Source organism: Pithys albifrons, chromosome 25 (genome assembly GCF_047495875.1).
Source record: "Pithys albifrons albifrons isolate INPA30051 chromosome 25, PitAlb_v1, whole genome shotgun sequence".
Lineage (NCBI taxonomy): Eukaryota > Metazoa > Chordata > Aves > Passeriformes > Thamnophilidae > Pithys > Pithys albifrons.
In genome coordinates, this window is record NC_092482.1 from 5,620,374 (window position 1) to 5,889,369 (window position 268,996).

The following is a 268,996-nucleotide window of genomic DNA, read 5'->3' on the forward strand; positions in this document are numbered from 1 at the left end:
GCAGGCCCTGGCACAGGTGCCCAGAGCAGCTGTGGCTGCCCCAGCCCTGGGAGTGTCCCAGGCCAGGCTGGAGCACCCTGGGCTAGTGGGAGGTGTCCCTGCCCATGGCAGGGGTGGCACCGGGTGGGCTTTGAGGTCCTCCCAACCTATCCCATTCCAGGATTCCATGATTCTGTAAGTACATCAGAGTCCTTTCTTGAAAGCTCTGAAATTACCTCTGATATTATTTATTTCCCATGGCTCCCACCTCCCTGGGGCAAGGACCGAGTTACCCACCCCCACCCCTTCCTCTGGTGTCACAGTAAGGAAAAACCTGGGCAAACTACAACCTGAATAACAAACTGGCCCTTTTGGGGGAGCACCAGAGGCTACATGAGGGCAGCAAAAACCTATCAAAGTTATCACGAATTTACACCACTGAAAAGTATCTTCTCCACAGCAGGACTGACACCGCTCACTCTCCACCGACGGACACGCTCCCTGCAGCCCTTCCCTTGGCATTTCACCGGGAAACGGCGACGGATCTTAGAACAGGGAAACAAATCAAATGAATGGGACGTCGCAGGTTCTGAAGGCAAAGGCGGTGTGAGGGTCTGAGGCGGCTGCTGGCAGGCAGAAGGCGCTGCTGCGGCACCGAGGGGGTACCGGGGTGGCCCCGAGGCGGTACCGGGGTGGCACTGAGCCGGTACCGGGGTGGCCCCGAGGAGGTACCGGGGTGGCCCCGAGGCTGTACCGGGGTGGCCCCGAGGCGGTACCGGGGTGGCCCCGAAGCGGTACCGGGGTGGCCCCCAGGCGGTACCGGGGTGGCCCCGAAGCGGTACCGGGGTGGCCTCGAGGCTGTACCGGGGTGGCACTGAGCCGGTACCGGGGTGGTCCCGAGGCTGTACCGGGGTGGGCTCCGGCGAGGCCGGACTGGGCCGGGCCGGGGCCGCCGCCAAAATGGCGGGTGATCGTGAGGGGCGCGGCGGCCGCTCCCGGCCCCGCCCCCTCGGGCCAGCGCGCATGCGCAGCGCGGGGGCGCCGTGGGGGCGGGCTCTGCCTGGCAGGAAGCCCCGCCCACTTCTGGGAAACCCGACCGGCTGGGGCCGCGCGGGAGGGCGGGGCCGTGTGCGGAGCCACGCGGTGATTGGTCACAGCTGGAGTCGGGGCGGGGCCGCGCGGTGAGACGGGGCGCTGATTGGCTGCGCGGCGGGGGCGGGGCGGGGCCGGCGCCGGGCACCGCCTGTCAGTGAGCGGGAGCCGCCGAGGAGGCCTGAGGGGCCGCGGCCGGGCCGGGCTGTGCCGAGCCGGGCTGTGCCGAGCCGAGCCGGGCTGTGCCGAGCCGAGCCGAGCCGAGCCGTGCCGAGCCGAGCCGTGCCGGAGCGGTAGGTGCGGGCCCGGCCGCCGCCGCGGGGGCGGGGTGCGGGGCCGGGGAGCGGCGTTCGGTCCGGGGGCCCCGGGGCGCATCAGCGGCCGCCGGCGGGAGCAGCGTGTGAGGGAGCGAGCCCCGGCCGGGCGGCTCCAGCGGCACCGAGCGGCTCACGGGCTCCTCGTGACCCGGCTCGGCGTGGAGTGTGTGTGTCTGTGTTTGGAGCCTGCGTGTCACTGCCCTGCCCGGCATCTCCGCGGGCCCCTGCCCTGGGGTCCCCATGCTTTGGGTTCCCCATTCCCTGAGCTCCCCCATTCCCTGAGCTCCCGACTTCCCGATCTCCCGGTGCCCTGAGCTCCTCGTCCCCGCGGTGTCCCGGCTTCCCTGGATCCTCCAGTTCGCTGGATCCCCCCCTTCCCTGGATCCCCCCCTTCCCTGGATCCCTCCCTTCCCTGGATCCTTCCCTTCCCTGAATCCCACTCTTCCCTGGATCCTTCCCTTCCCTGGATCCTTCCCTTCCCTGGATCCCCTGCCTTCCCTGGATCCCCCGCTTCCCTGGATCCCCTGCCTTCCCTGGATTCCCTCCCTTCCCTGGATCCCCCCCCTTCCCTGGATCCCTCCCTTCCCTGGATCCTTCCCTTCCCTAAATCCCACTCTTCCCTGGATCCTTCCCTTCCCTGGATCCTTCCCTTCCCTGGATCCCCTGCCTTCTCTGGATCCCCCGCTTCCCTGGATCCCTCCCTTCCCTGGATCCCTCCCTTCCCTGGATCCCCCGCTTCCCTGGATCCCTCCCTTCCCTGGATCCCTCCCTTCCCTGGATCCCTCCCTTCCCTGGATCCTTCCCTTCCCTGAATCCCACTCTTCCCTGGATCCTTCCCTTCCCTGGATCCTTCCCTTCCCTGGATCCCCTGCCTTCCCTGGATCCCCTGCTTCCCTGGATCCCTCCCTTCCCTGGATCCCTCCCTTCCCTGGATCCCTCCCTTCCCTGGATCCTTCCCTTCCCTGAATCCCACTCTTCCCTGGATCCTTCCCTTCCATGGATCCTTCCCTTCCCTGGATCCCTCCCTGGATCCCTCCCTTCCCTGGATCCCTTCCCTGGATCCCCTGCTTCCCTGGATCCCTCCCTGGATCCCTCCCTTCCCTGCGCTCCCGCTGCACAGACCCCGCCGCTCCCTGGCTCTGGATCCCTGGCAGGACGAGGCCGGGCCGAGCCCATCCCATCCCTCCCGAACCAGCCCCGAGTTCAGCCGAACCACCTCTGGGGCTGGGCCTCGCCCTTCTCTTTGACACAACTAAACCTTTCATTCTTTTTTTGTCTGGCGAAAGGTTAAACTGTTTCTTTGCTGATTAATAAGTCGCTGCTGTGGTTGCTCTCAGATGCTTCCTGTCGGCTCTGAGCGGTGCCCTCAGAGACGTGTCGGGGCTGTGCACATGGACGGCCGGGCAGGGGGAAACCAGCCCCCATAAACAAAGCCCGAACTGCTTTTTCTGACTGACTTTCTGAACCCAGCTCTGAGTAGGAGCTCACACTCCTGTGCTGTGACAGTGCTGATAAGAATAGTCGTGTCTGTGTGAGCTGCTTTATTGCATTTTACCTCTGCTGAAATCTCGTGTTGGCACAGCCTCTGGATTCCTCGGGAATGAGTCATTTGCTATTAACTATTAAATTTTAACTGTATTAAGAGGCTGAGTCTTGAAGCTGTGAAGGAGCATAACAAACAAACATAACACAACCAAGAACCTGAGGGATTTGTGGTCCAATGTCACTGGAGTTAATGAACTTGGAGCTAATGAAGAGTTTGCCCTGAGCTTTCTTTTCCTGTTAAATGTGGGAGGGCAGAACTGAGCTGTTGTATCAGTGATGTGGTGCTGAACTGTGGCTGTGCCTGCCAAGAGGATGGAGGCAAAGGGACCATAACCCTTTAACTGTCCTTCTGGGACTCTTCAAGTTTGCTGACAAGTGTCAGATCTGTTGGTGGAAACAGAGGGACAGAGGTCTGGAAGACAGAAAGATTCCCAAGCTCCAAGAGGAGCAGCTGGCTGGGAGTAAAAGAGCTGAGTTAGGAAAGGGTCTGGAGATGCTGGGAGAGCAGGAGGATGCCTGGAGGGACCAGGGGGAGGATCCTGAGGGCCAAACATGTGGGAATTGAGTCTGTAGGACACTGGGCTTTGCTGATCAGTTTGGTGACATCAGGGCCCTGGAGAACATGGACCTTTCCTTGCCTGAAGGCAGTTCTGTCCCGTGGGCTTCTGCTCAGGCTGGACACACAAATCATTCCAGGCAGTTCACATTTCTACTTTGCAGTGTGAAATCAGCACAACTGAATTGGCAGGACCAGTCACACAGAAGTGCTTCCATCTGTGCTGGATGTATCCAAGCCTGGGGGTTGCCTGGCTTTCCAGCCTTGTTGCTTCCCTGTAGATTTCCCTGGATTTTATAAATGTAGGGTTGATAAATGCAGTGTGGGGCTGCTGAGCAAAGTAAAGCAACAACTGATGGGAGTTCAGCCCTGCCTGCTGGGGCAGAATTGCTGTTGATGTTTGTGCTCCTTGGTGGAAGTTGTCCCTTTAGATGCTTTATTGTATCATTTTGTTACAGTTTAGGAAATAACTTCACAAGTGGGTTGTCAAACCCAGGATGTCATTAGGCAGTGGCCTGAGAGCTGAGTGAGAACAGCTGGGGAGCAAATCCTTACCAGCCTCAAGTTTGTTCTGATTCTTTCTGTTCTCCTCATTTACAAAGTAGTTGGGAAAAATTAGCCACTTCTTTGAATGAAAGGGCTTGTGGTGGTGTTTGTAAGCCCTGGGCAAATGGTGTTATTCATATCTTTGTTGAGCAACGTGAAAAGAATTGTTCAGGGCTGAGCTGTACTCGAGGAAATGAGCAGAGGTGTTTGGGTGCTTTTAGAGATTCTGCTGATGGTTAAACCCAGTCAAATATTTTCCTGCAGATTTTGTAACCAAAGTAGTGCAGTATCTTAATGACTGGCAACCAAAAAGACAGTTGAGGCTCATTATCCTGATGTTTACAGTAAGCAACAGCAGTGGCTGAAACAAGATTGGGAAATATTTACTATCAAACCACTTTAAAGAAAATGTTTACATACTTCCTATGGTCTGTAACTTACTCGCCCTTAGGGCTGATGGTGCAGGGCTGCAGGCAGGCTGTGTGTGGTGGGCTGGGTGCAGGGCTGGGCTGGCCCTGGTACCTCCGTGTGCAGGAGGGTTTGGACACACAGGAGGGACCACAGGAGGTGGTGCAGGAGCCCCTTGTACAGCCCAGTGGGTGACTGGTTATCCAAGGAGAGGTGAAGGCTCAGAGCACCCTGGAATAGCAACTGCTGCTCTGACTCACCAGGCTTTTAATCAGCCAGGCATTCTATTTATTTTCACTCTGGAGCTCTTGGATACACTCAGAAAGTCTCTTTTTTCCTCTTCAACACGTTCTCTTAAAGCAGCATTTGGTGTGTTTGGAGGTCGGGGGGTGTTGAGTGCTACAACGTTTTCTATTAAAGCCCTTCTGACACAAACTGAAACTTCTCCTGCTGACAGCCCTGAGCAGTTTAAATCACCAGCCCAGGCCTGGTGCAGTGACAGCCTTAAACTGCCCCTGCTGAAAACGGAACCGGCCGAATTTCAGTTCCATCTGAAACATGGGCAGGCCATGGAGTGCCTGGATAACACCCAGGGAGGGAGAGGAGGGGGAGCAGGGATGAGGGGCAGCAGTGCCAGGGGGTTGAAGGGCTTGTACAGGGAACCATGGAATGGTTTTGGTGGGTAAGGACCTTAAAGCCCCCCCAGTGCCCCCCCTGCCATGGGCAGGGACACCTCCCACAGCCCAGGGTGCTCCAAGCCCTGTCCAGCCTGGCCTGGGACACTCCCACATATATATACACATATATTTATGTATGTATTCATAGGCTCTTTGGGCCTCAAACCAGATTTTTAAAGCAATCCATCCATCTAACAAGTGCCACCTTTTTTTCTTTTTCCTTTGGAAAAAAACCTGCTCCTTGCCAAGATTTGATTGTGTGATGATTTTGCAGTTAATTCTCTGGGTAGGTTCTTTTGGCTGCAGATTTAACACTTTCCCCTGTACTCACTGGCAGCTGTTAGCACTGGAAGCTCCTCAAAAGGTGTGTGTTTTTCTCAGCTGACATTCCCTGCTCCAGTGATGCAGAAATTCCTGGCTCTTCCCAGCTGTTGCTTTGTTGTTGTGGTCAGCAAAGCAACATGGCTAAAAATGCTCCTTGTGTTGTTGGAACAAACCAGCAGCTGCAAAGGCAACCTGAGTTAGTGCTCTGTGCTGAAAACTCCTCTCAGTAAGGAAGTGGGAAACCTCACTGAGACAACATGATTTTTTTTTCTCTTTTTTTTTCCCCTTCAAACTAAATGTCAGTTTGAAACTGCCTTTGAGCAGTTGCACCCAGATGAGGAGAAAGCTGCATTTTGTGAAGCTGACTTGAGAAGTCTTATATATATATTTGAAAGCTCCATCCCATCCCAAGTCTTTTTTAATCAAATCTATGGGCTATTCCACACAAAATTCACTGAAATTCACCCCAAAGCCACTGTGCAGGGAGACAGGAGCCAGGCAGGCCAAGCAGGATCCTGTGGGGTCAGTGCTGGAGAAGGGTTGGCAGGACCTCATAGAATCATAGAATGGATTGGGTTGGAAAAGACCTCTGAGATCATCAAGTCCAACCCTTGGTCCAACTCCAGTCCCTTTACCAGATCATGGCACTCAGTGCCACGGCCAAGCTCAGTTGAAAACCCTCCAGGGATGGGGAATCCACCCCCTCTCTGGGCAGCCCATTCCAATCCCTGAGCACTCTCTCTGCAAAGAATTTCTTTCTCATCTCCAACTTCAATTTCCCCTGGCAGAGCTTGAGCCCATCGTGCCCCCTTGTCCTATTGCTGAGTGCCTGGGAGAAGAGACCAACCCCCACCTGGCCAGAACTTCCCTTCAGGCAGTTCCAGACAGTGCTGAGGTCACCTCTGAGCCTCCTCTTCTCCAGGCTGAACACCCCCAGCTCCCTCAGCCTCTCCCCACAGCACTTGTGCTCCAGTCCCTTCTCCAGCCTCGTTGCTCTTCTCAGTTGAGTTGGAAAAGACCTCTGAGATCATCCAGTCCAACCCTTGGTCCAACCCCACTGTGATCACCAGCCCAGGGCACAGAGTGCCCTGGGCTGGTGATCACAGTGGGGTTGGATCAAGATGTGGTGGATTCTCACTCAGTGCCACATCCATAGAATCACAGAATCATAGAATGGATTGGGTTGGAAAAGCCCTCCAAGATCATCAAGTCCAAGCCTTGGTCCAACTCCAGTCCCTTTACCAGATCATGGCACTCAGTGCCACATCCAGTCTCACTTTAAAAACCTCCAGGGTTGGTGACTTCTGTCCAGCTCTGAGTCTCCCTGTCCACACACAGGGACTGCAGGAAACACAGAAATTCTCCTTTAAGGGCCCTGCCACAACCAGCCTCCAGCTGAGATGGAAGAGCTGAAGGAGACTTGTTTAGAGAAGGGGGAGGAAGTTTTAAAGGAACAGCAAGCACGTGGTTATCTCTTGTACTAATAATGTTTATGTGTGTCCTTAATTCTGACTCCCCACGAGTCTCAGGTGACCTTATCCAGTATTTTAGTTTCTCCCAGAGATTATTTGGAGGAGGAGTTGCCATCGAGTGGTGCCTCCACAGCACAACTGAGACTGTTTGGCTTTCATTGTGTAAAAACACACTTTCTGTTTTACAGCAGTGGGAACTGACATTAATAACCAGGGGTGAGTAAACTCTTAGTGAAGATAAGGAGCAAACAGGCTCTAAGCTGGGATCAAAAGCCCATTGTGGTTACAAGTGTGTTATCTCCTGCATCACTACCTGACTTCCCCTCTGGGCAACAATGAGCCCCTCACACAGCTACAGAAGGAAGAAAGTCAGGGCTGTGGAAATCAAGAGTTACAGCTGTCCCTGAGGGACCTGGCTAAGGAAGGGGAGGTTTGGAAGCCCAGAGGAGCATTTTGGGGTGTGGGACTGTTGCCATAAAAGTCTGTAAAAAAGACTCCAAGCCCAGTTTTGTAGGAGATCAGACAGAGGGCAGGCACTTTGATGAGCAGCCCCGCTCAGCCAGGAATACATCGACGTGTGCCTGCAAGCTCTGAGTTCTACAGCTTTTATAATATAACCTGTCCAATCACTACTGTCCACATGTCCAGTTCCACCTCTGTCCCCTCCCAGTTCCCACCCCTGTTGAATTGGGGCTGGGGTCGTTGGGACCCTCTGTCTTCATCCACCTCCTCTTCTTCAGCACACAAAGGTTCTCTGGACGCTCTCCAGGGCTTCGGGTCACGCTGCTCCATGTTTATGTTCTCTCTGATATGCTTTAATCAGGTACCTGGAGGAAGAGACTAAATAGCTGGCAGATCTCAGCTGCCTGTTCTGGAGCAGGGGTAGAGATAGAAGGATTTTATGCTACAAGCTGCTAAACATTAATTCACTAAAATCTACAGCATTACATCTACTGTGTCTCTAAAATCTACAAAATATGAAAATTGAAAAATTAAAAAAACCCTTTTGGCATCAGACAGCCAAGCTCCAGCCCAGGAACGTGAAGCTCCTGGTGCTGCATGAGTGGAACTCATGTCTGCAGAGGAAGCTCTGCTCCTCCTGGAGCTGGGCGAGTGCACAGGCAGGGAAATGCAGCTCCAGGGGTCTCATGGGGGTAAATCCTGCTCTGAGTGGGCTTGCTGTGCATCCTTAGGATTCCCTGCTCCCAAGGTTCCCTTTTATCTGGAGCTGGGGAGGGGTCTGGGCAGAGACCAAGGGCCTACATCCAAATTAAAGGATTTCTTTTCACCTCTCTTTGCCTCCTCCAAGTGCATGGAGATGAGTGAGGCACGTTCAGGTCTGAATCACACAATCATTGAGGTTGGGAAAGACCTCCAAGATCATCAAGACCAACCTTGCACCAACCCGTGCCATGCCCCCTAAGCCTTGTCATGAAGTGCCACATCTACCCATTCTTTGAACACGTCCAGGGGTGGTGGCTCCACCTCTGCCATGGGCAGCCCATTCCAATGCCTGACCACCCTTTCCATGAAGGCATTATCCCTGTTCTCCAAACTAAGCATCTCTTGGCACACCTTGAGGCAGTGTCCCTTTGTCCTGTCCCTGTTCCCTGGAGCAGAGCCCGACCCCCCCTGGCTCCTCCCTCCTGTCTGGGAGTTGTGGAGAGCAAGAAGGTCCCTCCTTAACCTCCTTTTCCCCACACAGAACTTATGCCTCAAAAATTATATAAAAGTTCTGATTCTTTATTTTTAATCATGACTTCCCACCACGCTTTGCTGCATTTACCATAGGAATAGTTGGGGCTTGACTCTTCCAAAGGCCTGAGAGTTGAGCAGCAGCAGAGAAACCAGGCTGGGCTTGCAGGCTCTGGTCCTGCTCAGCCTCCAGACCTGAGTCACACGTTGAGCTCCCTGAGCTGCCCTGTTGGAGGCCTTTGCTCCCAGTGCAGCCTCGGTCTCTTTGAGTCTGCCAGGGAGGTACGTGCTTTGTTGACTTTAATCTCAGTAATGTTTCCTTGTTATTCTTTTCCATTTCAGAGGGCAACAAGAACTTGCAGTTTTGCTTCTCCCCTCCCTCTGTTGTCCTTTGACTAAGCCAGGGAGGCACTTGTAGAATTAGGTATTTTTTGTCGATGGGAATTGTCTTGTGCTGAAGGACCTTGAAAGGGAGGGGAGGGCAAGGAGAGACAGAGTTAATGCAAGTCAGGAGAGAGTGAGTATAAAAATAGCTCTGAACTTGTCAGTTTGGTCACTGGTGGCTGGGTTAGTCATCTGGCAGGCTCTGCTGCTGCTGCTCCAAGGGATTATTTTACAGCACTGAGAACTGACATAATTTCTGTAGAGGAGAGGGAGCGGGATGGGTGTAATGAGTGGGGTACTGTCATCAGCACTTCTTTTGCACAGCAGCTGTTCCCTGTTTAGCTGCTGAATGTGGTCATTGTTGACTTGCCTTGTACACCTGCCAGGTTGTTAAGTGACTCATCACACCCAGGTTCATGCACTTGGCTCCCCACCCCTCCATTCCCCTTTCCTTGGTGGTCCTTCAGTCATGGAGCACCCACTCGTTTTGTCGTTTCCCTGAGTCATCTCTGTCACCAGGAGCCTCTTGGAGTAATGTCCTGTTACCCCAGGCAGCTGCTCAAGGTGGGGAAGAAAAGAAAGACAAAAAGGAAATTAAAAAAAAAAAAAAGAAGAAAAAAATTGGTGTGGATTTAAGCTGATGAGCCTCAAAGTTGTGCTCCTCTAATGCTCCTGAGGTCTTGGTTTTCCTGGCCTGCCTTCAGGTGTCCCTCCTTCTCCTACACTGGGCTTGTGGTCCTCAACACCTGCACTGCTGGCCCTGACTTTCCATTGGTGGTTTAATGGTGGAAATGTCCATTTGGAGGTTTATAATTGATCTGTGAGAGGACCAGCACAAGAATGGGATCTCTGCAGTTAAAGGGCAACAGGGCAAATGCTGGTTTAAAAGAAAACCACTGGTTTAACTTGCCCAGAATCCAAGGTGGGGGGCTCAGGGGCTAAACCAAAGCTGTTTCCTGGGGGCTCCTATTGTAGGGAGCTCCTTGCTCTCTGTGTTGCTGATTTCCATCCCACAGGATACCCCTGTCCTACCCTGTCCCTCAGTGCTTTGCTCCTGGGCTTCCCTCTGCTTCTCCCTCTCCACCCCTGGCTCCCTTCCCTGTGCTGCCAGAAGGTTTGGCACGTGCTGGGACTTGTTTGGAGCTCCATTTGTGCTCCTGGTCAGCTCCCCAGGGCAGGGGAGAGTCCATCAGCACCATCACTGTCCTCTCTCCAGCACCACCTTCCACTGATCCTGCACACCAGAAGAGCTCACTCCTGTCAGGCTTGTCCAGGGATTTCAGGAGTTATTGGTGCTGAAGAGGAAGTGAGGGAGGAGCTCTGGGCAGGCAGGCAGACTGTCCAGCCTGGAAGGGGGAATGAGAAATGGCTTTGGGGGTCACTGAGCACAGGGAAGAAAGGAATTACCTGGGTTTGGACATTATGTGTGTGAGAACAGAGTCATTCCTCCCAGGTGCACTCAAGGAGAACTTTCATGTCTTCCTTTTTTTCCTTTGTTTTAGGGTGAATATTCTTTCTGTTTAGTGATGCAGGAGTTCCCTCTTAGTTTCACTGTTTATATTTCAGCTGAGGGAATACACCAAGAACTAAATTTCCCTTTGAAACCTGTGTGGTCTCCTATTTTTAGTACTGAGAATAACACTGGATCTTCAGATCTTCAGTGGTCCCAGTCAGGGATGGAGGGCTGGCACTCCGGGGTTCTTAGAGGCTCAGAGGTGACCTCAGCACTGTCTGGAACTGCCTGAAGGGAAGTTGTGGCCAGGTGGGGGTTGGTCTCTTCTCCCAGGCACTCAGCAATAGGACAAGGGGGCACGATGGGCTCAAGCTCTGCCAGGGGAAATTGAAGTTGGAGATCAGAAAAAATTCTTTGCAGAGAGAGTGCTCAGGGATTGGAATGGGCTGCCCAGAGAGGGGGTGGATTCCCCATCCCTGGAGGTTTTTCAGGTGAGCTTGGCCGTGGCACTGAGTGCCATGATCTGGTAAAAGGACTGGAGTTGGACCAAGGGTTGGACTTGATGATCTTGGAGGTCTTTTCCAACCCAATCCATTCTGTGATTCTCCAGCTCAGAGCCTGGGCAGGACCTTGATTTGGTTTAAATCATTTAATAACCTGATACCTTCAGCAGCCTCCTCTTTCTCATGAGCTCGAAGCTGCTTCTGTCTGTGCAGTATCTTGATGAGTGCTTTGTTCTGCTGTTCTCCCCCAGTGTCTCTCTGAACCTGGGAGATGGCAGTGATGGGCATTGCCTGCCAAGGGGCTCCCGATCCAGCCGTCAAGCACAAGAAGGAGCTCACAGACACCGAGGGGCTGAAGGAGGCAGGGAGTGAAAAGCAGAGCAGTGTTTGCAAAGTAGAAGAATCCAAGAAGGCCATCTTCCACAGCCAGTGGAAAATCCTGAATGATGTAATCACCAAAGGAACAGCAAAAGAAGAGACAGAAGGAGGCTGTGCATCCATTTCTATTATTGCCCAGGCAGAATGTGAGTAGCTGGGCTGGCTGGGCTTCATTGAGCAGCAGGAATGTGCTCTGAGGGGTGAGATTTCACTCCCCCAGCACTCCTGGAGAGCTGAGGCCACATCTATTTGTAATCCCAAGTGGGGTGGAGTCGGTGACACATCCCAGACTCTATTTAGGAAGCTCATGAAATCTCCTAATAATGTGGCAGCATCCCCTGGATAAAACTTAAATAAAAGGCCAATGCTCCTCGGTTAAATCTGTGGGGCATCTGTTCTTGGCTGCCTTGTGAAAGGTGTTGGAAAGAGGTGGGAAAGAGGAGGAGAACATCAGGAAAGAGCTGGGGGATCAGGAGGTGGCTGGGAAGCTTCCTAGTGCTGGGGGAGGAGGAATGTGGTGTGGGTGGTGTGACATGACTGTGCAGTGATTTGTCTGGGGCACTGATTTAGCAGTCGGTGGAGTTGTTGCCATGGGACACTTTGCCTGATGTTTAACACAAGTGGTGACCCTGTTTTCTTTCTCACAGGTGAAAACAGTCAGGAGTTCAGCCCCACCTTATCAGAGAGATCCTTTATTGCCCACAGTAAACGTTACAGGTGAGAGACCTCCCAGCGTGAGGACATGGAGTGACTTCCCTGCTGTGTCTGCTGCCTTGGCCTTGTTCCAAATCACCCTGCCTCTGTGTGCTTACAGGATTGTTCCCAAAAACACTCCTGTTTGAATTAGTTTTTTAGTTTAAGGCTTGCTAAGAATGTGTCTTTCCCTGAACATCTTCCTTAAAACCTTTCTGTGTTAGAAAAAAAATAGAAGTTTCAGCACAAACCACTCGAAACACCTTGAATTGTCTTGTTGTCAGTGGCTGCAGATTTATTGCCCTTGAGCCTTCTGCCCCCATTTCTGAATGGTCAGATTTGTTTTGGAATGGCTGGGTGATTTTTTTGAGGCTCAGGGGCTTGAAGTAGAAGGATCCAAGTGTAAAACTTCAGTCTGGTTTTAACTGAGCTGTGCTGGTGCTTTTGAAACCACGTTACACCATCCTGTGAAAAGCTGTGTGAAACTTGGGCTGCTGCTAGAAGGAGTCCTGAGAAAAGGGAACAGCTTTGTTTCTGGGAAGGAGAAACAAAAGGGAGTGAGAGAACCTTTGCTTGGTGACAGCATCAGCTACAGAAGTAGTGAAAGGAGTCGTGAGGAGAAGCTGGAAGTGCTACAGGGGCAGTGACAGTTGTGATGGACAAGTGGAGTCCTGGGAGTTGTTTATTGGAGTCATCTGGGAGTGAGCTGCTTTTTCTTCATGAAGAATATGTGCCCTGGAGCTTTCTTAGGCACTGGGGTGTTGTCAGGAGCCCCAGCACTCCTGAAGTGGTGCCTGGGATACACCCTTTGGAGCTGCCTGTTCTCCTGGTGGCTTTCAGACCCTGACCTTCATGAGGTGTGTGGTTTGACAGGGCCCACTGGCTTTGTGGTGCTGCCCCATGGAGCAGCTGCAGAAATGCTGAAAGGTCCACAAACAGAGTTTCTGGTGATGGCATCAGCACAGTGCCCTCCTGGACACACAGCCCACATAGACCTCCTCAGAAATGGAGCAAGAGAAGATGGAGAGAGCAATGCTGGCTGTGAACTGTGGTCAGTAAAGGCAGATGAATGTTTCATAACTGTTCTGAATTAATGGGATGGTTTCTTCATTTGAAGATCAAATATCCTGTTTTCTCTCACAATTTGATTTTTAAAAATCTGACTACTGTGATTAGTATTGAATCACAGAGTGGTTTGGGTTGGAAGGGGCCTTAAAGACATCCAGTTGTGACCCTGACTAACTGCACACCAGTGTTCCTCCTGAGTTCCCCCTGCTCCTGCAGCCCCCAGGGCTGTTGTGGATATCCATGTGCTCCCAGAAATTGTGTTGTAGGATTGAGCTCTATATGCCAGCATGTTTTGGCTTTTTAAAGCTATTTTATTTGAGTGTACTTAGTCACCCCTTTACTTTGTGCAAAGTCTATTTTCCTTTCAAATAGAGCAGGTGTTGATACTCTGAACTCTTCTATCAATGTTAATAATTCTTTTAAATAGACTGCATGTATACATCACCCCTGTGTTCACTATAAATCAATGTCAAACTGTCTCAGAGCAGCCTGGAGGCATTCAGTGGTTTTCCCTCTACTTTGTCATGTCCAAAAAAGGGCTCCCAGAGAGCTGGAGAGGGGCTTTTGACAAGGAATGGAGGGACAGGACACAGGGAATGGCTTCCCACTGCCAGAGGGCAGGGTTAGATGGGATATTGGGAAGGAATTCCTGGCTGGGAGGGTGGGCAGGCCCTGGCACAGGTGCCCAGAGAATCTGTGGCTGCCCCATCATTGGAAGTGTCCCAGGCCAGGTTGGGTAGAGCACCCTGGGCTGGTGGGAGGTGTCCCTGCCCATGGCAGGTTTTTAAGATCCCTTCCAGCCCAAACCATCCTGTGGTTCTGTGCTCTACTCCTGTTCTTCCTTGCAGAGCTTGTAAACACTGGGAGACTCTGCTGCCCCTGCCCACATTTCTTTCACACAACACCAGCCTGGATCTTGGACTTGGGCAGAAGGCAAGAAGTGATGTTTTAGTTCTCTGTTCCTTGAACCTCAGGAGGCAGAGTGGCTGATTCCTGTTGGGTGGGTCAGAGGTGTGCCCTGGCTGTGCTCCCACCCCACCTCTCAGAGCCCTCCTCCCTCCCTTGTGGTTTGCAGCAGCCGCTCGGACAGCCTCGAGCACATCCCCAACAATGTGGCACACGCGACCGAGGGGCACATGGCCCTGGGCTGCTGGCGGGGCCGGCACCACGGCAGGGCCCGCCGCAGGCGGCACAAGAGGAAGGCCAAGCTGAAAGCACCTCCCCTGGCTGCTGGCAGGAGAAGTCCCAGGACTCCAGAGCAGGAGAGCTGCACCCCCATTCCTGTCCAGGTGAGAATTCTTAGCCTTCCCCCGGGGCTGTAGGGTCTCCTAACAGCCTTTGGGTGAGTTTTGGGTGGTTCTGCTGAGGTTCCTGCTCAGCACCCCCATTCCCATCCTGGTGGGAATCCTTAGCCTTTCCCCGGGGCTGTAGGGACTCCTAACAGCCTTTGGGTGAGTTTTGGGTGGTTCTGCTGAGGTTCCTGCTCAGCTGTTTTGTTTTGTGTTCTAGGAGGATGAATCACACCAAAGCACTCTCTACAGGAACAGTTTCTGGGTTTCAGAGTTTCACAAGGACTATGATCCGCTGCCTTTTGAGAAAGCTGACGGAGTTGTGCCCTCGGGCAAGCTCCATTCCCCCAGGAGCCAGTACAAAACTGAACTGCACAAGCTGATCAGCCCTATCCAGTGCCTTAATCATGTTTGGAAACAGAGGGACACTGTCCCTCAGCCTGAAACTCTCCATCCTTTTCCCTACAACATCCTGCCCCCCCATTTCCCCGGTGTGGACAGTGCTCTCCATGCCCTGAAGCGAAGTGCTCTCGGGTCGTACCTCCACGGGGATCGCAGCTATCAGGACAGTCGCCTCTCTGGCCTAAACTTAGAGTGTGGTTTCCCCAAATGCATCAGCCAGTCTGTGAAAACCAGCTCAGACAAGCTTTCTGTGGAGGAGTATTTGGTAGATGCCCTGAAGGGCAGTGTGAGTTTTGGAGAACCCCAGAATTTGGCCAGCCTGGCCAAGACCTGGAGAGGAGGAGGAGGAGGGCTGGACCCGAAGGAGCAGTTCCACCACACAAGTGAAAATGAAGGCGTGCTGCTGAACGAGGTGATGTGGGCTGGGGAGCCAGGGCTTCCCTGGACTTCAGGGCAGGCACAGTCTGCATCCTTCTCTGGCAATACTGTGCTTTCTGAATGGCTCTTGATCTGCTGGAAGCTGCCAGATAGAGATGCAGTGTTGGTTTCTTATCCCAGAACATTCTGAGTTGGAAGTGACCCCCAAGAGTCATTGAGCACAGCTCTTTGGGTGCCCCACACAGGGGATTGGACCCCTGAGCTTGGTGTTACTAGCACCAAGTTTGAACCAGCTGAGCTGATCTCAGGGTTACTTCTGCAGGATGTAAGCCCTGTCTGGCTCAGGCTGTGGCTCTGCTCTGAGCTCACTCCCCAGACATGCAGGCCTGTCTCTGAGCAGGGGTTCTGTGCTTAGTCAGCCTTCAGCCATGTCCTCTCTGCTTGCTGTGGAAGAGCCCAGGCCATCCAGCTGAAGAGGCTGCAATATTTATTGCCTCTGGGTGTCCTGGACAGTGACACAGACAGAAGCCAGGGCTAGGTAGCTGTGGAGCTCCAGGAGGGAAGTCTGTGTCTCTGCTGGGAGCCAGGAGCTCATCCATCATCCTTTGCCAAACACAGGCTTGGCCACAGCAAATCCATGTAAATCCTAAGGCATGATTCACTTCTGAACCCAGTTCTCTCCTGGCACCTTAAACTCCTCTTAGAGGAGTTCCCTGGAGTCAGAGTGACCCTGTCAGTGTTGTCTGTGGAGTTCAAGTTGTCCCTTACCTGGCTGGAGATACTTAAAGTGACTCCTAAGTCACAGTCTCCATCTACTGACTACAAAAGATGTTTTGCTCTTTCACTCACACAGTGTCTGCATTTAGTCACGTGAGTCTTGGTTGGTTTGGAGGGTTTAGCTTTGTAGTTACGTCCTGCTTTAGCAGGGAATAGTTTGGAGCTCCAAAGCCATCCAAATGCTGGTGGTTTTCTTTGCAGCAGTGGGGTGCACTCATTTAAATCAAACAGAGCCCACAGAAATCAGGTAGGTTGGTCCTGTGTCGTTTCACCTCAAGCCTGTGACAGAAGTAATTCTGTCCAGGGATTTTTAGAGAGCTGCTGTGTTACCACTGTGCTGATTCTGAGGATGTTGATCTCTGTGCAGCTCAACATTGAAGTGATTTTTCATTTGCTTCATCTTGTTCTCTGATTTGAACTTCCAGAAACTGAAGGCAGTGGATTATGAGTACCGGGAAGAGGTTCACTGGACCAAGTGTCACGGTTCCCTGGGCATTGGCTCTTTTGGAGAAGTGTACAAGATAGAGGACAAACAGACAGGATTTCAGTGTGCTGCCAAGAAGGTAATTCCAGATGAGAGCAGGGTTTCCTGGCACACGAAGGCACAGGGAGGTAAATCTCCTCCTCCCTCCTACCCTGGGCTGCAGGACCTTGTGCAGTCACAGTGAGGTGCTGCTCTGGTCGTGTCTAAGGAAGAATTCAAGGTGGTGGAGGACCTGGATGTGGACAGGGGTCAGGCTCAGCAGCCAGAAATATGTTCCTTTGGCCTTAAAATGTGCTGCAAGTGATCTTGGGTGCTGAGGCCAAGAGCAGAGATTCCTGAGAGACTGTAAGTGCCTGCAGGGCAGAAACAGCCATGTGAGTTGTCTGCTTATCTGATTATTCTCATCTTAAACCATGGCTGGTGTAAGTGCTTACATGGCAGGTGTTTCCCTGTTGGAAAATTAATAAAGCAGGAAAACCCAGTAGGCACTGAGAGCAGAGAGAGCTTTGATCAGCTCTCTGGGTGTCAGACACAGTGCTGGCACATCCTGATGAGGTGATGCTGTTACAGATGAAGCAAAGGATTTGTGTTTTCCCAGAAGTTGGCACAATAATCCTTTCTGCACCAGTATGTACCATTGTCATACAGTGCAGGGAGCATGTGGACTACAACCTGGATCTGGGTGTTGATTTGTAGGCTGCCCTGGGGGCCCCAGAGTGATAGTTCAAGATGAGGAGAATATAAACCATTTTATTTAAACTTACACTTGAATAGTTTCATCACCTCTGCAAACTGATGTTTCTCACATTACTCCCCTAGAAAACTTCAACAAGCATGTGGGAAGTGTTTGTCTTGAGCACAACAATAGTAGATACAAAAAGAACTGCAACTTGCATTTTTCAGCTTAAAATGTTCACTTTTCCCTCCTTACACTGGGCTCAACTTGATGTGTTGCCTGTGGCAAGACAACTCAGCATGTTCTTTAACCTTTTCAGGGATCAGCTGTAGAAAAGAACATCTTTAAAGCCTGTAGAAAACTAATTCCTACTCTGCATCCTCAGAGTTTACATGTGGAGCTCGGTGGGGACACAGCAGCCTGTTCCTGTCAGGGTGTAGCTGTTGGAATGTGTTATCCATTTTGCAGTACCCAGACTTGGGAGAAATGACTGTTCCTGGAGGGCTGTGTTTTCAGGAGAGAGGATGGTTGTGCTGGAAAGGGAAACATGAGAGGAGGAGAGGCTGAAGCCTAATTTAAAGTTGTCAGTTTTTGTCCTAAATATGGGAGGATTTCAAGTGATGCTTCTTTATGTCAGAAATGCATCTTCTCAGACCAGACTCTGAAACCAGAGAGTTCTAATGTGCAAATTGGACACTTCCCTATGATCTCTTTCATTTTCCATGAGTAACTGTCCCCAATTCCTGCTGCCTGCCTGTCTTAGAGTGGGACTGCCTGACCTTGTTGGAAGCACCTGCTCTTCACATTCTTGGGTGAAAGAAAACTATCTATAGCTGAATTGCTGACAGTGAAGAAATATGCTGCATCCTTTTCCCACCAGAATCTTAATGACTCATGTTTTCCTTCTGGTCTTTAGCAAATTCTTGTTTTATTTTGCTTGGCTGAATCCAGGGAATGAGGTTTTTCTCTAACCATTTTCAGGATGAGCACCACCTAGGACAGTGATTGTGGCTGTATTTCATATTCCCTCCTGCTTTGGGGCAGTTGAATTTTTGCCAAGTGTTGCACCATCCTTAATTTTTTCCCCTCTGCCATGAAAGCAGAATGTTCAGTTGTCAGAATTATCCTTTTACTGAGACAGAAATCACCTCCTCCTTGAAGGTTCCCAGTCTCAGCCCTCAGCTGGAGGCATTTCAGCCTGGCTTTATTTTTGATAAACCTTCATGTTGCAGGTCTGGCCTGGCTGTTGCCAACCCTGAACTGCCCCCCCCTTTCCCTTCCCAGAACCTTCCCAGCAAAGGAAAGGGAAAAAAAACAACCAGAAAAGACACGCACTCTAAAGAAACTGAACTGAATAAAAAGAATAAATTATATTTATTAACATTTACAAACCACACTGTATACACAACACACAGGATCCCACCCCCAGGGGAGAGGGGAAGGGAGAAAAAAGGGGATTGATTAGCTGGAAAATAGGGAAGACACCAACCCAACCCAAAGAAACCGAATGAATCAAAACAAACACAATTAAAAACCTCAAGGAAGGGGAACAAGAATGAAACAATCTCACTCAGGACAGGAGAACCACCAGGGACTGGAGGGACCAGACTCCAACCACCTCCCCCAGCTCCTCAGCCAAGGAAGGGAAGACAGGAACTAAAACCACTCCCCCACTGCTACGTGGAAGACCCATGTAGAATACTTGTAACTTCCTCAGATACAATGGTTACTGAAGAAGCCATGGGTCAAACCATTACATTTCACTTTTCTCAGACACTGAGGATTTAGGGCCTCTCCCTGTCCTTGTTCAGATCATCCTGAGTGTTCCCACTTATTGCTGTACCCACTGATGTTCTGTTGGGGAAGGTCAGGGAGTCATTAAGGTTGGAAAAGACCTCAAAGATCAAGTCGAAGCTTTAGATCCTCAAGTCCAGTTAAACCATCCTCGTGCCTCTGCTGTTGCCCAGGCCCAGCCATCAGAGAGGGGCAGTTCTGCCAGGACTGAGCCCAGTTTTGCTGCTTTGTCTCTGCAGGTGCAGGTGGAACATTTCCGAGCAGAGGAGCTGACGACGTGCGCGGCCGTGACGAGCCCCAGGGTCGTCCCCTTGTATGGTGCTGTGAAGGAAGGCCCCTGGGTGACCATCTTCATGAAGCTGATGGAGGGTGAGGAAGGAACAGCAAAATGCAGTGGACACTGATCTCCTCCTCCTCCTGCCCCAGTTCTGATCCGTTAGTTCTTTGATGTATCCAGAGCGTTCATTCCTGAGGGGGTCGGGGTAGGTGTGTGTGATCCCTGCTGGACCAGCAAGGGGCTTTCTGGGGGCGAATAATTCCCAGTCCTGCCTCACTCCAGTTCAAATTGTCTGTGTCTTGGTCAGCAGCTGCCAGTTCTTACTCAAACATGCAGCTGGTGCTGGGTTTGGCTTCATGTTGGTTTGCAGGGCACCATGTGAAGCACATGGATACTGTCCAAGCAAACCGAGATGCTTCCATTGCCTGGTGCTCTTTTTCCAGCCAGGACCATGGAAAACAGGCTGGGAAAAGTCAGCTGGTGATCAGTAGCACCCAAAAATGTCTGATCACAGAGCAGTTGGGTTGGCTCCAAAGCAACACTAAGCAAAAAGCTTCATGAACGAGGCCAGTTTCTTTGGGCAGCAAAAACTCTGGGAATAAACCAAAGGAACAGACCCATATGTGGAAGATAAGGGTTGTCAGACCTAGAAATTCTCATTTTTTCACTGGAAATAACCAGGAATTCTGGTGATGTTGGGAAGAATTTAAAGGTAAGCTAACATAGACTCTCTGGATTCCTTTCTAGGTGGCTCATTAGGGCAGCTAATTAAACAGAGTGGCTGCCTGCCAGAGGACAGAGCCCTCAGCTACCTGGGCCAGGTGCTAGAGGGTCTGGAGTATCTTCATGCTCAAAACATTCTCCATGGAGATGTCAAAGGTAGGATGGGCCTTGAGGTATCTCGTTCTTTCCTTTTTCTTGGAAGAGGCTTGGAGATTAAGTTATGGGAATACTTACTAAATTTTCAGATCTGTTTGAAATTAGAGTTTCCTTTGGTTCTAAACCTCTGGGAACATCATATTTGTCACCTCTGTGTGTCATCCCTTGGGCCTGATGGGCTGTTTGCCCAGGCTGCCCCACCACTGGGGTCCAGGGGTCTCCAGGGCAGGAGGCTGGCAGTTTACAGGCAGAGATAATTACAGCTCTGTGCTTGCTTAGCCCAGTGACACTCCACAGGAGCAATAAACCCTCTGGGGCTCCAAAACCCTGTAGTTCTGTGAGGTTTTGACTCTCTTTGCCCTCTCAGTGCCCATAACCAGGGCACACTAACAGCCTGTTCTCGTTGCAGCGGAGAACGTGCTGCTGTCGGCCGATGGGAGCAGAGCCCTGCTGTGTGACTTTGGGCACTCTGCCCACCTGCGCCCCGACGGGCTGGGCACCAGCCTGCTCACAGGTGAGGCTGTGCTGGGCAGAGCCTGCTCACAGGTGAGGCTGTGCTGGGCAGAGCCTGCTCACAGGTGAGGCTGTGCTGGGCACCAGCCTGCTCACAGGTGAGGCTGTGCTGGGCACCAGCCTGCTCATGAGGCTGTGCTGGGCAGAGCCTCCTCACAGGTGAGACTGTGCTGGGCAGAGCCTGCTCACAGGTGAGGCTGTGCTGGGCACCAGCCTGCTCACAGGTGAGGCTGTGCTGGACAGAGCCTGCTCACAGGTGAGGCTTTCTGGGCAGAGCCTGCTCACAGGTGAGGCTGTGCTGGGCACGGGCCTGCTCACAGGTGAGGCTGTGCTGGGCACCAGCCTGCTCACAGGTGAGGCTGTGCTGGGCAGAGCCTGCTCACAGGTGAGGCTGTGCTGGGCAGAGCCTGCTCACAGGTGAGGCTGTGCTGGGCAGAGCCTGCTCACAGGTGAGGCTGTGCTGGGCATGGGCCTGCTCACAGGTGAGGCTTTCTGGGCAGAGCCTGCTCACAGGTGAGGCTGTGCTGGGCGCCAGCCTGCTCACAGGTGAGGCTTTCTGGGCATGGGCCTGCTCACAGGTGAGGCTGTGCTGGGCACCAGCCTGTTCATGAGGCTGTGCTGGGCAGAGCCTCCTCACAGGTGAGACTGTGCTGGGCAGAGCCTGCTCACAGGTGAGGCTGTGCTGGGCACCAGCCTGCTCACAGGTGGGGCTGTGCTGGGCACCAGCCTGCTCACGAGGCTGTGCTGGACAGAGCCTGCTCACAGGTGAGACTGTGCTGGGCTGTGCTGGCTGTGCTGGGCATGAGCCTGCTCACAGGTGAGGCTGTGCTGGGCACCAGCCTGCTCACAGGTGAGGCTGTGCTGGGCAGAGCCTGCTCACAGGTGAGGCTGTGCTGGGCACCAGCCTGCTCACAGGTGAGGCTTTCTGGGCACGGGCCTGCTCACAGGTGAGGCTGTGCTGGGCAGAGCCTGCTCACAGGTGAGGCTGTGCTGGGCAGAGCCTGCTCACAGGTGAGACTTTCTGGGCAGAGCTTGCTCACAGGTGAGGCTGTGCTGGGCACCAGCGTGCTCACAGGTGAGGCTTTCTGGGCACGGGCCTGCTCACAGGTGAGGCTGTGCTGGGCACCAGCCTGCTCACAGGTGAGGCTGTGCTGGTCTGTGCTGGCTGTGCTGGGCAGAGCCTGCTCACAGGTGAGGCTGTGCTGGGCAGAGCCTGCTCACAGGTGAGGCTGTGCTGGGCACCAGCCTGCTCACAGGTGAGGCTGTGCTGGTCTGTGCTGGCTGTGCTGGGCAGAGCCTGCTCACAGGTGAGGCTTTCTGGGCACGGGCCTGCTCACAGGTGAGGCTGTGCTGGGCTGTGCTGGCTGTGCTGGGCAGAGCCTGCTCACAGGTGAGCCTTTACTGGACAGCTGCCCCCCTGACTCATTCCTTCTAGTGAACATTTACATGCTGGCTCCTTTGCAAGCAACTGTATTTTGCAGCCTGGGCTCAGAGTGTCTCATTTATTGGTGTTGCTTGAGCCACCTCAGTGGCACCAGAGTGGCCCAGACCTGGGAGGTGATGGTCCTTATCTCCCAGCTTGGAGGGCTGCTGTGCTTTTTGTAAGGTTATGTCAGCACACTGCAGTCAGTGCTTTGGCCCTGCAAGAAACCACATTGAAACTTTAAAATCCTGCTCTGACTTGGCATGTGAGCTCTCTAAAGAGCTGGGAAGGAGCAGAATGCCTTTGTTTCTCTCAGTTGAACTTTACAGTGCTTCTTGCAGCTGTTGAAAGGATATGTTTTCTGATGTCCAGCTCATGTATTCATCCCAAATTTGCTTGGAAGGGGAGTTTAATCCCTATTCTATGTGAGTCTGATAGGGAACTGTAGCCTTTGAAGAGCACCCAGTGCTGCTCTTTGGGTTGAGGTGGAGCCTCTCTGCCCTGGAGAGCTGGGGGTGTTCAGCCTGGAGAAGAGAAAGCTCCAGCAAGACCTGAGAGCCCCTTCCAGTGCCTAAAGGGGCTCCAGGAGAGCTGGAGAGGGACTGGGGACAAGGGCTGTGATTGACAGGACAAGGGGGAGCTATTTTAAACTAAAAGAGGAGAGATTTAAGTTGAATGTTGGGAAGAAATTATTCCCTGTGAGGGTGGGCAGGCCCTGACACAGGTTGGGCACAGAAGCTGTGGCTGCCCCATCCCTGGGAGTGTCCAAGGCCAGGTTGGACAGGGTTTTGAGCACCCTGGGCTGGTGGGAGGTGTCCCTGCCCATGGCAGGGGGTGGGATGAGATGGACTTTGAGGTCCCTTCCAACCCAACCCATTCCATGGATTCTCTGAAGGTGACTTGTCTCTCACTTCAGCTGTAAAGACAAGGATCCTGCCTTAAGCTTCCCCCCTGGAACTGGAACTGTTGTGTGGCCCACATGCAGTGAGCTTTGCTCTGCCTGGCTCTAGGGACCTACGTGCCTGGCACGGAGACCCACATGGCGCCGGAGGTGGTGATGGGCAAGCGCTGCGACTGCAAGGTGGACGTGTGGAGCAGCTGCTGCATGATGCTGCACATGCTCAACGGGTGCCACCCCTGGACCCAGTACTACAACCACCCCCTCTGCCTGAAGGTGAGTGACACTCCTCCCTCCAGAGCCAGGCAGGTGAGGTGCCAGAGCTTTATTCCTGGCCAGGGAGCTGTTGCCTGGGGGTGGCTGGGTGGGAGCCAGCTGGGCATCTGATACAGTGCCAGCCTTGCTTTGGGAGCTCAGCCTTCCCTGTGCCTCTGACTGCTGTGCTGGGGCTGTTCCTTTTGCACCCTGCTCATCGACTTGGGTGTGACTTTTTAACCATTCAGGCATAACAGAATTGCTGCTCAGGTCTCATTTAATGCTTTCATTTCAGCTGGAAGCACTCTTGGGATGGGAAGAACCTTCCTGACATCAAATGAAACCTCTCTGGTGTAACCTCTTTCACTTCCTGTTTGTTACACAGATCGCCAAAGAGCCACCTCCTTTGAGGGAAATTCCACCTTCCTGCAACCCTCTCACTGCTGAGATTATTAAGCTGGGGCTGGAGAAGGAGCCCCTCCAGAGGGCATCTGCAGCAGAGCTCAAAACCAAGGCCAGCGTGGCACTTGAGGAAGGTAGAAATGTCCTGATGCAGCTAAACCTTCACACCCTCCCTGGGAGAGCTGCTGGATGTGGCAGAGCAATCCTAGGGGAGCACCAGCCTGTTTTACTGCCCAGGGTATCTTTTCCAGAGGTTGCAGCACTGATGTGTGTTTTGGGTTGATGGCTTTGCCCACAGCCCAGTGTTTCTCACCCAAATACATGAAGTTTCCTGTGTGCTGTCACGTGCTGTTCCTTCTCTGCTGCAGGAGATGTTGAGCTCTCTGTGGGTTTGCTCAGGTGTTGCTGTGCCTGGGCTCCTGTCAGCTGAGCATCAGCTGCAGCTGGAGAGCCTGACATGCAGCAGAACTGCAGGCAGAGGTTTGCTGCATCCTCAGCTGTAACTCACACTTGTGGTCCAGCCTTGCCCCTAAGACTGTCATAATTTATTTCAACTTAATCCTGCTGGTGGTTCTGTAATACAGCAAGAATTTGTGGGGGTGAGCTGAGTTTGTCTTCTGGAGAAGCTGGGCATTTTACAGCAAATCTTCAGAAACTTCTACAGTGAGGGGAAACTTTTACCTCTTCTGTGTCTTCATTTGAAAATGTTTGTATGTTTTTTGCTTTTGTAGTGGGAGGTGTGAGAAGCCCCTGGAAAGGCGAATACAGAGAGCCCAGACATTTTTCCTTGAACAAAGAAAACAACCCCCAGACATCCCTGTCCCCCACAGTGAGCCCAGTTGCTGAGACTGGTTCTGACCCAAAGTTACCAGTCAAAGTTTCCTGTGCCAGCCCAGTCCCACCACCCCCACTCCTGGAGGAAACAGAGGAGGTCGAGGGAGCCCATTGGAACAAGGACAAGGAACTACCTGAGGCCTGGGATCCCCCCCCTCTCTCCTCCACTCCTGTGCCCCTGAAGAGCTGCAGCCACGTGGAGAGAGCCACAACCATTTCAGAACAAGAGCTCCAGCAGCTGGAAATTGGTGAGCACTGGGCTGGGGAAGGAGTTCAGCTTTTTCTTGAGAGCAGGATAAAATTACAGCTGCTTTCTCTTGGCCCCCTGACAGTTATTTTTGGGTTTTCAGCTTGGATGTCATTTTGTTCACAGTTCCTTTCTCGTTACACAAATTGCTCAACCTTCCTCTAAATTACCAAAACTAGTAGTTCTTAACCAATTAAATACACCACAAAGGTAATGAACAGGATTTCCTTCCACTGAACAGGGGAGGGACCTTCTGAGAGGTGCAGGAACCTCTTAGAAAACAGCCCATTTCAGACTTGTGCTCAAGTGCACTGTGTAAACAGTGTCAGAATTCCAACTTCACCTGGAATTTTAGGTTTCAGACACCATTCTTTCAATAAAGGGGTAAGCCAGGATAATAGCAAAGGGGTGGCAGATGCCAGGCAAAGCAGTACAGTTAAAATCAGTCTGCAACTGTTTTGTTTGGACACTGGAAAACCTACAGCCACCAGCCAAGGAATGTGGTTGCCAGCAGCAATCCAGAATTTGAGGGCCAGCAGTGAATTAGTGTGGAAGTCACACAGTCCAGCTCCATTGCCCCAGAATAACTCCACATTTCATTTGTTTCCCTCTAGTCTTTGTAAGTGAACTGAGAACTTCAAGCTAGGAAGAAAGTGGCTTGAAATGTAACTGTGCCAGGGAACTGAGGACTGGCATTTTAGGGCCTGCTGAGAGCTTTCTTCCCAAATGGCTTTGGATCCCAGCAGCTTTGTAGGGCTGGATGTTGTCAGTGCAACTTGCTGCAAGAGCTGAGTGCCTCAGTCTGTCCTTTCCCTGGGTATGACAGTGCAGAAAGATCTACAGTGACATCCTCCTAGGTGCCAGAATGGGCAAAAACTGGGAAATCCTGGGAGCTGCTGCTTTGCATGTGATTGCCCAATCCGTGTCCCTTCTGGCTGAGTTTCCCTGTGCTGGTGCTGGCAGTGCCCTCTGTGCCCCAGGGCTGTGTCATGAGCTACTGACACCAAAGCCAGTGCTCATTAGCTAATGCCCATGGGGAATTAACTACAGAACTGTGATTAGAGCAGAGGGGCGTTGGAGGAAACACTGCAAATGTCTTCCCTTCCCTTCTTTTTGCTGCAGAGCTGTTCTTGAACAGCCTTTCCCAGCCTTACTCCCTGGAAGAGCAGGAGCAGATGCTCTCCTGCCTCAGCATCGACAGCCCGTTCGTGTCGGACGCCAGCGAGAGGGTGAGTGGCCCTGGAGGCTGCAGGGGGGTTTCTCTGCAAAACTGGGTGCTGTGGCCAGTGGAGAGCTGGAGTTTCTCACATGTGGTGTTGCTCTTTGCCTCCCAGTTTGCTGGAGAGAACCTTGGGAGGAAAGCTTTGTCCTTGCACAGCGGGGTGTTGAGGATTGGGGTTGTGCTTTAGGTCACTGTCCAGCCTGGATCCTTCCCTCCAGAGCCTCTCCTGTGCTGTCACTCACTCAGCAAGATTCAAGTGTGTGGATATGGGAAATCTCAGCCTCCTCAACCCTGTCTGTGCAGGGAAATGGGGGCTGGGGAAGGAGTGGTGGGTGTAGGAGCTGCTTCAGGCTGGGCCAAGCAGCTGTGCAGGGTTTTCTTCCTGGACATGGACACCAGTGGGAAGTTTAGGAAAGACCAGAATAGGGTAGAAGAAAAGAGACTCAGATCTTGGATATTCATTCCCAGCCTCTGGATCTGTTCTCCATGAACTTCCTTTAACCCATTGATACCAATGAATTCATAGCCCAGGTTACTGAAATACTAATTTTAATTATATTTGTATGCTCTGTCTCTGGTGTTCCCAAGGCAGGGAATACCAGTGAGAAACACTGAGCAAACCTTGCTGGGCCAGAGAAGGACAAAAGCCCTTCAATCATAGTTTTCAAAGACATTGAGTCCCAAATTGTGCAGCCTGGCATCTGCAGGAGTCTGCTCTGGCTGGGAGCAGCCTTGTGTCCTATTTCTGTCCCTCTTCTGAGCCTCCCAGGCTTTGGAAGACAGACTGGGAGAGTTCTGTGCAGCAGCTCAGCTGTTGGCACACGGGATGTGCAGTGTGGGGTCTCACTCTGCTCCGTTTCCCCCCCAGAACCAACCCCATACATTTGATTTGCCTTTGGGCTGGTACTGACCACTGTGCTGGTGTTGTCAGGTTGTCTTTCTGTCACTCAGGGATAACACAGACCCCTCCCAGCATCACAGCAGTGTAGGCTCTGTAGTTGTTTCTGCAGTTAATTGTTTTTTCTGTGTGTTTCTAATGCCAATAAGTGCCAAATATTTCATCTGGTGCTTCATTCTTCTGTCACTCAGTACCACAGACCCCTCTTTTCTCATCCCACTTTTCAGCTCAATGCTGATTTAACTGTTGAGAATGTCTCACAGTGTCTGGAACTGTAGCATTGCTATCCATTCCCTTTTCCAGGTGCCACATAAATGTTGACTGACTCAAGGCCCAGCCTTAGATCCCCTTTTTATTCCCAACCGTATTTTAATGTTTCTCTCCTGCAAGCTCCTTTTCTTTAGGAGCCTTTTGACAAACTTGTGCTTCCTTCTGCAGAACTCCATGAAGGCTTCTCAGAGCTTGAGGGACACTATGAGCTCTGGGATTCACTCCTGGAACAGCCAGGCAGAGGGGCAGAGCTTCAGCTGGAACAACCTGCTGAGCCGCGGCCGGCACACGGACACTCCCAGCTACTTCAACGGTGGGTCTGGGTGGCTGCAGGGGGGATAAAGGGCCAGGAAGCATTTCCTCTGGATCTAGAGGGCTTGGTATCTGGAGGCTTTGAGCTCCTCTTACCCTTCAGTTGCTGTGTCAGCACAGACCCTCCTGCAGATGGGCTGTGGGAGGCCCAGTCTGCCCCAGTCACAGGCACTGGGGTCTCACAGGGAAACCCTGGGAAGCTCCTGAACACACAGAGCCTGTTCAGCTGTGTGTGCCCTGCCCTGTGCCAGGGCGTGTGTTTTATAACCATAAATGTCTACAAAGTAATTCTGAGGGCCTGTTGTGCAAATCAATACATCACTTCAGCTGCTTTCTTGCTAAATCCAGCCCTGCTCTGAGTCATTGTTGTCTTCAGGAAGCTCCATGCTCAGCAGGAGACCTGCATCAATGAAATGCCTAGTGACAGAAATGAGATTTTCCCCGTGTGAGCCTCGTCAGGCAGCTTTCCCGTGGACTGTGAGGTTGTTGTGCCTCAGCAGAAGTAACAACTCCTCTTGTGCATTCCAGGAGTGAAAATCCAGATCCAGTTGCTAAGTGGAGAAAAGTTACACATCAGGGATTTCCACAGGACAAAGGTGGGAGACATTGCCACGGGGATAAGCAGCCAGGTGAGGCACCAACTGGGAGTTAAGGGATTCATTTTGTCTGAGGAGTAATTTCTTCCCTAACGCAGCCCCAGAACACCTGGAATCCTGGAGCCAGGGCTTGTCCAAGGATCCTAATGGCACCTCTAGTAACAAACACAGTTTCAGTGCTGCTCTGGGGACTGTGATACCAGAGATGTTTTCTGAATCCCTGAGGTTGGAAAAGACCTCCAAGGTCATCAAGTGCAACCCTTGACCGAATCCCACCATGCCCACTAAACCACAGCTTGAAGTGCCACCTCTCCTAGTTTTTTTAAACACTTCCAGGGATGGTGCTTCCACCACTGCCCTGAGCAGCCTAAAGATAAATTCTTTCCCCTCTCCTTAAAGGAGAATCCCTATTTGCCTTTTCTGTCACGAGCAGTAGCATCAGCTCAGGCAAAGGGACTGTGTTTGGCTGTGGTGCTTCCAGCTGGTTCCTTTAGAGGAGGTGTTGGCACATCCAGTGAACCTCCCTGTGGGCATCCTTGGCAGTCCCTGAAAGAAACTCCAGAGTGTCTGTGGGACTGGGACTCATCTGAGTGTAAAATGTGGTGTAAAAGAGGTTGCACCAGTCAAGAAAATGTGCCAGTGTTGTTGGGTCTCTTTGGTGACATACAGATCAAAACATCACTGACCTGCAGGGGGGTTCCCATGCCCAAGCACAACCAGCTCAGGGACCCCAGCAATGGCCCAGAGCTCGTGGGAGGCAGGTTGGCAGCAGGGTGGGCACTGCCTAGACCAGTTCTGAGGCTTTTCCTCCCAGGAGGAGGTTGGGCTGTTCCTGCTGAGGATCAGCCCCATCTGGGCACTGTCCTCTCATGGGAAGCTGTTGGCTGGGTGGGATAGAGGCATGGGATGTTCTGAAGGAGCCTTGAGGTGCCACTGTGTCTGCTCTGCTCCCCAGATCCCAGTGCCTGCCTTCAGCCTGGTCACCAAGGAGGGGCAGCCGGTGCACTACGACATGGAGGTGCCCGACTGTGGCATCGACCTGCAGTGCACGCTGGCCCCCGACTGCGGCCTCAGCTGGGCCTGGCGCGTCAAGCACGGCCAGCTGGAGAACAGGCCCTGAGGCCCTGCCTGCTGGGAGGTGTCTACCTCGTGCCAAGGAGGAATTGCAGAAGCTTCTGAGCTGCCCTGCCCTGGGGGAGCAGCAGGGGCAGGGGCTGGTGTTTGTGCTGCAGGGCACGGTGGCTCCACCGCTCGGGCCTCGCCTCTGCCGGCGTTCTGACCCACTTCCAAGGCATGTCCTGAGCTTAGATGCTCCCCAGAACAGTGGGAGTTACTTGTTTTGGGTGTGAGTGTTAGAGCTTGAGGATGGTGGGTGGAAATTCCTGCCTTTCAGAGGAATGTGGTGGTGCTTTTCAGGAGAGCAGGGGGTTGGGTGAGAACTGTGGCTCAGCCTCAGAGGAGAGGCTGGAGCTGCTGGGCTCGCCCAGAGGAGGAGGTTGGGTGCCCTCAGTGAAGCTGGGGTTGGTTGTGCCGAGGGGAGCTGGCTGACTTCCTTCCAGATGGAGAAGACATTTCTGTAGGCTTTGGGGAGCATCATCTCCACCTCCAGCCTACTGCACGGGGAGAACCGACAGCAGGAACTGGCTGGTTCTTGGTTTCACCTCCCACCCTTCCCCGCAGACATTTCCTTCTTGAATCAGAAAAGAGCTTTGTTCCCAGAATGGGCTTTGCTTGCAGCTCCCACCTGCAGGTCTGGGAGGAGCTGGTGCTCTCTCTGGTGTCACTGGCAGACTTGGGCAGGAGGAGGGTATGGAATTCCTCTGTGGGAAGATGGAAGGGCTGTTCCTGCATCCTGTTCCCACCACTGAGGTGGGACTCCAGTGAACTGTCCCATCCAGGCAGCTCCCCTGACAGGGGAAGGGGTGCTGGCTCTGTCAGCTCTGACAGGGGAAGGGGTTCTGGCTCTGTCAGCTCTGACAGGGCTGGATTTGCTGCAGAGTTTATGAAAATCTCTGTCCCAGCTGCCAGGGCTGAGCCCAGTGCCCCAGTTCTGCTGGCCCAGCCTGGCCTCATGAGGCTTCCCATCCTCTCCTCGTTTTCAGCTGGGTTCAGGGAGCAGCATTGGCAGCTGGGCCTGCAGTGCCTTAAGCTTTGAACTATTTTTTTACTGATTGGTGAATGTTTGGAATATACTGAAACCCACATTCGGGTGCGTGGGTGTTGTTCACCCTTCTCCAGCCCAGAACAAATCCAGAGGGAGGAGTGAGCCCTGAGTGTCCTTGTTCAAGAGTATTCCAAGGCCTTGCACACCTGGAAATCACAGCTCCTGGTGGTGGCTGTGGCTCTTCCAGAGCTCTGTACCAGCAGTGGCCTCCCAGCAGGGGCTCTGCATCCAGGCTGGGCAGAGAAACAGCTCCTGAAAAACAAGATGGGCCCTGTCAGATCCATGGAGGTCTGGGGAGCACAGTGGGGCAGGAATGCTGGCAGTTTTCCCAAGTGAAGTTCACTTGGAAAGTAGCTGAGAAGAGTTAAACTCTGGGCCTCCTTTTTGAGGACCAGCACTCCTTAAACAAGGGATGCTCTTCCCTTCGATCTCCCAGAACATGGGCTGGTTTTGCCACACCAGGCAGTGACATCCTTAATCAGAAAACTCCAGTTGTTGATGTTATAAAAAAGTGGAACTCTTGAAGAAAGATGAAACCTGTCACCACTTTGGGTATAATTTTTATAGCACTTTTTGTTCTAAAGCACTTAATATGTTGTCCAAAATAGGCACCTAATTATATCTGCAAAGCCACATTCAGAGTCTTTTTAGGAAATAATTAACACATTACACACATGTCTTCCAGGAGGAGTAGGTTGGCTCCATTTCTTTTGAGATGCCATAAACTACTAAGAATGTAAGCTCTGGAGCAGGAGGGATCAAAGTGCCTCTTCCAGGGTTCCCAGGAGCTCCCAGGCATGTGCCTGGCTCCCTTCCTTGACTTCCTCTGCAGGGGGAGGAGGAAAACCTGTTGGTTGTTTCTGATGGATCTCTGGTGATGTGTCCCCCCAAAGGCACTGTGGGTTCCATCCCAAGGGCTGCACCTCGTGCTCCTGGTGCCTGCCAGGTGCTCCTGTGGCCAGGCTGTGCCCTGGGGTTGGGCTGGGGCCCTGGAGCAGCAGGGTGAGAGCAGCAGGACCCTCTGCAGGACTCCTGGGCTCTGCACTTCATGCACAGCATTAACCTGAACTCTGCCCACCTGCAGGAGGGGTGAGGGCAGGGACCCCTCCTGGCTGTCCCCACGGGGCCATGGGGGGCTGTGTTCTGCACCCTCACACCAGCATTACCCACCCTCCAGCCTCTTTGTCTGCTTCAGAGCCTTCAGTCCTGTTCTGCTGCCACCAGCAGTGACCAGGTGAGGCTGCAGGTTCCCAGGTCACAGGTGGGATGTGGTGTTGGCTGTCCCTGCCCAGGGACACCCCTCTGGGTGGCACCTGTGCCCTCCCACTGCCCTGAGCTGGGGCTCTCCCCCAGGGAGGGTCTCCAGGTTGTGCTGCCAACCTGCCTGAGATCCCCTCAGCTCTCTCCTGCTGCCAGGACAGTTTCCTGTTCCCTTGGCTTGTCATTTTGCCATGACAGGCAGAAACAATCTGCCTTCCAGACGAGTTCTGTGCAGCACTGGCAGAAGAGAGTCAGGAAAAGCTTTTCCTCAAAACTTGGCTGGAGCTGTCGGGTTTCATAACGAGTGTTTGAACCCCAGCTCGGGGTGGGGAGGACGAGCAGCAGTGGGAGTGATAAACACAGATGGCTCTTGTTGTGCAGCTCCTTCCCAAAGTCTGGAAAAATCGCTGCTGGTTTGCAGGATGGAGCTGAGGAGCAGTTTGGGCTGGGCCGTTCTGGCAGGGGGGAAGGTGCTGGAATGAGGAGCTTGTATGGAACGAATGACACTTTATAAAACTGTGATTTCTTGACCTGCATTTTCACAGGGAAAAAAATAAAGCTGAAAAAAATGAGATTCTTTTTATTCTTTGTGGTGGTGGTTTGATACAGGGACCAGAGAACAGGAGGGTGGTGCTGAATAAGACATATTTCAGGAAGAGGAGCCTGGTCTGATTAAACTCTACTGTATATTAATTAGCCTTGGCTTTGGGGGATGCAGGGAGAGGCTGGGGGGATGCTGGGACACTGACCAGGCTCCCCAGGGCAGTGGGCACAGCCCCGAGGCTGCCAGAGCTCCAGGAGGGTTTGGACAATGCTCTGAGGGACAGGGTGGGATTGTTGGGGTGTCTGTGCAGGGCCAGGGGTTGGATGGATGGTCCTTGCGGATCCCTCCCAACCCAGGATATTCTGTGACTCGGTGATTTCTGGGGATGAAGAGGCAGCAAAACTTTGATAGTTCGAAGCCCAGGCTTTGCTGCATATCCTGACATCTCTCTCCTTCCAAGCTCACAGTCCTGTTTCCCTCTGTCCTGTTCCAGGGAATTTGCTGCACCAGGAACTGCTCAGTCTCCTGGGAGGTGCAGCAGGTCCAGGCTCCAAGAGCAGGGCTGAGGGGGAGCTCTGCAGACCCCCCATACCCCTCACTGCTGATGCAGGAGCTGTTTGTCTGCACTGAGCTGATGCCTTTCTGCAAACCAGCCAGTGGGCTGGGGGTGCTCATGGCCAGGCAGTGAGGTCAGGTATCCTGAAACACGATTTTTTGCTGTCATGGACCCACATGTCTGTGCTGTGAACACAAAGATCAGTTGTTCACAAAAATATGGTCGGGGTTTGTAGCTGGAATCACTGAACAGTTTGGGTTGGGAGGGACCTTAAAGCCCATCCAGTGCCTGGAGGCTGCCAGTCCTGCAAGGACCTGCAGGGCTGAGCAGAGCCTTGACCTGACCCTGTCCCAGCTGCAGCGTCAGCCAAACCAGGAATGCATCTTCCACTTCCAGGTGCTCCCAGGAGCAGGGGCACCACTGCCAGCAGCAGGGAGAGAACGTGTTGGTGGTGGGGCGAGAAGCAGCAGTTTGTGCATCCCTAAATCCTTCTCTCCCTCCCTCTCTCCTTCCTTCCATCTTTCCCTCCCTTCCTCCCTCCCTCTCACCCTTTATCCCTCCCTCCATGCAAACCTTCATCGTTCTCCCAGACAAGTCCTTTATTCTCTGAGACATTTTATTACCAGTTCTGCTTTAGAATTAAACAGGCCTTCAGTATATAAAAATAATGTATACAAATGAGCAGTTAATGGTTTACATTTCTGGCTTAAAGGCATTTATAAGTTACACATTCATTTCCCACCCCTCCCCGGGTGACGCGGAGCCGGCGCTGAAGCAGCTTAAATACAGCGGGAAGCAGCGGCTGCGCTGGACTGAGCTGGGCTAAAGCCGGGACGAGCGAGGGGGGACACGGGGAGGGACTGGAGAGGGACAGGAGGATGGAGGTGCAGCCTCATCCTCGCAGCGGGGGCCGTTAGCGAAGGGAATGCACTGAGAGGTCAATCGCGACAGTGCGGGCGGGGGTCACTCAGCAGCAGCGGGCGGGGGAGGGAAGGATGGAGGGGTCTGGTCCAGTGCGGTGTCCGGAGGCTCTCGGACCTCTCTGGGGGCAGCAGTGACCCCGCAGCCCTTGGGATCGGGTTCGCTCCGGGGCCGGTGCTGCCCAGAACCCGCTGCGGGTCCCGTCCCGCGGCACAAGGAGCGGCCCCTGCCCGCGCGGTGCCGGTCCCGGTGGATCCCGGAGCCTCCCCTGCCCGCGGGGTGCCGGTCCCGGCGGGGTCCGGGGGCTCCTGCCCGGCCGCGGGGCGGGTGCGGGGATGCCGCCGGGCAGAGGTACCGCCACCCCGCAGACTGTCCCTGCTGCTCATTGTCGCAGCTGCGGGGCCGCCCCTGGGCGAGGAACAGCCCGGGGCTCCTGGGGACACCCCGCATGTGGGTGTTCCATTCCCTGCTTCCGCAGCACGGAGAAACTGGAAGGAAGACTTAGAATATCCCTGTAAAATAGCACCGCTGCCGACCCCCGGGGTACGGGGTGCCCGGGGTGGGGGCTTCGCAGCAGGATCCTCGCCGGCTCTGCAGAGGAGGACACGGGGGGCTCGGGGGGCTCTGCGGGGCCGGGGCAGATGTGCGGGGGAAATGTGCGGGGGCTGCTCGGGCTGACACCCCCTCCCCTCCCGCAGCGACAATCGAAGGCACCAGCAAGCTGGGGAGGGGGCACACCGGGGCGGGCTGGCCCGCGGCGGGCGGGCGATGGAGCAGCGCCAGGGTGGGCACGGGGCAGCCCCTCTTTTCCTTCCAGGACAAGCTGGAGCCCTCGCAGTGCTCCCCCCTCCCTGCCCGTACCCAGGAGGGGCCCCCAGCCCTGCCGCCCTGGGGAACAGGAGCTCAGGGGCATCGCCAAGCAAGCTCGGGGGGTCCGTGCGCCAGTGCCCGGGGCGGGCAGGGGGAGCTGGCACGGGAAGCGGCCGGAGCAGCACGGAGCGGGCACGGTGCCCCCGCCACGCGGAGCCCCGGGCCGGCCGGTGGGCATCCTGCGGTCCCGCCTGCGCCGGGAAGATGGTCCTGCCCCGGTGCTGGAGCTGCAGGGCCGGCGCCGGTCAGAGCGCGATGTCCGGTGTCGCCTGCAGGCTCTGCCCCGCCGGCCGCTTCTTGGCGCTGCCGCGGGCCTTGTCCCCCCGCCGGTACGGGTTGTTCCGCAGGTCTACACCGGGGGGAGCGCAAGTGTCCAACCTGGCCTTGGACACTCCCAGGGATGGAGCAGCCACAGGTTCTCTGGGCACCTGTGCCAGGGCCTGCCCACCCTCACAGGGAACAATTTCTTCCCAACGTTCAACCTAAATCTCTCCTCTTTTAGTTTAAACCCCTTCCCCCTCGTCCTGTCTCTGCCTGGGAGTCGCCCATGTGGGTGAGGACACTCAGGAGGAGCCAAGGGCCACAGACAGCGACAGGAGGAGCAGCAGCTGCAAACACCGAGCCCATGGGACTCCCACCCTCGGCTCTCAGTGCCCAGCACCATCTCGGGGGGTAAGGCCGGGGTGCCCTCGGGGGTGGGTTTCAGCATGGGGACAAAGCCTGGCGGGTGGGGGAGCCCGGCAGCCCCGCCTGCCTGTGCCAAGCCCCTGCCCCGCGTTACCTACAGAGGGCTCTCCTCGTTGAAGCTCACGTCGCAGAAGAGCCGGGACGAGCGTTTGCCCGTCCGGGCCGTGAAAGGGACAGTTTTCAGAGCTGAGCAGAGCGATCCAGGGACAGCAGGAGGAGGAGGAGGAGGAGCAGGAGAGAGGAGGAAGAAGCAGAATAGAAGGAAGAGCTATGAGACAGGGCAGGAAGGGCTGGGCAGATAGGAAGGTGCTGCAGGTGGGTTTGGTCTCTGTGATGGAGTTTGGTGACCCTCCAGCTCCTGTGACAGCCCCTGCAGTCCCCAGACCAAGGGTCTCCCACTGGCACCATGTGCTGGGTCTGAGGTGGGGGGCACACCAGGCTCCTCACCTGAAACCATCTCTCACCTGAAATGATGTCCTCGATGGCCCCATCTTTGCCTTCATAGATGAGAGGCTCCTTCACCATCTGCTTCTTCTTCAACTCAGCAATCATGTCCATCTGCTGCCGCTTGGCCTTCTGGATGGGCAGCTGGGGAGGGGGCAGTGCGGGTGAGCAAAGGACATGGGGTGCCCTCAGCTGCACCTCCCACCCAGCTCTCCCTCCCCAGGACCCGTTTAGTCCTTCCCCGCCATGCAGCCCAGTCAGGGCTGGGGGTGGGACCCCACCAGGACAGACATGGGGGCACCTTCACCTCAGGCTGTCGCTCGCTGTTGGGGGAGCTGGACTCTGCCTCTTTGGCTGCAGCCTCCTGTTTCTTCCACAGCTCAATGTCCTGCTCTGCTTTCTTGGGAGAGGGGCAGGAAGGGTGTGCTGAGCTGGGGGGGGGGTCCTGCTACAGGACCACAGCCCCCCTCAAAGCCCTCAGCTCACCCCAACCCAGCTCCAATATCCTGACCATCCCAAAGAGCATTCCTGAGCCCCAGGAATGGGTCTCCCAGCCCCATGAACCCCAGTGAGGGCAGACCCCCCAAATCCCCTCCCAGCCCCCAGAAACGGGATACCCACTGCCCCCTCCTACCTTGTAGGCTCTGATGAAGCGCATGAACATTGGGAAGAAGGTGGTGGGGGGGCTGGTCTTGGGGTTCTCCCCGAAATATTCCACAGCTGACTCATACGCCTCCTGTGAGCAGAGACACCCCAATGTGGGGACTGGGGCTGGGCAGCAGCACCCAACGCCCACCTCCCCCTTCCAGCCTCTCCCACCTCGCCATCCCACTCCATCCCTCATGGCTGTCCTGCTGGAGCCACATCCCAACCATGGGGCAGAGGTGTGAGCAGAGGGCACCCGGGGGTGTCCCCATGTAGGAACGGGGGCCCAGCCCTGCCCCACAGCCCCCATGCCATCCCAGCACCCACCTTGGCTGTTTTGCTGTCAGCCTGCAGCTTCTCCATCACCTCTGAGTTGACCTTGAGGAAGTCCTTGAGCACGGGGCTGTCGTCCTGGCGCAGGAACTCCCTGCGGGTCAGCTCCATGCCCTGCTGCAGGGCCCTCACGTCCTGCAGGACCCCGTCCAGGGACACTGTGGGAGGGCGAGCGCGGGGTCAGGGCAGGCTCAGAGCACCAGGGGCTGCCACCACCCCCAGCCCGGGGTCCATGGGCACTACCTGTGCCCGCCTTGTCGAGGAAGTGCAGCTCGGTGTGGAAGCCCGTGAGCTCCGGGTACTTCTCCATGATCACCCGCACCAGGTAGTGCAGCAACGTCTGCTTGCGGTCTGTGGACTTCATCTCCAGGAGCTGGGGAGGGCAGTGTCAGTCCCCACCACCCCTCACCCTGCTCAGGGCAGGCTCTGGTGGCCCTTGAACCCTGTGGCTGGGTCTGTATCTCTCCATCCATCCATTCATCCATCCATCCATCCATCCATCCATCCATCCATCCATCCATCCATCCACATGTATGGGTCTGCATTCTTCCATCCCTCCATCCCTGCAGCCAGGTTTCTATCCCTTCATCCCCACAGCTCATTCTATATCCCTCCATCCACAAGGCTCTATCTGCAACCCTCCATCCCTCCATCCCTCTAACCCCATGGCTCATTCTGCATCCCTCTATCCCCATGGCTAAGTCTTCCTCCCTACATCCCCTCCATCTCCACATGTGTCCTTCCTCACTCCATCCCCAAGGCTGGTTCCCATCTTCCTTCATCCTCACAGCTGGTCCTTGAATCCTGTCACCTTTCCAGATCTGTTCTCTGTCCTTCCAACCTCACAGCCTGTTCCTGTCTGTCTCCATCCCTTTAACTCCCCACCTGGCCTCTCCAACCCTACAGATGGTCCCTGCATCCCTCCAGTCCCAGAGCTGAATCCCCAGCCCTACAGCAGGTCCCTGCATCCCCACAGCTGCTCCCCATGCATCTCCAACCCTACAGATGGTCCCTGCATCCCTCCAGTCCCAGAGCTGAATCCCCAGCCCTATAGCAGGTCCCTGCATCCCCACAGCTGCTCCCCATGCATCTCCAACCCTACAGATGATCCCTTCATCTCCCCAGCCCCACAGCAGGTTCCCATGACCCTCCATCCCTACAGCTGGTCCTTCTGTCCCCAGGGCTGGTCCCTCTGTCCCCAGGGCTGGTCCCTGGCAGTGGCAGTGCCCCCAGGCCCCCCACACCAGGCACCCCACACCAACCCTACCGCGTCGAGGCTCTGCAGCCGGAACCCGTAGGCGGCTCCACGTTTGCTGCTGTTCATGTAATTCCCGAAGGCCAGGACGATCTGCAGGGACACAACGGCTCAGGGACACAGGTGGACAGGGCACCCCAGGGCACACAGAGTCCACAGGCACCCTGCCGGCCCCCTGTCCAGTGTCCCCCAACAGGGCCACCACACCCCAAACCCCTCACCTCGAGGATGTGGCGCAGTTTGCTGGAGACCTTGAGGGACATGGAGGCGGCGATGATGGCATTGAGTTGCTGTGGGAGGGAGGGAAGGAGGGAGGGGAGTGCGTGAGTGTGGCTGGAGGAGCCCCCCACCCTGCACAGCCCCCTCCCCGCCTGTGCCCAGCACCCACGGGCATGAGCAGCTGCGCTGTGTCGCTGAAGTTGCCCAGGAAGATCATGACGTTCATGCGCTCGGCCAGGCGCGGGATCTTGCTGAAGCGGATCATGAACCGGTCCTCGTCCGACAGCTCCTCCAGCGGCTGCTGCTCCCGCTCGAACTTCCCGATGAGTGTCCGCTCGTACTCCGTGGGCAGGAAGCGCAGCAGCAGCTCCAGGAAGTCCAAGCTCAGGGCTTGCTGGTCATACCTGTGAGGGTGGGACACCTCAGAGCCCGTCACAGAACCCCCAGCCCCCTGTCACCCATGGTTGGTTCCATCTTCCCTCCACCCCCACAGCTGGTCCCCACATCCCTCCATCTCTCCATATGTGATCCTGCATCCCTCCAGCTCTCTGTATCTGGTCCCTGCATCCCTCTGTCTCTCCATATGTGGTCCCTGCCTCCCTCTGTCTCTCTGTATCTGGTCCCCACATCCCTTCATCTCCTATTTTGTTCCATTTCTCCATCCCCACAGCTGGTCCCTGCATCCCTCTGTCTCTCTCTCTCCGTATCTGATTCCTATCCATCTATCTCTCTGTATCTGGTTCCCACATCCCTTCATCTCATAACTGGTCCCTACATTCCTCTGTCTCTCTGTATCTTGTCCCTGCAACCCTCCGTCTCTCCATATGTGATCCTGCATCTCTTCATCTCTCTGTTTCTGATCCTGCATCCCTCCATCCCCATAACTGGTCCATTACCACAACTGGTCCGTCCATCTCTCCATCCCCATAACTGGTCCTTCCATCCCTCCATTACCACAACTGGTCCGTCCATCTCTCTATCCCCACAACTGGTCCCTGCATCCCTCCATCCCCCGATCCCCACAACTAGTTCCTCCATTCCCCACAACTGGTCCCTGCATCCCTCCACATCTGGTCCCTGCATCCCAGCACATCCCCACCATCCCAACCCCTCACTACAGCCAGGCTGTGTCTGACCTTGTCCCAGCAGGGAGGGGACACTCACGTCTCGATGGCAGTGCAGATGTCCTGGATGCTGCGGCCACCCTTGCGCAGGGTGATGGCCAAGTTCTTGGCCCGGTTGGACTCCATGAGGGTCACCTTGCTGGGGGCCTTCTGCGTGGCCTTGGCCTTGAGGGCACTGATGTCCAAGGCGGGGCCCTGTGCCTTGGTCTTGAACTGCTCCTCAAAGTCACTCATGTCCAGCTCCTGCGGGGAGACAGGGCTGAGGACAGGGTGGGGAGCTGGCTTGGGATATCTGGGGTGTGGACAGGGCCAGAGGACCAGGATAAGGGGGAGATGAGTGGGAGGATGAAGATGAAACAAGGGGATGAGGATGGAACAAGGAGACAAGCACAGAGACAGGCAAGGGGACAGACAGGGGATAAGAAGGGGACAGAGGATGGAGATGATGAAGAAGAGAAGGACAGGCAGGATGTAAGGATGAGAATGGAGCAAAGGGACGTGGAGAGGGTGACAGGAGAAGGACGCCAGATCCCATGTCCCTCTCCACGGTGCCAAGGAGCTGCTCCCACCCCCACCTCCTCCAGCGGCCCCGTGACATCGCGGGTAGGTGAAGGGTGGGTACAGGGACAATGCCAACATGGAGTGGGGCACTGATCCATGCAGACCCCTGTTCCCATCCTGGTCCCCCCAGTCCTCCCTGAGCCCCCCATGTCCTCACCTGCAGCACCTTCTCGTCGTTGAGCTCGGTGAACACGGTGCCATCGATCTGGCTCGGCTTCAGTGCCACCCAGTTGAAGACTGGCATGCGGAACTTGGTCTGGATGGGCTTCTTCACCTTCACTGCGGGTCACGGGGAGGGAGGGAGGTGTCATTGGTGAGGGGGTCCCAAACACACACCAGGGTGCACCCAGACCTCACCTGGGGCACATCCCCACCATCCCTGGGCCACACTCACCTGAACCATTGGCAGTTTGGGGGGCACCTGGAACAGCTGGGAGTTCTCCAGTGAGGGGGGGGGGGCGGTGGAGGGGGGGGCGCAGGGCCATCCAGCCCCCCCGGGAGTGGTGGCGGGGGTGGCACTTGGGCACCCGGGAGTGGAGGGGCTGGTGGGGGGGTAGTGGCTGCGGGCAGAGGGGGGGCAGGGGGCGGGGGGGGGATGGGCTCAGCCCCTGGCAGTGGTGGGGGGGGTGGAGGGGGTGGGGGTGGGGGGGCCGCAGATGCCGGTGGGGGAGGTGGGGCTGGAGCCAGAGCCGGAGCATCTGCAAGGGAAAGAAGAGGTGGGTGAGACAGTGACACAGCAGGGCACGGTGCCACCGCCAGGCTCCCTGTGCCACCGAGTGACTCTGTGACCCCGGGCACATCCCCGTGCCCCTGCCCCAGTTTCTCTGCCCAGAACCACTCCTCCTCTGTGCCAGGTGTCCCCACCGGCAAGGGGTACCTGTGCAAGGGGCGGGGGTGACGGCGGCGGCTTCTCCAGTCACCACGGGGGCTGCCGGGGTTTCTATGACAACGGGGACAATTTCGATGGCGACGTCTCCGTCGGGCCCACGCAGGATCTGCACCAGCCCCTTCTCCTCCAGCTCCGCCAGCCGCCGCTCTAGCGCCAGCCGGTAGCAGTCCTGGGGCTGCGGGGACGGCGGGCTGGGCGGCCGCGGGGGGCTCAGCTGCTCCTGCAGAGGTGACAACACCCAGCACGTCACCGCTGTCCCGCCGCACCCCTGGACCCCCGGCCCTCCCGTGGGTGCTCACCCGCAGCGCCTCCAGCTCCCGCCGCGCCTGGCTCAGCTGCTTCTCCAGCTCCGCTATCTTGGCCATGGAGTCGTTCTCCGCATCCTGCAGCTTCTCCTCCAACTGTGGGGGCCGAGGCGCCGCCGCTCAGCGCCGTCCCCATCCATCCCTCCCCTGGGCTTTGCGTCAGCGGCGCTGCCCACGCGCCCACGGCCCACCTGGCTGACGTGCTCCTGCAGCTCCTCCATGTGCTCCAGCACCGCCGTCTTGGTCTCCGAGTCCTCCAGCATGGCCCCCACGTCGAACACGTTGTCCAGGTAGGCTTGGATCTGCACCTGCAGCTTGTCACTCTCGGTGAGGCGGAGGCTCTGCCGGGGGACAGCCGGTGGCACCGTCAGCGCTGGGGGTCCCCCGGCGCCGGCACCCCCACCCTCGGGCATCACCCACCTCCAGGTACTGGTCCAGCCCCAGGTGGGTGAACTCGTACTGCAGGAACACGCGGAAGTTCATGTTCTCCACCGAGTGCACCACGATGTTGATGAACTGCATGCAGGCCACCTGCGGGGACACGGCGCGGTGACACGGCAGCCCTTGGGGACACGGTGCCCCGGGGACTGCACAGGGGATTGGTGTCCCTTGGAGACAAGGTACCCCCGGGGAGGGCCTGGTAGTTTCACAACCCTGGGCACATGGGGAAGGACCAGCAGCGCAGCAGCCCTTGGGGATGTGTTGGCTTTGGGACAGCACAGTGGCCTTGGGGACATGAAGGCCTGCGGATAGTGTGGGAGCTTAGAAAACCTTGGGGACGTGATGGTCTGGGGACATCATGGGGGCCTTGGGACCATTGTGGAGTGGGGACAGCATGGTGGCCCCAGAGACATAAAGGTCTGGGGACAGTGTGGTGGCTTAGAACCCTTGGGAACATGATAGCCTGGGGACAGGAGGGTGGCTCAGCAATTCCTTGGGGACATGAAGGCCTGGGGACAGTTGGATGGATCAGCAATTCCTTGGGGACATGAAGGCCTGGGGGCAGCACAGTGGCTCAGCAATTCCTTGGGGCCATGAAGGCCTGGGGGCAGCACAGTGGCTCAGCAGCCCATGGGGACACGATGCCCTGGGGACAGCAGAGCACCAGCCCCACCAGCTGCTCACCATGAAGTCGATGTTGGTGTCCTCATTTCGGAAATACTCCATCAGCTTCTCGAAGCGGTTCTTCTCCCCGCAGACCTGGGGTGGGAGCAGGGGGCTGAGTGCTGGGGGGCACACGGCTGGGGGGCACCCAGGGGGGCGGCAGGACACGAGGCACCCACCAGCGACACCATCCCAACCCTGCCAGGCGCTGTCTGGCACCCAGCCTGGCTGGGATGTGGCCCTGGGCACAGGTGCTGGGTGGGGACATCAAGCCCAAAGGCTGGAGCGTTCCCAAGCAAGCCAGGGATGGGATGTTCAGGATGGTGCAGGGCTCTGCCACACACCAGGAAACCGAGGCAGGAGCCCAGCCAGGGCAGGGCTGTCCATGTGGGGACCGTGTGTCCCTGCTGGGGACTCACCTCCTTGAAGTTGTCGAAGGCAGCCAGGATGATGTCGTGGCCACCTCGCACCAGGCAGACGGCGGCCAGGAGCTCCAGCACCAGCGCCTTGGTCCTGTGGAGACACGAAGGGTGAGGGGGTCGGGGTGGGGGGTGAGGGGACAGAGGCACAGGGACAGGGCACAGAGACAGGGCACTGGGGCAGGTCCTACCTGGCACTCTTGTTGTTGAGGCTCAGGGTGATCTCGTTGACGCAGGCTGGGTGGTTCATCACCAGGCTGAAGCCAGACTTGGGTGGAAAAGGAGCATTAATGGGGTCATGTGTCCTGTCCCCATCCTGGGGGCGCTCCAGGACTTTGGCACATCCCCATGCCATGTCCCCACAAAGAGGAGGCTGAGCAAGGACATCTCTGAGCAGGGGGATGGAGAACGGTGCCACCCCCACGCTGGCACCCAGGGGCTGGGGATTTTTCGGGATGCCCGAGGACGCCGCCCACTCGCACCTGGTAGTTCATGATGGCGCGGAGGCACATGATGCAGACGTGGACATCGTCCTTCTGGCTGACGAGGCGGGAGTTGCGCAGCGTCTTCCTGCTGTGCGAGGGGTTCAGCCTGGGCGGGCGAGAGTGCGGCTGAGCGCGGGCCGGGGGCAGCGGGGGCGCAGCGCAAAGCGGGGAGGGGGCAGCGCTTAGGGGGTGGCAGCGGGGGCGGGGGGACACCGGGGCACCCGGGCGGCTGCATCCCCGCGGGAGGAACCCCCACGTCCGTGCCCGCCTAGAAGCCCTTGGGGTGGCGGGGTAGTGGCGGTGGGATGGATTTTGGGGCCCCCTCGTGCACACGGGTGGTCTCGGAGGCTCACCGGGGCGGGCAGGAGCTGCCGGGTGACCTGGGGGCACTGTCCCCATCGCTGCCCGGGGCACCGCAGGGGGCGCTGGGGTGGACGTGGCGGAGGAGGGTGTGGATGTGCTGGTTCGAGAGGCAGCAGCTGGAGGCGCGTTAGAGCCTGCAGGACAGGAGGGAGAAACGGGGCTCCCGCGTCGCCCCGGGGACACCCGGGCTCGGGGACACGCAGTGGGAGGGACAAGGGATGGGACCACCTGCGGTTGCCACGTCCCTGCTGACCTGTCCCTGGGGCTGGCAGGGACACCCCGGCTCCTCCAGAGCTGCTGGCAGGCGGTGAGGGACCCCCGCGCTCCCCGGGGTGCCGCGTTACAGACCCCGGGGTGACGGCGATGGGGTGTCCCTGGGACCCCCCCACCCTCCAGGGATGCCCCGCAGGCCCTTTCCCCGACTCCGGTGGCCAGCAGTGGGTCCCGTGGGGTGTCCCCGTACCGCCGGTGCCCCGTCACCTACCGTCAGCGCGTCCCCGGCAGCGTGCAAGAGAAGAGCGGGGTTAGACGGGGCTGCGGGCGAGCGGCGCCAAGCGAGAGCCACCAGCCACCGGGACCGGCTTTGGGGACACAGGCCCGTTCCTCCGCCCCGGGTCTAAACCAGGGGCGTGCGATTTGCTCCCCTCAAAACCTCCACCACCTCCAATTTTTGCTTATTCCTGAGTTTTACCCATAAGGGTCTCAGTGGGGACACGGATCCAGCCCAGCTCTAGTCAGGGCTCAGCCCTTGGGGGCACACTTGGGGACGTGGCTTTGTCACCCCAAACCAGCGATGAGGACCCACTTTTAGGGCCAGGCCTGTGATGGGGACTCACTTTTAGGGCCAGGCCTGTGACTGGGACCGATTTTTAGGGCCGAGCCTGTGTCTCCCTGCCGAGCCCCTCTCCAAGCACGGCGCGGCCGGGGGTGCAGCGAGGCGGGGCAGCGGGGGCGACATGGCACAGGGACAGGGGACAGTTGGGGACGGGACCACACGTTACCTTACAGTGAGGGGCCGTGGTTTGGAGGAGCCCTGGGTGGGGGACGAGGAGGTGCTTTTGTTCAGGTCCTCCAGAGACTGCTCTTTGCCCTTATCAGAGCCGGGGCTGCTGTTCTCTGCGCTCTCCATGTCATACCTGGTGGCCCGTGGGGACACAGGGACTGGTGAGATGTGGCACCCCAATCTGGGCAGACACCCCTCTGGGGTTCCCTGGGATGTTGGGGGTGTTCTGCTCAACCCCAGCCATGGAGCATCCGTAGCTCCATTGCTCCAGTGACAGGGGAGCATCCCCAGGGACCCCCAGCCCCTCTGAGCCCCAGGGGAGGCCGATCCCAGCCCTGGGGACAGGACAGCCGGTGGGGACGTACGCGACGGAGCACTGGGCGAAGGCGAGGTACTGCAGCAGCACGTCCAGCCCCTTGTTCTCCTCATTGAGGAACTCCTGGACCCAGCTGGAGGATGCAGAGGGTTAGTGTGTTCCATCAGCCCCCCTCATCCTCCCTTCCACTGTCCCAGACCCTCAGCAGAGCCACCCCCAGGTCAGAGGTCCCCAGACAGGGTGGGACATGCTGGGGACATGAGGTGGCATCATGAGCTGGCAGCTCTCTGGGACAGGTGAGTGCCAGGGTGAAACTCACTCCTGATGTGTGAGGGACACAGCCTGAGGGCTCTGCTGCCACCACTGTCACCAGTGCCATGACAGGACAGCCTGTCTCTGGGGACCATGGGCATCCACCATCCCACAAGGGGTGAGGGCACCCTGGGTAGGGACAGGGTCCCTTCTGGCACCCAGGGGGTACCACAGCCAAAATGGGGTTCAGGTCCTACAGCACCCCAGGGGGGCAGGATGAGGCCACGAGCCTCCACATTCCACTGCCACCCCCCAGCCAGAGCCAGCAGCATGTCACTCCCCTCCCAGCGATGCCAGGGACAGTGGCAGCACTGGGTGACAATGACACTCCCATCCTTACCCGATGTAGTTGGTCCTCAAGGAAATCTCCAGCTCTCTGAGCACCTGTGTCGACTCCTGCACTCGCCTCTTGAACTGTGGGGTGGGGACAGCCATTGGCACTGTCCCTGTGCCCAGCCTGGCACAGGGCCCAGGAGGTTGGGGTGCAAGGGGGACCCCTCACCTTCCTGCTGACGCCACCCGTGTCCAAGTAGCTCTTCAGCTTCTGGATGTAGGCGGACGGTGGGTTCTTCACCTGGAAACGCTCCTACGAGCCCCAGAGAGAGGCTGAAACTGGGCCACCCACCATGGCACAGGGACCTGCCACTGTCCTCACAGCAGCCACCGTGTCCCTGTCCCCACCCCCACATCCATCAGTGCTTAACGAGCTCAATAAGGTGCTGTGACCCTAACAAGGTGGGTGTCAGTGCTTGGCACAGCTGGGTTGATGCCCACGCCATGAGTGGCACTTGGGGACAGGGACAGCACCTGAGCCCAGACCTCACCTGGTCACAGATCAGCTCCCACTTCTTCTCATTGTCATACTGGTTGAGCAGTTTCATCTTGTCCGGGGGCAGGTTCATGGAATTCTGTGGGGTGAAGGATGTCAGCACTGGGGGGCACCCCAAAAACACCCCCGGGGCTGCAGCACCCACTGCTCACCCCCCACTGGGTGTCCCTGCTGAGCAGTGGGAGGGTGGGGACACCGGTGGGACATGGGGACACCAGTACGACATGGGGATACCAGTGGGAGGATGGGGACACCAGTGGGACATGGGAACATCAGTGAGAGGATGGGGACACCAGTGGGACATGGGGACATCAGTGGCAGGATGGGGACATCAGTGGGACATGGGGATACCAGTGGGTGGATGGGGACATCAGCGGGAGGATGGGGACACCAATGGGACATGGGGACATCAGTGGGAGGATGGGGACACCAGTGGGAGGATGGGGACACCAATGGGACATGGGGACATCAGTGGGAGGATGGGGACACCAGTGGGACATGGGGACATCAGTGGGAGGATGGGGACATCAGTGGGACATGGGGATACCAGTGGGTGGATGGGGACACTGATGGGACATGGGGCACCAGTGGGGCATGAGGACACCAATGGAACATGGGGATTCCAGTGGGAAGATGGGGACACTGGTGGGACAGTGAGAACACCATTCCCAGAATGGGGACACCAGTAGGACGATGGGGATACTGGAAGGATGGGAACACCACCATTTCCATGATGTGAATATCCCATGGACACATCCCCACCCACAGTTCCCCAAGGAGAGGGCAGAGAGTGTTGGTGGGGAGCAAGAGGCACATTTGGGCCTGTCCATCCATACCATGAGCACACCAAGTGCCTGGTCTCAGCCAGCCCAGCCCCAGCAGGGCCACACGGGGTGAGGGATGGGGACACAGGCTGGTGACACAGCTGAGGGACACGGAGCCTGGGCCCTGCTCGAGGGTGACAGTCACCACTGCGTCCCCCAGCCACGGGTGCGTGACAAGCCTTCCTGGGGAAATCAGTGTCTCTGTACAGACATGATGTCAGGGCAGGGCTGGCGCGTCCCCACGTCCCTCCGTGCCACCGTTGCACAACCACAGCCCTGGCAGCTGCCCCGGCAGGACGTGACGTGGTTCCGCTCTCGGAACGGCACCAGCGCTGCCGAAACCACCCGCGCCATGGCCGGGGCTCTGGGAGGCCCCGAGGCAGCCCCCGCCCTCAGGGTGGCACAGCAGGACACCATGGGTGACCAGCAGAGCCTTCAATGGGCACCCACCATGGCCTGGGCCAGACTAGAGCTCGGGTCACAGGTGATTTATTTTGCCAAAACACCCAATTTTTGGTGAGCCAGCTCGCCTGTGGTGCCCGGGCATGTGGAGGTAACGCACAGCCCCAGGTCACCTCCAACCCCAGTCTTGGGGTTCCCTGATGATGAGGGTGGGACATGGGGTGCATGCAGCCCTGAACAACCACATCCTTGGGGAAAGGCATCTCCCAGCAGGTTGGTTGCCTACAGAGGAGCAGGTCGAAGGCAGGAGGTGTCACGGTGGCAGGCAGGAAGGGAAACCTCGTCACCGCCTCCACCAAGGACCTGTCGAGCTGCTTTCACAAGAAGCCAAAACCAGGAGGCGTGGGTGGGAGGAGAAGATTTGGCCAGGGGATGGCTCACGAAGAGCTGGGCAGGAGGTACAATTAGGCTGCAGGGTCAGAAATAGCCTTGTTGTGAAGCCACTGGAGCCAGGTGGGTCCTGGTGATGCAAGGTGACCTGGATGTCCCCATTGCAGGACAGCCCCATCCTCACAGTCCCCAAGCTGCCACCCTTGGGATGGGTGAGACCTTCTGGGAGGGTCAGACCACGGGGCAGAGCTGTGCCAATAGGGATCAAACACCCCACCCAGGGCTCCATCAGCACCTGTGGTGCCCTTGGCAGAGCGGGGATGGTGGCACCTGCCTCACGGGCCAGCTCTTCCAGTCACCACATGTGGGACCTGGACAATCCAGGACTGTGTATCATCACTGGGACAGAACCTCTCATGTGCTCCCCACCACAAGGGTGCGGGGAGGGCAGGGGGTGCTGGGATGCCCCTGCAGAGGTGGGTCTGCCCATCAGGGCCCCCAGTCCCTTCCTCTGGGGCTGGGCTGGGAGGGGTGGCAGGATGTGGCACAGTTCGGGTACAAACTGGGTGGGCATGTGGTGCTGGGGGGGAGGAAGTGGCTCCTGTGGAGCGTCAGCCAACAGCTCAAAGAGACAAAGAAACCGGTTCTTGTTTCCTGCCAGGGAGGGGGGACTGGTGGTGTCAGAGGTGTGGGGAGGGCGGGTGATGTGGGGCTGGGTGGGTGATGAGGGGCTGGGTGGCGAGATGGGGCTGGGTGGGTGATTTGGGGCTGGGTGGTGATTTGGGGCTGGGTGGTGAGATGGGGCTGGGTGGGTGATGAGGCACTGGGTGGTGATGTGGGTTGGGTGGGTGATGTGGGGCTGGGTGGTGAGATGGGGCTGGGTGGGTGATGAGGGGCTGGGTGGTGAGATGGGGCTGGGTGGTGATTTGGGGCTGGGTGGGTGATGAGGGGCTGGGTAGTGAGATGAGGCTGGGTGGGTGATTTGGGGCTGGGTGGTGATTTGGGGCTGGGTAGGTGATGAGGCGCTGGGTGGTGATGTGGGTTGGGTGGGTGATGTGGGGCTGGGTGGTGATGGGGGGTAGGGTAGGTGGTGTGAGTTGGGTGGAAGCCATGGGCAAGGCAGCAGCCAATCACCCCGGAGGTGTCAGAGGAAGGACTTACTCTTCCTCCTCCTTCTCTTTCTCCTTGGGGGATAAAGATGGAGAGGCCACAGGGACTTGCCCCCAGCAGCCACATCCCCACCATCCCTCCTGCAGCACCCTCCATGTGGCACCCAACATCCTCATCCCACCCCTGTGTGGGGCTTCCCAGCCTCTTCCAGCAGCCTGACAGCCCACCAGGTCACTGGGTGAGCGCCCCAAGTGTCCCCTGCTGTGACACAAAGTGCCACAGAGCCAACTGTGCCACCCCAGCCATGCCCAGTGCCGGGATGCGGCCAGATGGGACCCCACACCAGGTGTGGGTTTAAGTTGGGCTTTGCCCAACACTAAAACCAAGACTGAGGGGAGGTGAAGCAGCACCGACATTGTTTTCTTGTACAAAACGACCTTTTCCTCTCATGGCCGGTGGGGGACGGAGCTATTTTGGGTGTCAGACACTTCTTTTTGTTCCACACGTGAGCAGAGCTGGGCTGAGCCGAGCTCTGCACCAAACCCTGGCACAGAATGTTCCGGCATCTTCCACAGCAGGGCTTGTGCTGCAAACCCCTGACAGGCTGACTGAGAACCAGCCTGAACCCTGGCAGCACCATTTCTGGGGCCCGGGGTGATGCGCAGCCATGGAAAGGGCATGGAAAGCCTTGACAGCACGTGGCATGGGGGAGCATCCCAGTCCTGGCAACAGGCACCAACCCAGCCCACCACAGGGTAGGGGACGGGGCAGGGAAGTGCCCCAGGTGGCAGCTGAAGGGCTGTCTCTGGCTGCAGGAAGGACAAACATCACCAGGTGTCTGGGCAGCCAAAGGACATCAGCACTCCAGGGATGCTCCATCCCTCGTGGCCACAGAGCATGATGCTCCCACCCAGGGGGGTCTGGGCCATGCCCAGCCCTGCAGTGCCTGCTGTCTGTCCCATGGTCTCCTCCAGTGACCCTAACTGGCTCCTCCCGAGGTTCTGCACTGGGATCAGGCCTGCAGCCCACACAGGGCTCCCCTGACCCCCAGCACGTGGCAAGCCAGGCTGGGTGACACTCCCAGGACCAGCCCATCCCATTGGGGATGCAGCCAAGCCCAACCCCTTGCTGTGGCAGGTGGGGACAGGCGGTTGGAGAAGCAGGTGTGTCCCCAGGATGGCCAGGTCCTGCTGGGGGTGGCTGGGGTGGGCGGCCACTGCTGCCTGTGGCTCCGGCTCTATTTTAGGAACAAGCAGAAGCTGCTGTAGCACAGGCTGGGGAAAGGAGCCTGATCCTGCCACTGTGGCCTTATCCCTGCTGGATGCCTTCCTGCCTACCCTGCACCGGGATGCCCTCCTGGTTCACACGAGGCCAGATCCAGCAGCACGGGGCAGCCCTGCAGCAGCAACCCCTGCCCAGGCCCTGATCCAGCAGCTCTCACCTCACAGGCCACTTCTGTCCCCACCCAGGGCACATGTGCCCCGGGGGGACACCCCACTACAGCCTCACATCACCCAGCTGGCCTTGGACACGGTGCTGGGACAAGGTTGGGGCCGGATCCAGCAGGAAGCCGAGCACCAGCTTCGCTTCCTGGTTGGGCTGAGGCCGACACTCGGCCAGGGCTCCCACCACTGGGGCCAACAGCACATCTGCAAACATCTGCAAACATCTGCAGTAGTGACATGTGCCACGTGCTCCCCCAGGACCTGGGAGAAGAGGCAGCAAAGCCCAGACCAGGAGAAGCTCCTGGATGGAGCAGATCCTGTCCCCACCAGCCCCCATTCCCAAGGTCCTACCCTAACATTCCCAGATAATTTTGACTTTCCCTTGACCACACCCCAACTCACAATTCCACTTATATATTCCCAATTAGTAATGCCTCTTGATGTGCAAAGAGGGAAAGATCCTGATTGCTCCAAGCAGCATCTCCATCCCAGCAGCAAAGCTGCTCTTCCTCCATTCCATCCCAAAAAGCCACCTTGGCACATCCCAAACCACTTGGCATAGAACAACCCTCCCATCACTCTGCCAAAGCAGCATCTGCCACAGTGCCCCAGCTGGGAAGGAGCCAACTTTTGGAGAACAAACTTTTGGGAAACTAAATTCCCCATTTCCTGGCACATGGTGGGTTTACCCATCCTCTTCCCGGTAGCAGTTAGGATCTCCTGGGCTTTCCCACTGGCTTTTCTGCCAAGGCTTTGCCCCACCAGCTCTCCCTGTACAGGATGTCCAGCCCAAAAGTGGTTTGCACTGAGCTCCCCCAGCATCACCATAACCACGGCAACGTGGCCGATCTGGATCATGTCCCACCTGGAGATTCCCAACTCATCACCTCCTCTCCACCACTGATATCCCCAGTTCGGGAGGTGGAAAAGTTGAATCCAAAGTCAAGGAACGTTTTTGCAGTGGGTGAGGGCAGAAGGACCCCTTGTCCCATCCCCCCTCGGCCGCGAGAAGGGGGAAGGGACCCTACGAAAGGAGGAAGCGGGATTGGGACAGCCGGTTTCACAAGACAGCCGGTTCCCGTCTGCAGCCCCCTGGGTGCCCCCGGCTCCTGGGAAAGGGCTTTCCCTCGGGATGAGGGCAGACAGGGCGGCACCGAGGGCCTGGAGCAGCGTTTGCCCCTTTTCTGACCATTTTTTGGCTCAGGATTTCCAACCTGCTGGACCCAGCCTGGCGGAAAGCGGCGCTTCCTGGGGCCTCGCAGAGGTGGCGGAAACACCCCGAGGTCCCTGCCTGCCTGTCCCCTCCTGCCACCACTGCTGTGACACCCGGAGCCATCACAGGCGCCACCAGCCTGCTCAGGCACCCGCCAACATGGGCGCCCCACGGCAAACCCGCTGCTTGGGGTTTCGGGGGTCCCGCGGGGGTCCCGCCTGGCAGAGCCCTCACCATCACCCCCCGGAGCCAATGCTGGTGGCAGAGAAGCGCCAATGGCTCTGGCTGAGATGCTCATCCCCAAATAATCCCATAAACGCCACGAGATTAAAAAGCTTCCGAATAATTCGTGCTCAGGACTGGGATGGGGATCCCACCGAGCAGATCCCGGCGTTCCGTGGGAGCTCCTGCCCGCGGCTTCTCCCGGCACGGGATCGGCGAACAGGCTCCGGTTCCCGCCGGGAGGGATCGGGGGATTAAAGCAGCGATTTTTTTTCCCGTGGAGCATTTTTGGGGAAGGCAGGGACGCGGGTGGAGCGTGCCCGGCCCCCGCGGCCATCCCGGCGCGAAGGTCACGGCCGGCCGGCCCCGCTCAAGGACGGAGCGAGAGGGCGGGAGCCGATCTCCCGCAGCCCCGAGTGTTCCAGGGAGCTGCTGTCCGTCCGTCCATCCATCCATCCATTCATCCATCCATCCATCCATCCATCCATCCATCCATCCGTCCCATGGGAACGCGGCTCCCACCCCGCCAGAGACCGGGAGCGATGCCGAGGGGTTCTCCGGCGCCGGGGAGGAGAAGGAGGAGGAGGAGGAGGAGGAGGAGGAGGAGGAGGAGGAGGAGGAAGAGGTGAGCGAAGCATCGCCATCCGCAGCACCGGCTGCCTGCGGCGCTCCGGCCCTGCCGCCGATCCCGCCATGGCGGAGCCTTCCCGGGGCCCGGGACTGGGGGTCACCCCAAGAGTCTGGGGGCTGGGACCCCCCAGACGGGAGCGGAGGGGGGTCGTCCCAGGGCAGGGCTGAGTGTCCCCGGGGGGAAAGGGGTGGCGAGGGGAAATCATCCTCATGAATAAGAATATTAATTAAATAATAAATTGAATAATTAATAATGAAATAATAGTAAAAATATGATAATTAGAACGGTGATGACGGTGATAGCGACGCTGATGGTGCTAAAGCCGCGAGCGATGCTGAGAGACCCCCCGGCAGGTCCGGACCCTCCAGCGCGTCCCCCCGGCCAGTCCGGACCCCTCTTCCCAAAAGCTCCGCCCCCCCGTGTCCCCCCCTGTCCCCCCGTGTCCCCCCGTGTCCCCCAGTCCCCGCTCACCAGGACGCGGCCGAACCGCTCCTCCAGCTCGGCGGCCGCGGGCATGGGCTGCCGGGGGGGCGGCGGCGCGGCGGCGGCGGGGGCCGGCCCGGGCTGCGGGCGGTGGTCGCGGGGGTCCCGCTCCCGCCCCGCCGCGCCCCCCTCCAGGCCCCCTCCGGCCGCGTTGCCCATGGCGGGCGCTGCGGGGCGGCTGCGGTTCCGTGCGGAGCTTCGTCCTCGCCCGTCCCCGCCGCCGCTCGCCGCCGTTTGCAACTTGTGCGGGGCGTTATCGCGCTAAGAACGCCCCGGCCCGGCCCCCCCGGCCCCGCCCGCGGCCACGGCCACGGCACCTGCCCCGCGGGAGCGAGCGCTCGGCACGGCTCCGTCCCCTCTGCTTTACTCTATTTTATTTTATTTTATTTTATTTTATTTTATTTTATTTTATTTTATTTTATTTATATAATTTTATTTAATTTTATTTTATTTTTTCATTTTATATAATTTTATTTTCTTTTTATTTTATTTTATTTCACTTTATATTATTTTATTATTTTACTCTTTTATTTTATTACTTTTATTTATTTATTTATTTATTTATTTTTAATTTTCATTTTCTTTTTTATTATTCTTTAAAAATTATTTTCTCTTACTTTCATCTCTTCATCGTTATATTTTAATTTTTAAAATTTTACTCCTTTTATTTTACCTTATTTCATCTTTACGCCTGTTTTATCCCACTTCATTTTAATTTATCTGACCTTATTTATTTTGTCTTTTTACAATTGATTTTACTTTATTTCCTTTTAATTTTTTATTTAATTTCATTCCATTTAGTCGACTAATTTTTGCTTTAAAATTTATTTTATCTTTTTATTTGTGCGTTTATTATTTTCTTAAATTCAATCATTTCACTTCACTTTTATTTCATTCCATTATTTATTTCTTTGAAAGTGTCTATTTTCAATTTTTATTAATTTATTTAATTCATTTTTATTTTATTTTTTACCTTATAATAATTTATTATTATTCCATTATATAATTTATTTTTTATTATTTTATTTTGTATTATTTATTTATTGTTTTATTTACTCTTATATTTCTTATTGCTAATTATCTTACTTTATTTTCCTTTATTCTTTACTCTTAATTATTTCATTTAATTACACACTTTATTTACTTTTCCATGTTATTCTGTTCTATTATTCAACTTTCCAAGGGGCAGTCGGGGCGTTTGGGGCTCCCTCCCATCCTTTCCTCTCCCAGCACAGGAGGGGGAGCTGAGCCTGAGCAAACTCATCACACCCCTGGGCAGGGTCTGGGGGCTCCCTGGGTGTGACACAACCCGGTGCCAGGGTTGGGGTGATGTGGGCAGGGGGGCCCAATCCCGACAGCCCGGGATGCTCCTGCCGTGCCACAGGCCGGGATGCAGCTGGATCAGCACAGCCCCATTGCCCGAGGGTGCCACGGGGTGGGGACTCGTGGGGACAGAGGCAGGGCTGGCACCCATGGGGGGCCGCAGCGCCCACTGCCCTCGGCACACGGGGGGGATGTGGCACCGGGATCACCGCACAGACACGTGACCTCTGCCCACACAGGGCATGGCATCTCCTGGGGGTCCCGCAGCTCTGGCACCGGCAACCATCACTCCAGACCATGGTCAGAACATAGAATCATAGAATCACAGAATCATAGAATCACAGAATCACAGAATCATAGAATGGATTGGGTTGGAAAAGACCTTCTGAGATCATCAAGTCCAACCCTTGGTCCAACTCCAGTCCCTTTACCAGATCATGGCACTCAGTGCCACGGCCAAGCTCAGCTGAAAAACCTCCAGGGATGGGGAATCCACCCCCTCTCTGGGCAGCCCATTCCAATCCCTGAGCACTCTCTCTGCAAAGAATTTCTTTCTCATCTCCAACTTCAATTTCCCCTGGCAGAGCTTGAGCCCATCGTGCCCCCTTGTCCTATTGCTGAGTGCCTGGGAGAAGACACCAGCCCCCAGCTGGCCAGAACTTCCCTTCAGGGAGTCATAGACAGTGATGAGGCTGATGGAGGGCTTTATTCAGAGATTTGGGGGAAAGCACCGAGATTTGGTGAACCTCAGTGAGATCTGGTGAGATTCGCCAAGATTTGGTGAGATTTGCCAAGATTTGGTGAGAAGGACTGTGATTACTGAGATTCAACAAGATTTGGTAAGATTTGGTGAGGTTCACCAAGATTTGATGAACTTCAGTGAGGAGCACCAAGATTTGATGAGATTCACTGAGATTCAACAAGATTTGGTGAGATTTGATGAAATTCGGTGATATTTGGAGAGGTTTACTGAGATTTCATGAGGTTCACCAATATTTGGGGAGATTGACTGAGATTTGGTGGGATTGGGGGACATTCAGTGAGATCCACTGATGCTTAGTGACATTCAGTGAAATTCACCAACATTTGGTGAGATTTAGTGACATTCAGGGAGATTTACTGACATTTGGTGAGATCTGGTGACATTCAGTGACATTCATCGATATTTGGGGCAATTTGGTGATTTTTCAGGGAGACTTGTTGAGATTTGCTGGGATTTGGTGGAATTTCTCAAAATCTAAGAGGTGAGATCTGCTGAGGGAGGGGTGGAGGTGGCTCCAGAGGGGACCTCCAGGATCTGCTGTGCTCCAGACCCTTCCCCACAGCCCCCAGGCCAGACACCACCGTGTCCATCTGGCTCTCACGGCACCTCCATCCCCCAAGCCCTGCCAAAGGTGCCAGCCCCGGCCCTCGGCACCGCAGGCACTGGGGGAACACGCCAGACCTGTTTTGCCAACCTGTCCTGCCCTCTGCAAACCCCAAATTGCAGGTGGGGGACATGCCAGGCCACCGATTGGTGAGGTTCCCCTGGCGTCTGTGGGGAGCTGGGAGTTGGGGGAGGAGCCGTGGGGCAGCTCAGCAGTGCCAGAATTGGGGTCACCCACATTTGGGTTTGTTCTCAATTTCCAGAATTCTGCTTGGAGGTTTGAATCTCTTTGGTTTGTTGAATATTCCAGCATCTCTTTAAATATTTTACATTTCATTCCCTGCTCCGGGTTTCCAAGGGAAGGCTCTGGGACCCTCGGTGGGGACAGGGACAGCCATCCCCACGCAGTCCCAGAGGAGTGTTCGGGGGGGAAGGGTCACCAGGACCATGTGTAGGACCAGGATTTGCACCCAGAGCTGTCCCACACTGGGGCTGTGGGGACCTCAAGGTCTGGGACCTCCATGAGCTGCATCACGGAATCATAAAATCATGGAATTCTAAAGCCCATCCAGTGCCACCCCTGCCATGGGCAGGGACACCTCCCACCAGCCCAGGGTGCTCCAAGCCCTGTCCAGCCTGGCCTTGGACACTCCCAGGGCTGGGGCAGCCACAGCTTCCCTGGGTATCCTGTTTGGGGTGAAACTCGATCGGAAATCCCAAGCACGTTGGGAACACTTCTGGGCTGGAGAAGGACCTTGCCAAGGGGCAGCCGAGGCTCTGGAGCCCCAGGAGCAGCAGGACCAGCCCAACAGTACCATCTCCTGGCCGCGGGGAGCTCTGCCATGGTGCAGCGGAGGCTGAGCCGGGTCTGACACAGCCCCTGTGCTGCAAGGACAGGGCTCGTGGCCCGCTTGGCACAGGGGGGTGTCCCATGGGCAGAGTTGGATTCTGCTGATTCCCACGGGCACAGAACTGAGCTGGAAAAGGGGAGCCCAGGCTGGATTTGGGGCTGCTGGAGGTGTTTGGTGGGGGTTGGACATGGCAGTCCTTGCACCAGTGATACCAGGACAAGGTGGGAGAGCATCCTGCCCACTCCTCATCCCAACCCCAGACACAGGGATGTCTCCAGAGACTGGAGACCACCCGAAGTTCCCCTGGTTGGGGGGACATCACTGCTTTTATCTGCTCTTCCCTCTGGTGTTGCACCTGGGGGTGATGGTTGTTGAGCTCCTGTGACCACAAAGGGTCTCTGACCCCTCAGAACCCAGCTGGGGACATGGCTGGGACCTTTGGGAAGTGAGGACACAGCATTGGGTGTCCCCTGAGGACCTGAGGAGCTTTGCTGGGAGGTGAAAGCACCACCACTCAGGTGTTCCTGATGTTCCTCCAGCACGTGCAGCTTCTCTCTCCTTTGAGCCCCCCCTGCATCCATCACTGCCATGTCCTTGTGCCTGCCAGGTCCTCATACTCTCGTGTCTTCCCTTCTTCCACCACTTTTCAGGTGCTTGATACATGAAACTGTTTATCTCATAACTCAAATTACCTCAGTCCTTAAAAAAACCATCTGGAAATAAGTTCAAATAATCATCTTCGATATATGCCCAGGGCTAAATTCTTTACATTAAAGCTGTGATCAGTTTGTTTTCTTAATTAATTCCTATTCCCTGGAAATCTCTCAAGCAGGACATTGTAACTTCTGGGGGTTTTCTACTGAATTTGCAGGTCCACAAAAAAATTCTCAACTATTTCTTGATGTTGGAGCTACCCAGGCAACATTCCCTCATCCAAACAAGCATTCCCAGGCCTAGATTGTGCAGCCCAGAGTTATCAGATCCCTTGAAACTAAAGGATTAAGCTCCAGAAGCTTGAGGGTGTTTGCATAGCTGAGCCCACCTCACATTCCCTCCAAGGAGCTGGACCTGGAGGCACCTGAGATACCTGAGACAAGGTGGGAACCACCTCTGCAGGTCCTCCAGGGGACATCACTCTTCCTTTCTGCCTCCATGGAGGATTCCAGGCGATTTGAGGACCTATTCCAAGGTGGTGTGGCTGAAGTGAAGGTCAGCCCAACAGCCTGTCTTGATGGAAGAACCAAGATCTTAATTCCTCCTCCTCTGAGATGCTGAGATTAGAATTCTATTTTCAGTGCTTCTGAATTTCTCAGTGGCTGTAATGAGTTCCAGGTATAATTCCACTGTTCACTCCTTCCTGAATTGCACATTTTGATGTGTTAAACCACAGGAAGCAGCAGAAGGAGAAGAAACATGTGCCTTTTGTCAGGAAATCAGCCTCTTCTGTAGGTAAATCAGTTTTACAGCATAAAATACAGGATTAGAAAGGGAAGCTCCTTGCCTGGGTCCTGGGACTTGGATTTTCAGGGCTGGGAGGGGTTTGGAAAACAGAGGAAGAGAAACATCATTCCCAACCAGAAATATTTTGGTAATGTCACATGGTAAATAGCTCATCAAGGGACTGGTTATACCCAACTTGGTGTTTGCTTATCAGCTACAGCCTGAGCACAGTCAGAGGGTTCCCAAGGGACGGGTTTGGAATCTGTGGAACAAGGAAAACATGGAATAGATAACGGGAAAAAATGGGATGTGGTGTGTGTGGAAGGGGCTCCTCAGCCTCCCTCTGGTACTCTGGGCTGGGAAAACAAATGCTCTGGGTAGAACATGGAACATTTTTGTTTGTTTATTTGTTTCTAAGGAGTTTCTCCTCCAGCTCGGGGCAGGGAATCCACATCTCCTGCTGAACACATGGGAGGGAGAGGAAGCAGGTGAGTCCTGTCAGGAGGTGTCTCTCCCAGCTGTTGTGGGGCCAGGGAAGGACCCTGTGAGGAATCATGGGATCATTCAGGTTGGAAAAGCTCTCCAGGATCATCAAGTCCAGCTGTTCCCCCAGCACTGCCAAGGCCACCACTGCCCCATGTCCCCAAGTGCCCCATCCAATAGCTTAAACTTCTTCAGGGATGGGGACTCCAATTCCCTGGGCAGCTGTGCCAGGGCTGGGCAACCCTTTCCATGAAGAAATTTTTCCCAATATCCAATCTAAACCTCCTCTGGCACAACTTGAGGTCATTCCCTCTCCTCCTGTCCCTGTTCCCTGGGCCAGAGCCCAAAACCCTCCCCTCCCCCCCCCTCCTCTCAAGGGGTTGCTGACAACAAGAAGGTCCCCCCCGAGCCTCCTTTTCTCCAGGGGTCCCAAAAGGGCTCTCCATTTTCCAGCAGGACATCCATACACCAGTTTCCACATTAAGTTCCTCCTTAAATTCCATCTCCTGTTCCCAACAGGATGAGACCCTGGAGCCCTGGGCAGAGCCTGTGCCAATCTCCCACACCATGACTGTCGCTGCTTCCCGTGGTCAGACCACCCATCAGCCATGGACATTATTCACAGGAACAGCCTTTGGCCACAAAAACTCAAGTCAGGTCTGGGACTGATAAAGTCCTGGCAGCTGGAGAGCCAAAGTCACAGTGAGGGGACAGGGAGGTGGCACATCCCAAGGGAAGAGCAGAGAAGAGCCATGGAGTCCCCCAGCACTCCACGGGCACTCTGAGGCTGCTCTGCCACCTGCAGAGGCTGCAGGGTGCCAAATCCTGCTGTGGATCCTCCTGCCATGGTGGCCACCAGCTTCCCAGAGGGCTCAGCAAACTCTCCAAAAACGGGTTTGTCATCCTGTCTCCAGCAGCAGCTCCCATGGTTGGTGTTCCTTCCTCTGGTGTCCCATGAGCGACTCTCAGACATCCCCCCAGTGGTTGTGAGAGGGATGGATTCAGTTCTGTTTAATAAAAACAGCACTTTCCTCCTTCTCCTCCCTGGTGGCCCTGCCCAGGAAGAGGAGGAGGAAGAGGAGGAAAGGTCGAAGCTGTTCCTCAGCTGTGCATTATTTGGCACAGCTGCTCCCTGGCAGTGGGCACAGGGCTGCTCCAACCTCTGCAAGTCCTCTGGAGGAGACCAACCCCCAGCCCACCTTCCCCAGGGGATGGATTTTCACAGACTCACACAATGGTTGATGCTGGAAGGAACCTCTGGAGGGCACCTGGTCCATGCCCCTGCCCCAGCAGGTTGCCCAGGACCACATCTAGACAGGATTTTCATATCTCCAAGGATGGAGAGCACACAACCTCCCTGGGCAACCTCTGCCAGTGGCTCCATTACCAATAAAAAGGTGTTTCCTGAGGTTCAGATGGAGCCTCCTGTGTTTCAGGGGGTGCCCGTGGGCTTTGGGCACTGCTGAGAAGAGCCTGCCTCCATGCCGCCCTCACCCTCCCCTCAGGTACTGATGAGACACCTCTGAGCCTTCTCTAACCATTCCCAGCTATTCCCTCAGGGGTGAGGGGGTCCAGTCCCTCCCTCGAGCCATCCCCTGTGTGTCCATGTCTCTGGTGTACTGGGGACCCCAGAACGTGGCACAGACCTCCAGGGGTGGCCTCACCAGTGCTGAGTTTGGGAAGGGCCCCCCTCCCTGAGGCTGCAGCCCAGGGCCCCACTCACCACCTTGGTACCAAGGGCACACTGATGGCTCACAGTCAGCCCAGTACCCACCAGGACCCCCCAACCCAGCTGGGTGCCCCCCAGCACATACTGGTGGCCTGGGGTGTCCCCCTCCAGGGCTCCCAAACACCCAGTTCTGCCCCAGCTGCCTCCTTAGGCTGAGGATGGAGGTCCAGAGTTGGGCCAGAAATGGAGAGACCAACATGCCCAGGACTCATCCTGGGTCCTGTGGGCTCAGGACATGATTCCCAACCCACTCTGCTGATGAGGGAAGACTCTTCCCAGCATGGGACACCCAGGGCTGCTGCTAAAGCCATCCCAGTCCCTGTGCCCAGGGTTAACAAAGGTTGGGAAGAGACTGATATCAGGTCTCCAAAGGTTGGCACAGTTTGGACAGCTGTTTCCCACCCCTCCCAGTGATTTCGGGGCATAAAGGAGCAGCACAGGGGGCACAGAGATCTTTGGTGCTTTATTGGTGCCAGCTCGAGCCTGGGCAGCCACAGAGAGACATGAGCAGAGGCTCCTTGCAGGGACAGCAGGCAGGGCTGCCCCCACACCAGCCCAGGGACACTTCAGGAACCCAGAGCTCACCCAGGGGAGAGGGGTCTGTGGTCTGGGTCCACCCCAGGCTGGTGGGGTCACAGTGTGAGCTCCTGGAGGGGTGCCATCCCCAGGCCCTGCTCCTCCCTCTCCAGCCACTCTAGGTGGTCCACAAGGGGGGTGACACAGTCCTGCTGTCACTGCTCTCTGCCTCCTCTGTGGCTGCAGTGGTCCCATCATCCTCTTGGTCCATCAGCAGCTCCAAGGGGTCAGGTCAGTGTTGAGGCAGAGCCCCAGAAGGCTGTTCCTCCCCTGGGCTGCAGCCCAGGCCTGTGGGAGGTGGCAGAGGGAACAGTGAGGGGCCATCTGAGCTCCCCTCCCTCCCTCCTGTGCTGGCAGCACCCGTGGGGATCAGCTCTGGATCCCAGAGACTGGATCACACCCAGAGTAGGATGAGCCCATTCCAAGGCTGCATTAGAGGGATTAGGAGGAGAGAACCCCAGGTCCTGGAGCAGAAATGCCACTGTGGGGACACACACCTGGGTGTTTGGAGGCACCAGGGCAGGCTGGACCAAAAAGAGGGGAAAGATGCCCAGGAGCACAAGGTGAGAATGGCAGAGCAGAGAGAAGGGGTTGGTGATGCTTTGGGGATGGTGCCTCAGGGGCCATCACCTTCCTCATCCTGAGCCTTCCTCTCCAGGTTCTGGGACAGCAGGGTCAGCCTGTTGAGGGCCAGCAGGGCTTTCCCTGTTTTCTGGAGGGAACAGAAGGAGCAGTGAGCCCTGGCAGAGCCACCCCCACCCCAGCCCCTCACCACCCCCCAGTACCTGCCACTTCCGCCGCGTCAGGAACTGCCTGATCCTGTCCTTGGGCAGGGCCTTGGAGCTGCTGGGCTGGGGGTGCTGCAGCCAGGGGTGCAGCAGAGCCCGGGCACTGGGGGGCCGCAGCCTGGCACAGAGCAAAGGGGTGGTCACAGGAGGCCACCCCACCATCACCCCTTGGTTGGTGGAGCACCCTCTCCACCCACCACAGCACCCAAACCCCAGCTCCACACCCCACAGCCACTCCCAGGTCCTACCGGGGGTCCTTCTGCAGCAGTTGGCTGATGAAGTCCTTGGCTTGCTGGGAGATCTCTGAGAAGGTCTCCTCCTCAAAGTCCCACCGGGCAGCCGTGATGTTGCTCAGCGTCTCCATGTCCGTGTCCCCCTGGAAGGGGGACTCCCCACTCAGCCTGGAGAGGTGACCCCAGGGCATCAGAGGCAGCTCAGCCGCCTCCAGCCCCACCTGCCTTTCCCAGGAGGCCACTCACAGGATGTAGCAGATGACACCAACGCTCCACATGTCCGTGGAGAAGCTCACAGGCTCAAAGGCAACCACTTCTGGGGCCATGAACTCAGGGGTGCCGTGCAGGACCTTCACGGGGGTGTCTGGGGCTGCAGAGAAGATGGAGGGGCAGGTGTCTCTCTGGAACCTCCCCAGGACAGGTGTCCCACTGGGACACACACACCCCTCCCCAGGGCAGGTGTCTGCCCAAGACCTTCCCAGGGCACGCCAGTGACACACCAACCCCCACCAGGTGGATGAGCTCCCACGTCCAGGTGGACCTGCTGCCCTCCAGGACCCATCACAAGCCATGGTGCTCTCTTAGACCATCTCTGGGCACTGGGCACCCACAGGCACAGGGGTCTGGGGGTCTCCACCTCAGCAGCAGAGCTGGGCACAGGTGGGTTTCCCCAGAGCCTCTGGCTGGCATCAGGAAGGGCCGGGTTTGGTGGCACAGGCTCCCAGGCAGGAGGACATCACACTCCTCACTGAGGTGCTGGGCCAGCCCCTGTGACAGTGACAGTCCCCGCCCTGGACCCCCAGGACCCCCTCCTTGCTCACCCAACTTCCGTGCCAGGCCAAAGTCGATGATCTTGACCCAGTGGCTGCTGGGGCTGACACAGACGATGTTCTCTGGTTTGAGGTCGAGGTGGACGATGGCCTGGCCATGCATGAACTGCAGCCCCTCCAGGATCTGCTGCATGTACTGGGCACTGCTGGGCTCCGTGTGCTCAAAGTCATCGTCCACAATGCGCTCAAAGAGCTCCCCACCTGCCACGCTGGGGACAAACAGGGGCTGGGCACCCTGCTGGGCTCTGCCAGCCCCAAGGAGGGGCTGCCCCCCTGGGGAACGAGACCTGATGCTCTGGGAGGATCTCACCACTCTTATCTCCAGGGTCTGCAGGTCCCTCATCCATCCCATATCCCAGGGACCCCTCCTCACCTGCCACACAGGGGACAACAAGGTGCAGAGGACTCCACTGGGGTCTGGCAGCCCCGAGGAGTGGAAGTCCCACCAGGGAACCCAGACCTGATGCTCTGGGAGCATCTCACCACCCAAACCTCCAGGGTCTCCCCATCCATCCTACACCCCATGGCACAGAGACCCCCTTCCCACACTGAGTGCTCCCCTGGCAGAGCTCAGAGCACCCCAAAACGTGACTCAGTGCCCCCCACTCACTACTCCATCACCATGACCAGCTGGGTGGGGCGCTGGAAGGCAGCGAGGCACTGCACGAGGCGGGGGTGGTGCAGCAGGTTCATCAGCTCCACCTCGGCCCGGGCCGCCTCCCTCTCCTTGGCCGTCCGTGTCCGGAAGAATTTCCCAGCCCGGATTTTGCCGGAGGCTTTTTCCTGCAGCCGGTACACGGTGCCAAACTTCCCCCTGGGACAGAGCGAGGATGAGGGATGGAGCAGCCACCACCACCACCTCCTCCCTGCACCCCACAGGGGCTGTGCCTGGACAGCCGTGGACCAGCCCCAGGGGTGGGGATGTGGGACCCCCACTTACTCTCCCAGCTTCTCCAGCTGCGTGTACACATCAGAAACCTCCTCCTGGCTGTTGATGACCACATCACAGTGTTCAAAGGCCTCCTCAGCTCCTGGGGGGATGGAGCAGGGTGGGCCATGCAGGGATCCTCAGGGACCAGCTGCCTTTAATTCCCTTTCCCTGCTTATTTCTGTTCCATCCAGGACACACCACCTTCCCCACATGGTGCAGATGGGACACAGGAGGGACATGGGGACAGAGGCTGCTGCCACAGGAGCCCCTGGAGCAGCTCCAGCACGCTGCAAGTCAGGTTTGGGGTGAAAGGTGCTTTTAGGATTAAAAGCCCAAGAGAAATAGGATCATTAAAGAGAATGGGATGGAGGTTGGTGCTGATTTGGGGAGTGAAGGGGGTCACACCAACACTGGGGTCCCCTGTGCCTCTCCAGGGACAGACCAAGGGCTCTGCTGTACCTCCTGGCTGGGACATGGTGGTGCCACTGGCTCCTCACGGGGTGCTGGCACAGTCAGGATGGTGCTGGCACAGTCAGGATGGTGCTGGCACAGTCAGGATGGTGCTGAATGTGTCCCCAAGGGTCTGGCTGCCCCAGGCTGAGAGAGGTGACAGACAAGTGTCCACTCCAGCTGCTCCCTCAATCCCTGCACCTTCTCCCTGCGAGTGAGACCACTGTCACCTCTCCATCTGCACCCACACTGCCCATCCTAACCAGGAGGTCCATCTTGAGAGACCCAAAGGGACCAAACCAAATTTTAAAGCCAGGTCCCTTCTTGGACAGGGACAACCCCTTTCCAAGCTGATGTTTTTCCCATGCCCTGTCCTGCATCAGCCAGGAAATCCCCAGGAAAACTGCACTTGTAGGTCAAAGGACGCCTTTCCTTACACGTCCCCTCCACTCTCCGTCTACCAGAATGTTGGGAGGACAGGGAGGTGACACCCAGAGGTGCCGGGCAGCAGCACCCAAACCCCACCCCGAGAGCCACAGCACTGACCTGTCACTGTCCACTCCCTCCTGTCCCAGGGCACCAGCAGGTCCTTGGCCCTTCCTGGTCACTGTGGAGCCAGCAGGGACCTGCAGAGGGGGCAAAGGGGTAATGCAGGGGGTCAAGGACAGCTGGGACCACAATGTGGGGATGGCTCAGGGTGGAACCAAGAGCATCCCTCCCACTGCTGGGAACAGCCCCGGCTTCCCACTCCCTTTCCTTCCCAGCACAGCGTTTCCGGACTTGGGGGATAAACAACCACCAGCACCATTGAGCCCTCCCCAAATCCCGTCTTGAACCACAGCCCCAAACCCCTCCACGCCTGGGTGGCACCGTGCAGGGGCACAGGGCTGCAACACGGGGGTCTCAGCCACAGAAACCCCGGGGCAGGTGATCTGCAGAGCCCCGACACACCTCACCACAGGGCAGAGACTGAGCCCCGCTCTGCCCTCCAAGAACAAATCCAGAGCTCAGCTTCTCCCGGGCGTTAAATCCAGTCCCAGCTCACCCCGCCCCCTTCCCACCCATGGGTGGGTTCCCGCAGAGGGGCTGAGCACCCACACCTGCCCCCTAATCCCAGCTCCAGCTGCAGCCAACATCCCAGAGGAGCCATGGCCCTCCCACCCTGGGCTCCAGTTGCCCCCGGGGAGCTCAGCCCGGGGTTCAGGAAAGACGGAATGAAGGGCAATGGGGAGTTACAAAACTCCCCCAGGTCTCCCAGCCCGGCGTATTTGGAGGAAAATGGAGTTTTCCAGCCTTTATCCCCCCCAAAGCAGGACTGTTTAGCCACGCTGGCCATGCCTCAGTTTCCCCTGCTATGAAATGGGAATAACACCGTGATTTCCCCCCGGAGCTGAGCCCAGACCTGGGGATGGGGTGGGGAATGCCGTGCCCCCGAGGCGGTGTCAGCCCGGCGTTACCTGCAGTCCGGAGCCGAGATTTGGGGCCGCGCCAGCTCCGCCGAGCCCGTCCCGGCGCCGCCGCTCCCACGCTCGGCACAAAGTCCGCGGCCTCGGGCAGGGACTCGGGGACAAACGGGCGATGGCAGGGCCACCACGACCTCGCCGCGCCCTTGTCACCGTGCCCTTGTCACCGAGCCCTTGTCACCGAGCCCTTGTCAGCGTACAGAGCCCGGCCGGGCCGGGGGTGCCGAGGCTCGGGGGTCCTGCGCGGATCTCCCGGCTCGGCGCTGCCGCCGGCGCTCGGCTCGACCCGCTGGGATATCGACTGATCCTGGGGACAGGGAGGAGGACACGGCGGGGGCCTGGCTGGGGACAGGCGGATGGAGCACGGCTGGATGCATCCCGCCTGCCCGGCCGGGCATGGATGGGTGGATGGGGGAATGGATGGATGGATGGATGGATGGATGGATGGATGGATGGATGGATGGATGGATGGATGGATGGATGGATGGATGGAGACTCGCCGGGGTGAGGGCGGACACCGCTCCTGACCCGCTCACGGGCAGGATGAGGGTGGTGCTGGGCTGCTCCCAGCACAGGGGAGGGCAGGATGCGGCCCAGCAATGCGAGGGATCCCGGCAGCCGCTTGATGTCAGTGTTGGCCTGACGCTGCTCCCGGCGACGAGCAGAAAAACGAACAGAAAAAGGCCTGGAAGGAACAAAGATTTGGGATCTGGTGGGTGTGTGGAGCGGGGGCAGCTCCGGGATGCAGCGCTTGGCTGGAGGGTGAATCCCTTGGGAGCCGCATCCCCTCTGGATGGAACATCACATCCATGGGACACGAACAGCAGGGAATGCTGGGTGCTGGCCCAGGGATTAGGGAGCACATCCAGCCATCCTTTGGGATTTTCCAGCCTCATTACCAACAGCTCTTAATTTAGTGGCCACCAGCCCTGTCCCTGTCCCACTCCTTCGCTTTTGGATTCAGGAATGTGGCCCATCCAAAATGCCCAGTGGTTCATTACCCACCATGGACACCCCTCCTTGTGCCTTATAAAAGTAATTAATTAATACAATTAATTAATTAATCCATAACACTTGCACCCAGGCATCCACGTTTTCCTCCTCGAGGGGATCAAGTTGTCCCCACGTGCCCAGAGGAGCCTCTGGCACAGCTGGGATGGCATTTTCAGGTGCCCTCCCCATCCCAAACCTGCCCTTGGGGTGCCCACCAGACCCCCCCGGTCCCTCCAACCCCCCCCCCCCGTGCAGACCCTGGGCCGAGTCAGGGCCCTTTGTGCAGATTCAGCTGCCTCTGCTTTTTTGTGGGTCCTACAATAAACAGTGTCACCGCAGGGCTCAGCTGTGGGTGACAATGTCTGGAGGGACAGGGTCACCTCTCTGGGTCCTGGGTCTGTCTGTCTGTCCGTTGTGCCCGAAGGAGGGGCTCTGACCCCAGGGGGACACGGTCCCTGTCCCATCCCCCGGGGGGGACACTGTCCCTGCTGTCCCCTCACCTTGGGGGGACACTGTCCCTGCTGTCCCCTCACCTGGGGGACACACTGTCCCTGCTGTCCCCTCACCTTGGGGGGACACAGCCCCTCTAACCCCTCACCTGGAGGACACACTGTCCCTGCTGTCCCCTCACCTTGGGGGGACACAGCCCCTCTGACCTCTCATCTGAGAGGGGACACTGACCCTGCTGTCCCCTCACCTGGAGGACACACTGTCCCTGCTGTCCCCTCACCTGGAGGACACACCGTCCCTGCTGTCCCCTCACCTTGGGGGGACACACTGTCCCTGCTGTCCCCTCACCTGGGGGACACACTGTCCCTGCTGTCCCCTCACCTGGAGAGGACACTGTCCCTGCTGTCCCCTCACCTGGAGGACACACCGTCCCTGCTGTCCCCTCACCTTGGGGGGACACAGCCCCTCTGACCTCTCATCTGAGAGGGGACACTGACCCTGCTGTCCCCTCACCTTGGAGGGACACTGTCCCTGCTGTTCCCTCACCTGGGGGACACACTGTCCCTGCTGTCCCCTCACCTGGAGGACACACTGTCCCTGCTGTCCCCTCACCTTGGGGGGACACAGCCCCTCTAACCCCTCACCTGGAGGACACACTGTCCCTGCTGTCCCCTCACCTGGGGGGGACACACTGTCCCTGCTGTCCGCTCACCTGGGGGACACACTGTCCCTGCTGTCCCCTCACCTGGAGGACACACTGTCCCTGCTGTCCCCTCACCTGGGGGGGACACACTGTCCCTGCTGTCCCCACTTCCCTGGGAACGGAGGGCATTGTCCCTGCTCCCCATTTCCCCAGGAAGGAACACTGAGCACACGGACCAGGTGTGTGGGGACATGGGTGACATGGGGACACGGAGGGCACAGAGGCCTTGGGGGGCACAGGGGACATGGGGACTAGAGGGGAACATGGGGACGGGGGGGGGGGGGACTCAGAGGCCTCGGGGAGGGGACCAGAGGAATGTGGAGGGGACACAGAGGTGGCAGGTGACACTGGGGACAGGGGGGCATGGGAGCCACACAGTCACGGGGGGTAAAGTGGGGGGAAGGGGGACATTTGAGGCACACGGGGGACACAGAGGACATGGGGCCGCACACGGAGGGACACAAGGGACATGGTGACACCGGAGATGGGGGCACATGTCAGCCACAGGGGACCTGGGAGGGTCTGGGGACAGCCAGAAGAGCCGGTGGCACAAGAGAGAAATATGGAGGGGGGGCGGGACAGAGGGGAAAGGGGGGGACAGAAGGGACAAGGAGGGACACAGGAGAAGTGGGGGGACACAGGGACGGGGGGGACGGGGGGGGATGGGGGGGATGGGGGAGGACAGGGGGGATGGGGGGCTGGGGAGACACGGGGGGGGATGGGGTAGGGGCGTGGCCAGGAGCGGGGTGGGCGGGGCCGATGCGCAGGCGCTGGGGGCGGGGCCACGCCAGGGGGCGGGGCAGGTCGGAGTGGGACTTCCGCGTTGGGCGGGGCGGGGTCGGTGAACCCGCTGTGGGCGTGGCCATGGCCTTATATGGTGTGGAGGGAGGACCATGTGATGAGATGGGCGGGGCCAGAGCCACGTGTAGAACGGTGGGCGGGGCCATCCCGAGCAGTGGGCGGGGCCAGGCGGGGAACACGTGTCAGCCCAGGGGGTGGGGGTGGACTGGGAGCACTGGGAGCTGGGATCACTGGGAACTAGTTAGAAACACTGGGAGTGCTGGGGGATGGGAACTGGGAGCACTGGGAGATGGGTGCTGGGAGTGCTGGGAGATGGGAACTGGAAGTGCTGGGAGATGGGTGCTGGGAGCACTGGGAGTGCTGGGAGATGGGAACTGGAAGTGCTGGGAGATGGGTGTTGGGAGTGCTGGGAGATGGGAACTGGGAGCACTGGGAGATGGGTGCTGGGAGATGGGTGTTGGGAGCGCTGGGAGATGGGAACTGGGAGCACTGGAGATGGGTGCTGGGAGCACTGGGAGTGCTGGGAGATGGGAACTGGAAGTGCTGGGAGATGGATGCTGGGAGCACTGGGAGATGGGAACTGGGAGCACTGGAGATGGGTGCTGGGAGCACTGGGAGTACCAGGAGATGGGAAGGAGAAGCACTGGGAGATGGGTGCTGGGAGCACTGGGAGCCAGGGTGTTGGAAGCTGGGAACACTGAGACATGGGGGTCATCCCAGCTGGATGCTGCGATCTGAGGATCTGGGTGCTGGGAGATGGGTGCTGAGGAGCTGGTGTGGGGCACTGGGAGCTGGTGTGGGGCACTGGGGGCTGGTGTGGGGCACTGGGAGCTGGTGTGGGGCACTGGGAACTGGTGTGGGGCACTGGGAACTGGCGTGGGGGCACTGGGGGCTGGTGTAGGGCACTGGGGGCTGGTGTGGGGCACTGGGAGTTGTGGGACACTGGGGGCTGGTGTGGGGCACTGGGAGCTGGTGTGGGGCACTGGGGGGTGGTGTGGGGCACTGGGGGCTGGCATGGGGGCACTGGGGGCTGGTGTGGGGCACTGGGGGCTGGTGAGGGGCACTGGGGGCTGGTGAGGGGCACTGGGAGCTGGAATGGTGGTACTGGGGGCCGGTGTGGGGCACTGGGAACTGGTGTGGGGCACTGGGGGCCGGTGTGGGCACTGGGAACTGGTGTAGGGCAGTGGGGGCTGGTGCGGGGCACTGGGAGCTGGTGTGGGGCACTGGGAGCTGGTGTGGGGCACTGGGGGCTGGTGTAGGGCACTGGGAGCTGGTGTGGGGCACTGGGGGCTGGTGTGGGGCACTGGGAACTGGTGAGGGGCACTGGGGGCTGGTGTGGGGCACTGGGAGCTGGGATGGTGGTACTGGGGGCTGGTGTGGGGCACTGGGAACTGGTGTGGGGCACTGGGGGCTGGTGTGGGGCACTGGGGGCTGGTGTGGGGCACTGGGAGTTGTGGGACACTGGGGGCTGGTGTGGGGCACTGGGAACTGGGATGGTGGTACTGGGGGCTGGTGTGGGGCACTGGGAGCTGGGATGGTGGTACTGGGGGCCAGTGTGGGGCACTGGGAACTGGTGCGGGGCACTGGGGGCTGTTGTGGGGCACTGGGAGCTGGGATGGTGGTACTGGGGGCCAGTATGGGGCACTGGGGGCTGGTGTGGGGCACTGGGAGCTGGGATGGTGGTACTGGGGGCCAGTGTGGGGCACTGGGAAGTGGTGCGGGGCACTGGGGGCTGGTGTGGGGCACTGGGAGCTGGGTTGGTGGTACTGGGGGCCGGTGTGGGGCACTGGGAACTGGTGTGGGGCACTGGGGGCCGGTGTGGGGCACTGGGGGCCAGTGTGGGGCACTGGGGGCTGGTGTGGGGCACTGGGAACTGGTGTGGGGCACTGGGGGCCGGTGTGGGGCACTGGGAACTGGTGTGGGGCACTGGGGGCCGGTGTGGGGCACTGGGAACTGGTGTGGGGCACTGGGGGCCGGTGTGGGGCACTGGGGGCCGGTGTGGGGCGCTGGGAACTGGTGTGGGACACTGGGGGCTGGTGTGGGGCACTGGGAACTGGTGTGGGGCACTGGGTGCCCAGGCTGTGGGGAGTGTGTGGCATCAGCTTTGGCCTAAAGAGAGAAACAGAGCAAAGGGACCCACACAGAGCTTTGGGGTGTCCTGGGAATGTGAGGACAGTCCAGGGCTCCCAGGGGATGCTCCAGCAGGATTGGCGTGTCCTGGGAATGTGAGGACACTCCAGGGCTCCCAGAGAAGGCTCCAGCAGGAGCAGGATTGGGGTGCCAGGGCAGTCTGCAGACCTGGCTGGGCTCCCTTTGCCCCACCCTGGCCCCCCTTTGCTCAAGCTCAGGCTGGTCCCAGCAAGCAGCTCCCTGTCCCATCCGGCCCAGCCGCATCCAGGGCAGAGCCATTCCAGGGCTTGGGCATGATAAGGCCCCTCCAAATGCAAATCCAGCCCCCAAACGCTCTGGAATGAGACACCCCCCGTGCCAAAGGGGAGATTTTCCCCCTGCAAAGCCCTCCCAGGGGCTGGGGGCCAGCCCAGCTCTGCAGGATCAGGGCTGTGCAAACATCCCATGCCCCACAACGGGTCGTGGCACTGCTGGGGGAGGCCCCACGGGTGGCACTCGGGGCTGGTTCTGCTCACCAGACACACCAGGGTGTGCAGGAGCTTGGAGAACACCCAAACACACAGAACAGAAACTAATCCAGGTTATAAACCACAAAATCGCCGGCACCAGGTTGGGAATGGGCCTGTCCCTGTGTGGGGATCCTGACCCAGCTCCCCCAGGAACCTCAGTCTTGTTCCTCCAGCCCAGGAAGGGGCTCCAGGATGGGACTGAAGGTGTTCCCCTGGCACAGAAATGCCCAGGGAATGGGATTGCCCCTGGATCCCGATGGCAGCCTCAGGGGCTGACAAATAACAGCACAATTCAGCAGGTATTAAAATCCCTGAAGTCACTTCAGTGCTGGAGACAATCCTGATTTCGAAGGGCTGCACTTCAGTTACTTTGAACTGAAAGAGGGTCAAGCTCCAAAACTCTTCTTACTCTCAGAAATGGACTTAAACACAGAGGTGAAATGTTAAATAATACCACAAGCATTTTAAATTATAAAAGTTATGGAAGAGAGGGAAGGAAGAGTGAAGTGATGATGAAGTTCTGATTGGCTGGATGTGCTGTAAAATAAATTTAATTTTATTCTCCATCTGGGCCTGCATTCAGTGTGTCTGTAAATACAGGGAGGAGTCATTAATAATATAAATATAAGACAGAAACAGCATCTTGGGAAACAACTGGGAATTCTGCAGGTGAGGAGCTGCAGACTGGGGGTCTCTCTGCTTTCCAGTTACAAGGAATAAACAAAAAAGGGCACGTGGGAGCCACTCTGTGGCCAAAGCACCACGGGGAGGGACAGAGGGACAGAGGGACAGAGGGACAGACACCCTGCCAAGCTCAGCTGGGCCCAGATAAGCCCAACACCAGGAGCTGGGCGGGTTATCAGCACCCCAGGGTGCTCCTCCAACCCCCACCCTGCTCCCCCTGAGCTCTGCCTGGGGCAGGGAGGGGCAGGGGCAGAAAGGGAAGGGGCAGAAAGGGAAGGGGCAGAAAGGGAAGGGGCAGGCAGGGAAGGGAAGGGGCAGGAAGAGAAGGGAAGGGGCAGGAAGGGAAGGGAAGGGGCAGGAAGGGAAGGGAAGGGGCAGGAAGGGAAGGGGCAGAAAGGGAAGGGAAGGGGCAGGAAGGGAAGGGAAGGGGCAGGAAGGGAAGGGAAGGGGCAGAAAGGGAAGGGAAGGGGCAGGAAGGGAAGGGGCAGAAAGGGAAGGGAAGGGGCAGAAAGGGAAGGGGCAGGAAGAGAAGGGAAGGGGCAGGAAGGGAAGGGGCAGAAAGGGAAGGGAAGGGGCAGAAAGGGAAGGGAAGGGGCAGAAAGGGAATGGAAGGGGCAGAAAGGGAAGGGGCAGGAGGAAAGGGAAGGGGCAGAAAGGGAAGGGGCAGAAAGGGAAGGGGCAGAAAGGGAAGGGGCAGAAAGGGAAGGGAAGGGGCAGGAAGAGAAGGGAAGGGGCTGGAGGAAAGGGAAGGGGCAGAAAGGGAAGGGAAGGAGCAGAAAGGGAAGGGAAGGGGCGGGAAGGGAAGGGGCAGAAAGGGAAGGGAAGGGGCAGGAAGAGAAGGGAAGGGAAGGGGCAGAAAGGAAAGGGAAGGGAAGGGGCAGAAAGGAAAGGGAAGGGGCAGAAAGGGAAGGGAAGGGGCAGGCAGGGAAGGGGCAGAAAGGGAAGGGAAGGGAAGGGGCAGAAAGGGAAGGGAAGGGAAGGGGCAGAAAGGGAAGGGAAGGGGCAGGCAGGGAAGGGAAGGGGCAGGCAGGGAAGGGCAGGAGAAGGAAGGAAAGGGCAGGAACAGGCAAGGAAGGGCAGCAGAAGGCTGGGAAGGGCAGGAACAAGCAGGAAGAGGCGGGGAAGGGAAGGAGCAGGCAGGGGATCCCATGGTTGGTGGGGCTGCCATCAGACTCGGGCCCTGTGAACTGAGACTGGGCCCATTTTAGGACCATTTGGCCCATCCCCTTTTCCACTCAGGAACAGCCAGGCCTGTTCCAACACCAACCCTCCAGCTGGAAAACGCCTGGCACAATTAACCCCCACTCCTTAAAATCATATAATGGGGGCAGAGTTTGTGATTTGAGGATTTACCAGCCCAGAAAAAACCCTCTTTGTCTTTCTGTAATGTCAGAACTTGGTTCCAAAAGCTCCACGCAGCTGTTCAGGCTCATTCCCTGCATTGCTCTTCCCAAAAATCACACAGGGACAGGGCCTGCCCAGCTTTCTATGGAGAGACCTTTTAGGTTTGTGGGGTTTTTTGCTTTTAGTTGCAAAATTTATTGCTTATTTTTGCCTTTTATGTGCCCTGACCCCCAAAATAGACATTCCTCCCTTAAATTCCTGCAGCCTGAACCCCCCCCCCATCACCCCCCACGGCTCAGCCAGCCAGGAGAGAAACCAGAGGGAAAAAATCCCGGTGGAACCTTCAGGAAACCCCATGGACTTTGCCCTCTGGGTCCCTCCTCTCCCCCAGGGCCGAGATGGGGCCCAGACAAGCTGGAGGAGCCCGAATTGGGCAGAGGGGGAATTTAGGGGGGCAAATGTTCCCCCCTCCCCGGGCGTGCTGGGGGGGACGGGGACAAGGGACGTGCCTGCTAATTGTGTCTGGTAATTGGGATCCATCTGCTAATTGGGATCCATATAACCGTGACCCGTGTCTGCCGCCATCCAGGAACGGTTCTGGAGGAGGGCAGAGGCTCTGAAGAGTTAAACTGCAGAGGGTTGAGGCTGAAGGCCGGGCCTGGAGCCGGGCACCCCTTTGGCACTGGGGTGCCTCCTGTGAGCGGAATAACCCACCCATTTGGTGCTGGGGTCCCCCCTTTGCGCCAGGCCCCGCTGGAGCCGCCTCCACACCCCGCACCGGCCGCCTGAGCAAGGCCTCGGCCCGCTGGGCCCGCCCGGGCCGCGTTTCAGTGTCTCCATTCCGGCCAAAACCCTCCCCCGGAGCCCCTCGGGCCGGGAGGCTGCAGGGGGCGCGGGCAGGGCCTGCGGGAGGTCTCGGTGCGGGTTCACCCCCTCGGGCCGGGCCGGGCGGGGCGGCGGCAGCGGCGTCGGGGCGGGACCAGGCCCAGCCCCTCACCGGGCCCCGCACCCGCCACGCGTGGCCGCGGGGCACTCTGGGACAGCGAGTCCGCGCCCGGCCCGGCCCCGCCGCTGCCGCGCGCCGGGGGACTACAACCCCCACAATGCCCCGCGCGCCGCCTGTTCCGCCGCGCTCCGCGTCCCCATTGGCCCCGCCGAGCCGTCTCGCGGCGGTACGGCGGGATCTGATTGGCTCGACGCGCGGCGGGGCCGGGACGGCGGCGATGGCGGCCGGGAGGGGCCGCGCGGGGGCGGTGCCGCCGCCATTTTGTGTGTGAGGGGCCGGGCCCGGCCGGGGCTCCGCTGTGGCCCCTCCGCGGCCCCGGCGCAGCAGTGCGGGGCGGCCCGGCCGGGGCTCCCCTCCCCCGGCTGTCTACACGCCGGCCCGGAGGTGGGGGCGGCGCCGCTGCCCCGTCAGCGGGAGGGCAGCGCTGCCCCGGGCGCCTCCCGGAGCCGCGGGGGGCTCGGCGGGTCGCGGGTCCCCGCGGGGCGGGGCGGTGGGGCGGGGCAGGCCCTGCCCGGGGGGCTGGGGCTGGGTTTGTGTCCAAATTCGCGTTAAACGGCACTTTGTCGTTTCTCGGCTGCCCGGGGTGGGTTCGCACTCGGGGCCGGGAGGAGCCGCCGGGGGGTCCCGCACTCGGGGCCGGGAGGAGCCGCCGGGGGGTCCCGCACTCGGGGCCCGGAGGAGCCGCCGGGGGTCCCGCACTCGGGGCCCGGAGGAGCCGCCGGGGGTCCCGCACTCGGGGCCGGGAGGAGCCGCCGGGGGTCCCGCACTCCGCCTCAGGGACCAAACCCAGCCCTGGTGTTTAACCCTTTGTCCCGCACGCTGCCGGTCCCCGCCGGGTCCCGGGCCGGGCCCGCTGTGCCCCAGCCCCGCTAGCGCGGCCTCCCCGGCGGCTCCACAACAAAGCGTGTCTTGATGTGTTTGGCTGTTGCCAAAGAGCCTCGGGAGCTCCTCGGGGCTGGCCCAGACCGGGCTCGGGGGCAGCGCGACCCTCCCGGCGCTTCTCTGCCCTGTGCGAAGCCACAAAAAGCTGTTTAAGAAGAAAAACCCCGGTATTCTGTCTGAGGGCTCGGCAGTGTCGGCGCTCCCAGTGGCCTCCCCGCGGCCCCTCCGTGCAACTTCAGCTGCCGGGCCTGTTTTCCCTCGGTAAAGGCGATTCCCGTCTTTGTGGGTTCAGTTCAGGTGCAGACCGGGGAGGTTTGGGCGGCTTTTCTCTGCAGAGTGTGAATTGGCTGCCAGATGTGGCTCTGCCAGTTCCTGCCTGGGTTATTTTGTGTCTTTGGTGGGGTGGATTTTTTAATTAGCTTTGTTGTTGTGACTCTGCTGACAGTTTTTGCCCCCACGTTGCTTGAACAGGTCCAGAAACTCCAAAGCTTCACCCAGAGCAGCTGTGGCTGCTCCTTCCCTGGAGTGTCCCAGGCCGGGCTGGCCGGGGCTTGGAGCACCCCGGGCCATGGGAGGTGTCCCTGCCCAGGGCAGGGGTGACACTGCTCTTTAAAGTCCTTCCAACTCAACCCATTCCATGGTATTTTTACATCCCAGCTGCATTTCCAGCTGGAAGGTTTTATTGTCTCTGTGACAGCTGAAAATCCCATTTCAAGCTGGTTTTGCCAAACTCCTGAGTTTTGTGTGGCCTGAGCTGTGAGCTCTGCACCTGCCCAGGTGTTTGGGGTGGGAGGGGAGGGATCCCCAGGGAGTGGAGCTCCCAGACAGGCCTTGCTGTGTCCCAGATGCACCAGGAGCTGCAGGGGTTGGTGTGGCCACACCAGCTGCGGATTATCCTCATTTCTTACCCAATTCCTGCTCCTCTCGTGCCTCAGAGTCCCCAGGATGTTCCCAGCAGCTCCATGGGAAGTCCTGGGAAGGCACAGCCAGCAGAGGGAGGTGCAGGTGAGGCCGTGGCAGGACATGGAGGGGCTGCCGGCGCCGTGTCCCGGGTCTAACCCGGGCTGGGACCGGGAGCAGCCCCGTTGAACGGGCTGGGGGGCTGGGGCAGCTGGGAGGGGCTGCCGAGTGTCCCAGGCAGGTCTGGGGCTCTCCCACACTGCAGCAGCCACACACTGATCCCTCCTTTATTCCCAGTGTTCAGGAGCTGCCCTGCTGCTGTCCCAGGGGAGTGGCTGTTCCCACTCTGGAGTTGTGTTTTGTGCCTCTCCCCAGGGCAGAAATTCAACCTTTCCTCGGGAAGCAAAGCCCTGGGGGGGAGGAGCTGGGAGGGCCCTTTGCCAGAGGGGCTCCCAATGCCCCATTTTCCCAAGGCTGACCCAAACCCAGTGTTGGTGTTGCCCTCCCACAGCCTTGGAGCAGTGGGGAGGTGATTCCTGCCCATGGGATCCTGCACTGGTTTGGGTGGGAAGGGAAAATAAAGCCCATCCAGTTCCATGGGCAGGGACACCTCCCACCAGCCCAGGGTGCTCCAAGCCCTGTCCAACCTGGCCTGGGACACTCCCAGGGCTGGGGCAGCCACAGCTTCTCTGGGCACCTGTGCCAGGGCCTGCCCACCCTCCCAGGGGAGAATCTCTTCCCAATATCCCATCTGTCCCTGCCCTCTGGCACTGGGAAGCCATTCCCTTGTCCTGTCCCTCCATCCCTTGTCCCCAGTCCCTCTCCAGCTCTCCTGGAGCCCCTTTGGGCACTGGAAGGGGCTCTCAGGTCTCTGGCTCTAAACCCAGCCTAGAACATCCTCCAACAACTCCATGGAATCACAGGATTCCAGAATGGTTTGAGATGGAAGGAAACATAAGGATCCCACCCCTGCCCTGGGCAGGGACACCTCCCACCAGCCCAGGGTGCTCCAAGCTCTGTCCAACCTGGCCTGGGACACTCCCAGGGCTGGGGCAGCCACAGCTTCTCTGCCCAACCTGTGCCAGGGCCTGCCCACCCTCACAGCAACCAAACCCATCCCAAACCATTCCATGATTCCAACCTTTTGGGCCCGGGCTGGCCCTGCTGCCTCACAGTTGAGCCCAGCCTGGCTTGAGCCCAGCTCAGGGCTCTGGGAAGGCTTGGGATGGGGGGGAACTGGATCAGCTCCTTGGCCATTACTGATCCAGGGGGAGGTTCCAAAGGTCCCTGAACGCCGTCAGTCCATGGCTGCAGACACAGGAGCTGGATGAGCCCTGGGGATGAGGAGAACCTGGCACAGTAATCATGGGGACTGTGAAAACAGCACGGAATAAAGCAGGGAAACTTCGTGGAGTCAGAGCAGGTTGGAGAGTTTATGCTCCTTTTAGTTATTGGGGTTTTTAAAGCATTTGCAGAGATAAGATTTATCCCAGAGAGCTGAAGGGTTTGGGGTGAGCAGGTGAGGGCAAACCCTGGCTGGAATATCCCCTTGGATCGAGGTGTTCCCATGGACCGGGAGCATCTCCCAGAGCCCGGACCTCGTGGGAGCCGCCTCGGTGCCATCGGACCCGGGTCCTGCCCCGGGAGAAAACGGGAATCCCGGAGAGGGAATCGCTCATCGGGGACACAAATGTCTGGGATGGCGGAGGAGGGGACGGGGCTCGGCCCCTCTGCCATCCCGCTGGATCATCCCCCGCCCGTGCCGCGGTGATGTCACGGCACCGGGAAGGGGCCGGTGGCTCCCAGGCTCTTGAGCAAGTGGCCCTGGGCCCGTTTCCTGCCCCCGCCGGTGCCCCCGGGCGGGGAGGGGAGGGTTGAACAGACCCCCCTCCCTCTGTGCCCCAGCGGCTCCCTCGGCCGCTTTGACCCCCGGTCTGTGCCAACCCCTGCGCTGTGCCAGGGACTGCGCCGTGCCCTCCTCGCCAGCCCCCCGTTCCTCGGGAAAAGCAAAGGCTGGTTTTTCCCCCCGCTGTGGCCAGGAGGGGGTTGGGGTTTGGCCAGGCTGGGCTCTGAGCCGGTGGGACCTCCCCGTGCCCGGCGCTGCCGCTTTAACCCCCGGCTGTCCAAGCCCACCTGTGCTGGGCCCCCGTCCCCTCCCCTGCCCCGAACTCCCTTATTTTTGTGTAACAGCCCCGTTTGCTCCCCTTGCAGGGAGCTTTGGCCAGGCTGGGGTTAAAAATCGGCCTGAGCCTTCCGGCGCTGCCGCTGCCCCTCCACTTCCACACCGACCCCTGTGCTGGGCACACTCCGTGCCCTCCCCCCTCCCTCCCTGAGCCCCCTTTCCTTGTGGAAAAGCCCTTTCCCCCCATTCCTGCAGGCAGGATCCCTGCCCAGGCCCATCCCAGCTCCTGCCTCACCAGGTACAGCTGTCCATAACTCGCTCCCATTCCAAGCCCTGTGGCCTTCACCTCCACCTCAGCCCCTTTATTTACCTGTTTTCCCCCCCAAGCCCCTCCAGTTTGCAGCTTTTCCTGCTTTTCCCTCCTCCTCCCCCTCAGGTGCAGAGGGAGGTTGAGCCATCGCCTTCCCTGCTCCCCGTCAGCCATTTCACAGCCCAAGTGCTCACCACCCAAACTTTTCCTCGGGCTGCTCCAAAACTTTAAGGTTTTTCCCTCACTTGTAGATTTAAGTAAATATAGATATAATTTTTAAGGCATTTTTTACCCAGTTAATGACCTGAATTCCTACAAACCTGGGAGGACGCAGAGTAAGGTGAGCCTTTAGGCAAACACAGACCTCAGGTTACTCCTTCCTGCCTCAGTGAGGTGCCAGCAGTGCCCATCACACACAGTCTCACTCCCTTCCCAGGTATTTTCAGGTGTTTCAGCAGAATTAGTATTAGAAATAAACGGGGGGGGAAATAATAACAAAGTGTTAAGTGGGGAATTACAACTAATTTTAATCAAACAACAATTATAACATCATGAAAATAATCCAGGATGCATTCCCTGCTGGAATGCCATTCTGATTATTTTCTAGGAATCACACAGAAACCATTACAGTTACAAGTAATTAAATTTATTAGACCTCTATATTTTTATAGTCAGTTTTGGCCAATTTACAGCTTTCCTGGGGACTTTTTTTCTTTTTTTTTTCTTTTGGTTTAGACACAAAAAAAATAAACCCATAAACCAGATTATCACCAACACATCAACCCCCCCTCGCCCCGTCACAGCCACCTAAAAAAGGTGAGCCCTCGCCCCCCTTGCGCTCTCAGCCCGCAGACGGGGCGGCGGCGACTCTGTACAAGGACCGTGCGTTGCACCCGCGCTGTAAAAACCCCCCCGCGCCCCGTGCCCAGTGTCACTCCCCCGGCTGGCAGGGGCCCTTCTCCTGCCGGGGCAGCAGCTCCTGCTCCCGCAGCAGCCGCAGGTTCTCGGCTCGCAGCCTGTCCACCTCCCTCTCCAGCGCCTGCACCCGCGCCGGGTCCGCCGCCTCCCCGCCGGCGGCTTTTTTGCTCTCCATCCTCAGCCGGTTGTTCTCCTCCTCCATGCGCGACAGGCACTTCTCCAGCTCCAGGTACTCCTTCACCAGCTCCTGCTTGCTCATGTTCTGCAGGCTCTCCACATGGTACCGCTCGTACGTCTCCGAGAAGTCCCTCTGCAGAAACTCGCTGCCGTCGCCCCCCATCCCGTCGCTGCCCCCGTCCTCGTCCGCCGCCTCGTCCAGGAAATCCTCCTCGCTCGTGTCGTCCGACTTGGCGGCCGCTCGCCGCGGGTACAGCCCGGTCTTCAGGTCGGGCTCCTCCTGGTCGTGGTCCTCCATGAGGAACTGCGTGGTGTTGTAGGGGGCCACGGGCTGCCCCTTGGCGAACATCTCTGCCCGCAGCCGGGAGGCGCGGAGGCTCTGCCGCTCGTCGAACTGCTGCTTCTCCTCCCAGCTCAGCTTACAGTACGGCTTCCAGCGCCGCTTCTTCTTCGACGGCCGCCGACGGTGCTTCTTCTTGCCGGGCCACTCCTCCGTGCGCCCCATGGCCCGGTACCGCGGGCCCGTGCCGGGACGCGCCGCTCCGCCCGCCGCCGGCCGGCCCTCGGCGCCGCCCGCCGCCTCCTCCTCCGCCCCGGGGGGCGGCAGCCGCGCGGCATCGCCGTCCTCCGCCGGCGCCTCGGCGCGCTCGGGCTGCGGCTCGGGCTGCGCCTGCGGCTCCGGCTGCGCCTCGGGCTCGGAGCGCGGCTCCGCTGCGCGCTGGGGCTCCTGCTCCGGCCCCGCTCCCTCGGCGGGCGCCGCGTCGGCCATAGCGGCTGCTGCTCGGCTGCGCTCGCTCCGGGCTGAACGGGCGCTACCGGCGCCTCATGGGGCCGCCCCGCTCAGGCCGCCCCGGCCACGGCCCGGCGGGGGGAAGGGGTTAACGCCGCCGGGCCCGCCCCCCGCACGCGCCGCCGCTCCCGCCGCGCCCCCGCCGCTGCCGCCGCCCCCTCCCCGCGGCCCGACCCGCGCCCGCCGCCGCCGCTCCCGAACTGCCGCTCCCCGGCCGCCGCCGCGCCTTAAATACCCGCGCGCGCCGCGCCCCGCCCCGCGCAGGCGCCGCTCCCGCGGCCCCGCCCCCGCCGCGCGCCCCCGGCCCCGCCCCCGCCGCGCGCCCCCGGCAGGGCCGCCGCGAGCCCCGGCGCGCGCGGGGGCGGGGCCGCCCCGCGGCCAATCGGGGCGCGCCGGGGGGCGGGGCCGCGCTCCGGGACACGCCCCCCGCTTCGGGGCGGCGCGAGAAAGGAACGCGATTGGCCGCGCGGGGCCGTCGCTCGCGCGGGGCGCAGCCAATCGGGAGCGCCGGGGGGCGGGTCCGGGCCGTACCACGCGCGCAGGGAGGGGGCGCCCCCTTTGCGCGGCCCCGCGACCTTCAGGCGCGCGCCGAGGGCAGTGCGCGTGCACCCCCCCCCCCCCCCGGCGGTACCGTGGGCCGCCCCAAAGGAGTCCCCGCAACGGGCGGACGGACCCGCGGGCGGTGCTGCGGCCCCGGGAGCGCCCGGCCCGGCACAGCCCCCCGGGCGTGGGGGGACCGGGAGGGGTTGAGGGGACTCGGGGGGTGCGGGGCTGGGGGGGGAAGGTGCGGGCGGAAGGATCCGGGGCCGCGCTGGGTGCGGTGGCCCTGCAGCTGGCGGAGGGAGATGTAAACAAACCTCAGCGGAAAGAAGTCCTTTCTTAAAGGCGCCGCGTCCCTTTTTTTTTTATGCAGAGGCGGCGCAGAGCTCCGCTCCCGAGGCCTGGGGGGAGGGGGAAAGGCGGAGGAGGGGACGGGGGGGGATAGGCCGGACCGGGGCCTCGTCCCTGTCCCAGTCTCAGTCCTGGTGCTCCCCCACCCCCGGGGGCGATGTGCCCCTGGGCTCCACGCTCGGGGGCGGGGCAGGGCTGGGCTGGGGGGGCACGGCCTTGGGGGGCTGTGGGAGAACAGGGGGAGGGGGGCCCGCTGTGGGTCACCCTGTCGGGGGGACAGCGCTGTGTCACCAGCGGGGGGGTGGCCCTGCCCTGCCCCCCCGGCCCGGGGGAAGCGGCCACCGGGGCCCCGGGAGGGAGGTTGGGGCCTGGGCCGGGCGGCTGCCGCCGGGGCCCGGGGACACAGGGGTGGCCTGGCCAGAACAGGTGGCCCGGCTGAGTCGGGTGGCCGGGTGGGGACAGTGGGTGGGCAGCCCAGGCCGCGGTGCCCCGTCCCCCCCGCACAGGGCACAGGCAGCGGGGCTGCACCGACAAGGCAACTTTAATCGAGGCAGACTCGGATGACGTGCCGGCCCTCGGGGGTCCGGCGGCTGCTCCGGCTGTGCGTGCAGGGGACCCCCCGGCTCCCGGTGGGACCCCGAGCGGCCCCGGCCCTGAGTGACGGTAGCGTGGCTGGTTCCCGGCGGCTCCCCCGGCCCGGGGTGGGGTCCCCGCCCGCGGAGCCCCCGTGGCTGGTGAGGCGATGGGTCCGTGGCGCTTCGCCGGCTCGTGCCAAGCGGAATGCAGGGGGCAGGAGGGGTGATGACAGCGGGGCTCACGGTGGTCGCCTGTCGGTCACCTGTTCCTGCCCTGCCAGCGGCGCAGCAACCACTGGGTGAGGAAGGGCCAAGTGGCCAGGAAGAGCAGCGTGCGGGGGGACACGGCCACGGGCCACGGGGACGTCTCCTGGCAAGGGAACACAGAGAGGCGGCGTGGGGAGGGGCACAGAGGTGGCAGCAAGGACCCCCCCAGCCCCGCACTGAAAGGGGTCACTCCTCGGTGGTCCTTGTCACATCCCTCCTTCTCTGGAGGTCAACAGTCTCGTGTACAGAGGCTGGGGACACATTGCCAGGGATGTGTGTGTGGTGGGACAGCAGGGCCACCCTCCAGCGCTGCCTCCACCCCCAACTCACCTGTGGAGCAAGTGCCGGCTCAGGGTCTGTCCCAGCTGTGTCCCCCTGCAAGACAGGGCAGGGTTTGGGGTGCAGGGCGGGCAGGTCCCCCCCTTCCCGTTCCTGCATCCTCGGGACAGGCAGGGAACGGGCTGAGGTGAGCCCGTGTGGGGCTCCTGGGGGGGATCTGGATGGTGCAGGTGGGCTGGGTCGCCAGGGGTGAAAGGGAGTGAGGGGGCAGTGGGAGTGAGGGGGGCGATGAAAACGGGAGGGCAGCGGGAATGGCAGGGACAGTGGGAACGAGGGGGCAGCTGCTCCCTGCCTGTACCGTGGAGCAGATCAGGGCAGCACCAGCCTTGGCCCCACTGGGATGTGTCACCACACCCCAGGGTGTCCCCACAGCTGGGCCACCCCTGTCCCAGCACCCAGAACTGAGCCCTGTCGGCCTGGCCGAGGCCGGGGTGGTGTCCCGACCCCGCCGGGGGTACCCGGGTGTGGTATCCCGGCGGGTACCTGTGCCCAGATGAGCGTCTCCAGCCGGCTCAGCCGTTCCCGCACCCGCCGCAGCTCCTCCTGCAGGGCCTGCACCGCGCTGGCCACGTGGGCCTCCAGCTCCGGGCCGAGCTCGGGGGTGCTCCCGGGGTCCTGCTCCCCTCGGGAGAGCCGGAGATCTGGGAGGGCACAGAGATGGGCACACGTATGGTAGGGCAGGCTGGGCACTGCCTTGAGCCCCCCACAGCCCACACTGCACTGGCAAGCAATGGCTCCCATGGAGTGCCACTCGCTGCCCGGGGCTGCCCACGCCACGGCTGCTCCAGCCCAGCCCAGCCCAGCAGCCCCCCATTCTGGCAGCAATCAGGCTGTCCCCAGTGACACGGGCCACCATGTCCCCTCAGTGGTGGCTGTGGGGGACCTCCAGCCAACCAGTGTGGCAGGTGCAGTGGTGCACGTGGGTCACCTCGTGTCACCTGGCAAAGGCAGGACACCCAGCACCAGGGAGGACATCCAGTGCCAGGCAGGACATCTTGCTGGTGCAGCTGCCCCCCTGCCCTCCCTCGGGTTCAAACCAGCCTGACAAACCCCCGGATAATCCATGCCATGAGCGGGGCACAGGCTGGGACTCACTGCCAGCCCCTGAGTGCAGCACCCAGGGACAGCCCAACGCTGAGGGATTGGCCTTGTCACAAGTTCACTCCCAAGGTCATGCAGCTCTAAAGGGTTTGTGGGAACAGTAATAGGGGATGGGTGAGACAGGGGCCTGTGCCCAGGTAAGGTGATGACACCAGCCCTGCTGTCCCACAGGTGAGCAGCAAGCCCCAAGTGTATCTGGGGACAGCAGAGTGTGGCAGAAGCCTCCTATTCCACTCCCCACAGCACAAGTGGTGGTCCCCAGACACTGGCAGCAGGGGTGGGTGGCATTAGGTGAGTGGCACCATGGTAACATGATGTCCCCAGGACCTCCAGGGACGCAGGGCCCGCCTTCACCCCCTGCCCTCCTGGGGAGAGCTCACCCCTGGCACCACCACATTCAAAGGCACCAGTGGAGCCACAAGACCACAGACAGGAGCTGGACAGGGGCAGCTGGGAATCCTCTGTCCCTGCCCCACTGCTGAAGGGCCAACAGAGGACCCTCCAAATTCAGGCAATTATCTCTGTGAGAAAAAGGCAATGGAGGGGGTGTGTCCTGGAGGGGTAGAGCCACTGACTAAGGGATGCAGAGGTGGCTCAGGACTTTCTGATGACCCACCCCCAGGTGCTGGAGCCAAACTCATCCCCTGTGCTTGGTGGCTGCTCCCACCACGCCCCTCAAGCCCCCAGGCCAGCCCTGCCTGTGGGAGGTGGGCAGGAGCAGCAGGAAGGGGCCAAGGGCTGCACCCACCTGTCTGGGAGCCCAGGGCTGCGAGGTCAGTGCTGCTGCTCCCCTCGGGTCTTCTGCCTTCACCCCACTGCCCCTGCCCAGCACCACAGGGCTCCAGGGGCTCAGCCCCAGCCTGGATGCCATTTGGGGTGAGGCCCTGCAGCTGCCCAGCCTGTGTGAGGAGGGAGAAGAAGGGCCTTGAGACCCCCACTCCCCTCCCTGGGCTGGGGGGCACGGTGGGTGATGCCAGGGCAGCAGTGGAGTCCCTCTCTGCCTTGTGCTGGAGGGTGTGTGTGGCTGAGCAATGCCAAATCCCACTGTAACATCAGTCAGCACCCAGTTTGGGAGGTGACAGAGCTCTAGAAGTCCTGAGGAAAGTGAGGTGTGGAGGCTCCAGATGGCAAAAGAGAGGGGGCTTCCTACCTCCTGTCCACTGGATCCGCCAAGCCTTGCTATGGCACTTCAAGTGCCACACCAGGTGGCAGCAGGGAAAGTGGCAGGAGTGCAGTCAAGTGGGGCTGCTCGTCTTGCTCAGCCTCAGTGCCCCACCAGAGCCACAGCACAGGAACAAGGGGGACTCTGGGGGCTTCTCTGCCTCCCCTCTGTGATGGGAACAAGGATCCAGGAGTGACATGAAGCACAGAGAGTTGCAGTGGGTGGCACCACAGGTTTTGTGAGGCTTGCTGGGCTCCCAGGATGGCAATGCTGAGCAGAGCCAGGAGAGCTGTGCAGTGTGGAGGTGTCTGTGCCTGTGCAGGTGTGTCTGTAGAGTGTACAGGTGTGTCTGTGCAGTGTGCAGGTGTGTCTGTGGAGCTTTGTCTGTGCAGTGTGAAGATGTCTTTGCCTGTGCAGATGTGCCTGTGCAGTGTGAATGTGTGTCTGTGCAGTGTGCAGGGTGGATGTGCCTGTGCAGATGTGCCTGTGCAGATGTGCCTGTGCAGTGTGAATGTGTGTCTGTGCAGTGTGCAGGGTGGATGTGCCTGTGCAGATGTGCCTGTGCAGTGTGAATGTGTGTCTGTGCAGTGTGCAGGGTGGATGTGCCTGTGCAGCACTGGCAGGGCAGGGCTGGCAGCTGGCAAAGCCTCCAGCACTCCCCAGCCCTCCGTTACCTTCTCAGGCTCCCCCTGCTCCAGGGTGTCGCAGTACATGTCCCCCTTGGAGTCACTGGTCACCTGGCTGCCCTCCAGCCCCTCCGTGGCAGGAGCCAGCCCACCTCCTGCAAGGGAAGCACCCGACTCAGCCACGGGCAGGGCAGGGGGTTCTGGCCATGTCTGGGGGCAGCAGGTCCCCAGGGGGGCAAGAAGGAATCGAGTGCACAGGGTGAGGCAGGAGGAAACTGAGGCACAGCAGGAAGGAACGGGCTCCGTTAACACCACCCGGATGATGGCTGTGAATCCAAGGACTGAATTCCCCCTTCTCCTGCCTGCACTGTCCCGTTCACACACCCCCACAGCCCCCAGGCAGCAGCGTGCCCTGGCACACAGGCAGGGCCCCTGCCCAGCTCCCTGGGCACTGCCAGCCCTGGCACTCCAGGATGGGCACGGCTGGGACGAAGGCACTCGCTCCATGACCATATTTGCTCCCCGGGGGACAGGCTGGAGCAGCAGGAGGGACGTCCCCAGAGCACCCTGCCCACGCCGGGGCACAGCCAGGGGCCCTCGAGGGGGGCACAGGGAGGGGCTGCGTGAGGAAAGCCAGGACTGAGCCAGGGAGGGCCAGGGCTTGGCACGGTGAGTCCCAGTGCCAAGGAAGGGGCAAACTTGGCTGGAGCAGAGGAACAACATCCTCACACAGATCATGGACCTTGCAGGGAGATGTTTTGCCAGTCCACAGGGAAATACCCTTCTCTTTTCCCTGCAGTTTAGCAGAGTCAGGTCCCTTTGCACAGGCACAAGCAAGGCAGAGCCAAACCCCCATGCCCAGGGTTACCTCAGCATTGAGAGCTGGACCCAAGAACAGCCCCAGCCCCCTGTGAAGTGGCAATGCCTGGAAACACGGGCAGGGCTGGAGCAGAGGTGCCTGAAGCCAAGAGCTCCATGGGTGGATGGAGACCCAGCCCCTGTGCCTCCTCCACTCTGCTGGGTGCTGGCCACACCAGGGAGACCAACCTGGCACGTGCTGCCCGTCCTGCTGCTCCCCAGGCAGGGCGTCCTCAGGGCACTCCGGAGCCGGGCTGCTCCCTGGCACATCCCGGATGGGGCCGTCCGGCCGCCCCCGACTGGCTGCACGGAGGGAACAGGCAGAGGATTAACGTGTTGTGGTGTCCTGGCAGCGCTGGTTGGGCTCAGCACAGCCGGGGGACACAGTGCTGTGGGGCCACCCTCCTGCCAGGGACCAGCAGCCTCGGGAGGTGCCAGCAGCGGGCAGGGATGGAGAGGGGCGGCTCTGTCTGCCGGGAGCCCAGGAGCCCACAGGAACAAAACCAGTCAGCAGGGTCTGCGCTGCACTAACCCCCCAGGCGTGGCAGGGATGTCCCTGTGCCCGAGCCCCCGAGGCAGCAGGCAGAGGGATCAGTGCTGGCTGACAGCTGGGTAAACACTGACAGGTGACTGTCCTGTCCCCGGCAGGGCCCACGGCACACCCACCCCAACAAACAGCCTCACGCAAGAGCCTTGGCTGGGCAGCAACACCCCAAGAAGGGCCTGGGGCAGAGGCCTGAGGAGGCACCAGCCCTTCCCAGCACCCCATAAAGCCCCTGGAGTTAATCCCAGCCTAGTTTCTAGCAGCCCCCAGGACTTTGAACCCTGTTCCTGGGCAGGCAGGTGTGTGGCAACGCTGCCCTTCTGCTCCTTGCCTGCACTTCTCTGCTGTTCCCAACCTGCCTTTGCCATCAGAGCAGACCACAGGACCCTCAGAGCCCACTGAGGGGGACAAGGGCAGCCCCCACCCCACACAGGGGTTGGCACCGGGGCTGCCCTGCTCTGGGACCCCCACCATTCCCTAATCTCCCCTCAGGGTGGGCTGTGACCCACAGGGTAGGGGCAGGCAGGCTCCTGTCACCTCCCACAGCACTGAAGGACAGCCCTGGCTCCATCCAGCCACTTCACAAGATTCTAGTGCAAGCACCACTCCCTGGAGATCTGCTGGGACCTGGAACCGTTCATGGTTTGGGGTCCAAGTGCTACTTTAAAATATATTGACTTTGTAACTAAACAAAACCAAAGGTGCCCAGATTCCCACCTCTTTCCCACCAGAGCCCTGCACGTGGGCAGAGGTACCTGCCAAGCTCTGCTCTCTGAAATCCCCTCTCAGCTCTGGGTCTGGGCAACCAAAGTTGCAATCTCACAGTCTGAAGGCGGATTTGGGGACCTTTAACACCAATGACTCAACACCTTGAGGAGCTCAGTGTTTTACCCCACCGTTCCAGCCACCTTGGGCTCCACAGGCACTGCCAGGTTTAGATTCAAGTGACAGTGTCATCTGTCAGTGACACTCCCAAGTGCATAATGACCAGGAGTTTGGACACAGCTTCTACATTCCAGTGGAAAACTGAGTCTGTTTGCCTTTTAAAGGGATTCAGCATCAAAATGAAGAACAAAGCACGAGGGTACCACGGGAAGGAGCAGCTGTTCTGAGGCCAAGCCTTACAGGTAACGTGTTTTCAGCATCCCTGTTGGAAGCAGGGAGCTGTCAGACACAGGACAAGTGCCTGAGGACAAGGCCCTGACAGCTCACACACCTGCTGTGCATGTGCCCTGAAAAGCTCCTGTGCTGCTGAGCTGATCCACTGGTGACCCAGCACAGCCCCCACATCAGCCCCTCACTCCCCCAGGGGCTGCTCCCAAGTCAGATCCAGGACAGTGCCAGGGGGTGGGACACTCTCCAGCCCCCTCCCAGCACGAGGCAGCAGCCAGAGGCATGGAAAGGGCTGGGAAGGATTCTCCTCCAGCACAAGCCAGATTAAATAATCCCATTTCTCAACCTCAGTTTCTCCACATCCACTCCGTGCAAAAACTGGCTGGTCTATCCAGATGTTTACATCAGATGACCCGGAGTCGTGCCCAGAGGTGGGACAGTGCCAAGGGAAGGCACAGCCTCCCTGGGAGCTGATCCTGCCTCACTGGATACAGGAACTGGGGCCAAGGGGCACTTGGAAGCCAAGTCTCAAATTCTCAGCTCAAAGTTTTGTGGAGAGGAACCCAGAACAAAGAGACACCTGTGCCACACAATGAGACACTTGTCTGGGGGTGCCCAAACAGCAGCTTGGCAGCAGCTGTGCCAAGGCAGGGGGGGTCAGGTGAGACGTGGTGTCCCCCCTCCCTCGGGGAGCAGCAGCAGGATGTGCCCCGGGCAGAGCAGGGCCCAGAGGTGCCGGCAGTCCCGGTGCAGCCCCAGGCAGAGCCCAGAGGTGCCGGCAGTCCCGGTGCAGCCCCAAGCACGGCCCAGAGGTGCCAGCAGTCCCGGTGCAGCCCCAAGCACGACCCAGAGGTGCCGGCAGTCCCGGTGCAGCCCCAAGCACGGCCCAGAGGTGCCGGCAGTCCCGGTGCAGCCCCAGGCAGGGCCCAGAGGTGCCGGCAGTCCCGGTGCAGCCCCAAGCACGACCCAGAGGTGCCGGCAGTCCCGGTGCAGCCCCAAGCACGGCCCAGAGGTGCCGGCAGTCCCGGTGCAGCCCCAGGCAGGACCCAGAGGTGCCGGCAGTCCCGGTGCAGCCCCAGGCAGGGCCCAGAGGTGCCGGCAGTCCCGGTGCAGCCCCAAGCAGGACCCAGAGGTGCCGGCAGTCCCGGTGCAGCCCCAAGCAGGACCCAGAGGTGCCGGCAGTCCCGGTGCAGCCCCAGGCAGGACCCAGAGGTGCCGGCAGTCCCGGTGCAGCCCCAAGCACGGCCCAGAGGTGCCGGCAGTCCCGGTGCAGCCCCAAGCACGGCCCAGAGGTGCCGGCAGTCCCGGTGCAGCCCCAGGCAGGACCCAGAGGTGCCGGCAGTCCCGGTGCAGCCCCAGGCAGGGCCCAGAGGTGCCGGCAGTCCCGGTGCAGCCCCAAGCAGGGCCCAGGAGCGGCGCTGTGGCAGGAGGGGAGCACAGAGGGGAGGGATGCGCTTAGCACGGCCGGGGCACCGCGGTTCCCACTCACCCCTTTTCCTCTTGAAGAAGGACTCGGGGGGCCGGGGCATGTCGTGAATCACCTCGTAGAGCGGCTCGAAGTACCTGAACATCTCCTCTGAGGTCTCGTCCATGGGCACGGTGTCGATGACCTGCGCAGGGACGCGGCTGGACACGGGCGGCCCCGGGAGCGCGGCCCGGCCCCGTCGCCCGCCCCGTTACCTTCTGGGCCACCTTCTTCATCTCCTCCACGTACGCGGCCATGGCCTCCTCCTTGGACATCCTCCCCAGGCTGTGCCAGGCGTCCCTGCGGGGCCGCGGGCGGTGAACCGGACCCGAACGGGACCCGAACGGGACCCAACCGGGACATGCCCCGCTCTTACCACTTGTACCGGCCGATGGGGTCCCAGAAGCCGGGCCGCGGGCCCTGGCAGCGCCCCGCCGTCGCCTGCTTGTAGTAGCTGTAGAAGCGCAGCATCTCCTCGTAGGAGGGCCGGTACGCCCCTGCGGGACACGGCTCAGCGGGGCCGCCGGCGGCGCGGCCGCCCAACCCGCTCGGTCCCGGCCCGCTACTCACCACTCCGCGGCAGCCCCTGGATCACCTGCACGGCGGCGCGGAACTGCTCCCCGCAGCTCGGCGGCTCCATGGCCGGACCGGGACCGGGACCGGGACAGGGACCGGCCCCGCTCCGGCCCCGGCGCGTCCCGCTCAGTGTGGGGACAGTGCGGGGCCAATCAGCGCCCGCCTTACATCGGCCCCCCGCGCTGTGCCCAATCAACGCGCGTCTTACAACGGCCGCCCCGCCCCCTCTCTCCCTCCCGTCCATCCCTCCCGCTCCGGGCGCAGAGCGTGGCGCGCGCTCCCCCTGGCGGTCAGTGATGGAGGTGCAGGTGGTGCGGCAGCTCCGCAGCGCTACCTGGCGGGTAAGAGCGGAACTGCAGCGGGGCGGGAGAGAGGGACGGGATAGCGGGATAGAGCACCGGGATAGCGGGATAGAGCACCGGGATAGCGGGATAGAGCACAGGGATAGCGGGATAGAGCACAGGGATAGCGGGATAGTGCACTGGGATAGCGGGATAGAGCACCGGGATAGCGGGATAGAGCACTGGGATAGGGGGATAGAGCACCGGGATAGCGGGATAGAGCACTGGGATAGCGGGATAGAGCACAGGGATAGCGGGATAGAGCACCGGGATAGCGGGATAGAGCACAGGGATAGCGGGATAGAGCACCGGGATAGCGGGATAGTGCACTGGGATAGGGGGATAGAGCACAGGGATAGCAGGATAGTGCACTGGGATAGCGGGATAGAGCACTGGGATAGCGGGATAGAGCACAGGGATAGCGGGATAGTGCACTGGGATAGCGGGATAGAGCACTGGGATAGCGGGATAGTGCACTGGGATAGCGGGATAGAGCACTGGGATAGCGGGATAGTGCACAGGGATAGTGGGATAGCGCACAGGGATAGTGGGATAGCGCACCGGGAGAGTGGGACAGTGCACCGGGATAGCAGGATAGAGCACCGGGATAGTGCACAGGGATAGTGGGATAGTGCACCGGGATAGAGGGATAGAGCACCGGGATAGCGGGATAGAGCACTGGGATAGAGGGATACAGCACCGGGATAGAGGGATAGAGCACCGGGATAGCGGGATAGAGCACAGGGAGAGAGGGATAGAGCACTGGGATAGCGGGATAGAGCACAGGGATAGCGGGATAGAGCACAGGGATAGAGGGATAGAGCACAGGGATAGTGGGATAGTGCACAGGGATAGTGGGATAGCGCACAGGGATAGTGGGATAGCGCACCGGGAGAGTGGGACAGTGCACCGGGATAGCGGGATAGAGCACCGGGATAGTGCACAGGGATAGCGGGATAGAGCACCGGGATAGTGCACAGGGATAGTGGGATAGTGCACCGGGATAGCGGGATAGAGCACCGGGATAGTGCACAGGGATAGCGGGATAGAGCACCGGGATAGTGCACAGGGATAGTGGGATAGTGCACAGGGATAGTGGGATAGCGCACCGGGAGAGTGGGACAGTGCACAGGGATAGCAGGATAGTGCACAGTGCCAGTGCCCAGGGACAGTGCCCAGGGATACTGGAACAGTGCACCAGGATAGTGCACAGGATGGTACCCTGGGACACTGCACCAAGACAGCGTATATGGAAAGTGCCCCTGGAAGTGTTCCTGCACCCCGGGACACTGAGCCCGTGCCCTGGGGCAGTGCCCTGGTATGGAGCACAGGGACAGTGCCCGGGACACTGCACTGGAGCAGCACTCCCATGCAGGAGCACAGGGCAGCAGTGCCCCAGCACAGGGACCCTGTGCCGGGCAGGGCAGTGGGACAGTGCAGTGGGACAGTGCTCTGGTGCTCTGTGACACTGCATGAGGCACAGGGACAGGGCTGGGACAGCACTCTGGGGTGTCTCACCCACCCAGGCTGTGGAGCAGCACAGGGCAGGCAGGGAGTGCCAGGGCACAGAGATGCTCTGGGACACCTCCACAGGGTGCCAGGAAAACTGTGGCTGTCCCATCCCTGGGAGTGTCCAAGGGCAGGTTGGACAGGGCTTGGAGCACCCTGGGCTGGTGGGAGGTGTCCCTGCCCATGGCAGGGGTGGCACTGCATGAATGGATGGTGGTCCCTTGGTTCAACCCAAACCATTTGTGACCAGAACAGGGCACCAGGAATGGGGACAATGCACTGGGCCCATGTACCCACAGCCCCACAGGAATGGACCAGGGGACTGGGACACTGTTCTGGGACACTGGGCTGATGCCCTGGCACCAGGGCCCTGGCCAGAGGTAGGATCCTATTGCATGGAGAGAGGACAGCTGGGTCAGGCAGAGCAACTGTTAATTATTATCCAACTTTATCCACTGCTACTTTTATCCAGTGTATACTTTTATCCACTGTTAATTATTATTCAAAATTATTAATTATGATAGTAAGGAAGGGACAGAATATGTGGTCTCTGAGCCCTCAAGGTGAAGCTCCTTCCCCCTCTGCTCCAAAGGCTTTCTTAGAAGGCAGAGGACTGTGGGGACCTCGGGGACATGGAGACATGGGTGACCTGGAGGTAAAAGGTGTCCCAGGGATATGGGATGTTCCAGGATGCCCTGAGCACTGCCTGGATCCTTCTTCCAAGGCGGGGTTCTGGGATCAGGATGCAGAGGATCTTTCAGCAGCCCCATGCCAGCTTTGTCATTGCCTCACATTCTGGTTTTCCAGCCTTAATCCCACCTCTAAACCCCAAATCCACATAGGGCAACACTCTCCCAAACTCCCTTAAATCCCATTCCATGTCCTATGGAGATACATTTCATTTCCAAATGGGAGCTAATTAAACAAACAAACAAATAAATAAAATAAACAAGAAACATGATAAATAAAATCAGCAAAGCCCTTTAAAACTCCGGCCATTTCCCAGCTCTGACTCAGGATTCCTGCCCAGAACAGCCACAAGGCCTCGCTGGCTCCCACTCCCGGCAGATCCAGCCGCGGCTCCCGAGCGCTGATTCACGGCACACGTGCTGTGCTATAATCGGCCGGGAATGCTGTTTTCCATGGGATCGCTTCCAACTCGCCGGCGGGCGGGAGAAAATAGCAGCGCTGCGGGCGGGGAGAGGGGAAATCGCGCCGGGATTTGTTTGTGCTGCGGAGTTTGCAGCGAGAGGTGTTTATCCCGGTCATTTCACCGGGTCAGGGGATCCGCGGCTGAATTCCTGGGAATGTGATTTCCATGGGAGGAAGAGAACTTGGAGCAAAGCCCTGTTATGGGGTGCAAGTGCATTTTTGGGGTGACTGTGGCGTCCCTGTGTCCCCAGGGTATTGAGGAATGGCTTTATACCCCCCAAACACCCCCAAGGGACTGCCCAGATGTGCCCCCAAATGCTGTGTGAGCTGCCCAGGTACTGCCCAGGCTGTCCATCTCCCTGCATCTACAGATGTTGCCATGGGGTAACTGGAGATTGTCCCAGACATGCCCAGATGTTGCTCTGGGTAGCCAGATGTTGCTTGAGGTATACAGATGTCACCCAGGATGCCCAGATGTTGCCCTAACATGCCAAGGTGCTGACCTGCATGTGCAGATGGTTGCTCCAGGATAACCAGCCATCACTCAGGATGCCCAGATGTTGTCCCAGGGTGTCCAGATGTTGCTCCAGGGTGCTTCAATATCCCCCAGGGTGCCCAAATGCTGCTATGGGTGCCCTGATGTTGCCCTGCATGTACAGATGTTCCTCCAGGATAACCAGAGATCACCCAGGATGCCCAGATGTTGCCATAGGGTATCCAGATGTTGCTCCAGGATACTCCAGTATCCCCCAGGGCAGCCAGAAGTTGCCCCACAGTGCCCCAGTGGTGCCTCAGGGTGCCCAGATGTTGCTCTAGGCTGCCCTGCTGTCAGCCCTGGATGCACAGCTGTCTCAGCCAGGGTCTGGCAGTGCCACTGCCACACTGACACTGGGGAAAGTCACCTCCTCTCCCTGCCCTGCAGCTCCTGGTCCCCACGGCCTGGACAGGCATGGAGTGGCCTCCCTATTCCCTGGACACTCTGGATTTTTGGAAGAAACCTGTGGCCACCCACCCCTCCCTCCTCCCCTGCCCTCAGCAAGTGGCTGTGGGAAAGTGTGAGAAAAGCCAACAAGTGACAGGATTAGTGGAAACAATCTCGAGCTGCACCAGGGGAGGCTCAGGTTGGACATCAGAATTAATTTCTTCATGGAAAGAGCTCTCAGGCACTGGAAGGGGCTGTTCAGGGAGGGAGTGGAGTCCCCATTGCTGGAGGTGTCCAAGGAATGACTGGACATGGTACTCAGTGCTCTGGGCTGGGTGAAAGGGTGGACATCGAGCGTGGGGTGGACTTGATGGTCTGGGAGGGCTTTTTCCACCCTGGGATACGTGTGCACATGGCTACACACACACACACACACACACACACACACAGAGGCACACACAGATACACACACACACAGAGGCAGACACAGATACACACACAGATACACACACACACAGAGGCACAGACACACACAGACAGGCGTGCACACACACACAGATACACACACACACACACACACACACTCACACACACTCACACTCACACACACAGACACACACACACTCACACACACACACATAGACACACACACACACACATACACTCACACACTCACACACACACACATACACACACACTCACACACTCACACTCACACACACACACACACAGACACAGACACACACAGACACAGACACACACACACAGAGACACACACACACACACTCACACACACACACACAGACACACACAAACTCACACACACACACACACACACTCACACACACACACTCACACACACACACTCACACACACACTCACACACACACACTCACACACAGACACACACAGACACAGACACACACACACACACAGAGACACACACACACACACACTCACACACACTCACACACACACAGACAACACACACACTCACACACACACACACACACACTCACACACACACACACACACACACACACACTCACACTCTCACACACACACTCACACACACTCACACACACACACTCTCTCACGTGTATGGACCTGCCCACACGGGTGGGGCTCTGGGACTGACACTGCCCAGCTCATGTTGCTGCCACTCCCTGGTTCCTGCTGCTGTCCCACCAGTGGGAACGATCACCTGAGGGTCCCAGCACCTGCCTGTGGCCCTTCAGCCCCAGTGCCACCCAGCCTGTGAGCTGGGAACAATGTGGGCATGGTAGGACTGGGTCCCCAAGTGTGATGGCAGGGGAGTTCCATAGTCCCTTCTGTCCCCAGGTGTGATGGCAGGGGGGTTCCGTGGTCCCTTCTGTCCCCAGGTGTGATGACAGGGAGGTTCCATAGTCCCTTCTGTCCCAGGTGTTATTGCAGAGGAGGTCGACTGTGTCGCAGTGTCCCCCAGGCTGGAGGAGTGGGTCCCCTGGTCCCCACCTCTGGTACCGGGATGGCACAGACAGCCGTGCCCCCCCGGGCACAGCGGGGGCTGCTGGAGGAGACCGGTGTGTCCCTTGGGCCGGTCCCCGGTGCAGGGGAATCCTCGGGGGGCAGTGTGGACCCCCCGTCTGTCCCGGGGCGGCCCAGCCTTTCGGGCAGAGCGGGACCCCCAGGTGCACACCGGGACCCCGACCCGTTCCCGGTGCAGAATGAACCCCGGAGCGGCCCCGTCCACCACCGGCACAAATGGTTAACACTTCCCGGACCGCAGTCTGGCTCCTCCCGGTCCCTCCCCGCGGCCGGCCCCGGTCCCGGTGGGGCCGCCCAGCCTAGGTCCAGTCCCAGCCCCGACCTTCGCCACCGCCCAGCCCGGCCACACCGGCCGGGAGCACCGGGAGCACCGGGAGCGCCAGAACCACCGGGAAGGCCAGAACCACCGCGGGCACAGGCGTGTCGGTGACACCGGGAGCAGCGGGACACCGGGAACACCGGGGTTACCGGGAGTACCGGGAGCACCAAGAGCACCGGGGACACCGGGGGTCCCGGGGGCCCCGCACCATGATCTGCGGCAGGAAGGCGCGCCCCGTCGCTCAGTCGCCCCGCGCCCCGTCGGGCGGTGCCGGAGGCTCCCGGTGGTCCGGGAGAGCATTGAAGAAAATGGGTGAGTCCAGGGGGGACCGGGGGAAGCTGGGCAAAGACTCCGGGAGGACTGTGCCAGAGGGGGTCCAGGAGGGTCCCTGAAGTGGGTAGGGACCCTCATGGCAGGGATGGGAACCCCCATGGCAGAGAGAGTCCCCCATGGCAGCGTGGGCTCCCCTATGGAAGGGATGGGTATCTGCATGGCAGGGAGGGGACCCACATGACAGAGAGGGGATCTTCCATGGGAGATCTTCCATGAGAAGACCCCTCCCTTCCCTCACAGAAGGGATGAGGACCCCTATGGCAGAGAGAGGACCCCCATGGCAGGGATGGGAACCCCCATGGCAGGGAGGAGGACCCCTGTAGCAGGAAGAGGTTCCCCATGGTAAGGAGGGGACTCCAGTGCCAGGGATGGAGTCCCCAGGATAGCCAGTGTTGCCATGCAGGAAATGGTCTTCATAGCTGGTCGTCACTATTGAGAAGGGTTCCTAAAGCCATGAGGGTCCCCATGGCAGGGACTGGCCCAAAAGTGGATGGGATCCCCCATGGCAGGAAATGGGTCTCCACAGCCAGGAGGGTCCCCGTGGCAGGGAGTGTTCCCCTCCAGCAGGGAAGGGAGGGGTCCCCAAGGCAGCCCCAGAGTGGCTGTGTATCACCCCAGGCATTGGAGGGCAGGGGGGCAGGGTTTGGCCACATCACCAGTGACAGGAGCCCACCTGCTCAGGGTGGTTATTGTCCCCAGGGCTCAGCTCCCTCTCCCTGGGACCCTCACCAAGCCCTGTCTCAGTTTCCCCACCCAAGGGTGCTGCCCATGGCATTGATGGCACAGGGCCCTCTGGCCTGTGGGGTGTGTGCAGGGCTAGTGGGTGCCTGAGAAGGTCAGGGGGCACCCACAGGAGCATCCAGCCAGATCTGGAGAGGGCACAGATGGCAGAGTTGAGTCTGCCTCCTGCTGCTTTGGACACGGGGCTGTGGGCCTGGAGCTGCTTGGCTTGTGCAGCCTTGTGCTGCTGCAGCTCCCTGTATCCATATCCGTGTGTCTGTGCATCCCTGTGTCTGTGTGTCTGTGTGTCCCTGTGTCCATGTGCCCATGCATCCCAATGCCCTTGTGTCTGTGCATCCCTGTGTCTGTGTGCCCCTGTGTCTATGTGTCCCTGTGTCCATGTGTCTCTGTGTGTCCATGTGTCCCTATGTCTGTCTGTCCATGCATTTCTGTGTCCATGTGTCCCTGTGTCTGTGCATCCATACACTTGTGCATCCATGTACCCCCTTGCCCGTGTGTCTGTGTGTCCTTGTATCAGTGTATCCATGCATCCATCTGTCCCTGTATCTCTGTGCCCATGCATCCATGTATCCATATATCCCTGTGCCCATGCATCCATGTATCCATACATTCCTGCACCTGTACATCCACCCATCCATGTGTCAATGTATCAGAACATCCCTGTGGCCAGGGGCACTGTGACCCCATGTGTGACCCCATGTGACCTGTGACAGGGTATCTGTGTGTCTGCATCCATCCATGCACCTGTGCATCCATTTACTTGAACATGCCTGTGTTTGTGTCCTTGCATCAGTGCATCCATGTATCCATACATCCCTGCTTCTCTGTATCCATGTATCCACATGTGCACGTATCAGTGGATCCATATGTCCACACACCCCTGTGTCCATGCATCCGTATGTCCACACATCCGTGTGTCCATTGCACCTGTGCCCATGTACCTGTATCCATGTGTCCATACATCCATGTGTCCATACATCCATGTGTCCATACATCTGTGCATCCATATGCTTGTGCACCCGTGTCACTGTGCCTGCCCTCAGTCCTGCACCTTGGGCAGGATGTGACCGCACAAGAGCTGGTGGCAGCTGGTGGTCACATGCCCAAGGCTGTGGCCAGCTTGGGATGTTCCCTGTGAGCCCCACACCTGCCCTTTCCCAGCCCAGGAGCAGGATCTCTGGACAGCGCAGGACACTGGGGCTGTTTGGAGCAGCTGCCAAAAAAAAAAAAAGGGAGGAAACAACCATTCTGAGAACAGATGGAAAAGTCCCAGTCAGGGCGTGGGCCCATGGGTCCCCTGAGGCCACCCTGTCATTGTTCCCAGCCCAGGCTCCGCTGCTGGCACCGTCCTGGCACTCTCCCCATGGGATCTGGGCAGCTTTGCTGGGATTTAGCAGCTGGGCTGTGTCACCATGCTGTGTCATGGTGTCACTGTGTCCCCCCAAGACAGCCACACAGTGCTCCAAAGGGACCCAAGGGCAGTGGCGTCTGTCTTCTCCTGCTTGTCCTGCCCCATCTGAGCCCACTCCTGTCCCATCCCATCTGTCCCATCATGTCCCATCCTGTCCTGTCTGCCCTGTCCTATTGTGTCCCATCCTGCCCTGTCCCACCCTATCACATCTGGTCCTGCCCTGTGCCATTATGTTTGCCCCATGCCATCTCATCTGCCGTGTCTCATCCCATCTGTTCTATCATGTCCCATCCTGCCCTGTCCTGTCCTGTTTGTCCTGCCCACTCTGCCCCACCCTATCCTGTCCAATCCTACCTGTCCCATCTTGTCCCATCTTTTCCCATCATATCCCACGTATATTGTCACATTGTGTCATTTATTTCTCATCCCATCCCATCCCAACCCCTCTCCTGTCCATCTCATCCTGCCCTGTCCCACCCCTCCATCCTGTCCCATGCTGTTCTGTGCCATTCTGCACCATCATGTCTGTCCCATCCAATTCCATCCTGTCCCATCCAATTCCATACTGTCCCATGCTGTTCTGTCCCATCCAGTTCCATCCTGTCCTGTCCAGTTCCACCCTGTCCCACCGCATCCACCTCTGTCCTGTCCCGTCTGTCCATGTCACCCCATGGGATGTGCAGGGGTGCACACATGCAGATGTGCACACAGATGTGCACTGACCCCCCCCTCCCATACTCCCAGTACACCCTTAGAAGCTCCAGCACCCCCCAGAGCCCCCAGACACCCCCAGTAGCCACGGGCTGGTCCCCACAGGCCTGACGGAGGACGAGGACATCAAGCAGATGCTTCAGGGGTCGCTGCTGTGGAAGGTCAGGGCCAAGGGGGGCTCCCGGGAGCGGCTGTTCCGCCTGCAGGAGGACGGGGTGACCGTGTGCTTCGAGGGACGCTTTGGGCACAGCCGCTCCCCCCAGAGCTGTGAGTGCACAGGGGACTGTCTCCCAGGGCTCGGGGACACTGGGCCACATCCTGCACAGCCACGAGCTACAGGGAGGGACAGGGACCTGGGCAGTGCCCCAGAAACACCCACAGGGAACCCACTCAAGGCCCAGTCCCCTGCCCAGGACCCAGATCCCAATCCAGGACCTAGTCCACACACAGCCCATCACCTGGACTCCTACCCAGAATCCAGACCCCAATGTCAGACCCAAATACCCACCCAGGATCCCTACTCATACCCATTCCCAGGATCTGGACCCCCACCCAGGACCCAGAGCCATTCCCAGCACTCCACCTGGATGACCACCTTGGACTCAGATCATAGCCCAGTTCACAGACTCCCACATCATGACTTGGATCCCCAGCCAGACCCCACCTGAGTTCCAGACCCCAGCTCAGGACCCAAAACCCACATGAGAACCAGGCCCCACCCTGGGACTGTAACACCACAATCTGAGAGGCAGAACCCCATCCATGATCCAAATCCTCTCTGGATACCCAACTGGGACTTGGACCCCTGAACCCCATCCAGCACTCCAAGCCCATTTTGGGACCCAGACCCCAGACCCCACCTGAGTTCCAGACCCCCACCAAGGACCCAGACCCCAGACCCCACCTGAGTTCCAGACCCCCACCAAGGACCCAGACCCCAGCCCAGGACCCAAACCCCATTTGGATCCCTGCCTGGGACCTGGACCCCAGACCCCCACTCTGGACCCAGACACCACCCAGCACCCAGAGTCCAATCCAGGACCCAAACTCCCAGCAAGGATCCAGCCCCCAATCCATGACCTGCACCCCCAACCTGGGACCCAGCCCATTATTCAGGATGTGAACCCCAGCCCAGAACATGGACCCTCACCCTGGACCTGCACCTGAATCCCCTGCACCCAATACCTTGCAGCATTTCCCAGCGCACCCAGTGCCTCCCAGTGCACCCCATGCTGAGCCCCCAACCTTCCCCATCCCCCTTGGGACCAGCACGAGGTCCCGTCTCCATCCTGGCCAGACTTTGTCCCCACTCCCCGGCGTCACCCCTCTCTTTCCACGCACTTTTCTGGGCCGGGTGCCCGGACCTGGCACCGCTGCGCGGCAGCTCCGTCCCTGCCAGAGTCCCCTCCCCATTCCCGCGGGGACAGCGGCCACGGCTCCCGTCTCGCCTGGGATTAGCGGGCTAAACCCGGCCCCAGCCCAGCCCTGTCCCCTGGGGCGCCGCAGGGGCGATGTCGCGCAGGGTGCCCGCGGGTGGGTGACACACCGCGAGAGGGGGTCCCTCGCCACCCCCGTGGGTGGGTGACACACCGCGAGAGGGGGTCCCTCGCCACCCCCGTGGGTGGGTGACACGCCGCGGGAGGGGGTCCCTCGCCATCCCCGCGGGTGGGTGACACGCCGAGGGAGGGGGTCCCTCGCCATCCCCGCGGGTGGGTGACACGCCGAGGGAGCGGGTCCATCGCCATCCCCGCGGGTGGGTGACACGCCGAGGGAGGGGGTGCCTAGCCACCCCCGCCTGTGGGTGACACGCCGAGGGAGCGGGTCCATCGCCACCCCCGCGGTGTCTCCGCAGTCTCGGTGACGCACATCGAGGGCGTGCGCGAGGGACACCAGTCGGAGGGGCTGCGCAAACACGGGGCCGCCTTCCCCGAGCGCCGCTGCTTCACCCTCGTCTTCAAGGGCCGGCGCAAGAACCTCGACCTGGCCGCCCGCAGCGAGGAGCTCGCCCGGCACTGGGTGCAGGGGCTCGGCAAGATCATGGGGCGGCTCCAGGCCATGAGCCAGATGGAGAAGCTCGACCAGTATCCTTTGCGGGAGCTCGGGGGGCTCGGGGACAGGTTGTGCCGGGTGGTTTCCTTACCCTGGTGTAGCTGGATCCACGGGGTGCTGCAGAAGGCGGACAAGAACAAGGACAACAAGATGTCCTTCCAGGAGGTGAAGAGCATGCTGAGGATGCTCAACATCGACATGGACAATGTCTACGCCTCCAAGCTCTTCAAGGTACCTGTCCTGTGGGTCCACCACCCGCTGTCCCCGCTGCTGTCCCCAGGAGGGAATGCTGGCTCCTTCTCTGCTTCTCCAAGTGCAGAGAACTGCCAAAATCCTCACACCCAAAGACACCCACCACCCCCAATGGTTGGGGCCCATCAAGGGCAGAATTGGTGGGGTGGCCTGAGCTTTCCCCCCTGCCCCCAACTACTCCGTGGATCCCCAAGGTGTGACTCTCCCCCCTCATGGGGACCTGTCCCCAGGGGCATCTCCTGAGGTCCCTTCCCACCTGGGGAAACTGAGGCACAGAGCTCTGCTCCATCCTGGACTGGAGGGCCAGAGGGCTATGGCTGGGAGGACAGAGGGGACATGCCAGCAGCTGAGCCCCCCCCCAAACTCATCACACACGCTGCCAGCCCCAGAGGACAGGCAGGACAAGGCAGGGGGTGGATGTGCCCTCTCCCCACAGGCCACGGGGTGGACATCACCCCCATGGCTGTGCCCAGCCTGCCCCCACCCTGAGGCTGTGCTGTGTCCCCTCAGGAGTGTGACCACTCCGGCAATGGGAGGCTGGAGGGCCGCGAGCTGGAGGAGTTCTGCCGGCGGCTGCTGCGGCGGCCAGAGCTGGAGGAGCTTTTTGGGCGTTACTCGGGCGAGGATCGTGTCCTGTCGGCCGAGGAGCTGAGGGATTTCCTGCGGGATCAGGGAGAGGACTCCAGCCTGCGCCAGGCCCGCGCCATCATCCGCAAATACGAGCTCAATGAGAAGGGTAGAGCTGGCACTGAAGGTGGGGTGGTGGGATGGGCACTGCTGGAGCTACAGGGGGTCATGGATGGTGTGGGGATGAGGCTATGCCTGGAGATGTCACCCCTCCATGGGGTTCTCCACAGCTTGGTGAGTGTCTCCATGTCCCTTCCCAGGGTGGTACCAGTGCCATCCTTCCAACATGTGGCCTTGCTGGTCCCTGGTGGAAGTGGCACTGCGGGGACAGGGAATGTGAAGGTGGGGATGGACAGCAGGTGCACTTCCATGTCTCCTGAGTGAAGCAGTACCAGCCCTGGTGTGAATATGACACTGCCAAGGGACCTCTGTGTCCCTTGGGTGCCAGCATAGCAGGTCCAGGTGAACATGGCACTAGGAGGATAGGGGACATCCAGGTGGAAATGAAGGACTTCGTGTCCCTTGGGTATCACAGCAGTACCCTCAGGGTAGATGTGGAACAGGCAGGATGGGGGACATCAGTGTGGAGATGGGACACCAAGGGGACTTCCATATCCCCTGGGTGCCACAGTGCCAGGTCTGGGATGAACTGTGAGGGCAGAGGGCATCAGGGTGGGGACAGGGAAACTCCACATTCCATGGGTGCCACTGTGCCAGGTCCAGGGTGAATGTGGCACTATCAGGATGAGTGACACCAGGACAGAGATGGGACACCCAAGGGAACTTTTATGCTCTCTGGGCGCCACAGTGAGAGGTCTGAGGTGAACACAGCCATGCTGGGACATCCAAGTGGGGACAGCCCCCGGGGTGCCACCCTGCCAGCCCTCTGTGACACCCCCCACCACACCCCACAGCCAGGCAGCAGGACCTGATGATGCTGGATGGCTTCATGATGTACCTGCTCTCGGCCGCCGGCGACATCCTCAATCAGGAGCACACCAAGGTGCACCAGGACATGAGCCAGCCCCTGAGCCACTACTTCATCTCCTCCTCCCACAACACCTACCTGACCCGCAACCAGATCGGCGGCACCAGCAGCACCGAGGCTTATGCCAAGTGGGTGTCCCCGTCCCGCAGAGCCCTGGGTGGCCTGGTGGCCCCAGGGGGACTCACGTGGTGGCGGTGTGGTGGCAGGGCACTGCGGGCAGGGTGCCGCTGTGTGGAGCTGGACTGCTGGGAGGGCTCCGAGGGGGAACCAGTCGTCTACCACGGCCACACCCTCACCTCCAAAATCCTCTTCCGCGATGTCATCGAGAGCATCCGCAGGACGGCCTTCGAGGTGAGACGGGTGCCAGCAGTGCTGGGGCGGGTGCTGGGCACGGGGTGCTGAGTACTGCCCGTCCCCTCCTGCCAGAGATCACCCTACCCCGTCATCCTGTCCCTGGAGAACCACTGTGGGCTAGAGCAGCAGGCCACCATGGCCAGGCACATGAAGGCCATCCTGGGGGACCTGCTGTTGACACAACCACTGCAGGGGCAGGACCCCCACAACCTTCCCTCCCCAGAGGTAAGGCCACCCCCTGCCCATGTCCCCACTGAGCCCTGAGCTCAGCCCTGGTCCCCATGTCCTCCCTGCGACCTAAGCTTGGCCCAAGTCCCCATGTCCCCTCTGAGCCATGAGCTTGGCCCTTCCTCTTGCAGCAGCTGAAGGAAAAGATCCTGGTGAAGGGCAAGAAGCTGCCAGAGCCATGGCATGAGCCCCAAAGTGTCACCTCCCTTCTGGACCCAGAGGAGGAGGGAGAGGAGGAAGAGGAAGAGGAAGAGAAGCTGCCAGAGAGAAGCAACCGGCAGGTAAGGGGCTCTTCCAGGGCCCTGGTGCCAAGGGATCATTTCATTCCAGTGGTGCTGGGGAACCATGGAGTCCTGGTGGTCCTGATGGATCACAGCATCCTGGTGGTCCTGATGGATCATGGCATCCTGGTGGTGCTGAGGGACCACAGAGTCCTGGTGGCCCTTGGTGACCACAGTACCCTGGAGTGTCCCAGCAGTGCTGGGCCCAGGGGCAGGTGAGCACTGCCAGCAGCCCCTGCTGCAGCCCCACTCTCTCCTCTTCCAGTCGCTGCAGTCACTGCAGGAGATCAAACCTCTGCAGGTGGGTCATGGGATGGAGCAGGGGGATGACAGGTCTGGTGCTGTGGGGGTGGTGAGTGGCCAAGCAGAGGGGACCAAGCCTGGGGACCCCTTGGTTGTGCCTTCCTCTTCCTGTCAGGCTGGGTGTCCCATTTCTGGGATCTCTGACACTTCAGGGTCTCCATCACCTCAGTTTCTCTATCATATTGGGTTGTCCATCACTTTGGGATCTCCATCACCTCCATGGTGACCTCTCGTGGTCTCCATCACCTTGGAGAGATGCTTCCATTGCCTCAGTTCTTCATCATCTCAGGGGTCTCATGTCACCTCAAGCTCTCCATCATCTTGGGGTGCCCATCACTTCGGGGTCTCCATCACTTTGGTGTCTCCATCACCTTGGGGTCTCTGACATCGTGGGTTGTCCATCCCCATGTGTTCTCCATGACCTCAGGTTTTCAGCCCTGGTTGATTCCTCCATCACCTCAGAGTCCACCATTCCATTGCCTCTGGTTCTCCACCACACTGGGGTCTCCATCACCCTGGGGTCTCCATCACTTTGGGGTCTCCATTGCCTCACGTTCCCCATCCCTCTGGGGGTCTCCATGGCCTTGAGCTCTCAGCACTATCAGGGTAGAGGGGTCTGTAGAGGGGCAGACAGGTGGCCACCAGAGCCGGGGTGGTCCTGACCCCACGGTGGTTCCCCCAGGCCAAGGACGCTCTGCAGGTGTCCCCAGAGCTGTCGGCCCTGGTGGTTTATTGCCAGGCCGTGCCCTTCCCAGGGCTGGCCCAGGCCCTGCACCACCCCCGGCCCTGCCACGTGTCCTCCTTCAGCGAGAGGAAGGCACGGAAGCTCATCAAGGAAGCAGGTGAGGGCAGCGGGATGAGGACAGGGGTGGGGACAGGGATGGGGGCAGGGATGGGGACAGGGATGGGGGTAAGGAGGGGACAGGGATGGGGGGAGGGATGGGAGAAGGGATGGGAGCAGGGATGGGGACAGGGATGGGGGCAGGGATGGGGACAGGGATGGGGCAGGGAGGGGACAGGGATGGGAGAAGGGATGGGAGCAGGGATGGGGGCAGGGATGAGGACAGGGATGGGGCAGGGGCAGGGACAACTCAGCCCCCGTGGGTGCAGCTCAACCCCCTGGGCACAGCTCAGCCCCCCGGGCACAGCTCAGCTCCCGTGGGCACAGCTCAGCCCCCGGGGCACAGCTCAGCCCCCCCCGGGCACAGCTCAGCTCCCATGGGCACAGCTCAGCTCCCGTGGCACAGTTCAGCTCCCATGGGCACAGCTCAGCTCCCGTGGCACAGTTCAGCCCCTCTGGGCACAGCTCAGCACCTGTGGGCACAGCTCAGCCCCCATGGGCACAGCTCAGCCCCTGGGGCACAGCTCAGCCCCCGGGGCACAGCTCAGCCCCCCGGGCACAGCTCAGCCCCTGGGGCACAGCTCAGCCCCTGGGGCACAGCTCAGTCCCTCTGGGCACAGCTCAGCCCCCCGGGCACAGCTCAGCTCCCATGGGCACAGCTCAGCTCCTGTGGGCACAGCTCAGCCCCCGGGCACAGCTCAGCCCCCGGGGCACAGCTCAGCCCCCCCGGGCACAGCTCAGCTCCCATGGGCACAGCTCAGCTCCCGTGGCACAGCTCAGCCCCTCTGGGCACAGCTCAGCACCTGTGGGCACAGCTCAGCCCCCCGGGCACAGCTCAGCTCCCATGGGCACAGCTCAGCCCCCCGGGCACAGCTCAGTCCCTCTGGGCACAGCTCAGCTCCCGTGGCACAGCTCAGCCCCTCTGGGCACAGCTCAGCCCCTGGGGCACAGCTCAGCCCCTCTGGGCACAGCTCAGCCCCCCGGGCACAGCTCAGCACCTGTGGGCACAGCTCAATCCCCCGGGCACAGCTCAGCCCCTGGGGCACAGCTCAGCCCTTGGGGCACAGCTCAGCCCCTGGGGCACAGCTCAGCCCCTCTGGGCACAGCTCAGCCCTTGGGGCACAGCTCAGCCCCTGGGGCACAGCTCAGCCCCCCGGGCACAGCTCAGCCCCCCGGGCACAGCTCAGCCCCTGGGGCACAGCTCAGCCCCCCGGGCACAGCTCAGCCCCCCGGGCACAGCTCAGCCCCTGGGGCACAGCTCAGCCCCTCTAGGCACAGCTCAGCCCTATCCCCTGCCAGGCCCGGCGCTGGCGCGGTACAATGCCCGGCAGCTGAGCCGCGTGTACCCGCTGGGGCTGAAGATGAACTCAGCCAACTACAACCCCCAGGAGATGTGGAACGCCGGCTGCCAGCTGGGTGAGACCCCCCAGCCCCCTCGGAGCACCCAGCATCCACCCCCGGAGCTGCCACCCACCCTGACACCCATCCCACTGTCCCCACAGTGGCCCTCAACTTCCAGACGCCGGGATACGAGATGGACCTGAACACCGGGCGCTTCCTGGGCAACGGGGGCTGTGGGTACGCGCTGAAGCCCCCCTGCCTGCGCAGCCCCCCCGGGGAGGGGGCCTGGCGCCTGGAGCTGCACATCAGGGTGAGGGCACCCCACAGCCCTAGGGTGGGTGCCGCCCATCACATTCCAGTGCCTGGCCAGGTGCCATCTGCCTTTTCCTGGGTGACACCAACCCCATTCCCAACCAGGTGCCACCCACACACCTTCTCTTGGGTGCCACCAACCTCTCTTCTCCTGGGGACACTGATCCTGTCCTCACATCTGCTTGGGTACCACCCATGTCCCTCCTCCTAGGGGCATCAACCCTCACCCTGCACCAAGTCTTGTGCTAACCACGTCCCTTTATCTGGGTGGCACCAACCCTGTCCCCATATCCAGGCTTGTGCTACCGATGTCCCTTCTCCCAGGTGACACCAACCCTGTCCCTATTCCCAGCCATGTGCTACCCATGTCCCTTACTCTGGATGGCACCTCCCTCCCCCTCACCCCATCCCCACTCCTGACCACGTGCCACCCATGTGCCTTCTCCCAGGTGACACCAGTCCTGTCCCCAAACCCAGCTGGTATCAGCCACGTCCCTTCTACTGGGTGGCATCAACCACCTCTCTCCTCCTCACGTTGTCCCCAATACCAACCAAGTGCCACTCACAACCCTTCCCTGGGGACACCAGCCCTGTCCCCACACACATGTCCCCCCAGGTCCCTCCAAGGGCCCCATCCCCCTGTCACCCCAGTCCCCATGTGCCCTGGTGCCCCAGCCCCCTGTCCCCCAGGTGATCACGGCCCAGCAGCTGCCCAAGCTGAACAGGGAGAAGGGCAGCTCCATCGTGGATCCCTTCGTGCGTGTGGAGCTCCACGGGGTCCCGGCTGACTGTGCCAAGCAGCAGACTCGGCACAAGCAAAACAATGGTCAGTGCTGGGGCACCCCAGGGACACCCCAGGGCACCCTGACCCCTGGGGACACCCCAGGGACACCCCAGGGCACCTGATCTCTGAGGGTGTTCCTGGGCACCCTGACCCTCAGGGCCACCCCCGAGCACTCTGGTCCCCAGAGGCACATCAAGTCACCTGGTCCTCGGGGGCGCCCCAGGCCTTGATTCCAGGGATACCCTGATCCCAGGGGCACCTTGATGCCCAGGAGGGACAGTCCTCAGGCACCCACACCCCAGCACTCACTGCCCCCTGCCCCCCAGCACCCACCCCCAGCTGAACTGGCGCCCAGGATATCCCAGTACCCCCAGTGCCCTGTCCCCAGCACAGCCTGATCCACACCAGTGGCAGGGTCCCAAGCACGTCCCAGTCCTCCCCAGTGCTGCTCCCTCCTGGCTTCCAGTATACCCAGCCCAAGCCCAGTATGACATCCATCCTCCCCAGTATAGCCCATCACAGCCCCAGTATGATCCCATTCTCCCAGTATAGCCCAGCTTCAATATGACCTCCATTCCTCCTACTCTTATTCTCCCAGTATGATGCCACCCCTTCAGTACACTCCATTATGGCCACTGTATGGCCACCTTTGTCGCAGTAGAGCCCCATCCAGCACCAGTATAACTCCCTTTCCACCACCAAGATTCCTATTCCCCCAGTATAGCCCAGTCCCGCACCAGCATGATCCCCTTGCCCCAGTATGGCCCCTATTACCCCAGTACATGCCACTGCAGCCACAGTATGATCCCCATTCCCCCAGTATGACCCCTATTTCCTCAGTATACTGCCCTGTGGACACAGCAGGACCCCCAGTCTCCCAGTATAGCCCAGTCTAGCTCCAATATGCCCACCTTTTTCCCAGTACACCCCCTCATGGCCCCAGTATCGCCCCCTCTACCCTGGTCCCCACATCCCTCAGAGCAGGGTGGCAGCCAAGGGTCCAGGTGGTCCCTGGGGGTTGGGGGTGGCCCCGGGTGGTCCCTGGGGGTCGGGGGTGGTCCCTGGGGGTCAGGGATGGCCCCGGCAGCCCCACCCACCCTGTCCTGGTGCCACAGGGTTCAACCCGCGCTGGGAGGAGACGCTGCGGTTCCAGGTGCGGGTGCCTGAGCTGGCCCTGCTGCGCTTCGCGGTGGAGGACTATGACAGCACCTCCTGCAACGACTTCGTGGGGCAGTTCACGCTGCCCCTGCCCAGCGTGCGCACAGGTGGGCTGGGGGGCTGCCCCGCTGCCCCCCGGGGATGAGGCAGGGGCCCTGCCTCCTGCTGAGCCCCCTCTGTGTCCCCAGGGTACCGTCACATCCACCTGCTCTCCAAGGACGGCGCGTCCCTGTGCCCGGCCACGCTCTTCGTGCACGTCCAGTGCAAGACCTTGTGAGGTCCCCGTGGAGGGACCCACCGTGCTCCTCCCTGGGGTGGGCACCTCCTGCTGTGGGGGGACCCACCGTGCTCCTCCCTGGTGTGGGCACCTCCTGCTGTGGGAGGACCTACCGTGTGTGTCCTTGGGGCACAACGTGCTTCTCCCTGGGGTGGGCACCTCCTGCTCCCTGTGTGGGGACAGCCCGGGGACACCGCTCAGCTGGCAGTGGTGGCAGCACCCAAGGGGCTGGGGGACCTCTCCGTGCCCCACAGTGCCACCCCCTGTGCTGCTGCCTCGCTCCTCCCCTCCCTGAGGGGACAGAGAGGCTGAGACAGCCGGGACGGGGTGACCAGGCCATAGAAAGGCCAGCACAGCAACCCCAACCACCACCAGCCCTGGCCTTCCTCAATCCCAGCCCCTCCTTGGGCTGGGAGGACAGTGCCATAACCACGAGGTCCCCAAGGGGACTCTGCCACCACGTACCCATCGTGCCTGGCCAGGGACACACTCCCACCCCCTGCTCCAGCCCTGGCGATGGTCACAGATTTATAACCTGGGGTCAAGCCAGTTGAATAAAGGTTTTATTTTAACAGAGCCTGTCCCCATGTCCCTGTCACCCCCCAGGGCCTGTTGTGGGGGGATAAGGGCCAAGCCCACCCCCAAACAAGCACTGCCCCAGGGAGCTGCCAAGGGTGCTGCACCCATGGGAGCTGAGGGAGGAACCATTGGAGCAGCCCCCAAACCTGCCCTGGGTGCAAGGGGAGGGTCCCACTGGGTGCCCCCACCTGCACCCAGCCCCCCCCGCCCAGGACAGCAGGGACACAGGAGGGGACACAGAGGTACTTGCATAGGTGACACGGGACCCCAAGCGGGGAATATGACGGCGCTGCCAGGGGGGACATGTGGGGTTCCTGGTCCTCACTGAGGCCCCACAGGTCCAGACTGGGGTGAGCAGGGACCCGTGGGGTCCGTGGTGCCACGGGGTGTGACAGGGACACATGGGGACAGGGAGGCGTGGGAGTGCATAGACGGGGTCTTGGCCTTGGTGTGCAGCTTTGGAAACCTTTGGCTGGAAGGGCAGGAGCATCTTGGAGCTCTGGGTGTACACTGTTCATGACTTGGCAGGAGGCTGTCCGGGCACTCCTTTCCCAAAGTATCCTGATGGGATGAAGGTTTTCCATGAAAGAAGGTATTTCCTTTATCTCAGTGGATCCCACAGCACAAGATGACGAGCGGGGAGCTGGTGGAGGAGGCACCAGGGTGGCTGGGGAGCCTGAAGGCCCGGGGTGATGCCAACGGCGCGTATCCGTATTTCCATGCTTCCAGAGAAAAGCAGCTGAGGCAGGGTGATGGAGCATCTCCTGGTGCCCAAAGCCCCGGTGTTACAGGGGAGGCTGAGGGGAAGGAGCCCCAGCAGTCTGAGCAGAGCAGGGTGTGCCAGACATGCTCCAGAGGTGAGGAGGAGCCAAGTTCCTCTGGATCTTTGGCGCTGCCGCCCCTCGGAGGGCTGGAGAGGAGATGGGACAAGGCATCGCTTGCACAAATAGCCCTTAGAAAGGAATCTTGACATGCTCCCAAGCCTGCAGGGAGGGACCCAGTTTAACAGAGGAGGGAGCAAACTCAGGGCAAAGAGCTGAGCAGGGGAGAGCCCAAAGCACCCTCGGGGCAGGCAGGAGGGCCCGGCCACTGACCACCACATCCCGGAGCTCCACCACAGCATCGACCTCGGTTGTGCCCACGGAGAACAGTCCCGGTCCAGCGGCCGGAGGGGCCCTTCAGCAGCCGAATGCAACTCATGGCAGTTGGGAACAGGAAAGATTTAAAATATATATAATATATACTTTTATTATTCACCCGTTAACTCCATTATATGCCAATCATGACCTAGTCTCAGCAGTTACATTCCCTTGATCATGTCTTTACGAGGATGCAATGAACCGGCTGATGGCACGGGAGCCGCACGGCTGCTCCGCTTCCCTTGTCCCGGTGTGGCTCCAGCTTTGGCAGAAAGGATGAGGGGCAGCACCTCGGCCAGGCCCGGCTCCTCCACGCTCTCCTGGCAAGGGCTCACTTACTGCAGCACCAGTCCAACCTGGGAGCAAGGGAGACAGGGGGTCAGGCTGTGCCCGAGCACCAGCACTGCCGGCTCGATCCGGTGAGGGGCTGACACGGCTCACAAAGCCCCACTGTGCCAGCTGGGAGGGCTTGGTGCTGTCAGTGTGGGTTTCCTCATCACTTCTGGGATATCTGAGAGCAGCAAAGCCCTGGGCTTGTGGCTGAATGGGCACACGGGCCCTGCCCAGCTCTGTTATGGGGAGGTGACCAATGTTTGGGGTGTGACAAACCACAAACCCCTCCAGTCTGTGAGACAGACTTGAATCATGAGCCAAGGATGTTTTCTGAGCTCATCATAATTGGAGGGAGGGAACACCTTGGCCATGGAGACTGGCTGAGAGCTGGGAGTGTTCAGGTTGGAGAAGAGAAGAATCCAGGGAAACCTCAGAGCCCTTGCCAGTGCCTAAAGGGGCTCCAGGAGAGCTGGAAAGGCACTTGGGATAAGGCAGGGAGGGACGGAACAAGGGGAATGGCTTCCCACTGCCAGAGGGCAGAGTTGGATGGGATATTGGGAAGAGACTCTTCCCTGTGAGGGTGGGCAGGCCCTGGCACAGGTGCCCAGAGAAGCTGTGGCTGCCCCAGCCCTGGGAGTGTCCCAGGCCAGGCTGGACCGGGCTTGAAGCACCCTGGGCTGGTGGGAGGTGTCCCTGCCCATGGCAGGGGTGGCACTGGGTGGGCTTTAAGATCCCTTCCAACCCAAACCATTCCAGGATTCTATGATTTGGGAAAAGCTGCTTCCCAGAGCCCAGTCCCAGGACAGTTCCCACTGCTGGGGACCCTCCAGGACATGCTGGTGGCTGGTCCTGGTCTCCAACCCACTGGACGCACAGGCAGTCCCACCACAGGGTACATCCAGGAAACATTCCCAGCACCAGGCTGTCCAATCCACCAGCTCTGCCCATGAGAGAAGGGATTCCTGACACTTCCTGGGAACCTCCTAAGGTTTCCTGGAAGGCTCAGGGGCCAGGTGAGGCTGGTTTAGGGCGTGTTTTAGGGTGGTATATTTTGTGCCCAGAGACAGACCCATCTTCACACCATGGAAGCAAAGCCCCATGACTGCCATCAAAGCATTAATTAGCTGTTAAAGCATTAATTAGCTGTGATGTAGCTGTGCAGATTCTGGTTCTCAAGCACCATCCTCTCCAGGGGGGCTGTGGACTGGATAGATGCTGAACATCTTCAGGGTGGAGGGACAGTGGCAACCAGGTGCTAACCCAAACAGAGCCCAGGGCAGGCAGACAGGGTGTCCACAGCCCAGCAGTGGGAGCAGATGGGTGGGGAGTGGCTGCTGGCCCTGGGGTCAAGGTGACATCCTGTGATTCCATGGCTCATGGTGGCACAGCCCAACCTCATGGGATCCTGCTCACAACAACCCAACATCTGCCAAGTCCTCCTGTTCTCTCCAGAGGGGTGGCTGTTCCACCCCACTTGTACAGTGACACCCAGAGCTGTGTGGTGACACCTGGGTCCTGTGAGGGCTCTCAGGGCACAGGAACTGCTTCCCAGGTGTCTGTCACAACCGCCAGTGTCACACCTGTCACCCTGCAGCCCTCTGCCTGTCTCCTCCATGCCTGCCCTCCTTCCACAGAGGGGAAGGGGCTGTCTGTGCAGGTGTGCATGGGGTGAGGGACTGAGCCTGCAACAGTCAAAGAACAAAATGAGCCTGGAGAGATGAGTGCCAAGGGATTTTCCCCAGGGACACACTCTGTGCAGCACAGCAAGGACAGCACAGCTGACACTGGATTCTCCTGTCACCGCACGTGACAGACCCTGGCCAGTCTGGGAACACCGAGGAGTGTGTGATACCAAACTCACCTCCCCTTCCCTCCCACCCCTCTGCACTGACCTTCTCTGGGGCCATGCTGGGACACTTCCAATTGTACAGGTAATACTGCAGGTTCCCGTCCCCGATCCCAAACTTCAGCTTCTCCAGGAAGGTTTTGTTTTCCATGAGATCCAGTGCATTGAAGACGTCGAATCCTTTCTGCCCAGGGAAGACACAAGCCATCAGCTCCAGCTTTAGTGCTGGGGAGTTCTTCCCATCTGTGAGCTGCCTGTGTCCCTCTCCTGCCCAGTTTTGCATCCCAGAAAAAGGACCTGAGGCAACCAGGAAAGAGCTCAGCCTTGGTGTGCCCACCCTCAGTGCAAGTGCTCTGGACACACAGAGGACTGTTTGCTGCAGGACATGAGTAGACACCCTGAGCTCAGCACACCAGAGCTAGAAGGGTCAGGGTAGCCCTGCATCCCTCTTCTGGGTGGCAGATCCTTTAGGATTTTGGGAATGGGCTCTGTCTTGTGGCTGGCATTTTCCACAAAACCAAGGGTGGTCAGCCTGCCATGATCTTCAATGTGAGCTACCAGTGTCTGGTGAACTTCCTGGAGCCCAGTGAGCTTCCTGGTGAGCTCCTGGTACCCAGTGAGCTTCTTGAAGCCCAGTGAGCTTCCTGGTGAGCTCCTGTTGCCCAGGGAGGTTTGGGGGCCCCGCAGTGCCACCCTGGCCCCGCCGTCCCTCACCGACTTGGCGAGGATGAGCGCGTCACTCATGAGGTCGATGAGAGGTGTCTTGGTGTGAACGTTGTAGAAGGAATAAGCAGCTTTCAGGCTCTTGTGAGTTGGGTGGTTCATGATGGTGGAGGGCAGGGTGTAGAAGCTCAGGAAGTCTGTCACCTCCCCCGGGGCGCTCTGAAAGGCAGAAGAGACACCATGACATGTCAGAGCTGGGATAAAGCCCAGGTGGAGCCTTAGGGGGCTTTTCCAGTTGGAGTGATGGGTGGGAGGAGACTCTGGGTGTGCCAGGATGGAGGCACCACCCTCCAGCAAACTCCCACTTCGGAAGGGCATCTCAGTGCAAGATTCCCGATCATTCCCACAGCTCCAGCAGGGGCAAAACCCAGGAAAACATCTCCCATCCCAATCCTGCCCCTCACCTCTACCACAAAGGTGTCAATGATGTTCTCCTGAGGTAAGAACCAGTGCTCCACCTCCTCTCGACTCATCACAGGCGTCAGGTGGAACTGCTTCAGGTACTCAGTCAAGAGCTTGTGCACAGCAGAGATATCCCTGTGCTCCATGGGCCGCAGGCCGGGAGTCTTGGGAGTCTACAGAAAGTGGGACAAATCATTTTGTTGCTTGCACAGTGGTTTTCATCACCCAAGGGCTCTCCAACAAGCAGCATGGAGATGTTCTCTGCTTAGATCAGCCCATTTTCAGCCCCCCAGCCCAGCCGTGTGTGCCCAGGGAGGGATGGATGTGATTGTGATTAGCTGTGACACTGATGGCAAAGATCACAGGGAGCACAGCACATCCCAGAGCCCCAAATGCCAGGTCAGGTCCCACTGGGAGTGGCCTCCTGCCCATAACACCACCAGATCTCTCTGCTTCCCTCCAGGTCTCTGCTGCCCCTTGCATTGGGGACAGGCTGGGAGATGTGTCCTTGCTCCGCACGGAACTGCCTGATGTTATTCCCAGTTGGCCTCAATTACTAATCTCGGGTTGGGATGGCTCAGCAAGCCCAGATCTGCTCTGGGGCTGAATTTCTGTGCGAAAAACCAGCAGCTCCACCCCAGCAGCTGGTGCCTGTGTGGTGGCAGGAGGCAGGAGCCAGGAGCCAGGAGCCTTGTGCTGCCCCACACCAAAACAGCACTCTGCAACCCCAACAGGCAGCTCAGGCCGACAGGAAGGAGCCAGCAAGGTCAGGGAAGGTGGTGGCAATTTTAATGCTTTGGTTTTTTCTCTCATATCCAGCTGGGGAACCTCCGCAGCAGGACAACTGCAGTGCCAGTTCTGATCAGTGTGACTGAAGAATGAGGGACTAACCCACTCCAAGGTCATGCTAAGGCTGTGTTTGGACAGATGAAGGCTGTCAGATCTGCCTGCTCGTTTTACCAGGAGGACAGGCTGTGACTCACCATCAAACAAAACCTCACAGGGTCCTTTAACTGCAACAATTTGCCCTTAAAGTGCAGGTACCCAGGCAGAAATACATGAAGATTAAATAAAGCACAATTGCTTGACAGAGTCATTTACCACACAGAGCAAACCCCGGGTCTCCAGGCAGAGGCCTTGGCTGGGATGTTTGTGCTTCCAGCTCCCAGCCTGGCCCAGCCAGGGGCAGTTCCTGAGCTCTGCTCCTGGCTAGAACCCACCTCGGGCAGCCGGTAAAGCTTCGTGGTACGTTGCATAGTCATGTTCCTGCTCAGGTGGGAAAATTTGACCTCGATGAGTTTCCGAGGATTCAGGGACCGGTGCCAGTACCTGCAGAGACACACGGGCGGTGGGAGGTCACTCTGGGGCACGAGGGTCTCACAGGGCTGTGAGGGCAAGTGAGAACATCAGGCCAGCAGCTCCCACAGACAAACACAGACCTGAACCATCTGTGCTTCAAAAGTCTCCTCTCCTGTGTTACATGAGCAGCTTTAGCAAAGCCACTGCACTTAATCCTGGAAGGACAGTGTGGGGAGGGTAAATCTGGGCTGGGATCACTCCCTGCTGTCCCGGGAATCCCACACACTACTGGCCACAGAGGGGATCTTGGGGAGGGGAGATCTGCAGACTGGAATCTTTGGAGAGCCACAGGCACTCACCTGCACGTCCCCACAGGCTTTGGCAGCACCACTCCTGCAGTGTAAACAGCCTGGAAGATCCCCTCCAGATGCACCCGCCGCGTGATCTCACGGATCAGAACCGGAGCCACCCGTTTGGAGCGCAGCTTTTTGTGCACACACAGGAAGTTTATCTCCACCATCTTTTTCTCTCTTGGGGAAGAAACAATGCAGAGCATGAGACCTGACTGCCCTGACCTGGGAGGATCAGACCAACGCCCTGGGTGATTTACCTCCAGCCCCTTCAAGGGAGTGAGAAGCCAACTCCTTGGGGAAGGCCATGGGGCAAGGGCTGGGTTTGGAGAACTCTCTCTTAAGCTGTTACCCAAGATTTTCCCAGGAAAAATGGCCTGATTTTGTGTCAGGGGAGTTTTATGTTGAATATTAGGAAAAGGTTCTTCCCCCAGAGGGTGGTGGACACCGAACAGGCTCGCCAGGGCAGCGGGCAGAGCCCCAAGGCTGCCAGAGCTCCAGGAGTGTTTGGACAACACTCTGACAGGGCGGGATTGTTGGGGTGTCTGTGCATGATGTTGGACTGGATGATCCTTGGATGTCCCTTCTAGATCAGGATATTTTATGTCTCCATCCAGCCCTGTCTGAATTCTGTAAGCCAGAGCTCTAAGCTGACCTCAGTGGTTGAGGAAGAGCCTTCATGGCTGTTAACTACAAGACGTCCTTGTGCAGAGCTTCCCTGCCCTGCTTAACTATCTCCCCTCTTCTCCTCCAAGGTTGAAGGGTGCAGGTCTGGCTGTGGGCTGGGGAGGACAACGTAGCCAGACCCCCTTGGTGCTACCAGGAAGCCCCTCACGCCAGTAAGAGGCAGGATGAGATGCAGCAGAGCAGCACTCACGTGTCATAGATGTGGATAGTGGCTGGAATGGCGCTGATAAATCCAACCAGCTTCTTGCTGGAGACAACTCGGACCCCACAGTGCCACTGGGGCAGCCAGCCCGGAGGACGCAGCGCCCTGGGGAGAGACACACCTCAACAGTCCCCTCCCATGTCCCCAGTGTGCCTGCTCCTGCCCCCACTCTGCCCTGGGACACCCTGTGTCCTGCTCACAGGCACGGGGACAAGAGGCTGACAGTGTGTGTGACAAGGACAGCTGGGACCCAGGGCAATTCCTGCACTCCATGGCCAAGGCCAGACCTCGCTAGTGACACAGGAGGAAATCCATGTTCCTCAATTCAGGAGCACCCTGAGCAAACAGCTCTGCTGCAACAGGACTCTAAGGGCAATTGCTGGCAGCATCACTGGGCAGCCACCTTCATCCCACAGCCCCAGGGCACCGAGGAGCTCCTCAGCTGCTGGGATTTCACACCACACTTGAGGGATCAAACCAAAGAGGAAAAAGGTCCACTTTTAGGCTCCCATGCCTTAAAGAAACCAGAGGCAGGCAGGGCTGGGTGACAACCCCCTGGCAGTGTCCCTGGGACACCATGCATGGTGACAGATGGGGAAGGGACATTTCAGGAGGAAGTGAGATGGGATGAGCAAAGGCAGCTGCAGTGCTGTCACTGTGACAAGGCTTGTCAGCATCCAACACCCTCTGCTCTGCACTCCTGGTGCCACTCACCACAGCAGGAACTCAGGAGAGTAATCGAACCGGAACATGTTGTCGTCGTCCTCCACGTAGTTCTCGTTGAGCAGCGTGTAGAGCTCCTTCAGCTACAGCAGCACAGACCACACAGGTTAGGGAGGTGACTCAGCCATCACCTGCCCCAGCTGTCCCGAGAAGCAACCCTGAACATTCTGTGTGTGCAACCCCCTGCTCTGGGCTCCTGGACTGGTGCTGGGGCAGAGCAGGGTGAGCAGCAGGTGAGCACCCTCCCAGGGAGGTGGGTCATAGTCTAAGAGGTCTTCTTAAGGGAAAACTCCCAGCTTTGTGCATCCTTATTGTCCCTGTGGAGAAGCCAGGCCAAGTTGGCCAGCATGGGATGGGTGAGAAGGAACTGCAGTGGGGGAAGTCACGCCCATCCAACCCCAAGGAGAGTTTCCAGGGGTGGGGAAGGACATGTTTCTGTCCCTAAAACCATCTCCAACAGTCCAAGCATGGCACTGCCAACCGAGATGCCCTCCCAACACCGGCATGCCTGTACTCACCACGCCTCTGTCCCCGAGGTCCAGGGCGTCCCAGGTGAAGCCCTGGGGCAGGGTGTATGGCTCCTGACGGATATTGTCCTTGTCCGGCTCCACCGGACCGTGGGTGTTCACCACCTCTCCTGAACAGAGAGCAGGGAGCCATGGAATTCTGCACTGTGTGAGGCCAAGCCCCCACAACACCTCAGCCTGGTGACCCAACGTGCCTCATGTGTCCCACCCCAGGTCCCCAGCACAGGCAGACAGGGACTGTCACTTCACCCTCTCAGTCTGGGACAGCACAGGGCAGGGAATCAAAACTCCTTCCAGGGCAACAGTGGAGCTGATCAGGTGACTAAACACAGTCACAGCTACACCCTCCAAGTCCACATGTGATGCCTTATCCTTTCCCATCCCCACAATCCCAGCCTTGTCCAGCACTTTCTCGTGAGCCACTTCATGGGATCACAGAATCATAGAATGGATTGGGTTGGAAAAGACCTCCGAGATCATCAAGTCCAACCCTTGGTCCAGCTCCAGTCCCTTTACCAGATCATGGCACTCAGTGCCACGGCCAAGCTCAGCTGAAAAACCTCCAGGGATGGGGAATCCACCCCCTCTCTGGGCAGCCCATTCCAATGCCTGAGCACTCTCTCTGCAAAGAATTTTTTTCTGATCTACAACTTCAATTTCCCCTGGCAGAGCTTGAGCCCATCGTGCCCCCTTGTCCTATTGCTGACTGCCTGGGATGGTGATTCTCCAGCCAGCTCTGGGCTCTGCCACTTGGCAAGTGTCCAGGTTTCCTGCCCACTGTGCCCAAGGAAGAGCTGCAGTGAACAGCACAACTTTTGTTGTGAAACCACTGACTCCTAAAGCCCTGACTCAGCCAGGAGATGTCAGCTCTGGCTCCGGCTTTCTTGGGGACATCGGCACAGCAGCGTCACCTCAGAGCTGCCAGGAGGAGCAAGTTGTGCCAATTAGGAATTCCCTTAAAAAGTCATTGAAAAGGTTTGCAGGCAATGGGGAGGTGATGAAAGCCCAGAGGAAGGACTTCCCCCATCACACCCAGCCCAGGCAGCTTCCAGAAAGGCTCACCCCTGGCTGCCCTCTCTGTTTGGAGCAGGTGCAGAACTGCTCTGAAATCCTAAAGATCCCACAGCCCTTCTGTTATCCAGCCCTAACCAGCCTTGTGTGCCAGAGTGTGATCCCAAGGACCACAAGGAATGCTGGGACACAGTGAGTGACAGCCAGCCAGGGCACAGCCACAAACATTAGGAGGGATGGGTTGCTTTGTGCCTTTCCCTCCCCAAAAGACACTTTCCACTTTTCCTCCAGGCTTTTTCCAAGCACAAATGATGTTTGCCAAGTCCAAGATCCTTGGGAAAAAGGGAAAACACAAGACCAGGCTTTGCTGCCTCACATGAGGCCGTGCCATCTCACTGTGATTTTCCCAGCAGAAAGCTGGGAGCATCACTCCCAGCAAGCAGGTTCTGAGACCCAAAAGAAGCCTCACAGTGGTGCTGACAATGTGGAAAGGGAATTCTCTTGGAAAGGGAATCAAATATGGCATTTGCAGCAAGAGGGGTTGGACACAATCCCATGAAGGGAATTACTGAGGAGCAGCCAAGTTAAAGCCACATCAACCTTAGGGTAAATCCAGAAACTATGGGCTTGGGCTCATTCTCCAGTTCTCCTGGTCCCTGGGGGATGCAGACAAGGAGAGATGAAGTAGAGCAACCCCAGGTATCCTGGGAGCACGGCAGGTTTGCTCCAATCAGCCTGGGAAGGAGGGCCTTCCAGCCAGGCAGCTCTGTCTGCATGTCCCTCCTCCTGCCAGATCTGCTCTGCTGCCCAGGGCTCCTGCCATGGGAGTGGCAGCAATCCCTCTGCCACAGGCTGGCAGGAGCAGGGAAAGGGCTGGAGCGAGGACTGAAGCTGGGAAGCACAGCTGGGATGTCCACAGGAGGACGGGATGAAGAGAGAGTGGCAGCTTGGGGTGCAGTGCTTCAAGGTTTGTGCCTCCCCTCTCCCGGCTCAGCCCCAGTGTCTGCCCATGCCAGAGGAGGATTTGAGCCCAGCAAACCAAGGATGTGGCAGCTCAGCACATGGATCTGCTTCCCAGAGCAGCTTCTGCAACCATCCAGCCCCTACTCACCCCGAGCTGAAAGCCTGGATGGGAAGTTTCAACCCTCAGAAGAGGGAGAGCTGGATAGCTCCAAGTCCACAGGATGTGGGAACACTGCATGAAACTTGGGCACAGAGGGTTGGGGACTCAACTCAAGGACTAAAGGCCAGGATTAAGGGATGCCCAAATGCAGGAGGCATCAAATCAGATGTCTGAAGTGGTTCTCATCCCTCTGTGCTGAATGGTGGAGAAGGGGGTTTGATGCCCTCAAAGCCCAGGCCAGCCAAGGGCTCACTTGGTGGCCACACCAGCTGTTCCAGGCTTCTCTGAGGGCTTCCTGGAGCAGCCTGGGGACCACAGGGCTTCCCCCAGGGCCCACAGAGCACTGAGGGGGCTGCACTTACCAAGCTTGGGCACTGGCTGTGTGTCCCAGAACTGGTAGCTCCTCTTGCTGGCCTCCTCCATAGTTTTGGCAGGGCCCTGACCTACAGAGAAGAGCTCGATGGCTTTTTGAATCTCCTGGATCCTCTCAGCAGGTAAAGAGTTCACCTGAGGGCAGAAAAGGAGAGTGGAAAGGCAAAATGAGTAAGCTGAGCCACCAGGTGTGTATTTCAGCTGCTCTTGAGGGGATCCTGGAGCTGAGCCTGCCTTGGGGCACTGGCAGAAAGGGGAGAGAAGGCAGGAGACCTCCTTCCCAGCCTCAGTCCTCCTACAGGAGGGATTAACCCTCCCACCAGCCACCTGCCACACACCTAGACCTGTTTTTAGGCACTGCTGGGACAAAGAGGATGGATGAACTGCCTCCTCTGGATCTGTATCCACAAACTGCAGCCTCCAGGAGTCACTGGGCACTGCAGACTGGGACAAGGCAGAGAGGTTCAGTCAACATGAAAGACACTTCCCTCCTCCTCTTCCTCAGGGTGAGTGGCTCTGCACTGAATTCCCAAGCCCAGTTCCTCCCTGATCTCTGAGGAATTTAGTTTGAAAAGTGCAAAGCCCCAGTTTAAAGCTCTGTACAGTCAGATGGACAAAACATTCAAAATATTTGGATGGGAACTGGGCATCAGACAGGAAACAGCCTCTGTTGGTGTGTCTGTCCCCTGCCACAGGAGCAGAGGGGACGGGAGGGTGCCACCCTGGCAGGGACAAACCCTGAGTGTCCCACACTCCTTCCCAAATCACCGGCTGCTGGAGAGGATCAGGCAAAGCCCAGAGGGATAACACAGCCCCTGCTCTCACTGGCTGCTGTTCTTGTGACAATCAAGCCAAAAATCCACACCACGAGATGTCACCCCTGTGCTGCTGCAGGCAGGACAGGCAGCTGGCAGGTGGCAGTTCCTGCCTGTGACAGGCAGATGGTGTCTGGGAAGAGCAACTTGGAGGCGCCAGCATGACCCTGGAAGTGGCTGGGATGTGCAGCCAAGGACTGCATTGTCCCCAGAGTGCTCTGCAAACACCTTCTGCAGCAACAGGAGTTCCCACACACACAGCCAGGCTGGGAAATCACTCTACAGCTGAAGGTTACTGAGCAGCCAAGTGCCCAAAACCAGGACTGAGAACTCCTCCCTTGCCCTGAGCTGCACTGGAGAGGTTCAGGATGGGGCTGGCTGGTGTGTGGGGCTGTGATTCCAGGAGGGGGTAGGCACCTTCACTGGCTGGTCCTGAGCCTGGTCGGGCTGGTCTCCTCCTCCTTTCTCTTTCTTCCGTTTGGGTTTCTTTTTCTTCTTTTTGGCTCCGCTGTCATTTGCTGGACTCAGGCCCCTGAGGAACAAAAGAAACATCATTGGAGCCTTGGGGTTTTCTTTTGGGAGGACATTTACTGGGCTTCTGAAGCTCTCTAAAGAAAATTCAGGCTCCCTGCTGAGTACAAGTCTCCAGGAAGGGGAATAGTCTCTGCACAGAGGGTGCTGCCAAGCGCCCACATCGCAGCAGAGAACTCCCTGTGAGCTTCCAAAAAGGGATCAGCATCAAAATCCCCCACCCTGCAGGTCTGCCTGGTGTGGGAACTGTGCCCTGCTGTCACATAACCCTGCTTGGCCACATGTGCCCAAATCCAGCCTGTGGAGTGGTGGGATGCCCAGCTTTGGCTTTTTCCTCCTCTCTGAGCCACAGGATGGATGTGGGAGCAGCAAATTCTGATCCAGTCCTGGGGACAAGGCCCTGCAGCAGGTTCAGGCTCCACGGAAGGGCCAGTGGCCAAGGACACTGTGCTGTCACCTCCCCTGCAGAGGTGATGCTCCAGGGAGAGAGGGACAGTTTACTGGAAAATGTTTATAGTGTTATGTTGGAGCTGGACAATCGAGACTGAGTAGCAAAGCCCTGGGAATGCAGGGTGGGAAGTGCAGCAGGGCATTGCTTCTCCTTCCAGAGATGCAGGACAGCCCTGGACATCCTGATGATGATCACCCCAAAAGAGCCACAGGGGTGAAACCCCACACTGAGCCTGGCCTTGCAGATGGCAAATCCAGCACCATCCTGATGCCAAAACAAATGGCATGGGCTGCTGGATCTCATGATGGTCCCATGGTCCTGCATGAGCTGCCCTGACACAGGACAGGAGATGTCCCTGCTGCAGAGCTGGGGTACCCCAAGCCTGGCAGGAGGCAATGGTCCCAAAACAAGGTCACAGCCTCCAGGAGGGTCAGGGTTCAGGGAGGAATTCAGCCCTGGAGTGGGTGTGAGCAGAGGAATGAGAGGGGAGAAGGGAGGGACACTGGGCCAGGGGTGCTCTGCCAGCTGCCAACACACACCAGGGATGTTCTGCAGAGCGAGCTGGGGGTGGGCTGTGCCAGCACATGGCTCAGCTCTGTCCTGTTCCTGCCACTGCTGCCAAGGGGCTTCTGCAGGAAAACCTCAGCATCTTCCCCCCTCCATGCTCACTGAGGATGATAATCTGAGTCTGGTTTGGCAGAGTGAGGAAAACCCTGAAAATCCCAGGTGGGAGCTGCAATTTGCATGAAGCAGAACACCCCCAGCACCCACAGCCCAAAGCCCAGCACCGACGGGCACCATCCCCTGGCTGGGAACAGGATGACCTTTGAGGCACTGGGTCTGTCCCTCCTGCTCCAGAGACCCCCCAGCCCACCAGCTGTGGGATGTGCCCCTGCCCTCCTGTGCCCACAGCCCTCGACCTCTTCTTTCCCAAATCTCAGCTCAGGATCCCAATCAGTGCACTGTTACTCTACAACAGAGGTGCTGCTTTCACAAGCAGGGACAACCTGCTCTGACTGCCCAGCAACCAGCCTGGAACCCCCCCAAGAACCACACACTCCTGGAGCAGCTCCACGTCTTTACCAAACACAGGACAGTGGTGAAGAGGGTGGAGCAGGAAAAAGAAAGAAGAAACATGCTGGAAAATATGTTGGAGCAGCATCCAACTATTTATTTCAGCAAGGCCAAAACAAGGAGGAGCTGGGAGGGGAGGAAAGCTTAAAAAAATACAAGTGGAAGGTGGCCCTGCCCACAGCAGGGGGGTTGGAACCAAAACATTCTGTAAAATCCCTGGGCTGAGCAGCAAGTGGGTTATGAAAGCAGAGGAAAGTGAGTGGAGAAATGTGGGGTTTGAGGGGTGAAGCTGTGAGGGCTGGGGGAGGAGATGCCTGTGGATGTAGCACAGAAACCTGGCATGGTGGCACAGCCCTGCAGAGCAGAGAGGACATGGAGCCACTGGGCTGGGGAAGCTTTTCCCTGGATAAAACCTGAACAGCAGCACGTGCTGGGGAAAAGGAATCAGCAGGAACCAAAGGAAAAGAATCAGAAAATCTACCAGCAGAGACCCATGTGAAACACTGGGAGACAGGAGGCATTACTGGCACAGGGAACAAACAGTGGTTCAGGGTGAGCTGCTCCACAAAAGGGGGTGAGGAGAAGCTCCCCCTCTTTTCCAGAAGCACATGGAGCACTTGCAGCAGAGCAGAGAGAGGAGCAGCAGGTCTCAGGAGCAGCAGCTCTCAGGAGCAGCATCCCGTGGCGCTGCTGAGCCAGCCCTGGGGGGACTCTCACCTTCTCTCCCGCTGCCAGCAAAGGGCTGTGCCTCCACCCGGGAGCTGCGGCTCGGACATGACAGGAGCGCTAATCCCAGCACGGCGGGACTGCCACCGCTGCTGATCCCGGTGACAAATGTGTGACAGCTTTCCTGACTCCTCAGGGAGGAGCAGGGGCGGGACCGGGCACATCCCGGCCACACCGAGCTCCGGGGCTGAGCCAAACCATTCCCTACCAACGTCAATAACAGCACGAGGGGAATTCTCGAGGAGAATTCTCGGGCACATCCGGCGCTGGGAGCCGCCCCCCCAAAGGACACGGACACGTTTTCCCGGCTCAGCCCCCCGCTGGGATGCTGCAGGTGTCGGATGCAGCAAACAAAACGCTCCCCTCGTATTCCGTGGGCGTCGCTTTGCTCCATAAATCAGAGCTGCCAACTCCCAGCTTGGCGCTAACGAGCTCGGCCCTGCCGCGCCGGGCACGCAGGTGGAGGCTGAGAAAACCCCCTGATTTATGGGCAGAGCTGGCGTGACCTGCACGAAATCAGGGAGGCAGAAGGATAAGGGTTTGCATTCCCAGGTGCTGTGGCCTGGGGAAGGGCTCTGCTCCATCAAGGAGATGAAAAACAACCCAGCAGAGGAGCCACTAACACGTAGGAAAACACTGGAAAACCCAAAGGACCAACTCACTCTACACCCAGAAGAGCAGCAATTATAGGTGCTTTAAATCTAGTTAGGAAACTAAATTTCTTTATCCAAGGCAGCTGCAGCCCCTCAGACACTCCCCAAATTAATGACAATGTCCCACCAGTGTCCTGGGACAAGCCACCTCCATCCAAAATCCCGGCTGACCCGGCTGGGAAGGCGAGAGGGCCGAAGCAGTTTCACCCCCAGCAAGGGGGAGCTGCCAGCCCAGCTCCCATCCAACAGCCTGCCCAGCTGCACTGAGGGCTCTTTTCCTCCCTTTTTACCTCCCACACCCCCTTTCCATTCCAAAGAGATGAACAAGGTGGAAAGGGGCACACTGGCTACGCTGTGCAAAACATCCTGTGGGATCACGATGGTCTCCTTTCTGGCCAAGGAAAACACTCTTCCCTTCTCCTGGGAAAGGCATCACCATCATCATGGCCATTACCTGGCACTTCAATCCCTCCTGTTCCACTACCAGGCAGCTCCCTGAGTTGGAGGGAAAGGCACCAGCACAAACCACTGCCCAGAAAACAACACCCATAACCTGAGTGATCTTGAAAACTGATTTTCAGAAGCACCAAAATACACCAGCCAGGCTTGTTCAGGGTGAGACCTGTTTAGACTGACTGTGTTTTCAGCCTCTGGAGGCTGGAAAAGACCAGACATGTCACCTGATCTGTGGGTGCTCCTTCTGTATTCCCAGTTCTGAGGGGTTTGGTTTTCTGGGATGAGGGAGGAAGCACAGGGGGGACAGCTCAGCTCCCCACAGCTCCCCCAGCCTGGTGGGAGGCTGGAAGGTGTCAGATGAGACAGAGTAGAACCCAGCTCCCTATTTAGGTGCTGGAAAATCCTGTGCCAAACCTGGGGCTAATCAGAGGCAGTGCTTAGGCTGTAATCTCGTTAGGGGCCAGAGAGGGAGGGAGGGAGGGAGGATCTCCAGATGGCAGAACAGTCAGGGTGCTCCACACAACACCTACAACGAAATTCCACATGTGTTGTCTCAGGAAACATCTTCCTGTGGCCCCTTTTCTCCTCACACCCCATCCAGCAACAAGCCAGCTGTGCTGCAGGGTATTCCAAGCTCTTCCTGCCTGGAACTGACCCCTATCACAGGACTGGGACACTCCAATCCTTGGTGTCACCACTGCCCTTGCTGCCTGTGAGCTGACAACCCCCCCAGGCTGAGCCCATGCCAGTGTCCCTGCCCTTCCAGAGCCAGGGAATAAACCCTCCACAAACACTGGGGACTTGGCAGAAGGTCTCTCCACACAAAGGAACATGTGATAAACACCAAAGTGGGAGTATTTTCATTGGAAAACCAACTTGGATGGCCACAGCAGAGAGCAGAGCAGCCACTTCCCAGTGCTGACAGGGGAATGAGGCTGAGGAAACTCAATTCCTCTTTCCTGTCCTTAAAAGGAAAGGAAGTTCTGCTTTCACTAAGGAATACTTTCATGTTTGAAACCTCAGGGCCAAGATCCAAGGACTCCCAGCACAGACTGGTAGTGACAGGACTCCCAGTGTGGCTCTGGCAGCTCCAGGCTCTTCCCCTGCCCTGTTTTTGGGGACAGTGGCACTGGGGAGACCCGAAACACTCCCACACCCCACTGGGGTGTGTTGGTATGGAATCAACACAACCAACATGTATCCAGAGAGAAAACCTTTCCCACTGCCTGGTCCCTCCCGGGTGGGGCCCCATGGGAGTTTGGGGCAGCAGGAGATTTGCCAGAGAGCTCCAAAGCCCCCCTGCCCTGTGCTTCCCATGGCTGTGCCCACCAGCCATGCTTTTAGTGTGACTTCCCAGGCAATCCAAGCTATTTCCTACTGCCCATTCCCCAGCCAGCCCGTGGCACCTGCAGGTACCAGCAGTGCAGCTGCTCGGGGTGGCAGGAGCGATGCCAGCCCAGGCCCTGAGGAGGGCTCCAGAACACACCTTCTCCTGGCACACAGGGCTGTGATTAAGCACCATGTCTGTGCTCTGCTCGGCTCTGGCTCCCACAAACCCAATCATGTCAGAGGGAAAGAAAATAAAAACCTCCCTGAGCGTGGCTAAACCGATTAAAGCGAGACACGGTGCCACCCCCCCAGGCAAATGAAACCCACACGGGCAGCTGTGCTGGCAGGGAAAAGAAAGCTCTGTGGTATTTCTTGTGTGACCTTTCCCTCTCTCCCCTCGCTGGGTGGGCAAAGAGGGGCTGGGCTGCTCAGGCCGATGCTCTGCACACCTGTTGGGGCTCCGGGGGAGCCTCAGGGGAGGGAAGCACAAGGTGCAGAACCGCTGGAAACCTCTGGAAAGCCACCCCTTGACGTGCCCATTCCCAGCTGGAATGAGGACGAAGCCTGTCCTGCAAACCCCAGGCACAGCGAGCTCTGCTTTGTTAATTAAGGCAGTGAGTAACGAGGGTGCCATGCCCGGCATTCCAGCTCTCCCCTGCCGAAATAGGGCTGCCTGTGCTCACTCCCATCCTCCCCGCTGCTATTCCACCACTCCACACCTCCAACCACAACACAACGCGGGCACAGCCTTGCAAAACGCTGCGCTGTGTGGAGGATAACGACGGGATGGGCGTGCAGGTGCCTGGGATTCCTCCGGGGCACAGGGATGCCACACGCTGTGGGAAGCGGGATCGCCACCCTGGGTGTTCACCGCGGGCACGGAGATGCCGGGAAGGGGCTGGGGCTGGAGGGCAGAGGGAATGCGGGGAGGCAGCGCTAAGGGCAGGGCGAGAGGCGCTGCTCAGCGGGCCGGGAAAAGGCTCCCGCGGCCACTGGTCACCCATCTGTGAACACTGGTCACCCCGCCGCAGCCAAGGGTCACCCACTGGTCACCCCGCCGCGGTCAAGGGTCACCCACTGGTCACCCATTGGTCACCCAGCCGCGGCCAAGGGTCACCCACTGGTCACCCAATGGTCACCCACTGGTCACCCAGCCGCAGCCAAGGGTCACCCACTGGTCACCCCGCCGCGGCCAATGGTCACCCAATGGTCACCCAATGGTCACCCAGTCGCGGCCAATGGTCACCCACTGGTCACCCAGCCGTGGCCAATGGTCACCCACTGGTCACCCACTGGTCACCCAGCCGCGGCCAAGGGTCACCCACTGGTCACCCAGCCGTGGCCAATGGTCACCCACTGGTCACCCACTGGTCACCCAGCCGCGGCCAAGGGTCACCCACTGGTCACCCAGCCGCGGCCAAGGGTCACCCATTGGTCACCCAGCCGCGGCCAAGGGTCACCCATTGGTCACCCAGCCGCGGCCAAGGGTCACCCATTGGTCACCCAGCCGCGGCCAAGGGTCACCCATTGGTCACCAAGCCGCGGCCAATGGTCACCCAATGGTCACCCACTGGTCACCCAGCCGCGGCCAAGGGTCACCCAATGGTCACCCACTGGTCACCCAGCCGCGGCCAAGGGTCACCCAATGGTCACCCAATGGTCACCCCGCCGCGCCCGGCCCTGCCGAGCTTCGAACACGCGCCCGCAGCGCCCGTCAATGGGCGCCGATACGCTCCGCCCCCGCGCCTGACTGACGGGCGGCTCGACCAATCACAGCGCGGGACGCTGCCCGCCGGCCAATCAGCGCGCGCGGGGGGCGGGGCGCCGCGCACTTCCCGGCCGCTGCCCTGCCTCAATGGGCCCGGCCGGCGCCGCGCGGGCCCCGCCCGGCGCTCACCCGCGGTTGGAGCCGTGCTCCGCCTCGTTCTCGCAGTCGCTGCAGTGCTCGTGGTCGTTCTCCTCCGCCGCCGGCCGCGGGGGCCTGGCCGGCGGCCGCCTCACTGCTGTCTCACTGTCGTCCGCCATCTTGAAACGGGGCCGGGGCGCCGGCCGCGCCCCCGCAACAAGGCGCGCCGCGATTGGGCGCCGCGCCGCGGGGCATGCCGGGAGCGGTAGTCTGCGGGGCCCGCGCCGCGCCGGGGCCCGGACTGCACTTCCCGGCGGCCTCTGGGGGGGTGTAGGGGCGGGGGTCGGGGCGCAGGAGGCCTCTCTCGCACCGGGGCAGCCGTGCGGGGCTCCCGCCGTGGCGCAGAGTCGCTGACCGTTCCCTCCGGCCGCCCGGCCCCCGCCGAGGCCGCGTGTCCGCGACTGCGCCCGCTTCCTGCTCGAGGGGGCGGGCCGAGTCCAACGAGGGCGGTGCTGATTGGCTGGGAGAGTCAGCCGGCTTCCCGACAGCCAATGGGCGCGCGGGACACTGCGGGGCTTGTGAAGCCGGGCAGGCGTGAGCGGGTGAGGGCGGCCCGCGGGTCCCATGGCGGGCGTGGGGGTGGCTCTTCCCCGCCAATTAACGATGTATTTGATGATTTTTTTTTTACTCCTTTTAACCGCAGCCTCCTCGAGCCGAACGCTGGGTGTGTCCGCGGGGTGCCGGAGGAGTTCCCGCACCATCCCCGGGTCGGTGCCTCGCCGGACGGGGCCGGGCCTGGCGGCGTGTGCGGCGCTGGGAAACCAGAGGAGCTCGGACACGGCGGAGTTTGGGGGTTAAAATCCCATTCCTCAGCCAAGGGGGGGCTTCTGCCTGTGCCTCCCTGCTGGAACAGTTTTCCAGCCTCGAGTTTTGTCTTTCCCCATCTCTGATTTAATTGGCACTGGCCAAATCCAGCCCAAAAAAATGGGGTATTTTCGGGGAAACTGGTTCTGGCTCGTGCCTGTGGCACCTGCAGGAGCGGCCTGGCCTCTCTCCAGCCCCGGGCTCATCAAATATTGATGCTCTTGCACAGCACAAGTGTTCCCAGCCCTGGATTCCGGGATAAGCCTCCCAGGGGCTGCTTCCCCTGCCGTGATTCCTGCCTGTGGAGGCAGTGCCAGAGGGATGGAAGTAGCAGGATTTGGGGGAACAAGTCCTGGCTGAGGCTGCAGGCCAGAACACTGAGCTGGCTGCAGTTACAGCCCTGGGTTTGCTCTCCATGGGCAGCAGTTTTTAGTGTATTTGGATGTGGATCTGCTGCACGTGTTTGAAATCCTGGTGGGAGAGCAGGATTTTAACCTGCTGGGATAAATAAACAGCCCCTCTGTCCCTCCAAGCCCACCACAACCAGGAAAGGCTCCCCATGGGGGGCAGGTCCTGCCTGGGGTGTTCATCAGCCTCCCCAAAGTGCTGCTGTTTGTCAGAAGTGCCCTTTCTGGCTCCTTTTGGGTTATCCCCCCTTGCTGCTGGAGTTATCCCCATCTGTTGGTCTGGGAGGGAGCACGTGGTGCTGCTGTGGGCTGCTCTCTGGCTTTTGCTCCAGCTCTGCCTCTTCCCTCTGCTGAGCTGCCTCCCAGCACTCACCTACCCCCTTCTGCCCCCCAAACTGTGGGTCTGGGTCCTGTTTGCAGGACCAAATTATGACTGGAGTGTCTTTTCTTTGTTTTCCAGCCAAAGGGGCCCAGTGCTGTGTTCCCCCCATCCCAGCCCTCCTGCAGCCCCGTGTGCCCCCCATCGTGGGGGCAGTGCTGGCACCAGGTACCTGGGGCCTGGGTGTGCAGCTCTTGGGGGTCTGGAGGGAGGGGAGAGACCAGACCCTGGTTGGGCAGAGCAAGGGTGGCTGAGATTGTTGGGTTTGGGGTGCAGGGCTCACCTGGAGCTGCTCTGGGCAAGAGGTGGCTGAGGGGTGACCACCAGAGCCTGTGGCTCCTGGCTAAAGGTCATGGAGCCAGTTCCTTCTCAGATAAAACAGGCAAATGATGGGATTTGGGAGGTTCAGCCCCTTGGCCATGAGGGTGGTGTCAGCCCAGAGAAGGTGACAGCAGAGCTGGGGTCCCTGTCCTTGGGGGTTTGCAGGACTCAGCTGCACAAATCCCTGGACATGCTTGAGGTGTTACACAGGGTTCATTCCCAGCCTGCTGTGGCTGGTGCCTTTTTGGGCTGCACATACTCCCAGGAGCCCCCTCAGCCCTCCAGAGCTGCCTCAGCATTGCTGAGCCTTTTGGTTTGGAAGGGGCACGAGGAGGATTTAGAGGATTGCAGGGTCTGGATGGAGCAGGGAGGGATCTCTGTGCAGGAGCTGTGAGAGGAGCTGGGGGGCACCAACCCCTCCCAGCCTCACAAACACCAGTTTGCTGCTCAGAGCTGTGGTTTCCATGCCCTTTGGGCTGCCAGGCAGTGGGAATGGGACTCACAGAGTGCCTTGTCCCCATTGTGTCAGAGGGGGCTGATCTCCCACACTCGCTGCAGGACCGAGGTGGGCTCTCCCTCCCAGTCCTTGTGTTCCCAGCCCAGGCTGAGATCTTGTCTGAACTCTTCACCTTTGTCACTGCTCCTGGTCACCCTCAGCAACATCTGATTTTTCTGGGCAGGTCCAGAGAGGGCCACAGAGTTGCTCCAGGGCTGGAGCCCCTCTGCTCTGGAGCCAGGCTGGGAGAGCTGGGGAGGGTCACCTGGAGAAGAGAAGGGTCTGAGGAGACCTGAGAGCCCCTTGCAGTGCCCAAAGGGTCTCCAGGAGACCTGGAGAGGGACCTGGGACAAGGGATGGAGGGACAGGACACAGGGAATGGCTTCCCACTGCCAGAGGGCAGGGATAGGTGGGATATTGGGAAGGAATTCCTGGCTGGGAGGGTGGGCAGGCCCTGGCACAGGTGCCCAGAGAAGCTGTGGCTGCCCCAGCCCTGGGAGTGTCCAAGGCCAGGTTGGACAGGGCTTGGAGCACCCTGGGCTGGTGGGAGGTGTCCCTGCCCATGGCAGGGGTGGCACTGGATGGGCTTTAAGGTCCCTTCCAACCCAAACCATTCCAGGATTCCGTGATTTAGGGTGCTGTAGGTGAGACTGTGGTTTGATGGTGCAGGTGGTAAAGGAGAACGAGTTGCTGCAGCTGCAGATAAACCAGCTGGAGGAACTCAGGGCTGGCTCAAGTGGCACATCCAGAGTTAGGAGGGTCCAGGGAAGCCTCATTTAACCCAACAGTGTCCTCCAGCCTGTGAAACTGGAATACCCAGCCCAGAGGGTGCCAAAATCCTGCTGATGTGTCAGAGACACCCTGAGAACGTATGAAAATGAGTTTTGAACAAAGTTCCCCCTTTTGGGCTAAATATCTGATGTCCCCAGCACGAACAAAGTGGCCTGTCCTGGCACGTTTTGCAGCTCTTTGCTTCCCCTTTCAGAGCACGATGTTCCTGGTGGGGCTCTCGGGTGGAATTGCGTCCGGGAAGAGCACGGTGGTGGCCACGCTGCGGGAGTTGGGCTGTGCCGTCATCGACGCCGACCTCATTGCCAGAGACGGTGAGTTCTCCGTGGCTGCTCTCGGTGTCTGAGGTTCTCCTGGCGACTGGGATCGCTGTCGGGAAGCGCTGACAGCAGAGGGTGCTCTGGGTACACCGAAGGGTTTCCCTCCCGCTTCCCACTCCATCCGGCTGTGGAGCAGCTGCCTCGCGGGGAGGAGGATTGGAGCCAGGATATAGTTTTAATAAAGGAAAAAAGAAGATCATGTCCTAAGAAACACCATGGGGAGGTCGTGCCCTGAGTTTCCATCTCCTGGAGTGTGATGATTCCCAGCTTTGAAAGCCAATTCTGGGCAAAACTGATGTTATTCCTTTGGCTAATCCAGTGTCCCCTCTGCCATCCAGAACACCCATCCTGTTGCTCTGTTACGGTGGGTGGGATCACTAACAGGCTTGAAGGAGCATGTCCCTCTGTTGTGGGTGTTGTTTGCTTGGTGACACTGAGAGATCACAAAATTGATGTGCTCAAAAAGAAAGAGGCTCCAGAGTTCCCAGGTCAGAGGGAATTTGGTCCTGCACTGCACACCTGCCTCTTGCTGCTCTCAAAATCTGCTGCTTGGGCTGGAGGGAAGAACAAGAATTCCAGACCTGTTGCCTCAGCAGGACTGGAGCAGACCCTGCTCTCCCTGAATACCTGAGGGATGTTTATCCCTCCATCCCACAGGGATAATGAGCAGAGCAGAGAGGTTGCCCAGAGCAGCTGTGGCTGCCCCATCCCTGGGAGTGTCCCAGGCCAGGTTGGACAGGGCTTGGAGCACCCTGGGCTGGTGGGAGGTGTCCCTGCCCATGGCAGGGGTGGCACTGGATGGGCTTTGAGGTCCCTTCCCACTCCAACCATTCTGGGGTTCTGGGGGCTGTGATCCTGCATGTTGCAGGTCCAGGGGCTGCAGCTGAGCTGTGGTGCAGTGCTGTCGTTTGGAAGTGCCTGAGCTTTTCTGTTTGGTGAAGAACTTACTGTGTAGCCACTGAAAGCTGTGATACTTTAACATTTTATTGCACTATAATTCCCCTCGAGGTGCAGGAAATTTGCTGGAGGTGCTAAAAGCCCTTGGAGACAGTAGGAAAACACTACAGATATTCTTTGTCAGTTCTCTACCAATCACTTTATTTTCTTCCAATTCCTTTTTTATACGTGTTTGTTTACTATATGGATTTCACCCATCCTCAAACTGCCTCCATGTGATATTCCACAGGAGAAAGAAATTGGTCTTAAAGACTTTTATGAGGTTGGCCTGAGGTGACAACCTGTGGCAATGTTCCTGGATTTGGGAGAGATGATTATCTGGTCTGTCCTTTGCTGTGGTTACCCTCAGCTGGAGCTTAATTATGATTTTATTGCTGCATCCCTTTTGCTGGTGATTTTTTTTGTGGCTTTAAAGTTATACACTCCTGTAACGTCAGAGTCCCTGCAAGGGCTGATTGGGGATCGAGCTTTTAGTGGGGGTTTGTGTTCATTTTCCTCAAGAATTTAGTGACTGAGGTCAAAGACAGTAAAAAATCCCACCTCGGTGGCAGCCGGAGCCAAGTTGTTGTAGCAGTGCTGAAGTTTTCAGCTGCTCCTGGTCCCTCTGGGTGTCCCTGCTGGATTCCTCACCGGTGGGAGTCAGCTCAGCCCAGTTGCTGCCCCTGCCCTGGCACGGGGCCATCGCCGTGCCCTCCTGCCCGCCCTGCTGACACATCACCCCGAGCAGCAGCACGTGCCAGGAGGGCTGTGGTGCTGAATTAATGTCTGCAGGACTCCTGGGAGGTATCAGCCCTCCAAGGGACCTTGGGCTGGGAGGGCTGCTGGCAGGAGCTGGTGCCGAGGCAGATGTGCTGGAAGCAGATGTGCTGCCACGGGGAGAGTCAGCTCCGGTAGTTAATGACCAAACCCTGTCTGGGGGCGGCTGCTGATGCAAACACTGCTGTAAAACCAGCTCTCACTCCCAGCTGTTTGATGTTCTCAGTGGTGCAGCCCCACTCCAAGGCCCATCAGCAGATCCTGCAGCACTTTGGCAGCGGGATCCTCCTGGAGAACGGCGAGATAAATCGCGAGGCTCTCGGAAACATCATCTTCTCCCAGCCGGAGAAACGGCGGCTGCTGAACTCCATCACCCACCCCGAGATCCTGAAGGAGATGCTGAAGCAGATCCTCAAGTACTTTGTGCTCGGTAAGAGGCCAAGTCCCAGCCCTCTGGGACAGCTCCTGCCTGAGCTCTGCCTGCATGTGGGGAGAGGGACAGGGACAGAGAAAGGGAACAGACGTTGAGTGACAGCCTTTGTGCTCTGCCTCTGGTGGCCTTTGGAGGATTCATTCCTGATTCACTCCTGCCTTTCACTGCTGCCCTTCCCCGCCTTCCTCTGTGGTTTAAAGTGTGTCTGTAGGGCCTGGGAGCAGCTTTGTGAGGCCTGTGCCGAGATTCCCTGCTGGATAATGTCACACTCTGAAATGGCCACACGCCCTCCCCTGCCCCAGCTGCTGCGAGAGCTGCGCAGCCCTTTGAGTGCCGATAAGGTGAGGAGTGGGCTGACAGCTGTGGGCTCCAAAGTCCCACATTCCCCCTGATACACAGAACAAATGCAGCTGTCAGGCAGGGCTGGGGAAATGCCAGATAAGATCACCAGCTGTTCCGGAGGTCTCCGTGTAGACAGACGGATGCCTTCCTAGAGCCAGTCTGGATCTGCGGCGCTGATCGCAGCTGGGCCCTGTGAGAGCTGAACAGGCCTGTGCCAGGGCTCTGGGGGGCCAAGCTTTGCTGCAGGGTGAGGAGGAGGAGGAGGGACACAAAGGAAGCAACAGGCAGGAAAGCCGGGAGCCAGAGATGGAGTGTTGAACCCGGGGCTGTGGGCGCAGGAGGCGGATGCTGTCCTGGCCCTCGGCGAGAGCGCTGTGTGCCTTCAGCAGGCTGCTTTGTCCTCATTAGTCAGGATTTAATGATTTGGGATAGCTGGATGTTGTCTCTGAGGATCGCTGTGTAAGGAAAGCTCTGATCGATCAAAGTGGAGGGCAGCAAGAAGCCTCTCAGGGCGGAGATGCTGGTGGAATGGGGGCTCCTTGGATGATGTCTTTGTCAGGCTCTGCTTGCCATGGGCAGCTCGCTTTTAGGGGGCTGGGTTATAGAGACAGGTCAGCAGCTAAACCTGAGGTGTCTCTGTGGCTGGGGCACACACAGGGGAGTGAAGTCCTGGCTTAGAGCTTTCCTTTCCCCTCTGCTGCTCCCCCAGGCTCATCAGAGCATCTCCCACCTCCCCAAATGCTGCAGAGCTGGCGCTGTCCAAGGGCAGAGGCACAGAGAGAACTGGGGGGCCACAGGGCCTGGGGTGACAGCAACTGGCCATGACAGGCTCTGCTCCCCATGGTGACAGTGGTTTTAAACCAAACTCAGACAGTTTTGGTGAGGGTTCAGGCCTGGGGCCATGCCCAGAGGCTCCCCCATGTTTCAGTGTCACAGTTGCGAAAGGTCTGCAAGGACTTCCTCACTCCCCTGGAAAAATGGAGCTGTTTAGCCAAAACTTTGATTAAAGGGGAGGAAAACTGAGCTGGGGAAGGTTGGTTCAGATGCCTGCAGCCTGGCAAAGTCTTGGACAGGAGAAGGAGCGGAGAGCAGATCCTGCTGTGGGCACTGCTTCCCGGGAGAGGCCAGCACGGCTGCCGCTCTCGCCAGCCAGGCACTGCTGCTCTCATTTCAGCTTCTCGTTTCAGCTCCTCATTATATTTCTGCAGCTTCACCTTTGGTCTGAGAGCAGCCAGGTTAGGGTTGTGGGGGTTTTTTCCTCTGGAAACTTGGAATGAAACCATTTCCTCCCTGTGAGAGGGAGGAGGGCAAACCAGCTCTGCTGTAGAGCTCTTGCTTTTCATGGCTGTGGTGCATGTGCAGCACAAGGAATTTGGGAATGGGGCTTAATGCTGTTCCCTTTTTTGGGGGGTGTGTTGCCATTTCCACAGGCTACCGCTACGTGATCCTCGACATCCCCCTGCTCTTCGAGACCCGTGGGTTGACCAAGTTTATGAAATACACAGTCCTGGTTTATTGGTAAGTGCACCAGGAACCATGAGGAGAGGGACACTGCCACCTCCCTCAGAGGGGATCATCACATCCCTCTGCTCTGGTGAGGGTTCAGCCACAGCCCTGGTGTGAAGCCCATTGAGAGAAGAAACACTTCCCTTTCCCTGTGACACCTCCCTTTACCCTAGTGCATGAGGGGCTGCTTCCTGAGTTTTCCCTGGAAGCTGGCACCATCATACAGGAGAAGTTGCTGCCTTTGGCCTTCCACAGGCTAAGCACCATCAGCTGGGGCAGGATTTGGGGCACCGCCTGGTGTTATGGGCTGTGGGGATGCCAAAAACACGCAGTGGGATCGGCCCAGGCAGTGTCCACTCTGCTGACCTGAGTGCAGGATGGCTGTGGCAGAAATGCCAGGGGGAATATTTCTCATTCCCAGTTTATTATTCCCCCTCATGCCCGAGGAAGGCAGACCCCTTCCCTCCGTTCCCTGCTCACCCCCGTGCCCCGGCAGTGACCCCCCGGCGCAGCGCGCGCGGCTGATGCGGCGGAACGGGCTGGACGCGGCCGCGGCCGATGCCCGGATCGGGGCCCAGCTGCCGCTGGAGGAGAAGCGCCAGTGGGCAACCCACGTCATCGACAACTCTGGGGACCGGGAGAGCACGCGCCGGCAGGTGCTGCGGCTGCACGCCCGCCTCGAGGATTCCCTGGATTTCCTCTGGGCTCGGCTGGTGGCGGGCGCGGCCCTCGCCGGGCTCGGGGGGCTGCTGTTCCTCCTCCTCCGGCATTTCAGCTCTTAACTCACCTTTTCTCTTAGTCAGGGAAGGGGCCTGAATTCCCTGTTTGAAAAGGGCACTGAAAGGCCACCTCTGTTAATGAGCTTTGCCAGCTGAATGCAGACAGCGGTGCGAGGTGTCTCCTTGCACATTTCCCAAGGTGAATGTAGCCAGGGGGTTTTTCTGGCACCTTCTCTCTGCTCAGGTTCTCACCCACCAGCTGTGCCTGTGGGGTGAGACCCTCATTGTCCCTCTGTGGGTCTCTGTGGTGGGACTTCGGTGAGTTGAGGCACTTTAATCCGGGACAATCTCACTTTAATCCGGGACAATCTTACTTTAATATGGGACAATCTCACTTTAATGTCCTCCAGGACAATCTCTTCTCTGGGAGTCAGGTGGCTCTTGGGCGCTGTCCCTGCTAGCAGTGTCCCTGGGGTGATCCCCTGTAGCTCAGCCTTCCTAATCCTAGTTTAGACCTGGGATTTCCCCTCTTTCACATTGATTTAATGGAAATGTGTTAAATCTGCCTGGAGGGACGGACAGCACGTGGTGGGCAGGGTGTTCATCCTCTCTCCTGCCCTCTGTTTGTGTAGCCATTACTCCTGGGTCGCCCTTGACTTTGGATCTGAGGGTCTGACACACCCCGGAGCGGGCTGAGACCTGGGATCTGCCTGTTCAAACTCATTTCCTGCTGTTTGAGCTTCCTTCAGCAGCGGTTTCCCGGCGGGAGAGCCGAGCCTGGGCGAGGCGGGTGCTGGCTCTTCACTTTTGTTTGAATAAAACACTGAACAGCAGCTGCTCCCGCGGCAGCTCCCGCAGCTCTTCCCGGCCCATTCCCAGGTCGTTCCTGTGCCGGGCACGGCTGCGCTCTGTAAAGTTCAGCACACGCAGGCAGAGCTTTGTGCTCTTCCCAGTAAACATCCCGGAGCTGCTCCAGGAGCTGCTCGGAGCATCAGCCCTGCCCTGAGCTTCCTTGAGGTGCCGTGTGGATCCGTGTCGGCTCTGGGCAGTTCTGGCTTCCTGACATGTGATCCTGGACCCACTGTGGTTCCTGTGCCAGCGCCTTACCTCTGTTGCACCCCTGTCCCCTCTGCCATCCCTTGTCCCCACACTGAGAAGGGTGGGTGCTGCCAGCCCCTGGCCACCTCCTCCCTACACACAGTGGTCCTGGGATCCTCCGGGATGCTCCCGCCCTCCTTGGCCCAGTGAGGCAGTGTCCTGGCTGTCCCCACTGCCAGCATTTGGGCACAGAGACCATCTCAGAGTGTCCCCAGCCAGTACGTGCCCCTTTTGGGGGCCAGACACCCCATCCGTCTGCCCCCTTCCCTGAGCCCCACCATGCACCCACAGGTCCTGTGTCTCACCCATATGGACAGACCCACCTGTCGCTGTGGACCCGCAGGGAGCATCCCCGAGCTGGGGTGCCCACCCTGGGTACCCCAACTCTTCGGGGGCGAGGGGGAAGCCCTTCAAATAACCCCTCCCTGCTCCCAATGCTTCTAATTGCTCGGCGCTGCCAGAGTCCCTCCCAGCCAGCCATAAATCAGGGCTGGAGCGGGATTTCTCGGCCGCGATAAGCGCTGATTCTGCCTCCCTCCCGCTCGCCTCCGCGATAAACGGGGCCGGGGGTGGAAGGAGGGAGCGAGACGGGGCCGTAATCGCATTTGGCGTTTCGCTCCCGCCCGGCTGACGTTCGCCCGCCGCTAACGAGTTTAGCGGGACCGAGGGAACGGGTGGTTTCAGGGGGATGATGAAGACAAATGGTGGGATTTGGCTCCCCAGCGGGGCTGGTGGGGCCATGGGGGGCTCTGAGCAGAGCTGAGGGTTGAGCCCCCTGCTTGGGCGGCGTGGCCGGGGGCTGGAGTGCTCTGGAGCCGGGAGCTTGGCCATGGAGTCACACCTGTGTGGTGCTCAGCTGTGGGTTCTGCCCCAGGATTGCCCCAGCATCCCTCGACCCCTTCACACCCACCCCACCTCCCAGCCAACCCCCCTCAGGGACCAGCCCATGTCCACTCTGTGTCACCCGCCGGTGACAGATGGCTCAGCTCCGTGGGCTGGGTGGCATCGACAGCGCGATCGATGGCCGCGGAGGGGACACCCTGAAGGACACCTGACTGAGACCCTGCGCTCGTGGCCCAGGTGCTGCCCCCCGAGTGGGCTCCACGTGGGCTCCCATGGCCCGTGGGTTCTGTGTCACGGCCCCCAACCCCGCCACACCCCCGGCCCTGCTCGCCCCACGTCCCGCCATCGATCGCGGAGCAGCGGCCGCGGGTCTGCGCCCACCGGGGCGGCTCGAGCAGAGCCGGCCCCGCGCCGCGAAGCCAAATATTTGACTGTGCAAATTGGCGGCCGGATCGATGGTGCTGCGGCTGCCGGGGGCTCGTGACAGACCGACACTCCTCCTCCTGCGCCCCCGCCGAGTCAGAGCACCCCTACCTGGAGCACCGCCTTCCCCTGTGCACCCCCTCACTGCTGCACCCCCTCCCCAGTGCACCCTTTCCTCGGAGCATCCCCTTCCCTGGCGCACGCCATTCCTGAAATTCCACTTTCTTGGAGCACCCCATCCCTCGTGCACCCCTTTCCTGGTGTACCCCCTTCCTGGAATAGCCCCTTCCTCAGAGCACCTTCTTCCCCGGTGCACCCCATTCCTGGAGCCCCCAATCCCCAGTGTAACCGTTCCCCAGTGCACCCCATCCCGTCTTCCTTGGAGCACCCAATCCCTGGAGCTCCCCCTGCGCAGTGTGCCCTGTTCCTGGTGCACCCCCTCCCCAGCCCCATCACGGGACACCCGCTGGGACAGGAGAAGGGTGGATGCAGACGTGCCCCCATGGGCTGTAGGGAGAGGATGACATCCCCCAGTGTGGACTGTCCCCAAGTAGGAGCTGGGTAGGGGCCTCAATACCCACGAGGAGGGAGCCTTAGTGTGGTGTCGCTGCCTGGCACTGGTGGCACGAGTGTCACCGCATGGTGCCTGCTGTTACGGGTGTCACTGTCACTGCATGGTGTTAGCACAGTGTCACCGTGCCTGCACGGTCCCTGGGGTGTGGCACACTGTCGCTGCACCTCCCCGGGGTGTCACGCAGATTCACCGTGGCTGCGCGGCCCCACTCGTGTCACACGGAGCTGCTGTGCAGCCCTGCGGTTGTTGCACAGCTTCACTGTTGCTCCCTGGGGTGTCACATGGTGTCACTGTCACCGCGCAGTGCACAGGGTGTCACTGTCACTGCGGGGCCGCCGGGTGCCACGCAGTGTCACTGCAGCTCCCGTGGATTGTCACACAGAGTCACCATCAGTGCCTAGTGCAGGGGCTGTCACATAGTACCATGTCACTGCGTGGCCCACGGGGTGTCACCCACCGTCACCGTCACTGCTGGCCCACAGTGTATCACCCACTGTCACTGTCACTGCATGGCCCACGGGGTGTCACCCACTGTCACCATCATTGCACGGCCTGGGGTGTCACACACCGTCACTGCGCAGGTCACTCCCAGTGCCACCCCCTGAACTGTCGCCCACTGTCACTGCACACCCCTCGCCGTGTCACACCGGCCGTGGAGCGCCCCGGGGACACCACAGCTGGTCCCACCAGCACAAGTCCCCGCTACTCCCACCCCATGTGCCCCCGGGGGGACACGTCCCCGAGCCTGTCCCCTCCGCCAGCCGCTCAGCCGTCACCTCCCAGCGCTCACCGCCGGCGCTAATTAACTGCTGGTGTTGGCAGCCCTTAATTGCCGCGCGGCGGGAGGGTGACGGGCCCGCCGTGTCCGTAATGAGCGGCAGCGTGACAGGGACAGGGACGGGGGATGTGCCACCCACACCTTGCCCCGCCCCCGCCTGCAGCCGTGGTCCCCCCCGGTGGGCGAGGGTCAGTGCCCGGCGTGGGGCTGGGACGTCGCTGTCCCCGCGGCCAGGGCTGGCCCAGCTGTCTGCCCAGCTACTCAGCCCCTGGGGCAGCTGGCCGGCCACCAGCCATCTGGGCAACTGGACAGACAGACAGACAGCTGGACAGGCAACCAGCCTGGTGGTCAGCTGGCCAGGCAGGCATTTGGTTAACTGGCCAGCCACCCAACTAGCCATCTAGCCAATGAGCCAGGGGGCCAATCAACCAGTAAACTGGCCAGCCATCCAACCAACCCTCCTGCCAGCCCATCCCATAGCCATCAACCACTCAGCTCAAACAGCCAGCCCACTGCCAGTGAGCCACTTGGCTACCAACCACCCTGCTCACCAACCAGACATCCAGTTGGCCTTCAAGCCCATCAGCCAGTAGGCCAACCCACCACCAAGCAGCTGGCCAGTCACCAACCTGGCCAAACAGCCAGCCAGCCAGCCCTGTGGCTGGCCAGGCAGCCCACTGGCCAGCTCCAGCCTGATCAACTCAGGATCATTCCCTTGCTCCCATGTTGATCCGTTCTGGTGCTGCATCTCCCTGGGCTTCCACAGCCTGGAAAACTTCTTGTTAATGCCTCCTCTTTATAACCTCTGCCTGCCAACAAGGTGGTCGGGGTGGCATTTCTCAGGGATGGAGTGAACAGGCCTAGAAGTTGGTGGCTAGGGTGGCTGGTGTCCTCTCTTGAGACCAGGGATGGTCTGGACAGAGGCTCCCGTTGCCCTGGGGGTCCTGCCCACCCAGGCCAAGGGCTCAGCCCTGCCCTCCCTGCCCACAGCTGAGTGTTCCCCTCCCATGGCCCCTTCCAAACCCCATCCTGGGGATGCAGAAGGGTTTTGGGGGGAGCACCCAAACTCCTCAGGGGCAGTTTGCAAATGGCCACTCCCTCCCAAGCCCAACACTGAGGTCATTACTTATGTCCAGGTCCAAGTGCTAATTACAGCTGAGCCATCCCTGGCCTGAGTCCACCCAGGCTGATCCCCAGCTGTAGGGCCGGGTGGAAGATGTGGAGGGCACAATGTGCCTGTGCCCCTGGCCATGGGCGGAGTCTGCCACAGCACCAGGAGGGGAAACTGAGGCACAGCACAGGGCCAGCCCCACCAACCCCCTGCCTTGGCCTGGCTGTGCTCGCCCTTCCCCAAATCCTCCTCCGTGAGCTCCTCAGAGAGAGGCATGTGGGGGTACAGCCACCCCTGGCTAAACCCGCACCCCTGGAGCACCAGCTGTCCCCCCTCTGCTGTCGGCATCCCCCTGGCATCGCCCACCCACCCCCGCGTCGCGCTGCCAAAGCAAACAGCCGAGGGCTCGGCCGGCATCGATTCTGCGGGAGCTGCTGTTTGCTTAACCTTTGCAGAGGAGCGGCGGGCGGAGAGCGGGGGCTCCGCAGCCACCGCAGCCACTGCTGCAGCCACCACAGCCACTGCTGCTGCCACCACAGCCACTGCCACCACAGCCACTGCTGCTGCCACCAGTGCCATCACAGCCACTGCTGCAGCCACCACAGCTACTGCTGCTGCCACCACTGCCATCACAGCCACTGCTGCAGCCACCACAGCCACTGCTGCTGCCACCACAGCCACTGCCACCACAGCCACTGCTGCAGCCACCACTGCCATCACAGCCACTGCTGCAGCCACCACAGCCACTGCTGCTGCCACCACAGCCACTGCTGCTGCCACCACAGCCACTGCCACCACAGCCACTGCTGCAGCCACCACTGCCATCACAGCCACTGCTGCAGCCACCACAGCCACTGCTGCTGCAGCCACTGCCACTGCTGCTGCCACCACAGCCATCACAGCCACTGCTGCTGCCACCACAGCCACTGCTGCTGCCACCAGTGCCATCACAGCCACTGCTGCAGCCACCAGTGCCATCACAGCCACTGCTGCTGCCACCACAGCCACTGCTGCTGCCACCACAGCCACTGCCATCACAGCCACTGCTGCAGCCACCGCAGCCACTGCTGCAGCCACCACTGCCATCACAGCCACTGCTGCAGCCACCACAGCCACTGCTGCTGCCACCACAGCCACTGCCATCACAGCCACTGCTGCTGCCACCACAACCACTGCCACCACAGCCACTGCTGCTGCTGCTGCCACCACAGCCACTGCCACTGCTGCAGCAGCCAGTGCCACCACAACACTGCTGTCACCACTGCCATCACTACAACCACTGCAGGCACCACTGCCACTGTCAGAGCCACCACATCCAGCACAACCACTGGAGACGCTGCTGCCACCACTGCCATCGCTGCAGCCACCACTGCCACCACAATCACTGGAGTCACTGGTGCCACCTCCCAGCTTTGGCCATTTCCCTGCTCCTGCTCTCCCAAGCGTGGCCCTTTGAAGCTTTCACTCATTGTTCACTCAGGTGGTTGGAGCTGGCTTGGGGGGCTGCACTGCACCCCCTCCCTGTGCAGGGGTTGGGGACAGGGAGCACCTCAGTGTCCCCAGTCAGTGTCATCTGGGATGTTGTTTCCACCCACGGGAGTCTTCTGTCCCCAGCTGGTGTTGAAAGCGTCCTGACTCTCCAGCCGGGCTGGGCATGTGGCAGCCTGGGGTGGTGGCCATGCCATCCAGACAAGGTGGCCCAGGGTAATGAGGTGGCCTGGGGTGGTGACTGTGCCACACAATGTCCTGCAGCAACGAGGTGACATGGGGCTGTGTCCCCACCACGAGTGGACAAGACCACACATGTCTCCTGATCATCCAGGAGAGAAGAGTGCCCTGATGTGACCAGGGTGTGTCTGTCCCACCCCCCGTGTCCCCACCAGGGCCACCCCGTCCCCACGCAGAGCCCCCTGCCCACCCGGGCCACCCGTCCCCGCACCGGCGGTGACTCACGCAGCCCGTGACCTCGCCAAGGCGTATTTTTAGGCGCTTGTTAAAAGAGAAAGATAACGAGGAGCGGGGGGGAAGGGGGGGGGCGGAGGGCGGCGATAACGATGGAGTAAAGAACCAGGAAAGCAGCTGGTGACATGATGGTGACAGCTTTGACGGTGGGACACGATGCTGGCAGCGCCCCCCACCCCAAAATACTCTTTCTCCCTCCCAGGTCTCGTTAAGCCCCCAGGGATAATTGCCTCCTTAAAGGCAGCTAATTGATTTCTGCTCGCTGATTAAAGCCTCTGCGGGAGCCGAGGGACACGCGGGGGCGATCGATGGCTGCCGAGTGTCCCCTTGGTCCCCCCTCGTTTTAGGGGGGTGGGGTCTGTCCCCTGTGTGTCCCCTGGAGTTTGGGGACATTGCACAGGTGTGGCGCCGGAGGAGATGCATCTCTGGGGTGGTTTTTCGGGGGTAGGGGGGACGATGACCCCATAGGTGCCATTAGGGTTGATGCCACCTCGGTGTTGTCACCCGGGGCCACCGAACGGCTGTGGCGGGCGGCACTGGCAGTGGCCCCTGGGCCGCTCCCCGCCCGTGTGTCCATGTCCCACCCCCCTGCCCGCGTCCTTCGCTCACCCCCGGCGCTGGCGGCGCCTGTCACTTGCCATCGCGTCCTGCTGTCCCCGCCGAGGCTGATGGAGATGGCAGGCGACGGAGCGGGCGCAGCCGCGTGTCCCCATGTCATGAGCCCGCCGGGGCTCAGCCCCCGGGGCCAGGCCATCCCCGCGGTGGCACCTGCGGGCGCCCCGTTGTCACCGTGGCCTTTGCCACCAGCGGTGACACGCCGCCCCACGGCTGACCGCGATGGACGCCCGGGCCCCGTGGGTGTCACCTGGGCTGTCCCAAAGCGTGGGGCTCCTCCAGAGAGGAAGGGGAAACTGAGGCAGGCAGGTGGGATGGGCCCTGGGGGGACCATCATCCGTGGGTGTCCCTCCGTGGGGACACGTGTGACGGGTCACCGGAGGGTCCCCAGCTCGGGTGGTGCCCGGGGTTAGGGTGGCACTGCGTGGGGACAGGACGTGGCTCGGGGTGACCGAGGGGTCCCGAGCGCTTGGTGTGGGGCTCAGAGGAGCACTCGGGGTCTCTCCCACCTCCCTGCCTCAGTTTCCACTCCCGCCGAGAACGGGGGGTCGCGGGTGGGCGTGTCCGGGGGGTGGTGACCACCGGCCATGGGCGTGTCCGTGGGCGTGTCCAGCGCGGGGTGGGCGTGTCGCGGTCGGGTGGGCGTGTCGCGAGCGGCGCGGGGCGCACCGGAGCCAGCGGAGCGCAGCGGAGCCGCCGCCGCCGCCCCGAGCCCCCCCCGCCGCCGCCGCCCTGCTCCCCCCCGCCGGCACCATTCCCTCCCCCGGGCGCCAGCGCGCCCCGGCCGGGCGGCGGCTCAGCCTGGGCCGCAAAACTTTGCTGGCGGCCGCGGCGGGGGTGGTGATGGTGCTGGTGCTGGTGGTGCTCATCCCGGTGCTGGTGAGCTCCGCCGGGACCGACGGCCGCTACGAGATGCTGGGCACCTGCCGGATGGTCTGCGAGCCCTACGGCCCCGCCGCCCCGCCGCAGCCCGCCGAGCGCGGCCCCCTCCCGCCGCCCTCCACGCTGGTGCAGGGTCCGCAAGGCAAACCGGGCAGACCGGGGAAACCGGGGCCGCCGGGGCCGCCCGGAGAACCGGGACCGCCGGGGCCGGTGGGGGCGCGGGGCGAAGCGGGCAGACCGGGACCGCCGGGATTGCCGGGACCGGGCGCTACGGGCGCGGTGAGCGCCGCCACCTACAGCACCGTGCCCAGGGTCGCCTTCTACGCCGGGCTCAAGAACCCCCACGAGGGCTACGAGGTCCTCAAGTTCGACGACGTGGTCACCAACCTGGGCAACAGCTACGATGCCGCCTCGGGCAAGTTCACCTGCGCCATCCCCGGCACCTACTTCTTCACCTACCACGTCCTCATGCGCGGCGGCGACGGCACCAGCATGTGGGCCGACCTCTGCAAGAACGGGCAGGTAAGCGCTGCCCACCCCGACTCCCTCCGCGGGCACGGGAGCTCTGCGGCCCCCCACGCACCGCCGGGGGGCTCTGGGTGCTTCCTCGGGGTGTCCCGTCCTTTCCCCGGCCCCAGCGATGCTCCATCCTCCTCATGGCCCCAGGGATGCACCTCTAGGGTGCCACATCCTTCTCCCTGTGCTAATGATGGACCCTGCGTGCTTTCCTGGCGGGGTCCATCCTTTTCCCAGCCCCAGGGATGCATTCACGGGGTGCTCCATCCTTCTCCTGGCCCCAGGGACGAACCCTCAGGATGCCACATCCTTCTCCCAGTGCTGATGATGGGCTCTGTGTGCTTCCCCAGGGACCTTCTTTTCCCAGCCCTAGGGATGTCTCCCCAGGGTGTCACGTTCTTCTCCCAGTGGCAATGATGAGCTCTGGGTGCCTCCCTGGGATGCCACATCCTTCTCCCAGCCACAGACATGCCACATCCTTCTCCCAGTGGTGCAAATGGGCTCTGGGTGCACCCTGTCCTTTTCCTATCCCCAGGGTGTACCCTCACGATGCTCTGTTCCTCTCCTGCTGGCAGTGATGGGCTCTGGTTGCACCTCCAGGGCGGCACATCCTTCTCCTCACCATGCAGATGTAACCCCTGGGGTGCCCCATCCTTCTCCCAGTGTCGTGATGGACTCTGGGTGCACTCCCCGGGGTGCCCTGTCCTGCTCCGAGCCCTGGAGCTGCATCCTCAGCGTGCTCCATCCTTCTCCCAGCGCCGGAGATGCTCCCTCAGGATGCTCCGTCCTTCTCCCGGTGATGGGCTCTGGGTGCACCCCCTGTCCTGCTCCGTGCCCCAAAGGAGCACCCCTGGGGTGCCCTATCCTTCTCCTGGGGACAGCGATGGGCTCCGGGTACACCCCGGGATGCCCCATCCCTCCCCCCCTCCCCCATCCCCAAACACGCTCCCCCGGGTGCCCCGTCCCTCTCCCAGCGCTGGGGACAGTCACCATCCGCCCTGACATGTCCACAGGGGTCCCTTCAGTCCTTTTCTTGGCTTTGGAGATGTGCCCCGCTGTGCCTTGAGGTGTCTTTGGCCACCCCCCCAGCATCCCCGGGGTGCCCTGACCCCCCGGGCCGTGTCACTGTCCCCGCTGGGGTCCCTGGCCGGGGACAGGGCTCCTCTGCAGGCATAATGTCTGCGGTGGCCTCGAAGGGGGCAGCGCCTGCCCAGCTTTTGGGGGGCTGCACTCCCAGCCCAGAGCTGGTTCTGCTGCTGCCATGTCAGGAGAGATGTCCCCACCCCTGGCCGGGCTGCGTGGGGACGCCGTGGGGGACACACATCCTTCCTTCCCCCTCCCCACTCCCGCATCCCTCCGATCTTATCCGACTGAACGCCCCGAGCCCAAGACTCAGCCTTGCCACCCCCGCGGTCTTCAGGTGCCCCTCTCCCATGCCATGTCCCCCCCTGCCATGACTGGAGGAACAGGACGTGGCTGTGCCCCCCGAGCTGCCACCCGCGCCCCACTCCCCTGGATGTCACCGCAGCCCGGCATCGTCGCCGGGATCCAGCCCAGCCCGTTCCCGCCTCCCGGCGCTTCCCCCGCCATCGCACCCTGCGGTGCATCCTTGTCCTGCGGCTGTGGGACCCCGAATTAACCCAAAACTGAGTTATCACCCGCAAAAACAGCCGGGGGTGGGGAGCAGGCAGGAGCCTTGTCACAGCCACTGCGCTTCACCCCTCGGCTCCGAGCCCTTCCAAGCAGGAGCAGGATCCTCTCGGCAGATTTTCTCCATCCTAACAGTTCAAATTTCCTTTTATTGGAATTTTTTTTGCCTTCCCCCACCCTCCAGCCCCAGATTTTAGGGGGGCCCCAGAGCAGCTTGGCACTGCTGGCTCTTTCTCCCAAGCAGCATCCGTGTAACTCCAGAGTGAGCACCCCAAAAACTCATCTCGACCCTTTTGCCTCGCCCAAAATATTTTGGGGACCACCTCAAATCTTCCCACCCCCCCCCGACTCTGGAGGGGATTGATGTTATTGGATGAATTTCCAGAAGCTGCGGAGCCCCTCGTCAAGTGGAGCCGTGGTCGGGCAGGCGCTGCAGCTTAATTAAGCACTTGTTAATTACTAGCAGGGCATCGCGGTATTGATATCTGTAACACAGTTCCCCCCAAAATGCCCCAAATAATTAAAATATGGGGTTAATTAGAGGGTTGTTGCCCCAAATCCCCTGTCCCTGGCAAGCTGGGGGGAGCCAGGGGGCTCCTGGTGGATAAGGGTTGATTCGGCACCTTTGGAGGGAGTCAGGACTTGGGGCCCCCTTCTGACCCCCGAGTTTCCTCTGGGTGCTGCCGGTTTGGGGGCAGCTCATCACCCTTGTGTCAGGGCTGGAGTTAATGAGAGCCAGGGGAGCTGCTGCTGGTGGTTAATTAGCATTAATTATTATTTGTGTCAGCCAGTAGCTGAGGCGAGGGGCAGTGGGAGGGGGAAATGGATGGACAGACAGACGGATGGATGGATGGACGGACGGACAGGGGGTGGCACCAGGTGGTTTTGGGGTCCCCTTGGTGGTGTGAGGATTGTCCATGGCTCAGGGGAGGTCACAGCCTTAGGGGACCCCATTGGGGACAGCCCCCAGGAGCACACAGGGATTGTCTGAGGGGTTACAAGGGCACCCTCTGCCCTGCCTGGGGGTCTGGGGGGCATCTGCTGCTTCACCCAAGGCCTTGGGTTGCACCCACTGCTGTGCCCAGGGGGTCTCGGGCAGGCACACCCTGCTGCGCTCAGGGGCCCTGGGAGGGCACCCACCACCATGTCTGGGGGTCCTGGAGAGCACCCAGTGCCATGCCCAAGGATCCTGGGGGTACCTGTTGGAGCATTTTGGGGTCCTGGGGATCACCTGCTGCCACGCCTTGGGGGTCCTGGGCCATGGTGGCCGTGGCATGTGGGGCACACGGTGTCCTGGTGTCCTCAAGGCCTTGGGTGTCACTGCGAGTGGCTTGGCCTGGACATGGGAGTGCCCCACTGCCCCCTGTCCCCCTGAAAGCCCTTGGGTGCAGCCAACCCCCTTGTCAAACCCGTCCCCAGAGCCGGGGACACCACCCAGCGCTGCCACCGGGCTCAGGGACAGCGGCCACAGCGCGGCCGGGGCCGGGGCCGTGTCACCCCCGTGGCTGCCACCTCTGGGCTGTGCCACGTGGACACCGAGGCAGGAGCAGGACGAGGGGGGTGAGGCGGTCGGGGGAGGGTGGCAGCCCCCCCTCCTGTGCCACCGCCGTGCCGGGAGCGGCTCAGCCCGGCCCAGCGCTGCCATTTATCTTCCCTGGTTAGCGAGGGGCTGGCGGGCGCGCCGTGACGAGCCGGCTCCCTAACGAGGGAAGACGGATGGCACCGGGCGGCACCGGCTGCCACGGGGGGGACAATGGCAAGAACCTGGCGCCAAACCTGGCTTTTCCTGGTTCTCCTGCTTCTTCCCCCTCTCCTCTTCCTTGGCACAACCCCAGAAGAGGCAGCGTCCCCTGTGACAGACTGAGATTTAGTGTGTCCCCCCCGGGAACGGGGACCCTGGTGGTGACGGGGTAGACACAGGGTGGCTTTGAACAGGGTGACAGTGTTGGTGGTGGCACGAGGCTGTGTGGGTGGGAGCAAGTCCTGTGGGAAGACCAGCTGGGCCATCGGTAGGTTCCAGAGTTAACAGCATCTGACCACACCGGCGCTGCCCGTGGGCTCGGGGAGGTGCAGCTGCATCCCCGGGGAGGAGCCCGTCCCGGGACCCCCATCCTGGGGGCAAAGGACAGGACTCCGCGGGCACAACCCTCCTGTTCCCGCAGCTCCGGGACCTCGCAGCCGCTCGCCGGTGCCTGCCCGCCCGGCGCGAGCCAATTAAGAGCCGATTCTCGTCGGTTGTAATTAGCGGCACCTTCTCCCGGCGCAGCGCTTCTGCTTTTCACTTGGGATTTCACCAGCCGCCTTGTCACTGTCACCCAGCGCCGCGATCTCCCCGCGAGGCGCCGGCGGAGATTTGATTACCCACAGAATTGTGCAGCGGCAGCGGGTCCAGCCGCGGAGCCGCCTCTCCAGGCGGTGACGGCTCCTCCGCTCTGCCGGCACCTCCCGGCACCCAGGAAAAGCCTTATGAGGGAGCACCCGCTCCCCAGCGGGTTGGGGTCCATTTGAGGGGGGTCTGCGGGGGATTTGGGCTCAGCCCTTGCCACACGGTGGTGATCTCTGTGCAGCTTGTGGGAAGCACTGGTGGGTGTGCTGGATTCAGTGGGCTGGGTCAGGGCTGAGCTGTCCCAGGCGTGGTCCTGCATCCCAATCCAGAGATGGGGTCCCGTGGCTGAGCTGGGGTTCTGTGTCCAAATCCGGAGCTGAGGTCCTGTGTCTGAGCCGAGGTCCTGTACCCCAGTCTGGAGCTGGGGTCCTGTACCAGAGCTGGGGTCCTGTATCCTGGGTGTGATCCCACATCTAACTCTGGAGCTGGGGTCCTGTGCCGAGCTGGGGTCCCGCATCCAAATCTGGAGTTGGGCTCTCATGTCAGAGCTGTGGTCCCGCATCCAAATCCAGAGTCGGGGTCCTGTATGTGGACCGTGGTCCCATGTCTGAATCCGGAGCTGTCGTCCCATGTCTGATCCATGTTCCCACACCCAAACTCAGAGCGGGGATCCCATGGCAGAGTTGAGGTCCTGCATCCAAATCCAGCGCTGCCGTCCCGTGTCCGTGCCACGGTCCCCTGTCGGTGTCCGCCGGGTCAGGGGGAGGCTCTGGGCGATGCTCGGAGCAGCCTCATCCACGTGGGACCTGTTCGCCCACGGGTGGGGATCCAGGGGGTGCATCCCCCCGGCTGTGGGTGTGCCGGGAGCGGGGGTGTCCCGTGGGTCCCGCGGGCCGGGCCGTGCCCTGAGCGGTCCCGCGGTGTCCCCTGGGCAGGTCCGGGCCAGCGCCATCGCGCAGGACGCCGACCAGAACTACGACTACGCGAGTAACAGCGTCATCCTGCACCTGGACGCGGGGGACGAGGTGTTCATCAAGCTGGACGGGGGCAAAGCCCACGGCGGCAACAACAACAAGTACAGCACCTTCTCCGGCTTCATCATCTACTCGGACTGAGCCTGGACCCGCGGCATCACCCCAGGCACCCGCTGAGCCCCCCAGCCCCACGGCATCGCCCCCGGCACCCGCTGAGCCCCCCAGCCCCACGGCATCACCCCCGGCACCTTCCTGAGCCCCCCAGCCCCACGGCATCGCCCCCGGCACCTTCCTGAGCCCCCCAGCCCCACGGCATCGCCCCCGGCACCCGCTGAGCCCCCCGGCATCCCCCCAGACTCCCCAGCCTCACAGCATCTTTGAGCCGTGGTTCAGTTCCCTGCTGCCCCCCAGCCCCACGGCCTCCCCTCCCTCCCGCCCAGCCCCACGGCCCCCCCATGCCCACGGATCCCCCCGCCCGGTGCTCCCGGCGCCCCCAAACTCCGCTTTTCCCTTTAGCTCATCCCACGGCTGCCAACTGAGGGCTTTGGGGCTGCAGAGGGTTGGGGGGTGGCAAACAGGCTGGGGGACCCCCTGCGCTGCCCCACTGCACCCTGACCCCCGGCTGTGCCGCCCCTTGTCCCGAGGTGCCCCGTCCCCTCTGCCTCCCCCCGGGGCGGTGCCGGGGGTGTCGTGGGTGTGTCCCCATGTACAGACGGGCAGTGTCCTCAGCGCCCCGGGCTGGGGGGCTGCGCTGGGGCGGGGGAGCCACCGTCCTGCCTCCCCCCGGGGTGACAACATGGTAAAGCAGAGCTGTGACATCTCCCCGTCTGCTGTCTGTGTCCCCAGTGTCCCCCACCCTGGGACAGGGTCCTCCTGCCACTCCCCACCCCAGCCCCCGCGTGGCTCCTCTAATCGGCCCAGCCAAGAGGGGCTCCCTGTCCCCAAGTGCTGGTGGCTCCTCTGCCACCTCCACTGGGGACACTGGGGGTGCCACCAGTGCCATGTCCCTGTCCCCAGAGCCCGAGTGGGCCCACGAAGGGGAACACAGCATTGCCACTGTGAGGGAGGTGACACTGTCAGGGCCCACAGAGCCACCGGGAGCCTCGAGCACACGAGCCCGGCCCCGCTCCCTTGGCGCGGGCAGGATGTGACCCAGTTAGCGGTGACAGCGGGTGCCCGGGGCCAGCGGCCACATCCGGAGTGGCCGTGGTGGGGTCAGAGGATGGGAGCCCTGGGGACACGGGGATGGGTGTGGCCAGGTGAGTGTGGATGTCCCCCTAGGTGTGTCTGTGTCCAGGTGTGTGTGTGTCCCCAGGTGTGTGTATGTCTGTCCCCAGATGTGTGTGCCTGTCCCCAGGTGTGTGTGTCTCTGTGTGTCCCCAGGGGTGTGTGGATGTCCCCCTAGGTGTGTGTCTATGTGTGTGTGTGTCCCCAGGTGTGTGTGTGTCTGTCCCCAGGGGTGTGTGTGTCTGTCCCCAGGGGTGTGTATGTGTGTCCCCAGGTGTGTGTGTGTCCCCAGGGGTGTGTGTGTGTGTCCCCAGGTGTGTGTGTGTCCCCAGGTGTGTGTGTGTGTCTGTCCCCAGGTATGTCAGTGTTTGTCCCCAGAGGTGTGTGTGTGTGTGTCCCCAGGTGTGGGTGTGTGTCCCCCCAGGTGTGTGTGTGCCTGTCCCCAGGTGTGTGTGTGTGTCAGTCCCCAGGGGGGTGTGTGTGTGTCCCCAGGTGTGTGTATGTGTGTCCCCAGGTGTGTGTGTGTCCCCAGGGGTGTGTGTGTGTGTCCCCAGGTGTGTGTGTGTGTCTGTCCCCAGGGGTGTGTATGTGTGTCCCCAGGTGTGTGTGTGTCCCCAGGTGTGTGTCCCCAGGTGTGGGTGTGTGTCCCCAGGTGTGTGTGTCCCCCCAGGTGTGTGTCCCCAGGTGTGGGTGTGTGTCCCCAGGTGTGGGTGTGTGTCCCCAGGTGTGTGTGTCCCCCCAGGTGTGTGTCCCCAGGTGTGGGTGTGTGTCCCCAGGTGTGTGTGTCCCCCCAGGTGTGTGTCCCCAGGTGTGGGTGTGTGTCCTCAGGTGTGTGTGTCCCCCCAGGTGTGTGTCCCCAGGTGTGGGTGTGTGTCCCCAGGTGTGGGTGTGTGTCCCCAGGTGTGTGTGTCCCCCCAGGTGTGTGTCCCCAGGTGTGTGTGTGTCCCCAGGTGTGTGTCCCCAGGTGTGGGTGTGTGTCCCTAGGTGTGTGTGTGTCCCCCCAGGTGTGTGTGTGTGTCTCCCCCAAACCCTGGCGGGTCCTAGGGCTGTTCCCCAGCACTGATCCCAGGTGGAGGTGGTGACGGGGTCGGGCTGTCGCCGCAGCCCGGAGCAGAAGGGCCGCACAGAGGCCGGTGCGGCCGCAGCCCCGGCCCGGGACCCCCCGAGACCCCCGAGACCCTCCGGGCTCTGCCCCGCTGCTGTCCCGGGACCCGCCGGCAGGGGGCGCAGGTGGCGGCGAGACTACAACTCCCATGGTGTGCTGCGCTGACAGCCGGACTACAGCTCCCATGAGGCCTCGCGCGGCACCGGCGAGGCGGGACCAATCAGGGCGCAGGGCGGGGCCTCGCGGCCGGTTTAAAAACGGCGGCGGGAACGGCGGGGCCGCAGTTTGTGAGGAGAGCGGCTGTGGGGGGGCTGTGGGGGGCTCAGTGTGTGAGGGGAGCGGCTGTGGGGGGGCTCAGTGTGTGACGGGAACGGCTGTGGGGGGCTCAGTGTGTGAGGGGAGCGGCTGTGGGGGGGCTCAGTGTGTGAGGGGAGCGGCTGTGGGGGCTGTGGGGGGCTCAGTGTGTGAGGGGAGCGTCTGTGGGGGGGCTGCGAGGGGCTCAGTGTGTGAGGGGAGCGGCTGTGGGGGCTGTGGGGGGCTCAGTGTGTGAGGGGGGCGTCTGTGGGGGGGCTGCGAGGGGCTCAGTGTGTGAGGGGAGCGGCTGTGGGGGGCTCAGTGTGTGAGGGGAGCGGCTGGGGGGGCTGTGAGGGGCTCAGTGTGTGACGGGAGCGGCTGTGGGGGGCTCAGTGTGTGAGGGGAGCGGCTGTGGGGGGGCTCAGTGTGTGAGGGGAGCGGCTGTGGGGGCTGTGGGGGGCTCAGTGTGTGAGGGGAGCGGCTGTGGGGGCTGTGGGGGGCTCAGTGTGTGAGGGGAGCGGCTGTGGGGGGGCTGTGAGGGGCTCAGTGTGTGAGGGGAGCGGCTGTGGGGGGCTGTGGGGGGGCTCAGTGTGTGAGGGGGGCGGCTGTGGGGGGGCTCAGTGTGTGAGGGGAGCGGCTGTGGGGGCTCAGTGTGTGAGGGGAGCGGCTGTGGGGGGCTCAGTGTGTGAGGGGAGCGGCTGTGGGGGCTGTGGGGGGCTCAGTGTGTGAGGGGGGCGTCTGTGGGGGGGCTGCGAGGGGCTCAGTGTGTGAGGGGAGCGGCTGTGGGGGGCTCAGTGTGTGAGGGGAGCGGCTGGGGGGGCTGTGAGGGGCTCAGTGTGTGACGGGAGCGGCTGTGGGGGGCTCAGTGTGTGAGGGGAGCGGCTGTGGGGGGGCTCAGTGTGTGAGGGGAGCGGCTGTGGGGGCTGTGGGGGGCTCAGTGTGTGAGGGGAGCGGCTGTGGGGGCTGTGGGGGGCTCAGTGTGTGAGGGGAGCGGCTGTGGGGGGGCTGTGAGGGGCTCAGTGTGTGAGGGGAGCGGCTGTGGGGGGCTGTGGGGGGGCTCAGTGTGTGAGGGGGGCGGCTGTGGGGGGGCTCAGTGTGTGAGGGGAGCGGCTGGGGGGGCTCAGTGTGTGAGGGGAGCGGCTGGGGGGGGCTCAGTGTGTGAGGGGAGCGGCTGTGGGGAGGCTCAGTGTGTGAGGGGGGCGTCTGTGGGGGCTGTGAGGGGCTCAGTGTGTGACGGGAGCGGCTGTGGGGGGCTCAGTGTGTGAGGGGAGCGGCTGTGGGGGCTGTGAGGGGCTCAGTGTGTGACGGGAGCGGCTGTGGGGGGCTCAGTGTGTGAGGGGAGCGGCTGTGGGGGGGCTGTGAGGGGCTCAGTGTGTGAGGGGAGCGGCTGTGGGGGCTCAGTGTGTGAGGGGAGCGGCTGTGGGGGGGCTCAGTGTGTGAGGGGAGCGGCTGTGAGGGGCTCAGTGTGTGAGGGGAGCGGCTGTGGTGGCTGTGAGGGGTGGATACAGTGGCTGAGAGGGGTCAGTGTGTGTGTGTCTGTCTCTGTGTGTGTGTGTGTGTCTGCAATGGGCTCAACAGTTACAGAGCAGGCGCCTCTGCCCGCGGGTGTCCCCGGATCTCCTTTCCCTGCAGGGTCTGTGGCAGTGTGTGTTTGTGCCACAGTGGGTGGGTGGGTGGGTGGGTGTGTGTGCCACAGTGGGTGGGTGTGTGTGCCACAGTGGGTGGGTGTGTGTGCCACAGTGGGTGGGTGGGTGGGTGTGTGTGCCACAGTGGGTGGGTGTGTGCGCCACAGTGGGTGTGTGTTTGTGCCACAGTGGGTGGGTGTGTGTGTGCGCCACAGTGGGTGGGTGTGTGTGTGCGCCACAGTGGGTGGGGGTGTGTGTGCGCGCCACAGTGGGTGGGTGGGGGTGGGTGCGCGCCACAGTGGGTGGGTGGGGGTGTGCGCCACAGTGGGTGGGTGGGTGGGTGCACCACAGTGGGTGGGTGTGTTTGTGCCACAGTGGGCCCAGCCGGGCCCCACAAGGGACTCCTGGATTGCTGAAGTGCCTTGAAGGAGTCACCGCACGCCGAGCACTGGCTCCAGCATGGCACTGCTGGACTGGCAGTGGCTCCAGGAGACCTGGCTGTGCCCGCCCGGAGCTGCTGGGTCAGTCCCACCCCGGCCTGGAGCCCTTTGCGGCAGCAGGTCTGGTGCCCTCCGGGGGCCCCGTTCAGCTCCCACATCACCCCCCTCAGCCAGACCAGGTTTCCTCCCCAGCTCAGCCCCACGTTTCCCCCGGCACAGTCCTGGATCTCTGGTTCCTTTAGGGGGTTTTGTTGCAGTGCAGCAGCTCAGTAACAACTTAAACTGGTGCCTACAGAGACCCCCCTGGGCTTCCATCCCCTCCCAGTCCATGCACCCCAGTCTGGGGTCTCCCTGCTGAGCTCCTGCTGTGGCCCAGTGTCCCATCACCTGCCCAGAGCCACAGCTGCCCAGGCCCTCTGCTGTGCAAAGGGTTGGCACCAGCTGCTGGCCCCTTGCTGGTGCCTCTGGCCATTCCCCCCAGAGCTCTCTGCAGGGAATGTGCTCCTCAACACCAGTGACCCTGTTACACACCCTGAATGGCAACAGGGAAGTGTGTCCTGCACACACCACAACCCACACCTCTGGCCACAGGTCCCTTCCTTTGTCCACCCTGAAAATCCAGCACACAAGACATGATACCACAGGATACCCTCATCCCCAAACTGGAGAGGCAGAGCTGTGAGGGGAGGGCTGTTGAGTGGGTGAGGAATTGGCTGGATGGACATGCCAGGGCGTTGTGGGCAGTGGCTCCAGACCCCAGGGAGGCTGGTGACAAGGGCTGTCCCTTGGGGCTCTGTCAGGCTCTTCAGCCTCTTCATCACTGACACAGACAATGGGTTGACCTCAACACATTGGCAGGTGACACAACAGAAGGATGGGGACCATCCAGAGGGACCCGGAAAAGCTTGACAAGTGGGACCATGAGAACCTGACCAGGTGAAGGGGCTGCCCCTGGGCTGGGGCAATCCCAGACATGAGCACAGACTGGGAAAAGAGCTGAGAGCAGCCCTGCAGAGAAGCACTTTGAGGGTTCTGGTGGAGGAAAAGCTGGACATGAGCCAACAGTGAGTGCTGGCCAAACATCCTGGGGTGCACCCAAAGTGGGGTAGCCGGGCAGGGAGGGAGGGGATGGTGCCCCCCTGCTCTGGGGGGATGGGATGGGATCACCTTTAAAGTCCTGTCCAACCCAAACCGTTCCATGACCCTGTGACTCCATAAGATGGTGGCAGTTCCACGGTTCCCATCACAGCTCTGTTGTGTCCAGGGACACAGGTGACAATGCTCCAGTGCTCCTGGGGACAGGTGGGTTCCAGAACGGGTCACAGAGGCCAGGCTGTCCCAGGGACAAGAGGGGTGGTCCCAGCACCCCCCAGGCTGGGCTGGGCTGGGCTGGGTGAGCTCTGCTGGGGCAGAGCCCACCCGGAGCAATGGGCAGGGGGCTGCTGGGAGCCACCACCCTGCTCTGCCTGCTCAGTGTCCTCCAGGCCTTTGCCATCGAGAAGAAAGGGGACGTGTTCAAGAAGCTGGCGTGTCCCGCCTTCCTGATGTTTGAGAACGTCGCCTACTTGGCAGACATGACCTTCGAGCTCCCCTGCAAGTGCAAGCCCAAGGAGGCCTCTTCTGTCGTCTGGTACTTCCAGAAGAACCTGCACAGCCACGAGACCACCGTGCTGACAGACTTCAATGGCACTGTGGTGGTGGACTCGAGCCACGTCCGCTCGGGCAGCGACCTGCTGGAGCGGTTCAGCATCCGCATGTTCAGCCTCATCGTGTTCCAGGCGCAGGTGAGGGACTCGGGGCACTACCTGTGTGGCTCCAGGGAAGGGAACTTCTTCTATGGCTATGACGTGGACGTGCAGCCCACGGGGCAGATCACGGTGGCTTTCCTGGACAGCGACCAGCACGTCCAGGATGACTACACAGCGGAGCAGTTCAGGCTCTTCACCACCTTCTGGGACTGGGGCGGCTGTGACCGCTGCGGGGTGCGCGGGGAGCAGCGGCGCATCGGGCTGTGCTTCGTGCGGAGCGCCCAGCTGAGCCCCCGCTACCGCACCTCGCTGCCCAACGTCACCTCCTGCGGCTCCAGGGCCGTCCCCGCGCGCTTCCCGCACCTCATTCGCCTCCGCAGCCCCGAGGTGGCCATCCGCAGCTGCCTGGCCCCCTGCCCGCAGAAGGAGGCCCCCGGGGAGGGCGTGGCGTCCGTCTCCAACATCGTCTACAAGCTGGGCGAGAAGCCCGACGTGCCCCGTGTCCCCATGCAGTACCACAACCAGCCCTCCCGCTCCAGCCTGGTAATCGTGTGCCCGGGGGCGCGGCCGGAGCACGCCGTGGCCTGGGACAAGGGCTCCGTCCGGCTCTACCGCTCCCAGTACCTCATTGGAGTCGGGAAGGGCATGCGGGTCTTCATCGACCACGGGAACCACCTGCACATCGTGCGGCTGCGCCGGAGCGACAGGGGCACCTACTTCTGCTGGCGGGAGGGGGAGATAGTGGCGGGATTCCGGCTCAGCATCACCTTCCCCGTCCGGCGCCGGCGCGGCCCCGTCGACCCCGAGTCCCTCTTCGTCATGAGGGCCGTGGGCATCGGCTTTGGCATCATCACCAGCATCTTCTGCCTCGCCCACCTGGGCCGCTGCTCCTGCAGGAAACCAGCCAGGGTGTAGCAGCTCCCCCGCACTGGGGCACTGGGACACCTCGGACCGGACCGTCCTCCCCTTGGAAATTCCCAACGTTCTGACCGCTTTTTCTAATTTTTGTTTAAACATTTTTTCAACATTTTCTTTCAACTTTTTGAAAGAAAAATACTTTCCAAATTAATCTGGTGATTGAAGTTCTCTGGTTCTGGGATGTTTTGAATTTGCCCGACTCAGCGCAGCGCTGGGAGTCAGTGTTTGAGGCAGAGGTTAAACGACAGGGGGCAGCACAGCTGGAGCAGGGCAGCACAGCTGGAGCAGCTGGAGCGGGGCAGCACAGCTGGAGTGGGGCAGCACAGCTGGAGCGGGGCAGCACAGCTGGAGCAGCTGGAGCAGGGCAGCACAGCTGGAGCAGCTGGAGCGGGGCAGCACAGCTGGAGCGGGGCAGCACAGCTGGAGCAGCTGGAGCAGGGCAGCACAGCTGGAGCAGCTGGAGCGGGGCAGCACAGCTGGAGCGGGGCAGCACAGCTGGAGCAGCTGGAGCGGGGCAGCACAGCTGGAGCAGCTGGAGCAGGGCAGCACAGCTGGAGTGGGGCAGCACAGCTGGAGCAGCTGGAGCAGGGCAGCACAGCTGGAGCAGGGCAGCACAGCTGGAGCGGGGCAGCTCCTTAGCCTCCTCCAGGGCCCCCTGAGGGGCTGCAGGGGACACGATCTGTGCTTATGCAGATGAGCCAAAGTGAGTGATGAAATGAGGAGCAAGGCCAAGGGAGGGATCTGGTAGGAAGGGACAGCTGCAGGAAACAATCAGCATCTCCCACACTTGGTGATGGAGTGAGGTACAGCTGGTTGAGTCTCTGAAGGGCAACACACCCACCCAGAGCCCCCAAAAGGGCTCACACACAGAGACAGCCCCAGCTCCGACTCTCCCTGCAGACTCTGCCACCAAACTCAGGTCCCAGACATGACCTTGCAGTGCCCCCAGGGAGGCACCAGCCAGGACTTTTTGTGCCAAGCCCAGGGCTGGTGCAGGCCAGGAGGGCACAGCCACCAACCTGGCAGCATTTCTCCCTGCCTTCCCCTCTGAATCCCTAAAGTCTCCAGTAGAGCCAAATGTGCCTCCCCCAGCACCCTACAACTCCCCCAGCCCCCCAGGAACAACCCCTGCATGGCCTGGAGCTGCCACAGAGATGCTGGAAAGCTGGGAACTGCTCCTGTATCCACACCAGCCCGTGGTTTGCTTGTCATGAGGCAGAGCCAGCAGCGAGAAGGGCGGATTTCCAGCACAGCTCAGGGATTTGTGGCAGGGCAGGAATCCAGCACCCACTGGTGAGCCCAGCTGGGAACCGGCTGGAAAAGCATCCAGACACCTGGAGTGCTCCCTGAGAGCAGCAACGGGTGAGGCAGCAGTGACAGCCAGAGCCTCCTGTGCCCAGGCAGCCGTGACAGCCCTGCTGGCACTGAAATCCACTGGCAGGTTTGCACCAAGGACAGGGCACATGGACAGAGCCCCTGGGGAGTGCAATTCTGAGAGGGGCAGCTCTGGCAGTGGGGCCGGGGCATCCAGCAGCTCCATGGGCCCTGTGGCAGCTCAGGGTCCTGCCTGCTGCCAGTCTGGAGCCGTGTAGGTGGCACCCTGGGATCCCACACCCCACCATGTCCCCGGGACTCAGAGCTGCTCTCAGCCCTGGTACAGGCACAGCACAGCTTCAGGGGGTGTGATCTGGGGGTACTGGTGTGTCCCCCCATCCCCCAGAGCTGCCTGGGAGCTTCCAAAGTAAATCTGCAGCTCCAGTGAGCCCCCCCAGCCCAGGAGCAGATGGGGGGCAGGGTGTGCTAGGCCTTACCAGAGCAGCTGTAGCCAGCAAGGAGGGTGTCCACAGTGGGGGCTGGAGCTGCTGGAGGACGTGGCTTCAGGTCTGATGGTCTGGGCCCTCTCACACTCTGGGGGGTTTGGTTCAGTTGGGGGTGCAGTGGTGGAGGGTGAGCCCCAGACTGGGCGAGACCAACCCCATCCCTGTGCCAACCCCATCTCTGTGCCAACCCCATCCCTGTGCCCCCCTGAGACCCCCTCATGAGCCTGCACCCCTCTGTGCCCCCTTAGCCCCTCTTGGGACCTGACACCCCCTTAAGCCTCCCCTGTGACCCTTTTGGCCCCCCAAGCCCCTCTCACAGCCCTGTAACCCCTTCAGGCCCCCACAGCCCCTCCCACAGGCCCACTCTGCTCTTTGAGCTCCCACAGGAGTTCCCACGTAAGGAGCTCCCAGCTAAGCTGGCTGGAAAAGGCAACCACGCGTGGCAGGAGCAGCACCGGGATGTGGGACAGCGCCGGGTGCGCTGCCGTCCCACGGGGACCGGGGGGCAGCGGCTCCTCCTGCCCCGTCCCTGCCTGGCAGCGGCTCAGCTCACCTTTGTCTTCTCGAGCCTGGAAGCTCCTCATTAAAACTCGCACCCCGCTCCCAGTTCGTTTGTCTCCTGAAGGAGGGTCGGGGAGGAGGAGGAAGGGGGAGAGCCCAGCGCTGCCTCCCGCGGCACTTCCCGTGCTTTGATCCCGCCGCATGGGAGCCGGGAGAGCATCAATCCCTGGGGAGCAGCGGGTGCTCACACAGGACCCCAAAGTGCTGTCCCCCACCCCGCGAGGGCTGTGCAGGTCCCCTGTCACGAGGGCTGTCACACGCAGCACGTGTCCCCAGGGATGTCACTGTTCTGGCTGGGGACACAAAGTGTCACCATGGGGTGTGTAGGAGTCCCAGACCTGGCGTTTCTGCGGGCACAACCCCAGCCTGTTGCTGCTGACACTGGTCCTGGACAGCCTGGGGGACACGGGGCTGGCTGCGGATTAAAGAGGGATGTGGCAGCTGCCCCAGTCCCACCAATCCCTGTCTGGTTCCCCCAGATGGCACCCACAGAGACACGGCTGTTGCCACAACCCTCCCCAGTGGCCGCTGTCGGTGGCCCAGCTCTGGTGGCCCCGCTCCGGCCACGGAGCCTTCCTGCAGCGGGCAGGAGCCTTTCCCGGCCATCGGCTGCCACCTGCTGCCAGCAGCAAGGCCTGTCCCCATCTCTGTCCCTGTCCCCATTCCTGCAGCAGCCCCCTCAGCTTCATCCCAGCTGCCTCTCGGGGCACCCACCCCGGTGCCACCACGTGTCATTGATGTCCCCAAAACACCTCCATCTCTGCACAGGCTGTCCCCAGGGCCCACCCACGCCCCAGTTTGTGGCGATGGCTCCGTGGCTGGGAGGGGACAGGGCTGGCTGTGGCCACGTGCCTGTCCTGGATCCTTCCCCTCGAGTTTCCCGGCAGTGCCGTGCCCTGGCACAAAGCCCCGCTGGCCATGCCGGGCAGACGCGGCTCCAGCCCCGCACAAAGCCCCTTTCAGCCGCGGGGAAAAGCCCCTGGCCCCGGTTCCAGCCCTCACCACCCCCCACGATGGGCCAGCGGGGTCAAAAGACCCCCCAAAGTCAATGTCTGTGTGCCATGCACACACAGCAGTGGTGGGATAAGTCCCCCCTGGATCTGGGATGCTCTGGCACCCCGACCCCCAGAGAGGCTCCAGGACCACCAGCCAGTGCATCCACAGACCAGTGGGATGGGAAGGACCTGGGAGGCTGCAAACACTTAATTAGCAATAGGCCTCAATTAACAGCCTGCCCTCATGGCCAGGCTGGGGTGATGGGCTCTGGGGTGATGAGCTGCTCATGCCAGGGCTTACCCCGTGGGGATGTGACACAGGGAGCACGTGTGCATGTGTGTGCTCATGTGTGCATGTGTGTGCCCATGGGTGTGTGTATGTGCCCATGTGTGGGTGTGTGTGCCCAGAGGTGTGTGTGCCCATGTGTGGGTGTGTGTGCCCATGTGTGGGTGTGTGTGTCCATGTGTGTGTGTGTGTGCCCAGAGGTGTGTGTGCCCATATGTACATGTGTGTGCCCATGTGTGTGTGTATGTGCCCATGTGTGGGTGTGTGTGTCCATGTGTGGGTGTGTGTGCCCAGGGGTGTGTGTGCCCAGGGGTGTGTGTGCCCATGTGTGGGTGTGTGTGCCCATGGATGGGTGTGTGTGCCCAGAGGTGTGTGTGCCCATGGGTGGGTGTGTGTGCCCATGGATGGGTGTGTGTGCCCAGAGGTGTGTGTGCCCATATGTACATGTGTGTGCCCATGTGTGTGTGTATGTGCCCATGTGTGGGTGTGTGTGCCCATGTGTGGGTGTGTGTGCCCAGGGGTGTGTGTGCCCAGGGGTGTGTGTGCCCATGGGTGGGTGTGTGTGCCCATGGATGGGTGTGTGTGCCCATGTGTGGGTGTGTGTGCCCATGTGTGGGTGTGTGTGCATCCATGTGTGGGTGTGTGTGCCCATGTGTGTGTATGTGCCCATGGATGGGTGTGTGTGCCCAGAGGTGTGTGTGCCCATATGTACATGTGTGTGCCCATGTGTGTGTGTATGTGCCCATGTGTGGGTGTGTGTGCATCCATGTGTGTGTGTGTGTGCCCATGGGTGGGTGTGTGTGCCCATGTGTGGGTGTGTGTGCCCATGGATGGGTGTGTGTGCGTCCATGTGTGGGTGTGTGTGCCCATGTGTGGGTGTGTGTGCCCAGGGGTGCGTGTGTGTGCCCAGGGGTGTGTGTGTGTGCCCAGGGGTGTGTGTGCCCATGTGTGGGTGTGTGTGCCCATGTGTGGGTGTGTGTGCCCAGGGGTGTGTGTGCCCATGTGTGGGTGTGTGTGCCCATGTGTGGGTGTGTGTGCCCAGGGGTGCGTGTGTGTGCCCATGGGTGGGTGTGTGTGCCCATGGGTGGGTGTGTGTGCATGTGCACAGTGCACAGTGGGATGGTTGTGAGTGTGCATGTTGTGTGTACATGGAAGGGCAGCTGGGTGTGCACAGCTCTGGGTGTGTTCTGTGTGTGTGTGCACACGTGTCCAGGGAATGCAGCACACGTGTGTATCTGTGCACGCTCTGTGTGTACCCATGTGTATGCCATGTGGGCACATGTGTGTGCGTTGCATGATGGTGTGTGTGCACATGGCAGGGAGGGATGGACGTGTGTGTGTGGACATGGACAGACACGTGTGTGTCTCTGTAGGTGTGTGTATGCATGTGTGTTTCTGGTGTGTTCCTGCGCGTGCAGGTGTGTGCAGGTGTGTTCCTGGTGTGTTCCTGTGTGTGCATGTGTGAACCTGTGTGTGCTTGTGTGTTCCTGGTGTGTTCCTGTGTGTGTGTGTTTGTTCCTGTGTGTTCCTGTGTGTGCAGATGTGTTCCTGGCGTGTTCCTGTGTGTGCAGGTGTGTTCCTGGTGTGTTCCTGTGTGTGTTTGTTCCTGGTGCGTTCCTGTGTGTGCTTGTGTGTGTTTCTGGTGTGTTCCTGTATGTGCTTGTGTGTTCCTGTGTGTGCAGGTGTGTTCCTGGTGTGTTCCTGTGTGTGCAGGTGTGTTCCTGGTGTGTTCCTGTGTGTGCAGGTGTGTGCAGGTGTGTACATGCACACGAGTGGGTGTGTGTGCATCTCACACGTCCATCCCTGTGTACAGACCTCACACACACACACGTGTGTGTTGATGTCCCACGCAGACCCCACAGTGCCCCACAGCACCGTGCCCAGCCCTCACCCCCCATCTGCCCCGTGGGTGACCTCGGCCACTGTCCCATCTCCCCCTGGCATGTTCCCCAGGCCCCCCGGGGGCAGGGGGTGGCCGTGGGGCTGTGCCGCGGTGCCGGGCTGGGTGCCAGGGCACAGACACCCCTGCCAGGCGCCACAGTCTGGCTTTGTGCCGGCCCAATGGCTCCCTGGCCGGGGGCCAGTGCTGGGGTGCCCAGCGGGATGGGGGCCCTCAGGCTCCATAAAAACCCTCGGCTGGACACATCCCACCCTCCCTGGGCATGGAGAGCCAGCGCCCGTCCTCCTACGGCCGCCGCTCCGGCCCCACCATGCCGACACACCGTGTGCCCCCCGCCAGCCCCTCCGCCCGGCCCCGCAGTGCCCACCCGGGCCCCCGCCCCACACCCCGGCTGGGCTCGGGCAGGGTGGATTTCTCGGTGGCCACGGCGCTCAACGCGGAGTTCCGGGAGACGCGCACCAGCGAGAAGGTGGAGATGATGGAGCTCAACGACCGCTTCGCCAGCTACATCGAGAAGGTGCGGCTGCTGGAGCAGCAGAACAAGGTGCTGCTGGTGGAGCTGCACCAGGCGCGGGACCAGCAGCCCTCCCACCTGGGGGACGTCTACCAGGAGCAGCTGCGGGACCTGCGGCACCAGGTGGAGCAGTTGGGCACCGCCAAGGCCCGGCTGGAGATCGAGAGGGACAACCTGGCCCAGGACCTGGGCAGCCTCCAGCAGAAGTAAGGCACTGTCCGGCTTGGGGTAGTTCTGGGGACCAGGGTGGCCACCAGGAGCAGGATGGAAAGTGGCCACTGGGATGGGTGTCAGAGGGAGTACCAGGACCAGGGTGGCCACTGGAACCAAAGTGGCAGCAGGGACCAGGATGGACACCAGGATGGTAATCAGGGTTGTTTTTGTGACCACGGTGGTAACAGGGATGGTGATGTGGCTGGGGAGATGGTGGTGTGATGGGGACCACAGTGGTGGCAAGGACCAGGGTGATCCCTGGGACCAGGATGGAGACTGGGCTGTTCTCAGGGATCAGAGTGGCCACTGAGACAAGAGCAGGGTAGCCCTGGGGAGGTCCAGGCACTGATGGGCACCAGGGTGGTGATGGAACCAGGGTAGCCCCTGGGAATGGTGTGAAATGGTGTGGGGGGTGTGGGGTGGGTGCAGGCACTGACACAGAGTTTGGGTGGGTGCTGGTGCTTGGGGCTGTGTGGGCACAGGGGGGTCTGTCTGTGGGCAGAGAGCAGTGGGTCACGGTGCCAGGGGTGTCACATTGCTGGGGGTTCCCAGTGTCAGGGAGGTCCTGGTGCTGGGGGATCCTGGTGCTGGGGGGTCCCAGTGCCAGACATGTCCTGGTGCCTCTCCCCGGCACAGGCTGCAGGACGAGGTGACCCTGCGGCTGGAGGCCGAGAGCAACCTGGCTGCCTACAGGCAGGTGAGGGCAGGGGCCAGAGCCTGCACCCCCATCCTGCACCCTGGGGGTTCAGCTCCCAGCCTGGCCTCTCCTGGGGATGGGCAGGGATGGGGCAGGGATGGCCAAGAATAGGCAGAAAGAGGGTAGGGATGGGCAGGAGCAGGCAGTGAGTAACTGGGATGTGTTCTGATGGGCAGGGATGGACAGAAATGGGGCAGGGATAGGGCAGGGATGGATTAGGGATAGGGCAGGAATGAGGCAGGGATAGGGCAGGGATGGGAAGACATGGGGCAGGGATAGGCATGGGTGAGTGGTGAGGGACTGGAATGTGTCATGATTGGCAGAAAGAGGCCAGGAGCAGGGCAGGGATAGGGCAGGGATGGAACAGGGATAGGAGAATAATGAAACAGATAGGGCAGGAATGGAGCAGGAGTGGGCAGGAGCAGGCAATGAGGAACTGGGATATGTTACAATGGGCAGGGAGAGGCAGGAGAGGGAGGAAATGGACACAGCCAGGCAGCTCAGGAGGAGCAGACCCGGCTGGCAAGCCTGGGACTGTTCCTCATGTCCCCCTGCGGTGACAGGACGTGGACAATGCTGCCTTGGCTCGCCTGGACCTGGAGCGGCGGGTGAGGACCCTACAGGATGAGATCGCCTTCCTGCGCAAGGCCCACGAGGAGGTAAACCCCCCTCCCGCAGGGCTGGGGGGGCCCGGGGCCCCGGGGGGCTGTGCTGACCCCCCTGTACCCCCAGGAGCTGCGGGAGCTGCAGGAGCAGCTGGCCCGGCAGTGGGGGCAGGTCGAGGTGGACACCAGCAAGCCGGACCTGACGGCCGCCCTGCGCGACATCCGCAGCCAGTACGAGGCCGTGGCCGCCAGCAACGCCCGCGACACCGAGCACTGGTACCAGTCCAAGGTGCAGAGGGAGCTGGGGGCCCCACGGGTGGGTGGCCTGGCTGTCCCCTCCCACAATGTCACCTGCTTGGGGCTGGGGTTGATCATCCAGTGCTGGGTGCTGGTGAGAGGGTTTGGGGTCTCTGCTGTCCCCCACTCATGCCAGGGATGTTTCTCCACTCCACGTGCCCCCAGTGCCACGTCCCTCCTGTGGAGCAGAGCAGGGCGGTGTCCCCAGGCCATGTGCCACTGGGACACACCCCTGCCAGGTGCTCCCATCCCGTGGCACGTGTCCTCTGTCCCAGTTTGCAGACCTGGCGGCCGCGGCCGCCCAGCACACCGAGGCCCTGCACGTGGCCAGGCAGGAGGCCAGCGAGTACCGGCGCCAGCTCCAGGCCCTCACCTGTGACCTGGAGGCTCTGAAGGGCTCGGTAGGTGGTGGCTGTGGGGTGCAAGAGGGGGACACTGCCTTGGGGACCTGCCACCACCACAGGGTTCCTGGCAGGGCAGTGGGACCACTACCCAGTGCTGGGGAATGGCTGGTCCCCAAGGCTGGGAGGTGGATGGGCACCAGGATGAGCCCCCAGCTCCCGGGAGAAGGTGGCTATGGAGTGTGTCCTGGCCCCTCGTGGCCCCCCAGAAGGAATCCCTGGAGAGGCAGCTGCGGGAGCTGGAGCAGCGCTACGCCCTGGACACGGCCGGCTACCAGGACACGGTGGCGCGGCTGGAGGAGGACACCCAGAGCCTCAAGGAGGAGATGGCCCGGCACCTGCAGGACTACCAGGACCTGCTCCACGTCAAGCTGGCCCTGGACAGCGAGATCGCCATGTACCGCAGGCTGCTGGAGGGCGAGGAGAGCAGGTGGGGCAAAGAAGGGGCCGCAGGGGCTCCGAGCACTCGTGGTCCCTCTGGGCTGCCTGGCTGAGTTGGGGACCAGCCCCCAGGCCCAGGCAGGTGGTGCTGGGGGCCAGCAGGACCCCGTGCTCTTCCCAATGCCCCTGTTGCTCCTGCAGGATCGCCATCCCTGCCCAGAGCTTCTCCAGCCTGCAGATCCGAGGTGAGGCTGTGCCCAGGGGTGGAGTGGGGGGACGGATGGTGGCACAAGCAGGGGTGGCTTCTGGGGACTCTGTGACAGGAGATGCCACCTCAGTCATCTTTGTCTCATCCAGAGGGATTGGGAGGTTTTCCTCTCGAGACTCCTGGGTCAGGGGGAGGAGGGTGCCAAGGCCACATCCCCAAGGCTGAGCATGTCCCCAAGGCCAAAGATGTCCCCAAGACTGACCACATCACCATGACCCCAATGACAGCCACACTCCCAAGGCCAATGACATGCCCCAGGCCAATTGTGTTCCCCAGTGCAAACTGTGTCCCCAAGGACATCCCTGTCCCCAAGTTCAGTCACATCCCAAAGCCATCCATGTCCCCGTGGTCAATGGCATCTCCAAGGCCAAATATGTCCCCAGTGCCACCTCTGTTCCCAGGGCTAATCACATCCCCAAACCAGCCACATCCTCCAGGCCAGCCATATGTCTGAGGCCAACACTGTCCCTGAGGCTGGTCCTGTCCCCAGGGCCACTCTCTCCCATGGTTCAGGGTTTTCCAGCCCATTCCATTTACTTTGGGCCTCTTCACTTGAGTGTGGCTGGAAGGGCCATACCCTGGCCATGGTGTCACTGCCAATCCTGCCCATGTCCCCCAGAGACCAGCCTGGACACCAAATCTGTGCCAGAAGCCCAAGTGAAGAGGAGCATCGTGGTCAAAACTGTGGAGATGCGAGATGGAGAGGTGGGAACTCATCTGTGACCCCCCTGCTCCATCCCCACCTCCCCATGGGGTGTCCCCAAGGGACCTGCATGTGGGGACACCATCCCTGAGCCCCAGGAGCAGCCTGAGCAGAGAGCCAGTGATCCCAGTGCCATGAGAGCACAGCTGGGCTGAGCCTGGCAGCTCACAGAGAGCACAGCCCTGTCCCCATCCCTGTCCCCAATCTGGTTCAGAGCCCAGGCAGGCTCTGCCAGGAGCAGACCCTGAGCCTGGGCTGATGGTCTCTCTCTCCCTGTGGCTCCAGGTGTTCAAGGAGTCCAAGCAGGAACACAAGGAGGTGCCATAGGGCGGATGATCCTCAGCTCTGTAGGTCCCACCCGACGCTGCGAGGGAGCCCCGGGGATGGCACGGGGGGGTGGGGGGTGGGAGGAGCCGGCAGTGCTTTGGGGGGGCATCTCCCTCCCCTGCACCCCTTGTCACCCCCACATCACCCCGTGCCCAGGGACCCCCTGGCACCCTGTTTGGGGCTGGCAGACAGCATAGCACCTGTTGGACTGGGCACAGTGTGGGACGGGGCTGGGCAGCACCCATGGGAGGTCAGTGGGTCTGGGCAGAGCTGAGCTCTCTCTGGGCATCCTGCCACATTCCCACAGCACGGGGTGCCTGTGGCCTTGGGGCTGTTCCCACCTCAGGGTCTGCAGCTCACCAGTGCCCAGGGAGAGGGTCCCACCTGTCCGAGAAGATAATGGTGCCAAGAGCACCTTCCTGCACCCACCTGGCTGCCCTCTCTGGTTTGGGACACCCCCTGGATCTCCCTGACCCTAAGCACCCTTGGGTGGGGGCTGCAGAGTGCAAGGGACTGGCTGGAGAGGGACATTTCCCTGTCACCAAGGGTCGGGTGAGCTCAGCTGAGAGACAGGAGGAAGAGGAGGATGGAGGGGCAGGAGCAGGAGGAAGGGGAGGATGGAGAGGCAGAGGATGGTCAGGGGAAGAGGACAATGGAGAAGCAGAATGCTCTTGGATTGGTGTCAGGGGGAGCTGAAACGGGGATCAGGAGGGGTTCCTGGTAGTGTCCAGAGTGGTTTGTGGGGGCACAGTGGGCTGGGTGGCCTCAAGGGCTTCTCCTGGCACTGCCCTGCCCCCCCATTGGGTGTCTGCCACCCAGGTGTCCCCAACACTGTGGTGGGGACAAAGAGTTCGTGATTCATGGCAAGGTGTGACCCACAGCCCTGCGCCTGGGGGTCCCACACAGGTGAAAATGGAGAGCAAGGGGTGCAGAGGAGGAGGAACCTGTGGGGGCTCTCACAAATGGAGCCATCCCTGTCCTGCCTGTCCCCCCGGGGTCACACTGGGAGCCAGGGGACCTGGGGACCAGGGCTGTGCCAGTCACAGTCCCTGCCACGCATAGAGAGTGCCCTCCCTTTCATGGGCATTCAGGATCAGGTGGCAGCAATCCCTTATCCCTGGGCTGCTCGTGGCCCTGTCCCCACACCTGACCTTCCCCAGACCAGCACACACCACCCAGGGCCACTGCCCACCCCATCCCCACCCCCACTGACCTTGAGTGACTGACCACAAGCAGAACCTCTTGTGACACCACCTGATACCAGAGCAACAACCCAGCAGCACTTCCCGTGCCCTGCCAGCCCTTTGGGATGAGCCCGGGGCTGCCCTTGGATGCCACCCCCATCCCCTCTGTGCCCCTCATCCCCCAGGTCGGGGTGTTGAGCAGCTTTGCTCTGACTCCAGAATGGCCATTCCTGGGGCAGGAGATGTTTTAGGAGCCCTGGGTGGTGCCCAGGGTGGGAATCCAGGGGGCTGGAGGTGGTCTGGGTCTTGATCCCCATGAGCAACCCCCTTTGCTATTAATTAATTAATGACTAACACTCACTGTAGCTTGGGGCAAGGAATAAAGCTAATGAACACTCTGACCCTCCGTGGCCGTGCCTGCATCCGCCTCTCCCAGCCAAGGCTGGGGATCTGGGGGTTATCCAGGGCAGTGGGTAACTTTTCCAGGGCAGTGGGGCCCTCTGGGAGCCCAACCCAAGCTCAGAGCTGCAGAGGGATGAGCTCAGGGCTGAGCCCACGGCATGGACATGCAGTGGGGCCAACACCTTGTGGGACTGAACAGGGGCAGGGGGTGCAGGGATAACCCTCTGAGGGGGGAGAGATTCCCTGTCCCAGGTGGGGAAGCAGGATCTGCTCCAGGTTCTCCACCTTCCCAGGAAGCTCCTGGGAGGATCAGCTGCAGCTGTCAGGGCTGAGGGTGGATTTGAGATCCTGTGTGTCATCGACACGGTTCAAGTGCCAGACCCCCAGTGCCCTCCTCGATAGTGGGACTTGCTTTGGGAATGCTGAAATCCCTCAGCCACATCCTTGGAAAAAGGAGATGAGTCCCGTGGGGATGTCCTGCTCCACACTGAGGAGCAAGTGGGCACTGAAACCCTGCAGAGATGCCACAGCCTTTGGGGGACAGTCAAGATAACATTGTCAGACACAAATATTGACTCTCAACTCCTTGCTTAGTTGGGTGAGTTAAAAACACTCAAAAAACCAGACAAATTTCTGCAGAAAATTATGTGATTTATTTGAAAAATATTTTTATCCTTCAAAAATGAAAAAAAAGGTTTAAACCAAAATATAAATAGGTTTGTTCCAGTTAAGGAGCTCAAAGAAACATTGAAGAGTTTGGGACTCCCAGTCCTCAGCAAGGAAAACAAGTTACAAAAGGTAAAAAAGGATGAGAAAAACAACTATTAATTGGATTAAAGTCATTTGGTGGATCTTTTTATCAGCCTGTTAGAAAAACAACTCCAATAAATCACTGGTGCTGATCAAGAACTCTGTAGGGCTTGGCCAGAACAACTTGCACCAGCTCCAAGTTTTCTTTTGACAATAAAAGGACTTGATTGAGCTTAAACCCCCAGTGCCAACCAGTGGCAGAGCCAGGAACAAATCCTGGCACTGTGGAATCCCACCTGGAACAAATCCTGGCAGTGAGAAATCCTGCCTGTCCCCCCCAGGCTGTGCCAAACAGGGAGTTTCCCACATCAGTCCTCATGTCCTGCTCCTGCCCGAGGGGAGGGGACCAGGCAGCGTCTGATGCTGGTGGCAACTTCCAACAGGAGGATGATCCAAGTGTCCCTGGGGCTGATGCTCCAGCCTGGCCAGGTTCCTGACAGCCGGGGTGGGAAAGGATGAAGACGATGATGATGAAGATGAAGCCCATGGTTGCTCCCCACTGACCCTGTCTGGATGCTGAGGTGGGCAAGGATGAAGAGGATGCTGAAGCTCCTGCCTGCTCCCTACAGGCCCTGCAGGACACCCATGTGGATGAGAATGAGGAGGAAGATGATGATGATGAAGCCCATATTTGCTCCCCACAGACTCTGCCTGGACACCCACATGGTCAAGGATGAAGAGGATGATGATGAAGCCCATTTGCTCCCCACAGACCCTGCAGGACACCCCATGTGGGTAAGGATGAAGATGATGATGAAGATGATGATGATGATGATGAAGAAGGCAGTGTTTGCTCCCCGCAGACCCTGCCTGGACACCCACATGGTCAAGGATGAAGATGATGATGATGAAGCCCATGTTTACTCCCTACTGACCTTGCCTGGACACCCACATGGACAAGGATGAAGATGATGAAGGCCATGCCTGCCCCCCACGGCCCCTCAGCTCAGGTCACACCACACACCCACTGCCCAGCAAAGGGCCCCAGCAGGTCTCACAGCCCACCCTCCATCACCACCCACACCACTTCTCCTCTGCTTTGTCTCTCCTGAGCCTTCTCACCAAACTACGGGGCTTTTGCCTTTCCCAAGTGATGGGGAAGCTGCTCCCAGCCTTGACACCCTTGCCCTGAGCTTTGGCACTGCTGGAAGCACCATGCCTGTTCCCACCACAGCTGTGACTGTTGTGCCAGGGCTGTTCCACCATCAACATCCTCCATCCTGGCCTTGGGTAACTCCAGGATTGCCTTCTGTTGAAGACTCCAGCCCTCACCTGTCCAGGTGTGCAAAGGCAGGAGGGATGGCACTACAGCAGAGGGCAGGGACACAGATGTCCCCAAGGGACGTGCCACAAAGCCCAGCATTCATGTGTCAGGCCTCAGGGATGATCTGGATTCTGCCACCGGGTGCCTGGTGGTCTCTACAGAGCAGGTGGGAGTGGGTGGTTCTTGTCTGCCAGGGTGACTCTGCCCTTTGCTGCTCTGGGTTCTGGAACAAAAAGGACCTGACAGTTGTCACTGCCATTGATTACACCTCCTAAATCCCCTGAGTGGCCATGGACAGAGGTGGGAAAGGGAAGGAACTATCTGGGTTTGGGTTTCTCCTTCAAAATTCCCAGCCAGTATTTTCTTTCCCTTGGTTTTCTCCTCATCCAAGAGACCCTCCCACACCCATGAGCAAGGACACCCTGCCCAGAGATCACAGCACCACAGCTCTGGAACCAAACTTTATTTGTGCAGAACTTGTGCTTGGGTGATGCCAAAGTCAAGCTTTGAGTCTCTTCTGAGTCTCTTTTCCCCCCAGTTCTGCTGTCCCTGGTGCTGCTGCTGCCTCAGCAGAGCTGGTAACGCTCCATCAGCTCCACCACTGTCCTCCCCTCCTCACCTTCCTGCTCCAAGGGGGTGTCCATGGGGTAGGGGTCCCTCCCTGCCTCCTGGCCAGGCTGCCCAGCAGCCCAGCAGCCCCTGCCCAGGCTCTGCAGCTTCCTGAACAAATCCTGGCCGCTCTCCCTCTCCGCCTGGCTCAGGAGCTGCAGGTTGAGCCCGAAGCACCCGGTGCCCGCCAGGCCCCGCAGGACCCCCAGGACAGCAGCTCTGTCCCCAGGACGGATGTTCTGAGCCAGCACCGTCAGGAACTCCCCCAGGAGGCCAAAGCCCACGTCAGTCTGGAAGATCCTGCCCAAGGCCTCCCCTCCCAGCTCCAGCAAAAACTGGTATTTCTCTGTCCCGCTCTTGAGGCACCTGCGCCAATCCCTGTGGAATTCCGCAGCGGTTCCAGGCAGCTGATCCAGCTCCTGAGGGAAAAAGGTGTCACTCAGTTCCTTTGGTTCTGTTCCCACTCCAAGACTTTGCTCCTCCCTGCTCTGACCAGCCCCTGTATGGCTGGGATGTTTCTCACAGGATCTTTGGCAGCACAAGGAGCTGCTGAGGGGGCAAATGGGAAGGAAAGGAAATTCCAGGTGCCCTGAGCCCAGAGAAACCAGGGAAGGGTGGATGAGATGTGGCACAGATGGACATGGAATGATTCCAACCCCACCCAGAGCTGGACCTGCTGCCCAGCCTGGATCCATGAGGGAAGGGAACTCCTGGGATGGGGGCAGGGCAGGAACACCCCGGCTCCATCTGAGGCAAATCAGAGTGGGGGGAGAACAGGTGGGGGATACAAATCCCCAAAAATGGGCAGTGCCCAACACCTGTCTGGTACCAGCTGGCACCGAGAGAGCTGAGCTCCAAGTGGCAATCCCAGACAAAGGAAATCCCACTTTTTGCCCTCTGTAATGAGCTCACCCCTGCTGGGTCACTGACATAGAGGCTGAAGGAGGGGAAAATATTTGGCTTTTATAGAGCCAGGGAACAGGACAGAGTGAGTTTGTCTGGGGCTGAGCACGGGGGAGAAGCCCTGGAGGGCAGAGCTGGGCATGGAAGGGCTTGGGAACAGGATTGGCTCAGCCCAAGGAAACACTGCCCAGGAGAGCTGCAAATGGTCTTATAATAATGAACAGATAAATGAAATCCATCATAAACAACCCATGGGAAAGACCCACGGGGAACATCCCAGACTCCCTCCAGCAGGGGAGGGGGCAGGACTGAGGTCACTCCAATCCCAAATGACCCAGATAGGAAGTGTCCTGTCCCTGTTTCCCACCACTGAAGGGCTCAGGAGCATCCCCTGAGGGAGCAGGATTAACCCAAACCAGCCCTTTTCCATGCTGGGGATCATTAAACTGTGCCCAGTGACAGGCGGAGCAGCAATGGCATAAACCAAAATACAGGAAGTTCCACCTCAGCACGGGGAAGAACTTCTTTCCATGGAGGTGGCAGAGCCTGGAACAGCTGCCCAGGAAGGGTGTGAAGACATTCCAAACCCATCTGGATGTGTCCCTGTGTCACCTGCTCCAGGTGACCCTGCCTTGGGTGATCTCCAGGGGGCCCTTGCAACCCCAGCTGGGAGTCTGGGAGTCTGTGACAGCACTGGCTGTGCTCTGGGAATCTGGGCAGCCAGAGGCTGTTCCAGGGAGGATGCCAGTGCACATCTCTGGGTCTCAGGCTGCAGGTGCTGCGAGGGTGGGCAGGGAGGGCTCTGATCCTAAACCTGTTCCTGGAGACCACGGGAGGTTCTGGGGGCTGTGCAGCCAGGCCCCCACTCCCACAGGGATGCAGGTTCTTCCCCAGGGGGGCCCAGCCTGACCCTGTGGGGACCCAAACCCTGAAGTTCCAAGGTCTGGGAGGGCTGGATCACACCCCTGAGTAGAGGGTGGCTGAGTGAAGGGACTGGAGCACAAGTGCTGTGAGGAGAGGCTGAGGGAGCTGGGGGTGTTCAGCCTGGAGGAGGCTCAGGGGTCACCTCATCACTCTCCACAACTCCCTGAAGGGATGTGGGACCCAGGTGGGGGTTGGTCTCTTCTCCCAGACAACCAACAGTAGGACAAGAGGGCACAGGCTGAAGCTCTGCCAGGGGAGGTTTAGGTTGGATATCAGAAAGAAATTCTTTGCAGAGAGAGTGCTCAGGCATTGGAAGGGGCTGCCCAGAGAGGGGGTGGATTCCCCATCCCTGGAGGTTTTTAAGATGAGACTGGACGTGGCACTGAGTGCCATGATCTGGTGATCACAGAGGGGTTGGATCAAGGGTTGGATTTGATGATCTCAGAGGTCTCTTCCAACTCAGTTCATTCTGTGATTCTATGAAATCCCACACTCCAACAAACACACAGATCATTCCCAAGCCACTTCCAGCTGTGGAGGAGGCCCTGGAGTCCCTCCCTCACCTGTGGGATCTCCTGATCATGGGCAGGCGCTGCCTGGGCCGGGGCTGCACGGGGATTCCACAGCACATTCCTGCACTGTCCCAGCCTGTCCTTCTTCTCCAGAGGCTTCAGGTGTGAGGCCAGCACGATGTTCCTGCAGGGAACAGGCACAGGAGGGACACAGGGACACTCTGAGGCTTTAAGCTGCTTCTCTGAGGCAATTCCCGAGTTGTGGATCATGCAGAGGGACCGGCCAGGCTGGAGGGGTGGGGCCTTATCCACACAGGGATGAACCAGCTGCAAATCCCTTGGGAATCCTGTCACAGGGACTGGCAGGATGACTGAGCCACTTTGACGTGTTTTCCTGCCTCTCAGGGATCAGGATGTGTGACTGAATGTGCAGGTGGAGATGAATCCATGATCTGGTCCTGAAAAGTGTCCCAAGGAGGGTCAAAATCCTGGATGTACTGATGGATCCACCTGTGGATGTGGCTGTGGCTGTGAAGGGACAGGGAGCCCTTAGACAGATCTGTGGGGCATCCAGGACTTCAGTGGGAGTCCCACATGGATCTGTAACTGAAGGGAAGTTCTGGCCAGGTGGGGGTTGGTCTCTTCTCCCAGGCACTCAGCAATAGGACAAGGGGGCACGATGGGCTCAAGCTCTGCCAGGGGAAATTGAAGTTGGAGATGAGAAAGAAATTCTTTGCAGAGAGAGTGCTCAGGGATTGGAATGGGCTGCCCAGAGAGGGGGTGGATTCCCCATCCCTGGAGGGTTTTCAGCTGAGCTTGGCCGTGGCACTGAGTGCCATGATCTGGTAAAGGGACTGGAGTTGGACTTGATGATCTCAGAGGTCTTTTCCAACCCAATCCATTCTATGGATGTGGCACTGAGTGAGAATCCACATCTTGATCCAACCCTACTGTGATCACCAGCCCAGGGCACAGAGTGCCCTGGGCTGGTGATCACAGTGGGGTTGGATCAAGGGTTGGACTTGATGATCTCGGAGGGCTTTTCCAACCCAATCCATTCTATGATTCCACGATTCTATGGGGCATCCAGGACTTCTGTGGGGTTTGGGGTCCCACAAGGATCTATAGGACATGCAGGAGCTTGGTGGGCACTGGGAATGCCTGACATGCCCCTGTGGAGCAGCCCTGCCATCCCAACCTGCTCCAAATCCCTGGACAGAGCAGGGACAGGACTGGGAGCAGGAGCAGGCTGGGAGGGGACAGGGACACGTGTCACCCCCTGCCCCTGCACCCCCAGTACTGCCTGAGGTGTGTGGGGAGAGAGGGGGCTGGGGGGCTGGAGTGGGAATGGGGACAGGGAACAGTGTGTTGGACAGGGGACAGTGTGCAGGGGAGGGGACAGTGCCCTGGACAGGGGACAGTGTGCAGGGGAAGGGACAGTGCCCTGGACAGGGGACAGTGTGCAGGGGAGGGGACAGTGTGCTGGGGAGGGGACAGTGACCTGGACAGGGGACAGTGTGCTGGACAGGGGACAGTGTGCTGGACAGGGGACAGTGTGCTGGGGAGGGGACAGTGCCCTGGACAGGGGACAGTGTGCTGGGGAGGGGACAGTGTGTTGGGGAGGGGACAGTGTGCTGGGGAGGGGACAGTGTGCTGGGGAGGGGACAGTGTGCTGGACAGGGGACAGTATGCAGGGGAGGGGACAGTGTGCTGGGGAGGGGACAGTGCCCTGGACAGGGGACAGTGTGCTGGGGAGGGGACAGTGCCCTGGACAGGGGACAGTGTGCAGGAGGGGACAGTGTGCAGGAGGGGACAGTGCCCTGGACAGGGGACAGTGCCCTGGACAGGGGACAGTGTGCTGGGGAGGGGACAGTGACCTGGACAGGGGACAGTGTGCAGGGGAGGGGACAGTGTGCAGGGGAGGCCACTGCAGAGCAGGGACCGGGACAGGGACCGGCCTGAGCCCCCTCGGAGCCACCTGATCCCGGCCGGGGCTCCCCCCGCACCTGAAGTCGCGATAGTCGGGGACGCCCTGGCGCAGCGCCCGCAGCTTGGCCTCGCCCTCCCGCTGCCGCCGCTCGTCCTCGGCCAGCGCCGCCCGCAGCTCCCGCTCCAGCGCCGGCACCGCCCCCGCCGGCTCCATCGGCGACCCTCCTGTCGCGACAGCCCCGCCGGGGATGGTCCTGGGGCTGGCTTGGGGCACCCCACTATCGCGACAGCCCTGCTGGGGATGGGCTTGTGCACTCCTGTGACAACGCCCCTGTCGGGATTGGCCCCGCGGACCCCTATCACGATAGTCCTTGTCCTGGGGACTCCACTCGCACTGTGACAGCCCTAAAGGCCACGTGGGTGACAACGGGGAAGCCCTGCTCCTATCGCGACACAACACCGGCCTTGGGGCCCCTCCCTCTGTCGCGACAGCCCCGCTGGGTAACAAGAACCCCCGGCCCCAGGGCCTCTGTATCGCGACAGTCTCGCTGGGTGACGAGCACCCCGGCTCCAGAGTCGCTCTATCGCGACAGTCTCAGCCCCGCTCCCGCCGCCACAGCGCCGGCCTGAGAGAGGCCCCCCCGAGGCTGTCCCGGCCGCGCCTGACAGACCCGGCCCCGCCGCCCCGCACAGGCCGCGGCCCCGGGACCCGCCGAGACCGACCCCGAACCGACCCCGAACCGACCCCGGCCCGGCCCCGCCCGGCCCCGCCCGGCTCCGCTCGGCGCTGCCCCCGCGGCCGCGGGACGTTCTGCCGTGACAGGCGGCGCGGGCAGCCCGGGGACCTTCGGCAGCGGCGGCGCCGGAGAGAGCGGGACCGGCACCGGGTGAGGGAGAGCGGGCCGGGATTGGGATTGGGATGGGATGGGATGGGATAGAGCGGGCCGGGATTGGGATGGGATAGAGCGGGCCGGGATTGGGATTGGGATGGGATGGGATGGGATGGGATGGAATAGAGCGGGCCGGGATTGGGATGGGATAGAGCGGGACAGGACGGGAAAGGGATGGGAGAGAACGGGACGATCCGGAATTGGGATTGGGATAGAGCGGGACAGGACGGGAAAGGGATGGGAGAGAACGGGACGATCCGGAATTGGGATTGGGATAGAGCGGGACAGGCCGGCCTTGGGATGGGAGAGAACGGGACGATCCGGAATTGGGATTGGGATAGAGCGGAACAGGACGGGAAAGGGATGGGGTAGAGCGGCACGGGACGGGACAGGGATGGAGTGGGTTAGAATAGAGGGATAGGGATTAGCACAGAGCGGGATGGACCAGGATAGGGATAGCGATAGAGAGGAATAGAGGGGACAGAGCGGGACGGACCGGGGTCCGGGCCGGGCAGGGCAAGGCCGGAGGGCTCGGAGAGGAGACGGGACCGGGCTGGGGGCAGAGGCAAGGGAAAGGGCAGGGACAGGGGCAGGGGCAGGGACAGGGACAGGGACAGGGACGGGGCAGGGGCAGTGCTGGGGCAGGGACAGGGACAGGGCTGGGGCAGGGGCAGGGGCAGGGACAGGGACAGGGACAGGGACAGGGACAGGGGCAGGGGCAGGGGCAGGGACAGGGCCGGGGCAGGGGCAGGGGCAGGGGCAGGGGCAGGGGCAGGGCCGGGGCAGGGACAGGGGCAGGGACAGGGGCAGGGACAGGGGCAGGGGCAGGGCTGCTCCCCGAGGCAGGGGCTGGGGCAGGGGCAGGGGCAGTGCCGGGACCGGGGCAGGGGCAGGGACAGGGACAGGGACAGGGCCGGGGCAGGGGCAGTGCTGGGGCAGGGACAGGGACAGGGACAGGGACAGGGCCGGGGCAGGGGCAGGGGCAGGGGCAGTGCCGGGACAGGGGCAGGGACAGGGACAGGGGCAGGGGCAGGGGCTGGGGCAGGGGCAGTGCCGGGACAGGGGCAGGGGCAGGGCTGGGGCCGGGGCCGGGACAGGGACAGGGGCAGGGCCGGGACAGGGACAGGGCCGGGGCAGGGCTGCTCCCCGAGGCAGGGCCAGTCCCCCCGGTGCTGCCGCGGGCCCTGCCGGTCAGTCGGTGAGCGGCCCCTCCCCCCCAGCATGGACACCGACCTGTACGATGAGTTCGGGAACTACATCGGGCCCGAGCTGGACTCGGACGATGACGATGACGAGCTGGGCCGGGAGTCCAAAGACCTGGATGAGGTGGGGAGGATTGTGGGACAGCGACCCTGGGGCTGGCGGGACCCCCGAGCTCCTGCCCCGGGCCTGACGCTGCCTGAGTGGTCAGAGGAGCCACACAATCCCTTCCCGGGGTGAAGGGAAGGGCAGAGCCCCTGCTGGGATTGCGGGTGGGCCCGGGAGCTCGGCCGTGTTTGGGGGGGTTGTGTCAGTCCTGGGGTCGGTTTAGGCCCCTCCGGGGGCTCCTCGGGGAGCAGCTGAAGCTGCAGCAGGGGCTGGATCCCCCGAGGGGCAGAGCCAGACTTCACGGACACCTTGGGGGCAGGAGGAGGGCGGGGGAAGCAAAGGGGCTGAGCCTCAGGGGCTGTGAGGGGGTAATTGCCCCTCCCGTGGGGCTGTAGGGGGTGTGAGGGGGTAATTCCTCCTCCCATGGGGCTGTAGGGGGTGTGAGGGGGTAATTCCCCCTCCCATGGGGCTGTAGGGGGTGTGAGGGGGTAATTCCCCCTCCCATGGGGCTGTAGGGGGTGTGAGGGGGTAATTCCCCCTCCCGTGGGGCTGTGAGGGGGTGATTCCCCTCCCGTGGGGCTGTGAGGGGTGTCAGGGGGTGATTCCCCCTCCCGTGGGGCTGTGAGGGGTGTCAGGGGGTAATTCCTCCTCCCGTGGGGCTGTAGGGGGGTGTGAGGGGGTAATTCCCCCTCCCGTGGGGCTGTGAGGGGTGTCAGGGGGTGATTCCCCCTCCCATGGGTCTGTAGGGGGTGTCAGGGGGTAATTCCCCCTCCCGTGGGGCTGTGAGGGGTGTCAGGGGGTGATTTCCCCTCCCGTGGGGCTGTGAGGGGGTGATTCCCCCTCCCGTGGGGCTGTAGGGGGTGTCAGGGGGTAATTCCCCCTCCCGTGGGGCTCTGTGTGACACGAGGGGGCTGCTGTGGGAGGGGGGTTGGAGTCACTTCCTGTGCTGTTGTCCCTGCGAGTCCGTTTTCCTCAGGAAGGACCGTGCTGCTCCCCCTGGAGCTGCTCCCCCAGGGCACCTCTGGGGGCTGCTGGGGGTCCCTGGCTGGGTTTGGGGTCTCTGCAGCAGCTGAGGGTGGGCCTTGGTTGCAGCTGGAGGACGATGACGATGATGATGAGCTGGGGGAGCACGACGAGGAGCACCCCGGGATGGAGGTGGTGCTGCACGAGGACAAGAAGTACTACCCCACAGCTGAGGAGGTGTACGGGCCCGAGGTGGAGACCATCGTGCAGGAGGAGGACACCCAGCCCCTCACTGGTGAGGGGGCAGGGAGGGGAGGTGGTTTTCCTGCTGTCCTGCCCCTCTGGAGCCCCTCACACACCAGGAATGGCAGACCCTTGTCTGGCGTGTGGTTTGGGCACTCAGAGTTGTTCCAAATCCCAAACAAACGTGTCTTTGGGAGAGCAGGAATCAGCAGAGGCAGGGAAGGATGTTTAAGGAGGAATTAAATGCATTTAAGTTGTCTCCTTTGATCCCTCTGTACGACATGTCTCTGTTGGAAGGGTCCTGCAGTGACCACCTCATGCAGCTGCTTTGACAAAGAGGATCTGTCAGCTGGAAAATCAGGGGATTCACAGCAAAACTCCCCGTTCCCAGGGGTCATTCCTGCTGGTTCAGGGGCTCTGGGAACAGGTTGATTTCTCCCTCTTGTTTCAGAGCCCATTATTAAACCTGTGAAGACCAAGAAGTTCTCCCTGATGGAGCAGACACTGCCAGTCACTGTCTATGAGATGGAGTGAGTGCTGGGGGGGCTCGGCTCGAGGGGTTGGGGCTGCTGGTCCCTCCTGCCCTTGTGGGCCCTGGGGGGGCTGGGGGGAGGCAGATTTGGGGGGCCTGGCTTGTTGTGTGACTGACCCCAGCACAGAAGTGAGAGCAGCTGTTTCCCAGGTTCTGAACCAAAAGGAGAGGGAGGATGTGCAGGACAAACCATTTCCCAGACGTTTTCCCTCCCCGGCACAGTGCAGGGCTCAGACACAGAGGGGGAATCTCATCTCCAGTGCTGAGATAAAGCTCCACAGGCAGAGCCTCTTGTGGCTCAAGAAATACTCATAGAGTGGTTTGGGTTTGAAGGGACCTCAAAGCCCACCCAGTGCCACCCCCTGCCATGGGCAGGGACACCTCCCACCAGCCCAGGGTGCTCCAAGCCCTGTCCAGCCTGGCCTGGGACACTCCCAGGGCTGGGGCAGCCACAGCTTCTCTGGGCACCCTGGTAAATACTTGTATTGTCACTGTGTGACACGTCACATTGGGACATTTTGGGTTGATCCCAGTCTCAAATCAGATCCCATCTATCCTGGAGGAGTTTCCATTGGGAATTTTTAGGGCACTGGGTGAGTGCAGAGCTCTGTGCAGGTCAGCACAGAGCTCTGGGCTTGGTGGTGTTTGCTGCTCCTGGGACACGAGGACTGGAAGAAAATCTGGGAAAAAATCCAAACTAATTTAAAGAAAAACATCTCACACAAGTTGGATGTGGAATAAAAAGCATCATTTGCTTTTACTATTAAAAATCTGATCTTGGCCTCGGGATCTGCTCGTTGTGGTGGGCGGGGGGTCCGTGTCCCCTGCTGTGATGTCTGTGTGTTATTCCTGTTGGGATGAGCAGATGGAGCTGTGGGAGTGTCCTCAGGCTCCTCTCTCCTCTCCAGGCGCCACTTCATGGCCAGCCAGAGCTTTTCCCAGTTTTTAATGGTTGTCTCCATGTGGATCCCAGAACCAGGCGTGGCTGAGCAGCAGCTCCTGGTGCTGAGCAGTCCCTCTGCCTGGCATGTTTTCCAGAGGGAACAGGGTGTCCCTGGAGCTGGTGCTCACTCAGGGCTTCCCGGGGCTGTTTTGGGAGGGGTCCATCCCTGCTGTTCTCAGGGTGCCCAGAGCTGCTGGGGCTGGATTTTCTCAGCAGTTCCCTTGTCCCTGGCCTGGGCACTGATTCCCTGCTCCCTGTGTGCTCTGCTCTTCCCATTTGTAATTAATTCCTTCTTGTCCTGTTTGTTGGGATAAATGGTTGGGATGGGCCAAGAGAAATTCCTTGTGGGACGTAGCCAGAAACCTGTGAGCAGGGTATTGATTTCCCATTCAGCCTTATTTTCAGAGCAATTAGCAAGCTTTTAATCAGGGTTAGTATTGATTTCTGTATTTTTTAGTTCTTAATTGAAACATTGTACATTAAGTCTACTGCATCAGTGAAAATCTGTTTAAAAAGGAGATGATTTGACAGCACTTACTCTGCAGACCTGTGGCAGTGGCTTCGTGTTTTATGGCCTCCCATTATTTTTTAAGGATGGTAATTTAGGGTCTCAATTACCTTTTGGCCAGGATCCCTGCAGAAGTGGCTGGCCCATCATTACCCAGCTCAGTTGCTGGTTCCAGAAAGACTCAAACTCCATTACTGTTTCCTTGAGTCCCTGGAATGTCACTGTTTTAAGACCTGAAAATCAGAATTAATGGTGTGTGGACTCCTGGCTGCTTTCAAGGCTCTGTGGGGGGCTTGTTTTCCAGCACTGTGGTTTCCTTGACTGCCTGCCACGGTTTGAGTGGAAGTGCTTCATCATCCAAGTGCATGGATGTGACTTTTGCTCCAGCACTGACTAGAAGAGAAGAAAAATACTCAATAATATTCCCTCGCTGGCAGCTTTGCCAGCTCCGTATCCTCCCACCCACTGCCATCTGTCTGGGACTCCAACTCTTGTCCTCCCCATCTGGAAAGTGGGATCCTTCCCCCGCAGGGCACTGGCAGGATGGGAGTGTGGTGAGGACTGGGGGGCACCTGGGATGGAGAGCGTGGCTGAGGTGGCACCTGCTTTCCTTAGCCATGGCAGGAGCCTCCAGCAGCCTTTTGTGTTTCGCTCCCCAGTTTCCTGGCAGACCTGATGGACAACTCGGAGCTCATTCGGAATGTGACTCTGTGTGGGCACCTCCACCACGGCAAGGTAGTGAGAGCACCCAGAGCACAGTAACAGTGATGGTGGCCTGGCTGTTGTTTGCTTTGCCTTCTCTCCTGGCCCCTCACCCTCCACAGCAGCACCCTCTGCTCCTTTGGCTGATTCACTTATTTATAGAATCCCAGAATGGCTTGGGTGGGAGGGACCTCAAAGCCCACCCAGTGCCACCCCTGCCATGGGCAGGGACACCTCCCACCAGCCCAGGGTGCTCCAAGCCCTGTCCAACCTGGCCTGGGACACTCCCAGGGCTGGGGCAGCCGCAGCTTCTCTGGGCACCTGTGCCAGGGCCTGCCCACCCTCCCAGCCAACAATTCCTTCCCAATATCCCATCTATCCCTGCCCTCCTTCAGCTTAAGCCCATTCCCCTTTATGCTGTTACGTGTCCTTGTGAAATTTGCAGGTTGAATTTGTGGGTTTTCCAGTGATGTGCCCAAGGCTGTCTGTGCTGCTCCAGAAGGGGTGGGGTGGGGTGGGGTGGGGTGGGGTTTGTTCCCACCTGAACAGTCACCTCCTTTCTCTGCCCTTTCCCAGACGTGTTTTGTCGACTGCCTGATAGAGCAGACGCACCCGGAGATCCGGAAGCGCTACGACCAGGATGTGAGTGAGCCCTGCTGTGCCCCTGCCCTGGGCACAGGGGGTGGCCCTGGCCCCCTGGGAGAGGCTTTTGCATCCCCTGTGCCTGGGCACAAGGTGGTGCAGGGATTGGAATGTCAGATTGGAAAGCCAAAGCTCAGTCCCAGCTGTGCCTCTGTCACTTCCTCGCCACCTTACCATGTGTCAGAGTTACTGTGTCCTGCTTCAGATTTACAGTTTGAGGCCAGAATGGGATATTCTGACTTTCCTTTTGCCCTTGCAGCTCTGCTACACTGATATATTGTTCACAGAGCAAGAGGTGAGTGATCTTGTTGTGATTTTATCCAGTTGTCTCGTGCTTTACACACAGTTGCAGTAGGCACTTTCCTCATCCATTTTTAACACCTTTTTGTGCCTTCCACGTTTGGGTTATTTTCTTTGCTCCTCCTTTTTGCCTCGGTAAGATCCCTGGTCCAGCTTGCCTCCATTTCCCACAGCCCCCCTCCTGTGGATGGTGTATAAGCTGTGTAATGTTAAATCCACAGCAGAGTCACCCCAGTGTGTGGGTAACTCTTACTTGCTTTGGGAGAAAGAGGGGGAAGGGGTTTGCAGCAGTTGTGGATGAGCAGAAAAACTGTTTCAAAATAAATACATTTCTCATTTTCCTTGGCTGGGTGCTCTGGTTCCATGTGGTTAGGTATGAGTGGGAGGTTTGTTTTGTGTCATGACCAGAACAATCCTATGAAACATTTTTTTCTCTTCATCTTAATGCTCTGCTTTATCATCCTCTGTGTGATCAAGTCTTGCACTTCGAGGTTGGCAGCAGCAGAGGTGAAAGCACAGACAAAGATGCACATTCTGTGTCTGGTGTTGCATATTTTACCTCCTGAGCTGGAACCAGGTGTGGGGGTGCAGGGGTGGCTCAGTACAGCCCACCAGTACAAACCAGTATGGATGGGGCAGCTGGGCTGGGTCCTGCAGTGGTCTGGGGTTGTTGCTCCTTCCCTGGGAGTATCAGGATGCCCTGGATGGATGTTTACTTTACATATTTCAGTTTTCTTTTCTTGGTCATCTTCTTTGTCTGTACATGGTGATCATTGTATTTCCTTTGCTCTGAGCTGCTGATCTGCTCTCCTGTGTTGCAGAGGGGGGTGGGGATCAAGAGCACCCCAGTGACGATTGTTCTGCCGGACACCAAAGGAAAGTCTTTCCTCTTCAACATCATTGACACTCCAGGTGACTGTGCAATCCTGAAAATCCTGCTTGGGGAAGCACTTGCCTTTGTTTGGTGTTTTTTGTGGCTGATTCCAGCCCAGTCCTGAACCTTTAGCTGAGTTCATTCCTCTGAAGTCACTTCCAGCAGCAGCAGCTGCAGGTGCCCCTCGGTCACACAGGCACAGGAGGGTGTGGGGAGAAGGAACCTGACAGACCATGTAGTTGCTGTGGGCAGGAGTAAGTCAGCCTGTGCTTGTGATTAGCAGGCCTAATTGAGGGTTGATGAGGCTGGCAGGGTGTTTCACTCAAGAACAGAAGCAGCACAGGTAGCACAGTCTCCTCCAGGTGTTGTGCACAGTGGGGCTGTGCTTTGCTCAAATGCTGGTGCCCCACAGTGAGGCTCAGCAGATCCCTTTGGGCCTCTGACAGGCTCCTGTGCAGGGAACATAATCACAGATAAGCTTGTTGTGAGAATCTTTAGAAAAGGGGGCTTGGGACACATCTGCTGAGCTACAGCTCGGGCTGAGGGAGGTTGGAGCGCAGGAGGAGGCCGGGGGGAGAGGCATCTGTTGTCTCTGCTGAGAAGAAATCTTCCCCCTTTTCCCAAAGTACTTGCACAGAGCTGTGAGAAAAACAGTAACAAATGTGAGGAAAAGTGCCTGTTAAACAAGTTGTTGTGTATATTCTTAAAGAAAAAGAAGCATTAAAGCTGAAGTTAAATCCCCACGGGGAGCTCTGGCAGCCACTCCTGCGTCCCTGTCTGAGGAGGAACCAGCCTCTGTTCTGCCTCACTGGGCACCAGCAACTAAAGGAACCTGCAGAGCTCCCCACCCTTTGTGGTGCTGCACCAGGGCTTGCTCTGCCTCCACTCACCACCTTCTGTGCTTTTGAAGGTCATGTCAACTTTTCCGACGAGGTCACCGCCGGCCTGCGCATCTCGGATGGCGTCGTGCTCTTCATTGATGCAGCTGAGGGGGTGAGTGCCAGCTCCTCCTGGGGCCAACCTCAGCATCCTCCCTCTGGAGTCTCTGCTCCTGCCTTGGCATGAAGGCCTGGGGTGGGCTCAGCCTTCCAGGGTGAGGGGTTTTTGGAGGACATTTGGAAAGTTTTCCATCCAGAGAGGCAGTGACGCCTCTGGCTTCTGTGTCCAGGCTGATGTGATACATGTGGCCTGTAGGCTGGTTATTCAACTTGTGTGCATCTCCATCCCCATGATACCTAAAACTGAGCAGGTTATTTATATCAGAGATGCCCACAGGCTTGGATTCAAGGAATTCAGTTGGGTCAGCACCTATCTCTGCATTGCAGGAGGATTTGATGGCTGCTGGCTGAGCTGGGCCTTTTTTGCAGCCTGGCAGCAGTGTGAGGGTCACTGGCTGCCTCTCACGGCCCAGAGAGCATTCCTTGGAGCTTTCCTGGGGCCCTGAGCTCGCTGCTCCCCGCAGGTGATGCTGAACACGGAGAGGCTGATCAAGCACGCGGTGCAGGAGCGGCTGGCGGTGACCGTCTGCATCAACAAGATCGACAGGCTCATCCTGGAGCTCAAACTGCCCCCAACTGATGCTTATTACAAACTCAGGCACATTGTAGATGAAGTTAATGGCCTGATCAGGTGAGGGGTTTGTGTCCCTGTCCCACTGCAGCTGCTTCTCTCTGTGTATGCCTGAAAACCCATTAATCTCTTGATATGTTGAGTTGTAGAAAATGGGGCAGGAGGAGCCACTGGAAATCTCAGCCAATATATTGAATTAGGCAGGATTGACTCTTCCTGACAAGCTTCATGGGATTTCCTTCCCCACCCCCTTTTCATTTGCTCTCCATTAAAAAGCAGGGACATAGCAGTGACCTTCCATGCTCCCAGATGTCTCAAATACATTGAATTTATCCAGGTTGTGTCCCAAACTGGAGGTTGAGATGTCCCAAAGCTCCTAAATATTTGCTGAAAACCTAAAAGGGACTTGCTGTGCCAACCCCTGAGCAAAGATACAACAGTGATGTGGTTGAATCTCCTTGCCAGCCCTGCTCAGGGAAGGGAGGGACATCTTGGGAGTCATGCATTGTTTCTGTGTGTTCTTCTGCATCCATGGAATTTTTCTGACAGCATTCCACCCTTCAAGTGTGTGTGGATTTGCACACAAGCTCCCTGGCATGTGTCTCTTCAGTGTGTGCTGGCATCAAGGAGCTGGGAGGAGGGTCATTCCTCCTGTCTAGCCTGCCTGGGAGCTCACTGAAACTGTTTGGATTTTTTTCTGTCCTTGTATTATCTTTTCCCTTACTTGGTTGACCAACTTTGCTGCTTTTTTTAGGGAAAGAATAACTCCCCCAGACAGAAAAATCCAAAGCACTTGTGCTGGTAACTTTTTAGTTCCAGGATCTTTAAATCTTTGCACGTTAATGCTTTGAAGTTTATAGGCAGAAAATGTTCCTGACCCTGAAATTCTGATGGTGAACGAGCTGCAGTTTAAAGATGCTGCTTGGCAATGCAGGATCTTTGCCTGTCACATACTGCTGCTGGGTGTGGGAAGTGGGTTGAAGTGTCTTCTTTGGTTCATAACATTGATTTGGTTTTGTTTTCCTCCTCTCAGCATGTATTCCACGGACGAGAACCTCGTGCTGTCTCCCCTCCTGGGCAACGTGTGTTTCTCCAGCTCACAGTACAGCATCTGCTTCACACTGGGGTCTTTTGCAAAGATTTATGCAGACACATATGGTGAGGATTATCCAGAAACCTGGTGCTCTTCAACATCTCATTTCCCAGCCTTTTTCTGTGGAGGTTTTCTAAGCCGTGCAGCTTTCCCAGCACAGACGTGGCTGGTGTGTGTGTTGGGAACTGGGGGCTGGGGGAACTGCAGAGCTGAGCCTTGCAGGGGAGAAAGCAGAAATACAGTTTTAGCTGGGTATTTTCTCCTGATAAATGTTTCTGGAGTGAGAAGCCAAGATTTTATACATACCCTAAGCAGGAATAACAAGCCCTGCTCTGGCAGTTGAAGGCAGGTGTGTGAGTCGTGCTCTGCCTCCCTATCAGCAGCTCAGGAGAGAAGCAGTTAAGCTCTTCCTGCCTTTTCCCCAAAGTCTCTGGAGTCTGAGACTCAGCTGCAGCTGGGCACAAGCCTGGCCCACAAGGTTTTGCACTCTTGCCCTCTTTCTTTTTTAAGAAACTGTCTTTTTCTGGGTTGGATTTCATTTGCTGCTCCCCAGGTGCCCACTCAGGGCCATGTGCCGTTTGGAGCAGCGGGCTCTGGGCTGGCATTAGCAGCTGCACAGCCTCCCACTGGGGAATTCAGGGATCTGTAGGAGCTGTGAGCAGGGGAAGAAGGAGGTTGTAAAGCAGCTGGTCCAGCTCCTGCAAAGAAGTTGGCCTGAGGGAGAATGAAGTTGTAGAGGTCAGGGACTGATGTGTCAGGACTGTCAGAGAGTTTGGAGCAATAAAGGAGCTCCCTGGGTGTCACAGCCTTAACTCAGAGCCTGCTGGGATGAGACCCCCTCTCTGGGGGGCTGAGAACAGCATGGTCAGCAGGAGATGCCACCCCTGTGGGGCAGGCAGAAGCAGCACCTGGAGTTGGGATTCTGGTCACCAGGCATTGTATTTGCAGCCACCACACCTCAGCTAACAGGACTTAGCACAGCTTAAGTGTCCAAAAAACAGCCACCATGCAGTTCCTTGTGCTCACACATCTGCCCACAGGCAGAGCTTGTTTGGAAACTGCTGTAGGTTGTCACCCTGTCCTGTTATTTGCAAATCCACAGTGACAGCCAGCACTGCTCTGCTCCTTCAGCACTGCTGTTTGGCTGAGACAGAGACAGGAACCTGGAGATGTTCAGCAGGGCAGAAGAGGCTGGTGCTGAGCCTGAGGGGAGGAGGGCAGCCCAGCCCCTTGGCACTGCAGTGCCACTCACGGCGTGCCCATTTGGAAGCGCAGCAGATGTGGCCGAGCTCCTGTCTGGCAGCCAGTGCTCCTCAGCTCTGCCTTCCTGGGCACCTGAGCGAGCTGGAGTGTTCCTGGGAAGCCAACCTGAACCTCAGTGTCCCTGGGCTGCTGGGGACATGCTCAGTGGGCTGTTCCTGCTCACCTTGTCCTGGTCTGCCCAGGTCAGGCTTAATCTTTCACCTGGAACTGGGACCAGGCATTCACTCACCAGCATCATTCATTAATAGAATCTTCAGGGTTGTTTTAAAAGCCAAAAAATAAAGATTTCCAAGCTGAGAGAAATACAGTGACATCTGATCCTGTCATTTGCTGTTTCCCTTTAGGAGACATCAATTATCAGGAGTTTGCAAAGCGGCTTTGGGGTGACATCTACTTCAACCCGAAGACGTAAGAACCCTGTTTATATGTCTGTTACTTTATTCCTGGGCTTTTCCCTCTTTTCCCTCTAAAACGTGCACTGGATGACCATCCAAGGTCATTCCAACCTGATCCTATGATCTGTGATGCAGTAGTGTCTGGAGGGGTTGAGTCAGGCCTCCTGCCAGGTGTGAATCCACGTGGTCCTCCAGAATCCTGTAGGCAGGAGCAGAGCGGCTCCTCTGGCCTTTGTTGGGAGTCAGCCTGGCCCTGGCAGCTTCCTGGGGGGCTCAGGAGGGAGGAGAGGAAAGCCTGGCAGGAGCAGGGGCTGTGTGGGGGTGGCTCCAGCTGCAGTTCCTGCTCCTCACATCTCTCCTCTGGTCTCCCACAGACGCAAGTTCACCAAAAAGGCCCCAACGAGCAGCTCCCAGCGCAGCTTTGTGGAGTTCATTCTGGAGCCCCTGTACAAGATCTTGGCTCAGGTCTGGGATGGTTCTTTCTCCTCTCCACAGTTCCAGCCAGGAGCAGTCAGGGCCTGGGCACTGGGTGATGAGTCTGGTGCCTGTGGGGCTCTCCTGTCCTGTTCTTCAGTGTTACCTGCACAGGTCTGGTTGGGGATGTACAGCAACAGTGATCAACCCCTTAACAGCTGTTCCTTGCAAATGCAGCCCCGTTTGTGCAGTGAATAGAACTGCCCTTGGTGTTCCTGGTGTGCCCTGATTGCAGCCAAGTGATAGTGCTTGGACTTGGAGCAAAGACTTGGAGCACAAGCCTAATGAGCAGCTGGGGGGGCTCAGCCTGGAGAAAAGGAGGCTCAGGGGGGACCTTCTCATCTCTCCACAACTCCCTCACAGGACAGGGGGAATCAGGAGTGGGTCAGGCTTTGCTCCCAGGGAACAAGGGACAGGACAAGAGGAGATGGCCTCAAGGTTTGCCAGGGAAGATTTAGGTTGGATACTGGGGAAAATTTCTTCACTGAAAGGCAGTGGCACAGCTGCCCAGGGTGGTGCTGGAGTCACCATCCCTGGAAGTGTTCAAAAAACATATAGATGTGGTACTTGTGCACATGGGTTAGTGGTGGGCTTGGCAGTGGTCTTAGAGGGCTTTTCCAGCCTTAGTGATTCCATGATTCTGTGATCTGACCCCTCTGGCTCTCATGTGAACTCTAAACCAGTGCAGCCCGTAGGCCTGAGGGTGATGACTGGTGTATGAAGCTGCACCTGGGAGTTGCTGGCTTGGCAGTGGAGCTGAGAGTGGGGCTTGCTGTCTTGCAGGTGGTGGGGGACGTGGACACAACCCTGCCCAGGACTCTGGATGAGCTTGGCATCCACCTGACCAAAGAGGAACTGAAACTGAACATTCGGCCCCTGCTGCGGCTGGTCTGCAAGAAGTTCTTTGGGGAGTTCACAGGTGAGAGTCGTTTGTCTTCCCCTCTATAGTCTTCCCTGCACCCCCAACACCTCCCACCAACAGTTAAGGGCTGTATTTTGGCCACTGGGCTCTCACTTGCACAGATCCTGCTCAGCTTTCCAAATATAAACTGTCACACTCCTTGCCCACAGGGCACTGCTTAGCTCTGCCCGCTGCAGTAGCAGTTGCTTTTCCTGGTGTTGATGGAGGCTGTTTCTTTCCCCTCCACTCTGGATAGTCCTGTCCTCACCAAGTGTCCCTGTTGCAGGCTTTGTGGACATGTGTGTGCAGCACATCCCCTCCCCAAAGGTGGGGGCCAAGACCAAGATCGAGCACACCTACACGGGCGGCGTGGACTCCGACCTGGGCGAGGCCATGAGCGAGTGCGACCCCGACGTAAGGCAGCTCCTCTCTTTGTTTGGAGTGTCCAAACCCGAGGCAGGCAGGCCCTGCTCTCGCTGCCCTGCCAGGGCAGCTGCCTCCCAGCCAGCCATCTGCACAGATTTCACTCAGAGAGCTCTGAAACCTCTCGTCTGACACTGAAACAAATCTCCTCACTCTGAGGAGCTTCAGCTGCCTGCCAGGGCTGCTCTGGAGAGAGGGGATTGTTTGACAGTGTTCAGAGAAGAACAGGACTAGGTCAGGACTCCAGAGCACATGGGAGAGCTGCAGGGTGGATTTGTGTCCTCTTGCTGCCTTTTTGTCCCTTTTCCTTGAAGTTTGATTCTCTCTCCAAACTGAGAAAACTGATCTGAACTGTGCTGATAAAAATAACCCTGCATTAGTTAGTCAGCACCTTTCCTCTCAAAGCCCTGCAAAACCTTCCTCCTCAAACAGCTTGTGCTGAGCTGTCATTCAGAGTTGTCTGGAGCCACCAACGCCAGTAGCTGAGGGAGGAATTTGCCTGTGACTTTTGCTCTGATGTCTGCAGAGAAAATGAATCTCTTTTTTTAATGAGTTGTGATTATCCACACAGAACTCCACAGTGGTGACTGTCACCACACCACCAGTGCCCTGGGGGCTGGGAGCTGTGATCTGTGGGGGCTCAGGTGCTCTGCCCTGAGCAGGTTTCCAGGCCAGCAGGTGACATTTCTGCTCATGGCTTTGTCCCAGCCACCATTTGGTGCTGTACAAGAGGAGAGCCTGGAGCTCCAGAGCAGCTCACTAAGGTCATCCCAGGCGTTTCCATACAGGGTGAGGAGATGCAGGGCTTCTAGGGCAGGAAATTAAGTACTTGGCAAATCAAAAGAAGTATTCCTAATTTGCAGCCCATTAATCCCTTTTATCCACAAATCCCACAATATCCTAAGTTGGAAGGGACCCACAAAGCTCATCAAAGTCCAGTCCTGCCAGGTCTGTGTCTGTGTCTTGTCTGTGCTTTGAAACGGGCTCATTTCTGTCTCTCTGTCATGGGAAGGGTCCATTGATGTGCCACACCACCAAAATGTACAGCACGGACGATGGTGTCCAGTTCCACGCCTTTGGCAGGGTGCTCAGTGGCACCATCCACGCTGGGCAGCCTGTGAAGGTCCTTGGAGAAAACTACACCCTGGAAGATGAGGAGGATTCTCAGATCTGCACTGTTGGCCGCCTCTGGATCTCAGTTGCCAGGTATGGAAAGCTCTGACAATGTGCTCGTGGGGAGAGGAGTTGGGTGAGGGCCTGGGAGGGAGGGAGGGAGGGAGAGCTGCCAGGGAAGGGAGGAGGAGGGCACTGGAAGGGCTGAGGCTGCAGTGGTGATTTCCTGCCTTTCAGGTATCACATTGAGGTAAACAGGGTTCCTGCTGGCAACTGGGTGCTGATTGAGGGAGTGGACCAGCCCATAGTGAAGACGGCGACAGTGACGGAGCCCCGGGGCAACGAGGAGGTACCTGCATGGCTGGCACTGCTCAGCCTTCCAGGGAGCCAGGGTGGTGTGGGGCACTCCAAAGGCTCCCCTGGCGAGGCTGAAGAGGCCTTGTCTGCCCTGGTGCTGCTGGGGCACAAGAGCCACTGAGGGACAGAGGGCGGCTGTGTCTGACCCTGTGGGTGTCCAGTGATGTGCTCTCAGCTCTGTCCTCTCTGGCTCCAGGCTCAGATCTTCCGGCCCCTGAAGTTCAACACCACGTCTGTGATCAAAATCGCTGTGGAGCCCGTGAACCCCTCCGAGCTGCCCAAAATGCTCGATGGCCTCCGCAAGGTCAACAAGAGCTACCCCTCCCTTACCACTAAGGTACTGCTGGGGGGGTTGGACTGGGGGATCTCCAGGGGTCCCCTCCAGCCCTGACTATTCTGTGGTTCTCTGTGTGGCTGTTTCCAGCCCGTGCTGGGGGAAACCTCTGGGCTGATCTTAAAAGTAATTAATTTTTTGCTATGGGTTGTTGTGGGTGTTTTCATGCTGTTGCAGTGGATCCCATAAATTACGTGCACATAGCAGGAAAGTGTAAATCCAGCAGAAAAACACACACCTTGCTGTGCCAGGGAAGCAGCTTTCTGCAGAGCCCAGCAGCACTTCCTGCTGGAACAGGCTGTGAGAGCTTTCCTTGTGGTGCTCTGATCCTGACCAGTGTTTTAAAGCTGATATTTCCTTAGGCTTGAGTAGGAGCTGTGAGCAGGGGTGGTGTCAGCTGAACCCCTCTCCTCTCTCCCAGGTGGAGGAGTCTGGGGAGCACGTGATCCTGGGAACAGGAGAGCTGTACCTGGACTGTGTGATGCACGACCTGCGGAAGATGTATTCCGAGATTGACATCAAGGTGAGGGCGTGAGAGGGGGCATTTCCCACCTGGAAACCCTGGAAAAACAGAGGTTTGTTCCACTGCCTCAGAAGGATGGGAAAGTTAAACTACCTGAATATACAACATGGATTTTGTCACATCCCTGTAAAAGGGAAAAAAAAGGCTGTTGGGGTGCAGAAGTGGCTCTTGCAGCCTGGCTCACAGCAGTGGGATTGAGAGACTGAAAATTGTCTTAGAGAAGAGTTTTCAATATTCCAGCCTTTTCCTGTGCCTCAGCCTTTGCCTGGCGAGCATGAAATAAATAAACTGAGCAGAATTTTTCATACCTGGAATTAGGTTTAAATCTTCCTGTCTCATGTGATGAAGGAATTAGTGAAGCTGCCTGTGCAGCCTCAGTGGTTCATGCACAGTGCTCACTAAAACAGTGCTAGATGAACCAGCTTTTTCTTGTGGGTGTTCAGAGGTTTCCAACAGTCTCTTTACAAACAAAAAGGTACTGAAAACCTTAACAAGCCTGTTGTTACTCCAGGTGGCTGACCCAGTGGTGACATTCTGCGAGACAGTGGTGGAAACGTCCTCCCTGAAGTGCTTTGCTGAGACACCCAACAAGAAGTGAGAGCCTGTGGGTGAGGGGGGCACAGGGAGGGTCCATCCCCTCTGAGGGGGCTGTTCCCACTGCCCACTGTCCACCCAGTGTCCAGTTGAGCTGAACTGGTCAGGAACACACTAGAGTTTCAGGAATGTTCCTGTGCTGTCTTAGAAACTTTCAGACTGCAGAAAGGCACATCCAGATCTTCCTTTTTACCTGCCATGTCTTCTCAGCAGTTCCCCCTGATTTCCAGACTGGGAGGCGTAGTGGGATTCTGGAGCAGGTGCCAAAGTGCCCAATTCTGCCTTCAGTAACTCCCCAAACAATTCCACGTGCAGAACTTTGTCTTCTCTTACCCATACTTAATCTTGGGTTTGTTCCTTTCTGGGGCTGCCCTGGAGCTTTGCAGTTGCTCTCCCCTTCCTCCTCCAGCAATGGTTTGTAAGGTGCACGTGACTGAAAGAGGAAGGATGAGAGGGAGCATGGGCTGAATAACCAGGAGGGGGTCTGGGATCACAGGACATTTTCATACTTGAATTTTCAGGGGAATCATGATCTGCTGAAGAATGATCTGCTGTGCTGGTTCTTCTTGCCCTCCTTTATTCTGGGATACTCTCTCCATACTTGACAGCCTTTTTTCTGGGAACAGATTTATTCCAGTCTTCACAGGGTCACAGGATGGTTTGGGTTGGAAGGGACCTTACAGGCCATCCAGTTCTGAGCCCTGCTAAGGGCAGGGACACCTTCCACCAGACCTGCTGTCAGGGGGTTGCAGAGAGTGAGAAGGTCCCCCCTGAGCCTCCTTTTCTCCAGACTGAGCTCCCTCAGCTGCTCCTGCCGCTCCAGCCCCTTCCCAGCTCTGTTCCCTTCCCTGGACAAGCTCCAGCCCCTCAGTGTCTTTCTTGCAGTGAGGGGCTGCCAGTGCCTGAGGTCCTCCCAGTTCCTCCCACTTCCATCGCTCTGTGGGCTCACTGTGGCTGTCTCTCCTCAGGAACAAGATCACAATGATTGCTGAGCCTCTGGAGAAGGGACTCGCAGAGGACATCGAGAACGAAGTGGTGCAGATAACGTGGAACAGGTATGGCAGCTCTGGGAGAGCAGGAATCCATCTAGAGGCCAATAACGGGAGAAAAAGGGAGTGCTGGGATCTGTCAGGCAGTAGTCTCTGGGCAGGGAGCCTGGTTTGATATTGCTCACAGCCAGTCTGGGAGCATCCCTGGCTGAGACCATTTTATGCCTTATGGGAATAGGGTTGTAAATATGTTGTGAGTGCCAGTCAGATACTTGTTTCCCAAAGCTTCTTCCCTTTTTCTCTATCAGGAAGAAGCTGGGTGAATTCTTCCAGACTAAGTATGACTGGGATTTGCTGGCTGCCCGTTCCATCTGGGCCTTTGGGCCTGATGCCACAGGCCCAAACATCCTGGTAGATGACACACTGCCCTCAGAGGTGAGGAGTGGGGCTCATGCTTCAGGGAGACCTTTGTCCCATGGTGCCAGGACATGCTCAGTCCTCCCAGAACTTTCAGCAGGGCCCTGGTGCTGTTGGGGTGCTCACTGTTTGCCACAGCTCAGACCGGCTGTACTTTCCCCACCACACCCCTACACTGGTTGGCAAATCACCTGTTGTTTTTCAGGAGTTGCTGTTTGGGCCAATGTCTTAAAAATTGGCAGCTAATGGGCCTGCCTTCCAGGAGCCCAAAATGTGGACCCTCAGTTTATAGCTCTGAAGCTGATGCTCCTGAGCTGTGAGAGGGAGGGGTGGACATTGAGGGTACAGGGGAACATTACTGCTCTTTTAGGAACTGGCATTTAAACACGGGGGTCTATTACTGCTTCTGGTGCAGGTTTGGTTTCTGAAGCTGTCTGTCTGTCTGTGTCTGTAGGTGGACAAGTCCCTCCTGGGCTCAGTGAAGGACAGCATCGTGCAGGGCTTCCAGTGGGGCACCAGGGAAGGGCCCCTCTGTGATGAATGTAAGTGGGGTCTGTGGGGAAGTGGAGCTAATGACAGGATTGATGAAGAATTGAATGTCTAAGCATCCAGGTGTTCCAGGCCAGGTTGGACAGGGCTTGGAGCACCCTGGGCTGATGGAACGTGCCCCTGCCCTTGGCAAGGGTGGGACTGGATGGGCTTTAAGGTCCCTTCCAAAGAAACCAATCTGTGTTTCTATGGTTTTGCTGCTGCAATCCCTCAGAGACAATTTCCCTTCTCACACCTCATCTGGGGACAGCTCTGAGGATGGGTGACAAGGGCTCACCCTTTTCTTGGCAGCAGATGCCATCCAGCCCTGTGCCTGCAAACCAGGGCCTGGTCGCTGCTGAGCTTGGAATGGGTTGCTTGGGGAAGTGGTGGCTGCCCCCTCCCTGGAAGTGTCCAAGGCCGGGTTGGACAGGGCTTTGAGCACCTGCCCTATTGGAAGGTGTCCCTGCCCATGGCAGGGGGTTGGACTGGATGAGCTGTAAGGCTCCTTCCAACCCAGATCATTCCATGATTCCGTGATATGCAGCATTATGATGTGGTCATACTTTCCCTGCTGGAATTACATTTGGGAGAACTGCTGGTGGCTCTGGGCGTTTGGGCACGTGGGGATGTGGCTGGTGCTGTTGCTGGCAGAGAACATCCCCCAGGTCACCCCGTGTTGTCTGTGCCTTCGCAGTGATCCGCAACGTGAAGTTCAAGATCCTGGACGCGGTGATTGCGCAGGAGCCGCTGCACCGCGGCGGGGGGCAGATCATCCCCACGGCCCGCAGGGTCGTCTACTCTGCCTTCCTCATGGTGAGGGCTTGCTGTGTGTGACAGGCTGGGCTGGGCTGTGCCTCTGCCCCGGGGCCGCAGGCTCGGGCTGACTCACCCCATTAACTCTGCACTGCCCTTGTGGGCTGCACAGAGTCCTGTGAGCCTGCATGGAAACTGGGGTGCATCTGCTCACTCCCCCCTTGCTGCTGCTGCCTGCCTGGCTGGGAAGGGTGGTGTGGGGGAGAGGGAAGCATTGTGAGTCACAGCCAGGAGGAGAAAAGCCCCTTTCAGTATCCATGATGCTGGTTTGGGCATCTATTAGAAGGGCCGTGTAATCCCCTTTCAGGCGCTGGGTTTGACCAAATACCAGTCTGTGAGTCTTGCTGGCTCTGTGTTGGTGCTGCTGGAAGCTCAGTGGGTGTGTCCCTGTCTCCTCAGGCCACCCCTCGTCTGATGGAGCCCTACTACTTCGTGGAGGTGCAGGCCCCTGCCGACTGCGTGTCCGCCGTGTACACGGTGCTGGCCCGGCGCAGGTGAGCTGCTCCCCCCCTGCCAGCACCGGGGGCCTGGGCTCTTGGAGACTCCCACAGTCCTGGCACTGCTTGTGAAGTGAGGGCAGAGGGTGAGGTCTCTGAGAAGTGACAGCTGGAAGCTGCCTGACTGATCCCAGCCCCTGAGCTGTCCAGGATCACACACAGCCTGTGGACTGTGCCTGGTTCTTCCTGAGTGTCAGGAGAACATACAAAGGGATGTGCTCCCCACCAGGGTCATGTGCTCTGCTCTGGGCCCCAGCACAGGAGGGACTCGAACGGGTCCAGGGGAGGCCACAAAGGTGCTCTGAGGGTTGGAGCAACTTCCCTGTAAGAACAGAATGACAGACCTGGGGGCATTCACGTGAAGAAGGCTCCAGGGAGACCTCAGAGCCCCTTCCAGTGCCCAAAGGGGCTCCAGGAGAGCTGGAAAGGGACTGTGGACAAGGGCCTGGAGTGCCAGGACAAGGGGGAATGGCTTCCCATTGTCAGAGGGCAGGGTTATGTGAGATAGTGGGAAGGAATTCTTGTCTGTGAGGGTGGGCAGGCCCTGGCACAGGTGCCCAGAGGAGCTGTGGCTGCCCCATCCCTGGGAGTGCCCAAGGCCAGGTTGGACAGGGCTAGGAGCACCCTGGGCTGGTGGGAGGTGTCCCTGCCCATGGCAGGGGTTGGCACTGGATGGCCTTTGAGGTCCCTTCCAACCCAAACCATTCCATGATTCTGTGGCACTTAGGAAGACTAATCTTTTGACAGAGGCCATGTGACACAGGATGCTCCAATCCCAGGCTCTCCTCTCTACACCATCAAAGCCTTCATCCCAGCCATTGACTCCTTTGGGTTTGAGACGGATTTGAGGACCCACACGCAGGGACAAGCCTTCTCTCTCTCAGTCTTCCACCACTGGCAGGTGAGTCCATGCCCTGGGGAGACGGGGAAGAGGGACAGGCAGGATCAGGCACCAGGTAGGTGCTGTCAGTGCCAGAGCTGACACAGGGCAGGACAACATCTCTGGAGAGCATCCTCGAGGGATCCTGGGCAGGGTTTGTGCACCAGTTGTGTCTGCCAGGGCTTTGTTCCAAGTCCCATCACACCTTGTCCTAGCAAGGGAGCAGCAAATGCTGCTGCTGGCAGAGTGTCAGGGTCCTGTAGTGCCCAGGGAGAGGAATTCTCAGGTGTGGGGAGGCTGTTTGGAGGCACTGCAGCCTGGGGAGCAGGAGTCCTGGAGCAGGGGTCAGGTTCACAGATCTGCTGCTGGACATGGTGTGCCACCCTTCAGCTTTGCCTCTCACAGGGCGTGTTTTAGACCTGTAGAAAACAAAGTTTGGGACAAAATGCTGTTCTCTGCCCACTTCTGTGTCTGGGGCAAATCAGGTCCTGTGGGAGCCACTGCTGTGAGCTGCACAGTGACTTGGGTACAGCCAGGTGAGAGCAATGGCTTCAGGCTGAGCTTAAAGGCTGAGATGTCAAAGCCTGAGGCTCAGCTCTGAAAGAATAAGCGCACCTGATTTGTGGAGAGGGTTGTGCTGTCTGAGACCCACATGTGTTGTTCTGCTTATTTTAGGGGTCTCCACCAACCCCTGGGGAAGGTGGGACATGTCCTTGGCTTGGGTTTTCAGCACCATACTGGTGACTTCTCACAGGCAGGTTCACCAGCAGTGACATGAGTTTGTGTGTGCGAGGAGAACAGATGGGATGCTGGGGGTGTCTCCAGGGTCCAGGGGTGTTTCCTGTTGGAGTTTGGGTTCTTCACCAGTCCCAACATCACACTCACATCCTGGCCTGTGTTTCAGATTGTGCCTGGGGACCCTCTGGACAAGAGCATCGTCATCCGGCCGCTGGAGCCACAGCCAGCCCCACACCTGGCCAGGGAGTTCATGATCAAGACCAGGCGCAGGAAGGTGTGTCTGGGAGTCACCCTGCAGTGTCCCTCTGTCCCAGCACCTGAGCTGTTCTGTATTGTCATTTGGATGTGCTACGTCCCCTCTCTGTGTTCCCAGAGCAGTCCAATGTCTTTGATGCCCCTGTGTTGCCTGTCAGTGCCTGTGGTGGCCCCAGCAGTGACTCCAGCCCAAAACCTCCACTGCCTCAGCTCCCTCTCCAGCCCCTCTGCCCCCTCAGGGGCCTGGTTTAGCCCTTTTGTCCTGCAGAAAAAGCAGGAGCTGGTTCCTGAGCTGGTTTAGTGAGCTGGACTGGGGGGCTGAAGGGACTCCTGGAGCCACAGAGGGAGAGGAGGGAATCAGACTCCCTATGGGAGGGCAGTGAGGGTAGGTGGGCTCAGCAGCAGTAAATGCACATCCACAGCATCCTGAGGGGTGTTAGATGCCTTCAAGCTGTGGAGAATCACCTCCTGCCACCTCTGGAGCCTGGGAATTCATCTTCCTGTGGGACATGAGGGCTTTTAGGTGGGCTGTCCACGTGGTGGCTGTGTGGGAATAACCCCAGCTTTGTGTTACCCCACAGGGCCTGAGTGAGGACGTGAGCATCAGCAAGTTCTTCGACGACCCCATGTTGCTGGAACTGGCCAAGCAGGACGTGGTTCTCAACTACCCCATGTGAATGTGCTGCCTGACCCAAGCTCTGACTGGCAGCTGTCAGTCCTTCCCCATCCCTGCCTGCCCAGCCCTGGCTCCTGGAGGCTCAGGGCATGCAGGGAGCTGCTCCTCAAGTTGCTCTTCCATGGCCGTGGGTCTCCCTGAGCATTCGTGCACCATTTGTGGACATTCTCCATATGGGGAGCAGCCCAGAGCCCTTTTGTGCTGTGGCCTCCAGCAAGGAGGTTTTCCCTTTGGGTGGGCTCCTCCAGGCACACAGAGTGGAGCACTGTGAATAGGAGGATTCCTGAGGAGTGTGTCAGGCATTTCAGGCAGCTGAGGAGGGGGGGATTTGGGGGGGAAGATGCTGGGGGGTAGTGCTTTTACCTGCTCCCCAGGAGGAGAGATGAGTGTGGCTCTGACCTTTTTGTACCCCTTTTCTGAACCCTTGTAAACATTTAGTACAAACTTCCAGGCTGGGCTTAGTCTGTGCTCAGAGATGGCAGCACTGGAGGCAGCTCTGCCTTTCTGGTGCTCTCAGCATGTGCTGCCCCCGCTTCCCCCATCCCTCAGCCTTGATTTCCCCATCCTCAGCCCCAGTTCCCCCTGGCCTCAGCTCTGTCCCCCTGCCCCAAGAACTGTGTGTCCCCCAGCCACCCCACTCCTGCCTGCAGGAGTGGACGGACCAGCCAGCCCAGGACAATCCTGTCTTGGATTTTCTTCCTTTTTGGATCTTGCTGAATTTTCAGGGGTCTCATCAGCTGCTTGTGCTCTGAAAAGTTTCAGTGCTCCCTCTCCTCTCCCCTGCCCTGACTGCCCAGGGTCCCTCCCAAGCTCGTGCTGTGGATCCAGGACTGGTTCACATCTCCTGGGGACATTCCTGCCCTCCCTGTCCCCTGGCTGCCCCCAGCCTGCCCTGCCCTGTCCCTGTCCCTACACTGAGTTTGGCCCTGGCAGCCTGGTTCATCCCACAGACACTGCTGGGACCTGTCCCAGGACATCCCTGTGCTCAGAGTGGCTTGAGCTGGCTCTGAGGGCAGCAGCGTGTTGGGAGCAGAGGGTAAAGCCAAGGACAACCTCCTCCCCCTCCCCAAACCTGCCAGCTGCTGGTGGAAACTGGGAGGTGCTGGGCACAGGGAATAGGAAGCATCCATGGAAAATCATGTCTAGCTATCCCACTGTGTGCCAGCCCTCTGTGGAAACTGGATGTTGTGGGGGATAATTCAGGGCCAGTGGAGTTTGAAACCAGGAAGGGGGAGGATTTCCTGCCTGCAAATACCGACATCACGCCATCCCATCTCCCAGCAGGAGGGCGTGTGGTGCTGGGGCTCCAGCCCTATCACCAGGCTCAGCCTTTCCTGCCCGGCAGTGCTGGGATGATCCCCATTGCTTCCCACATCCATCCTGGCACTGTGGCCTCACCGGCAGTGTGTTCCTCCTCTGTCCGGGGGAAAAGGGGCTCCACCCCTGCTTGGCACAAGACACAACGCTGGCACCCCATGGCAACACTGTGGGTGGTTGTCACCTCCCAGTACAGCCCAGCACCAGACTGGGACCCCGAGGACTCGGCCAGGTGTCCCCTGGAGCAGTTCCAGGATTGGTCCGGCCAGGGCTGCAGCAGGATCAGCGTGTGTGGGGCCAGCAGTTCCTGTGCTGTGCTGTGCTGTGCTGTGCTGTGCTGTGCTGTGCTGTGCTGCATGTCCCGGGGCTGCGGGGTGTCCAAGGGCTGTGCGATGTGCCGGGACTGCGGGGTATCCAAGGGCTGCGCGATGTGCCAGGACTGCGGAGCGTCCAAGGGCTGCGGGGTGTCCAAGGGCTGCGAGATGGCCCCTGGCTCCGCAGACAAACACTCGCTGCTCCGTGGCGGGTTTGTCCCAGGAGGGGGACATCTATCATCCCAACCCCGGGCTCTCCAGGGGCGGATAATGGGGCTGGAGGGTCCCGTGGGGACACTCACCCACCGACGGGCGTCAGTGCCGGTCCTCTCTGCCCTCGGAGAGCAGAACCCCGGGACTGCGATGTCCGATGGATCCCCGCGGATCAGAGCATCGCCCTGGAACCCTGTGGAGCTGTGCATCAGCCTAGATTCTTTCGGAACGGAGCATCGCCCTGGACCCCTGTGGTTCCGAGCATCGCCCTGGACCCCTGTGGTTCCGAGCATCGCCCTGGACCCCTGTGGAGCCGTGCATCAGCCTGGATTCTTTTGGAACGGAGCATCGTCCTGGACCCCTGTGGACCCGAGCAGGGCCTTGGCCGTCACCCCGGGAAAGGGCGGCCGGAGCGGCCGGGCAGGCGTGGGAAGGAGCTGGTTTCCACGCAGGGTCTTCCCGGCAGCTGGAAAAGCTGACCCGCAGCGGGGCCCGAGCAGCTCCCGCCGCCGAAACCCGCGTCCCACGCACATGAACTGGGAATTTTCCACGGAAACGGCTCTGCCCCGGGCATGGGGCTGTGCGGCGCCAGCCTGACCCCGGCCCCTGCCATGCGGCTGGAATTTCCCCGCACAAAGGAGCTTTGTTGGGCTGTGCCTGCCCGGCCCCGGTGCGGGCACACTGAGGCAATTGGAGCCGTGCTGGGCGCTCCGTCCTTGGCACGAGCGGGTCAGGGCTCACCTCCGGACACAGCCCGGGGGATGTACCCCCACCCTCAGCAGGGCCATCGGCCAGGAGTGACCCCGTGCCCTCCCCCATTTGTCCCCATCCCCAGGTTCCTGGGGGACATGGCACCTTGAGCAGCCAACTCTCTGTGGGATGAGCCCCAGCCCAGTGCCCACTGTCCCTGTACCCATCTTGCTCCTGGCGATCCTGACTGCAGCCCTGGTCCCACTCTGCTTGTCAGTGTTGCTCCCAGTGTTCCCATCCTGCTCCTGGTGTCCCTGTACACAGCCCTGCTCCCAGTGTCCCTATTCTTGCCCTGCTCCCCACATCCCTGTCACTCTCCTGCTCGCAGTGTCCTTGTCCCTGTCGTGCTCCTGATGCCCCATCCCACCCTGCCCAATGTCCCTGTCTCCACCCTGTTCCTTCTATCCCCATCCCAATCCTGCTCCCAGTGTTCCCATCATGCATTCTGCTCCCAGTTCCTCCATACTTGTCCTGCTCCCCATATCTCCACTCTCCTCCCAGTGTACCAGTTGTCCCCTTCCTGCTCCCAGTTCCTTCATCCTGCTCCTGCTGTCCCTGTCCCCAGCCCTGCTAGCAGTGTCCCAGCCCCAGTCCTGTGCTCCATGTTCCTGTCCCCACCCTGTTCCTGATGTCCCCATCCTCCTCCCTGTGTCCCCATCCCCATGCCCCACTCCCCTTCCAGTGTCCCCATCCTGCTCCTGGTGCCCCTGTCCACAGCCCTGTGTCCTCATTCTGCTCCTGCTTTCCATGTCCCTGTCCCATTTGCAGTGTCCTTGTCCCTACCCCCATCCTGATGTCCCCTCCCTGATGCCACTCCCTGTGTCCCTGTCCCCATCACGCTCCCTGTGTTCCCATTGTGAGAAATACATTTACCAATAGAATTTACAGGGGACAAAATCGTCAAAGCAAATCTAAACTTTTATTTAACAGATTCGGCCAAACCCGGTGTGTGTCTCTCTGGCCCAAGAGACAGACCCAGAACCAGAAAAACCAGAACTTTTTATACCCTTTCCTGGCTGGAAGGGTCCCTGTCCCCGTTCCTGTTGGCCGGTACTGAGGGACTCACAATCCAGCTCCATGCCCAGACCCCCAACCCCCTCCAAAGGTGCGAAAAACCGTTGGAAAAAACTACCCCACCCCATTCTCTTAAGAGTTTATTTGGCTTCAGCAAACCCCTAATTCTGTTTCTAACACCATCACCCATTCTGCTCTCCATGTCCCCATCCCCAGTCCTCTCCCAGTGTCCCCATCCTGTTCCCAGTGTCCCCTTCTTGCCCTGCTCCCCACGTCCCCGTCCCGTTTGCAGTGTCCTTGTCCCTTTGCCCATCCCGGTGTCCCCATCCCGACCCCACACTCCCGGTGTCCTTGTCCCCATCGCACTCCCAGTGTCCCCATCCCGACCCCTCTCCCGGGGTTCCCACCCCTGTCCCCGCTTTCTCACTCACTGTCATGGCCCGTGACCCCCTGTCCCTCTATCTCCCTGTCCCGCTGTCCATGTGTCCCCCTGTCCTCCCATCCTTCTCTTCCTCTGTTCCCGTGCCCCCCTGTCCCCCTGTTCCCCTGTCCCCCCATCCCTCTGTCCCTCTCCCCCCCCCCCCCCCCCGCCCCCGGCCCGGCTCGCGCGGGCTGAGGGGTCTCCGCGCATGCGCCCCGCGCCCCCCGCGCGGGCTGGCGGCCGAGGGGCCCCTGCGCGGGCACGGCGGGACCGCGTGAGTGGCCGAGGGGACAGCGGGGACAGCGCGGGGACACCGACCCGGGGACAGCGAGCCGCGACCCGGGGACAGCGAGCCGCGGGAGCCCCGGGGGCGGCGGGGGCTGAGGGGGCGGCGGGAGCCACGGGGGGCGGCCCCGGGGGCGGCGGGGCGGGAGCCGAGCGGGGCCCGAGGGGCCGGGGCGCGGAGGGACCGGGAGGCGCCGGGGCCGGGGCGGGCCGGGCGCTCCGCCGTGAGGGGCCGGGGCCGCCCGCCGAGCCCCGCGGCCGGTACGGGCATCTCTGCCGGTGCCGCCCCGAGCGGAGCGGTCGCTGAGGCGATCCCGGAGCCGCGGGGGCTTTCCCGGGAGCAGCGCACGTGGCCGAGCCCTCGGTGAGGAGCGAGCGCGGGAACAGGTGCGGCCGCACCTGGGGCACTCCCGGCCCCTCCTCCCGGTGATCGGGCCCCTCCTCCATGTCACCTCCGTCCCCTCCTCCCCTGTCACCTCCCTCCGCTCCTCAGTTGTCACCTCCGTCCCCTCCCGTGTCACCTCCCTGCCCTCTTCCCTGTCACCTCTGTCCCCCTCTCTGTCCCCTCCTCCGTGTCACCGCCATGCCCCCTTCCCTGTCACCTCTGTCCCCCCTCCCTGTCCCCTCCTCCGTGTCACCTCCATGCCCTCTTCCCTGTCACCTCTGTCCCCTGCTCCCGTGTCATCTCTGTCCCCTCCTGTGTCATCTCCGTCCCCTTCCGTGTCATCTCCATCCCCTCCTCCCCTGTCACCTCCGCCCGCTCCTCAGTTGTCACCTCCGTCCCCTCCCGTGTCACCTCCCTGCCCTCTTCCCTGTCATCTCCATCCCCTCCCGTGTCTCCATCCCCACCCCCTGTGTCACCTCTGTCCCCTCCCGTGTCACCTCTGTCCCCTCCGTCCCTGTCCCCTCCCCGGGCAGTCAGGGCTCCCCGGTGTGTGCCCGCAGCAGTGGATGGAGCTGCAGCTCCAGGACAAGCCTCGGGAAGCAGCAGCAGCGGTTCCTGCTCTCCTTGCCCAGCTGCTCCTGCCCGAGCCAGCCCTGCCTCGAGCTGATGGGCCGTGTGGTCCATCACAGCGCTCCGGGATGTGCTGCTCTGGCCCAGGGGGTGTTTGGACAACGCTCTGAGGCACAGTGGGCTTGTTGGGGTGTCCTGGGCAGGGCCAGGAGTTGGTCTGGATGATCCCTGTGGGTCCCTTCTGTATCAGGACATTCTGTGATTGTCTGTGCATGCAGAGCGGGAGGAGAAAAATCCTCCCTTGTAGAAGTTTTGGTCTCCATCAGGCCTCACTTTGACCCAGTGCCATAAAATTTCACAAGACTGACATTTTTTCAGCTGTTTTTACTGGCCTTTTTTAGCCGATTCTCTTCTCTGTTGGTGGGAATTAGTCCTGACGCTTTCTGGTCAGCCTGACCTTGCTCCCCGGGGAAGTGCTGGTTTTGTTCACCATCAAATTAATTACAAGTAGGAGATAGTTCATGGGGATTAATTAGGGCATGGATGTACTGTATGGATTCTGGAGCAACAGTTGGTACCACTGGATTCAGCTTTTTCATTGGGTGTTCACTTGGTATTTGGAGATGAGAGTCAGAACAAACCCCTTCCATCTGACAGACCATTGATTATTGTTATTATTTCAATGTCTTCTGCCTGCTGTAGGTCAAGGATAATTGGCAAAAAACCCCCAGACTGTCCCTTCCTGTTAGCAATCTCTGTCATGGGGATGTCCAGTGAACCAGCTGTCAGTGCAGTTCCAAACCCTCCGTTCTTCAGGTCATTTTTGAGGGAAGGTTGTTGTTTGCTGTCAAGATTTGGGCTTAGCAAACTGCAAGGTGCCCTTTGTGTATTTTCACTTCTTTTGAAGTACTTTCTGAAGTTGTGTTTGTGCTTTCCTGGGGAAACAATTCCCACTTCAGTCCTGTGAAGTGAGGATAGGTGAGGAGTTTTAAAAGGGAGTGGGAGCTTTACTGTGCTGTTTGACTCCAAGTGAAAGTTGTGGATTTCCAGCAGTGCTGACACTCACCTCTGGAATTGCAACAGTGCTGATATTCCCCCCTGCATTTCCAGCCCTGCTCCAGCCTCGCATTCCCAGCACTGCTGACATTCCCCCCGCACTCCCAGCGCTGCTCCAGCCCCATTCCCAGCGCTGCTCCAGCCCCATTCCCAGCGCTGCTCCAGCCCCATTCCCAGCGCTGCTCCAGCCCCATTCCCAGCGCTGCTCCAGCCCCATTCCCAGCCCTGCTCCAGCCCCATTCCCAGCCCTGCTCCAGCCCCATTCCCAGCGCTGCTCCAGCCCCGCATTCCCAGCACTGCTGACATTCCCTTGCATTCCCAGCCCCATTCCCAGCACTGCTGACATTCCCCCGCATTCCCAGCCCTGCTCCAGCCCCGCATTCCCAGCACTGCTGACATTCCCTTGCATTCCCAGCCCCATTCCCAGCACTGCTGACATTCCCCCGCATTCCCAGCCCTGCTCCAGCCCCGCATTCCCAGCCCCATTCCCAGCCCTGCTGACATTCCCTTGCATTCCCAGCCCCATTCCCAGCCCCGCTCCAGCCCCATTCCCAGCCCCAGCAGCCGGGCCGGTGTCTCCGCTCCTGCTCCGCTGCCCGCGCGGCTCTCGGGGGCGGGCTGAGCTGTCACAGGTTTTGGTGAGTGGCGAATACGCGGCTCGCTCGGCCCGTCCCGCTGCTGTGGGCAGTGACAGAGCTCGGAACGAGGGGTTGGCCCTCGCTGCAGCCGGGCTGGAGCACTTGGAGTGCGGGGCTGTGACCATGTCTGGGAGCCAGGAGGTGGCGAGGTAAGGGCTGGGGGCTCGGGGGGCTGTGCTGAGCGGGGGGTCTGCCCTGCCAGCCTTGCAGGGGCTCCTTCCATGAGAACGAGCCCTTTGCAGTGTATTCCTCCAAAAATGGTAACTTGACTGACATTTCCGAATTGAAATGGGGTGAAACAGAACCAGGAGTGCTGGGGCACGTCCCTTTGAGGTTTGTGTTTCACATCATGGGAGGTTTGTTTTACAAGAGTGTCTCTGTTTTTTGAGCAGTGTTGGAAACATGACCAGCCACTCCTTTGGTTCGTCACCCAGCGCCTCTTGTCCCTTCAAAATGGGCTTTATCGAGTTTTAGATCAGTTTAAGTGGTGAAAAGTTACTAAGAAGGTCTTTCTGACGGGCTGTTTCCTTACCCAGGGGTCTGACTACTTTCGGTGCCTTTAGACTCGAGTTGCAAGTTTGTCTTACCACTGATGCAGGGGACTGTTGAGTTATTGCTAAGAGAAAATGTTTCCATTCACAAACCCAAGTGTTTTCTTAATTAATGCAAAAGTATTAAAATGTTTGGGTTTTTATAAAGCACCTCACAGGTCTGAATGCAGAATTATAAAACAGGAATTATCATTAAATCCCTGTTTTCTGGATGGGTTTGATCCTTAGCCCTTCATTAGGGACAGTGTTTGCCCGTTACTTCAAAGCAAACACCCAACTCATCACAGATACCGTGCAAGTGATGCCAATACCAGTGAATAACTGGAAAATTTGGGTCACAGGCTGAGAGCACAGCATTGGCTTTGAAAGGTTCAGACAAGAGCCCTGGGAGGGTTGGGAATGTCTGGGCAGTGGGGAGTTCCAGCAGCCCTGGCTGGTCCTCAGCACAGGGAAGGGTAAAAGAAAACCTTCCTGGGTGAGTTTTAGACCAACTTTTAAAATTTAGCAAAGATTTTGATACACCCTGAAGAGTTTTAATTGTAGATGCAATTCTTCTGAAGAATTCAGTGGTTCTGAAGGGAATTGGTGTGGGAATTGTGTTGCTTAGATGAAACTTTAAAGGTCTTTTCTGGATTTGGATGGTTTTAGAGTTTACAAGAGGAAAATTCTTATATAAGCTGTGAGATCCAATTGCTGATGGAGATTAATTGTGATTAATTTTAACACACAGATTTGTTGAATTAATAATTTGCTGACTGCCAGCAACTTCTGCGAGTCCATGAAAAAACCCAAACCTTCCTAATCCGTCCCTTTTGCTGGGGACAGGATGAGCTCCCGTGCCCGAGGTTGTGCCTGGGTGTGATCCAGCCCTTAGGACGGACAAAGCAGCCTAAAAACGCTCTGTTAGGAGCTGGATAATCCTGACAGCCCCTTCCTTGTGTGTGTTATGGATTGGGCCACAGGAATTCCCGTTTCTTGGTGCTTCTCCCGGGAGCTGGAACCAGGGAGGGCAGAGCCAGCGCTGCTGACGCTGCCTGGGGTTTGTCCCAGGCTGGTGCTGGTGAGCGAGGACTTGTTCCAGGGTGGTGAGCTTTCCCTGGAATGCTGCTGGAACACCACAGAGCGAGGCAGGAGTGGGGCAGCCCCGGCAGGTGCTGCTCATTGGGGTGAATTCTGCTGATTTGGGGTCATTGGTACCCGCGAGGGGCTGCGTGGCTGAGGAAAAGAGGGATGGAAGCTGGAGCTGGACTTGGGTGATCCTTGTGGATCCCTTCCACCTCAGGGGATTCTGTGGTTCTGCGAGGCTGCAGCCTCACCCTCAGCATGGAGCTGGGAAGAGGGGGCATTTCGTGGCTCTTTCCTTCTGCCACTTCAGATTTTCACCGTGTTTCAAACACGGGAATCACAAGGCACGTTGCCTTGTTCGAGGTACCTCCCGCATCCTCTCCCTTCCTGCTGGGACAGGGTTCCCTGAGCAGCAGCACCAACTCGGACAAGGGTGACAGTCATTAAACAGTTGGAGTGAAACCCTCGTGGATAATGGACCCGAAATCCCTGTGGATAATGGAGCCCTTTGTTGCTGGATGGGCGCTGCTGCCTCATTAGGGGCAGGTGATCCTTCCCTCCCACCCTGCTGCCAACCTTTGTGTCTTGAGCTGCCACTCCACACAGTTGACTTGTGCTCCAGATTTATTTATTGTTTAATCTGCTTAATAGGAAGCAAGTTATTCCTGTAGGAAAAGTTCCATTAATCCTCCCCACCTTTTCTGTGGCTGTGCTGTGGCCCTGCTGAGCTGCGCAGGGAGACACCTTGGGAGCCTCACCGACCCACAGATGCACCCCCGGGGTCTGTCCCGGACCCCCAGCCAGCCCCGCCCGGGGGGTTGTGCAGCCCCCTCGTGTGCCCTGTTTGGGAGGGAATGCACCTTTTATTGCAGAGCCCCACGGCATTATTGGCTCCCCGGCTGTCTCTGCACTTCCCGAGCAGCAGGAGTGCAGTCCCACCGTCCCGGGCTTGTGCATTGAATAATGTGCTACACTTCTTTTTTTTGAACAAGTTGTGGTTAATAATGGTCAAGTTGGGATAAATCACATTTCTCTCGCTGCGTTCGGTGTTGCTGGATGCCGAAATTCTGCCTCTGGAAAACCCCCCATACTTATGGAGTGTCAGAGTCCCCAAGTCGCCCATTCACTGCCTGTCTTGTCCTGGCTCTGGGAGGTTGTTCACTCTCGGTTAAAAGCCACAGAAAGGATTTTGTCTTCAGAATGCTCCTTGGAGGGGAAAGGGCAATGTTGCATTTCCTTCTCTGACCTCATACCATAAACATGAATTGTTACCACTGCTCGGGCAGTGACGCACAGTGCTCCCCAAATTTGGGACTGGCAGGAAGATCTGGTTGGGATTTTTAACAACTTGATTTTTTTTAATGAAGATTTAAGGTGCAAGGTCCTGGATGTGGTGTGGGATAGTTGACATACACAATGTGTGGCTGGGCAGTTACGATTTTACTGGGGATTTCTGGTGAAGGAATTACTGATAACAGTAAATATTGGAGCAAAAAGAAATCCCTTTGCCTTCTGCAAATGTAGAGAACTTGGTTTCATACCTCAGTATTGGCCAGTAATTCCTTAATGATTCCATGTCAAAGAAGAACCTGATTCAGTCTCAAAGCAGAACCCGGGGCTTTAAGCAATAACACAAGTTACAGGGTTTACTGGCTATAAATAAAAATCTATATTTGGAAAAAACAAATAGTGTATTTATGGACAAAACTGTATTAAGGGAAATGTGATGGAAAAATTGAGTCAGATGAGTTGATGTATAAGGCATTTCCCTCTGGAGTCATTGGGCTGAAAAATGTTTTATGTGCCTAAACTTGAACAGATGCTTCAGCACACACACACACAGAGCCCTCCTCCAGTTCATATTAACAGTTCTGCTCATCCTGCTGTGATTAATTCCCAGACCAGTCTGGTTTAGGCTCTTTTCGGGGGCTCGGGGGTATTTCCAGATCATCCAGGTACTTAAGCTGTGCCTTGCTGTAACTAAGTGAGCAGCCTGGTTATTAGCAGGATTTATTTCAGGCTTTGCATTAGGCATGTGCTTAAGTGACTCACTGAGCTGGGATTTACATTTCTACACGGGAGTGAGGGATTTCTCCCTATTACCTTGTTAGATGGAAATCGGTGGAGTCAGCCAAGCTTGTTTGCCTAAATAAGTCCATGATACCAGCTCTCGGCTCCTGCAGTCATTAGTTCCACCTTTTTAGTTACAAATTTGTCAGAAACAAGTCTGAGTGTGTGTGCTTGACCTGGTTGGAGATGCTGTGGCAGGAGGAAGGGAGGACATCCATATGGATGACCGGCAGACTGTGCCTCTGTCCTTCCCCGCCCGGCACAGTTGGTGGTGCTGGAGGAGGCTGAGACTGCACTGGGTTATTTGCCATTGAATCCCCACTCATTCCTTGTTCTGCTGTCAGGGGGAGTACTTTTTGACCTGTAGGTAGCTGTGCACAGCACTCCCTCTCTTCTGACACCCCCAAAGTCTTCCCAAAAAATGCAACTGTGTCGGGGACGCTTCTTCCCACTTTTTTTTTCTGTTGAAGGAATGGGGGAAAATGACTTCTGGGCCTAAACCTGATGATTTCTGGGTCTAAACCTGGGTCTAGCTGTGGTGTACCTTGGCAATACAGCTCCCAGAGGATGAGGGATGATGCTGGTGGCATCAGGGGGTGGCAGGTCCTGCTCCTGGTGACACCCCAGCGCTGGTGCCGCCCTGCCAGACTCGTGTGGAACAAGCCATCGCCTGGGAAGTTCTGTATCTCTTGTGCTTAAAATAGTCAAGAGCCTGGAAGGGGATTGCATGTCTTGTGTGTTCCCATGTTCCCTTGAGGGGGAGTTTTGCCTCCTTGTTAACTCCCAGCAGCCTGGCTCTGGTGTGGATTCAGGGATGCAGCTGGCAGAGCTGTGAGATCCTGGGCTTAGAGATGTGTCTGTGGCAGGCAAAGGGCTGGGTAGAGTTTGTGCACATGGGGCTGGTCCTGCTGGCAATACATTTTTAAATGGCATAAAATTAAAGTAATTAAAGTTCTTGATGTATCTCACAGGTGTCCTGCCCTGCAAGCAGCATCTCCTAAAAATCTGATTTTCATGGTAGACATGGAAGGAGTTGAGAAATGCCTGAATTTTACTTGCAGGAGTTACTCAGCGGGCACTCAGTTATGTAGTTAAGCTATTTTGAAAAGGAGAAGAATTTTCATGGTGGAAACTGTGACTCCTGAGGTACTGAAAAGCAAAATAAAATTGAGGTGTTTGGGAGGAAGCAGCCGGCGATCTTCCATAGAGCCATATGGAAATTATCTGTATTCCCTGGTTTGTGTGAAGTCTTTGCTCCTTCTGTGCAGTCCCCAGCTTGGTTTGTATTCCCCAGCCTGCTCTTGCTCTCTTTGCAATCTGTGACCAAACCGAATCGATCCGAGTGTCTGTGAAATCCAATTCCCTGAGGATGGTGGGGGAGAGCAGGGACAGAAATAAATCATCGCTGCCCTTCAGGTGTGCCGAGTCTCTGAGATTGCCCATGAGTACAGACCCAATTCCAGAGGGCTGGAAATGAGTGAGGATTAATAATAACCTGAGGTACCAATTCTGTTTCCTTTGGCTTCCCCTGGTTCATTGAGGGGCTCTTACCGTGACACCGGTAAGACACTCCTGACTCCTTCAGAGCAGCCACAGGGGTCTGGCAGAGCCTTGCCTGCTCTGGAGTCCTGTTCCTGGCCTGGCCTGCATGGAAGCTGCAGCAGAGCACGGGGGAAGCCTGTCTGGGCCCTCAGCCTGCTCATTGCTTTCTGCCTACAGCCTTGCCTGCCCCTGAGATGCTGTCTCTGGTTTTCAGTTTTTAAGGGGCTTTTCTTGCCAGGCTTCCACAGGTTTTACAGCTCTCCACCTTCTTTCCCCCACTCAGGTTTCTTGTGTTTCCACTGTTTTTCCCACACCGTTGAGTCACAGAGTGAACTAGGTTGGAAAAAGACCTCTGAGATCATCGAGTCCACCCTTTGACCCAACACCCCTTGTGTAGCAGACCATGGCACTGAGTGCCACATCCTGTCTCTTCTTAAGCCCCTCCAGGGACAGGGACTCCACCACCTCCCTGGGCAGCCCCTTCCAATGCCCAGTGACTCTCTCTGAAAAGAATTTCTTCCTTATGTCCCACCTAAACCTCCCTTGGTGCAGCTTGAGTCTGCCTCTTTCCCAGGCTCCTTCTGTCCTCTGTTCCCGTGCTGGGAGGTGCTGAGGGTGAGCAGAGCCGTGGCCGGGCTGTGCCAGAGCCGTGGGCGCTCAGGGGCTGTTGGTGTGTGTGTCTGACACTGGTGAGATGCTCTTGGCTCTCAGGGCCGTGCTCAGCAGTGCTGGAGCTCTCACAGAGCAGCCTGACAGCCCCAAGACCTCCTGCTTGCTGAGGCTATTTCAGGGCACATCTATTTTTAGTGTGAAATTGAGATTTATTTTGTTTATTCGATGTATGCATCACTTTATCCATGTGGAATTCCATCTGCCATTTTATTACTGGGTTCTGTAGACTCATACAGTCCCTGTGCCGTTCTTCATGGCTGTTTATCTGCCTCACCTTGACTGTTGCCAGCAGGATCCCTGCTCACATCCCACCCACTTGCTCTCAGACAATGTCCTGGTCTGGCACAGGTCCAGCCTCCTCCCTGTGACCCCTGCTCTGATTCCCTCTGGTGCAGGAAATGACCCTTTGCTCCTGCTCCCTTATCTTCCCCCCAGCTGTCTGTGCAGGGAGGCACGTGGTGGCCTTTTGGGGTCCCTACAGGAAGCCCTTGATGAAAGAGACTCTCACAGGGTCAAACCCAGGTGATCCAGAGCCCTTTGTGGGGTTGGCAGTGCCTTTGCAGGAGCCACATTGACTTTTCCCCTGGAATGTTGTACTTACACAGTAGATCAGTTGCCCACGGACTCTGCTCTGTGTGGGATTGTCTCCTTAGTCCCACCTGAATGTTGGCTTTGGAGACCTGCACTCTGGCAGGATTGTCTCCACAGCCCTCGTGTTGCAGAGCTGGCATGGCCCTTGGCTCCCTGTGCTGGGTGGCTGTGCCCAGGCTGGGGGTCCCTCCCGGTGCTCTGTTAACTCCTCCAGTGAATCCACCCCGTCCTTCCTGCCGGGACTGCTCGTTTGGGCTCTTTATTCCGTGACCTCCTCTCCAGTCTCTGCAGTGGGAACCACTTTCCCAGTGAGTCCCAGAGGAAGGGGATGGGGAGCCCAGGGGCTGTTCCTGGTGCTGGGGGTGGGTGTGCAAAGAAGTCGTGTTATTTTCCCTGGGTGGCACTGTCGTGTCTTTTAGTGGCATTTAGAAATGAACCTGATTCTGAAGGGGGAGTGGTCTGAGGGCTGGAACGGCTCTGCTGGGGAGCCAGGCTGGGAGGGCTGGGGGAGTTCAGCCTGGAGAAGAGAAGCTCCAGGGAGACCTCAGAGCCCCTTCCAGTGCCTGAAGGGGCTCCAGGAGAGCTGGAGAGGGACTTGGACAAGGACATGGAGTGACAGCACAAGGGGGAATGGCTTGGAGCTTGATGAGAACATCTACAGAACAACTAGGAAGTCCACTCAGTGACTAACAAGATGTAACCACACTCCTGAAATCTTGGAAGCTTGGAAGAAAGAATCCAGGGGAAGCTTGGCACTGTTGCAGTGCCCACAGTTGTGCCTGCAGTGTCTCAGGGGGCTTTTTTCCCACCTCCAGCAGCACCACAATGTGGTCATACCATAGCCTGGTCCTGTTGGTGCTCCCCTATCATGGCTCATGCCTGGCTTAAGCAGTTTCCGTGCATTTGGGAGACTGATCAGCCTGAAATTTGCTGCTAATTGTCACAATCTGTGTCGATAATAAGTCTGATAAAATACATGGCCATGGAAAGCAGTCAAGTGGAAAAAGCTGACCCGCTGTGTGCTTGGTTCAGTGTGCCTGTCGCTGGGAAAAGAGCTTCCAGCTTCCTCTCATGGAACTGGAGTTATCTGCAGCGATTCTCAGAGGGAAAAGCCCCAGTTGGTGTGTGTGTTCCCCAGCTGGGGTGATGGAGCACAGGGAGTTCAGTCAGTGCTCTGGGTCTCTTACCAAGGGAGTCTCAAAGTATTCAAGTCTTTCAGAAAATGACAGATTTAGGTTTCTTATTTCATTATAGGAAATAAGTGTTTTTTTCAACAAATAAGTCATTTAGTGAATTTATGTGCGTATTTAAATTCTAAATTTTATCTTTGGAAAAATAAAGCTGTTAAGACTCCTGTTGAACTCAAGCAGGAGTAGCATTTTAATGCCAGTATGGCAATCTGCTCTGACTTACTCAAAATAAACTGTGTGTAAAACCAGGGTATTGAAACAAAACTCTTCAGCTAATTGTGCACTTCAGTAGCACTTGGGAGAAGTTGAAGCACCAGGAGAGTGAGTGAGGTGCTGGTTTGTTGTTGTGGACCCCTTTGCCCTTTGAGGTGCTGTCCTTGGCTGTCCATCCCAGCACCATCCTCAGAGAGTGTTGTGCATTGCAGGTGATGAACAGGGAGGAGATGCCTTTCTGGCATAGGTGGCCAGTGTCCTGCTCAGCTTGGTGCTCTCCATCCAGAGATCACAGAACCATGGAGTCATGGAATCAGTTGGGTTGGAAGAGACCTCTGAGATCATCAAGGCCAACCCTTGATCCAACCCCACTGTGATCACCAGATCAGGGCACTCAGTGCCACGTCCAGTCTCATCTTAAAAACCTCCAGGGATGGGGAATCCACCCCCTCTCTGGGCAGCCCTTTCCAATGCCTGAGCACTCTCTCTGCAAAGAATTTCTTCCTGATCTCCAACCTAAACCTCCCCTAACAAAGCGCTGGTTGCCTGGGAGAAGAGACCAACCCCCACCTGGCCAGAACTTCCCTTCAGGTAGTTCCAGACAGTGCTGAGGTCACCTCTGAGCCTCCTCTTCTCCAGGCTGAACACCCCCAGCTCCCTCAGCCTCTCCCCACAGCACTTGTGCTCCAGTCCCTTCTCCAGCCTCATTGCTCTTCTCAGTTGGGTTGGAAGAGACCTCTGAGATCATCAACCCTTGATCCAACCCCACCGTGATCACCAGCCCAGGGCACTCTGTGCCCTGGGCTGGTGATCACAGTGGGGTTGGATCAAGACATGTTGGATTCTCTGTCCCTGGAGGTGTTTCAGAGGACACTCAGTGCCACATCCAGTCCCTTCTCCAGCCTCGTTGCTCTTCTCTGGCCCCGCTCCAGCCCCTCAATCTCTTTCCTCAACTGAGGGGCCCAGAACTGAACACAACACTCAAGGTGTGGCCTCACCAGTGCAGAGTACAGGGGAAGGGTCACTGCCCTGGGCCTCTGGCCACGCTGTTCTTAATGTACAGTTGGGTGAAGTCACAGGGGTCTGCAGAGCTGTCTGGTCCTCCTTGTCTCAGCACAGGGACAGTCCTGACCATGTTTGGTGGAGCAATCCCAAGTACTGTGTGACTGGAAAAGCAGTTGGCGGTGAGAGTTTGCAACGTCCTCCTCTGCCTCCCAACATCCTTCCCTCTCTGCTGAGCTGCTGTTGTAGGAAACATGCCATGGATTTGGTGGAGTTGTGGGCTGAGGCGGTGGCTCCTACTCGACCAGATGACAGAGCTGGGGAATAAAAGTGGTTTTTCTGAATGTGGGTCATGGTGGAGCAGCTGCCGTGGTGCAGAGTGGGTGACTGGGGATGCTGTGGCAGAGCAGACCGTGCCGTGGTGCGTGGTATCTGTTTCACCTACAAGCTGTTCCTGCTAGTTGGTGAGGCTTATCTATGGAGCAAACAGCGCCGAGGGTTCTCCTCAGTGCCATAAGATGGTGGTGGGAGCTCTAGGTGTTCATCCCCAGCCCACTGGCTCCTGCTCAGCCGAGTGAGAGGGAGCCTTTGATGTACAGGAGCCGACAGAACTGCTCTCTTTTGGCTTCTCTCTCCCTTCCCGAAATGGCCTGGAGAGTGATATTTGGGTCAGCTGCCTCCAGTGTGTCATTTTCTTTTGACACTCATCCCTCTGAGCGAAGAGGAGGAGCCCGGTGGGGAAATGCTGTGGAGCCGTTGGCTGCAGTGAGTCGGGTGTGTTAAAGGGCTGCTGTGGTTATTCGAAGCGCTGATCACATCAAGGCAGGGCAGTCTCTGATGCCTGACTGGAATGGTGTGGGAGCGAGGAGGGCCTTCCCCAGCCCTGCTGCCACAGAGCTGGAGGGACCCAGGTAAGCACGTGGCAGCTGCAGCCTGGCCAAGGCCGCTGTTCCCCAGCAGGGTGTGTCTGTCTGGGCAAATAGGATTGTTCTTGTCTCGCTGCAGTGCTCGGGATCGTGGTGGGTGGGTGTCTGTCTGGGGTGCTGGGTGGGCCCAGTGCTCCCGTTCCCTGTGTGTGCTCAGGTGGGTTTGCCTCACCTGGTCTCTGCTCATGCCTCTGTGTCCCTGGGTGTGTGCTGGGCCTCCCCACACAGGCAGAGTTTGCAGCAGGACATTCTCCTGCTGTTTCCCTCTGCTCTGCCCAGCCTGGGGAGTACATCCTGAATGGAGCTGAGTCCCTGAGAATCGATGCCAGGTGTGTGCAGGAGCCCCAGCCCTGCTGCATCGGGCTCTTGGTTGAGTTGCTGTTGGTCACTCAGGGCCTGCCTTTTGTCATCCCCCCTTCTGCTTTTTTTCCATCTTTACCCTCTCATTGCCCATATTTGTAAAAATAACCTGGAAGCACAGGTGCAACAGATGATATTTTTGATATTTTAACAACCTATGTTGCTGTGCAGAGCACAGGGGGGGCTACACAGCGGCAGCCCAGGCTGGTGTGGGCACTGGGAGGGGAACGACCTCAACTCACAGGATCACTTGGCTGTGCTTCAAGTCCCTGTAACTTGGCCACTCTGTATTATGTTCATTACAGGAAAAACTGCTTTGCTGCTCTTGCTGTTGTCCCAGACTGGTCTCTGTGGTACCCAGGGAGTGGTGATGGGCACAGAGGGAAACATGGAAAATTCCACTTACACATAAGGAAAGCTCTTGTGACTGTGAGTGTGCCCAATATTACTTTTCATTGCTTGTGGAGCCCCCATCCCTGGAGATATTTAATAGCATCTGGTGTGAGGTCTTCTGTCTCAGAGGTATTTAAAACCTGGCTGGACATGGACCTGCCAACCTGCTCTTGTTGACCCTGTTTTGGGTTGTAAAATAGTTTAAGCTACTGATTATGGGAGTGTTACAGGTTTCTGAGGGTGATGCATGTGGGGACAAGGAACCCAGGGGTGCAGCATCTTCAGAATATCAGTGAGTGACTGCAATCAGTGGAGGGCCCTGTCCCAGAGAAGCTGTCACAGCATCAGACTGGTTGAGTGTTTGGTGTGTTTGACCTTGGAATACTTTGCCAGGTGGTGACACGTCATGTGTGTGAACCAGGGTTTGGAAGCCCTGAGCTGAGGAGCACGTGGTGTCTCCTCTGGTGGGTGTCTGGTCTGGGAGCAGCTCTGAGAGAGGAGAACTCTGTGTTTGGGAGACAGTGCTATCTGTGCCCACAGAAAAGCCTGCAGGGTCCCTGTGGTGTGGCACAACAGGAGGTGACAAAGTCCTGTGCAGGGTGAGGGGTTGGCTTCGATGAGCCTCGTGGGTTCCTTCCAGCTCAGAATGTTCTGTGCTTCTCTGCCAGCTTACACTGCTCTGGCAGAGTTCTGGGCACCTGAACCCACTGGGGCTGCACTCACCCTGTCTGATGGTCATCTCAGCTGGTTGTAAGTATTTTCAGGAATGCCCTCCAGATCTTTGGATTTTAAGGGTACAAATAGCAGGCCCTGTTGTCTGCAGACAGCCTGGGCTGGCAGCTCAAGAGCTCAGGTCTGGTTAAACAGAACAGCAGGGTTGGTTGTGTGTTTCCTTAGGATGGCTTGAGCTTCAGGTTCAAAGTCTTTAAAAAAAGTTTTAAAATTGCCCTTTGCCTACCCTATAATTCTTTGTTTTCGATATCCAGCTGAATGACACAGGAGAAGAATTTTCTTGTGCATGAGCAGCTCCTCCACAGGGATGAAGGAGCTCAGCAGCACCAAGGCCAAGGGCAGGCAGGGCCCTGTGGCTTGTGCTGGGTCTGCCAGCACTGTGTGAGCCCAGCTCATACAGGAGCTGCTCAAACCACCCAGGCTCGGTGGGGTTAAACTGGGCTGGAGAAATGCTGTGGGGTGTGTGAGGCTGGGAGAGGAGAGAGGAGAGAGAAGAGCCGGGTTGGTTCTGAGCTCCTGCAGCTCTTCCCTTGCTGGGTTGTTTCCCATCCACCCACGGGATGTGAAGGAGGGGGCTGTTCCTGCTCCAGGCTCCAGTCCTGGCGCTGTGCTGGTCCCAGGGTTTGGCACAGTGCCACGCTGGTGGCACCGGGGCTGCCCGAGGAGCGAGGCTTTCACTCAGCGCCTGGGACCGCTGGGTGTTCTCCTTTACTCCATTTCCCATCCCCACAGTGCCAGCATCACCCGGGGCTCCTGCTGATACCTGGGATCTGCAGCAGAGGGATGAGGAGCAGCCTCGGGCTCGCTGAGTGTCTCACAGCTCTGCCCTGAGTCCTTGCAGAGGTGCCAGCTCGAAGCTGCTCTGCCAGTCCCTGAGCTGGTTCACCTCATTCCTGCAGTTCAGGAGGGACACGGATTGCTGAGCGTGTGTGAAGGGATTCAGGCTGACACACACCCCACAACAGGTCTCCAAGATCTCACGAGGTAGCAGAGCCTACAGCCCAGCCTCCCTTTTCTGGGGGCCCTGTTGTCACTGTGTGCCTCGAGTCAGGCTCACAGCCTGTCCTGTCCCCGTGGCTGCCCCGGTGCTCCCTGCCCCTCCAGGCTGGAACTGCATGTTCTGGGGCCTGCCCTGCACTCGGTGCCTCCTGCAGCACTGGGGGTGCTGTAGGTGCAGGGAGAGCTGGTTTGGGCCAGCACGAAACACGTCGTGATTCCATTTGAATTTTGTCACTGCGGGGGAGTGTTGCTAAAATTGTCACTTGGCTTCCCATGTTAGCAGTGCCTAGAGGGCACACCGAGGCGACCAGAGGGTCATGTCTGAGCTGCAAATTCCAGTTTATCTCTGAGCTGAATGCTCGGGTGGGTATATGTTGATTTTCAAAGAGACACGTACTTGACATCTTTATTTTTTTGACAGCGCAAGAATCTTATTATATCCCTACCTCTTACCCATATTTTCCTGTTCTATTTATATCCCACATTGGATCTGTGGTCTCAGGATCCAGCGTGGGGTTTTTCAGGCTCGGGGGATTGGTCTGGGGATCAGCAGAGCCTTGTTAGGCTGCCTGGGATTGGAAGGCACCATTCAGAAATGGTTTCCAAATTGACATTGACATTGTGGCTTTTTTCAAACCATTCTCTGCTGTTGCCACGTGAGCCCTGCCAGCTGACAGAGGATTTATTTGAAAGAGCACTGTGTGCTCTCCAAAAAGTCCCAGTCTTTTCCTTCCCAAGTGTTCTATAAGATTAAAAATGAAATCCAGTACAGTTTTCTTGTTCTGTTTCATCTGCATTGCTGAAAATAGGAGGAAAGTTGGTGGTGATTGGACCCACTTCCTTCACAAAGGATAGAAAGGTGCTGGCTGTGAGTTGTCTGATCCCAGGAATATCCCCACATCCTTGCTCTTGTGTCACTTTAGGAGGATGGATGCTGAAACTGCTACTCATGGAATGCAAGTGGCATCAGCACGGTGCTCACCAGGATTTGGGATGTGCTGGTGCTGGGTCTGGCCATGACTCTCTCTGTTCTTGAGCAGTAAAGTCTTAGCTCATTTTCCAGGTTAAAAAAAGAGGAACCCCTCTGCTTCCTCAAAAGTACTTGTAAATCATGTAGTATCTTACTTTTCAATGTAAATGAGATTTGAATGAATAATGCTAATTATTCATCCTAATTCAAATCCTATTTTAATTAGCCTGTGGGCCCAATTTCACTTTCATGCAGCATGAAACCTCTTTTGATGAACTACAGAGTTACCATGCATTTCTTCTTCTTTTTTCTTGCTCAGCACATGTCTTTTTAGACTTCTTAACAAAACAAAACAAATCACTAATAAATTAATCGAATTTCATTTGCATGACCTGCGAGGACATATTTTAAGGGAGAAAAAACTCTTCTGTAAATTATTTCTCCTTAACAACTGCCTCAAGGCTACAGAATCTTTCTCCTGCAGACAAACCTTTCTGAGCAGATGCTGGTGAGCTGTGGAAATGCAGAGACCTGGAAGCTTCAGCTCCCCATTCCTTCTGGGAGCCACCTCCTGGCTGGAATCCTCAGCTCCAGGGAGAGCTCTGAGCCAAAGCCTGTACCTGGTGTGGGCTCAGCCAGGGCAGGGAGTCCCTGGGGAGCTGGGCTGGGACTGGCCGTGGTGGAGAGTCCGTGTGGAGTCCTTCCAGCCAGAGCCACAGGATGCTTTGGGTTGGGAGAGACCTTAAAATTCATCCAGTGCCACCCCTGCCATGGGCAGGGACGCCTCCCACCAGCCCAGGGTGCTCCAAGCCCTGTCCAGCCTGGCCTGGGACACTCCCAGGGCTGGGGCAGCCACAGCTTCTCTGGGCAGGCAGAGCCTCACCACCTTCACCACCTGCGTTCTGATGTCCCATCTAACCCTGCCCTGTCTGTTTAAAAGCACTTTCCCTTACTCTGTCCCTTTACACTGTTCCTTTACATTGTCACTGCAGGCCTTGATGAAATGTCCCATTTTTCTTACAACCTCCATTTATATACTGAAAGGTCACAAGATGATCTCTCTGGAGCCTTCTGCAGGTGGAACAGCCCCTCTTCTCTCACCCTGTCTCCATCACAGAGGGGCTCCAGCCCTTGGAGCATCTTTGTGGCACCCTCTGGACTCCCTCCAGCAGGTCCATGTCTGTCCCATGCTGGGGATTCCAGAGAATCCCCCCTCCCCTGCTGCCCATGCTGTTTGGGATTTCTGGGCACACGTTGCCAGCTCTCATCCAGTTCTTCAGCCTCCAGTATCTCCCAGTCCTTCCCTGCAGGGCTGATCTCCATCCACCCATCCCACCCCCAGTCTGAGCGGTGCTGAGGTTTGTCCCAGCCCAGCTGCAGGACCTGCACTGGGCCTTGTTGGGCCCTCTCCTCCAGGCTGTTGGGATCCCTGGGGGTGCCGCCCCTTCACCCCTCAGCGTGGGCCACCCACGGACACGCTGAGGCTGTTGATGGAACGACAAGAAGTGAGTCCTGGTGTCAGAGAAGCATCACAGAAGAGCTGGGGTTGGAAAGGAACCATGAGGGTCATCCAGTCCTGCACCCTGATCCTCACAGAGCTGCCTCGAGGTGCTGAACCAAACCAGCCCAACACTCCCTGTGCCCTCCTGCTCAGGTGCTTTGGGCTGCAGCCTCCACTCTGTACTGGGATGGAGCCAGGGAGTTCAATTTGTGCTGGGCTGGGCCTGGGCTATGCTGAGATGAGACCAGTCTGTACTGGGAAATGGGCCAGTCTTACAGACACATGGCCCCAGGGTCCAGTCTGTACTGGGAAATGGGCCAGTCTTTACAGACACATGGCCCCAGGGTCCAGTCTGTACTGGGCTGAGGGCCAGTCTGACCTGGAAGTGGATCAGAGCATCCAGTTTGTTGTGGGCTGGGCCCAGGCTGTGCTGAGACAAGATCAGGAGCTGGTTCTGAAGGTGTTTGGGATTTGACAGCTGGGAGTGAGGCTGGTTTTACCACCCAGCTGGTGTGTGTTGTGCTGCCTCCCAGGTGCCTCCATCCCAGCAGGATGGGGACATGACTGGAGCATTTTAAATGTTTAAACTCCTACCCAAACCATGCCATGGGCTGGGAGGGGATGTGGCACACTCGGGGGCTGTTCTCTGCCTGGATGGGAGCAACAGCCATGCTAAACAGCTCCAGAGATTTCCTGCAGGGAATGTCTTCTCCCAGAGCTGATTTCTTTTTTTCCCATGTACCTGGTCCAAATCATTCTTCATTCTCTCTGGCTGTCAGTGCCTGCAAAGCTCCACTTCAGGAGCCAGCTGCTGTCAGAGCAGTGTCCTGGTACTCCTTGTGGATCCTGCCCACTCCAAGGAGCCTCCTGTGCTGGAAGTGCTGGATTGAATTTATGACAAATACAAGGAATGAAAGTCTCTCTCAAATGCACTTTCCGGCATGACTTAAATTAGCTGAAATTGCTGACATTTTGCCTTTCTCAGATGCATGTCAGTGTCCATAGACCTTCCTTTCAAACACTGTAAAATTATTGAGTTAAATGTTGCCAGCACAACAGATGCAGGAGACGGGAGTGTACGTGGGGTGAAGGTTACTGGGATGTGTCTGGGTGCTGCAGCACGTGGTGTGAAGGCTGAACGTGCTTCCCTAACCTTGCCTGATCCTGCAGAACTGGAGGATAGCACCACTTCATTAACTCTGCTTGGAAATTCTTGGTGTTGCACAGCATTTAACTTGGATGGACTGAACCTGGGATAGCAAAGTTCAGTAACTGGTTGTGTTGCTTGAACCAAAATCTTTCCTTAAAGACAAGAAGTTCTTTGCCTGCTGGTGGGTCCTCAAATGTTCGTGCCACAGCTCTACTTGGAACTGGAACTAAATTTAGACTAAGTGACAGTTTCTTGTGGAAGAAACTCTTCAGCAGCTCTGCGGCTCCACAGGCAGGACCTGCTAATTGACAGAGGTCCTGGTCATTAACCGGGGGTCAGATAATGCCAATGGCACTGAGGGCTGGGGGTGACCCCAGCACCATGTCTGTGCAGGCAGGGGCTGTGTGTAGGTCTGGCACTCTGTGCACTGATAGACCTGCTGGAATCCAGGTTGGAAATCCCCCTGGACAAGTCCCAAGACGGCCCAGGTGCCTCATGCCCTCCGTGGCTGAGCAGCGGCCGAGGGATGAGCCCTCCCTGTGTCCCCCCTCACAGCTGGCAGGGAACAGCCCAGCACAGGGGTGTCTCTGCAGGCAGAACACACACAGGAGAAGCTGGCACAGGACACAGAGGGATTTAGTGGGTGACAAGGCAGCAGCTTGTCTAAAAGACAAGGCTCTCTTAGTGAAAGCAGAGCTGGTTTTGAACTCCTCTGCCATTAACTGCTGAGGAATGTGACAGTACCTGAAAATTTAAAGGCTGGTTCCTGCTGTTATTCCCAATTTACATTGGCAGCAGTATTTAATTAATTTCAAATTTACTTAGTAGTTTACTTTCAGAGCCCTAATGTTTTCAGTGAGGGGGAATTAACCCCTTAAACTCCTTTGGATTTTGCCTCTTTTTTAGTTGGTGAATCATCCCATGGCAGCAGGAACATGCCTGTCCTGTTGGCCTCTAAATCCAAGTGGGAAGTGCCAAGCATGGGGATGTCAGAAGCACTGCCCTTGTCCCACTAATGCAGAACTCAGGGTGGCAGAGCTGGCCTTGAGTGTCTCTGAAATGGGGCTGCAGAGCCCCTGCTGCAGGGAGGGACTGCCCTGGGACTGGAGCCTCTGGTCTTCTCTCCTGTTAGAAACGTTACTTCTGCCAAGGGCAGCAGGGTTGTCTGGGAGGAAGAGCTCTGATGGAAACCTTGGCAGCATTGAAGCACCTCTAAGAGCTGATATCGAGCCCAACAAATATAATTTATACATGTCCTTCTTCAGTGCAGGTGTCCTGTCCACCTGAGTCAAGTGATTTTTGTCTTAACTGATAACTTTGATGATGTGTCCTGATCCTGAGCCTTGGTATTGAGATTCAGCCATAATCCTTCCATTTGCCATCCCAGTTAGAGTGGCTGGGACCAGTTTATTGCTGTGTGGGTGTGACCAAAACTGTGTATTCTACACCCTTTGTGTCTTTTCTGATGGACTGGTAATCCTGGATCCTGTGCAGCAGCTGCCCAGGGCACACCTGACCCCTCAGGGTGTTAAAGAACCTTGGGAGGCCTGGGAAGGTTTCTGTCTTCACCCAGTGACTCAGGTGTGATAACTCCCCTCTGGGGAGGCATCAGCACCTTCTCACCCACCCAAGGGGGCATGTCTGCTCATGGGCCATCAGGGACTGGCACAGTGAGCAGCTGCAATGACCCAGACCATCAGAGATGCCTTTTGCTTTGCCCTCAGGGGGCCCACGTGGTGCTCAGCACAGGGGCCAATGAACACTGTCCTTCTGTGCCTCAGGGTGCTGGGTTATACATCTGTCTTTGTGGGTTAAAACCAGGTTTTCTCTGTATCCTTGTATTTATTGTAATCTATTTTAGTAAATTGTAACTCTGGCTTGTCCTGTGTCCTGAGTCAGGCTCGTTTCTCCTGCTGGTTTGCCTTTGAGCCAGCACAGCTCTCTGACTGTCTCCCCCAGGCGCGGTCCCGGTCGCTGCGTGGGGTCTGAGCCCCCCGTGCCCACTCCCTGATGCCTGAGGCACAGCCCAAGGATGCAGCCACAGGAGCCAGGGGCTGTCTCGCCAGCAGGGAGGTAAGATCATCCTCCTGCCCCTGGTTGCAGGTGCCCAGGGTCACATCCATCTCCTTCACTGTGTCACCTTGTCCTTGAGGACCCTCCTCCCCTCCCTGTTAACTGACATCACTCACCTCTCTCTGTTATAAAACCCTGTGGTGCTGGTCCTGAGCCTGTTCACTGAGCGTGGCTTAAGCTGTTGAAGTTTAAGCTCTTCCAGGGCCCTCAGCCTCTCCAGCAATCCATGTTTTCCTGTATCACTGCTCTCATCTCCAGCTCTCAGCCTGCAAACTCATGTCCCATGTGCCCTCTTTGTCAGCAGCCACTTCCCAGCCGAGCCTGGGGAGATCCAGCCTGGCTGCCAGGCCTGGCCTGGGCTCTGCAGGACTGCTGTAATTATGGAACTGATCTTGGGTCTAATGTGGGAATCATTTGTCAAGACCTTTGTTACTTTTGATTCACTTAATGTGGGTTTTTTAATACTTTCCTGTGCTATTTTTTGTTCTCACTGTCATGAAGTGATAAATCAAATGTCCTGCCCAGCCCATCCACATGATGTCCCTGCTTTTGGCTTTTCAGTGAAACATTGAATTCCACCAGAGGGGGATTGCATTTATATCCTTTAGTTCTGCATTGATTGCATCCCCTCACATTTCATTATTTTCCTTGTGAACAACTCTGGTTACATAGAAGAAGTTGAACAGTTCCTAGTTTTCCTCCAGTCTCCTGGAATTTCTCCAGGTTAAGAATAAATCTCTTTTAAGATCGGAGTGCTGAAGATTTGTCCAATTCTGGGTTTGGGATCTTTCACCAAATGTTTTATTGTAAACGTTTCTATTAATAATGTGTGACCACCTGATACCTGACATCCTTAAAGCTCTGAAAGATGTCTCATCCCCTGTGCTGTAACAGCATCCAGCAGCTCCAGGTGGGCCTGGAATGTTGCTGGGTTTTGTTCACTGTGTTGCCAGGAGGGGTTTTCCATGGATGGGTTTTTTCCCTGTTAGGATTGCAAATTTCTCATGGAACCATAGGATGGGTTGGGTTGGGAAGGACATTAAAAGACATCCAGTTCCACCCTTCCTGTCACAGGCAGGGACACCTTCCACTATCACAGGTGTTGCTCCAAGCCCCACCTTGGACACTTCCAGGGATGGAGCCTCTCTGGGCAGCCTGTGCCAGGGCCTGCCCACCCTCCCAGGGCTGGAGCCCCTCTGCTCTGGGCCGGGCTGGGAGAGCTGGGGGGGCTCACCTGGAGCAGAAAAGGCCTCAGGGAGACCTGAGAGCCCCTTCCAGTGCCTAAAGGGGCTCCCCGAGGGCTGGAGAGGGACTGGGGACAAGGGATGGAGGGACAGGACAAGGGGGAATGGCTTCCCACTGCCAGAGGGTTAGATGGGATATTGGGAAGGAATTCCTCCCTGTGAGGGTGGTGACATGCAGAGCCAGCTGTGTCTCTCTCTGGCTGGGGAGTAGCTTTGGGAGCACAGTTTTGTGTGAAATGACACTGAACTGCCACTTTCCTCTCAGCAGAGTCCTGAAAAGCCTGTGGAGGAGACGTAGGATCTTCAGGCAAATTGTGGCAGCTGGATCCCGATAACAGGTGATGTCACAGACAGGGATGGGGAATGGGTGGAAATGTGAGGAGTTTTCAGACTGTCTTGGTTGAGTGTTTGCACTGTTTAGTCTCGAGCTGATAAACTCAGTAAAATTTGGGGGGTTTTGTTTGTTTTTCAGATAAACTCATCTGACCACCATGAGTTGGAGCTTTCTGACCCGCCTGTTAGAGGAGATCCAGAACCACTCCACCTTCGTTGGCAAGATCTGGCTGACGGTGCTGATCGTGTTCCGGATTGTCCTGATTGCCGTGGGAGGAGAGTCCATCTACTACGACGAGCAGAGCAAGTTCGTGTGCAACACGGAGCAGCCGGGCTGTGAGAACGTCTGCTACGACGCCTTCGCGCCGCTGTCCCACGTCCGGTTCTGGGTGTTCCAGATCATCCTGGTGGCCACCCCGTCCGTGCTGTACTTGGGCTACGCCATCCACAAGATCGCGCGGCTGGTGGAGCACGGCGAGCCCGCCCGCAGGGCCCGCAGGAGGAGCCTGCCCGTCCGCTGGAAGCAGCACCGCGGCCTGGAGGAGGCGGAGGGCGACCACGAGGAGGACCCGATGATGTTCCCCGAGGTGGAGGTGGAGAGCGTGCGGGAGAGCAAGGAGAAGCAGAGCCCCGCCAAGGCCAAGCACGACGGCCGGCGGCAGATCCGGGAGGACGGGCTCATGAGGATTTACGTGCTGCAGCTGCTGGCCAGGGCCCTGCTGGAGGTTGGCTTCCTGGTGGGGCAGTATTTCCTGTACGGCTTCCAGGTGAGGCCCATCTTTGTGTGCAGCAGGAAGCCCTGCCCGCACAGGGTCGACTGCTTCATCTCCAGGCCGACCGAGAAGACCATCTTCCTGCTGATAATGTACGGGGTGAGCTGCATGTGCCTGCTCCTGAATGTCTGGGAGATGCTGCACCTGGGCTTCGGCACCATCCGGGACACGCTGAACAGCAAGAGGAAGGAGCTGGTGGACTCTGGCACCTTCAACTACCCGTTCACCTGGAACACGCCGTCGGCGCCGCCGGGGTACAACATCGCGCTGAAGCCGGAGCAGATGCCGTGCACCGAGCTGGCCAACGCCAAGATGGCCTGCAAGCAGAACAAAGCCAACATAGCTCAGGAACAGCAGTACGGCAGCAGCGAAGGCAACATCCCTGCCGACCTGGAAATGCTGCAGAGGGAAATCAAAGTGGCTCAGGACCGCCTGGACCTCGCCATCCAGGCGTACAACAACCAAAACAACCCCGGCAGCTCCAGGGGGAGGAAGTCCAAAGCAGGCTCAAACAAGAGCAGTGCCAGTAGCAAATCAGGAGATGGGAAGAACTCGGTGTGGATTTGACGCTGGCTGAGTTAATATGTTGAGTTTTGTTCTAGTTTATCATACCCAGCAGTCCTGTGAATAATGGCTTCCATTAAGGGAATATTTGTCTCTGCTTATTTTCAGGGATACCGTTGGCTCGTGATTCAGCCCCTGGAAAGGGTTTGTACACTGACTCTAGGACTATAGAACCTCATTCTTTTGTCTTCCAAGTCAGGAGACAAATAGGTATATTTAATTCATTCTCATTGAACGGTTTATGCTGTATGTACAGTATTATAGTACATTTATTATGCACAAGTTTTTTTGTATTTGTACACTGGATCTGATGTTCCACTTTTTATACCGACAAGGACAAGGGAATGGGTAGCCATTAGCATTTTGTTAATTTTATTATTGTTGTCCACAGTTATGTCATTGTTCTTCCTTGTTTTCCAAGTAAAACTTTTTATGAACCTTTTCAATGCTGCGTTTCCGAAGTGCCTTGAATGTGCAGACAGTGGAGTCTCCTCTCTGGGAACTCCTGGGTGGGGAAAGGTTTGGGAATCATCTGTTCATGGTGCTCCTTACTCTGCCCTTTACTAAAATGATGTGCTGCTTGCAAACTGGAATTGTCATCCCATAAGCTCCTGTGTCCCCACATGGAAAAAGGCTTAGAGGAAAAATGTGTGTGTTGGGAGCAGGAGTGCCAGAGGTGGAGGGGGTTCGGACCTCCTGGCTTTGCGTGGCAGGAGGGAAGAGGCACTTCAAACTCCTGCAAAACATTGAAAAAAAATGAGCAGAAATCACTGGATTCAGTAACTCCTTGTGTTTCTGTGATATTGATGGGAAGAGAAGTTTGTGAGGCCTGTTGTGTAACACCCCACTCCCCAAGGGCAGGCAGTGGTACCTTTTGGGGGGGATTCCTGTCCCTCCCAGACTGATCTGGTCAGATGGAGTCACGGCAATTGTGTCTCCCTGGAAGAGCCTCCCTGTCCCAGGAGCCACCACACAGGAGCCGTCTGGGAGAGTTCTCCCGAGCCCCCTGCCAGTATCAGTGATTCTGCCTTATCCCAGAGCCCTGTCCCTCCCGCTCTGTCCAAGGAATTTAGTTCAGGCAGAGCAATATGTATAATGCAGCTTTCTGCTTGAGAGCCCAACCCGACGTGGCATTCCGTGGTCTTGGCATTCGGCTGGAATTTCCAATGAGCAGGAGGGAGTGCAGGACGGTGCCTTTGGCTCTGTCTTCCTGGCAGGGAGCCACGTCTGTCGTGGGGAGACTCTGGTAAATGTCTCTGCTTTCCGTGCTGTTTATAATGGCCCTCACTCCTCTCCCATTTCTGTCAGGTTTTCATGCATTTTAATGTGTTTTGGGGCCTATTTCAAGCAGGACTGTTCTGTTTCAAGGCTACCTCAGTCCTCAGTCCCTTGTCAGAGCTGGGTCAGGACTCAGGGAATCATGGAACCACAGGATGGTGTGGGTGGGAAGGGACCTTAAAGCCCATCCAGTGCCACCCCTGCCATGGGCAGGGACACCTCCCACCAGCCCAGGGTGCTCCAAGCCCTGTCCAGCCTGGCCTGGGACACTCCCAGGGCTGGGGCAGCCACAGCTTCTCTGGGCAGCTGGTGAGGAGTGAGGAGTGAGGCTTTGGAGGGCACAGATAAATCCCTGCTCCATTCCCATCCTCACACCCACAAAGGCTCAACATTAAACTCCCACCAAGGGGTTGGGAGCACATCCTTGCCGTTCCTCTCTGCCCAAGCACTTGTGCTGAGTTAGTTTGGTGTTTCCCTCTGGTTCACCAGACAGGCCAGGCCTGGATCCCAACTATCCCTGAGCAATCTGGAGAGCCTCTGGAGTGCCCAGAGCCAGCCCAGCCCCTGCATGAGCCCCTCTGGAGCTATGGGGACTCTGGGAAAGGAACTCCTGCCCAGCCTTTGGCTCAGCACAAACCCCCCCAGCTGCTCCAGGGAGCTGCAGCCTCTGGATTTCGGGCACAGCAGTGCCAGGGAGGTCTGTAAGGAAGTGTAGGTGGCACAGGATGTACAGAGCAAGTGGGTGTGGGCAAGGACGTGAGGTGGGACTGGCTGTGCAGGTGAGAGGAAATTCATTAACAGTGCTGTAATTAAACAGAGGCCTGGAGAGAATCACAGCGACAGGCAGAGGCTCTGCCAGAGTGAGCTGTGAGTGTGGTGGGGAATCTGGATGGAAAACATGCCTGGAAGTATGAGGAGAGACATTTGGAGCCTGGAGATAAACAGGGCTGGCAGTGCAGTCCACTCATTATCTCAGCACTGGGGTTGTGCTGCTCAGTGTCCCAAACAGGAGATGCTGCTCTTAACCACGTGTGGTGCTTTGGCAACAGCCTTTCACCAGTGAAAACAGGGAAGGTCGTTCCCTCATTGTTCCCTTCCCAGACTGCAGCCATTTCCTTATTAGTGGCTTAAAATAAACCAGGTTCTCACTCACTTCTCCCTGTTGTTTGTGTTATTTCCCAATTAATGATCTGAACCATCACCCACGTGGAGCTTCTGCCCACCCAGTAAATCCCTGTTAGTGAGCTGAGTCTCCAGAATATTCCAATCCCAGCGCTGGATTCGTTCCAAAAATGCCAAGTGATGGAGCTGTTTCTGTTACTGCTTTTTATTTTCGTTTTAATTGTGTGTAAAGTGCACACTTTGTTGGAAGCTGAGCGTGTGTTGTTGGTCGTGGGGTCTGTCACAGCTCCCTGTTCTGGCTGTGGTCGATTCCAGAGCATCAGGCTTGAATTATCCTTTTGAAGAAATGATACCTGCATTGCTTTAAAATGCTCTTGCTTTGGCTTAATGTGAAGGCCATTCTGAAATAAACATCTAGGAGAGACTCTGGGACAGAAAATACTGCATGGAACTTGGATTTGTGGTGACATTCTCTGGGTTTGGAAAAAAAAATCGTATTAAATCCAGTGGATTACTGCAGAATGAGATGGGTTCTTTTTTCCAGCTGTAGGATGTGGGAGGAAGGAGAGGGATATTTAATGATTTGTCTTAGAGCACAATTTAGAATTTTTATACATTTGACCTTGTTTGGTGCAATAAAGAGTCAGCCTGAAACCAGCTGTGCCTTTTGTGTGGGAATTGCTCTGCACGGACCGGAACAGTCGCATTAAAAAAGGGAAAACCCCCAAAGTTTGGGAGTCAGGCCTGGGAAAAGGCGGCGCTTGGGAGAGGAGGGAAATCTGGACGTTTGCCTATGGATGAGCACCCGGCTCTGCGCGGTGACCGGAGCGGGATCGGCTGCCCAGCCCAGCCGCGGCCAAAGCAGCAGCTCCTGACGCGGTGTCTGTCTGGGGCTGGCGCTGAGTGTCCAACCGTTCCCTCGCTGCGTGTCCCCGCTGTCCCCTCGCTGCGTGTCCCCGCTGTCCCCTCGCTGGGTGTCCCCCCGTCCCCTCGTTGTGTGTCCCCCCTGTCCCCTCGCTGCGTGTCCCCGCTGTCCCCTCGCTGTGTCCCCCCCCCGTCCCCTCGCTGCGTGTCCCCGCTGTCCCCTCGCTGTGTCCCCGCTGTCCCCTCGCTGTGTCCCCCCCCCGTCCCCTCGTTGCGTGTCCCCCCTGTCCCCTCGCTGCGTGTCCCCCCGTCCCCTCGCTGCGTGTCCCCGCTGTCCCCTCGCTGTGTCCCCGCTGTCCCCTCGCTGCGTGTCCCCCCGTCCCCTCGCTGTGTCCCCGCTGTCCCCTCGCTGTGTCCCCGCTGTCCCCTCGCTGTGTCCCCGCTGTCCCCTCGGTGCCAGCCTGCCCCGGGCCGGGCAGGAGGGATGGAGCGTGTGCCGTGTGTGGGCGGGGGGAGCGGAGGGAGCAGGTCCGGAGCAATCGCTGTTTGTCCGGAGCGAGGGCAGCTGCCCTGGGACAGGAGGGGCACGGGCACCCAGCACCGGGGACTCTGTGCCTTCACCGCCAGGCACCCGAGCAGCCCAACCACAGCCTGGGACACGGGCATGGAGCAGGGAACAGCCCACATTCCATTGCCAACTCCATGCCCGGGACAGGTAATCCTGGCCTGAGCCACACCAGGGTTCCAGTGCAGGGATAACCAGGATTTGGGCTCCTGGTGCCTTGGCATGGATTAAAGTGCAGGAATAACCAGGGTCTGGGTTCCTGGTGCCTTGGCATGGATTAAAGTGCAGGGATAACCAGGATCTGGGCTCCTGCTGCCCTGGCATGGATTAAAGTGCAGGGATAACCAGGGTCTGGGCTCCTGCTGCCCTGGCATGGATTAAAGTGCAGGGATAACCAGGATCTGGGCTCCTGCTGCCCTGGCATGGATTAAAGTGCAGGGATAAGCAGGATTTGGGCTCCTGCTTCATTGCCACAGGTTCCAGTGCAGGATTCCTGGGCCTGGGCTCCTGCTGCTCCCAGACCTGTACCCCCCTCTGTCCCTGGATGGGTCCACACAGGCAGCCCCAGGCCCAGTTCAGCATCTGCTCTGGCACTTTTAGGCACAGAACCCTTTGTTTAACAAAGAGTTGCCAGCAAGAAGGTCTGAAATGCTTTTAACCTCTGCTGGAAGAGTGGGGATGGTCTCTTGTCCCCGTTTGTGGGCAGAGGACAGGGAAAAGCCAACCTGTGCCTGCTGTGTTTGATCCCGCGCTCCGGAGGGAAGAGCCGGCGGAGGTCAGAGCGGGATCAGTGGGCAGATGTGCAGAGCTGCTGGAGGTGCCCCTGGGTGCCTGTTTGCCCTCCAGCTGCCTCTCCAGGAGGGAGCAGAGCTGCTCCCAGGGGTCCCCTGACACATCTGCCAGCCCCAGGCGGATGCCTTGGGTGCCCCAGGGCCTCTCCCACAGCTCCACACGTCTAGACGTGATCCCAACTGAGCCCTTGTGGTGCCTGCTGAGGCTCCACCTCCTTTCCCTCTGCTGTAGAGTGAGGATAACACGCCTTATTTCACATCGTATCATGCAAGAATGAACGAGATGCTGACTGCAGGGTGATTCTCCCGTTGGAAGCATAGGTTGGGTGTTAAATATTGTCAGCACTAAGTGTTCCTGCCTTTAGCTCCACTACAGTTTTGTAGCAACTACTTGTGTGGAGGCTTGTTACGTTCTTGTAGCTTGATTTGTAAATAATTGAAGATTTCCTGGTCCCAGGCACACACAGCCTGGCAGGTTCCACCCAAAGGAGCTGTTCACTGAGACGTGGTCAGTGCCTGATCCCTGTGAATGGGACATGCTCAGCTTGATGGCTGTGGAACAGCTCCTGAAGGACGGATCCATTTGCAAGAGTTAAATGATGCTGTGCTGTTTGTGCTGGAGCTCAGTGTAATCCACCCTCTGCAGCAGCAGGGGAAGGAGCTCAGGGGCTTCTGCTCCCAGGGAAATTGCCATTCACTTTCTCTGTATCAGAGGAGACTCCAAATACCAGTTCATCGTTGCTCAGAAAATGACATTTGGTTTTCTGCAGCATGACATTATCATTGTTGTGTAAATTCCATGTTGATAGCTGGGGAAAATGCCTTGGAAGGCGGATTTAAAGGCATCTGATCATCTCCTCCAGCCTGGGGAGCCATTTGTGTGCAGTCCAGGTTTTGCTGTCCTCCTCCCTTTTATTTTTTCATTGAACAGGATGTTCTGGTGACTCTTTGGCAGAGGATGTGGACCTGAGGCTGCTGCTTCCTCAGGAGCAGAACCACAGCCCCTGAGGCTGCATCCAAACCCTGAGGTCCCATGTCCCGGGATGTTCCCCTTGGCCCTTCTCCAGCTGCCCGAGCTGTGACTCCTGCCCGAGCTGCCTTGTGGTCTGGATTCCCTCTGGGGGCTGAGGTCTGGCTGAGCAGGAGCAGGAGCAGGAGCAGGAACAGGAACAGGAACAGGAGCAGGAACAGGAGCAGGAGCAGGAGCAGGAAAAGGAGCAGGAGCAGGAGCAGGAGCAGGAGCAGGAGCAGGAGCAGGAACAGGAACAGGAGCAGGAGCAGGAGCAGGAGCAGGAGCAGGAACAGGAGCAGGAGCAGGAGCAGGAGCAGGAGCAGGAGGAGCAGGAACAGGAGGAGCAGGAACAGGAGCAGGAGCAGGAGCAGCAGGAGCAGGAGCAGGAATAGGAGCAGGAGCAGGAACAGGAACAGGAGCAGGAGCAGCAGCAGGAGCAGGAGCAGGAACAGGAGCAGGAGCAGAAGCAGGAGCAGGAGCAGGAGCAGGAGCAGAAGCAGAAGCAGGAGCAGGAGCAGGAGCAGAAGCAGGAGCAGGAACAGGAGCAGGAGCAGAAGCAGGAGCAGGAGCAGAAGCAGGAGCAGGAACAGCAGCAGGATCAGGAGCAGGAACAGCAGCAGGAACAGCAGCAGCAGCAGCAGCAGGAAGAGGAGCAGAACCTGTGATCCCACTGTCCCTCTGGAGGTGGCCCCAGCCCTGTAGAGCCCTGGCACAGGTGTGGGTCAGGCTGAGGGGTGAAATGATGCCCACCTGCGTCCTCTGTGTGTCCTCTGGAATGTGCTTTGTCAGGAGGTTCCTCTTGGAATTCCAAGGGGAGTCTGTCCCAGGCCCTGGTGATGGACAAGATTCCTGCAGTGAGAAAAAAGCCTTGGTGTGGTTTGGTTCTGTTGTGAGTGTCGAAAAGTGGCTCTTCAGCTCGTCTTGCCCTTACATGTTGTGACTGAAGGGAGTTACTTCTGTTTTTTTTTCACTTCTGAGTATTTCTTATCCCTAGAAAATCAGCATTCCAATTTATTAATGTTTGCCAGGCTTTTTATATCTTTTTTCATAAACTTGAAATCACCCGAAAATCCGTGATCAGCAAAGTTTTAAAAAAGCCTGTTCTGTGCAGATAATGGTTCTGGTGCCACACTGATGTGCATGTGAGAAGGGATGGAGGGACAGGACACAGGGAATGGCTTCCCACTGCCAGGGTTAGATGGGATATTGGGAAGGAAATTTTGGCTGGGAGGGTGGGCAGGCCCTGGCACAGGTGCCCAGAGAAGCTGTGGCTGCCCCAGCCCTGGGAGTGTCCCAGGCCAGGTTGGAGCCACCTGGGACAGTGGGAGGTGTCCCTGATGTGCCTCTCAGTGCTCTGGTCTAATTGACCAGGTGGGGATCAGTCAAAGGTTGGTCTCAGAGGCCTTTTCCAGCCTGGATGATTCTGTGAAATGAAGTCCTGGTTTGATCACTGGCTCTGAAATCTGGTTTGTTAACCCCCTGGCCCTCCTTTGCTGACCAGCTGGATGGAGCAGCACAAGGAGGTGGTTGGGTTTTCAACAAAACAGTAACAGGGTGCTCTGCTATGCCCAAATGTGGGCAGTTTGTGTTTATGTGAGTATTATGGTGTCCAGGGAGGGAGGGAAGGGTCCTTGTGAGGAAGGGAGATCCCAGTGAAAGGGTTGCAGCCAGTGTAGGGTGAGGAGAGAGCTCTGTGAAATCCTCTGACCTGGAGGCCACGGAGCCACCACCAACATCCCAGAGAGGAGAGCAGGATCCCGGGAGACCTCAAGCCTAATTCAACCCAATTTAATCAACTGCTTGTTTCTGGTTACAAATTTAAATTCTTAAGGACTGGGAATCAAAACTCGGGAAAATGGGGAAACGGAGCCTTTTCTTTGTCAACTGTCAATTTAACTGAGCAGCCTCTGCCCCCGGCAGGTTCCAGGGGGGCTCGCTGTGCTGCTGGTGGGCACGGGCAGGGGCCGGGGGTCCCTCCGAGCCGTGCCCTGGGCGGTGCTGGGGGAGCCGCTGCCGGGTGACTGCACGAGCAGGGCGAGACGGGCCCTCCGGGGATTCCAGTGAATCCTGGTGACCTGGATTGGAAGTGCCGGAGCTGCCCCGGGGGCCGCTCTGCGGCAGCGCCGGGTTCGGCCGCGGTTAAAGCGGAGCCGCGAACTGGAGCCCCAACGAGGCTGCTCCGCGCCCGGAGTGCCGCGGTCTGGGCGCTGGAAATGACCTGCAGACCACGCAGATCGCTCCTTAAAGGGCGTTGGGGAATCATCTGGTTCAGTCTAGTCCTTTCAGACTCCAGGAATGGGGTTTGCCCCGTTTTCCCGGGATATTCGTTCCCCCCGCGCTGTCCCGGTGGCTGCGCAGCTCAAGTTAAAGGACACCAAAACCTTCAATCACATTTTCGGGCCACTGACCGGTGAAAATCCTCCCCTCCCCTGCTTGTCTGGGCTCTCCCCCACCTCCAGTGCTTTGACCCCGGTCACCCCCCGCGTGTGTCCGGCTGCAGGGGCCCCGCTGCATTCCCACTGGGACCTGCTGTCCCGGGGCCGGGGCTGCTCCTCCCTCTGCTCCTGCTGCTGAGCTGACCCCAGGGCTCGGCTCCTCCTGCCTTTTCCCTTTCCCCCGACACGGAATGTTCGGTGCTGGTGGGGCTGGGGGGACACCCCAGACTTCAGTGCTCCTGGCAAGTCCCTCCCCCTGAACTTGGTAAGCCTCAAAGAATTTTTAGAAGTGATTTTGAGTTTGGCATGAGTCGAGTTTGTGGGCAGCCTTGGGAAGCCTGAGTTTCTGCTCATGTCCTTGTTCTCTGCTGTTGGGGGATTCTCACTAGAAACTGGGTTAGTGGTGGCCCAAACTGGTCGGGGGAAGGTCTCAGCTTTGATATCTTTGTATTTACCTTAAAGCCAAAAGTCCTGGCTTTCCCCTGCGAAAGGCTTTGAACCCCAGTTACACAGGGTGTGTTTACAGGGAGTGTGTTTCCACAGGGCTTTTAATACTTTAGGGGGCCCATGAGGGGATGGGGACAAATTTCTTGGGACAAACTTCTTGGTGGTGCCTGTTCCGACAGGAAAGGGGAGGTGGTTTTACACTGAAGGAGCATCAGTTTGGATTAAATTTAAGAAAGCAATTTTTTATGGTGAGGGTGGGCAGGCCCTGGCACAGGTGCCCAGAGAAGCTGTGCCTGCCCCATCCCTTGGGAGTGTTTAAGGTCGAGTTGGATGGAGCTCTGGTGGGAGGTGTCCCTGCCCATGGCAGAGGGATGGAATGAGATGATCTTTAAGATGGTCTCAATCTCCTCTGATTCTGTGATCACCCCAAAGAGTTCAGCAGCACAACCAGGAGGGAGGAGCCTGGGAGGTGAGTGTGATCACCACGGCCTGTTGTGTTTGCCAAGCTGCCACAAGAATTTACCCAAATTCCTGGGGCCATTTGTTCTAATCAATCCAATTCAGCCTGTCCAGCTCCTCCTGGTCAACCTGGAGCTGGAGCCACCCCCACCATGGATGTGCTATGCTGAGCAGAGCTCTGCAGCTGGATGCTCCGAGCTCTCCTTCCCCCTGTGGCTGTTTTCTGGAGTGACAGCCCCGTGTGAAGCCTTTGGAGCCACTTTCCCCAAACGGCCTCTTTTCTGTGCACGAGTTTGGTTCTTGTTTCCAGCTGGAGCCGAAATAGCAAAATTCCCATCGTGGGCGAGACAGAGCTGGGATCTGCTTCCACCTGAGGTGTGTGTACTCCTCCTGCAGAGTTTCTCCATGGTGACAAAACCATGAATTTCCCTAAAATTTCCGTGTATCAAATAAAAGCCTTGACTTGGAGAGGCACAGTGAGGATTCTTTGGTCCTGCTCCTTCAGAGGCCATGCTGTGTGCTGGTGATTTTGGGGAGAGCCAGAGTGGGATGGGCTCCTCTCCCTCTCCCTCTCCCTCTCCCTCTCCCTCTCCCTCTCCCTCTCCCTCTCCCTCTCCCTCTCCCTCTCCCTCTCCCTCTCCCTCTCCCTCTCCCTCTCCCTCTCCCTCTCCCTCTCCCTCAGTTCAGATTCTTCTTTTATTTGCCTGGAAAACTAGGATGTGGTTGTGAGACTGGTTTTTGGGGTGTTATTTCCTTCCCTTGGGATGTACCCCCATGGAACAGGGATGTACCCCCGTGAAACTGGTATGCACCCCCATGGAACTGGGATGCACCTCCATGGAACTGGGATGCACCCCCATGGGACTGGGATGCACCCCATGGAACTAGGATGGACCCCCATGGGACTGGGATGCACCCCCATGGAACTGGGATGCACCCCCATGGAACTGGGATGCACCCCCATGGAACTAGGATGGACCCCCATGGGACTGGGATGCACCCCCATGGGACTGGGATGCACCCCCATGGGACTGGGATGCACCCCCATGGAACTGGGATGCATCCCCATGGAACTGGGATGGACCCCCATGGGACTGGGATGCACCCCCATGGGACTGGGATGCACCCCCATGGAACTGGGATGCACCCCCATGGAACTGGGATGCATCCCCATGGATCTCTCCCTCCAGGACACATTTGCCCACACCCCACCCAGCAGCCCCGGTGCCTCCCGACCATCTCCCCTGTCCCTCTGCTCCCAAAGGTGCCCCAATCACCCCAGGAGGAGCCTGACCCTCCCCTGCCAGCCCAAACTGTTGCCCATGTGGAACCTCCTCACCCCCCCACGAGCCCACGACCCCTTCCTGGGGAGCCCATGGGGGCTTCTGTCCTTGTGCTCACCCCAAAAGCAGCGCCTGCCTCGTTAGATTAGAGCTGAAACATCACAGCCAGATGGTGGATCAGCAGCCTCAGCAGCCAGAGGAGTGGGAATATTTCAGGTTTGAGGGCTTCCCATTATGCAATAGCACAGACCTGGGTGGGGGTAGTGCTGGGTCCGTGTTTCTTTGGGTTTACTGATAATGAGAGACTTGTTTGGGTTTTTTTTTCCCTTAGGTGAAGGAGCTGGAGCAGCAGGAGGGGCTGAGGGAGCTGGGGGGGCTCAGCCTGGAGAAAAGGAGGCTCAGTGGGGACTTTCTCACTCTCTACAACTCCCTGACAGGAGATTTGTCCCTGACATAGAGCTGGTGGGTCAGGAGAAGGGAAGGAGCTTGAGGCCAGGCAGGAATGCTGGAGCCCCAGCTGTGCCCCACGCCTGGGGCAGAGGGGTGATGGGATGGGGGAGCTGGAAAGGAGCTGCAGCAGTTTGTGATGAAGGGAAGTGGCAGCCTGGGGTGTCAGGTGCCTCTGGGCACTGGACCTGCTGCCTCCTGCAGTTTTTGTGGTCCTGGGGAGTTGGCCAAGGAGCATCTCCCGTGTCCCAGGTCACTGTGGTGACCTCATGACCCCCAGCCCCTGGTACAAGGACCCTGCCCTGTGTGAGTGCTGTGGGTGCTGAGACCCCACGGGGCAGCTGGATAGAGCTGGCCCCACTTTAAATCATGTTTTTTGCCCTCCTGACCCTGAAGACTCTGAATAACTCAAGGTTCAGGAGCAGCCTGTGCATCTGGAATGTTTCTGACTCACTCATCCGTTGGTATCTCAACACCAGCCCAAAATAGCTCCGTGCTGTGGTGCAGGGGGCAAAGCAGCACCAAACCCTTTATGGGGCACCAAGATGCCCCTGCAGCAACAGGCACTTGGTGCCAGGGGCACAGAGACACCCCATTTTCTCCCAGCCCTGCTCTGGCTGGGGAGGGCATTGTGGTGAGGGGGCAGTGATGGGGGCACTGGTGCAGACCCCCAGCCCTGCCAGCCACTCACCTTGTGCTCAGTGCCGTGGCCAGAGGGACCTGCAGAGTCTTCCTCACCCCACACCATCCTCTGTAAGGCCTCAGTCCGTGGGGACAGAGCAGAGGATGGTGGTGATCACTTGAACAACATGGGTCGGACCCTTCCAGAACCAGAGAGAAGCCCCTGCCTCAGGCCACCCGAGGGAGGCAGCCCCCCGGGACCACCCTGGCAGCCCCCTCGAGGTGCTCAGGGCACCCCCAGCACCTCGGACAGGAGCATGGGCTCCATGCTCAGCATCTCCCCGCAGGGTCTTGGATACAGGGTGGTTCCCTGCCATGCATGGGGGCACCAGAACGGGTCCCTTCACGGCTCTGTGGGGTGGGGGCACCCCCATCCCCATGCTGGGGGGCTCCGGGAGGGTTGGTCGCAGCAGGAATTGTCCTGCATCCTGCCCCTTGTCCCCGGTGGGCAGAGAAGGGGTCGGTCCCCGGCAGTGATTGATGCTCGTGTGGTGACCCCCCGAGCACGGAGGATGTGCTGCACTCCCCGCCCGTGCCCGTGTCCCTTCACTCCGTCCTCCCCGAGCGGCGCGGGGGCCGCGGGGACACGCGTGGCCCTGGAGAATCTCGGGGACATCAGAGCATCTCCTGCGGGTCCAGTCCAGGCGCGCATGGGCTGGGGTGGGAGAGCCCTCTCCTGGTCGGTGCGCCGAGCGGTGGCTGTGCCGGGGAGTCCGACTGTGCCAGGGATCCCGACTGTGCCGGGGAGCCCGACTGTGCCGGGGAGTCCGACTGTGCCGGGGAGTCCGACTGTGCCAGGGATCCCGACTGTGCCAGGGAGCCCGACTGTGCCAGGGAGCCCGACTGTGCCGGGGAGTCCGACTGTGCCGGGGAGCTCGACTGTGCCGAGGAGCCCGGCCCACCCCAGCCGAGCACACCTAGGCTGCTTCCACGGGAAGATGCTCCATCGTCGCTGGTCCCCCTGGGACCCGCGGTCGCGTCCCCCTGACCCCCTGTCCCCCTCTGCCAGGGTTTGCTGCCAGGATTCTGCGCAGTGCTCACCCAGATAAGAATGTCCCTGGGAGAGGACAGTGTTCTTGTGCTGAGACAGGGATGGAGCAATGTCCCCGTGGTGGGACAGGGATAGAACAGTGTCCCCGTGGTGGGACAGGGATGGAGCAGTGTCCCCATAGTGAGACAGGGATGGAGCAATGTCCCCGTGGTGGAACAGGGATAGAACAGTGTCCCCATGGTGGGACAGGGATGGAACAGTGTCTCCGTGGTGGGACAGGGATGGAGCAGTGTCCCCGTGGTGGGACAGGGATAGAACAGTGTCCCCGTGGTGGGACAGGAATGGAGCAGTGTCCCCGTGGTGGGACAGGGATAGAATAGTGTCCCCGTGGTGGGACAGGAATGGAGCAGTGTCCCCGTGGTGGGACAGGGATGGAACAGTGTCTCCGTGGTGGGACAGGGATGGAGCAGTGTCTCCGTGGTGGGACAGGGACTGGTGTCCATGATGGGACAGGGATGGAGCAGTGCCCTCGCCCAGGGACTGAGTAACCCTGTGGCAGGACAGGGAGCAGCCCTGTGTCCCCGCAGTGGGACAGGGTCCCGAGCCGGGCAGAAGCTCGGAAGGAGGGAGCTTGGTGGCACTCGCCGTGCGCCATCGTCTCCATACTGGGGGACACACTGGGTGGGACTCCCGATTCAGACGAGGAGATTGTGAGGGATGGACCAGAGTGGAGTGCGGGACACGGGGAGGACATCAGCGGGATGAGCTGGTGGAGACCAAGGACCGCAGCATCCCCGCGGATGAAATCTGGGGCTGCTCCCGCCTGCCCGGCCCGGCCTCCCCTCCGCGCGCGGGTGAGAAGCAAAGTCGGCTCGTTTTCCAAATCTTTATTGTAAATAAATTTCTGCGACATTGCAGGAGGCGGCCGGGGCCGGGGCCGGGGCAGCTCCGGTGGCTCCAGCACGTGCAAAGCGGGGGCGGGGGCGCGGCACGGGCGGCGGGGGCGGCGGAGCCCCCGGCCCAGCCTGGCCCGGCTGCGGGCGGAGCGGAGCGAGGCGGTGCGGGATGGCGGCGGTGCGGGCGGGGGGCACACGGGGGGTCCCCGCCCCGCTGTGCTTGTCCCCGGCCGCGAGACGGGACGGGGCCCGTGGGCTCAGCCTGCGGGGGCTGGGAGGGTTCTGCTCTCTTGGCTCTGGAAGCACCGGGTGTTCCCCCCACGCCACCCTCATCACGGGCCCGCCCGCCCGCCCGCCCTTACAGCGTTAAAATCATTAAGAAAAATCCCGATATTTATATATATATATTGATTGCCCCAAACTCAGTGACAATGGTGGCCTCTTGCTCCGAGCCAGGGGCGTCCCCTCACCGCGGGGAGCAGCCCCGGCCCTGTGGCTGTGACAGCTGTGGGGACACTGCGGTGACAGTGGTAGAGGTGGGGGTTGATCCAGACCCCTCCCGTGCCCACGGTGGCCCCACGTCCCGAGGTCCCCCAGCTCATCACTCATATGTCACACAAGAAGCCACCACAGAAGCCCAGCCTGGGGATGTCCAGCTGCCCCCATTCCGCTGTCACCTCCCACCCTGTCCCCTGTGGTGCCACCCGTGTGTGCTGTGGGTGCCCAGCGGGGCTGTCACACCAGGCTGGGGGTCACTGCATGCCTTGGCTTGGGGACAGACATCCTCAGTCACCCTCTGCCTCCATGGCAAAGGGGCCCAGTGGTGGGCAGGGACACCAGGCAAGGACACACAGAGAGGACACCCCCTCACTGCCATGGGCATGAGGTGTCATCTCTGGCTGTCCCTCTGCTGAGTGTCCCCAGGAGTGTCGCCACACGTACAGACACACACACCGAGTGTCATCAGGGGTATTCCCCCCACCATGCTGAGTGTCACCTGTGGTTGAAGGGACCAGTGTGGCCCCTGGTGCTCTGTGGTGCTGTGGGTTGGGTGGCCCTACAGAGCCACCCCATGCAGGGTGACATGTGCCACGTGCCGTGGGGAGGGGGAACAACCAGCCGGGGTGGGGGGGCGGGTGCCACAAGCCTGCCCTGGGGCTGGGGTGACACATGTCACCTACAGAACAGCCCCATGTGCCACCAGCCCAGGGCTCACCCTGCACCCCAGCCCCTGGAGGGGTGGGGGGGACTGCTGTCAATTGCCCAGCCCCCCAGCCCCAGTGCCACCAGTCTGGGGTTCATCTGCTTGAGCTGGGGAAGTGGCACGGGGACAGCTCCCATGCTAGGGGAAGAGCTGTCACCCATGGGTGACCTTGAGGTCCCACGGCTTGGGGGGCAGATTAGTCATGACATGGGGGGTTAGGGGGGAGTTTTGGGGGATATATCCCACATGGGGGCTGCTGAGCCACTCTGGGGGACGGAGGAGGCACATCTGAGGGTGCAGTCATTGGCACCCAAGGGCCCCAGCCCAGGCATCTGGCGGGGGAGGACACAACTCCCAGGCCCTGCACTGGGAGAGGGGTGCTGGGGTACTGGGGTGCTGCTGGCCTGGTACTGGGCTGTACTGGCCTCATCCTGGGGTCCACGGGGCTGCCTTTTGGAGGCCCTGGGCCCCAGGCTGGAAGATGCTGCTGGGGGGCAGAGGGGGCTGTGGGGCGGGGGCTCCCCGCTCGCCCCGCGGTACATTCATGCCGGTGCCGCCGGCCCGGGGGGCCCGGACATTCGCAGCGGTGCCGTGGGGGCTGCGGGTGGTCCCGGGTGCCCCCCACCGCTCTCCTCCTCGGCCGGACCCTCGGCAGCACCGCCTCATTTAATTGCTGTTAATGAGGCGCTGGGGGGTGGGGCAGAGCGGCCCCGCTCAGGCCCCCCCGGACCTGCAACACAGAAGTGGGGTGTGTTTAGTGGGGGGCTGTGACAGAGGGGTGACACATGGGGGGACACTGAGCTGAAATGAGCCAGCACCGGGGAGGGGGCTGCTGCCAGGCCCCCCCAGCCGCTGTCCCTGTTCAGCCGTGGGGGACAGAGATGGAGACAGCACGGCCGGACACACAGTGACACGGACAGACGGGCCCGGGGGCTCCCACGCCGTCAGGCTGCGGAACGGCGACGGTGACGGTGACGGTGACAGGGACGGTGACGGGACGATGGGGGGGACACGGTTACACTCCCTGCTGCGCCGGGTCGTACCTTCCTCGGCGGATGTTCCTTGGGGGTGGCAGGGGGAGAGGAGAGTAGCATTAGTGCCACCCCCGTGTCGCCATTGTCCCCCACGGCGTGTCCCCCCGCCCCGGTGTCCCTGGTCCCACAGGCAGCAGCAGTGTCCCAGTGCCAGGCAGGAGCACACACAGGGGGCACAACACAGCCCCCACCCCGGCACTCCATGCTGGAGGACAGACACGGCCACGGGGCCAGGGTGACAGTGACACCCGAATGGCACATGCAGGGAGGACAGGCAGGGCCAGGGGGCAGGCAGGGGCTGGGACAAGGGACCAGGCAGGGCCAGGGGACCAGGCAGGGACAAGAGGACCAGAGGCCACACTGCAGGGGATGCCCAGCTGGGGGAACTGGCATTGCCCCAGGAGGGCACAGGCCTGGCCCTGGCACAGTGACAGCAGCAGAGGGGACGAGCCATGCGGTGGCTGCTTACTTAAATCCCCAGCCTGTCCCCCCAAGGACGATGGCAGCCACCAGCACGGCCCCCGCGATGGAGCCGATAATGATATTGGTGCCACTGGGACCTGTGACAGAGGGGACAGGAAGGAGGGGACAGGGTCACACATCAGTGGGAAAGGGACACGGGAACATGGGGACACAGCCCCTGGGATGCCCCAGTGCCATGGGGACTTGAGAAGGGGACAAACCCCGCCATAGGGAACATGTCAGTAGGGAGGACACCAGGACACAGCCCCAGGGCAGTCCCAGTTCCGAGGGGACCTGGGAGGGGGACAAACCCAGCCATAGGGAGACACCTCAGTGGGAAGGGGATGCAGGGACACAGGGACACAGCCCCAGGGACACCCCAGTGCTGTGGGGACCTGGGAGGGGGGGGCAAACCCAGCCCAGCTGCAGCATCTGGGTAGGAGGACACTCTGGACCCCTAGTGTAGCTGGGGGCAGAGTGGGACCGCCAGGCTGTGTGCCATGGGGACAGCAGGGTCACAGGGAGCCCGTTCCCCCTCGCAGGCACACGGACCCTTGTATCGCTCCATCTCTCCCGTCGGCTTCGGTTCCGGGATGGGGTCGTAGACGCTGCAGTCTTTCCCTGTCCACTCCGCCCGGCAGATGCACTTGCCCTCGTTGCTGCAGACCTGCCAAGGGACGGTGTCACCCGCCGTGCCCCCAGCCCGTGACACTCCCAGCCCCCTTCACCCCCGCCGTGCCCCTCACCCCGTGGTCGAAGCAGATCTTCCCGTCCCAGCTGCCGGGGCAGGAGCTGAAGTTAAAGGCGGTGGATGGAAGGCATTTGCGGTCGAGACAGAGCATTCCGGGCCCGCAGGGCGTCCCGTCCTCCACGTAGCTCAGGTCTGAGCCGTCCACCAGCTGCACGTGGCCCCCCCTGCGCCGGGACAGCCAGAGCAGTGACACCGGCACAGCCAGAGTGGTGACACCGGGACAGCCGGAGTGGTGACACTGGCACAGCCAGAGCGGTGACACTGGGACAGCCAGAGCGGTGACACCGGGACAGAGAGAACAGTGACACTGGGACAGAGAGAGCGGTGACACCAGGACAGCCAGAGTGGTGACACCAGGACAGCTGGAGTGGTGACACCGGGACAGCTGGAGCGGTGACACCGGGACAGATAGAGTGGTGACACTGGCACAGCCGGAGTGGTGACACCGGCACAGCCAGAGTGGTGACACCGGCACAGCCAGGGTGGTGACATCGGCACAGATAGAGCGGTGACACCGGCACAGCCAGAGTGGTGACACCGGGACAGCTGGAGTGGTGACACTGGGACAGAGAGAGCGGTGACACCAGGACAGCCAGAGCGGTGACACTGGGACAGCCGGAGTGGTGACACCGGCACAGATAGAGCGGTGACACTGGCACAGCCAGGGCGGTGACACTGGGACAGAGAGAGCGGTGACACTGGCACAGCCGGAGTGGTGACACTGGCACAGCCGGAGTGGTGACACCGGGACAGCCAGGGCGGTGACACGGGCAGCTAGGGCGGTGACAGCGGCACAGCCAGGGTGGTGACACCGGGACCGCCCTGCCCTGGGGCCACCCCTGTCCCTGCGGTGACACCCACCTGCAGTCCACGTAGCGGTTCTGGTGGAAGAAGGTGGTGGTTGCGATCTCCCCGCTCAGCTCCCCCAGCCGCGGCGACCCCGAGATGTTGGCGCAGAGGAGGAAGCCGCAGAGGACGTCCCTGCAAGGCAGCGGTGGGGTCGCCGCGGTGGCAGGTGACACCAGGAGCGGCGCGGGCAGGCGGGGACGGGGGGCACTCACTGCTTGTTGCACTGCAGCCAGCCCGGGCCCTCGCGCCCGCAGTTCCCCCGCTCCGTCCCCTCCACGTTCAGCTTCTCGTAGCAGAAGCGCTCGGCTGAGCCTGGGAGAGAGTGTCACCTGCCTGTCACCCGCCTGTCACCCCCCGTGCCCCTCAGCCCAGGTCGACACTCACCGCGGCCCCACAGCGCGTTGCACTGACGGTCTCGGGTTTTGCAGCGCCCACCGTAGCACCGTCCCTGTGAGAGGGGAGGGGGGTCAGGGGCTGGAGGGGGGTCAGGGGCTGGAGTGGGATCAGGGGCTGGAGGGGGGTCAGGGGCTGGGGAGGGGTCAGGGGCTGGAGGGGAGTCAGGGGCTGGAGGGGAGTCAGAGGCTGGAGGGGGGTCAGGGGCTGGAGGGGGGTCAGGGGCTGGGGAGGGGTTTGCAGGTGTGCATGGCTGTGGAGATGGTGCAGGGACACCAAGCCCCTCACACACGAGGCTGGCCCCAGGGCCACCACCCAGCTCTCGTAGGGCAGAAAGTGGGAGCCACACGTGGGCACAGCCACGGGACAGCAGTGGGGTCACGGGGACCCCTGCTCACACCAAACCCCACACAGACTGGTTTGTGATGAAAGGGACCTTAAAGACCATCCATTCCACCTCCCTGCCATGGGCAGGAACACTTTCCACTAGACCAGGTTGCTCCAAACCCTGTCCAGCCTGGCCTTGGACACTCCCAAAGCGCTTCCAACACGCCCAAGCCCAGATGGTGGAGCCCACAGGACATGCCCAGTTCCATGGCCCTGTCTGGCCACACAGGACTGCACTCACCTGCTCGTTCTCACAGAAGTATCCATCCAGCTTGTGGAGGTTGGGGGGACACTGTGGGGACACAGAGAAGAGGACAGTGATGCCACATGGCCTGACAGTGTGTCCTCCAGTGTCCCTCAGCCCCCCCTTACCTGGCTGGAGTCCCCGGTGCAGCTCTCAGGGATGTCACACTCATTCACAGCCTCCCGGCAGGACACACCCCGTGGCTCATACTGCAGGGGGGATGAAACCAACACATCAGGAGTGGGACGCATCCCCAGATGCGGCCCCCCCGGGGCGCCCCGACTGCCCCCAACTCGCACCTTGCAGCCCTTGCAGCAGAGCCCGTCGCTGCACATGGCGTCGTGGGTCAGCGTGCACTTCTTGCAGCAGTTTCCCCCGCTCCTGGCGCACTCCTGTGGGGACAGCAGCGGGAGGCAGTGCCATCAGCCCCCTGGCAGCCCCGGCAGCGTCCCCAGCGCTGGGAGCAGCCCCCCGGCCCCGCTCACCGCCAGAGAGCCGCAGTCGCACTCCTCGCCCGCCTCCACGAAGCCGTTCCCGCACTCCGGAGGGTCCAGGAGCTGCCGGGACCGCGGAAGGGACATCACACACACATGACAGCTATTTTGGGCACCTCGAGCCAGGTGCTGCCATGAGCCCCCCAAAAAGGGCATCACATCCCCGGGGAACGGCGGCACCCCCAAACCACTGACAAGCGCGAGAGTCCAGCTCTTTGCCCCGCTGGCGACCCCGCGCCCAACATCAGCACCGTTACCTCGGCTGTGGCAGGGGTTGGGGACCCCACAGGTGCCAGGGGGCCCCGGGAGCCACCCCCAGGGCCGGGGGGCCTGTTACCTTCAGGGGTTTGTTGAAGAGGCAGCTGCCGCCGCCGTCCTGCAGAAACTGGTTGTACTCGTCGATGCTGCAGCGGGAGAACTTCCGCGGGAGGTAATACCTGTGGGTTGGGGTCACTGCCACCCCCTGCCCTGCCTGGGGGCACGGCCGGGCACCCAGACCAGGGCGGAACCTTCGGCACTGCCCTCACCGGTGACACAGGGGGTGCAGGGGACGTGGCAGTGCCATCCCGAGCGGGCACCCACCCTGTGTCCTCCATGATACAGCCCAGCCACGAGTCCGGACACCTGCAGTCCCCTGGGAGGAGAGGAGAGGGGCTGGGGGTGCTGGCTGTCCTGTGCCAGCCCGGTGGCACCGCGGTGTGTCCCCACTGTCCCCACTCCCCTGGGGCGGTGGGTACCTGCGGCCGTGCGGTGTTTGTTCCACATCATGCCCACGTTCTGCCCCAGGGTCTGTGCCAGCGTCACCGCCATGGCAGCCACGTTGCCGTACTGCGGGACCGACGGGGTGTCACCGCAGGGACCCCCGTCCCGTCCCCGTCCCCAGCCCGCCCCCGCGGGGGTCTCTCCGCACCCACCTCGTTGACGCCCCCGGCGCGGGCAGGGGAGCAGATGCCGCCCACGAAGGCGGTGCCGCTGCGGCTGCTCTGGAACGTCCGACCCCTGCGAGGAAGAGGATGGTGGGGAGGGGGGGACGCGGCCCTCTGTGCCGGGGGATGACACGTGGCCGTGGTGCTCACGAGAAGAGGTGGACGGTGTCGCTGTGCTCCGCCAGCCCCTCGCGCCGGTACTTCACGAACTCGTTCAGGGTCTCCAGGGAGTCGGGGCCCATCCGGATCCGGTCCTCGGCCGCCCACGTCTCCATGGCCACCAGCACGATGCGGGTGTTGAGCTGCTCCTTGTAGATCTACAGGGACGAGGGGACAGTGCCAGTTACCGGGGACAAACCCCTGGGGACAAATCCCCCAGGAGCTGGGCACACACCCGTCCAGGGACAATTCCCCAGGGACAAACCACCAGTGGGACAAACCTACCAGGTGCCAGAGGAAAAAAATCGTAGGAAAAACACCCTGGGGATAAACTCGCAAGGGACCAACTCAGCAGGTGCTGAGGACCAACCCTCTGGGATAAACCCACCGGGAATGAGGGACAAACCCATCAGCTGCTGGGGACAGTCCCCCTCAAGGACAAACCCCCAGGGACAAACCCACCAGGGACCGGGGATAAGCCCCCTCTCCAGGGATAAACCCACAGGGGACAAATTCCCTGGGAATGAACCTCCCCAGGGACAAACCCACCAGGTGCCAGGGATAAGCCCACCCAGGGACAACCCCCTAGTGACAAACCCCCCTAAGAGACAACCCCCCCGAGAAGCACCCCCAGGGCATCCCCCTCACCATGTCAGCCAGGTTGACCACGGACTTGGCATAGTTGCTGGTGAGAACCACGGACTTGCGGAGCTGCAGGAACTGGGGGGACACCAGGGGTCAGGTTGGGTTGGGGGGGGCACCCCGACCCCCCACACTTCCCACCAGGCCCAGGAACCCCCACGCTCACCAGCTGGTGGTCGTTCACCACGGCCAGCTCGATGTACTTGGTCTCACTGTGCACCGTGTGCTGGGCTCGGCGGACCTGCCGAGGGACCCGCAGCTGAGCCGGCTCGGCGGGGTCTGCCACCCAAACGGGGCTCCTGCCCCCCAGACGGGGCCCCTGACCCCCAAACGGGGCTCCTGACCCCCAAACGGGGCCCCTGACCCCGCCAAGGATGTTTGGGATGCAGGGAGTGGAGAAAGTCACTGGGCGGGCTTGGGATGTGGCCCCTCCAGCATTCCAGTGGGTCCTCTGGGCATCCCAAGCCCAGATAGAACCAGCACCCCACAAACATGATTCCAGCACCCACAGACCAGCCAGGCTGTATCAGCGACCAGCAGGCAGAGACCAGCTGAGGTCAAGCACCCTTGTCCCCTGTCCCCTGGCCTCTGTGCCCTGCCCTGTGTCCCCTGCTGTCCCCACTAACCTGCCGCCGCCGCCGCAGCTTTGGTATCCCACCCGTCACACGCTGGCTCAGCGAAGGGAAGAGGCAGCCTGGAGGGAAGGGACAGACCTGGTGGGACACCAGGACACGCGGCCACCAAGGCCACTGCCACCAGTCCCTGGGGACAAGTGCTGTCTCTGCACGAAGGCTCACCCAGTTGGGGACAGCTGGGGACACGCTGGACGACGTGCGGTCGAAGGCCCTGAAGGGAAATGAGTGTCATGGCCGTGTGTGGAGGGGGGACTGCCCCGTCTCTCTGTCCCCAAGGCTGCCCCCAAGCCTGTAATGCTGCCGTGGGGAGACAGGCAGCCACATAGCTGGTCCCAGTGCCACCACTCACCTGCCCGTGCTCGGTGCCCACCCGGGGCTCGATCAGGTAGGTGGCTCGGCCGTCCGAGAAGACCCCACTGGAAGCAGAGATGGGGGTGTCGGGGTGCAGAGGGTGCAGCCCCCCCCAGCCCCCCTTTTGGCACGGGGGGGTACTCACCGCAGGCCCTGGCAGCTGGAGAGGGCAGCGAAGGAGTGGGGCTGCCCCCGGATCCGGCCCTGGTAGTAGCAGTGCTCCCCCGCGCCCTGCGGAGCGGGGACAGTGCTGAGCACCGGGGTCCCATCCTGCTCGCACCCCCAGGGGCTGCACCCCGGGCTGGGGGCTCTGGGGCTCAGTGCCTGGCACCCTGGGCTCACTCCCACGGCACCGTGGCATCCCCATCACCACCCCTGTGTGAGGAGCATCCTCTGTCACCATGGCAATATCCCATGCACAGGCTGGGCACCCCAGGAGCACCCGGGGCAGGGGGGAAGCTGAGCTGTGGGGGGCCACTCCTGGGTTGCTTCTTTACAAACGTGCCACCGCGACCCCAGCGCTGGCACGGCACAGCATGGCATGGTCTGGCACGGCATGGCATGGTGTAGCACAGCATGGCACGGCACGGCACGGTGTGGCACGCAGCTTACCGTGCTGTGGCTGCCGTTGCTGCCCGCGCCGACGTGTCGCTCCACGTAGTGGGAGGCGAGGAGGTGGCTGCCGGGAGTAGGTGGGGGGTGAGAGGCCATGGGGTGGGGAGGAAGAGGAGGAGGAAGAAGGAGACCACAGCAGCCATCCATGCACACAACATCACCTCAGTGTGGGAGACCACCCACTCAGTATGGGAGACCACCATAACCACACATATACATGGACTCACCCCAGCGTGGGACCCCCCGGTTTGGGAGGGTGCCCCCACCCCATGGACCCCTCTCCCCTGGGCTCAGCCCCCAGCACTGAAGCTGGGACAGCTTTGCAAACCCCCCATCTCTGAGCACCCGCAGCTCCTCCACTCCCTCCCTCCTGCTGGGGGGCAGCAGCAGCCCCACGGCGGGTGCCCCCCGCCCATCGGGACCTCCCGGGTCACTCACTGGTTCAGCCGGAGGTCGAGGGTGAAGGCGGAGCCGAAGGCGTGCACCACGAAGCTCACCTGCGCCAGGTGCAGCCCCTGCGGGAGAGCCAGGGCCGTCAGCACCCCCAACTAATGACTAAAATAGCAATTAGACCCCCAACCCAAATACGCAGACTGTAAAGCTGCACTTTTAAGCCTCAAAAATTCAGCATAAAGGAAATCACTGGGATTTTTCCTCAAACCCATCACCCTCCCTGTGGTACCGGCTGGGCACCCGGGCTCCATCGTTCCCTCCCCAGGTGTCCCGGTGGGGTGGGGGTGCTGGAGGGTGCCCTCGGCGCTGGGCTCGGCCCGGCCGCGGCAGCCGAGCCGGCGCTTCCCCCACCCTGCGGCGCCCGGCACTCCTGACCTAATTCCAGCCGCCGGCAGCGGGCGATGGAGCGGGAGCGGCAGCGGGAACCGAGCGCTGCGGCGCGGCCTGAGACCCCCCAGAAGCACCGGGCGGGACCCATCCCCAGCAGCGGGTCCCTGCCGATCTCCGGCGCTCCACACAGGGAAAAGCCAAACTCGCCCTAGGATGTCCTGTCCCTTCCCTGGGAACCCCGCACAGCTCGGGATGGGGACACAGGGAGGAGGACCCGTTTGTCGCCACGGGGGGATGTCCCGGCCCGGGAGCGCATCCCCCGGGTCAGGCAGCGCGGCCGAAGAGGGTCAGCAGGGCTCTGCCGCCGGGACCCGGCCCGAGCTCCCCGGATCCCGGCGCTCCATCCCCGCGTGACTCTCTGGTTTAACACCGCCCTGGAGCTTCGCCAGCGCGGCGCTGCCGGCGCTTCCCGGCGTCCGGCGGTTTCACTCGACGCCGGGTGTAAACCACCTTTGCGGCGAGTGCAGCTCATCAGTCCCCGTTATCCGGCGCGGGCGGGGATCGATGGGCGCCGGCCTGGGCGGCTGCCAGAGCCCCAACCCCCTGTGCCCGATGTGGCGCTCCCTGAAACGCTGGGAGAACCAGCTGGGGGCGGGGGGGGCATGGGGAGCAGCACTGGATGGGACAGGGGGGGCTGCCCCCTCACGGCCAGGATCCCTGATCCATCCCCACCGGAGCCGCGAACTCGTTCGTTATCCCATGGGAGCCCTGCCCGCCACCTGCCCGTTCCCGTTCCACCTCTCCCAACGCCCGGGCGCTGCCAGTACCCGACTTAATGGGATTTCGAGGCACAATTCAGTGTTCCTCTGAAGTGGATGGCAGTGGAATGGTCCCTGGAGGGACGCGGGCTCCAGTTTGGAATGCCGGTGCCCACACATGTGCTGGGGGACAGCTGGGCCAGCGCCGGTGGCTGCCTGGGGACCTGCCACCCACCAGGGACCCCGGACAGGGAGCGGCTCGAGGGCTGTGGTTTACTCACGGGTCCTCCTCCTCCTCTTCCTCCTCCTCTTCCTCCAGGCTCATTCCGCACCCTGGTGTCCAGCTGATGCTTCGCAACTTCTCCTCCTCCCGAGCTCTGCCCCACCAGCCTGCTGGGGTGGGTGATCTGGGAGACCACCCGCCCGTCCTGCCATCCGGCCCGCGGGAGCCTCCGCGGCACCGGCCCGGCCTGCGCGGCGGGACCTGCGGGACAAGGGACGGCGGGCGGTGACCCTGGCGGGGCTGGGACACACAGGGTGGGGACGTGGGGGGGCTGGGGATGAAGTGGGGTGGGGACAAGTAGGGCTGGGGACACAGGGGGATGGGTACAAGGAGGGACAGGGACATGGGGGGATGGGGACACAGGGGGATGAGGACGGGAAGGGGAAGGACGGGATGAAACACAGAGAGATGGAGTTGGGGCACACGCTCAGGGGATGGCCCAAGTGTGGCACTGCATCCCGAAGGGGACACCCGTGTCCTGGATGGGATCCCCGGGGAATGTGGAGGGTGGGTGGACAGCTGGGAGACATCGGGGGCGCTGGTGTGTCCAGGAGGGGACACCCAGGGAGCACGGGCTGGGGGGTGCCCAGGGGTTGGGGGGGACCAGTATGGGAACACATCTCGGGGCGGGGGAAGCTCAGGGGGCCTCAGATGCAGTGGCAGATCCTGGAGGGGACAACCGGAAGACACGGGGGGCTGATAAAATGATGGATCCCAGAGGGGACAACCAGGGGACAGGGAGGACTCAGAAATGCCATCACACCTGGAGGAAAGGCTGGAGGAGGGGTCAGCATATCCTGGAGGGAACATCCAGGGAAAATGGGGGATCGGAATGGGGACACATCTGGGAGGAGACACCCAGGGGACAATGAGGGCAGGGAAGGGGACACCACACAGTGGGAGATGGAAGACTGGTAGGGGGACACCCCCCCAGAGGGGACACGGAGGGGACAGCAGGACTGGTGCAGGGACATCTTTGGAGGGGACACGGGGTGGGGGGGATCGCTATAGGGACATATCGCAAAGGGACATGGAGAGCTGCTATGAGGACATCTTTGGGGACACTCAGGGGACGGAGGAGCAGAGATGGGGACACATCATGGAGGGGACATGAGGGGCAGCTATGGGGCCACCTCCGGAGAGGGGACATGGGGGGCCGCTGAGAGGACAGAAATGTGGGGGGCGCGGGGATGGAGCAGGTGCGGCGCCGGGGGGAATCGCGGGGCTGGGGGGCAGGAGCGGGGCCGGGACTGGGGGCAGGTGCAGCACTGGGGGGCAGGTGCGGGGCCAGGGGCAGGTGTGGGGCCGGGACTGCGGGCAGGTGCGGGGCCAGGACTGGGGGCAGGTGCGGGGCCGGGACTGGGGGCAGGTGCGGGGCCAGGGGCAGGTGGGGAGCCGGGACTGGGGGCAGGTGCGGGGCCAGTGCCGGTGCGGGGGGGGTCGCGGGCCCGGCCCCTCCCGGGGCTCTGCGGGGCGGCGCTGCGGAAAAATGTGTCGATGCAGCGAAAAAGCCGCAGCGGCGGCGGCGGCGGCGGGGCCGGGAGCGGAGCGGGGCGATGCGGGGCCGGTTCCGGGGGCGATGCGAGCGCGGGTGCGGGTGCGGGTCCGGACCTACCTGCCCGCGGGGCGAGCGAGAGCAGCGCGGCCAGCAGCCAGCCCCGCAGCGGGCTCATGGCTCCCTCATGCTCCACAAGCGGCCGCGCCGGGCCCGCCGCGCCGGGGACCGTCACCGTCCCGTCCGGCCCCCCCGCCCCGGGCCGGGCCGGCAGCGCCGCCCCCGCCCCGCCCGCCCGCGGCCCCGGGCCCGCCGGACCGGACCGGCACCGGCACCGGCAGAGCCGGCAGCGGCACCGGCAGCGCCGCCCCGGGCCCGCCCCGCCCCGCCCGGCCCCGCCGCCCCCGGTACCGGCCCCTTCCCCCCTTCCCCGCCCCGGCTGCCGCAGCGCCGCTGGCACCCGCGGCACTGCAGCACCGGAGCCCCGACCGGCATCACCCCCCCATATGGTACCGGAGCCCCGGCCGGCATCACCCCCCGGGACAGCATCACTCCCCCCGGCTGGTACCAGACCCCCCGGCCAGCACTGGGTACCCCCCACCCTGGCCGGAATTCGAGTGGGCCAGCCAGTGCCAGACCCCCCGACCGTATCAGTGTCCTCCCCCATCCCAGACAGTACAGGGGAACCAGGACTGGACCCCCCGAGGTCTGGACCCCCCAGGCCAAAAGCAGACTGTTCCCAGGCATTACTGCTTCCCTACCCCCCCACCCCCCCAGGGCAGTACTGCCCCCCACCCACACACCAGTGCCAGCCTCTCCACCTGTACCAACCCCCTCCACATCCCTCCCAGGCTCCCCAGCCAGCACACAGTCCCCAGCTGGAACTGGAACCCCCCAGCCTGTACAGAGCCACCCTCACTGGGACCGAGTCCCCAGAGCCACTCCAGACAGGACTGGAGCTGGTTCCAGGCTCCCAACCAGTTCCAGGGCCCGTGGCCATTATCAGAGCCCCCTACCCAATCCCAGCTGGGGTTGAGCCCCTGTCAGGTCCCTGGTCCAGAGCAGGTGTTGGCTGTGGGAGCCCAGCTCTGGATGGAGCCAAGGGGGGTTTCAGGGGCTGGTACTCAAACCAGGAGGGGAGTTCTGGACTCAGTGAGGGGCCAATGGCACTCAGGGGTGCTGTGGTGTCCTCACCCTCAGGAAGGCCCCAGGACAAGAACCCCTCACAGGTTGCTCTGATTTCAGGGGATGCTGCAAGGCTGAATTTCTCCCCTGGGGATAATGGTGCAATTTTTGGACAGACAAGCCCAAATAACTCCTGTTTATTGCAGCTTGGGGGAGGGGAGATGCAGCACCGTGGAGGGTGACATCCCATGGGGGGAAGGTGGCACAGCCCCAGGCACCCCCAGGAGAGGCTGTCCTGTGGCTCTGAGCCCCAGGTGGTGGGGACTCCAACCAGCACAGGGGGACTCATCCCTCGGGGCTGGTCACAGGACAGAGACCTGGAGACCATAACCCCAGCTCTTCCTCCCAGGGGTGCCCAGAGCCACGCCTGGGTGGATGCTGTGGCTCCCCATGGAGCGTGCTGGACAGTCCCTGCCCGTGCCTGACCAGGGACACAGGGCATGGCCAAGCCACCAGAGCAGGGGATGCAGGCACTGCAGTGGCCCCAGCTCAGCCCAGAGGGCCAGGAAAGTCCCTGGATCCCCCCCAAAAGACCAAGTTGAGGGTCATGAACCCCCGCTTCACATCACCCACTCTCCTCCAGGACAACTCGTCCCCCATCTAGAGCCTTTTGGCACATTTTGTGTTACGCCTGCAGCAAGTCCCTCCTGTGCCCCTGGGATCAGGTTGACTCCAGCCCTGCTCCAGGTGCAGTCAGCACTGGGGGCTCGAGCATTGCCCAGGGGCATCCTCACACCCCCTCCCCTGCCAGCACTTCCCACAGTGACTCCAGGGTCTGCCAGCCCCCAAGCCCACAGGGCTCCAGAGAGCCACGCCAGTGTGTGACCCCTCCCTATGGACCCTCCTCTTTTCCAAGCACCTGCTGCCCTGTGCCTGCATCCTTCTCACCCCAGGGCTCCCATACTTGCCGGTGACAAACCTTTGGGTGTCCAGTGGCAGCTCTGCAGCCCAAACCCATCCATGGATGGACAGACCCATCTGGCTTTGTCTGGCCAGGATGCTTGTGGGGTGTTTTCTGCAGTGTTGTGGCATGAGGGTGACAGAGGCCCCTCCTGCCCATGCCCAGAGCCCACCAGGACACCCTCGATGCCAGTCCTGGTCTGGTTTTCACTTTTGGGCAGATGTGGGGGGCAGAAGCATGTAGGGTTGTGAGAGAAGGCAGGACAGGGCAGGGAGCAGGGAGGGGGTCAAGCCCTCCTCTCCCTCCTGAGCTCTGCAGCTCAGCCTGTTCCCATCAGCACTGGCAGAGCTTTAACGACCCCAAGCCTGAAGCAGCCTGGGATGGAAGGGGGCAGGTTCATCTCAGCCTGGTTTTTAGGTCACATTCAGCCTGGATCAGCCCCACACCTCCCTCCAAGATGGCATGGGGCAGGCAGAGCTTCAAAGCTGGGACTTGATACCCTTGGGCCTTTCCAACCCAAACTGTTCCAGGATTCTGTATCTCCAGGCAGAACAACTGACCCAAGGGGCCCCTGAAGCAGCTGCTACAGTCCCCGAGCCCAGGGACCCCTACAACATGTCACTGGCCAGTGTCAGGAGGGGGCAGGCTTGGTGAAAGGACAACCCCTGTCACCCCCTTGCTGATCTCCCAGGGCCCAGGAATGCTGCTGTGTGGCATCCCAGTCTCCACAGGGGACAACTTGGAACTCTGGTCACAGGGCCCCTGGAGGGGCCATTCCTGGTCAACCAGGGCACACTCTTCCCTGTCTGAGTGGCACAGACTGGACACTCCCTCCAGGAGGCCGAGCAAACCAGGGTCTTGGCTGGTTGGTGTTCCAAGCCCCTCTTTACCACTGTCCCAGGAACTGGGACAGCCAGTGGCCACAGCAGAGCCCTGTGCTGGGCAGGGTTCAGCTGCTGCATGAGCTTTGATCAGCACTTTGTTACCTGTGCAGGGGCTTCAGCAGGGAAAGAACCAGAGTTTGGCTGCTGCACTGGAGAAGGATTTAGCTCAGGAGGAAGTCTTGTGTCTCCGCAGACTCTTGCTCCCTGCAGAACTACCTGATGCCAGTGCTCAGGGCTTCCCTTCCAGCCTTGAGTGAAGGAGGGTTGGTTGTTCCTCACTCAAGGACTGAACATCTCCAAGGACAGACAGACCCTACTCCTCTGGGTGCTGGCCCAGGGCTGTTCCACCCTCCTGGGCAGTGAGCCTTTCCTTTTCCCAACCTGCACATGTGTCCCCAGCTTGGGACACATGGCAACTCAGAAGGGTTGGCTCCACACTTCTTGGAACTGCCCTTCAAGAAGCCACAGGCTGCTTTTAGACACCCCAGAACCTCCTCTTGGCCAGCCCAGCCTTGACCTCCTTTTCCTCACGCCCAGAAGTCAACAGGCTCCTACCAACTGCTCCCCAGTTTCTCCACATCCCTCCTTACTGGGGCCCACCCATGCACTGTGTACAATAGCTTCCCACAGCCTGCTGACCACATTCCTCCAGTAAACCACATGTGGGGTGATGTTCTGTGGTTGGAGACACCACTGCCCCATGTTCAGCCTGGTGCCCACCAACAGACCCCCTCCAGCAAGGCTTCTCTCCATCCAGAAGCTTCACAGAATTTGGCTGTGCTTTGGCCACCAGACATTCTACCCAGTGTAGGATCTCACCTTCCATTTTATTACAAAGTTTAAAAGTTTGCTAAAAAAGTCCAGACAACATAGTGTCAGTTAAAAACATCTGTAAGTACTCAAACACCCAAACCACGTGAAGAGCAGAAAATCTCATGCCTAACATGACTTTCCCATCCCAAGTCTTGGCACCTCTGAGGACTGGCTGAGAGGAAGAACAGGCAGAGAGCACATTCCTGCTGAAGAGGGACTTCCAGAGGGACCACTGTGTCAGCAGCTGTGAGGAGCTGGAGGAAGCTGCTGGCTCTAAACATGTCCAGAAGAGAGGAGGGAAGATTTCAGTCCTGAAGAGAGCCAAGGACAGTGAAGACACTGCATTCCCCTCGATTCCCAACAGGAGAAGGAAGTGTCCAGGCTGCCAGTGGTGTCCACTTCACACTGATGGTCCTCACTCCAGCTCTGGGATGTGCCTCCTAGTCCTGACACAGAGGGTGGCTCAGTAAATCCCTTTCCAGCCCCTTCTCAGCTCCCACCGTGGGTCCAGAGAGCTGCCAGGCAGTGGTTTTAGCTCGTCCAGCTTCCAAAAGATGTCTCAAACAGGGGGAAAGAGGCTGCCCTGGTGTCGGTGCAGCAGGTCCGGCAGTTCCCGTCGCCCCGCACGGCCCAGCCCGGTTCCGGCTCCTGCCTGAGCACGGAGCAGAGCTGGGACTCGTACCCACTGTCCCTCACACTGCCGTGTGTCCTCTGCAGCAGGTCCCTGTCCACGGCCACAGCGCTGCTGCCCCGCACACCCGTCAGCAGCGGCAGCAGCGGCACGTCCCAGTCTGACTCGGAGGAGCTCCCGCTGAAGCCGTGAGCAGCCCGTGTGCTCTGTGCAGGAGGGGGGAGCAGCCCAGGGCACGCTGCCCACGCTCTGCTGTGCCCGGGGAGCTCAGCAGCTCCAGGGGCTGCTTCATCTGCTGCCCTGACACAGAGCGAGCAGCAACATCTGGCCTCAGCCGCGGGCGGTGTGGGAGAGGGCAGGCGGCCAGCGGGACAGCTGCTCCTGCTGCCCACTGTGCCCTCCAGCTCGCTCTCATTCCCGAGGGTGGCACCGTCCCCTCCGAGCTGCTTCCCTTGGGAGCTGGCACTGACAGCGCTGGCTGCAGCAGTGTGGGCAGGACCCACAGCTGCCGGGGATCCCGGCCGGGCTGCAGGGCCCCCGGGGCTCCCACACAGACACACATCCAAACCCGGGCAGCCACAAGGCCTGCAGAGCTCAGTGTGCAGGGGCAGGCTGCCAGCCTCTGTCACACCAGGCAGGCCTGGCTCAGACATGTGCCCTGCACCCTGTGGCCCCAGCCCACCACCCACCGAGTCCATCCGCTCCCTCTGCTCCAGCCTGGGCCTCTTTGCCACCTGGGAGCTGTGGCAGGAGGACAGCTGGCGCTTCCTGGAGGCAGGACGTGCCTCTGGGGGGTGGCCCCCAGACCCAGGCACTTGCTGTTCCTGAGGTTCAGATGAAGGAGCAATTGCCAGTGTGGCAGGAGCGGGTGCTGGACCATGCCCACGGACCAGGTCAGGGGTCAAGCCCAAACCTGCATCCCCCAGCCCAACCTCCTCTGAGGTGCCACGGGCAGCACAGGCCCCTCCTCTGAGCCCTGCTCCCCCAGGCAGCCCCATGGAGCCATGCTCTGACAGCCCCTCTCTTCCTCTGGGATCTCTGCCCCCGTCCCTGGGCAGGCAGGGGGAACACTGCTTGGTCTTCAGGCTGTGATCTGGCTCCACATCCATTACCAGTTCCACAGCACCCTGCTCAGGCTGCTCCTTTTCCTTTCCCAACTCTTTCAGCATCTCCACTCCTCCAGTACGATGTGCTTGAGGCACTAAAGGTTCATCAGCCAGGCAGGACCTCGGCATCCTGAGAAGAACCATCAGTTAATGCTCATCCAGGTATAGCAACACCCTCCCCCAGTGAGCTGAGGCCTCTCCTGCAGCACAGGATGTTTGCAGCCCTTGCTCAGGAGCAGGTGAGGAATTCCAGCCTGGTAGGGCTCAGCAGTGACACTGCTGCTGGCAGGGCAGATGGGCAGCACGAGGGATCTGAGCCTCCTCTCAGCCCAGGGCCTGGGCACAGGGGTGCTCCAGAGCAGTCGGGTTTGTGTCAGACATGGGGACAGAAGAGCTGGGCTCAGCTCACTTTTCTAGTTTAAAAGGCACTAGGACTCCATGAGAAGTTCCCTGAAGCAGAAAACTCATGGAAATGCAGGAACATCTCCCATGACTTGTCTAAGCTTTGCCTGGCAGGTGCCAGGTTGGTCCTGCTGCACTTTCTGCTCCTGCTGCCGTTCCCTGGCACAGGAATGTTCCACAGCAGCAGAGCAACCCAGGCCCCGTTCCCAAGGGTATGCCATGCAGCAACCTGCTGCCTTTGGGCTCCAGGAGTTACCAGATCCCCAGACTCACCTGTGTGGCCACGGCACAAAGCTGTTGGTGAGCTGTGAGATGACACGATCCACAGGGACGTACTGCGAGTCGTCCTGGGCAAAGCGCTGGTGCTGAGGGCTCTGCAGGTGCTGGAAGGTGGCACAGGCCCTTTAGCAACACTTAAACTCTCCCAGGAGGGACATTTGCAGGAACAGGCACTTCCCACAGCCTGACAGACCACAGGGCAAATGGACAGAGCTGCTGTTTGGGAACCGCTGGCCACACTGTGCCCCGTGGCTGCTCCTGTTCCCAGACAGGGACTGAGGAGGCTGTGTCCTTATCCAACAGCAGCCCACAGCCTCCCCCAGCAGCAGGGAAAACACAGACTCCAACACCATTGTCTGCCAATAAAGGCTGGGCTCTGAACGTCACACTATTTTTTGGCACCTTCCAGGAGATAAAAAACTGTTTTTTTACCTTTTAAATCCACCTGTGCCCCATGACTGCCACGGAACAGGCCCCTCATCTTATGGATCAGGTAACAGGATGATCTTTGAGGCTCCCCCAGCCTAAGAGATGAGCATGACATGCTCCAATCTTCAAACCCACTGTGTGCCCAGACCAGGTCAGAGCACAGAAACATCCTGTTCCCACCTACAAAGGGAGATCCTACTGGATACCACAAAGGATACAACAGTTCCTTCTGAAGGACTTCACAGTGCTAATGAGCATTACATGATTAGCAAAAGGCACTGAGTGAGCCCCATAACTTTTGCAAGGAATCCCAGGGGAAACCTTTACCTTCTGCAGCGTCTCGAAGGTCTCTTGGCAGCACTCACAGAAGCCCCTCCTTTTCTTGGGCACAGTGACAGGTGTGGAGCGCGGGCTCTTCCCTCCATCGCTGCGCAGGGCACAGCCCTCTGCCCCCCTGGCAGGGACAGCAGAGGGGTCACCCTCACCTGGCAGCACCAGCTGGGGCTGTGCTGCCCTTGAGCCCAGGACAGGGCTCCTTGTGCCCACATCCAAAAGGCAGGTGGCTCCCAGATCCCAGGAACCAGCAATGAGAGCAGGAGAGTTGGGCTAAAAACTTGCACAGAAGGAGCTACAGCCTACCTGGCTTGGCAGGAATTGGAGAGGCTCTTCAGAGGCTCAAATGGGCTGGACCTTTTGGGAGCCAGGAAGTTCAGGTTGGGAAAGCTTTGGAACTGGTGGTGGAAGGGCCGGAATCGCCTGAAAGCAGCAGGTCAGGACATCAGACTCGTGGCAGTGGTGGCCTGGCTGCAGAGCTGCCCCTCCCACAGAGGGCCTTGAGGTGCCACCTCATTCATGAAGAGATACTGCCCATCGGTTCCCTCTGGCTGTGCCAGAACTCCCATTTTGCACTGGAAGTGTTAAACCCGATTCCCAGTAACAGCCCTGATGGGGCATGTTTGGGGCAGAGTGCAGGTTGGCCTGCTCAGCCAAACCCCACCTTTTCCCCAGGGCACAGCAGTGCAGCATGTCCAGCTACAGCAGCACGGGATGCTTTGGGTTCCCAGGCCACATCTCTTCTCACATTCCATTGCATGCAGCACATAAACCTCTTTGACTCAGAGCTGCCTTAAGTGGTGCCTGCAGGATAATTAATTGGCCCTGTGGACACCGTTAGAGTTACAGAGTTGTCAGAAACACCACAGGATCAGCTCCCCTGTGCCCAGGGTTGTAATCAAGTTACAGGCCCTGACCTTCTGTGCTTCAATCTCCTTCCTCCCTGCACAGGGCTCGAGTGGATTAAGTGACCTGACAAGGATCACACACAGAACCCGAGCAAGGAAGGAAACTGTTGTCAGGTCTCGTTTAACACCTTTTTTCCCCTGACACACGAGCCACCTGGATTGTTTCTCTAAACTCCACCTGCCTCTCTCTAGGAGGGGGTCAGCTTCCCAGTGTGGAACAGGGTCTGCAAGGAAGCCACGCTCTGTCTCGTGGGCAGAACAGTCACTGGGAAGGAAAACAAGTGAAGGATTCTCTCCCTGGGAGACCTCAAGGTTTTAAGGGATGTTATTTAGAAAGTTCTCATTTACCTGCTCTGGTCTTCAACCTTCAGAAAAGGGGGCTTCAATTTTCCTGCCAGAGAGAAAACATGGTGAGAAGTTTTCCTGGCCAAATTCCCTACTCAGTCACTCATTCCCAACAGAACTGGGCTACAGAGCTGAGCTCATCAGAACTACTGGTGAATATCAAGTGATGGCTGAGCACAGCCAAAGCAGCTCTTTGGGTGACCTTCAAGAGCCCTCACCCCAGAGTGTGCAGAGAGGGGACCAAACCCCAAGGCAGCACAACCTTGGGACATTTCTAGCCTCGGGAAAGCAACCAGCCAACCCCTCACATCCTTCATGCCTCCTCAGTCTCAGACACTGGCCCAATCCCAAGCCTTCTGACTTGAGCCCCGAGAACTGTCACATCCTCACCATGACAAGGGAAGAGGTCACAAGAAACAAATTGCAGCAGCAGTTGCACCAGCTCAGAGCTCTGTATCCACCTTCCCTCACCTTTTCCTCCACTCACCCTGATGAAAGAGCCTGGAGTTCAGAACAGCTCAGGCCAGGATTGTGAAATGGAAGCAGCAAGAGCTGCTGGAGACAAACCAAGGCACTGCACAGCCAGGCCTGGCACCAGAATGCTACTCGAGAGCAGCATTTGGCCTTCACTCCGTCCCTGAGGAGGGCAAAATGCAGCTTTGCTTCCTACAGAGGCATAAAATATATGAAGGGAGCAGAAGAGCCTTAGCAGTGCCTTGAAGGAAAAGGTTTTCAGAGCCAGGCTGGAAGGAGAAGCTCCCAGGGCTCTCCTGTCCCCCAGGTACGTTCCACTCACAAGTGATAACATTACACTCACCTTGGAAACCCAAGTACTGATCTGCCTAAGAAACAAACAAGCACCAAGGTGCCCCCACAGGGCATCTGCCTGATGCTGAAACCAAGCCTCTCCTGCCTCCCCCTCCTTGCCTCTGAAGGGCAAGGAGTTTTGTTTTCTCATGATCCTGGCACTCAATGCTATTTTTTCCAAAGATATTTCACCTTCCTTCCCCAGAAAGGCTGAGCCCACCTGTCCTCGCCAGCAGCTCCTTGAGCCTCACCCTCCATTTGCCTCAAATGTGCTGCTACGTCACCCAAGCAGCTATTTCAGGACTGGATCAAGTTTTTCCTGCGTAAATGCTGCCAAATGCTCAGCACTTCTGAGCTCTTGTTTGGGCCCCAGATCCAGCACTTCTGCGAGTGAGGCCGTGTTTAGGCCCCAGATCCAGCTCAGATGGGTGCACAGTGCTGAGCAAACAGCTCCACCCTCACTGTGAGGCCCCAGGCCGGGTTCAGGGTGTGTCACAGCCCAGAGCCTGCAGCACAAGCTGCCTTATCCAACAGCTCCTCGAGCCTTTCCTCAGCACCTTCCCCTCCACCCCAAACTGGGAAATCACCTCCCAAGTGTCACACACACAATCCAGGTCGGAGTCTGCTCCGAGACAGCACCGAGCAGTCTCTCTCCAACGGGCAGAATCAACCAAATCACAGATGAACTGACGTCAGCAGTGCCTATCTCAGCCCCACAATTGGCTCCTGTCTAATTGCAGATGAGGACCTGGTTGTTCCCCCCTCCCTCCCTCCCTCCTCAGTGTTCTCCCTGTGTCTCAGCAGCACAGCTCAGCCCGACAGCAGTGAGTGGGCTGCAGGAACACGCTCTGCTCCGTAGGATGCATTATATTCCTCGAAGCCTCCTCTGAGCTGGAGCAGCAGCACAGAGCTCAGTGCCTCGGCATTCTGGGAGCTGGCAGAAAAGGGTTGATGGGATCTTTGAGAGACTGAAATCAAAGGTCCTCAGCTGTCCTGGGAGGCTGCAGCCAGACTCCAACAAGGAGTTATGGAGCCCATTCAAAGGAAACTGCCTTAAGAGTTGCATATTTTAGGATTGCTAAAGTTTCAGATGGATATCAAATTCTAAATGAGCTTTTCCAAGCAGTTCCACATCTGAGCATAAACAGGAGCACAACTTCCAGGCCTACCTTTGTGAATTTTGGATCCAGAGGCAAGGCATTTCACCTAGAAGAGAAAGGGGCATATTTAGCATGGGAGCAGCACAGGCAGAGCTGCAGTTTCTGATCCCAGAGTAGCAGCAGCCTCACCCACCATGTCAGAGCTCCTGCACCACCACCCACAGCACCTCCCCTCATTCTGTCTCCCAAGTTACCCACGGTTAAACACAACACAGAGGTGCCACTTTGACCTTACATCCCACCTCCCCCCGATCTCTCCAAGGCAATAAAGATCCTTCAGGATGCCAGTGTACCAGTCACATCATCTCCTTATTTTGCTTTGCTTGTGTGCATGGCTGTTGCTTTCCCTATTAAATCATCTTTGTCTCAATCCATGAGTTCTGTCACTTTTTCCTCTCCCAGTTCTCTCCCAAACCCACCGGAGGGGATGAGAGCGACTGTGTGGGGCTAAGGTGCCATCTGGGGTTAGAACATGACATAGCTTAGTCCTTTATGAGCCAAAAATTGCTATTAGCTGTGCTACAGGTGTTGATAGTTATCAACAACTGCCTCATTCTCATCTCGTTTTACCCTCAGCTTTATAAGAAGAAAAATTTTTTTGAATTCTGTCATCTCCCTCACCCAACAGAAGCACCACATTGCCCAGTGCTGGGTGGGATCCAGCACTCAGATCACCCTCCTGACTGGCCCATTGGCACAGGAAGAGCTACAAGGGTTGTTCAGAGCTACCCAGGGACCCTGAGCTCCTGCAGTTGGCTGCAGTGAAGTTGTTACCTCTGTCTTCTGGCAGCATTTCCTCGCTCCTGAGATGGCTCTCAGCAGCTGCTGAGTGTAGGACAACATGTCTGAGCAGTGGGATGTCAAGGAGCCAGAGCTCAGCGAGGGCAGGGAGCTGTTCCCCTCCAGCTACAGCCCCCCATGGCACTGGGAATGCTGGAGCCTGAGGGCCCTGGCAAAGAATTCCACCCCCATCAGGGAACTGGCCCACGATGAAGCCAAGGAAACACTGAGGGTCAGCCCCCTCCCTCCCCTTGCTCTGCAGAGGGCTGGAGGCTCTGCAGGGAGGAGGCACTGGCAGGAGCTCTGCAGCCCCAAGGTGTGGCAGCCCTGATGGACTCTGTGGCTCAGCAGAGCTCAGGGACTGGGCTGGCAGCAGCCACCTCCACCACGCTGCAGACAGGCTGTATGTCACTGTCACCGGACACTCAGGAACCTTTTACTCCACTCTATTATTAGAACCAGAGTTCCACCATGTGCCTTTCCCATCTCCCCCTCCCATCCATCACGGAGACAGGGAGTGCCTTCCAGCACAGGTCCTCCAACACCAGCACTTCCTAATTAAGACCGACCAAACCCTGCCCTTATCATGATCTGGACTTCCAGGTTCATTAGCAAAAATGGTCTTTTTGGAACAAACTGATGCACTGACCAAGCTATAAACATTTTTTAATGTTACAGCTTCAGTACCTCACGATGTTCCCCATGTTTGCTGTTGACAGTGGATGGTCTGCACACAAAATTAATCTGGTGTTGGAGGGCAGAGCCAGCCTCAGCCAGGACGGCATCAGTCCAGCCCGTTGGCCTGCAGCTTCTCCCTTCTGTTCCACACTCCTTACATCACTTCTGCTCCACCTGTCTCAGAAATCCCTGGTTGCCAAGAGCTCCCTCCACCCCCAGGGAAGGAAGGATACCATCCACGTGCAGGATCTGGACTCCCCACAGGCGAGCGTTGGCGAGGATGCTGCTCCCACTGCAGGTGTCCTGTGCAGGGAGAGCAAAGCACAGCTCAGAGCAGCACCACATTGAGCTCAGACTCAGCTTTTTTTCCTGCTGCCCAACTGGCAGAGCACTGTGTAGCTGTTATTGAAATCAGGGCACAGCAGAAAAGGTTTGAACTCATGCTTTATCAATCCCAAATTAACAGCAGCACCTGGGGCGAAGTTTTAATCCCTGCTTGTGCAAGAGCTTCTAAGTGGGCACCAAGATTGGTCTGGTGTGACATCAGGGAAAGGACTGCAGGGAGCATTCTGTCTCAGCTACGAGGTTTTATTTCTTTTTAGGCTAAAAATTGATCTAACAACAGGCCTCGTGTTAACCATTCTCTTGTGCTGAGCACCCAGGTTGCTGGGACAGGCCTCAGAGGCTGGATGTCACCCACCCAGGATGGATGGCACAGCTCCATGAGGAGCAGAGACTGCGGGCATTACACAACATCCTGCAGGCCACAAGCAACTGCTCCGTGCCTCTCCCATGCCAGGATGTGCCCTGTCAGCAGGGCAGGGGCCCTGCAGGAGGGCTGGCACTGGCTCTGCATTGCTCAGCAGTTCTCTGAGCACACCCAGCCCAAGGAGAGCCCAGCCATGTGCTGCTCACCTGGTTCTTCATGGCCTTGTGCAGCAGCTCCTTCCCCCGGCTCAGCAGCGCCTGCAGAGAGGGGACACAGGGCAGGTTATGGCACAGGAGAGCAGGGCAGAGGGAATGACTCCTGGGGACACAGGATTCCTGGGAGCTGGGCCTGGCCAAGGCTTGTTTCATCTTAGAGCCAGTGGGAGTGAGCATTTCCAGGGAGCAGAGCTCTGCTGGCTCTGCACTCACAGCACCAGCCAAGGCTGGGGATCATTGACCAGCACCGAGGGCTCCAGAGCGAGCCAAGAGGAAGCAGTGACTGATGTAGCTTGGAAACTGCTGCTGTGCCATGGAATTGGTCAGGCTAAGTTCATAGAGTCCAACCACTCCCCAGCACCACCAAGGCCACCACTAACCCATGTCCCCAAGTGCCACATTCACACAGCTTTTAAATCCCTCCAGGGATGGGGACTCCACCTGGGCAGCTGTGCCAGGCCTTGACCACCCCTTCAGGGAAGAAATTTTCCCAAATATGCATCCTGAACCTCCCCTGGCACAACTTGAGGCCGTTTCCTCTTGTCCTGTCACCTGCTACCTGGGAGCAGGAACTGTCTTCCTCCTTGCCATACCCTCCTGTCAGGGAGCTGTAGACAGACAAGGTTCCCCCTGATCCTCCTTTTCTTCAGGCATCCCTGCTTCCCTTTCTGGGAACAGTCTGATCTGCAAGCCAGTGGGCTCAGATCAGTTCAGCTCCTTGTAAGACAAGGGACAGTGCTGTGAGCAGGACAGGGACAAGCACAGGGTGAAACCCCTGAGGCCCAGGTTTCCCAGTGCAGGTGGGATTTCCCACATTCCAGGAGGGAGGCTGGATTTTGGCCACAAGCACTGCTGAACAGAAAGGCCAACTCTCACAGGGCAAACAAGATCCAGGGAAACCCCTTCCTGGAGGAGATCCCTTGTGGATCTCCTCCCAGGTTACAGTGGCCGTGCCCTGTGTCTGTGAATCCAGAGCCTGCAATGGTTTTATCTGGGCAACACTTCTGGCTTCTCCAGCCACAGCTCTGCTCATTCCCTTGGGAAGGCAGCCAAGCCCTCCAGTGCCTCTGCCATTCCAGCAGATTTCCTTGATTACAGCCCAAAGCTGTGACAGGCACATCTGAGTGCACAATGATGGCAGGTACAAGGAACATGGGTACAAATAGGAACAGCCAGAGCAGGGATAAAAACCCCACACATTTGCTCAGAGCAGGCCTAACTTCACCTCCCACACTGGTCCCAGGCTGTTCCTTACAGATCCCTTGGCACAAACCCTGAGGTGGCCAAAGCCTTTACAACTCTTACAGTGTCTGGTGGCTTCTGGCGAGGTCTGGGTGGGTTCCCTTTGGAGGCAGCAGGCCCTGAGCTCGTGGGGTTTGTGTCTCCTGAGAGTGGGTTGCTCTGCCTCTCATCCTGAGTCCTGGCTCTGTCCCGTTTGGCCTCTTTGTTGCTGGACACCACACAAGTGACTTCTTTGCTGAGGAAGCTCTCGGTCACCTGCAGGAGACAGAACAAGCAGCTCTGCTCACAGACCCTGCCTCTGCTCTGACTGCACACACAGGGCTGCTGGAAGCACTCAGGTCTGCAGCCATCCCCTCTGCCATTCCTGCCTCCCAGAGGAGATCCTGTGATGCCCAGGGTGCACAGGCCCCAGAGATGCACTGCAGAGCCACCAGAGCCTCCAGATGGCCATGACTGTCCACCAGCCCCTGCTCCTCAAGAAGAGGCTTCAGAAAAAAACAATAGCTGAGAAAAAGGCCCTGGACATCATGGTCAGAGTGGAGGAGCTCTGCCCTCAGGAGAAAGGGAACAGCTGGCTGAGCAGCTCCACACAGGACAGGGCAGGAGGGAACCAGAGAGATGCAACAAATCCACACACCTTTGCACAGGAGCTACCAGTGCAGGGAAGGGCTGGAAGCCCAGGAGTTGGGACACCACTGGCATCACAGACTGGGGTTCTCAGAGGCTGAGCAGAAAACACTAACACACAGCTAAAGGTCCTCAGGAGGACACTGATCTGGGCAGCCCAAAATCACAGCAGCTGGGTCTGCTCCATTACAAATCCCTGTGGGCCAAGATCCTGACCCATCCATGGGAATGTCACAAGGGCCACTGGAGGCTGTCCTGCAACAGTGACCCACGTTACAGGACAACAGTGGGGCTCCAAGCACAGAACAGAGAGAATCACAACCCCCATCCAAACACCACTCCAGGGTGTCACCCCCAGGTGAAGCTCAAGGTGCCACATGCAAATCCAAGGCCACAGGATGGCCTGAACACCACACAGGACTGGGCTGGGGTGGTGCTACCAAAGAGCTGCTGCACAGACAGTGGCTGTGCTGGAGTTCAGCACCTTCACAGGAGTGAGAGGAATGAGAACTCCACTCCCTGTGGACCTCATTTCAGAGAGGGAGGTGACCCAGGACAGTGTTTGATGGGAAGCAAAAAAGTAAAGAAAGGATTAAATTATTTCCAAGTCCAGCTACAGAGAGAAGGAACTGACTGCTGGTTCTAAGCACAACTAGACAAGAGATGCTGTGGGCAGAGTGTCCCTGAGCGTGGATGGCACAGCCTGGGGAGGGCAGAGACAAACCAACTGAACCATTTAAGTGTTGGGTGACATGAGATGATCAGCTCAGAGAGGTTAAAGAGCTTGAAAACAACCAGCAACAACTACCAGGACCAAACTGTGCAAGAGTCCCAAGGAAACTAAAAGCTGAACCTGGTGAGCAACCAGGTACAACCCTCCTGCTCAGCTCCAGCTCAGGGACTGAGGTGATGCTGCTTTTGAAAGGCCCTGAGAGAGGATATAAGGAATTGGTGAGGAGTATCAGCAGCAAGGAAGCCTGGAGGCCAAGGAGGGTGTCACACAGACCCACCCAAACAACAGCTCCCCAGGGAAAGGGGTCCAGATGGCTGTTCTGGGAAAACCAGGAGGAAAGCACACAGCTCCATGACAGGAGCCTTGGCTGGAATTTCCCTGCTTTACCCTATGTTGAATTCCATTTGGAAATTGTAGAACTTCCTTAAGAAAATTAAGCTGCCACAGGATGCTGTGAGCAACAAGGGGGAACCAGGCACCAGGTTACACCACCTGGAAGGTGCTCTGCATGGCCAGGAAACAAGTTATAACTAACTGGGAGATGCTGCCGTGGTGTCACCACTCCCCAGATGGGGAGAGAAACAGGGATTGGGGAGAGAAACAGGGACTGGGGAGAGAAACAGGGATTGGGGAGAGAAACAGGGACTGGGGAGAGAAACAGGGATTGGGGAGAGAAACAGGGATTGGGGAGAGAAACAGGGATTGGGGAGAGAAACAGGGATTGGGGGGACGACAACAAAGTACCTCCGGAAAAAGCGAGAAAATCAGGAAAACTTGAAACAAGAGCCGAGAGAGACTCGGAGCGAGCAGGGTGGGGAGGCCAAAGCAGCCCCGGGCACTCGGATCACTGCGGAGGTCCCGGAGCGGAGCCCCCCGGCCCCATTGCCCCCCTTCCCCCCCGAGCCCCACTGCCCCCCCGGCCCCATTGCCCCCCACCCCGAGCCCCACTGCCCCCCCGAGCCCCACTGCCCCCCTGGCCCCATTGCCCCCCACCCCGAGCCCCACTGCCCCCCCGAGCCCCACTGCCCCCCCGGCCCCATTGCCCCCCCCCCGAGCCCCACTGCCCCCCCGAGCCCCACTGCCCCCCCCAGCCCCACTGCCCCCCACCCCGAGCCCCACTGCCCCCCCCGGCCCCCAGCCCCGGCCCTCCCACCTTGCTCAGCCCACCCCCGAACGGGGGCCTCCCGCTGCGCTCCCGCAGCCCCGGGCCCGCTGTCCCCTCACTGTCCCCGCTCACCCCCCCGAGCCGCTCGATGGCCTGGGCCAGCCCGCGGGCGCTCCGGCCGCTCGGCAGGTCGAGGTAGAAGGACTGTCCGCGGAGGGGCCGGGCTGTGCCGGGGCCGATGCCGATGCCGGTGCCGGTGCCGGTGCCCGTGCCCGCCATGGCGCCGCTCACTCAGGGCCGTGTGCGGGGTCGGTCCCGCCGCTCGCCCCGTTCAAACTCGCCCGCCCCGCCCCGCACGGCGCCCGCGCAGCCGCTGCCCGCGGGGAGGAGGAGCTGCGGGTGGGCTCCGGGGGCTCTGAGGGGCTTTGGGGGCTCTGAGGGGCTTTAGGGGCTCTGGGAGCACAGCGGGGGCTCTCGGGGCACACCGGGCCGCCCCTCGGTCCCGCCGATCCTGCCCGGCCCACACTGATCCCGCTCCCGCCGCCGCCACAAGTTTGTCCCCCCGCGGCCGCCGTCCCCGCCCCGCCTTCCCCCTGCGGAGGCCCAAGATGGCGGCGCCCGGCGGGGCGGCCGCGGCCGCGATCCCGGTCCCGGCCCCGATCCAGGCCCAGATCCCGACCCCGACCCCGGCGCCGTTCCCCGCCTGGCTCGCGGCGCGGCTGGACGCGCTGGGGCTGGACCGCGCCGTGTACGGCACCTACATCGAGGGACTGCTGCGGGAGGAGGAGAGCGACGAGGAGCGGCTGGAGGCGCTGCGGGCCGTGCTCGCCGCCTGCCTGGTGAGGGCCGGGGGGCTCCGTGGGGTCCGGCCGGAGGGGCCGGGTGGGACCAGCGGGGCCGTGCCCCGAGCACTGGGGAGGGTCAGCTCCTCCTTGGGGAGCACAACACCCCTGCCGCCTGGATCACCTCCCGGGGTGCATTATAATCCTCTTCCCGAGGAGGATCTTCCCCTTCCCGGGGTGCACAACCCCCTTCCCGCCTGGATTACCCCCTTCCCGCCTGGATTACCCCCTTCCCGCCTGGATTACCCCCTTCCCGCCTGGATTACCCCCTTCCCGCCTGGATTACCCCCTTCTCGGAGCGGGACACGCCTGCACGGGCCGTTCTGCCCCTCCCGTGGCACTCTGTGGGTTGTAGGGGTGTTACTGGGTGTCCGTGTCGGGTCGGGCGGGGCTGTGCCGTGGGGGGCTGTGCCGTGGGGGGGCTGTGCCTGGGGCTGTGCCATGGAATGGGCTGTGCCATGGACGGGGCTGTGCCATGAACGGGGCTGTGCCACGGGGGGCTGTGCCGTGGGGGGACTGTGCCATGGGTGGGCTGTGCCTGGGGCTGTGCCATGGAATGGGCTGTGCCATGGATGGGGCTGTGCCATGGGGGGCTGTGCCATGGGGGCTGTGCCATGGGGGGGCTGTGCCTGGGGCTGTGCCATGGATTGGGCTGTGCCGTGGATGGGGCTGTGCCATGGGGGGGCTGTGCCATGGGGGGGCTGTGCCACGGGGGGCTGTGCCAT

The 268,996-nt window shown here is 59.3% G+C and overlaps 17 protein-coding genes across 38 annotated transcripts in view; 9 read left to right on the forward strand and 8 right to left on the reverse strand.

Annotated features, from left to right (window-relative positions):
• The first annotated feature begins 1,223 nt into the window (after window positions 1-1,223).
• Window positions 1,224-31,912, forward strand: MAP3K14 (mitogen-activated protein kinase kinase kinase 14). 3 transcript variants are annotated; one of them, XM_071577482.1, is made up of 16 exons: window positions 1,224-1,368; window positions 11,203-11,475; window positions 11,977-12,046; window positions 14,166-14,379; window positions 14,600-15,193; window positions 16,362-16,499; window positions 19,130-19,259; window positions 19,915-20,046; window positions 20,456-20,560; window positions 22,993-23,156; window positions 23,521-23,671; window positions 24,269-24,619; window positions 25,741-25,847; window positions 27,177-27,321; window positions 27,849-27,949; window positions 28,872-31,912. In XM_071577482.1, the coding sequence occupies exons 2-16, from the start codon at window positions 11,223-11,225 to the stop codon at window positions 29,034-29,036; spliced, it is 2,820 nt and encodes a 939-aa protein (XP_071433583.1). In that variant the 5' UTR covers window positions 1,224-1,368; window positions 11,203-11,222; the 3' UTR covers window positions 29,037-31,912. The 3 variants fall into 3 exon arrangements, with proteins under 3 accessions (XP_071433583.1, XP_071433582.1, XP_071433584.1); XM_071577481.1 differs by having other exon boundaries at window positions 1,224-1,364; XM_071577483.1 differs by having other exon boundaries at window positions 1,224-1,364; window positions 14,169-14,379.
• Window positions 31,913-33,120: 1,208 nt separating this feature from the next.
• Window positions 33,121-52,504, reverse strand: FMNL1 (formin like 1). The gene is given in 27 exon segments (XM_071577321.1): window positions 33,121-34,580; window positions 35,383-35,506; window positions 35,670-35,762; window positions 35,997-36,098; window positions 36,335-36,498; window positions 36,584-36,713; window positions 37,608-37,688; window positions 37,817-37,885; window positions 37,984-38,218; window positions 38,979-39,181; window positions 39,657-39,778; window positions 39,894-39,957; window positions 39,959-40,197; window positions 40,377-40,608; window positions 40,688-40,789; window positions 40,885-41,034; window positions 41,114-41,224; window positions 41,819-41,893; window positions 42,217-42,310; window positions 42,408-42,484; window positions 42,699-42,807; window positions 44,066-44,200; window positions 44,433-44,516; window positions 45,036-45,109; window positions 45,198-45,281; window positions 45,520-45,603; window positions 52,233-52,504. Coding segments are annotated over 27 exon segments (3,312 nt in total). The 5' UTR covers window positions 52,404-52,504; the 3' UTR covers window positions 33,121-34,476.
• A 7,445-nt stretch (window positions 52,505-59,949) lies between these two features.
• Window positions 59,950-64,719, reverse strand: LOC139682852 (myosin light chain kinase, smooth muscle-like). Of its 2 annotated transcripts, XM_071577480.1 has the most exons (11): window positions 64,702-64,719; window positions 63,791-63,870; window positions 63,254-63,452; window positions 62,804-62,894; window positions 62,474-62,677; window positions 61,855-62,072; window positions 61,280-61,403; window positions 61,049-61,201; window positions 60,798-60,918; window positions 60,643-60,724; window positions 59,950-60,300 (listed from the first exon to the last, which is right to left on the reverse strand). In XM_071577480.1, the coding sequence occupies exons 3-11, from the start codon at window positions 63,267-63,269 to the stop codon at window positions 60,245-60,247; spliced, it is 1,065 nt and encodes a 354-aa protein (XP_071433581.1). In that variant the 5' UTR covers window positions 63,270-63,452; window positions 63,791-63,870; window positions 64,702-64,719; the 3' UTR covers window positions 59,950-60,244. The 2 variants fall into 2 exon arrangements, 1 of the variants encoding a protein (XP_071433581.1); XR_011699680.1 differs by lacking the exon at window positions 64,702-64,719 and having other exon boundaries at window positions 60,510-60,724; window positions 63,791-63,909.
• Window positions 64,720-78,171: 13,452 nt separating this feature from the next.
• HEXIM1 (HEXIM P-TEFb complex subunit 1) lies at window positions 78,172-79,617 on the reverse strand. The gene has a single exon (XM_071577255.1). The coding sequence runs from the start codon at window positions 79,403-79,405 to the stop codon at window positions 78,473-78,475; it is 933 nt and encodes a 310-aa protein (XP_071433356.1). The 5' UTR covers window positions 79,406-79,617; the 3' UTR covers window positions 78,172-78,472.
• Window positions 79,618-81,063: 1,446 nt separating this feature from the next.
• Window positions 81,064-89,067, reverse strand: ACBD4 (acyl-CoA binding domain containing 4). Of its 2 annotated transcripts, none has more exons than XM_071577261.1 (10): window positions 88,938-89,067; window positions 88,744-88,864; window positions 88,583-88,667; window positions 88,392-88,512; window positions 85,435-85,548; window positions 84,436-84,542; window positions 83,348-83,498; window positions 81,982-82,139; window positions 81,490-81,534; window positions 81,064-81,262 (listed from the first exon to the last, which is right to left on the reverse strand). In XM_071577261.1, the coding sequence occupies exons 1-10, from the start codon at window positions 89,005-89,007 to the stop codon at window positions 81,152-81,154; spliced, it is 1,083 nt and encodes a 360-aa protein (XP_071433362.1). In that variant the 5' UTR covers window positions 89,008-89,067; the 3' UTR covers window positions 81,064-81,151. The 2 variants fall into 2 exon arrangements, with proteins under 2 accessions (XP_071433362.1, XP_071433363.1); XM_071577262.1 differs by having other exon boundaries at window positions 88,744-88,821; window positions 88,938-89,020.
• Window positions 89,068-94,717: 5,650 nt separating this feature from the next.
• Window positions 94,718-108,280, forward strand: PLCD3 (phospholipase C delta 3). 3 transcript variants are annotated; one of them, XM_071577661.1, is made up of 16 exons: window positions 94,718-95,025; window positions 98,015-98,176; window positions 99,762-99,990; window positions 100,060-100,189; window positions 100,721-100,946; window positions 101,752-101,953; window positions 102,032-102,176; window positions 102,252-102,404; window positions 102,539-102,688; window positions 102,954-102,989; window positions 103,674-103,833; window positions 105,132-105,248; window positions 105,335-105,483; window positions 106,176-106,311; window positions 107,385-107,534; window positions 107,616-108,280. In XM_071577661.1, exons 1-16 carry the CDS (start codon window positions 94,923-94,925, stop codon window positions 107,702-107,704), a joined length of 2,337 nt encoding a protein of 778 aa, XP_071433762.1. In that variant the 5' UTR covers window positions 94,718-94,922; the 3' UTR covers window positions 107,705-108,280. The 3 variants fall into 3 exon arrangements, with proteins under 3 accessions (XP_071433762.1, XP_071433763.1, XP_071433764.1); XM_071577662.1 differs by lacking the exon at window positions 107,616-108,280 and having other exon boundaries at window positions 105,221-105,248; window positions 107,385-107,474; XM_071577663.1 differs by lacking the exon at window positions 94,718-95,025 and having other exon boundaries at window positions 98,096-98,176; window positions 99,869-99,990.
• Window positions 108,251-127,096, reverse strand: NMT1 (N-myristoyltransferase 1). Of its 2 annotated transcripts, none has more exons than XM_071577665.1 (12): window positions 126,953-127,096; window positions 120,253-120,367; window positions 119,011-119,155; window positions 116,506-116,624; window positions 115,979-116,070; window positions 115,253-115,369; window positions 114,385-114,555; window positions 113,947-114,055; window positions 112,729-112,899; window positions 112,316-112,483; window positions 111,648-111,785; window positions 108,251-109,778 (listed from the first exon to the last, which is right to left on the reverse strand). In XM_071577665.1, exons 1-12 carry the CDS (start codon window positions 127,078-127,080, stop codon window positions 109,758-109,760), a joined length of 1,494 nt encoding a protein of 497 aa, XP_071433766.1. In that variant the 5' UTR covers window positions 127,081-127,096; the 3' UTR covers window positions 108,251-109,757. The 2 variants fall into 2 exon arrangements, with proteins under 2 accessions (XP_071433766.1, XP_071433765.1); XM_071577664.1 differs by lacking the exon at window positions 126,953-127,096 and adding an exon at window positions 122,609-122,796.
• Window positions 127,097-127,218: 122 nt separating this feature from the next.
• On the forward strand, window positions 127,219-136,051 carry DCAKD (dephospho-CoA kinase domain containing). 5 transcript variants are annotated; one of them, XM_071577666.1, is made up of 7 exons: window positions 127,219-127,503; window positions 127,605-127,754; window positions 128,633-128,719; window positions 130,354-130,471; window positions 132,417-132,620; window positions 134,396-134,483; window positions 134,968-136,051. In XM_071577666.1, exons 1-7 carry the CDS (start codon window positions 127,453-127,455, stop codon window positions 135,251-135,253), a joined length of 984 nt encoding a protein of 327 aa, XP_071433767.1. In that variant the 5' UTR covers window positions 127,219-127,452; the 3' UTR covers window positions 135,254-136,051. The 5 variants fall into 5 exon arrangements, with proteins under 5 accessions (XP_071433767.1, XP_071433770.1, XP_071433769.1 ...); XM_071577669.1 differs by having other exon boundaries at window positions 127,499-127,503; window positions 127,605-127,668; XM_071577668.1 differs by lacking the exon at window positions 127,219-127,503 and having other exon boundaries at window positions 127,515-127,668.
• A 7,219-nt stretch (window positions 136,052-143,270) lies between these two features.
• On the forward strand, window positions 143,271-149,219 carry C1QL1 (complement C1q like 1). The gene is made up of 2 exons (XM_071577460.1): window positions 143,271-143,998; window positions 148,904-149,219. The coding sequence occupies exons 1-2, from the start codon at window positions 143,438-143,440 to the stop codon at window positions 149,081-149,083; spliced, it is 741 nt and encodes a 246-aa protein (XP_071433561.1). The 5' UTR covers window positions 143,271-143,437; the 3' UTR covers window positions 149,084-149,219.
• A 5,841-nt stretch (window positions 149,220-155,060) lies between these two features.
• On the forward strand, window positions 155,061-156,296 carry FAM187A (family with sequence similarity 187 member A). Its single transcript, XM_071577023.1, has one exon. It carries the CDS (start codon window positions 155,061-155,063, stop codon window positions 156,294-156,296), a length of 1,236 nt encoding a protein of 411 aa, XP_071433124.1.
• Window positions 156,297-162,127: 5,831 nt separating this feature from the next.
• GFAP (glial fibrillary acidic protein) lies at window positions 162,128-167,843 on the forward strand. Its single transcript, XM_071577353.1, has 9 exons — window positions 162,128-162,581; window positions 163,225-163,285; window positions 163,849-163,944; window positions 164,018-164,179; window positions 164,463-164,588; window positions 164,798-165,018; window positions 165,171-165,214; window positions 165,857-165,942; window positions 166,226-167,843. The coding sequence occupies exons 1-9, from the start codon at window positions 162,172-162,174 to the stop codon at window positions 166,265-166,267; spliced, it is 1,248 nt and encodes a 415-aa protein (XP_071433454.1). The 5' UTR covers window positions 162,128-162,171; the 3' UTR covers window positions 166,268-167,843.
• A 2,532-nt stretch (window positions 167,844-170,375) lies between these two features.
• On the reverse strand, window positions 170,376-175,419 carry DNAAF19 (dynein axonemal assembly factor 19). The gene is made up of 3 exons (XM_071577447.1): window positions 174,882-175,419; window positions 172,927-173,059; window positions 170,376-170,955 (listed from the first exon to the last, which is right to left on the reverse strand). The coding sequence occupies exons 1-3, from the start codon at window positions 175,016-175,018 to the stop codon at window positions 170,494-170,496; spliced, it is 732 nt and encodes a 243-aa protein (XP_071433548.1). The 5' UTR covers window positions 175,019-175,419; the 3' UTR covers window positions 170,376-170,493.
• A 228-nt stretch (window positions 175,420-175,647) lies between these two features.
• On the forward strand, window positions 175,648-197,999 carry EFTUD2 (elongation factor Tu GTP binding domain containing 2). The gene is made up of 28 exons (XM_071577490.1): window positions 175,648-175,691; window positions 176,915-177,020; window positions 178,095-178,260; window positions 178,660-178,738; window positions 180,851-180,926; window positions 181,470-181,535; window positions 181,795-181,830; window positions 182,657-182,747; window positions 183,620-183,702; window positions 184,172-184,338; window positions 185,312-185,436; window positions 186,979-187,042; window positions 187,404-187,494; window positions 188,287-188,422; window positions 188,691-188,818; window positions 189,840-190,033; window positions 190,178-190,289; window positions 190,494-190,634; window positions 191,053-191,154; window positions 191,666-191,748; window positions 192,717-192,803; window positions 193,046-193,172; window positions 193,609-193,696; window positions 194,380-194,498; window positions 194,898-194,992; window positions 195,743-195,896; window positions 196,780-196,887; window positions 197,450-197,999. Exons 2-28 carry the CDS (start codon window positions 176,916-176,918, stop codon window positions 197,543-197,545), a joined length of 2,919 nt encoding a protein of 972 aa, XP_071433591.1. The 5' UTR covers window positions 175,648-175,691; window position 176,915; the 3' UTR covers window positions 197,546-197,999.
• Window positions 198,000-201,809: 3,810 nt separating this feature from the next.
• Window positions 201,810-228,478, forward strand: GJC1 (gap junction protein gamma 1). Of its 4 annotated transcripts, XM_071577537.1 has the most exons (5): window positions 213,696-214,314; window positions 214,995-215,118; window positions 222,394-222,507; window positions 224,017-224,089; window positions 224,224-228,478. In XM_071577537.1, exon 5 carries the CDS (start codon window positions 224,243-224,245, stop codon window positions 225,422-225,424), a length of 1,182 nt encoding a protein of 393 aa, XP_071433638.1. In that variant the 5' UTR covers window positions 213,696-214,314; window positions 214,995-215,118; window positions 222,394-222,507; window positions 224,017-224,089; window positions 224,224-224,242; the 3' UTR covers window positions 225,425-228,478. The 4 variants fall into 4 exon arrangements, with proteins under 4 accessions (XP_071433640.1, XP_071433636.1, XP_071433637.1 ...); XM_071577539.1 differs by lacking the exons at window positions 213,696-214,314; window positions 214,995-215,118 and adding an exon at window positions 201,810-201,847; XM_071577535.1 differs by lacking the exons at window positions 213,696-214,314; window positions 214,995-215,118 and adding an exon at window positions 204,505-204,656.
• Window positions 228,479-238,668: 10,190 nt separating this feature from the next.
• On the reverse strand, window positions 238,669-251,531 carry ADAM11 (ADAM metallopeptidase domain 11). 5 transcript variants are annotated; one of them, XM_071577270.1, is made up of 27 exons: window positions 251,278-251,529; window positions 249,661-249,863; window positions 248,277-248,353; window positions 247,836-247,902; window positions 247,369-247,454; window positions 247,222-247,288; window positions 247,035-247,083; window positions 246,864-246,931; window positions 246,404-246,478; window positions 246,244-246,315; window positions 245,587-245,753; window positions 245,425-245,509; window positions 245,248-245,338; window positions 245,093-245,144; window positions 244,848-244,947; window positions 244,502-244,573; window positions 244,316-244,408; window positions 244,145-244,225; window positions 244,014-244,064; window positions 243,377-243,440; window positions 243,205-243,304; window positions 243,005-243,124; window positions 242,139-242,307; window positions 241,945-242,059; window positions 241,400-241,490; window positions 240,940-240,957; window positions 238,669-240,626 (listed from the first exon to the last, which is right to left on the reverse strand). In XM_071577270.1, the coding sequence occupies exons 1-27, from the start codon at window positions 251,333-251,335 to the stop codon at window positions 240,611-240,613; spliced, it is 2,307 nt and encodes a 768-aa protein (XP_071433371.1). In that variant the 5' UTR covers window positions 251,336-251,529; the 3' UTR covers window positions 238,669-240,610. The 5 variants fall into 5 exon arrangements, with proteins under 5 accessions (XP_071433371.1, XP_071433369.1, XP_071433373.1 ...); XM_071577268.1 differs by lacking the exon at window positions 241,400-241,490 and having other exon boundaries at window positions 240,715-240,957; window positions 251,278-251,531; XM_071577272.1 differs by lacking the exon at window positions 241,400-241,490 and having other exon boundaries at window positions 251,278-251,530.
• A 3,418-nt stretch (window positions 251,532-254,949) lies between these two features.
• DBF4B (DBF4B-CDC7 kinase regulatory subunit) lies at window positions 254,950-267,738 on the reverse strand. The gene is made up of 11 exons (XM_071577463.1): window positions 267,562-267,738; window positions 265,028-265,219; window positions 263,714-263,764; window positions 263,032-263,101; window positions 262,115-262,185; window positions 261,350-261,386; window positions 259,377-259,419; window positions 258,427-258,543; window positions 258,115-258,241; window positions 257,353-257,462; window positions 254,950-256,807 (listed from the first exon to the last, which is right to left on the reverse strand). Exons 1-11 carry the CDS (start codon window positions 267,706-267,708, stop codon window positions 255,472-255,474), a joined length of 2,301 nt encoding a protein of 766 aa, XP_071433564.1. The 5' UTR covers window positions 267,709-267,738; the 3' UTR covers window positions 254,950-255,471.
• A 131-nt stretch (window positions 267,739-267,869) lies between these two features.
• CCDC43 (coiled-coil domain containing 43) overlaps window positions 267,870-268,996 on the forward strand; it is an 11,538-nt gene continuing 10,411 nt past the window's right edge. The window contains exon 1 of one of the 4 annotated variants that reach the window (XM_071577464.1): window positions 267,870-268,268. In XM_071577464.1, coding sequence (XP_071433565.1) covers window positions 268,038-268,268 — 231 coding nt within the window. In that variant the 5' untranslated portion in view covers window positions 267,870-268,037. The remainder of the gene's footprint in view (window positions 268,269-268,996) is intronic. The other 3 variants (XM_071577468.1, XM_071577466.1, XM_071577465.1) reach the window with 3 other exon arrangements.

Excerpts from the sequence above, each read along its gene's own strand:
- MAP3K14 (XM_071577482.1), top strand. The coding sequence starts at position 11,223 with ATGGCAGTGATGGGCATTGCCTGCCAAGGGGCTCCCGATCCAGCCGTC. Across the intron at positions 12,047-14,165 it reads GCCCACAGTAAACGTTACAG|CAGCCGCTCGGACAGCCTCG; the intron begins GTGAGAGACCTC and ends TGTGGTTTGCAG. Across the intron at positions 27,322-27,848 it reads CACTCCCAGCTACTTCAACG|GAGTGAAAATCCAGATCCAG; the intron begins GTGGGTCTGGGT and ends TGTGCATTCCAG.
- LOC139682852 (XM_071577480.1), bottom strand. Across the intron at positions 61,404-61,854 it reads TGGCCTGGCACGGAAGTTGG|CCCCAGACACCCCCGTGAAG; the intron begins GTGAGCAAGGAG and ends TCTTCTCTGCAG. Across the intron at positions 60,725-60,797 it reads TGACGCGGCGGAAGTGGCAG|AAAACAGGGAAAGCCCTGCT; the intron begins GTACTGGGGGGT and ends TGTTCCCTCCAG.
- HEXIM1 (XM_071577255.1), bottom strand. The coding sequence starts at position 79,405 with ATGGCCGACGCGGCGCCCGCCGAGGGAGCGGGGCCGGAGCAGGAGCCC.
- ACBD4 (XM_071577261.1), bottom strand. The coding sequence starts at position 89,007 with ATGGAGCCGCCGAGCTGCGGGGAGCAGTTCCGCGCCGCCGTGCAGGTG. Across the intron at positions 88,865-88,937 it reads CCAGGGGCTGCCGCGGAGTG|GGGCGTACCGGCCCTCCTAC; the intron begins GTGAGTAGCGGG and ends CGTGTCCCGCAG. Across the intron at positions 85,549-88,391 it reads CTTCTTCAAGAGGAAAAGGG|CCAGTCGGGGGCGGCCGGAC; the intron begins GTGAGTGGGAAC and ends CCCTCCGTGCAG.
- PLCD3 (XM_071577661.1), top strand. The coding sequence starts at position 94,923 with ATGATCTGCGGCAGGAAGGCGCGCCCCGTCGCTCAGTCGCCCCGCGCC. Across the intron at positions 101,954-102,031 it reads AGCACCGAGGCTTATGCCAA|GGCACTGCGGGCAGGGTGCC; the intron begins GTGGGTGTCCCC and ends GTGTGGTGGCAG. Across the intron at positions 102,990-103,673 it reads AGGAGATCAAACCTCTGCAG|GCCAAGGACGCTCTGCAGGT; the intron begins GTGGGTCATGGG and ends TGGTTCCCCCAG.
- NMT1 (XM_071577664.1), bottom strand. The coding sequence starts at position 122,781 with ATGTGCCCGGTCCCGCCCCTGCTCCTCCCTGAGGAGTCAGGAAAGCTG. Across the intron at positions 119,156-120,252 it reads CTCAGGACCAGCCAGTGAAG|GTGAACTCTTTACCTGCTGA; the intron begins GTGCCTACCCCC and ends TTCTGCCCTCAG. Across the intron at positions 111,786-112,315 it reads CGCTCATCCTCGCCAAGTCG|AAAGGATTCGACGTCTTCAA; the intron begins GTGAGGGACGGC and ends TTCCCTGGGCAG.
- DCAKD (XM_071577666.1), top strand. The coding sequence starts at position 127,453 with ATGGGCGCGCGGGACACTGCGGGGCTTGTGAAGCCGGGCAGGCGTGAG. Across the intron at positions 128,720-130,353 it reads GGGGGCAGTGCTGGCACCAG|AGCACGATGTTCCTGGTGGG; the intron begins GTACCTGGGGCC and ends TTCCCCTTTCAG. Across the intron at positions 132,621-134,395 it reads CCTCAAGTACTTTGTGCTCG|GCTACCGCTACGTGATCCTC; the intron begins GTAAGAGGCCAA and ends CCATTTCCACAG.
- C1QL1 (XM_071577460.1), top strand. The coding sequence starts at position 143,438 with ATGGTGCTGGTGCTGGTGGTGCTCATCCCGGTGCTGGTGAGCTCCGCC. Across the intron at positions 143,999-148,903 it reads ACCTCTGCAAGAACGGGCAG|GTCCGGGCCAGCGCCATCGC; the intron begins GTAAGCGCTGCC and ends TCCCCTGGGCAG.
- FAM187A (XM_071577023.1), top strand. The coding sequence starts at position 155,061 with ATGGGCAGGGGGCTGCTGGGAGCCACCACCCTGCTCTGCCTGCTCAGT.
- GFAP (XM_071577353.1), top strand. The coding sequence starts at position 162,172 with ATGCCGACACACCGTGTGCCCCCCGCCAGCCCCTCCGCCCGGCCCCGC. Across the intron at positions 162,582-163,224 it reads CTGGGCAGCCTCCAGCAGAA|GCTGCAGGACGAGGTGACCC; the intron begins GTAAGGCACTGT and ends TCCCCGGCACAG. Across the intron at positions 163,945-164,017 it reads TGCGCAAGGCCCACGAGGAG|GAGCTGCGGGAGCTGCAGGA; the intron begins GTAAACCCCCCT and ends CTGTACCCCCAG.
- DNAAF19 (XM_071577447.1), bottom strand. The coding sequence starts at position 175,018 with ATGGAGCCGGCGGGGGCGGTGCCGGCGCTGGAGCGGGAGCTGCGGGCG. Across the intron at positions 173,060-174,881 it reads CCCGACTATCGCGACTTCAG|GAACATCGTGCTGGCCTCAC; the intron begins GTGCGGGGGGAG and ends TGTTCCCTGCAG. Across the intron at positions 170,956-172,926 it reads ATGATCAGGAGATCCCACAG|GAGCTGGATCAGCTGCCTGG; the intron begins GTGAGGGAGGGA and ends TTTTTCCCTCAG.
- EFTUD2 (XM_071577490.1), top strand. The coding sequence starts at position 176,916 with ATGGACACCGACCTGTACGATGAGTTCGGGAACTACATCGGGCCCGAG. Across the intron at positions 191,155-191,665 it reads ATTCCGAGATTGACATCAAG|GTGGCTGACCCAGTGGTGAC; the intron begins GTGAGGGCGTGA and ends TTGTTACTCCAG. Across the intron at positions 194,993-195,742 it reads ACGGTGCTGGCCCGGCGCAG|AGGCCATGTGACACAGGATG; the intron begins GTGAGCTGCTCC and ends ATCTTTTGACAG.
- GJC1 (XM_071577539.1), top strand. The coding sequence starts at position 224,243 with ATGAGTTGGAGCTTTCTGACCCGCCTGTTAGAGGAGATCCAGAACCAC.
- ADAM11 (XM_071577268.1), bottom strand. The coding sequence starts at position 251,335 with ATGAGCCCGCTGCGGGGCTGGCTGCTGGCCGCGCTGCTCTCGCTCGCC. Across the intron at positions 244,065-244,144 it reads GCACCGGGGACTCCAGCCAG|TGTCCCCCCAACCTCCACAA; the intron begins GTAAGGGGGGGC and ends GTGTCCCCACAG. Across the intron at positions 240,627-240,714 it reads TGGCAGCAGCCCCCTCCCCG|GTCCGGGGGGGCCTGAGCGG; the intron begins GTGCTGGCTCAT and ends TCTGTGTTGCAG.
- DBF4B (XM_071577463.1), bottom strand. The coding sequence starts at position 267,708 with ATGGCGGGCACGGGCACCGGCACCGGCACCGGCATCGGCATCGGCCCC. Across the intron at positions 263,765-265,027 it reads GCCAGAAGCCACCAGACACT|GCGCTGCTGAGCCGGGGGAA; the intron begins GTAAGAGTTGTA and ends CCCTCTCTGCAG. Across the intron at positions 258,544-259,376 it reads AAGGTTGAAGACCAGAGCAG|GCGATTCCGGCCCTTCCACC; the intron begins GTAAATGAGAAC and ends TGCTGCTTTCAG.